Source organism: Trachurus trachurus, assembly GCF_905171665.1.
Source record: "Trachurus trachurus genome assembly, chromosome: 5".
Taxonomy (NCBI): Eukaryota; Metazoa; Chordata; class Actinopteri; order Carangiformes; family Carangidae; genus Trachurus; species Trachurus trachurus.
In genome coordinates, this window is record NC_139896.1 from 29,115,858 (window position 1) to 29,404,215 (window position 288,358).

The 288,358-nt window shown below is 41.5% G+C and overlaps 12 protein-coding genes across 30 annotated transcripts in view; 3 read left to right on the forward strand and 9 right to left on the reverse strand.

Moving 5' to 3' along the window:
• Positions 1-4,017: 4,017 nt before the first annotated feature.
• Positions 4,018-7,181, reverse strand: creld1a (cysteine-rich with EGF-like domains 1a). Its single transcript, XM_083972474.1, has 6 exons — positions 7,106-7,181; positions 6,133-6,348; positions 5,330-5,413; positions 4,666-4,761; positions 4,441-4,581; positions 4,018-4,343 (listed from the first exon to the last, which is right to left on the reverse strand). Exons 2-6 carry the CDS (start codon positions 6,317-6,319, stop codon positions 4,123-4,125), a joined length of 729 nt encoding a protein of 242 aa, XP_083828600.1. The 5' UTR covers positions 6,320-6,348; positions 7,106-7,181; the 3' UTR covers positions 4,018-4,122.
• A 1,291-nt stretch (positions 7,182-8,472) lies between these two features.
• il17rc (interleukin 17 receptor C) lies at positions 8,473-17,292 on the reverse strand. Its single transcript, XM_083971611.1, has 15 exons — positions 17,195-17,292; positions 16,546-16,875; positions 15,993-16,248; positions 13,842-13,948; positions 13,632-13,746; positions 13,492-13,533; positions 13,272-13,390; positions 13,046-13,102; positions 12,908-12,962; positions 12,572-12,804; positions 12,063-12,116; positions 11,918-11,969; positions 11,714-11,809; positions 11,539-11,577; positions 8,473-11,439 (listed from the first exon to the last, which is right to left on the reverse strand). The coding sequence occupies exons 2-15, from the start codon at positions 16,651-16,653 to the stop codon at positions 10,772-10,774; spliced, it is 2,001 nt and encodes a 666-aa protein (XP_083827737.1). The 5' UTR covers positions 16,654-16,875; positions 17,195-17,292; the 3' UTR covers positions 8,473-10,771.
• A 1,192-nt stretch (positions 17,293-18,484) lies between these two features.
• LOC310986385 (inter-alpha-trypsin inhibitor heavy chain H3-like) lies at positions 18,485-35,556 on the reverse strand. Of its 17 annotated transcripts, none has more exons than XM_083972260.1 (24): positions 35,398-35,556; positions 34,123-34,283; positions 33,919-34,023; positions 32,619-32,781; positions 32,411-32,521; positions 32,017-32,145; positions 31,614-31,730; positions 31,317-31,485; positions 31,115-31,225; positions 30,711-30,892; positions 28,529-28,708; positions 28,020-28,141; positions 27,227-27,429; positions 26,989-27,015; positions 26,650-26,730; positions 26,298-26,336; positions 25,938-26,003; positions 23,430-23,465; positions 21,510-21,620; positions 20,825-20,932; positions 20,535-20,703; positions 19,175-19,326; positions 18,919-19,003; positions 18,485-18,698 (listed from the first exon to the last, which is right to left on the reverse strand). In XM_083972260.1, exons 1-24 carry the CDS (start codon positions 35,467-35,469, stop codon positions 18,593-18,595), a joined length of 2,805 nt encoding a protein of 934 aa, XP_083828386.1. In that variant the 5' UTR covers positions 35,470-35,556; the 3' UTR covers positions 18,485-18,592. The 17 variants fall into 17 exon arrangements, with proteins under 17 accessions (XP_083828386.1, XP_083828384.1, XP_083828383.1 ...); XM_083972258.1 differs by having other exon boundaries at positions 21,504-21,620; XM_083972257.1 differs by lacking the exon at positions 23,430-23,465 and adding an exon at positions 24,990-25,043.
• A 2,602-nt stretch (positions 35,557-38,158) lies between these two features.
• wnk2 (WNK lysine deficient protein kinase 2) lies at positions 38,159-68,285 on the reverse strand (the record flags this gene model as incomplete). The annotated part of the gene is made up of 29 exons (XM_083972242.1): positions 38,159-38,428; positions 39,309-39,631; positions 39,758-39,799; positions 40,630-40,728; positions 40,887-41,117; positions 41,209-41,438; positions 42,504-43,093; positions 43,201-43,265; positions 43,379-43,436; positions 44,261-45,135; positions 45,713-45,874; positions 45,989-46,031; positions 46,613-46,783; positions 46,867-46,983; positions 47,070-47,232; positions 47,327-47,376; positions 48,221-48,877; positions 50,219-50,638; positions 50,818-50,934; positions 51,150-51,182; positions 52,291-52,398; positions 55,086-55,393; positions 56,545-56,797; positions 57,608-57,827; positions 58,057-58,145; positions 60,455-60,612; positions 61,837-62,057; positions 62,679-62,851; positions 67,611-68,285. The coding sequence occupies 29 exons, from the start codon at positions 68,283-68,285 to the stop codon at positions 38,159-38,161; spliced, it is 6,921 nt and encodes a 2,306-aa protein (XP_083828368.1).
• A 5,114-nt stretch (positions 68,286-73,399) lies between these two features.
• ninj1 (ninjurin 1) lies at positions 73,400-82,250 on the forward strand. Its single transcript, XM_083971515.1, has 3 exons — positions 73,400-73,667; positions 78,867-79,104; positions 81,541-82,250. Exons 1-3 carry the CDS (start codon positions 73,611-73,613, stop codon positions 81,681-81,683), a joined length of 438 nt encoding a protein of 145 aa, XP_083827641.1. The 5' UTR covers positions 73,400-73,610; the 3' UTR covers positions 81,684-82,250.
• A 1,685-nt stretch (positions 82,251-83,935) lies between these two features.
• On the reverse strand, positions 83,936-88,338 carry card19 (caspase recruitment domain family, member 19). Its single transcript, XM_083972268.1, has 6 exons — positions 88,308-88,338; positions 87,686-87,825; positions 86,098-86,254; positions 85,898-85,960; positions 85,729-85,794; positions 83,936-85,638 (listed from the first exon to the last, which is right to left on the reverse strand). The coding sequence occupies exons 1-6, from the start codon at positions 88,312-88,314 to the stop codon at positions 85,529-85,531; spliced, it is 543 nt and encodes a 180-aa protein (XP_083828394.1). The 5' UTR covers positions 88,315-88,338; the 3' UTR covers positions 83,936-85,528.
• On the reverse strand, positions 87,764-107,200 carry bicd2 (bicaudal D homolog 2). 3 transcript variants are annotated; one of them, XM_083972264.1, is made up of 9 exons: positions 106,350-107,200; positions 102,442-102,654; positions 100,917-101,069; positions 98,900-99,352; positions 96,444-97,445; positions 96,102-96,253; positions 92,794-93,025; positions 91,006-91,059; positions 89,019-90,354 (listed from the first exon to the last, which is right to left on the reverse strand). In XM_083972264.1, the coding sequence occupies exons 1-9, from the start codon at positions 106,581-106,583 to the stop codon at positions 90,352-90,354; spliced, it is 2,496 nt and encodes an 831-aa protein (XP_083828390.1). In that variant the 5' UTR covers positions 106,584-107,200; the 3' UTR covers positions 89,019-90,351. The 3 variants fall into 3 exon arrangements, with proteins under 3 accessions (XP_083828391.1, XP_083828390.1, XP_083828392.1); XM_083972265.1 differs by lacking the exons at positions 89,019-90,354; positions 91,006-91,059 and adding an exon at positions 87,764-87,821; XM_083972266.1 differs by lacking the exon at positions 91,006-91,059.
• A 3,995-nt stretch (positions 107,201-111,195) lies between these two features.
• tkta (transketolase a) lies at positions 111,196-121,790 on the reverse strand (the record flags this gene model as incomplete). Its single annotated transcript, XM_083971308.1, has 14 exons — positions 111,196-111,383; positions 113,487-113,609; positions 114,933-115,026; positions 115,164-115,247; positions 115,346-115,476; positions 115,971-116,127; positions 117,319-117,483; positions 117,570-117,766; positions 118,198-118,316; positions 118,459-118,650; positions 119,553-119,650; positions 119,761-119,874; positions 120,033-120,150; positions 121,684-121,790. The coding sequence occupies 14 exons, from the start codon at positions 121,788-121,790 to the stop codon at positions 111,196-111,198; spliced, it is 1,887 nt and encodes a 628-aa protein (XP_083827434.1).
• A 15,224-nt stretch (positions 121,791-137,014) lies between these two features.
• Positions 137,015-223,852, forward strand: cacna1da (calcium channel, voltage-dependent, L type, alpha 1D subunit, a; the record flags this gene model as incomplete). The annotated part of the gene is made up of 49 exons (XM_083972243.1): positions 137,015-137,208; positions 139,580-140,048; positions 142,214-142,319; positions 164,906-165,045; positions 169,463-169,638; positions 170,150-170,302; positions 171,381-171,577; positions 171,991-172,094; positions 174,804-174,973; positions 178,280-178,354; positions 179,798-179,885; positions 180,390-180,416; positions 180,882-181,042; positions 181,821-182,046; positions 182,153-182,360; positions 183,959-184,079; positions 185,862-185,949; positions 186,054-186,084; positions 186,186-186,340; positions 186,435-186,564; positions 189,604-189,663; positions 189,743-189,802; positions 191,230-191,336; positions 192,833-192,920; positions 193,017-193,124; positions 193,229-193,281; positions 193,376-193,522; positions 193,701-193,902; positions 194,538-194,696; positions 195,184-195,294; positions 196,285-196,368; positions 205,357-205,389; positions 206,796-206,924; positions 207,017-207,082; positions 207,182-207,273; positions 208,043-208,202; positions 208,713-208,840; positions 208,939-209,035; positions 209,152-209,254; positions 209,998-210,099; positions 212,651-212,784; positions 213,602-213,718; positions 214,883-215,271; positions 217,633-217,659; positions 218,954-219,082; positions 219,210-219,349; positions 220,973-221,079; positions 222,077-222,394; positions 223,547-223,852. The coding sequence occupies exons 2-49, from the start codon at positions 139,726-139,728 to the stop codon at positions 223,850-223,852; spliced, it is 6,435 nt and encodes a 2,144-aa protein (XP_083828369.1). The 5' UTR covers positions 137,015-137,208; positions 139,580-139,725.
• Positions 223,853-227,679: 3,827 nt separating this feature from the next.
• Positions 227,680-230,963, reverse strand: LOC310986331 (parapinopsin-like; the record flags this gene model as incomplete). The annotated part of the gene is made up of 4 exons (XM_083972178.1): positions 227,680-227,790; positions 228,823-229,065; positions 229,194-229,522; positions 230,633-230,963. The coding sequence occupies 4 exons, from the start codon at positions 230,961-230,963 to the stop codon at positions 227,680-227,682; spliced, it is 1,014 nt and encodes a 337-aa protein (XP_083828304.1).
• A 6,712-nt stretch (positions 230,964-237,675) lies between these two features.
• cacna2d3 (calcium channel, voltage dependent, alpha2/delta subunit 3) lies at positions 237,676-276,361 on the forward strand (the record flags this gene model as incomplete). The annotated part of the gene is made up of 39 exons (XM_083972245.1): positions 237,676-237,800; positions 239,165-239,246; positions 242,029-242,256; positions 243,811-243,927; positions 248,172-248,231; positions 252,336-252,498; positions 252,884-253,015; positions 255,056-255,116; positions 255,615-255,765; positions 255,953-256,027; positions 256,146-256,235; positions 258,526-258,639; positions 259,712-259,790; positions 261,537-261,670; positions 262,050-262,067; positions 264,480-264,551; positions 264,644-264,724; positions 264,814-264,888; positions 265,856-265,939; positions 267,531-267,602; positions 267,717-267,778; positions 267,891-267,958; positions 268,102-268,147; positions 268,260-268,357; positions 269,601-269,694; positions 270,720-270,815; positions 270,942-271,063; positions 271,652-271,729; positions 271,859-271,920; positions 272,011-272,055; positions 272,133-272,195; positions 273,117-273,187; positions 273,479-273,554; positions 274,281-274,321; positions 274,594-274,649; positions 274,755-274,872; positions 275,018-275,128; positions 275,372-275,456; positions 275,959-276,361. 39 exons carry the CDS (start codon positions 237,676-237,678, stop codon positions 276,049-276,051), a joined length of 3,498 nt encoding a protein of 1,165 aa, XP_083828371.1. The 3' UTR covers positions 276,052-276,361.
• Positions 276,362-287,470: 11,109 nt separating this feature from the next.
• Positions 287,471-288,358, reverse strand: part of LOC310986332 (major histocompatibility complex class I-related gene protein-like) — a 5,352-nt gene continuing 4,464 nt past the window's right edge. The window contains exons 5-7 of the mRNA XM_083972179.1: positions 287,853-287,942; positions 287,669-287,686; positions 287,471-287,538 (exon numbers count right to left, since the gene is read on the reverse strand). Of these exons, the coding sequence (XP_083828305.1) occupies positions 287,480-287,538; positions 287,669-287,686; positions 287,853-287,942 (167 nt within the window). The 3' untranslated portion in view covers positions 287,471-287,479. The remainder of the gene's footprint in view (positions 287,539-287,668; positions 287,687-287,852; positions 287,943-288,358) is intronic.

Here is a 288,358-nt window from a genome sequence, read left to right on the forward strand (position 1 = left end):
GATTTAAATAGAAAAACCAACACATTGTTACAGTATAGCAGAAAACTGAAGTAGACTGTTACTACCCCCACTTGCTCTCCTCCCCTCTCATGGTGCCTGTGTGTCTCCCTGATATGGCCAAGTGTTGATTGTTGTATATAAATGTCTTGTCACCAACCCCCCACCCCCACCCACCCACCCATCTTCACAAACAGAGGCGAGCCTCGCCTCGTCGTGTACGTGACCGCTTCCTCCATCAGCCCTTATAGCTCTTGTCACTGACCCAGAATCGACAGATTGTGTGAAACTTTGGTGTTTGTGTTTACAAATGTTAAGAGAAAGATCCTGATTTGGATTTGAGAAAAAAAAGAAGAAAAAAAAGGGACGACAATGCAAACAGACAGAGGAGCGAAAATCCTCTCACTTCACCATCAGGGGGGCGGAGTACGAATCCTCCATTTTCAGGTCCTTATCTACTGAATACTTGAAGTAGGGGGTTCTCCTACCATGAAATAGCATATATGATTTACATGGTAGACCAACATGGAAACATTTCAACTGTGCCCATGCATGCTGATTTTTACATAATGTGCCAACTGAAAGTGATGATGTAAGGATAATCTCCTGTTCTCTATGCAGAGTGATTTCTCAACTGTTGTGTCAAAGAGGTTTAGGAGGACGCGAGGCTTACTAGAGGCTGGGGCTGGTTTCCTGGGCTTAGACTGAGAGGCTGATCCCGGTTGTGAATGACTGACACCTGCACTCAGCGTGAGGTGGAGTCAAGAAGTCAAAGTCTGCATCCGTGCCTAGAAGCAGCCGTGTAGAGAGACGTGAGCAGAGAGGCCTGTAGATTCACCAGTCATTTTCAAAAGGCCTTCAAAAAAAAGTATGAAAAGCCTAACATACATTTTCACTTTATTGTTGTATACAGGTCATTTTTCTTTTCTTATGTACGTCGCTAAAAACTTTGGATTAAACAAATCACTGTGACCAATGCCAGAAACATTTTTGTTTGATAATAACAAATATTGCGTTTACTTTTTTATTCTTCATTTTTGTATTTAAGTTAGCTTTATTTATTGAATATGCCAGTTTGAGACTGTACTATTTGTATAAGTAAATGTTTTGAGCTGTACAGTAAAGACCTAGGAACAAAGTTAAATGTGAGTGTCCAGCATGCTGAATGATTACTTGTGTGAACGTGAGCTAAATCTCCCATTGAGCATCATTCCTCATACATTAATTGCATCTGCATCGTGCATTGTGACGGTGTGATGTTGTGTTTGAGAGTGATGTGTGTCTCACTTACTGTGTCCCCTTAGTAGACAGCCTGTGCAGTTTTGTGAGAGTGCAGCATGTTTTTGGGGTTGCTGGTGTAAATGTATTCAGAAAAAGAGTGCAAGCGTGTGTGTGTGTGTGCGTGTGCGTGCAGCTGCATTAATTAATTTCTGGGTGTGTCTGTGTGTCAGTATGTGTGCGTGTGTGTGTTATGAATGCACAAGAGAAGAATCTATTTAAAAAGAAAAACTTTATCAGAGGAAGTCCCTAGAGAAAAAAAAAGTGAGATTGAGTCAACGTTCTGAATGAAGCATGGATACTCTGTAATGTTTTGTTTTTTAAACCTAGGAGGCTGTCCTCAGTGCCCCAGTTTGCTATTGTATGTGCTGTATCAGAATATTACTATTGAGTGTTGGCCAGCTTGTTTATATCCATCAAATAAAGGTGACTTTCTTTCTGTCTCTGTTTGTGATTCTCTTCTCAAAGTTAAGATCAGTTTAATGTCCACAGTTTCCTGCTGTGTGATGCATAGTGCATATTACGCATTATGCACTAATATGAGAATATTTTTTTAATTCTCTAAAGTACTGCACTAGGAACTACCTGTGCTTGAAAGAAAGCGTACATGGAGTATACTACAGGTGCAGCTCAATAAATGGGAATATCATGGAAAAGTTCATTTATTTCAGGAGTTCATTTCAAATAGTGATACTTGTGTAGCGGTATTGTATAGATTCATTGCACACAGACTGAAATATATCACATCTTTATTTATTTTAATTGTAATGGTTATTATGGCTTACACTGAATGAAAACCCAAAATTTCATATATTAGAATATAGTGAAAAAGTTCCCTATTGTAACCTAATGGTGTCACACTCTGATCAGCTGATGAACTCAAACTGTGGACCTGATAGTTGTATTCTAATTGAGATGGACCTGTATTACCAAATAATTCCGATAATTCGTAAACTTATTCCAATAAAATCCTCAAATTTCATTGATATTGTTTTAACGACTATCAAAAGACTCATTCAGTTAATTTACAACATTATAAAATGATGACAGAGTTTAAGTAACCCTGTCAACAGTTGCCTGCAAAACACCAAGAATAATCCAGCGTACAGTGTGTTATACGTGTGTGTGTTTATTTCATTGTTAATTGCAAAGTTGGGAATTAGCAAACCTACACCACATTACAGCTTCAGTAAAGACATGATTAACACGCTATGAGTGGAAAACAGTATACTACATACATACACTTGTACATACTATATGTTGTAAATTCCTCATCATTACAGCCACCTGCACACCTATATTGTATTTTGGCAAACACAAACTGTTAAAAAGGACAATAAATATATTTAGTATAAAGACAATCACGTTTTATTTGAAGCTCACTGCAGGAACTGGACAGTCAGTGAAATCTCTCCTCCTGTTTGTGTGCCGTGGCCAGACACGTACCTGTCTTCAGATTTGGCACAAAATTCACTTTTGGACTCAGATGAACTGATCACAATTTGGTCATTAAAGGTCAAGGTCACTGTGACCTCACAAAACACATTTTGGAAGTAACTTATGAATTAATACACTAATGACACAATGCAACATAAATGTCTATAGGACAAAATGTGACAACATTTTATATCCATGGATTAAGGCAAGGATATATTCCCTGCAACTTGACAGGATGATAGTCATAGTGAGTCTGTAATAATTGTAGTTCTTTCTCCTTGACATTACAGACCATGACCTTTAAGCTTCACTGTACCTCACTCTCTTCATCAGTGGGTGATCTTTGCTCAGCTCTCACTACAATGTAACTCCATCCACCGATGCTTGAACTGCTTGAAAAGCAGTTAACCTGTTGGTAGACTTTGAACTGAGTCTACAGAGGTGGAAATACCTCACAGCCATCTACATTTAACATTCACCGTTTGTTCCTGCTCAGCTCTGCCATTAAAGTATGACATCTAAAAACTGCATGGTGAAGGAGGTGGAGCTGCACAAACATCAAAATGGTCAGGTGCAAGATTCAAGGAACAAGAGCTGTTTGTTTGTTTTTAATATAACGGTAAAATGAAATGTAAAATAAATAAATAAAATAAATATGTATGGTGGTTTCACTGCCTGGTATCAGAGCCAGCAGATCATATTCTTATGAGGGAGTAGGTTTGTCTGACACAGCAGCAAATCAGCACTTTTGATTTTTCCGGGGAAAGCAAAAACGACCAGTCCCATTGTAATTGTTGTCACTCATTCTCTGTGTGTGTGTGTGTGCGTCGACAGTATGCCTCTACACCAGTGGTGTAGTCTATGCGATACTCAGGTATACTCACTGTACCCACTGAAAATGCATTCATATTTCAGTATACTCACTACAACAAAACTATCTAACTATAGTCTACAGTATGTGATACAGGTATTGAACAGTGTACCCACCAAATAAGCAGTATACCCACTGCAACAAATTCAACTTCACCACTGATCTACACCAACATGTTATGTTAGCATAAAATTGATTTTTTTTTAAAGAGTTCAAAAACAACAACAACAACAAAAAGTTGAAGTCCTTTTTAGATCTGAGTGTTTTTTTTTTTTTTTTTTAATCCCAACCACCACCACCCATAGTGGGGACCTTTTTTTCCTCTTTCTTTCCCCATTTATTTTTTACTTTTTTTTCCACTTTAAGCAAAAATGACACAAATAATCAGTGGCCCATCACACACAAAACACAACCCCCCCCCAAAAAATAAAAAAAAACCTAAAAAAAGCAAACAAGCTATAACAAGACAATATAAAGCATCAGAAAAAGTATCCAACTGAAAAATACCAAAAACAAAATCTGACACTGCGATCTGAGCGTTACCGAGTCTTGATGAAGCCCTGTAACAAACGGTCCCCCCTGTCAGAGAACCAGTACCCTGCCATGGCTGCCACGCCTCCCATGAAGACAGAGGTGTAGACCAAGTCTCCTTTAGCAGCCAGCGTGGCCAGAGCACAGAGCACCACCCCGAAGAACATCTGCTGCAGCACCTGCACCTCATCGTCCTGGATGTCCTCAAACAGACCCTTCTCCTCATCGCCTGCAGGAGGAAGCATGGACGGGTGAGCCGGTGCTGTGAGGTGTTAGGTGTGGCTCTGTGTGTGTGTGTGTGTGTGTGTGTGTGTGCTGACACTCACTGGGCAGCCGCTTCTTCTCACACACACCACCTCTACGGATGAATCCTTTAGCACAGTTGCAGCGGAAAGAGCCGTGTGTGTTGGTGCAAATCTCATCCAGGCCGTGGCAGGCCAGGACCCTGTCACTACACTCATCTATGTCTGAGCACAACAACCAGAAGAAAACACACAGTGAGCACATGCTGATTAAATTATACTAAAAATGACCTCTGGTTTCTAATTTACCCAAACACTTGGACCCTGTCAGTCTGTAGCCTGGAGCACATTTTCTGCAGCGTGCTGGTCCACTGCCCATGCAGCCCACACAGGCCGAGTCACAGTCTGTGGAAAGAGAGGGAGACTGTGTGATATTTTCATTTACAGACTGTGTTGTGTTAAGGGCTTAACCCAGTGGTTCCCAACCTTTTTTGGCTCGTGACCCCATTTTTACATCACAAATTTCTGGCGACCCGCATCAATCAAGATGTGCTCAGATGAGTTCAGATTTTATACGTTGCATTTTATTTGAACTTGATTTATATTTGAGAAAGTTAAAGTATAGAATACAGTTGTTTGAGATTGTCTGTGGAATCATAATTTTAAAAAGAATAATAATTAGTTAAAAAAATATTTTTATCATCTTTTTAATCAATACTAGACATTTCAGGCAACCCCATTTGAATTCCAGGCCCCCACATGGGGCTCCCGACCCCAAGGTTGAAAAACACTGGCTTAACCTGTCTTTTAAAAACCTGTAAGAAAGGTGGAGGTGCGCGTGCTTGTGATGTCAGTTGAAAGGTGGTGTAACTGGTCTTCTTTTAGAACATCTCTTCAAATACTGTTCAAGCCATTTTCTTTTTCTCCAGACATGAATACTGTACATACAGTGCTGAGTTGCTGACCCACTGACCTCTGCATTCAAAGGAGCCCTCGGTGTTGAAGCAGTAGCTGCTGGGAGGACATCTGCCCAGCTCAGTGCCACACTCATCAATGTCTATGAAACACATCAACACATATTTAGGAATAGAATGACTGCGCTCTTTGTCTTAACAAGTAGGGGAGACTGGCTTAAAATCACTCCAAGATACAGACTGTCAAAAATATTACAACCATCCCCAGTGTGTTGAAAATATGAGACAAACTGCAGTTTAGTCTTAAACACAAGGAGTGAAATGTTACAATTCACCCCATACAGTAGTCTGGGTTAGTTGTAACACACCCTGAACCTTAACACTTTCATCTTTGTCTTTCAAGACCTGGGCATATTGAAATTCAAAGAAAACATAAATGCAATTAAAATTTGGGTTGGAGTAGGTTAATATACTAAATTGCTATTACAACTAACCAGACTCTCTTCAACTCTTACCTTACAGCTAACAACTAAAACATTTGCACTTACAACTTGCATGAAAGATATCTACATGGACACACAATTAACATGATTTAGGTTTGATAATATAGCAGGCAATGCTATTACAAAAAATGATATATAAACAAATAATAAATAATAAAAAATAAAATTAGTTCTTTCCCTCTAAAACTGTCCGTGTCTGCCACTACTTCTTCATAGTAGAAGGACTAAACTGAGCATACAGAGTCAATCAGGTGATTCATAACTTGCTCCTGATGGACAAATTATAAGTGTTACAACCATCCCCCGTCTCCCCTACATGATGATTTCCAGACTCATAGACAAATCTTGCTTTACAGTACCTACACAGGTGTTATTATGGAGCGTCCATCCGGCTCTGCAGTCCTCACACTGGTCGCTCCCTGGGCCTGAACACTTGTTGCAGCTGTCAGGACAGCTGTGCACCTGAACGGCCAGCAGACAGCACAGCCAGGCAGCCTGCAGCAGCTTCAGGTTCCCGTCAAACGTCCTCACTCCCATCGGCCTCATCTGCTCCACAAGACGAAGCTGTTTATCCCCTCCAAAACATCACATTCAGGTTTGTTAAATGTTGCTTGCAAGTATAACAGCTCAGAAAAGAGAGCTGCCACATTAGAATAGAGGTTAGTTTAGTTTTTATCCAATCACCCCGATAATGTTTTTAAGTAACAACATGGATACTCTAACTCTAACTCTAATGGATACTCTAGCATAGGTAACAGGTACTTAACAGGAGAAGTTCCACTTCATCTTACATAACAATATTTAACAGTTCTAATATTTCTAAATGTTTTTTTTTTTTACACTACACTACATACTAGCTATATCTACACTTATAGTTACTAAGAGTTGAAGTTATAGACATGTATACAGTATGCCAATGTAATGGTCCCTATTCCATTATGAGTATTTTAAAGTTTCAAAGATTTCTATTCTAATAATACTTCTGTTGTTAGTCACTACACACCAGTTTCCTTGCTTGTGGCTTTGTGTTTCATTACAAAGAGCATGAACAGAGTCAATGAACTGAAATGTTCATTTTCTCCTGTAGATGCACAGATATACAGTAGGCTATATGTTGCTGGTTATGTAACAATTCCTCACAGTGCCTTTATTGCTAATGACAATTTAATGTCATTATATTGGTACTGAAACGTGGCCTGTAAACCTGTTGTGGTGTTCGTCTCCTACAGGTTCCTGTCTACAAATTAACTTACTGTCATTTTGTTACTGCAACAATCAACATACATTAAAGTCAACCTAAATAGTGGATAATAAATGGTGGATCTTATTTACCTTGTGAATCTGGACTGTTCAGTCTTTGGTAAAGTTTCAAACCGCCGCAGACGCACTTGTCCCAGCTCTGCTTCGTATCGGGTTACAGGCCGAGACCCTCACGTGCCCACCGAGCGGGGCAATCAGGAGCCTCCTACCCCGCCCCACTAGAGTGTAATGTAGTTTGTAACAAGCGCTTCTCTTCATGCTGTACTTGACAGTGGGTTGCACCAATCAGATCCACCGTCCTCTATATTTAAAGCCAATCACAAGCCGAGATCTGCCATGATGCACAGAAAGAGGCACATTTATTTATAGACAAGAATACATGGCCTACAGTAGGCCCACGTGGACACATTTAGTCTGTGGGCTGTTAGGTTTAACACTGTCCTGCATAAAAGATGTCCTGATGTATTTTATATTACACTGATCTTCACCAGAAACAACAATGCCAAAACAAACACTCTGACACTGCTATCAGCTGCATTGTTGTCCAGATCACGAGCACTGCAGCTGTCATGGATTGTCTATTTGTCTTAGTTCATGTTTTATTCAAGTTCAATTCCCTGTCTTCCTGTGTGCTCCCTGCTGTGATTACCTCATGTGTCTCACCTGTGTTGATTGCACCACCTGTGTCTCGTTCCCTCGTGTTTTTAACCTCAGTGTATTCCCATTGTCCCTTGTCGGTTCGTCTCTTGTCCATGTTCCATGCCTGTTTTCCTGCTTTCCAGTGTTTTCCTTGTGTATTCCTGCTCTGTTTCTGTAAGTTTAAAAATTCTTTGTACTTTACTTTTACTTTGTGTTTCTGCATTTTGGGTCCAGTTCTCTACATCCTGACAGAACAAACCGACCAAGGACAATGGGGAAAAAACACTGAGGTCAAATACACGATGAAACGATACACATGTGGTGCAATCAACACAGGTGAGACACATGAGGTAATCACAAGTGGGAGAACACAGGAAGACAGGACACAGAACTTCAATATGAAACAGGAACTAGGGGCAGTGTTTAGCTCAGTTGGTAGAGCACCCGCCCCATGTGTTGAGGCTACTGCAGGCGGCCCCAGTTCGAATCCCCCCCCCCCTCCTCTGCCTCCCATTTCCTGTCTCTCTCTCTACTATCCTGTACATTAAAGGCGGAAAAAGCCCCAAAATATATATTAATTAAATAAATAAATAAAACAGGAACTAAATACTGGACGAGAGACACAAACCATGACGGCAACTTGTTATGTGGACATATTACACATCTCCTGCACTACCTGCACCAAATCCTCAGCCGAAAACAGACCTACACAACTCCACTAACTCCACTGCTTCCTTGCTTGTGTAATGTTTGCTGCAGTGCCTCGAGGTCATGGGAAATTAAGTAAAATCTTACTGGAGAAAAAAAAAGCAAGTGGGTCGGTCCTTTGAAATCAGCACTGTTTATAAAATTAATTCATGTACAAACCACAGTGACGTCTTCAACCAAGGGTCAAGCAAGAACAAACACTGACGAATTACATATAAGCATCATTGTTTTGTCAATGTACATGTTTAAAACAACAGACATTTACAGTGTAGGCTGGAAAACGTATGTGAACACTTTGGATAATGGCATAAATAAAGCAAAGTGGATATTGGAGGTGTAGGTTAGGGTCAAGAAGACTTCTTACAGGAAATGGTTACATTGTCATCAGTCAGCAGTTACACACTGTCTAAAAATGCTCACCCTCAGAGTGATAGCTACAGAGCTGCTGCACTATGCACCTGAAGCTTGCCAAACGTTCTATTAAGTGCTCAGTGCTGTTAAAGTAGCACTATCGCAAATACAGCAGTAATTGCAATAAAAAAAAAAAAGTAAAATATGCAATAAATAAGTCCAGGGGAGCCATAACTATCTGTACACAAATATAGCCAACAGTGTATTGCCTATGGAGCAAATGCAGAATTCAAAAAAAACATTTTGTTATGTTATATATATGTTTATATCTGATACGCTGCACCACTGGTCCCATCTAGTGGCCGAACAAAGAATTGGAATTTGCGATAGTGCTACTTTAAGAAAAAGCTTTTTGGGCTGATGAAACTAAGGTTGAATCCTTTCAGAGACACATTGGTGGTGACTGCCCACAGAATGTAAATAAAGATGGATGTGGCCTCCATATCGTCACCCATAGCTATGTTTCTGAGGGGAGGTCCTGAGGCTCAGAGTGGGCTGATCTCTGTATTCCCAGCTAATCCAAAAAAGTGGCTTGTGGAAGTAACATGTGCCTGTTCTCTTTCACTGCAGTTTTTGGCACTTCCAATGGTGGTCTAATGTTTCAGCCTCAGAGGTTGCTATTATGTGACTGCTCAGCAGCTAAAGTCAGAAGAGGATTGGTTTAAAATGGGAGAACCAAACCCAAGCATCAAAGTACATCTCCTGAGACTCATTTCAAACTACAAACCAGAATCACTGTGAGAAAGACAGAGCTGAGGCTTTTCTCTGTGTATGTAAGAGAAATGCTCCAGAAGCGCTAGTATGTAAAGACAAAAGATTGTGTAATGCTATTCCAGAGACACTTTGGCCCTGTGCCATTTTAACCACTTCCACTTGATTTTGGCCCGAGCACTCAGTTTTGCACGTTCTCGTGTCAGGGCAGGGTGTCCCAATTCTTTTAAGAGCAAAAGGGAAGTACTTTTCAACCCTTAAAACCACCCCTTAAACCAGAGGGAGGCCAGGTGCAGACTTTGAACGTAGTGCAAGGTGAAAAGTGGCAAAGGTGTCTTCTGTTTTCTGCATTTCTTCGTCGTTGGTTCATCAAACAAAAAAAGATCATCAAAGCCCACGCAACAGGTGAAGACACACCGCTGGAGCTGGCATTTTCAAACCTGAATGAAAACCCACCACAGGTTGTGGCTCCTCAGGTCAGCTACGCTAAGCGGTGTCCCAGATCTCTTTTTCACTTCTCACTTGATTCGTCAAGGGGTATCTCCCTTTGGAGGTCACTCGAAAACCAATAAGTGCTAGTGTTAAAGGAATAGTTCAACATTTTGGCAAATTGGCCCATTGCCATAATCCCTATAGTTATAGCAGTAGGTTCGTTACCTTTAATTGTCGGTGCAAGCTATTTTTAGAACGGTGGAGCTGCTCAGAGCTATGCTACGGAGGCTAATGGGATTTCTTGGTTTCCCTCATCAAACTCATCAAATACACAATCCAACAACTCCAAAACGCTCGCGTGGACAAGTTGTGACCTGCACATTCACCACGCTATGAAATAATATCAGAACGTTACAAGACAGAGTCGTTTTTCAAGGTAAATTCATGCAAAACCGCTGATGCGCGTTCCCGTCGGGCGCAGTTTTTCGGCAAGCAGTCTCTGCATTTGCCTCGAAAACAGCTCGGTCTCGTAACGTGAATGTTGAACTATCCCTTAAAGGGAAGAGAAATGAGACTGGGCCTTTGTCTACATTTTTGACTCACATGAAGAGCACATCATGGTTTATGACCAATCCATGCATACAACTAGGTCCTTCTAAAGGTTTGTCATTGTTTTCTTGCCACTGTATGTGGACATGACTGGCCTTGAAAACACTGAGAGGTAGAATCACCCACTGGTGATTTTGCTCTTGTTGACAACAACCATAATAAAGATTATTGCCAAGCTTCCAGAATGTCTGATCTTTATTTCATCCCAGTCTTGGATGAACGTCTCTTTCATGGATCCTTCAGAGGCTCTGACTCCAAGTTTTTATCAGCTCCAGTGTATTTACATAGTGATGTCATCTGCTGTTGTGGTTTCTCTTTAGTCTTTGCTTTCCATCCATATTTCCACCATGTCCATGTCTTTCCACCTGATCTTCCAGCCTGCTCCACAGTCAGCTCAGTTAGGAGAGCCTGAGTCTGGAAGGGGAGCTGGAACAGAGGCAGCCCCTGTAGAAGCTCAGGTAGCTTCCTGTCACTGCTCAGGTGGGATTCAAATGTCACCAGAAGAAAACGTTTTCCAGCCCTGCCCTGGAGCTTGTCAGCGTGAATGATGCACAGGGCGGCTGTGAACAGATCAGAGTAGGGGGAGCACATCTGAGGGAGACCCCTCTCCTTTGTCTCAATAATCTCCTTGTTCTGATGCATCCACTGCTCTGCCCTCTCCATGGCTTTCCGGGTCAGAACCAACACAACTCGGTCTCCCTGGTTGTCCATCTCCTGTAGCTTTGAGTGCAACCATGGCAGAGGACCCCGGTTCCATTGCTCCTTCCTGCTCCACTGGTCCACAGACACATTGAAGCCTTTGTTGCAGAGCAGAGAGCCAAGGCGACAAACTGAATCTGAAACACCACCATCCAGATCTGGGGGGCTCAGCAGCACCACGTGACCCTTTCTACCAACTGTAAACAGGGAAAACAATGGGACAAAAGTCAGAAAATTCACTTGTTCCACTGATGATGTCATGTATTTTTTAGGAAATGCAAAAAAAAACAACTCACTTTTCACAAGTCCACCGTGATGCCAGCTCCATACCCATTCTATAAAAGTCAGAGAATTAAGAGTAAATTAAATGCATAAATAACTGCATACTTCGGGACTGTTCTTTGAGGGAATAGCCTACTTATTTAGCACTCAAAATGCAAAAGGATGAAGGCAAACAAAACCAAAACTTACTCTTGACAAAGTCATGTTGTAAATAAAACATGAGCACAGCCAAGCAAACCAGCAGCACAGCACAGACAACCAGGAGACTCCAGCGCCACCTGTCAGCTAAAGGAGTACAAAACACAACCCAGTTAATACCAGGTACTGCTGAACACTGGAAACCATGTCCCAACCAGTATCAGTTTCAATATTTATAATGTGTGACACGCTTACTGTTTTTGAAGCAGAATGGACCCAGCTCAGACTCCATTCCCTTTACTTTTACCTGCACAAATGGATAAATACAGTAAAAACAATATAGTTATTCAGCTCTGATAATTCATACTATATGACTTGCTTAGTGTTGAGAATACATTACCATAACACATGGTGAGAGCTGAAGGTCTATGTCTGCAAACGTCCCCATTTTTTCCTGAGAAGGACACAATTGTAACTGTTATTAGTCTCCTAAATATGATATGATATGATATGATATGATATGATATGATATGATATGATATGATATGATATGATATTATATTATATTAAATTCGATGTTGGGTAACACTTTATAATAAATATACACTATTAAACATTAGTTAAGCATTAAATACTGAATTCATCATTTATAACACATGAATACTCATTAGTATGTAGTTTAAAAACATAGTTAGAAATATTTTACTTATCATTGATAAGCACTAACTGTATTTCTAAACTAAATACTAATGAGTATTCATGTGTTATAAATGAAGAATTCAGTATTTATTGATACTTAACTAATGCTTAATAGTACTTATTATAAAGTGTTACCATATTTTGTGTATAAATTGTAGTTAAGGGGAAAGGAGAAAAACATTAAAATGAGGCTCACTATGGATTCCTTACCCAGAGTCCTAACCCTAACCCTCCTTTGCTGTTTTGTGTCCATCTGCCACCAGTCAGCTGTTGTCTGTAGCCCTTCATCTCCCTGCAGCTGTGCTCTTTGTGACAGGGCCACACCTCACCCTCCAGCCTGCAGGGGGCAGATATGTTCCACAACAGCATGGAGCCGTGGGAGTTTGACTGAGCCTGGCCCACAGCCACTGACACATTCTCCCACACGTTCCTGTGGGATATGTCTGGGACAGACATAAAAGAAACAGCAGAGCACCAGTGGTTAACAATCATTCATTCATTCATCATTCATCCTAAATCTGTCAAAGAGCCCTTGAAGCTTCTCACCCATGTTTTTGAAGGGGCAGCTTCCAGAGCGTACGTAGTTCTGATCATGCCACGCCTACAAAAACCATAAACACATCAATCATATAAATCTGTGTTGATCAGAGTGCTGTTAATTTGTCAACTTGTTAAAAACAATACCTGAAGACACATGCAGTGGGTCACAGAATAGAGCGGGATTTTCCTCTTGGTCCAACTCTATAAAGTCACATATCAGAGAGAAATATATTTTATTTATCTTAGCTTGTACACTGACTTTTACAAACAGATGTCTTGTAGCTGAGTTAAATGTCTGAGTTCTCTCTCCACCTCTGCATCTAACAGGTGACTGTAACAGGCACCAGATGCAAACACTGATAACACTGACCTGACATGTCCCATTCTGCTCGTACTGGATGCACACAGACGGGAGGCTGCTGTTGCTGCCGTCAAACAGCAGCTCCACGTAGTTCACCTCCTCGTGGATTGAAATATTGAGTTCAGGCACTGTAAAAGAGGAAAGAGATACCTTGTTTATTGCCCAAAGACAAATAAAAAAGCAAGTGAAACCAATAAATGTTACGTGAGAACTTTTCTTTTTGTCTTACCACGACACTCTTGTACACATCTCTTCAGCTCTTGGGAACACACTGAGGGCACATGATGATACAGTAAGTGTCACACACCCTTACCATATTTGTAGCAGACACTTGTGATTTAAATAGGTGCTTGGAAGTGAAACATTTACCCTCTTTTAGAGAAGGAGAGAGAACTTCTTGTCTTAGAAGCGGGGATTTATGAGGATAAACAAACACTTTACTGCTGAAGGAAAGCCCATATGGCTCAGCAATCACCATGGACACCTACAAAAGACACACAGTGAGTGAATAAGAGCAGAAAGCTGGAAGTGAGCCTACACTGTATGAGGCCATATTTCATTACATAGAGCTGACTGTACCTTCCCCTGGTTTTGTTGCGTAAGAGCTGTGTGATTAACCGTAAACTCCACCTTCTTGCATGTGGGCATGGTCCACTGTGGTGTGTAGTAACACACTGTCACAGACACTGTTGCAACAGAGAGAACAAGTCAGAGATGAAGCTTTGGTGTGTGACTGAAACACAAATGATAATGTTACCTGTCAGAGAAGCTCTTCTAAATCTCTTCCACACCCACACCTCACATTCCATTCGCATTATGATTTTCGCATTAACGTTAACTCTCTAGCATCTCACTGTCAGACCTTGGGTAGCGTTCAAAAGATTTTCCACTATAGCAACTACATCGACTATATTTCCTCAGAAAAGCTGGAAAAAATGATTTTCATGCATTAATAAAACAAATCTAATAGCTGAAAAATAGCTATTTAGCTAATGTGGAATGCAATGTGGAAACTGAATGTTCATTACTGTCCACTGTCTCTGGTTAACACATAAATAAATAAAGCTTTGTGTCAAGCAGGAAATCACTAGGAGATGGTTCACAGTGACATAAAGGTTAACAAATGGCCTGGTTCATGTTCTTTAAAGCCCCTACAAGGAACTTTCAGTTTGTGTTGATTTTGGCGGTCCCTGTGGACAAAAGTGGTAGTGTTTTGCCGGAATGAATGCATTTCCCATGAGCTTTAGCGCGTATTGTTGTAAAGACGTTTATCTGGCTCGCGCCTCAGAGTTCCAGACTATAACTTTTTTGTGAGCAGTTTTGGTAAATTACTTTTGAAATGCATTTAAAATACTTTATACATCCTCTAGCAGGACAGCGGAGCAGGCTGACGTTATAGCCCAGGACGGGAGCTCTGTGGGTGAGAGGAGCAGAGAGACTGGGCTGGCTGGAGCATAAACCAGCCGCCTTGCCTTCACCCGCCGGGTGTTTGAAACTCGGGGCCGAGGAGAACGGAGTCTCGGTCAGCCAACCGTCGTCTGTCGTCTGTCGTCTATCGGCCGCCCACCGCGGAGTGTGAGCTCTGATCGGCCAAGACAGACTTGGTCTGTGGAGCACCAGGACCGCTGAGGTTAGTGAGACCGAGCCTCCCCGCCTGCCTCGGCTGTGAAGGAGCTTGTCACTCCGTGGCTGCAGCCAGGGCCGTTGGTAGGAATTCTGGGCCCCTACCCCCTGAATTTTCCACTTTTTTTCTTAGACTACATATGTATTATCTAGGGCTGACCTGATTATCATATTTTGATAATCAAAGCTTCGACGGCCGGGGGGGGGGGGGGGGGGGGGGGGGGAGGTTGAGGCGGCGGCGACCGTAACGTCTGACCGGGAGGGGGCGCGATCGTAGCGGAATTAATGTAAGTAATGGCAAACAAACACTGCATATCTCCAAAATCAGGCAGGTTTCCAGGATGCCAAGTCGCCTACTCATTTTAATGTAACAATTGCCGATGAGAACCGGTGTCAAAAAGGAAGAAGAAAAAACAATCGATCACGGACTTCATGATCGATTACCATGGCAACGAACAAAGCTTCGATTTTTTTGGGTCAGCCCTAGTATTATCATTTTTTATTTAGCCTACTTTGTTTTCATGCTAATGCAGCATTACTATGAGTATTAGTCAGGGTCTTATGCAGAATAAATCAGTTATTCAAAGATTAGACTACTGGGGTTTTTTGTGGGCCCTACTGGGCGCTGGGCCCCTCGAATTATCACCTTTCTCCCCTATACAACGGCCCTGGCTGCAGCTGTGGCAGACAGGTCTGCAGGAGTCTCTTGCTGCAAGAATTTGTTCACTGTCTGTGTAGTAACAGTGATATGCGCATTTTCAGTGAAAAAACAAACTGTGCCCCGGGGGTTATTAATTATCATCCTAAATACATATTTAACGGGGACTGTCCTGAGCCCTGTCGCGCGTGCCATCTCCGGTCTTAGTGCCATAAATTGTTCGTCCGTGGTCCGACCCCACCACTGCCTCCTGGTTTCACTATTTAGAAAAAGCTAGTCTTTACACAGATTGGTTAATTTCCTGTTTTAGGTCACACAGAGACATCAGCAGAAACCAGAGACTTTTGCATATCCAGGTTAAAGTTCCTTGTAGGGGCTTTAACATACAAAACCACTGGTCATTGCCTGCAATGTTACAATAAAGGGCTGCATGTAGTCCTTTGTTATACCTTTTGGATTTCTCATCTCTTCACTGTCCTCCTCCTCCTCCGCTTCCTCATCATCAAACCCAGAGTGTTCTTCATCCTCTCTGTCATTTTCCAGATGGATGTGGAGCTCTGTGTCTATCACCAGACACAAAGTGCACGACTCGCCGCTCTTTGAGCACAACTTCAAATTTGCCGTCAGGTTTAGAACATCCACAGCATCACCATCGTTGTCCAGCAGCAGGGGACTCTTATCCTTCATGGTGCATTCAGAGAAACCCTGGAAGAAAAAAGCAACATGTGACATTTTATACAGACAGTGTGGACAACAAATATTTGGACGTCCAACAGGCCTGTGATGTGACAAGCTGGTAGGTGGCTGTAACCCTTGGTCTGCTTTTAATGAAATGTTTGACAATCAAACATTAAATCAGTGTGAAGGGAAATTAAAACGTCAGAGCGGCATAGGTCAGTACTCTAAGAAAATTAAATGTGTAATCTGTCAACAAGAACCGTCTGTACTGTACTGCAGCACGGGAAGTGTGTGTTTATACAAGCTGTGTGTCCTGGAGTATACCTGTGAGCAAACAACTTCATCGCTGTCACGTCCCAGAAGCTCCAAAGCGCTGGCTGACGAGAGGACAGTCAGTGAAACCCACAGGATGAGCCATCCATGTGGGGACATATTTCCTGGGGACACTCAGAAAGGTTGGAGTCCTACAGCGGCTGTCTGCACCGATTCTTCTCCAAAACTGAAAATGTGAAACAGTACATCCAGATTCTTCCCCCCCATCCCGCTGCTGGGTTGGAGATAAACATAGTGATGATTTCCAGTGAAGGAACGTCACAGTTGAGCGGCAATCAGTGAATCATAACAAGCTGCCCAGGTTCAACCTTTGTTTATTGCCTGTGGGAGAAAAGAGTCATACTGTAAATGAATGCCGGTGCCGGTGTAGGATTCCTGTCAACTGCTGTGAAAACAACTCCGGACAAGCTAGCTCCAATAGTTTTCTTGTGTAACATTGACTTGATGTGTCAAGTTCACAGATCCTTTAATGGATACGATAACTGGGAAGAGAAAAAAGTCTGTTCTTTAAAAAAAAAAAAAAAAAAGAAACCTAGGCATTATACAAACAATCAGATATTTGAGATCAAGTTTTATAATGATAATGTAATATAATAAGTTGTTTTAAATGACACTCATAGACATATCATCTGTTACCTACTTGGTTTGAGGCCGTCTTCAAGCTCTTCCTCTCCACTGATACTCAGCTCTACACCTCGTCAGAGCAGCCAATGTGTCATGAAAACAGTGTCAGTGTCCTGACTCATGAGACGCCCCACCCTCCCACCCTCCCTCCCCCGCTCTCTCTCTCTTTCCCTCTCTCTCTCTCTCTCTCTCTCTCTCTCTCTCTCTCTCTCTCTCTCTCTCTCTCTCTCTCTCTCTCTCTCTATTTGTCCTTCTCTGATTTAGTCTCAACACAGTCCCCTCTCATGTTAGTTAAGTTAGTTAGTTTCAGTTTATTTCGGACATGTTAAAAGAAATAAGAAATAATACAGTAATGGACAGACATAACAAATAAATACTTTGCAAAGACAACACATAGAAAAGAAATGATTGAAAATGAGGATCTTTTTTTTCATATCCGAAAAGAAGTGGGAAGAAGTAAAACTTATTTACTCCCACCCCCTATTCATAAATTAGCTATCAAGCTTCCTTGTCATTATAATCGATACAATAAGTTAATTTATAAGTTCATCTAACTGGATTTATTCTAATCACTAATCTTTATCTCTCTAATATATAGGCATATACATACATAAAGACATACAAAGACATACTGAAGGTAACACCAACAGAGCAACAAATAAAACTAAGTGGGTAAATACCCAAATAAATAATAATAAGCACGTTGTGGTTGTCAAACACTCCACACTCTGAATTCCTCCACACTGTGCAACCAGCTCTACTACTACTACTTTTTCTTCAAAACAAGACTCCACCATTGTCCAGCAGATTAGTTTTAAACTTTTGAATGTGTTCCATGTAGTTTAGTGTAACTGTGCCTTGACGAACATGTTTATTGCCTCTGCTCAGAAGAGTGTACCTTTGACCTGGACTTGTTCTGCGCTCTGGGGAGAACTATCTTGCACGAAATAAAAGCATGCACTGCTGACATGTAGCCTACTGCTAAACTGGTTTTACCACATAACACTGAACTGTATACACTCCTGTCTTCCTGTCACTCCTGAGAAATGTGTTCAAACTGGATTCAAAACAAACTGTGTACACTGACCCTGAACTTTCCCATTTTCTAAGTGTTTATACAGTGGTGGTTACTCATTAACTTTGAAGCATTCTTTAGCTGTAAAACACTGAGATACTTATGTGGAGTGGAGGTTATTCCAATAAGAGGCCAGAATTTCTTCCTAAGGTCAACTCTGCTGCTTCTTAATATTAACAACCATTTGACAAAGTCATTAAATATGACATGATTAAGTTCAAGACAACCAAATATGTAGGAAGCCATTTATTTCTTTAAGTTTGTAACATGTTGAACATTTTTGTCTATAATGATTAATCTTATTTCTATTCTGAACTAAATTGATTGAAGTAAAGTGATTCAACACTTGACATCATCTAGTGGTCTCTGCAGGGCAGCCTCGGCAGACATGAACCAGCAGTCCAGTGTGGTGGGAGGGGCAGTACTGTGGTCGTCAGCCCTGGATCTGCACAGCAGAGACACATATTGTCATAATCTTTGTAATCATAATTGGTTGTGTCTTGAAAACATATGTAAAATGAATTGCACAGTCTGCACATTATCTTGATTACAAGCTTGTTTTCTTATCTCCAATGCTTTCTCTAGGCAACAATCTAGTCTATGTGTAAACAGCTAATAAAAAAGTAATTATTCTATCACTTCCCATTAGTACAATCTAATCGTACCTGGTGACGTCAATCTCCTGGTCTTTGATCTTCAGTTTTGTTGAGGGAGTTTGCTGCACCTCCTCATAAACTGCTGGATTTAGGCCTGAACACACAAAGGACACATAGATATGATTTCATTTAATAAGACACTTTATCAAACTCCAAAATTGATGCAAATATTGATTCAATCCGTTGTTTACTTGATATTAAAGCTTGAAAGCTAATGCAACACTTTCACATGGTGCACAAGAACAAGCAGCCTATAATCACCCACCGAAAATCCCTCTGGTGTTGGTGTCGTCAGATGGCTTCTGTCTCAAAACCGGCCACAGGAATTCCGCGCCATCCTTCTCATGCATTAAGATAATGATGCGGATGTCTCCGACTGCCACGTCTACTTCCTTGTTCCTCCTGATTACTGTCAAGCTAGAAAAATATGCTGCTTGTTTAACATTTCACTTTCACTTTCACATTCACTCCCCAGGATCTTAGTTCGGAACACCTGTGTAGCTGTTATTGTTATTAGTAATTATTCAGCTTTCCAATCGACCTATCACCTGGCAGAAACGCAGTGCATAGAGCTGTGTGGGTGCAGGTTGAAATGGTCTATAAAAATGTAATTAATAATAATAATAAATTGTATCTATGTTTTAGCATGTTTTAATTTGAATTAGTTTTGTACATATTACATACTGTAGTATGTGTATTAATTAATCTTTACACCTGAAAGGGATAGTTCAACATTTTGGCAAATTGGCCCATTGCCATAATCCCTATAGTTTTAGGAGTAGGTTCGTTACCACGCTATGAGATAATAACGGAACGTTACAAGACAGAGTTGTTTTGGAGGTAAATTCATGCAAAACCGCTGATACGAGTTCCGGTTGGGGGCAGTTTTTTGGCAAGCAGTCTCTGCATTTGCCTCGAAAACAAGGCAATTAAAGGTAACAAACCTACTGCTAAAACTATAGGGATTATGGCAATGGGCCAATTTGCCAAAATGTTGAACTATCCTTTTACAGTAAGATAGCAATTCCTCAATTCAGTTCAGTCTCTGCTTTCAAGTTTACTTTCATGCTGTAAGAGATCCAGACTCTTTAAACAGCAGTGAAAAGATATCGAGTTGTTTTGTGAGCAAAGCAAAGCCTTGACCAGTATCAGTGTAGTGTTCCTGTCTGATAACGTGCTCAGTGAGTGTATCTTGGCTCAAAAGGCGCTAAGCTATGCAAGGTCACTGGATGCTTCAACCGGAATGATAAAGATCTGGTTTGTCTCACTGCGGCAAGTGCAGCAAACCAAACAGGCAGGAGAATGAGGAAGATGTCAACCAAACAGTGTTTACACTCTGACAGGTTTGCTGTGTGTGTCTCAGTTTTTAAATGCAGTGGTTGTATTGGTGAATTAATAAACACCCTCAAGCTGTAGAAGGTGCATGTATGGATAAACACTCTCAGTGATGTGTAGTGTTTGGGGCTGCACAGCTCTTTCTGATTATTAATGAATTCAGATGGAATATGTGTGTGCCTTGATTAGACACCTGTGTGTTTCATTTTCATTTACAGCGCTTGGCACTTGGTTTAAATGAAAAGTGATACCTCAACTCATGATCCCTGAACATAATAACGCAAAGTCACCTTCCGACTGAGACAGGATCCTCTCCTGTGATGCTCCTCCGTGTCTGTCCATCTTGTAAGTTGACTTCATTGGTGGTAACCTCCAAAAACTGGCCTGCTTTGAAGTGGATGGTGATTTTCGAGAAGCCTCCATTTGTTACTGAATCAAGCTCACCATTCACTGTCACCTCTGGTACAGGAGAGAACAAATGCAACTCAACACCACACTTCAAACTGGGTAAAACTATGAAATCAAATAAAAACAAATAGAGGAAGTTCAATTTTGTGAATGAAAGTGGCACATTACTGACCCCTGCTGGGATAGTGAAGCAGCTTAAGGCAGATATTTCCAGTGATATCAAAACAAAGTGGAAGAGACTGAATCTCACTTTTAAGCAAAAACCTGTGGGACAGAGGAACTAGAAAAACACAGACACAATGTCACACACAGGGAAACACACATGCTGAAAATAAACTGACTTTGCTTTCAATTACAATTGAACAAACTAAGGGTGCATTTTGATAATGACAAATCTATGCAATTCTTGACTTTGGTGGTGCCCAGTAGAGATCAACATGTTTTGCAGCAGACAGGGTTTTTTTTTTTTTTTTTTTTTTAGATCATTTGAGATTTGTATTGCTATGATAAAATAATATATGTGCTTGTGTGGAACCAGCATAGAGAATTGAATAGATCTACTACTATGTTCTCTGACTCATAAGATTCAAGGAGCCCCAGTGGCCTTATGGTGTGTACCCATGTCTACTAGTGGAATACTATGTGGACCTAATTCATATAAAAAAAATACAACAAAACGGAATACACCGCATGTGCAATATCACAAAAATGTTAAGTGGTTTAATTTTATAAGTCACAGGCAAGTTTGTTTACATCTTTAAATCCTATGAATCAGCACCCTTTGTATAAATATTGACAAATTAATAAATCAATAAATCATAACTATACAATTAATTAAATGTATGCAGTACCAGTACCAGTGGTTGCTAGTGGTGATGATACAGAGGCCGCAATCACAGCATCATCATAAGCCTCCACAAAATCATCCTCTAAATCATAATCTGGGAGGCTCGCTGGTATGAAATGACCTGTAAAAATGCACACAAAACCAGTTTAATACATGTGTTATCTCGGTTAAAAATAAATAAATATATATATATATAAAGATAAATATAAGATCTAATAACTCAAAATAATGAGATAATTTCTCAAAAATAACGAGACACTCAAAATAATGACATACTAACTCAAAATAATAAGATACTTAGTCAGAATATTATATATATAAATGCAGTAAAATATCACTGATTTTATGTGTTCTGTTAGGACATTAGAGTTAAAGGTAGAGTCTGTAGGATTTTCCTAAGAAAAATCTAAGACTGGCACCGCAGCAAGCGAAACTGCGACGAAATCTCGCGCGAAGGTGTCCTGATATGCAGCGTGACGATTTTGTCTTGAGTATATTCTAATGGTTCAGAATCCAAACCAATCAAATTATCGAGGGACAGAAAGAAACCTCTGCCGCTATTTTTTAGATTCCTGGCATTTCCTGGTTTCTTTTCAGCCAATAAGAAGTGTTTAGGGGCGGGACACCGCTGCGAGAGAGACAGAGTGAGCGATTTTTTCAGGGTTGAGCGACATTGCTGGACAGAGCGATGTCGCTCGATCGTGGCACGTCAGGACCAAGGGGGCAGTTGTCGGTCTGAGAAGTGGAGCTCACTTCCGCGTTCAAAAAACTGCAATCCCCTCGGCTTCCTCTGGGGGCTGGTGTCAGAAGGGAGCATTCTCCATAGACCCCCATGTTAAAATCGCCGACTTTACATCCTCAATAAACATGTTAAAGCCTGGTGTCAGAATGTTTTTTTGTCTCAATTGATAGTTTCTACCCCCGCACACACTCTGAGGGGGGTGACATTTTTTTTAACTCTACCGTTTTACTATTATTAGGTTAAAACTCTGGCCAATTAGGGCGCGGAAACGTTGAGTGACAGGTCCAAGCAGCTCCGTGGACAGCTGCTTCGAGGCCAGTGGGCGGGTTCTCGGCCGGCCAATCCAACATGGCGCTGTTCAGGCCGCCATATTTGAGTCACAAAAACGACTCCCCAAAAACAATGGGTGACGTCACGGACGCTACGTCCATTCTTTTTACAGTCTATGGTCAGGACGGGCTGATTGAAAAGTATGCATTCTAATCACTTTCCCTCGCTCGCTTGCGTCGCTGTATGTCAGGACGTGGTGTTATACAACAGAAATCCTGCTAAATCATCACCTACTCATGTGTGGTGGTGACTGTGTCTGCAGACACAAACTCGGTGGCTTGGTATGGCCCCCACACTCCAGAACCACGTTTGTACTGTATTTCCTTTTCTTCGCTGCTAAGCGTGCATCCGCCATTTCTCCTTGACAGCGTCCAGTGTCTACCTACTTTGGTGGTTGTTTTTATACAAGCCCACAGTGCCGTTCGCCCAGCTTCACCTGCGCTCTGTCATTGGCTGGGGAAAACACACTGACTCCGCCCAGAAACGTCCTGAGTACACCAAAACATCAAAGTATAGAAACTCATATGTGGTGATGATGATGAAGCAGGATTTCTGTTGTATAAGTCCTTATTTTGTTTTTTAGGAAAATCCTACAGACTCAACCGTTAACTTGATTATTTTGAGATAATATCTTAATATTTTGACTTAGTATCTCATTATTTTGAGAAAGAATCTCATTATTTTGCATTAGTATCTCATTATTTCAATAAAGTATCTCATTATTTTAAGTTAGTATCTCATTATTTTGAGTAAGGCCAGAGATGTTCTATAGCCTATTGAATATAAGGACTTTGGTAAAACTATAATCTTGTTTTTTTCCATCAAGTGGCGGAAATGGTGTTCCATAAAAAAGCCTACCGAAGTAGCCACCCCTTGGACCGGATCTGGAGGGATCTAGATCAAAAGCATGGTGTGGAGAAAAAGAAAATCAAAAAAATTGTATATGGGCGTATTTTGGGTTGAACAAGACCGCTGAGGGACAGCTGGCTGAAGACACTTGTCCTGTCTCCAGAGTGTGCAGGAAGAAAGTTGCTGCCAGGCTGCGCTTTCCGTTTCGTTTCGAGACACATGTTAGCTTTTTTCCTGAATGGAAACATTGTTTAATTAATTTCACTCGCATTATTATTATTATATCATAGCCTACATGTTTTTTTTCAGTCCATCAAGTGGGGGTTGGCCGTTAAAAGCCAGGAGGTTAGGGAGGCGAGTCCAAGTAATTTGACATCTTTGAGCAGTTTATAAAGAAAAAGTAACGGAATAGTTATTTTTACTGGTAATTAGTTAGGCTACTAACTCTTATATGACATAGCCTACTCCGCTTGTGTTTCACATGGACCTTTATAACTGATGAGCAGCGTTGTCAGAATTCAGTGGAGCGATCAGAGGAGAGATGGAGCAAAGCCACGAAAAGACAGAAAAGAAGAAAAAAAGGATGATGTCAGAGGATCATTTCATGTAGCATCCACTGTAAAACTGAGCTCACACACACTAACAGCTCCCTACACATAATTAAGGCAACGTGACTTCATGTAAACGTGTTCATTTAAAAGAACTTGCCGTAATTATGTTTATATCGGCGGCTAGTTACATATATCTACAGCTCAAGAAATTGTATTTTTAATGTTTTAATGTGATGTTTTCAATTACTTTTAAAGGAAGTTTTGCTGATCATTGGAGGCACTGATTTACAGCTTTTGCATGTCTTCTATGCTGAGAACTTAAAGGTAGAGTCTGTAGGATTTTCCTAAAAAACAACTTAAGGACTTATACAACAGAAATCCTGCTTCATCATCACCTATGGGCTTCTACTCATGTGTGGTGGTGACTGTGTCTTTTGACGTTTTGGTGTGGATGGGATGTGCCTGTGAATATTCTCATTTGTCCAGGTCATAGTTATCTCAAATAAATTTAAATCAAACTCAAGTGGACTTGGTTATTTGTCTAGGAAGACGTTTCACCTCTCTTCCAAGAGGCTTCATCAGTTCATGTACGCATCTGACCAAGCTGGGACTGGTCCAACTATCTGGTGTGGAGATCCAGGTATTTAACCTCTGTGAGGGCGTTCACAAGACCGATGATGTCACTGGAACCCTTTGTGCTCCATGTGCCAACGACCATCGTTACAGTGACAAAGTGACAAAGTGTCACTCTAACGATGGTTGTTTAAATTTATTTGAGATGACGTTTATGTGGTATTTTCTCCCCCGCCAATGACAGATATGCACTTACCAGTAAAGAAAAGGAAATTCAAACAAGAACTTTGAAGGCCGAAGCGGAGAAGGGTTCCACTGACAACGGCTGTCAGGGGCAAGGGGTGAGCCCAGTTGAGCCCGAGAGGAGGGGCCAAGTTTGAATGTTGTGTTCACAAACTGCAGCGAACAAACCTACTGACTCTACCTTTAAGAAATAGAAGTTCACCTTGGCGTGGCACTGTATGGATGTGTGTAGAGGAGATTTTGCCCCTTTTTGCCCCTAGAAAACAAACAGCCAAGCTTAATATCTGTGTTATCTGCAGTGATGTTTTAGTGAAGCATCGGTTAGTTGTATCAATATTTAGCAAAGATGCACTTGTCTTGGTACTGAAATCTTTCTTTCTTTCTTTTGCATCTTTTGTTGACTGATCATTGACAGCCTCAGTAAAGTATACATGCCCTCTATGCTGAGTAACTGAACATGGGTGATTAAAGGGATAGTTCAACATTTTGGCAAATTGGCCCATTGCCATAATCGCTATAATCATAGCAGTGGGTTCACTGCCTTTATTTGTCGGTGCAAGCTATTTTTAGAACGACCGAGCGCAGCCGCGAGCTGCTCAGAGCTATGCTACAGAGGCTAATGGGATTTCTTGGTTTCCCTCATCAAACTCATCAAATACACAATCCAACAACTCCAAAACGCTCTGGTGGACAAGTTGTGACCTGCACATTCACCACGCTATGAGATAATAATGCAACGTTACGAGACAGAGTTGTTTTAGAGGTAAATACAGAGACTGCTTGCTGAAAAACTATCCCTGAAGGCAACGCACATCAGCGGTTTTGCATGAATGTAGGCTACCTCTAAAACAACTCTGTCTCGTAACGTTCCGTTATTATCTCATAGCGTGGTGAATGTGGAGGTCACAACATGTCCACTTCTCCACTTGTCCTTGGATTGTGTATTTGATGAGTTTGATGAGGGAAACCAAGAAATCCCTTTAGCCTCGGTAGCCTAGCTCTGAGCAGCTCGCGGCTCTTCTCCGCTGTTCTAAAAATAGCTTGCACCGACAAATAAAGGCAGTGAACCCACTGCTATGACTATAGCGATTATGGCAATGGGCCAATTTGCCAAAATGTTGAACTATCCCTTTAAGAAATAGAAGTTCACCTTTGCGTGGCGATAGGCGGGACGATGGACGGGACATTGAAGGGACGCTTTGAATCACGCGTGAAACTGGAAAACAAACAGCCAAGCTTAACATCTGTGTTATCTGCAGTGATGTTTTAGTGAAGCATCGGTTAGCTGCATCAATATTTAGCAAAGATGCAGCACATTTTTTCATGTGATAACTTTTTGGTTACAGTATGTATCACAGGCAGATGGGTTTTAGCAAACAATGCACTTGTCTTGGTATTGAAACCTTTCTTTCTTTGCATCTTTTGTTTACTGATCATTGACAGCCTTGGTAAAGTGCATGTCCTCTATGCTGAGTAACTGAACATGGGTGGTTAAGAAATAGAAGTTCACCTTTGGTCACTGAAGGTTCGCCTTCAATAACGCGTGAAACTGGAAAACAAACAGCCAAGCTTAACATCTGTGTTATCTGCAGTGATGTTTTAGTGAAGCATCGGTTAGCTGTATCAATGTTTAGCAAAGATGCAGCACCTTTTTTCATGTGATAACGTTTTGGATTTGGGGTTTTAGCAAACAATGCACTTGTCTTGGTACTGCAATCTTTCTTTCTTTCTTTTGATGGACCTGTCCCATTAGGCTGTATGATCTTTGCATATTTTGCTGATTGATCATTAGAGGGACCGATTTACAACCTTGGTTGTTATGCATGTCCTCTATGCTTAGTAACTGAACATGGGAAGTTCACCTAGGATTGGGTGGTCATGTGAAGTCACGTGATGGATCATTAATGGTTCCGGAAAATTAACATCCAAGCTTGACATCTGCCCTGCAGTGATGTTTCGGCGAGACATGAGTTGGGTGTATCAACATTTAGCAAATATGCAGCACAGTTGTTCATGTGATAACTTTTTGGTTGTTACTCAAATGTGTGACTCATTGATGGATGGATTTTAGCAAATATACAATGCACTGTCTTGATTCTGAAATGTCCAATATGCATTTGGTATGTGTATATATGTGTAGTAGTAGGTGGTAATTATTTCATTGTCAGGCTCTCATATTTAATATTCAGTAAAATACATACATGACATTAATGGAGGATGGCTTCTGCCTGTCAAAAAGAAAAGAGAAAACAACATGAATTTGATGTAGACTACAGTATAAAAAAAATTCATCAATAAATTAATTCTTCAGTTCAGCTTCACATCCCACACTTGAAATCTGAATTATCATTACACACAAAACATGAACAGTGAGTTCTACAGTGAGTGTACTAGGCATAGTTGTAAATAGTATGTTTTGTTCACAAATGTGTTGCTCACTTTGTCCTGCACCAACCATTCCAGGATACCCTCTCTGTGGTGGCTGGGACTGGCCCTCCTTGGGTTTATTAAGCACATCTGTGCTCTCCCCCGGAGGCTTGGTGACCACCATGGACGTGAGTGGGGTCACAAAGCTGTACTTCAGCGACAGCTCCAGGGCCTCTTTCTTCACTTTTTCCTTCTCAGTTTCATTTAACAGCAGCCTGTGTGCACGTGTTTTAAACATGATAGCTAACAACACAGTAGGCTTGTTTGTTATTTGAAATAGTAGCCAACCCAACTATCTACCACTGTTTGATTTCAAGAGAAAATCATCAGCTACAAATGAGAAATCTGTTTTTTTTTGTTTAAAAAAAAAAATCAACCTGAAGTTCTGGGAAATTGTGATGAGCCTTTTCCAATATTTCTTTACATTTTATAGATTAAAGGTAGAGTAGGAGATCCTATGCAGGCTAGATTGTGAAAAAACGTCATTCAAAAGTCCAAGCCCCTTTCTTCAAACTTCTCTCTGAAGCGCCTGTTATTATATATTATACATATATACATATTCATTCGTGACGTTCAAAATGATTGGATGATGTTTTTACAGGACTGTCTGTTCCACAGCTGACTGACTTTTTTCATTGTTGTGAAAAAGCCTTTGGTTGCAATTGGGATGTGAGGAGGATTTCAAGCAATACAGTAAAAATGCTCAAAAAAAGATCTCCTCCCCTACCTTTAATAATAATAAAAAAAAAAAGATTATGAAACAAACAAACAACAACAACAAAAACCCAGAGAAAAAAACGCTTACTCTTTCTCCAGGAGCTGTTTGACAGTGAGGTAGGCCCAGACCCTCTTGATAAGGCCGTCAGACACTGCTTCAGGAGACTTCACTGTGGTGCTCGACTCAGAGAACGTTACCCTCCGAGTGCCCTGTGATAATGAATGAATGAATAAATGAATGAATTATATTTTTGAACATGTATTAAAAAAAGTATGTAACTATTTGTACATACAAAAGAAAGAAAAATAAATAAATAAATAAAAATAGATCCAAGACATAACAAAACACCGCACATTGTTTGAAAAAGGAGTGGGAAGAAGTACAAAACTTTTTTAAATTTCCCACCCCTTTTTAACTATTCTTCAGTTTATATAAATATATATATATCAACACTATTCGATTTATAGATTTATAGATTTATAGATCATCATCATCATCCTCCGTTAACATACTTCCTCTTCCATGATAAAGTCCACATGAATCATGGAAACCTTTGAGAAGAGCATATCTCATGTGCAGATTGGACTGATTCTTACCGAAATGGCTACAACTTGTGGGCTGAAGGTCTCGATGTCATTGTCAGTGATCTGACCGGCCACCACGATCTCAGATCCATTGTAATACTGGCTGAAATTAGTCTGGGTTAGATTGCTCCCTCCTGTATAGATCATTGTCACATCCGTCAGCAGAGGAGTGGCCACCTCCTCATAGAAGCCCTGTTGATACACAGAGGACATGTCAACTATGCTCAGTTTGTTTTCTGTGAAAATGTATCAGTGTGTTAAAGCAGAAGTAAGCGGAATGTTTGTGTTAATATAAGTCTTAAATAGTTTCCGACAGCAATCACTTATATAGAGTGTTTGGTCTGAAACACGGGTCTGTCAGTCACTCTGCTCTGCTGTAAGCCGAGGAGAAAACTTTCCTTGTATCCTACAACCTTTATCCAATGAGGAGAGAGAACGGCATAAAGGGGCGGTCCTCTCTGTGTGTGCAGCCAAGGGATGCGCGTGAATGTGGTGACGTAGGGACGAGGACAGGGACTGCTAACTCCTAACTAAACTGCTAACTGCTAACAAAACGACCGGATCGCTTACTTCTGCTTTAATTTTAGTCAGGCTGTTTTATGTAGGCTAGGTAATGTCATGCCTTAGCTTCATGTTTAGTCTTTGTGTCATTTTATGGTAAAGGTGGTTAAAAAAATTGAATTTGATCCCACTATGGGTCTTAAAATGAGTGTAATCACTCATCTATCAGACGTAGCACAAACTTTGTGCAAAATTCTATTTTAAAGGGACAACGAGGAGTTTCTCCAGCGGCAGAACAAAAAATTCTGCGACAATAAAAAAGTCTCATATTAATGTGGATGAATCTACGCTACCCACACTTGTTAATGGGCCCATTTTCGATAAATATAGGCTATCGTTTTGTCTCTATCGTTATTTTGTTATTATTAGTGGTGGTGGAAATGTTGGTCGAGCCGACCAGCGTTTCTTTACTTTTGGTTTCGCAGACACTGCCCGGCGAGTCATGAGAATAACGCCACTGAATCGCCGTTTATGGTCGGAACTACAACGGTATGTGATCGTCTTCGAACCTCTGACTTTAATTCTTGATGAATGAAAACATGAGTCTGTCTTGCGCCGGTCAAAGAATTTCACGGTGCGCGGAGGCTCATAAATGTAGTGTGAAAACGCTTCGCTTTTCCAAAACTCCTCGTTGTTCCTTTAAATCCAGGGTGAAAGTGGGGTAGTTTGTTTCGCATTGGATAATGCAGACGCGCAAATTCATCAGCCATGCAAATTCACATACGGCGACGGGGGCCGCGTTGACACAGGTCGACGCGGCTCGGTGTGCCTTTCCCACTGCCACCAAAAGCCGATTGTTAGCAGGTTTAAACGGGTTTTTTGACCAGTGGTAAAGGGGTAGGCTATACGTTAGCTAAACACACTTGCGCACACACACACACACACACACACACACACACACACACACACACACACACACACACACACACACACACACACACACACACACACACACACACACACACACACACACACACACACAACGAGCTGGTCTAACCTCGTGCGGAAACTCGTGGAAGGAGGGGGGACAAATAGGCCATTTCTGAACACCTTTAAAGCATCTACAATCCAAATCTACAAGAGTGTCACCTTCTAGAAATAGCTTCCCACTGATGACCTCATTTGTTTTTGTAGGTCATACAGAGACAAAAGCAGAAAGGAGAGAGTTTTGCATGTCCAGTTAGTTCTTTGTAGGTTCTTTAAGCTATGTCACTCATGCCTATAGTCCTGTAATGCACTTCCTGTTTTATTTTGTACTCACCTTTTCCCTCTCGTTTCAAACCCTGACTTCCTCCCTTTGTGTGATTTTCCCTCCAGTGAGATGGTCAACCGCACCTCTGATTAGTTTCACATATTTTTCCCCACCTCATGGCCCTGACTCCCGTTGTCTTGTTGCCAGTTTGTCTCATCCAGTCTCTGAGTCTTGTCAAGCATCCCAGTTAAGTTTTCAAGATAAGTTTTGATCTTCACTGTGAGCGTCTTTTGTTTGATTGAATTTTGTGTTCAAATAAATACCTTTTTTGTCATATCCACGTCTGTCCAGAAGTCGTGCATTTGAGTCCACCAGTGTTGTGTCAAAGGTCGTGAGGCCTACATATTCACCATGTGAAGGAAGTGCAAGCAATTCAAATACCTTCAGCTGTAAGTCAGCGTCAGAGTCCTCATAAATCCGTCGTGCCACACCGTTGTTCTGCAGTGACATGGTCTTCAGGAAGTCAAAATTGACATCAAAGCCAAAACCGAGACAGTAGAGTGGGAATTTGTCTGCGATGGCCCTTCTCACGTTTGACTGTATCATTTCCAGGTTTGTCACCCCTGCGAAAACACAAGACATGTGGTTTAGAAAGGTTAGAAATTAAACTCAAACTCCCTGACATGGTACAATCAAACAATTATCATGTGATCAGTAAAAGGTTTAAATAAATAAAATAATGTCCATGATCCTCCAAGTTCAGACAGAACTCTCTCCTTCAGTTCTTTAAAAGATCCACATAATTCCTTTTATTTTAAATTTGTGCATGTGTGTTTTATCATAACCTGATGTTGGGTCTCCATCAGTGAGAAGAATGAGGATGGATGCTGAGCCTTCTCTGGGATGGGCATTCAGCATTTTCGCTCCTTCCAACACTGCTTCATTGATGTCCGTGGCTGAAATGAAACGAAAAAAAAGGAAAAATGTTCATTCCTTTCACTCTGCTGTCAACCGTTGAGAATAAATCTATCCATTATACCACCTCACCTCCTCTATCTTGAATTCCCCGTGCAAATGTCTTGGCACTATCCAGGTTTCCCTTGCTGGCCTGGACAAGTTCTCGTTTCCAGTGAGAAACGGAGCCATCAAAGGTGATGAGACCAAAGTGGTCATCCTCTGCCAGGTCATTCAAGATGTGGATTAAAGCAATTCTGGTCTGAGGGAGAAAATATATAAATAAATATATAAAATATGTGATATATGATGAGTTTGTTTCATGAGTGTTCGTATATTTTCTGCAAAGTAAAGTTGATTGAAAATACATGTAACATGACACACACTGACCTGTTGTATTTTTTTGCCATGCATGGAGCCACTTCGATCAATAATAAAGACAACATTCTTTGGTATGCGTGGAAGGCTAGATGGAGCGAAGTGATGAATGAAGTACCCGTCTGATTTCTTGAGGGAAGTCAGAAGAAAGTTGGATTTGGTTGAAAGGACAGGAAGATAAAATTGGAATTTAAGGTATTTTAGTTATTTGTTGGTTTGTTTTTAGCTCTTACAGATTCATTATGTACCAAGTTAAAGGTAGAGTCTGTAGGTTTGTTCGTTGTGGTTTGTAAACACAACATTCAGATTCATCCCATAGGTGATGATGAAGCAGGATTTTTGTTGTATAACTATATTTTGTTTTTGGGAAAATCCTACACACTCTACCTTTAAGAAAGATGGAGTGCTGCTGTACCTTGAGGTCTCCGAATGTGGTGTTCCTGTTGACATCATACACAACAACCAGATCTCCATTCATACCCTCCTTTCCACAGCTGTCACATGTTAGCTGCTGATCCTCGGTGGGGTAGAAGTACACCCAGGCCTGAAAACAGGATGAATGAATAAATGGCTTTCATTGGTCGAGTCTTCAGTTTTTATATCACATTTGATTGATCTACGGAGGCATTGTGTAGTGTTGTTAGGTAGAAATAAATACAGCACATGCAAATGTGCAGATAGATGTACTGTGTGTAGCAGTGCTAGGAGATGGGCTAAAGGATGAGCAATATTGGTATGTATACTGAGTCAAACAGTTAAGAAAATGATCATGATTGTGTTATTATGTGTGGTGTCACTACACACTGTACCTGTTTGTCAACATGTGTTTTGGTGATGGCATTAGCCAGGGCTTTGGTGCTCAGTCCTCCTTTGACGTCAACGAAACTGATGCCGGCTTTCTCATGAATGTGCACATCGACCTGTCATTGAGAAAAACGCAATATTTAGAAGCTCTGGCCATGAAAGCTGTTGTTAACACAGCAGTGATTCCCCCCCAGATGAACAGGACAAACACACCTTGAAGTCTTTGACTGGTTGCATGGGGCGAGCGTGGATTTGCAGCTCATATTTCCCAAGCCTGCGTTTCAGCAGTTCCTCATATGTGAGTTCAAAAGTCACTTTTTTGTGCGGTGCAATGGTCACAGAGGTCTTAAATTCCTCCAGGGTCCTCCCTACAGAGCTGCAACACATACCATTAACATAGTACTAAATCAAAGGCCTCCACGCCCCCACCCCGTCTGGCTTGTGTTATGACCCTTTAATATGAAACAATATATTGTTGTGGCCCCTCGTCACAGGTTATGAGCTTAAAGGTATGAAATGTAAGTGATACTATTGCAACAGGGACTTTTTCCATCTGACCTGAAGATGTCAAAGCATTTAAAAGAAAGAAGCAAAAACAAGAAAAAGAGAAGTCAAAATGAACAAATGAACAATGTATGTATAAATGTGCATATATACAGTACTGTGCAAACGTTTTAGGCGCTTTAGGTAAAGTGAAGGTCATTAATAGTCTTTATTTATGGATTAACTTCATCCAAAGGTCCGTCAACAGAAGAAACCTAAATCAGATCATCACTTGCTGTGACCACAGCTCCAGTTCTCCTCCAGACACTTGCACACAGTTCTTCAATGTTCTGGTCTGGCAGCTTGTTGAAGCGTCTCGGAGAACTTGCCATAGTTCATCTGTATCAGTGTCTTCTGTCTCTTCATAATGTTGGGATTGGGACTCTGTTGCAGGACTTCTTCTTGAATTGAAATAGTTATTTTTGACACTGACCGTAATGTTTAGGTCATTGTTATGCTGCAGAATAAATGTAGGACCGATCAGACACTTCTTGGTAAATGGACTTGCACTTTCTAGTCACTTGGACCACTCAAAGCGCTTTACACTTCACACTGACCCTTTCACACACATTCATACAGCTCTGTGCGCAGACAGGCTTGGAGGCTATTCATTCATTCATTCATTCATTCTTCCCCAAGGACACTTCGACATGCAGACTGGGGGAGCCGGGAATTGAACCTCAGACCTTCCAGTTGGTGCTCTACCACAGCCGCCGTGTCTTACTGCATAATGGATAAGAATCTAAACATGTGAAGTGCCCCAAACTTTTGCACAGTACTGTATATGTGTGTGTGTGGTGTGTGTGTATGTGTGTGTGTGTGTGTGTGTGTGTGTGTGTGTGTGTGTGTGTGTGTGTGTGTGTGTGTGTGTGTGTGTGTGTGTGTGTGTGTGTGTGTGTGTGTGTGTGTGTGTGAGAGAGAGAGCTGTATAAGACTTGGCAATAATTTGAACCACTGATCCATGTAATACCTGACAATCCCAGCACTTTGGCCACGGGACACAGCCTCAGTGTACTGCTGCTGAGCCTTCTCCTTAGCATTCACAATGCCATCGTACACCTGTCCATCTATAAACCTGAAGACCACCAAGAAAAAGATCATGTTCATATACTTTATCCTGCTTAAAATGTGTACTTTGTTATGTACTTTGTTATGTGCAAAAATATTCACATACATTCTGAATTTACTGATGAAGGCATTCTTGGGAATCCGTACAAGGAATTCAATTTCTTTTGATTCATCCATACGATTGGCCACACGGCTTGTGATGACAGTGGTGGCGTAGCGACTGGTCACCGTGGAGTTGATGTGAAAGCTGTAGATGTCCCAGTCATCCTGCGCAAATAAGGGAGGCGGATTTCACAATAAAATAAACAAGGCTTCATTGATCACTGGCTAAACACGAGCAGAGCAAAGATCAGATGAAGGAGAAAAACACAGTGTTGGTGGGAGGCATCAGTGAGGTCTCATTGGTCTAACTGCAGAAACTCCCCGTTCTCACTATTCTTCATCTTGATATTACATGGAAATGACTTGTACATAGAGTTGTAGGCTACATAGACTACACATCCAAACGTGTGTGTGCGACGCAGTTGCATTACACTGAATTGTTGGCATTTTCTGAGGGCTTACTCTGATTTTAAGATTACGGTAACACTTTACAATAAGGGCCCCTAAATTAACGTTAGTTAGTACATTATTAAGCATTAATTAACTGTTTACAGATATATTAACAATCAGTATTAGGAAACACATTAATTAATGCCTATTAGTAAGCAGTTCATTAATGTTTACTACTCAAAGTTAGTTAATACATTAATAATAAAAGTTGAATAATGTAATTAGTTATCATTATGTATGCATTACTCAGCATTAATTAACACATTAGTTTATATATTAATGCTTAATAATGTACTAACTAACGTTAATTAAGGGACCCTTATTGTAAAGTGTTACCAAGATTACCCTCAACTGATCATTAACCCTTAATTCTTAAGCCTGAAATGAAATGATCAATGATAGGGACTTTGTTTTTGTGTTGTCTTTAAAGTAGAGTAGAGATCCTTCACTCTCACTGTCTGGACAGATATATTCCCCACAGCATGACTAACACACATTTGAACATGAAACCATAAGGAGGAACAAAAACTGACAAAGATGCTGACAGACCAAACATTTTACCAAATCTATACCAAAAATTGCACGAGCACAGTTCACAGACATCTGTTCATGTCTGTGTAAATCCATCTTCATTAATATAGATGCAGATTCTGCCTTTAGACAAATGTTCATTGATCACTGGCTGACAGCAAGCAGAGCAAAGATCAAATGAAGGTGAAAAACACAGTGTTGGTGGGAGGCATCAGTGAAGTCTCACAGTTCACAGATATCTGTGAAAATCAATCTGCATTTATATAGATATATATTCATATAGATTCTGTGATCTTACCTTGTTTGGCAGTGCAGTAGCCAAAGCCAGCAGCAGCCCAAAGAGGGTGATCTGCACCACGGCTCTTTCCATGATGGCTCCCACCAGACTGCAGCCCAGGCAGCTCACACTGTCGTTTAAACTCAAACAGACAAGGACACAATGTGTACATACGGTTTTGGGCAAACTTTTCTCTCTCCTCCTATCTCACTTGCACATAATCACACACGTGCACGTGGACACACACACACACACACACACACACACACACACACACACACACACACACACACACACACACACACACACACACACACACACACACACACACACACACACACACACACACACGCACGCACACCAACATAGAGAATTGGCTTGAAAATTTAAAGTGAAAGAGATGCACAGGGACATTCTGGGTTGATCTGCTCAGTCCACACTGTGAATGAAAACAAGAAAATGACTGGTGTCAAGCAAAAATGAATTTATTATTACTGTCTCCAAGTATGTACAGCTTTTGTGAAAGAGTACCGATCTGACAAGATCGGGAAAGTGTGTGGGGGGAAACAGCAGGCAAAAGCAAATGTACATCTAGCTTTCACTGCAAGCATTAAAGAGATCAAAGACAGGAAGTAGAGCACAAAGAAAATAGCAGTATACACAATAAAAAAACATCATTAGTCTTCATTAAGGAAAGACAAATGTTCAGTTTAAATCAAAATAGTGTCACACTGTGCAAACTTGGAGGGATTTTATATGGGCACTAATTTACATACAGTTTATTATTCTTAACCTGTGCAAACAGCTGTTTAATGTCTTCTGTGGCTCTGGGAGAAATGCTCCCACATTTGAAAAATAACTAATAATGTCAAAGATGTTACAGAGTTATATTATGGGAAATGCAGGCTCCAGCATTTCATGGACTTCACTCACACTCAGGACTAACAGGCAGGATATCTCGGCCTCTGCTGTTTCTGTGTGGTCTGGAGGTGAAGGACCTAATCAACTGATGAAGCCTCTTAACTGAAAAAATTATGTATTTAGGTTAAAAGAAGCTCAGTCTGCACTTAAGCAAAGTGTCTACACTGGCTGACTCAGTTTTGAAGAACACAATTTGTGCCTCTTGTTTTTTGACTACATCATTTTTTTGCTACTGCTGTGTTTTCATGAGGATAAGTCAACACACTGATGCACTCAACAAACTGCTCCTCGGAGGGATTCAAGGAGCTTTATGAGAGGAAAGTATTGAGAGTGTTGTTTTTGAGGCGTTACTATTGACATAGCGAGAACGGTGATAGTGCAATATTTGGCGGAGGTCTTTGAACTAAGCAGTGATACATACAATTAGATGTACGAGCCAGATGATTGTGTGAGGCCAGGATCTAATGAACAGAAATTACAAAGCCTATGCATTATACAAAGAGCATGTCAAACAGTTGTTGCTTCTCAGTAATTCACATTCTTCAATCATGGCTGTGCCTTTCACATCGTCAAATTATCAGCATCTATCAAACAACAACCAACCACACAGTAATCTCTTAGTAACCACAAAGGCAACAATATATAAAGCTACAGACTGCATCAGCAGAGGTATGGGATGATTATGATTTTTGACTCGTGTGTTGAGTCCTTCAGCCCTCCTTGTCGTATGGTTTCAGTGCCAGTTTCTCTTCACAATGTCCTCCCGTCACCCACCACATCAACCTGTGCACATTCAGAATATCAGTGTATTCATGCAGGCTGTGGTGACGTCGGTAGAGCAATACCACAAGGAAATCAGTGAGCAAGGAAAAACCTACAGTTAACATATTAAATTATGTTAACCTACATAATATATTAAATTACTTAACTCAGATTTTGACTTTTTTTTTTTTTTTTTTTTTTTTTACAATCTGTGATATTTTTTATCAACTGCCACATGACCAGATTATTGTGATTTATCATGTTCTGTTGCTAAATTAAATATTTTTAACCCACATTCATTATTCAAATCATGTAATTTACCTTCAAAGGTGAACGCATATACAGAATATCTAGTGTCTGCTTTTCTTCAGAAAACTGAAACTGCAATTCAAGGCACTCTCACAGGTGTTTTTTTTCCACCTGAAGATAAAGTTCAAGTTCATTCAATCTCTTAAGGATATTTCAAGCGCTTGTGCTGGAAGCATTTCATTGATGAAGAGCGAAACCTATCCTTGGACTGAGAGAGCAGAGTAAAGCAACCAGTCCTAGTGACCAGGATGTCAAGTCTTCACAGTGACGGCATGATGGTGGCTAATTAGGTGTTGCATTAAGACACATAGCTGCAGCACCAACCTATGGGTTATCTAATGTTAACTGTACAAACACAGGAGCTATGTACAGACTAACAAGAATTCGTATATACACACGGCAGCTTCTATATAGGAGTGATATGAGCAACACAAATATGAAATATTCATATAAACACAGGATGAATGAACAGTACAGTATGTACATTCAGTGAGTGGAAAGATATGTAAGCAATGACAAAAATCTGCACTTTTAAGCCTGACTGGGCTAACTATACATCTTTAAATGCACTACTACCATTACACTGCACTCAAGGATTATGTACTGCAATATGGACATGAGGTATGTTGATGCAAATGAAACAACATAAAACTCAAGAACAGAGGCGAGTATGTACATATGGTTACATACATGCTGGTTAAATATATACAGTATATGCACATAAGATTGATTAGAAGTATTATGAGATTTCTTTTTGGTAATAGAGTTGGAAGACACAATGCTACTCAGGTTAGAGAGTCCTGGCTTTGGGGTCGGGCGGCTGATGTGATGGAGCTGGAGCAGGACTGGGGGCATCCTGGGCTGAGGGCACAGCAGGAAAGGCAAAAACTCCTGTAGGGAGGGGGAAGAAGGACAAGGCCCTTATCGGAGCAGGGGAGTGGAGCTGATAGCTGGGATGGGACGCTGTGGACGGGCTGGTCATCAGTGATGAGCCCGGGCTGTCAGGCCATGTCAGGGGCAGACTGCATGCCTCTGGACCAGAGGCTGTCCAGGATGAGACCTGCATGGTCAGAATGTGGACACATATTCACATTATTGGTTAGCTGTGTGTAGACAATGTAACAACTCTATACTGTAGAAAGCTGTCTGACAACCCGTAGCACTCTGTAAGCTTCACAGTAAACCTTTCTATTCTCATTAGCTGTACTGTGTTTGTGTTAATGTGTGTGTGCATCTATAGCATATGTGCATTCATGATTTATATCTATGGGGTAAATTCACTGTAGCTGTCCGACTGACATTTAAGTCAATTAACAAACTTACTAAATAGGCTAACTGCATTGGTGTTGTGTTGGCATGTGTACAGCTACACACATCTGAAGGTTTCTACTCCTGGTGTATAGAGAGGAATGTGTCTGGGTTCTAAAGGACTATACTTTACTCGGAGTAGATCATAGTATAGTATACTCTACTCTACTCTACTCTACTCTACTCTACTCTACTCTACTCTACTCTACTCTACTCTACTCTACTCTACTCTACTCTAATACTATACTCTACTCTACTCTACTCTACTCCACTCTACTATACCATACTATACTCTACTCCACTCTACTATACTATACTCTACTATACTCTACTATACCACACTATACTCTACTCTACTCTACTCCACTCTACTATACCATACTCTACTATACCATACTATACTCTACTCCACTCTACTATACTATACTGTACTATACCATACTATACTCTACTCCACTCTACTATACTATACTCTACTATACCATACTCTACTCTACTCCACTCTACTACTGTATACCCAATATACACTTTATTATACTGTACTGTACTGTACTGTCTTATACTATACCCAATAATATACCCAATATACGCTGTACCTTGACACATTTCTATATAACTAGCATGAATCTCACCTGTGAAGCATTAGTCAGTTGTCTGTGTGCTCGAGGCAGGACCTGATCCCACAGGTGCTGCCCACTGATGCTCAGAGAGTTAGTGCGTGGCCTGTGGGTGACAATAAGAACCTCCTGGGCCCAGTCGTCCATCAGCCGTTGCAAGTCTTCAGGCAGATTGTTTTCACTGGAATTCATAGACGTGCCAGAGTATGTGGCCGTCTTGTTGTTGCTGTTATTGGCCTGAGCTTGGGCCAGCCCCATCACTGGCTGATGAGGAGGAGGTGTGGCACCAGTAGGCGGCTGCTGTGATTGATTAAAAGCCCCTGATCCGGCTGCAGACCCTAGGAGGACACACACAAAAACACAAACACACAGACACACATCAAGTTCACTGAGTCAAGAGTAACTGGACTGTGAATGAATCTATTGTTAGTGAGGCACTAAATAAAGGCACTAATTCTACATACTGCCACGCTCTTTGCCGAGACACAGTCGCTTCAGTGTCGACCCTATGAAGACAAAACAGACCTTAGACAGGTTATCATTACCATAACCTAGTATTGATGATCAGTAACAGGACGCAGTGCAAAACAAAGCTTCTAAATGCTGTCAGAGAGCAAAGGAACAAACTAAATGGATAGGCAATAGGTCCAGTGAAACAAGGCAGTGTATTTATTAGAAGAATCATGCAGGTGGTCCGGGTGAAGCCTGAGAGTCACACTGAAGTGCAGCGTCGGATTGTTAGAGAGGCTGAGATAAGAAACGTGAGAGTCAAAAGAGATGAGAGATTAGAAATGTCATGACAGACTGGTGTGCATGTGGCATGCAAATGTCCATTGCCTAGTAATGCAGGTCGGATAACAGCATTAGCATCAGTAGGAGAAAATTGGAAATGTTACAATAATAATGAATCTTGATTATCCAAACCTCAAACATCTGAGTCAAGTCAACACACATGTGGAATAGAAATGATTTACTATGATATTGGCCATTTTTTTTAATTGAAAAAAAAAAGTGTAAATTCATTATTCCCTTTTGGAAACGTTTTTTCAAACAACCTCTATAACGAACAAACATTTAATGAATCAAAGGTTAACTTATTCAGAGCAAACGTGACTCTTCAGAGGGTTTGAATAAACAATATCTTTCAGTGCAAACAAAGGACACGAGGTAGAAGCAAGTCATTCAGAATGAAGAGGAGCAAAAGGAAAAACCCAGGAGAGTTGCAGAACACTTTGGCAAAGACAGAAAAAAAAGATATCAGTGAGATTAAAGAGGAGAAATAGAAAGTGTGGAAAACAAACGAGTGACGCAATGCGAGAAGAGAGGAGATACAAACAGATAGACAAAGACACAGGCCCACTGAGAAATCTAGCTCGTGGCTTGCTACTGGATTTATAGGTCACTCTCTCAGACGGTTGAGGGTAATTAGACCAGCCTGTAGAGGAGCACAATCAAAGAGGGAGAAAGACACCAGGGTAAGAAGAGCACACACTGAAACACCCAATCATATTAAATCAAACACCACGGGAAGTCAGGATTTTTTCCCCTGGATGTTTTAAACACTGGTAGTAGTGTACAGAGACTGAGTTTCACCTTGTCCGGGTCGAACTTGCGTTCCGGTGCCGTCTCCGTGGAGTCCAGCATAAATATTATCAGACGACAGAGAGCCCTTGAGGGAGCAGGGCTGCTGAGTCTGCACAGGCTCTGAGGTGGAGCTGGGAATGTGGCTGGTGCAGGACCGCGCCCTGCCGTGAGTGGGGAAAGACCCTTTGGCTGGAGAGCCATTCAAACTCAGTGTGGGCTCACCTGTACCTGTAGCAGCACCTGGACACACAAACACACACATGCATCAGAATGACATACTCCATGTAAATATTCAACGTATATCAGTGGAGATTGTGAAAAAGATACGGACTGGATCTGCTGGAGTCACTTTTGGTGGTGACATTTCTAAACTGCTGAACCAGAGGGCTGAGGAGTTTGCCAGGCTTCAGCTTGTGCTTGCTGGACCTCTTTCTGCGGCCGCCGTGTGGCGCAACGTGTGAGAGACCCAGGCCAGTTGGAGGGGCTTTACCAAGCCGGCGATACAGCAGCTCCACTTCTCCCCGCTGATGGGCCTGCAGTTCAGAGATCTCCCTCAGATGTCTGAGGACGTGAAGGCAAGAATATTTCAATAATAATGAATAATGAATAATGAATAATAATGAATTTGTGTGGTTGGACGATGCTGAGAAGCTAAAACTTCTTTTTTATTTGAATATTTTTGCATTTTCTTTGTTTCTTGAAGAGGCTTGGGCAATGAGACGAAGAGCGATATATTGTTGAGTACTGAAAGTAATCTGAATTTGTTTATTTATGTCACACTTGTGTGGCAAGTAACACCAACAGGAAGGACTGTCTAGTTTTTGTTTTTTTGTATTTGTTATTGTGTCTTGTAATCCCATATGGGATGGGCCACAGTGGTGGCATGACACGAAAATAAAATATTCATTCATTCATTCATTCATTCATTCATTCATTCATATTTCAGGTCAGAATATTTACAGGTAAAGACCAGTGATGGGAATAACAGTGTTAAAACGGTTCCAGTAACAAGTAGGAATCAAAAAGGTTACTGTTTACCTTTTACTGTATAACAATAAGTATAACACACTATAGAGCATTTTATAATGGCTTATGAGGTCAAGTATTACAATAGAGTTATAATGCTCTGTAATGTGTTATACTTATTGTTATAAAGCCTTATGATAATTTATGAGTGTTTATAATGATAGTTATACATGTTTATAGGATAATTATAACACATTATAACTATATTTATAATGCATTATCATTGTGGGCATTGTCAGTGAGTTACTAACAATTATAACGTATTATAATACCTGACCTTATAAGTCATGATAAAATGCTTTGTAGTGTGTTATGATTATTGTTATAAAGCATTATGATCATTTATGAGCGTTTATAACTATAGTTATACAGTGCTATAACTGACCTTATAAGTCATGATAAATATTGTTATAATGCGTTATAGAGATAGGCGTCTTTTCCTTGTAATTAGTTACTTTTATATAATAGTAATCAGTTACTTGCTCAGTTACTTTTGGGGGAAAGTAACTAGTAAATATAACTAATTACTTTTTAGAAGTAACATGCCTAACACTGGTTAAGACACAAAATAAGTGTGACAATAAAACACTGGCTCTTTACTTCTCCCTGAGTCTCTGTAGCTCCTTCTTCATGTCCGAGTCCTCCATCTCTGAGTCATTGTCGCTGCTGCCGTAGGCTGAGCCGTGCACGCCTCCGTGTCTGCTGGGCGAGTCGGAGCTCTGTACGCTGCTGCTGCGCCCTGACCGACGGAGGAAGGCCACCGCCCTCTTCATCAGGTCACTTCCTCTGCGCTCGGAGCGAGGGTGCTGGGACGGGGTGGCGGGGGCCAGCTTGGCGGGGCTGCTCTCGGCCCCCGAGTCGGAGGAGAGGAAGCGACCGTGGATGGTGACGTCCACGGGGACGGAGGTGGAGGTCAGGGCGCGGGGCAGGGAGCCCCTCTTGGCCATGGAGGGAGGAGTGTCCAGGTAGAAGTCCGGCGGGGCAGAGTAGCGGCTGCAGCGCGTTCTCTGTGTGATGTCGTCTTCGGTGCTGATCACGGAGAAACGGCCGATGGTGGTGGAGACGACCATGGTCTCGGCCTGGACGTGCTCTCCGCCGTACGCCATAGGGTGAGCCGGGGAGGCGGCGCTGCTCCAGCTCCTCTGTTTCACATCTCGTCTGTTGGCCACTTCAGGAGGAGCTGAGATTATCTGCCAAAAGCAAATAAAGACTGTTCACACCGCATCATGATGCTTCTCCAACAACAAGAGCAGAGGGAATTCATCTGAATGAAACATCTCTAATCTCTTTTTCATACCTTAAATCGACCTCTTGTTCCAGAGCAGGAGGCAGAGTGAGGAACCTGTCTCCTCGACAACGAAGCTGCAAAAAAAACGTCCACGACACTGAATATACATTAACAAACTAACACATTAATTCAGTTAGGATCTATTGATGCCAAATGTGTTGCATTAATTAACAAATGATGTACATACCACACACGGCTGAGTCACTTAGCGTGCTCAAACTATCCATCCTCTCTGGAATTTGAGGCTGATAGAGGAGATTGAATCAGAGGAGAAAACCACAAACACAAACACACCATTAATCATTGTCCTTTAATATAATAGACTTCTTTATATTGCATAAAAGAGTGAGGACTGTCTGAAAATGTATATACTGTATGTATACATATCAATATCTATATCTATATCTATATACAGACGCATCTCAATAAAGTCGAATATGATGGAGGCCATCAGTCTTCTCCATGATAGTGGAGCTACTGAACCACACTGACCATTTAAGGCTCAGGAAACCTTTGCAGATGTTTGGTGTTAATCAGCTGATCAGAGTGTGACATCATTAGGTTACAGTAGTGAACTTTTTCACTATATTCTAATTCTTTGATTTACTGAGTTTTTTTTAATTTTTTTTTTATTAAATGTAAGCCATAATTATTACAATTAAAAGAAATAAAGACATGTAGTGAATCTATATAATATATGAGTTTGACTGTTTGAATTGAACTACTGAAATAAATCAACTTTTACATGATATTCTAATTCATTGAGATGCAATTGTATATGCATATGAACATATGATTATTATATTTAGACTGTGCAAATAAATTCTATTTTTCATGTATAACAAATTTAATCTTCCTCCTCTAAATTCGCAATGTGCAAATTGAAATATAATATTTCTAATTTTGCAAAAGGTTTGTTTTCATATAAACATGTATAAACATGTCTATATTTTCCATAAGATTAATTGAAATAGGCAGTACTTTGTTGTCTATCCAGCTGCATTATTATAATCTACACACATAGATACTCTTTAATTTACTGATGGGACTCTGATTTCATTGCACTCACCAGCTGTTCTCCTGCCCTGTACCGTCCCTCCCCCATCGGCCCTGGCGTGCTGTTTCCTGACCCTCCGGTGGCGCTGTCCGGCCCAGGAGGGGACTGAATGTACTCGGTGCCGGAGCCTGGTGTCTCCGCAGCGCTGCCTGATGGATACATGGGGGCGTATTCCTGGTAGAGCAGGTTCCGTAGTTTCTCATCCAGTGTTTTTATGGTGCTGTCTACAAAGCCTCCTCGGCCGAGTCGTCCCTCGCCGTCGGACTCACCAGGGCCGGCTCCCGGCTGGGACGGTGCCGGGCTCTGGGGTAGGGAGGACACCTTGGTCCCTCCCACGCTGGAAAAAGGCTGATGGAGCACCACGGGCTGCTGCGGTCGCTCGCTTCGAGCCGAGGAGGCGGCGTAAGAGACGGACAGCGGCTCTTTGGACGAACCTGGGTCCTGGAGAGGGAGTGGGGTGAGAGGAGACCCACCCTGTGAACCGCTCACATCCAGAGACAGCGGCATGACCAGGGGGCAGCAGGGCACCTCGTCGGCCATAGAAACGGGACATGTCATGTCAGCCATCTGATGAGCGGCGTGGACCGGGGAGACGGAGCCCAGAGGGGATCCCTGGGACTCCTCCGCTGGGAAAGACGCATGCGGGGACGCCGGGGGCAAAGGCTGAGCCCTGGCCGGCTGGGCCTGATGCACACTGGGCTGCACCAAGCTGCCGGGAGGCTCCACCGACGATACGGACTGGAGGGTTGGAGGAGCAGACACAGGAGGGGACAGAATGGCAAAAACAAGCGGGTCTGTGTTTGACATTATCGGGGGACTACAGAATCCATACACGTCGTAGGAGAAGCCTCCACTTCCTCCTGACATAGTAGAGGATGACCCCTCTTCTGCAGAAGGAAGAAAAAGCCAAATGAATAAAAGATCACAAGATTGAAAAATATTTTTAGAAAGTCATCAAACACCCATGAGGGAGCTGAGGAACGTCTTTGTTTCAGCTGCCACAAGATGGTGCCATTGTCCCATGCAGTTGTCAGACATTGTGGTGAGCTTGCTTTGTGGGCATGAAGTCACCTCTTACACAAGAAAGAAATATGAATGATGTTTTAAAACGAAATTAAAAGTATATTATTTAACTCATAATTTTGCCTATTAGTTCAAATTTGTAAAATGGCCTGTCGTAAATATTTGGTTTGGCATCTATGTGTGACAGGAAACACTGTAAATGTTTTGTAATGATTCAGGAACTTGTAACTTTTATGTTTTGTGTCATCTTGGTTGTTTTGTGTGTATTTGTATGTATTAAGTATGTACCTTTTGTATGTGTTTTTGTTTTTTATGTATCAGGTAGGCCTATGTGTCGTTTATAGTTGGTTTGTATTGTCACTTATGAAAATGAAAAGACCCCAGGAAGAATAGCTGCTGCTTTGCAAAAACTAATGGGGATCTTAATAAACCAAACCAAACCTCTAGATGTAGATGGCCGTGCGATGCCGCTGTCCGCGGGCTGGGTAGTGGTTGAACTCCCAGGTGATTGTGTAGTTGTGCCATCGGATGGGGTGTCCTGGCTGGATGTGGGCGTCTCCTCCACGGGGCAGATTATGAACCATCTTTTTCCTGTATGAAGAACTGCAACCCAAGACATCAATTCATTAGTGATCTTTCAACATGAACGCAACATATGCAGAAAAGGATTTAGTAGATATGCAGATGGTGACATGTTAGAGACAGATCATTGTTTACCGTTCTGCTGGTAGACAGGCTGAGGCGCTCCAGGCTGCTGACTCTGCAGAGTGATACATGTGATATGAATATGCTACTACTTGCAACTCTGTTTATTTATTTGTATTTATACATCTGAATAAGATCTATCTAAATAATAAATGCATTGTATAAGCATGTGTGGTGCCCAGTGATGGGGATAACGTTAATAATGGCATTACTAATGGTACTACTTTTTTCAGTAACGAGTAATCAAAAATGTTACTGTTTCCCCCGTTATAATGCTGTTAGCGTTACTGACAATAAAAAGTGCCGTTGCAAAATAATACACCGATTAAAGTGTCCATCAACTAGTCTGAAAAAAGCCGTTTATCTGGAACTAACCAACTCACTCCTCCAACGCTACATTGCGGAGCCTGCCTGTGTGGAGGATTACTGAGTGAGTTGGCTAGTTCCAGATAAACCGGAGGTTAGGAGGGAGAGGCCATTAATTTGACATATTATTCTATAAAAAAGTAATGCAATAGTCACTTTTCTTAGTAATTAGTTACTTTTATAATGTAGTAATTCAGTTATTAACTCAGTTACCTTTTGGGGAAAGTAACTAATTACTTTTTAAAAGTAACGTGCCCAACACTGTCTTACCTCTCCCACTAGCCCCTCAGAGATTTGACCCTGTTGTGGACTGCAGCTCAAGCTAGAGGCCCTTTCACCTTCTATGTCTTCATTCAGCATGTCCTCAGCTTTATCCACAATGTCCTTGAGCTGGTCGATGAAGATCTCCTTCTCTAATAGTAAGATAAAGCCGTTCTCCACCTGCAGGTATACAATAAACAATATCAAAATACAAATATGATCAATGCATAAGGTAAAAGCTGTGACTTAGATGCTGAACTAACCATATAGATGGCGATTTCCTCTGGAGCATCTCCGTCGAGGTCAAATTTAAATGTCACCATTTTGTGATTGTGGGTCTCCAGCTGACATTCGACCATTTTATCACCAGTGTTGCAGACCTGTGGTGGCAGAGGTTTCAATTCAGAAAACATGGTGGCTTTCAGACATTAAAACTTCCATTGTCACAACGTTCATCGTGACTAACGTTGAGCATGCTGAGTTTGGGTTTGCTCGTCTTCTCTTGCCGCGAACGTGTGCGCGCCGACTTGCGGTGGTGTTTCCTGGGTTTCCCATCCCCCTTTCCTCCGCTGGCCAAGCTGTCGTAGCCGTCACTCATTTCCTTTCCGGACGCCACATCGGAGTTGAGACTACGAAAAAGAAAACATAAACACACTTTTGTCATCTCTAGATTTGTGACACGTTTTCATCACAGTAAGTTACAGTACCTGTAGGGACACACACCTGTCATAGGCGTAGCTGGGTAAAGACACTGGTTTGTCCTGAAGCACGTCCTGAAGACAGAAAGTACAGCAGTGGTATTAATGTCAATGTGTGCTATTAGCTTTTGATATACAGTAATGGATTGAAGGGATAGTTCAACATTTTGGCAAATTTGCCTATTGCCATCTATAGTCTTAAGACATTTAATTGTCAGTGCAAGCTGTTTTTAGATCAGTGGGGCAGAGAGGCGAGCTCTGCACAGCGTGCTGTATTTTCGCCTTTCCCTCATCAAACTCATCAAATACACAATTCAACAACTCCAAAACACTCTAGCGGACAAGTTGTGACCTGCACATTCACCACGCCACAAAATAATAATGTCACATTATGAGACATGCAGGCTACGCATTTGTAGTAGTAGTTCCGAGTATTTGCTTCATGTGTCGTAATGTTACATATAACTAAACGTTATTATTTCATAGCATGGCAAATGTGCAGGTCACAACTTGTCCACGAGAGTGTTTTGAAGTTGTTGGATTGTGTATTTAGTTTGATGAGGGAAACACAAAAGCACTGTCCGCCTCTGTTGCGTTAGCTGAGCAGCTCGTGTCTCTGCCCCGCCGATCTAAAAATAGCTTGCACTGACAATTAAAGGCAATGAACCTACTCCTAAAACTATAGAGATTATGGCAATAGGCGAATTTGCCAAAATGTTGAACTATCCCTTTAACTTAGTCAGTCATTATTGGAAAAAAAGGTTTAAAACTAATGTGAATGTGATTAGAAAGGCAGACAGTTGGAATATGTTTTCTGAGTAATAATAAGATGTTGCTGATTCAGAGACAATTTTTATTTGTGCGTGTGCATAGATGCGTAAGACACTCAAAAAGGTGTAAACTGCGGCCTCACCCATACCTCTACAGGAGGCTCTGTTTGAAATGTGTTGGGCGCAGGTGTCATTTCGAGGTTTTGCTGAGCTGTGGCTGGGCTGGCACACTCAGGCAACGAGGCTGCTGTCTGGATGCCAGTAAGCTGCAGAGCTGGAGCTGCACCAGGAGCAGGAGCTGGGGCTGCAGACTGAAGCGGGGCTGGTAGGGTGGCAGGGATCGGGGCTGGGTGTTGGTGTTTACCAATGACAAAAGACGTGTCTGAACTTGTAGCTGAGACTTTGAGTGGTTCAAAATTGAGCCCTGATGCAGAGACCGGTGCTGTTACTGGGGCCGAGGCTGGGGCTGGTACTGCTACTGGAACCTGTATTGGAGTCGAAGCTGGAGTTTGAGACATGGCTGCAGCTTGGGCTGATACTGGGACTGGTGTTTGGGTTTGTGCTGGGACCATAGCTGGGCTTTGTGCCGCTACTTGGGATTCAACTTGGACTGCAGCTGAGACTGAGATGGAGGCCGGGGCTGGGACTGGAGGTGGGACTGCAGGGCCTACAGATAAGTCCAGACCAGCTGCAGTAGTCTCTGCATCAACCCCATTTCTCCAGAGAGAAGTCTGAACAGAAGGCAAGACGGGGTGGACCGGAGCCAGAAGCTGAACATCTCCCAAATTCCCCTGTGGAGCAATCGTCTGTACCTGGAAAAACAAACCAGCACATTTAGGGCAATGTTCATCAGTTGGTTCAAATTTAATTACTTACATTAAAGAGACCCCGAGGAGTTTGCTTTTGGTTATAAAAGAGTCTCATTAATGTGAATGAATCTACGTTACCCACACTTGTTAATGGGTCCATTTTTGACAAATACGGTATATTGTTTTGTCTTTACAGTTATTTTAATATTATTATTTAGTGGTCGACTCGCCCAGCATTTCCTAGTTTTGGTTTCCCGGACGCTGCCCGGCGGGCGGAATAACGCCACCGAATCGCTAGTTGGCGTCGTTTATGGTCGGAACTACAATGGTATCTGATTGTCTTCGAACCTCCGACTTTCATTCTTGATTAATGAAAACATTATTGGCAAATGTTTTCGCTTTCGTCCGTCTTGCACCAAGAATCCAAGAATTTCACCGTGCGCGCAGAGGCTCATGGCAAATGTAGTGTGAAAACACTTTGCTTTCCGAAACTCCTCGTAGTCCCTTTAAGACAATTATTTTTTAAGTTTTGTCAAATTTTATGTTTAAATATGAAAATGAGGCAATATCTAATGATATATACGCTAATTTGTAAACATTTTAGACTCAAAGGTTTTTTATGGAGGGGGATTTTGGATATCTCTTTTTATCACTCTGTAAAGGAGAAAATCAAATTTTGCCCTGTTTTTAGGAATAAAATGTTGTATAAATCAGGCTGTGAATGATATATCAACAAACCCTTCTGTAAAAACCTTTATAATATAGAAAGGAATAAAACTGGAAGGTTTGATGTCTCTAAGTGCTGCTGAAGTGATTTCTAGCTCAGAGTCTGAGGAAAATCTCATTTTGAGGAAATGGCCTTTAAAGATTTGTATTGTAAAATTCCATAGATTGTAATTGTCAATCGTACTTATACGATTTTTTTTTAATCATTGTTCAGGGCAGAGAGAGCTTTACAATTGTAAAGCTCTCTCTGTCATTGATACCTGACATGACATGGGTCAGACAACAGGCAGTTGAACGCAGAACACAGTTTGTCACAGTAGCATGCTAACCTTTGGTGAATTGAGGAGAAATCTACCGACAAAAGAGACAAAATGAAGTAAAATAACCACCTTAATCTGAAAGAATACATGTTAAGGGAGAAAAATAGCCAAAAAACTCCAAATTGATCAGTACACCAAAAAACAATGTTTTTGCCTGTAGTGTCTCGCCTTAAATCCTGACACGCATGTCCTGCATGCACTGACTACGCCAACGGATAAGACAGATTGCCACCTTAGTATTACAGATTTCCCATGAGCAGCCATTACAGTGATAACTGAGTCGAATATTCACCTGGACAGGCTGCTCAGCCATTTCCATTTCAGGGTGGGGGGCGGGGTATGGGGTGGTTCGTACCTGGGAGAGAGGTAAGGGATGGGTGGTATGGAAGCTACAATGGTTTGTCTTAGATGTGGGAGGGCCGCCCTGCTGCCAGGGCGCTGCAGGGGCCATGGCCATGGTAAGGAGTGGGATTGGGAGTGCCACATTGGGCACGTGCTGAGGTGTGGATAGAGGGGTCTGGGGGGTGCCGAGGGTAGGTATAGACGGCATGGCAGCATGAGGGGTCAGAGGCAGGGAGGGACGGTGGGGTGAGGGTGAGTAGTAGGCGCTCGACATATTGCCACTGCTGCTGTAGGCTGATGGCAGAGGAGCTGGGGAGAAGGGAGGGGGCTGGTGGCCCCCTGTTTTAACAACAGGGTATGGTGAGGGAAACTGGGAAGAGAGAGGGAAAATGGATATACAATGAACAAAGACAACCAGTCGATAGAGATAACATTCACACAGGCCTTTCGTGAATTACTTAACCCTGTAACCTACATTGACCTTTGGCGGATGTTTCCAGCAGATTCTGTCTAGTTTTACCTGATGTTTCTACTTCTACCACAACGCACCTGTGTGCTGATCTGGAGGGGCAGGAGTGGGGGAGGAGCACTGGAGACTGACTGTGGGAAACTGGTAGATATGTCAGGAGGACTCAGATGAGATGGAGGCTGGTCGGCAGATAAAAGCTAAGGAATGAAACCAAATAGATGATTTTCACTTTGACTGGAGAGTAGGACTTTTGTTGGATACACCAACCAATTCTCTGTATTCTAGTCTAAAAACTCAGCTTTAATAAAAGTGAGCTGTGGGGCAGGTCGACAGTATATAATTCAATTACTCTGTGTGGTTTGCAGTCTAAGTATTACAGCCCGCACTAAGTTATAAAAGATGGTGGTTGTACCTGGGGCAGGACAGCAGCTGGTTGGAGATGGCACTACAGAGAGGAAAGACAAATGGGAAGGAACACAAAGCTAATGAAAAGCTATTCACATACACACACACAGACATAGACACATACAAACATACAGTATATGTGTGTATATAAGTGTGTGTGTGCATGTGCACACGTGTGAATATACAGGTGCCTCTCAATTAAGTAGAATATGATGGAGGTCATGATAGTGGAGCTACAGAACCAGACTAATGCTGCGTTCGAGACAACTCAGAACTCGGATCTTTCCAACCTCCTACTTGAAAAAGTGCAATCGAACGCCACCTAGAGTCAGAGCTCCCACTCCGAGACAGAGACTCCGAGACAGCTGTGTGACGTCACAGAACAATCTGCATCTATGTAGAACCACACCGTCAACGGTAAAACATTGATTCAAATGCATTTAAATGCATGAATCTATATAATTCATATAAAGAGTTTCACTATTTGAATTGAACTACTGGAATAAATTAACTTTTACATGAAATTCCCATTTATTGAGATGTGCCTGTATATGTGCATATGAATACACATGCACATATACACACACATATACAGATATAGATATACAGTAGATAAAGAATGTAGGAGGGGGACTCTTTACCCACCTCACACACAGATTCCCTACAAAGACAGGTGGGTGGAGCCTCTACACTGCACGTTAAATCCTCGTATGTATGTGTGTTTCAGCATCTGACACAGAGTGCCCACTCCACTGTTGATCATTTTGGATGTGAAATAAGCGAAAGTTAATGAAGCAGCCAGTGAACACACACACACACCCAGCCTGCATTCCAAACCTGCTAACTCACTGTAAACAAAATATCTGCTATTTGATTTCAGACAGCCAGCAAACTAAACTCTTTTTTATGTTCCACTTCCACTTCCACTGCTCTCTTAGTCAGTGAGGCTATCTATCTTGAATTTGTTGTAGCTGTTTTACTAGTAGCTAATGATAATAAATAATAGGAATATGTATATAACCCAGGAAGGTGGCTCTGACTGGGCAGCAGTACTGTAGGTGACTTCCAAACTATTTCTTTCCGATTCTGATCTGAGTCTCTCACTACAGCTGCTGCCAAGGCCTGTCGCAGTCAGATGCATGCAGTACCTGCTCCTGGCTGGGTGTCTGTAGAGTGGGGGCTGCAGCTGGGAAGCTCTGTGCTGTCTGTCTACTCTGGAGTGCAGTAGGGGCTGGCGTAGCCGGAGCAGAAACTGTCTGTCAGAAACACATAAGAGAGATGACATTTATTGGAGCCCTGTGAGAGCGGCTGATATGACTCACTATGGCACAGAAGATGATGTTTGGATATTTGCTACAATAAATCCAGCGCAAGGTTATAATGTTCAGTGTGTCAAAGCGAGGGAGCAGTGAGGTTTAAAGGGATATTTCAACATTTTGGCAAATTCGCCCATTGCCATAATCCCTATAGTCATAGCAGTAGGTTCGTTACCTTTAATTATCGGTGCAAGCTGTATTTCGATCGGCGGGGCAGAAATACAAGCTGCTCAGCTAACGCTATGGAGGCATATGGTATTTCTGGGTTTCCCCGATCAAACTCATCAAATACAACTCCACAACGCTCTCATGGACAAGTTGTGACCTGCACATTCACCACGCTATGAAACAGTAATGGAATGTTACGCGACAAGTAGTTGCTTTGCATGTCATAATGTCAGATAATCATACGTTCTTATTTCATAGCGTGGCGAATGTGCAGGTCACAACTTTTTCCATGAGAGCATTTTGGAGTTGTTGGATTGTGCATTTGATGAGTTTGATTAGGGAAACCCAGATATTCCATTAGCCTCCGTAGCGTTAGCTGAGCAGCTTGTATCTCTGCCATGTCGATCGAAAAACAGCTTGCACTGACAATTAAAGGTAACAAACCTACTGCCATGACTATAGGGATTATGGCAATGGGGCGAATTTGCCAAAATGTTGAACTATCCCTTTAAGAAAGTAAAATGGAATGAAAAGGGGGAGTTAAAGCGTTAATCTATCTTCAGCCACCCAATATTTTTACTGCATGTGCCCTAGTGCGTTATTTTGTATGCTGCCACACTATCCTACAATGTTCTGACTTTATCTAAAATTGAGACCAGAAATTAAGCCCTTATTTGGGATTAAGCAGAAGCAGGGACCGACTGTTGAACTTTGCTATTATCATGGAAAAGCCATGGGAGCAAAGCAGCTGCCAGACTGGTGAACGATGCAGCAGGCCGGTGCTACGGTGTATTTAGCCTAAATGAAATCTCTCTCTCTCTAACATACCGGTGGATCCAGTCTGCCTTTGGTGTTCTGTTGCAGTAACGTCAGGTTCCTGTCCAGATTTGGACTACAGAAAAGAGGGACCTCCAGGCTCTGACTTTTGTTTCTATGCTCAAATGCAGAGGAGGTGGCACCGTCAGCCTCCCCGTGGTTGTGCGTCGGATGATTAATGACTCTCTCAGAGAGGATGGGAGAGCTGGTCCTACGACTGACGATGTGATGGAGACAGTGGTTGAGAAGAGTGAGATCTGCATCTCCTTCGTACAAACTCCATGGGAGCACCACTTGTGAGGGTGGGGATAGATGTGAAGCTGAGTTAAGCGGAGCTGTTTGACAATTTGATGATGGGGGAGAGGTGGATGCAGAAAGAGGAGGTAGAGTGACTGATGGAGTCCTTGACCGGTGAGGAGTCGGGGGTGAGCCCGGCCTAGAGATGGGAGTGAACGTGTATGCGGAGAGAGAGCGTACGTCTCTCAGAGATCCACCTTCCCTCATCCTGTCTCTCAGGAGAAGAGACATACATGCCTTGCAGTGCCGGTGGGTCTGTGGGCTGCGGGGGGCGCTCTGATGGAGCTCTGAGGGAGGTGGTGAATTAAAACGACTCGCTGAGTCATGATCAGAGTGTCGATGGGGGGACAGGAGAGGAGATAACAATGATGGACTGTGGGCAGAGCTGGAGCATGGGTAGTCTGTGGCATGCATTGAGCTCTCTGTGCTATTTGTGGACGTCAAATCCTGTGATGGACTTGGGCAGGGTCTTGGATACGGTGTCTCGGTGAGAGGGTGTGTCCTACACCGTAACATCTCAACCACGGAGGCGCTTCCACGCCTAAAACACTCAGTGATGAGCAGGCTGTCATGGCCTACAAAGGGCTCGCTATTGTGACGCTGATCAGGTATCATTGCAAAAAAAGAAATAAATATGTTGTTATTTCAGAAAAATGTGAAAAAGCCAAAAGAACTTCAAGGGATATTTCAACATTTTGGCAAATTCTCCTATTGCCATAATCCCTATAGTCTTAAGAGTATGTTCATTTCTTTAAATTGTTGGTGCAAGCTGTTTTTAGATCGGCCGGGCAGAGACGCGAGCTGCTCAGAACGGAGGCACACAATATTTCCACGTTTCCCTCATCAAACTAAATACACAATCCAACAACTGCAAAACGCTCTCGTGGACAAGTTGTGACCTGCACATTCACCACGCTTTGAAATAAAAACGTATAATTATGTAACATTATGAAACATAAAGCAAATACTCTGAACTACTTGCTTTTGAAATCACTCCGCCCAGCAGCCGTGTCTGGAGTGTCGTTCCGGCTACGCATTTGCCTCAAAAACAACTCCGTCTCGTAACGTTACATTATTATCTCATAGCGTGGTGAATGTGCAGGTCACAACTTGTCCATGAGAGCGTTTTGGAGTTGTTGGATTGTGTATTTGATGAGTTTGGTGAGGGAAACGTGGAAATACCGTGCAGCTCGCGTCTCTGCCCCGCCGTTCTAAAAACAGCTTGCACCGACAATTTAAAGAAATGAACCTACTCCTAAAACTATAGGGATTACGGCAATAGGAGAATTTGCCAAAATGATGAAATGAAAAAAAAAAAAACAGAAATGAGTCATGCTTTTACTCACTGCTTGAGACTGATAAGGCCCCTGGTGCAGTTGTGCTGCTGTTTGTTGATAGGCCCCAGGATGCAGCTGACCTGTGGGTTGCTGGTAGGCTCCCTGGTGTAACTGCGTGGATACTTGTGTGTAGTTTTCATGTGAGGCCTGTGCTGTGGGTTGCTGGTAGGGCCCCTGGTGCAGCTGAGGGTCAGCCTGCGCCGGGGGACTGTAGACCATCTGGGTTGTGGAGATGGGCTCTGGAAGGGATTGGTAGGTCCCATTCTGCTGATTGTTGAGATCTTCTAACTGCATAGTCGAGATCACTCCACTGTCAGCTGGAACAACAGACAATAAAGCATTAGGATTCATGGTGGTGCCTTCTGCAGGAAGGACACACACTGAGGAAGGACAGTGGGAGAAGACAGTAGAGTAGTGTGTCATTAAAATTGATGATATCTCATTGCTGACTAATAGCTGCTGGTCAGAGGTTGTGTTTTCCTCCAACATTCATGCATACCAATTTAGGCACTTTACGTCATAGTCAGCAGCTCAACTGAAGGCTGAGTGGGTTGGACCGGTGGTTAGATTTATGACCAGAGGCTGAGGCTGCATATCGTATAATAAGTTCATGTCATGTGCAGTGTCGGGCACGTTACTTTTAAAAAGAAATTATTTATGGTTACTATAGTTGCCCCCAAAAGTAACTGAGTTAGTAACTGAATTATAAAAGTAACTAATTACCAGGAAAAGTAACTATTGTGTTACTTTATATAAAATGCTCAAACATCTCAAATTACTTGGACTCGCCACCCTAACCCCCTAACCATAACCATAAACTGCTGTTTATCTGGAACTAACCAACTCACTCACAAAACAGCTGTTTTTCAACTAGTTGATGGATTGAAAAAAAAAGAGTGTGGGGGCCACCAGGGGTTCCTAAGGGTTCCTCAGCAAATTTGTGTGAAGATGAGAACAAATGCAAATAACAAAATAAAATAAAATAATTGTATTTTGTGCATTATTATAAAATCTTTTTCATGATAATATAACATATTGAAACCTTATTTGCCATGTTCATCTCTCTAATTGCCTGCCAGACAAATTATCATTCATGACATCATGACCATTAATTGCTAACTGTTTCAAAACTCAGTGGGTTTGCAAAGGGGGTCCCCAGCCAGAAGCTAATGCTATTGGGGGGGCCTTGCCATGGAAAGGTTTGGGAAACCCTGGGCTAGCCTATATAACATACATCTTAACAGGTGTATTATTTTGTGACAGGAATTCTTTAGTCAAGTTACGGCGAGTAACAGCGCGTTTCAGTAACGGTAAGGGCGTTATAACAGGGGAAACAGTAACTTTGTTTTTATTACTCGTCACTGAAAAAAAGTAGCACCGTAAGTAACGCCGTTATTTTATAACACTGTTATTTTATAATGCCGTTATTCCCATCACTGGTCATGTGTGCTTCTGCTCAGGCTCTCACATGTTGTAGATGTGGTGGTTGGCACAGTGCAGGTCAGGGTCTGTGGCTCCACCTCTTGGTCTTCGTAATCTGTAGCCGCTAACGTGGCTCCCTGTGGCACACCGGTGCTGGGCACCTGCAGCAGGTTCTGCTGAGTCTCACCATTTCCCGGTGACACGGTCCGCTCCCTCCTCCACTTGATGAGGGCCACGCGGTCCCGGATGGACTTCCCAACTATCTTCACATCGCAGTCCAGGAAAAAACCGGATTCAACCTACGGGACACAGGTGAGACACCAGGCGCAGATCCAGGCAAACTCCATCAGGATTGTAATTCAGCAATTTATGTATGTGATAAATCAACAGACCAACTCCAGTTTCAGTCAATACAGTACATGCTTTAAGTCTATCATTACACACACTACATTACAGACCACTGACCAACTCGCAGTTACATGACACCTTATTACAAGAGGCTGAGATTAAGACAACCGCATCATTAGAAGACACTCAGACTACAGTGCATAGTGCTAATACATGTTACTCACCACTTAATCCACAATAATACTATATCAGAGGCACCTCGTTTCATTTTCTCCACTACCTCCATGTGTATTACAGTGCTTATACTGTACCACAACCACCTATCATTGGCACAGAAACTGTGTTCAAATCACCAGCCAGTTTGTTTGTAGCCATGTTAACCTGTGGTTCAACATTTACCAGTAACTGTTAAATTGTACTGTTATTATAAACAACAGAAAGAATAACTAATACTTTTTAAATTGTCCAAGGATTCTAATAAAACTCGCCAGCCAATCTACTTTCAATGGCTTGGGCCAAGTCGACAAGTGGGAACTACAACAAAAGACAAGGTCAGAGGAGAGCAGGGACATTTAAACCAGTCTAAAGAGGAGACAGATTGCTTCCTTGGAATTCCTGATTAGCCTGGTTTCACACTTATTATTGTTACAACATAAAATAAAATGAACCCCTAATAAGAAAAGCGTCAAACTCTACATTAAGGGTCTATTAATGTTCACAAATTACAAATATTCTGTTTGTAACTCAAAATATTTGCTCACCATTTCTTGGGCGACAACTTCTGGCACCTCGTTCACCAAGTTGAAAGTAAATTCAATGGCTCCAGTGTCCTTATATTTTCCTTTCAGCTTTTTGGCATCCTCGACCCACAGCTTTAGAGCAATAGATGATTTCTTCCCATCATCTTCCTCATTGAGCTCCACCCTCACACCTGTATCCTCTGCAAAGAATGCATGATTCAGGAGGTCCTTGATGGAGTACCTGCAGGAAATGTACACAAATAAAACACCAGCTCCTGACCCGGACTGAACATCCCAGAGACAATGAGGCTAGACAACATAGAGGAACGCCGTCACTGCAGCAGAAAGTGTGTCAGTCTCATACCGGCATTCATGTCACACTGCAGGCAACAAAAACAAAAACAGCCCCTATCTACATAGAAAATGCGTCACAAGCACGGAGACGGTGTCAAAGATCCTGCTCCACTCACCTTTCTTCCCACCTGTGACATATGCACTCCCCTATTATTTCCTTAATCTCAGGGTCGCTGACTTTACTGTAGCTGGCAGGTTTCACCCCCTGCAAAACAAACCAGCATTAACATGTCTCAATTTAGCCAAGAGATTATCATTATTATTAAAGGGATTTTTCAACATTTTGGCAAATTGGCCCATTGCCATAATCCCTATAGTCTCAGGAGTAGGTTCATTACCTTTAATTGTTGGTGCAAGCTGTTTTGAGATCGGCGGGGCAGAGACGCGAGCTGCTCAGCTAACAGAAAGGAGGCTCATGGTATTTCTACTCAATAATTTCCCTCATCAAACTCATCAAATACACAATCCAACAACTCCATTCGCCATGTTGTGAAATAATAACGTATAACACTACGACACATGAAGCATTTTGAAGCATGTTCTGCACACCACACTCAGTCATGTGGACAAGAAAAATGGGAACTATGTGAGACTGTTGTTCATAGACTACAGTTCAGCTTTTAATACAATCGACCCCCATAGACTGTTCTCTAAGCTGAGTGATTTGGGGTTGTGCAGTAACTTGTGTGCCTGGGTCTTAGACTTCCTCACAGGCAGATCTCAGGTAGTAAAGGTGGGCAATCATGTGTCATCTCCCATAACACTTAGCACGGGAGCCCCCCAAGGGTGTGTACTCAGTCCGTTGTTGTACTCTTTGTATACGTATGACTGTGTAGCCACCTATAGCTCTAATTCCATCATTAAATTTGCTGATGATACGGTAGTGCTGGGGACCATTCATAACAATGATGAATCAGCCTACCTGAGGGAGGTGCAAAGTCTGGCATCTTGGTGTCAGACTAACTTTCTACAACTAAACATCAGCAAAACGAAGGAGCTAGTGGTGGATTTCAGGAGGGGAAATCACTCCTACACCCCCCTATCTATCAACGGGGACCCAGTGGAGAGGGTGAGATGCTACAAGTATCTAGGAGTACAAATCTCAGAGGATCTGACCTGGTCCACACATATTCAGGGTGTGACCAAAAAGGCAAATCAGCGGCTCTACCATCTCCGGCAGCTGAGGAGGTTTGGTGCCCCCCCGTCCATCCTGAGAGCATTCTACACTGGCACTGTGGAGAGCATCCTTACTCAGAGCATCGCCTCATGGTTCGGTAACAGCAGCGAGCAGGACAGGAAGGCCCTCAAGAGAGTGGTACGTGCAGCAGAGCGATGCTGCAAATCAGCCCTTCCATCCCTGCAGGAAACCTATGAGAAGAGATGCTGGAGTAGGGCTGTCAGGATCTTAAAGGATCCATTCCACCCCTGCAATGGGCTGTTTCAGCTCTTGAAATCAGGCAGGAGGTTCAGGAGCATTGCAGCGAAGACAGAGAGACTGAAAAGAAGTTTTTATCCACAAGCTGTCAGGCTCCTGAATCAGAACATGCCATGATCATCTCCCTATCTTTTTAACCTTTCTGCCCATGCACTTTATGCCCTTTGGTTTGCACTTGAGCTGCTTTTTAATTGGATGTTTTTTATACTGAAATGCCTACTTGCTGCTGTTGTTGTCATATTATCGAATGTTATTTATATTTACAATTTCTTTTAATATGTTTTTATATGAGGGACAGCACAGTCTGGGGGGTGTAGTCAGGACTTCATTTAGTGTACACTTTAACTTTGCATGTGACAAATAAAGAATCTTGAATCTTGAATCTTGAAGTCACTCTGCCACGCAGCCGTGTCTGGAATGTAGTTCTGGTTACGTATTTACCTTGTTGTTGGATTGTGTATTTGATGAGTTTGATGAGGGAAAGGCGAAAATACCGCGCACTGTGCAGAGCTCACGTCTCTGCCCCGCCTATCTCAAAACAGTTTGCACCGACAATTAAAGGTAATGAACCTACTCCTAAAACTATAGGGATTATGGCAATAGGTATTTGCCAAAATGTTGAAATATCCTTTTGAGAGTTAGCCTACTGCACAAGACTACTTTAGGAGCACTGCTGCACATTAGGCTATAACCAAGTCATAAAAAAATGTGGTGGTTACGGGGGGAATTCAACTTTTTTTTTATGAGGAGAAATAAAAAGTTGAATTCTTTAAACAATACTCTGTGATTTGCCAATATAACCTTGTATTGCTCACATGAGCAGCAGCTTTCGTGACTAATGTTAGTTAGTGTTAGCAGACTTGAGGCACTACTGTCACAACCTTCTCCACTTGTGTTGCTGATACATTTAGCTTTTTAATAATGGGAATAAAAAGAGGGATGTGTCTGAAAACAAAATTATTCTAACTTTATGGGCAACAGGGTAGTTAACTTACGAACTTCAAAACTTTTTCCAACACATGACTCACAATGGTTGAAGTAGCACTGACATCAGTTACAAGCATTGAATGTGAACTCACACTGGTGACTTTGCGGTAGATCTGCGCAGCATTTTGACACTCGGAGTAGGGGTATTCTGAGGTGGCCATCTCCAGCATACACATCCCAAAGGCATACACGTCTACAGATTCATCATAATGCTCCTCATACATCTCCGGGGCCATGAACTCTGGAGTGCCTGGGGAATTAATTCAAGAGACAGTGATAAATAATGAACTCACACACCGTTATCAGTGTTTCATCCTATTTCACTGGGATCAATACCAGTGTCAAGGACTGAAATTCAACACACCAGCTAAAACATGATTCCAATAATTTCCTAGTTGTGCAGTCAGTGACAGCTGACAGAATTAGCTGTAAGGGGAAAAATGTAAATTATGTATATTCTGTTCAATTTGAACACAATAATGTGAGATTACTGAAAGTATCTGCCCGGTGGAGTCTATGTGTTGGACCTGGGGGAATCAAGTGGTCAGTGTGGTCACTGCCTGCCCGTGGCCGCTGAAACCAGTTGTTGTGTTGTCAGTGCCTGGACTCTATGCTGGACGCGGAAAGTTGCTGCATAGCGTATAACTGGAGCAGAGTGGGTGAGGTGTTTTCGTCTCTTTTCAATAGAAACCAGGCTAAGCTAACAGATGTTTGATGCCTCGTATTACGTGCTGGGACCCTGTTTGTACTGTTGATGATGTTTGGTGCTGTTCTGAGCATTATTTGTGGCTATGACTATGAGTGGCTTTTTGATCGGTTGCCAGTGGATCAATATACTGTGCTGTTTGTTATGGTGCGGTTTTTGCTAAAGTTGCTACAACTAGAGAAGCTAGCGGTTAGCAGACTTCATCTCTCGAGGGGGGGTCTAACTCGTTGTCACGGTGCGTTGGACCATGGGTTAAAGTTATGCCGGAATATCCCTTTAAAGTATAATCTATGCTGGTTTTTGTGCAAAAGTGCAAAAATGTCAACAACTGGCTGTAAAGAGGTTCATTTATTTTCTATATTTATTTCATATTACCAAATCTGTGCATTGGGAAGGATCTATTTATTCCTGTGTGTAACATCTAATAACATAACATATCGACTTATCAGCCAGCTTCTCAGCTCTGAGGAACTTTTATGTGTCACTCAGGTCATCTTTTTTTTTTTTTTTTTTTTACAGCCCATTATTAAATATTAATCGACTGTTTTCAAGCGTTTTTGTCAAAACTTCTTTTGAGGCTGCAGCAGGCAAAGTTAGTTAGGGGAAAAGTTACTAAACACTACCTGTCATGCACCTATCAGCTATGAACTGACCAAAACAGTGTTTAAAAAAGTGAATATTGTAGTAACATTTATCAGGTTACCATAATCATGACTTGGAATTAGTGGAGGTTTGAAATAAAGTCACAATACAATAAAACCGACTAACCAATAACACTTTTAGCGAAGGAGGCCCTCTTCAGTGTTGCCAGGCCCAGGTCTCCTATTTTGACAGAGCCTGTGGGGCCTGTGATGAAGATGTTGTCACACTTCAGGTCTCTGTGGATGATTGGAGGAGTCCTCGTGTGGAGGAAGTGGAGACCTTTGAGAATCTGTCTGCACCAGCTCCTAAGAACTTTAGGCTTCATCACCTTAAAGCGTTTCAGATACCTGGGAGAAAATACCAACACCGTTACCATGACAGACATGTTGCAGGTGGGACATTTCGGATAGTATTTGGCAAACTGACATATCATGGTCTGTCCCTCACTAGCCACTGTGTTGATAAACTGTTTCCAATTAGCTGCCTCTCTATTGTTAATTGTTATTGCCTTCATTAAACAACAGCTGCAAACACACATTTAATAGAAATTTCTGATGACTATTCCCTTCTCAAACTAATCTCTTCATTTTGACTACCTAAAAAATAAGTCCCATTGTGTTGCTCATTATGTAAGTTGAATAATTAAGTTCAGCTAATTACATTTTGACTGAGAAAAACAATGCAAAATCACAGCTATTCATTATGTTGTTTTTTTTATATGAATAATATATTGGAGCGTCAGTCTCCACACAGTCTTGCATTAGATTTACTGTAACGGTGTCATTTAGTTGGTATGAAACTTGATACACATGACGTAGACAGTCTAATGGTCATTCCTGTAAGAAGCAGCAATAAGAGAGATTCATATTTGCATCTTATGGACAGTGATTTACAGCCAAATATAAAGTTTAAAAGAAATAAGTGGGAAACATACAAAGACATGTCAGTGTTTGTCTCGTGGTTCTTACGTTTTGAGTGTCCCTGAGGTCATTAGTTCCGTCACCAGAACGATGCACTTCTTCCCTTTCACCGGTGATTCCCAGAAGTCATAAAATCGCACAATGTTGGGATGCTGGAGAGCCTTCAACATCTCGGCCTCCTCTTTGAACCTCTGTCTCTCAGCTTTGGACAGTTTCCGTTCCTGAGAAAATTGATGAAGGACAATTACATTTTTAAAATGAGAAATCATGAATCCCAAGTTTGCCCACTCATTTTTTCCCCCAGTGTTCTGGAGAATTATGAAAGAAGAAGCTCCAGGAAAAGTTAATTTGACTAAATGTGACAAGTTTGGGTGGAGGGGGGCAAATTATCATTTTCTGAGTTATTGTTATATAAAGTGTTAAAGGTCCAGTGTGTAATAATTGGCAGGGTTTATTGGCAAAATCTGAATATACTACCCATGAATATATTTGTACATGTGTATAATCACTATGAAATAACATTTGTTTGGTTTTCGTAGCCTTATAATTATTATATTATATATTATTAAATATAGCAAGGGTCTTGCTTTAGAGAGTGTCGCCATCTTGCGCCGCCATGTTTGTACGGCAGTCTGAACGGAAAATCCAGCCAACCAGAGAGCACGTTTCAAGAGTTTCACGTTCATAAATAAACCAAGAAGAAGGCGGAAGGAAAGAAGGAGTAGGAATGGTAAAATGGTTTAGATCTTCACCTCCTTCATGCTCCTGAAATACTCCCAGTCATCCCAGTCGCGGTAAACAAGTTTTTTTGTCCTCGGAGGCCACCGTCACGTTGCCGACGGGAGGGGTGAGGGGCTGTAATCTAGAATCTGAATGCTAAAGGTATCACGGTTTTACCCCCATTTTACACTCTGGACCTTTGACTGAAGGGTGGGCCTCTGTCAGAACTGCCTGTGGCTCACGTTTAGAGTGAACACAATCTTGGTATTTTGAGTGGGTAGACATGGGGGTCTGAACCATTTATTCTTTTTGTCCTCACTGTGTTTAAAACACACACACAGCACTAACACCCCTCACACCTATTAGTAGAATGCAGACTCTATTTTCAGAGGGCTGATAAATGAAAGCTGCATTTAATCTGGTTTTACAACGTAGAAACAGTCTATCAAATCTGGTAAATAATGGAACAAAAAGAGACCATTAAGAGTTTGTAATGGTAAACTGGAAATAAATCGCTTTTCATCACAAGCCCATAATATATAAAAAAACATACTTTACTGTAAGTTAAGATCTTACATCTTTGGGTGTTCAAACTTGAGTCAATCTGTGTATGCTGGATCAATATTTTGGCCCTGTCTTCCCTGGACTGTTGTATAAATAGTAAAACAGCTAACAGCAAACATCCTCTGCATTTCTGTTTCTCTGCTGTCAGTGTGGCAGCAGATACAACCCATTGGCTTTAGCCACTACCACTGCGACACGGCCTCCAGGTTTACCTTCTTCTTGTCTTTCACTGACACATTTTAATGGGGGACAATGAGGGTGCATTTAAATGTCTTGGAGGCTAAATAACCTCCTGTACATCTCTTGTCATTGATTATTGACAGATGCTTGGGAATTAGGTTTCATTCACAGCCCAGAGGGGCCTATGCAGTATGCAACCTAATGCATCTTGGATTGTGTGCAGCATCGTGAAGGATACGCCTCCTGCTTTAAACACCCTCATAATGCTGATTCTTACTCAGAACAAACGTATTACACTTCATCCCATCTCTCCGTCCATGTTGCCTTATTCTTTAAAACAGTTTACCAGCAGATTATGAAAGATGCCATGCAGAGATGAGGTCTAAGCAGGGTGTGGCACTTCAAACAGAGTCTCAGAAGTCATTCTGTGTCGTAAAAACTGAGTGAAAAACACACTGGCAGCACTGATGTTTGTGTTCCTGACTGTCCAGCACATAACGCTGCAATTAGAAAATGTAAACCTCTTGCTCCGCTGTGTATCCAGTACTATACATCTGACACGCCGTCCTTAAATGAGCCCACCCTTCCTCTCTCTCCCTGTCTTGGTGCAGAGGGCTGCATCAGCAGGATTCACTCTCCAGACACATCTGTGTAGTAATACCGCAGGCAGGGGTATAAATCCATGTTTAGTATTCATTACTAAAGCCATCAGACAAGACAAATAATAACAGATCTCAAAGTGTAAAATCGCTTCGGTATTTTACTAAATCATGTTGTATGATTTGTTCGTTTCGGGTAAACAACTCGCTTAGTAGATGTTTGATCATCATTAAGCAGATAAATAAGTAACAAGACTAGCTGTCTGGCCTGCTCCACGCCGGGCACCAGGCAGCTCCTCTTGAAACCTGATCTAGAAATCTTCCTATAAGCATCGAGTTTTCTGCTGTCTCACTCTTAGTTTTACCCTCAAACACACACACAGCATTTGAGTTACAGCAGCTTTTTGTGAGCGAGCCACACCAGCACAGAAGCTCTGAAGGGCAAGGCCTCACCTCCAGGGACTGAACGGTTGAATCATCACCAGATCTCCCCTAAGAACTTGCTCGGATGACACACAATTGCAAATATACAGACAAATACTGTGTATATACTCTTTCTGTTATGTGATTTTCCTATAATTTAAATTCATATCAATGGTGTAGAAGTGTTAAAGAAGTGTAGAAAAAAAAACCCACACACACCGAAAGTTGGTTTCTCTGTTGAGGGATGACAGGAAATAATGGGAAAAAAATCAGCTGGGCTTTAAATCCCCTTAAATCCCCGAGGAAGGATCAAATAACTGTATTTAAATATTATTCAAGCATGAAAAACACTGTGAGCTCAATTCAACACAAGCTACCACAGTGGAGAGACAAGGCTTAAACCTGGGGTGTCAGCAGCACCTATACGTTTACATTACCCCGTTCAGCCGCGGTGTGGGAGACATCCAGTGGACAATACAGTCACCAGCAGAACTACACTGTGCACAATCAGCCCGATGCTGACTCACAAACATTATTCGTATTATGGTAATTTCATACAAATCTACGACTCTTAAACTGATGTTGGGGCGCTGACTCAGCCTGAGCCATCTTGATTGACATTTTTGTGCATTGACTAAAACAAGGCAACAAGCTGCTTAGAGGTTGCTAAAGATGTGCTATACACAGTGCTACAAAAACAGATCTGGACTGAGTTTTGTTTTGTTTTTTTGCTTAAAGCAGCACAATGAACATTGTTTCTAGAAATACATAAGACAAAAAAAGTGCTTTGTTGAAATCTGCAATCTGTACTGTGTTTAAAAAACTGGTGACTGAGCTTCTGCTGAGAATACTGAATGAAGATAGTAGCTCCCACACAAGTATAATACTTAATTTACTGTTTTTTTTAAATATAATCTCCCAGCTGTAATTTACTCTGGACTGGCTGCAAAAGCTCAGCACATTTTGAGCCGTGAAAGGGCAACCACTGTCTCCAGGTCCACCTCCAGGCTAATCTGTCTATCACATGGATAGTTTCTAAACTGATCATTAGATTACCACATACACAGATTAGTAATACAGCAAGCTGTCACTGCAACCAAGCTATGTGTTTGCTGTATATTAGACCCTGCTAGAATACTTTGTAATCATATTCATGTGCTGACATAGTGCATAAGGGCCGAGGACAGAGGACATTGAATACATCTCTGGTCAAAGAAGGAGAATACAGACTTCATAAGGTCCTTGTAAACTGAGCTGTCTACCTCTGGACACCTCATCATGTCTCAGTATTTCTCAGTAAACCTGGATGACATGGTGACAACATGAAGACAACTGAAACCTTGTGGTATTGTTAGCATTGACAAAACTCCAAAGATACGTGACTGATAAACAGCGTCTCCCTCTCCAATCTTGCACTGTAACAATACTCTGAACAATACAGTTCTCCTCAGTTCACCAGGGAGAGCAAATACGTCTGTGATGGCTCATAAACTAAAAGATGATGGAGAACAGAATGGCATGGCTGCAAAATGAAGTAATAAAAACACAAACCTGAACTATTCCTATGATAATCATTTTATCATCCGTAAGGAAGAACATAAAAGCGATTCATGCAGGCCCAGCAGCTCGCTGCTTCACTGAGGTGCTATCACTCTGAATGACACGTAGCTGAAGCAGCAAGGGGACAAAAGGCAATAATGCACAGATTCCCCTGACAGTGATGCAGAGACCCCGGCCTGGGAGTTTGTTAGATAATGATCTGATCAGATTGGATCTTTGTTATTTCCATACTATAAGAATTTATAATAGAACTGAATTGAGCTAGTCTTGTGTTTGATGTGGACCCACATGTCCAGATGTTCAAACTGTTGGTCATCAGTGCCCCTGGCTGCACTCAACACTTAGATGAGCAAGGCCGTCCCAAGCCTCCACGGGGCCCTAAGCAAAATGTTATTTGGGCCCCCCTATTACTGCCAACAATAGGCCTACTGATTATTGATCATTTACACACCTACTACAAACTTTTTTCATTTTTCTAATTTGTCATTGCAAATCATCATCCGAGCCTGGCATGTTTTTATCCATCTATGTTTTGTTTTTTTAAGCTAAAAAGTGCAGCCTGGGGTTTATTAATAATCAAAATGAAGTGGGATACTGAATATGAACTAGGCTGACTAAAAGTAACAAAATAAACTTATAGACAATGCATTTGCTGTAAACACGTCATCTGCTTTTTTATCTTTGGTTTTAAATAAACTGCAACAACAATGTGCAACAACAATTTGAAGTGCAACAACCACAATTAGGGTAGGCTAATTAATTGTAGGCTATATGCAGGGTTTTTTAGGGATCGACAGAAGTTACGCACTATAGATTTAAAAAAGTTAATTGCTTTTTTTTTAGGGGGGGAGGGGGGGGGGGGGGGCAGTGGTCACTAAGCAGGTGCTTAGTTTGCTCATGCCTTGGGCCAGCTCGGATGGACAGGTGGACCCACCTGGAGCTCACACCACGCCACTTCCACCCAGGTGTCCGTGTCGAGACCCTTGTAGACGGTCTTGAAGGAGCCTCTCCCCAGCTCAATGTCAAACTTGAGGAAGCGGCCTCCAGGTGAGGTGGACACCGCCTTCATCCCGGGCTCCTCTTCGTTCTCGTCACTTCCTGCTTTACCTGTGACATCTGAGGGCACGACCTCAGCCTCCTCGCGCTCGGCTTCGCTCCTGCTCCTCTTCTCCTCGCCCGCGCTCGCGCTCGCGCTCACGCTCACGCTCGCGCTCTCCGTGACGCTCTCCGTCAGCCCCGCCTGGCTCTCCTTGCCAAGAACCCGGGTCCGACTCCGGTCAACGATGGTCCGCAGGTCGATGCTGAGCACGGGGCTGCTGTTGTTGACACACTCCAACGCCTCCGCCGCCTGCTCCTCGCAGTCCGACACCCACAGACTGCGGCGGATGAACCTCTGGCGGATGAGCCCCTGGTAGTCCGTGGGGGGGTAGGCGCTGGGGTCGCTGGCTCCTCGCAGGAGGGCAGCGTTCTGTAGGTTGGCATGGTGGTCCGTCCCGTTCTGATAGATAGGCCTGCAGGCATTGGCGTTAATGTCCGAGTCTAAATTGGGCGCAGAGGAAAATGTAGATCCCAGTGGCGGGTCTTTGCTCGAATCCTCCGCCGAATCCATCCCCGGTGAGTCGGTCCAGGCTCAGCCTATACCGGCGACATAGCGTAAGGGAGAACCACGAGCATGCTCCTCTCCCCGGCGGTGGTGGGAGAGTTTGCTGCCTGTACCTGCTGCTGCAACACTCGCATGCAGTGACGCAGTTCGCCAGCTCAGGATGTAGGATGGCCTTAAGTCTTGAATTTGTTCAGCAGCACACACAACATCCCGACTGAAATGTCCAGCTCGGAGGATGCGTGCATCGCATCACTTCCCTCCCCCCCGCAAACAACCTCCTCCTTCCCGCCCCGCGGCTGCAGCACTATACACGGCTATTCAAGTTAAGCCTGATGTCATTGCCAGGTTAACCTATGAGCTCACCAAAACACTTTTCCTCCACACTGCATAAGGTAGCTCTTTCTCCTCTCCGGCGCATAGCAGCCTACACACATACACACACAAAAAAGTGATGGGTTCCGCAGACAGATGACCGGCCTATACAGTGGACAGGCCGGGATGTTTAGGCTCTGTCACGCATTAATCCCTCCAAAGACACATCACGGGACGGCCAAGTGCGCAGCTGTCATCCCCCCTGTACGCGCTCCTCGCTGCATGATGCAAATAAATAGCAGGTGTCTGAGGTGAAAGCCTGAATCAGCTCTGAGAAGTGTGACCTCAGCATCTCTGCATTGTTCCTGTAACTATCCGCTCGTTATGTTTTTCTTCTTCTTTTTTACTCTCTCTCTTTCTCCATAGTGTTTCCTCCTGGATGGACGCAGCCAGAGCCAGGCGCTTATCAGATTACTGCTCACTGCGGCACAGGTCGGAGCAGCAGGCAGGCGACTCTCAGCGCATCCCTCCTCCAGCTGATCTGATCCCACCGTCCTCTCGGCTCGGATTTTTTTTCTTTTCTTTTCTTTTTTTTTTTCTTTTTTACATTTGTTTGGTGGAGGTGGTTTCTGGAGAAAGTATAGAATATTTCACGGCACAGCCCACGCCCCTAGCAACAACACGCAACCAATGCCTCGGCACGCTTTTAGGCGGCACCCCCCGACACGGGGCTGTGTGGTCCACGCCACTGTCCGCCCCTCACCGTGACGCCGCTCCGTCTCCAATGGGAGGATGAGTGTTAAAAGCCTACCAACCAAAAGGGACGCAGCGAGGAATTATGGGACGGTGGATAGGACGCACCGGACATTTTAATGTTACACTTGTCTCTCCCACATGGATCCTGTATCCTCACCTGAACCGCTCTCAGTCTCAAGTCGATTTTCTCTCTCAAACACACACACACACTCGAACAGATGAGGCTATTATTATATGATCGTTTCCTTCTCAATGGAAGTTAATTCGTTTTTCGTGCAACTTCATGTTTTTTTATAAAACACATAAACTATGGGAGACCGGGGATGGTTGTAACATTTTTGACACTTCTGTCTGTATCTTGGAGTGATTTTAAGCCAATGTGTCCAAAATGTGAAACAAACTAGTTCCATGTGTCTATTATTACATGTAAATGGTGTAGCTCTTATCTCTGCATGCAGAAAATGCACGGTTTAGTCTTAAACACAAGGAGTGAAATGTTACAATTCACCCCATAGTTTGGGTTAGTGTAACACACCCTGGGGTGAGATGTAACATTAAATAATGACAAAAACTTGATATTGAAAGCTTTTTATTGAACAGTTGAATTAGGCTACTTTTTTTTTAACATAATAGGTGTGTGTGTGTGTGTGTGTGTGTGTGTGTGTGTGTGTGTGTGTGTGTGTGTGTGTGTGTGTGTGTGTGTGTGTGTGTGTGTGTGTGTGTGCCATAGTCTGATCCTAACCCCTAACCCTGCTGTCATTCTCTTTCAAGACTGTAGGCAAACTGAAATTCAAAGAAAACTTATGCAATTAAATGGTTTGGTTGGTTTGTAGTTGTAAGATTCTTTGTTGTTGTTCCAACTAACCCAGACTCTTGTATGAACTCTTACCTTACAGCTACAACTAAAACATAAAACATTACCAACAATTTGCATTAAAGATATCTACATACACAATAACACACGTGATAAGTTTGATGAATTTAACTACAAGGCAGGCAATGCCGTCACAAAAAAAATGAAGTAAAAAAAAACTTCAAAAACTTTGATTCCATCTCAAAATTCGTTTTTTCCTTCAAAAACTGTCTGTCTGCCACAGGATGCTACTTGTTCACATAAGGACTAAACTGAGCATATACAGAGTCAATCAGGTGATTCCTGAATTGGAAGTGTTACAACTGACCCATGTTACAACATCCCTGGTCTCGCCTATCAGTTGTGAAATGAATTAAGTTGCTGTTTTTAGATTTCTGCTGTGTCATTTTCTTCACTGTTCTGAATCAAACAAGCTCATTTACCCTTTCTTTTACTTTTTGTTTATTACCCTATTATCATTTGTTTTTTACCCCAGAATCATGAAATTAGAGCTCAGGGTAATAATAAGGATACTATGGACACCAGCTGTTAGATTAGCCCTTTAAAAGTATCCTTTTCTTTTCTTACCAATAAATCAACCTGAAGGGATTGTCTCAGATTTTATCAGGGCAGCTTGGAGCAACAAAACCTGCTCAGATCACCAAGGAAACAGTGGAAATAATAGGAACCAGTTTGTGGGTGGTGTCAGGCCTGTTTACAATGAGGCCCCATGGATGTGACAATCACGATGGTGTCTGTCTGATTCTATTCACTGGCTCACAGTCTGTAGTCACACATGTGTCTCATTAAAGGGCGTGCAGCAGCTGCTTTGACAACATTGCTGGAAACATGAATTAAAGGATGTGCGTGTGGTGGAAAACAAACTCTGATCATTTTAGTAGGAAATGTATTGTGTCATTATGACTCAGACAATATTTCTTGCTTATGTCTCGATTATGATTATAATAGCTTACAAAACAATATGTCTGAAAGAGCTGTGAAACTTTAACCTTAAGATCAATAAACACAATTCTAGCCTATATGAAATCAGTTCATTAATCGAGCCTGTTTACGTTGCTCTTCTTGAAGGGATAGTTCAACATTTTAGAAAATTGTCCCATTGCCATAATCGCTATAGTTTTAGGAGGTTTGTTACCTTTAATTGTTGGTGCAAGCTATTTTTAGAACGGCGGAGCAGAGCTGCGAGCTGCTCAGAGCTACACTACGGAGGCTAATGGGATTTCTTGGTTTCCCTCATCAAACTCATCAAATACACTATCTAACAACTTCAAAACACTCAGCACTCATGGACAAGTTGTGACCTGCACATTCACCATGATATGAAATAATAGGGTGAAGTCAGGTAATATGGGACACTTTTTGGAAGAATGACCAAACCACCATCAAAAAAGGTGGTTACTCACTCCATTGATGTTTGTATCATTTATCACAGATCTCTTCAATATTTCTGTGGTGAAATTATGTTGTAAAGTGTGATTGTTTAGAAACTACAGACCTATAAACTCACTGAGACCCCCTCTCTCCCCCTTCTGAAAGTTTCAGGTAATATGGGACAACTGTTATGGTAATATGAGACATTCACTTTCAGCCAAATTTTCTTTTCTTTATTTGAACATGTAGCCTAGCTATGTGCTGATTTTAGTTTTTTAACATAGAAGATAATAATCATTGATAATACAGTGCAAACAATCAATGATCAATCCTTTGGTAATATGGGACAGTGCTAAAAATTCCAGTTGACAAAAAAACGTGCATTTGACAAATATGTTTATCAAAATTATAAGACTTCATTAAACACTTCATAAAATTACAATTTTGCAGATTCTTAAATAGTTTGTTTTTTGTCTAGAACACTTATTATGCAAAAATGAAATTCTGCATGCCACTGCACTTCTCGCTTGAACTTCCCTCCTGAGTCTCCTTCAAAGTTTCATCAACAACTTTCTGGTTACCAACAACTGATCAAATTAATTGTTTTCTGTCAAGAGGTGTTATGGCAACAATTTAAAATCGTTTTTTGTGATTGGCTGGTAATATTTTAATTGCAAAAGGCCTCAGACCTTATATGTCCCATACCCATACACCCTAACAGAACGTAGACAGAGTTGTTTTCAAGGTAAATTCTTGCAAAACTGCTGATGTGCATTCCCGTCGGGGGCAGTTTTTCGGCACGCAGTCTCTGCATTTGCCTCGAAAACCACTCCAGCTCGTAACGTTCTGTTATTATCTCATAGCATGGTGAATTATGGCAATGGGCCAATTTGCCAGAATGTTGAACTATCCCTTTAAACCCTCACATTATACTTTTGCTTAACATTGGCAGGCCATGTGGACAGGGGCCCAGGGGTCTCAAATGACTCTTGGTTTATGCACCAACTCTGTGATCTCCTAATCATAATAAATTTGTTTGATTAAAGCCCAAAGTAGAATCAAAATCTGAACTCATGAGGGGTAAGACCTACATGTTATTAGAGCATCGTTCCTATTTCTTTTTATGTTTCACCTGATGTCAAATTGCAGGGTTCCTACACATTTGAAATTTCAAAATTCCATTCCTTTTCCAGTCTTCTCGGTTAAAAAAAATTCCAATAATTTGTGACATTTGAGTAATTAGATGCACAATCATGTAAAAAATAAAATAAAATAATGCAATTAATTGTTTGTTTTCATTATTCTGAATTTGTATGCCATTATGTCACCAAATAATTTCCAGGAGATTGTAGCTAATAGCACATACAAAATAATGAACCCAAATAACTTCAGATAAGACCAAACCCATATGAGTAAGGTAAATATATTTCCATACAATAGTTTCCATTTTCCATTCTTTTCCAGACCTGGAAATGTAAAAAAAAAAAAAAAAAAAAAAAAAAAAAAATTCCATAGTTTTCCTTACTTGTGTAGGAACCCTGAAATTGTTTCATGTAATTCTGACAAACTTGGTGTTTAGTGGAGTGGAGGCTGCAGACTGGAGAGGTGAGACCGCTGAGCCTGTGTTACCACGTCTGGACACGCGGTGGCAGTAAAGAGTCGTGTTCCCTGAGCGCAGTTCGTCAACGAACAACTCCAACTACTATTTTACTAAGGAGAGAGGGTCATCTCTCAACCGCCAGCCCTTCAGCTCAACGACGGTGTAATAATTATGAATAGAAAGTTAAAGTCATGAGTGACCGTGACCTGGTCGCACTAGTCAGTCAGTCAGAGGAACAGCCCCCTCCTGTTACACAGAGGGGCGGTAATCTCGGGCTCTTCTCCCCTCTTGTCGTCACAGTTCGTATAAACAATGAGCTGCCTGGTACCCGCCGGCTGGACCTACCACTCTGCCACTGTGTGAAGTGAAGTGAAGGGAGCTCTCCGTGCGGGAACGACCGAGGCGGTTTAATGATAAGATGGCTACAGAAGAGATGGAAATGAACGGTGATGCTGACCGCAACGGAGAAATGGAGGTAAGGGCGGCGCTGCTCCCCGGTACAAAGAACCGAATAGAAGTAATGTGAAGCCCCCCTGGTCGGACTGTCTGAGTCCCCACAGAGACAGGGACACCCCCGGTCAAAGTACAACTGATATTCATCGGTTTCATACGAGATATCCGTCCGCCGTGTTCTCCCTCCGCCTCTCCTCCCTGCCGACATCACTTCATCTTCTTGTTGTTTGATGTTGGCAACCGCGAGCGCGCGAGCCTTTATTGGGCTAATTATTGTAAGAGGCTAGCTTCTAGGATTAGCCCTGGTGTTAGTGAGACCCGCTCCGGACATGGCACGCATGTAGCCTCGAGTCTGGTGTGTTTATGTTGGACTTTGCCTCTGTTCCTTCCTCTCTGGTCGCTGTTGCGTGCGGGGGTTCAGTTTACATATAATGACAGGCGATACACCGCGTGAGAGCAGTACACCGTGTGATCACTGCGCTGTGGAGGAATCCAGCTGGATCAGACCCCAGATCAGTCTGTCCGGGGCACCAGACCACAAACTGAAAGTCTGAAGTTATGGGGCAGCAGCACTCTGCCAGGCCAGGCCCGGCCCATCCTGTCTAATATAGGCTATATCCTCTCTAACATGTCCTCTCTCTCTGACACTTCCAACTTTGTCTTTGATCATGAAAGTCTGAGTCAGTGCCCTTGGATCAGAAAGTGTCTATAGTGATAAGATAAGATAAGATAAGATAAGACATAGGCTACTTAATGGAACCCAGGCTGGAAAATGACTGTTTCAGCAGCAGTCACAGAAAGATACGAGAAAAAAAACAACAACAAACAAGCAGAAAAAGCAAATGAAAAAGAATACCGGTAGGCTATGAATATACTTTCAGGCAGATTTGTGTCCAAATCTTCACTGGAAAATGGTCTCAATGATAAAGATTCTTAATGGGAACCCCAATTTCATTGGACTTGAAAATAGAATTTTACACAAAGTTTGGGCTACATCGTCTGATAGATGAGTGATTAGGCTACACTAATTTTAAGACCCATAGCTCAATTTCAATTTTCTTTTCTGAACACCTTTAAGGAAAACTAAAGTGTGTGACCATCACCCTCTCAGTTGTGAGTTGGTAGCACCCATGTAGCAGCGGCTTCGTTTGAAGCACTGCTTCAAGCCTCCGATGACGGGCTGCAGGGAGCTCTGATGTCAACAGACTGAGAGTAAAGGAGTCAATCCACCTTTAGCTAAAAAGCAGGACCAGCAGGCTGCAGACAGTAAGCTACTATATCTCTAAATAGCAGTGTTGTTTTCAAAATGACCAGATCATTTTTGAATTAATGTGAAATATTTATCGCGTTATAAACGGCCCAGTTTTAAGGCTAGGGTCAAGATTCAGATATCATATGATGATGAAGACATGGGGCTTGTCAGAAACGGGCTAAATAATGCTCCAAAGTTCGGCTAGATTCTGGTTGGAGGGGACTTTTAAAAGGAGATCCTGAACACTGCTGTCATCCATGTGTGTGCCTCTCTCTCTCCCTCTCTTGCACCATGTGTGTGTGTGCTGTGTCTCAGGGTCAATCATTGTTATGTCTAGTCACACTACAGGCAGCAGAGAGAGGCATGGAGAGAGTCCTCTATGTTGTAAAATAGCTATTTCCTGTTAATATCATAGAACTGAACAATTTGAAATTAGTTGTGAAGGTCCTAGTTGTTTGTTTCTAGGGTGAATTGTGCACTGTTTTTACCACATAAGCCCACTACCTTTTATAGATGACCTCCTGGAACATCAGCTGTGTTTTTTACTTAGTTTGACACCACAAACATACATCTGCTCCTATAGCTCCTAGGTGGTCACGGCACCATTTGTTAGTCCCGATTCTTTGTATTAAACATCTGAGTTCAACAGTGTGAAAGTAAAACTGTCTCCATCTGTGACTCCCACTGACAAAGCACTAGTGCACTGTAATTACACTACAGTTCAGTTTCTTTGTTGTTTTTGGAAGTTTCAGTGGGAGAAGCTCAGGGTCAGTTGTACAGTGCTGCAACTGACAAAAAAGCAACTTATTTTAGTGATGGTCTTTTAGTGTTCACTGGGTCAAAAATGTCCAAGGCACACTGTTTTGCAAGTTAAAAAGCCTTTGATTCACTGGCTCTACTGCCTTCTTAGCCAACCCATTGGCATCTGTTTTTTACTAATGTGACAATATGCTGCTTTTGCACTCTTCTATGTAAATCCAGATTAAATACAATATATTTTTGATGGCAGTTTGAAGATATGGGACATTGTAGTTGTTTTTTCTCATTCAATTGACGAACAAAAATGTAATCAATTAGGCTAATGAATTTATGTTTATTTTATTTTATTTTATTTTTACATTATTACCAGTAATAACACAGGTAGTTTCAGGCTTTTCTTGCATAACCTTCACTGTTACTAATAAATAATAATGCTAATAATAAAATAATATCCTCTACATGATATCAATCTTCACCTGTTTAAGAAGTCAATACTGATACAAAATACAACAGGCAGTATTCAGTGAATAGGCAATGTTGATAGTTTCACTATTTCAGTTCATTCCTGGGAAAAACCACATCTTAAATGGGAAGAAGGTAGTGACAAATACCGGAAGTAAAACTAACATTTGAAGAAGTGAGAGTGACGGCTGCGGTGATCTCTCACTCTAGTGGACCACAAGACCGTACTCTTCCTCTGTGGCACTGCAGGTTTAGTTTTCAGACGTGAAGAGAGAGAGAGGGGGGGAATGTGGAGCAGAACCTCAGCATGCGGTGTTGCCAACTAGGGCACAAAGGTGGCCTTGTTGCACCACTGAACTTATTATGCTAAACATAATAAGCTTTAGGAGGAGGCTCTGTATTGATCCTTGTGATGTCACGTCTGCACCACTGGAATGAACCATTTACAACACACTTGCTTCATTTGCAAAACAAAATACAAAGGAAATAAGTTCTTTCTCTGCCACGCCGCGCCACAAAAGGGAAGGAAATGACTTCCTTGACAGAAGAACCCTTTCCTGGACAGATCAGCTGCTCGGTTCCATACTGACTGCAACATGCAGTTCAATCACTTGAACTCTCCACATAGCTACATATTCCATAATTTAATTTACTCAAGAAATAACATTGAGTAATAATGATATATAGGCCTATCTAATGAATAATAATAGCAGTAACCAGTGTTATTATTGCCAGAGGTGTATGCCCTCTTACTGTAAACTTTCTAGCAGTTACGCAAAGTCTTCACTCACTTTTTCCACTGTATTTGGGTGGAGCTTTATAAAGCATGACCTCCTCTACTTAAAACAAAAGTGGTGACACTATTTTTACCCCTGGGTTAAAACTAACTGTGACCTTCCTAGTGTGACATTTTGTCGCTGACCGATCATTTTCACTTCCATTAAAAAGTACAGTGATTACATAAATGTTGATGAAATTAAAGTGGCCAAAAATAAATATGAAAAATGGTCAGAATTGAGTTTTCTAATGATGATTCAGGTAACATGATGACTGCTGACTTTTTACATCACACACTATTTAGCAATACCTCATGATTACTATGTTTTTGATATACTATAAGATAAGATGTACTTTATTCAGGAGAACTCGTCTTAGACATGAAGTGCAAGGTGCATACACCACCAGTCAAAAGGATGCGGTTTAATGGCTCATTGTACTCTGAATGAAATTAAAGCATAGAACAAAGGTTATAAAAGTTATAAAAATAAATAATTAATGTAATGTATTCTAAACTTCTGACTCATCAAAGTAGCACACTCGTGGCATCTTTCTACAATGGAAATCAAAAGCTCTTCCCAACTCTGTTGCAGAAGTTCCCATAAATGTGTGGTACCTGAAGGTTGCTTTGCTTTCACTCTTCAGTCCAGTTCATCCCAAACCAACTCCATGGAGACTGTTCTGGCCACTCCATATTCAACCTTACCATCTTGTTCTTCTTTCCTAAGGAAGTTCTGGCATAGCTTGGGCTTACTTGTGTTCTGGGTCATTATATTGCTGTAGGATGAACCCCTGACTAACTAGGCTCATACCAGAGAGGGTCCTGCGTGGCGCTGCAGAGTGCTGTGGTTGGTACAGTAGCTGTTTTGGTTCAGGGTTACTTTCACTCTGTACAAGCTCACAGACCCTGGATCCAGCAACACAGCCCCAGACCATCCTCCATGTTTGACAGTTAAAGAGGAATTATGCAAGTCTGGTCGCTTTTCCTCTGTTTTGCTAACCTTCCGCCTGGCCATGTGCATTTGTTTACAACGAAGTAGATAACGTTATATAACAAATACAAGGTTACGACGTGTGTGTTTGTGTAGTCTTAACGGTCATAAACAAAAGATTTTACGCCAGGTGGAAGGCGAGAGCCTCCATTCTCACTTGTAACAAGTCACAAGTCATGTAGTTAACTATCACAATTACTCCGGAGCTTTTTAATTAGGGTAAAAAATGTAGCATAGCCACGGGAGAAATCTGCATAGTTTCTAGGAACCGTCCTTTTGCCCGCTCGACAGCATACAAAAATCCTGTATGATGAACCGATTCATCAGTCCATAACACCTTGTTCCAGTCTTCAGTAGGCCATTGGTGGTGGCCCAGTCATGCCTCTTTTTGCCCTCTCTTTTTTTGTACATTATTTTACAGTTTTGGGTCACCTTTTCTTAAAGGGGACATATTATGGAAATATCACCTTTTGAAGGCTCTTATATTTGGGTGTTTGTCTTGCCTTCTGGTCCCCAAAATGTGAGAATTGACAAAAAAAATCTGTAATTTACAGGCCCCCTAGGTTGAAATCCATGTGGTTTTTATGAGCTGTTCCCTCAGATGTCTTCCGGTGATGTAACTAGGATTAGAATTTGCAGAAGGGGTGGGGCGGGGCAAGAAAATGCAGAAAATAAAAGGGGTCGTCTAGAATTGTCCGTGCCAATTTGACAACACTGCTTTCATAAAGGGACTGCAGTGGCTGATTTTCATCTGTTCCCATCACTTTAAAAGCATTTTTTGTAATGTTCAATAATCTGACCTTATTCTGAACAGTCAGAGATCCAAACCAAACAGCCATACCATATCCGATGATAATTAATAACTTCTGCTATAATAAAAACAGAGTGGAGACAAATCCAAAATCCTCACTGAAAATAGATGAACAATCCCACACAGTCAGGTGTTAGACCACTTGTGTTTGTCTGTGTTTGTATTCAGGTACCACTGCGGGGCCGGCTTAGGAGGCCGCAGGGCCCCATGAACATGAACCACTACGCCAATAAGAAGAGCGCAGCAGAAAGCATGCTGGACGTGGCTCTGCTGATGGCCAACGCCTCCCAGCTGAAGGCCGTGCTGCAGCAGGGACCAGACTTCACCTTCTACACGCCCCTCATCACTTTAATCAGCCTCTCTCTCATCCTGCAGATTCTGGTGGGAATCATGCTCATCTTCATAGGTATGTCTTGACATCATGATGGGAATAATGGCGTTACTAACGGTGCTACTTTGTTCAACGAGTAATCAAAAAAGTTACTGTTTCTCTTGTTATAATGCTGTTTTACTGTGACTGACAATAAAATGCGCCGGTACTCCCCTTAAGAAGTCCCCTCACAAAATAATATAGTTAAAGTTTACATTATATACCGTAAACATTTTGTTTCAGTCCATCAACTAGTCGGAAAAAAGCAGTTTATCTGGAACTAACCAACTCACTCAGTAGCCTACAGAGTGTTCCAGGGCTGATGTCAAAACCCACAAATTTAACCTCGCGCTGGTTCCAGGAAAAGAAAGTGAAGGGGATTTCTGTATTGCGTTTTGGATGATGTCAAAAAATCCGCTCTGTGGCTAACACATGTTTATGATACTAACAAGTTTTGTTCAGTGAGATAATCTTCACATATGAAAACCTTTTATACCGTATTTGAAGCTGAAATGTGATCGGCAGATGTAAAAAGCTAACGTTAGGCTTTAACGGACTACTACACGGTTGCATGACTTTTGACGTCACCACCAGCTTTCCAGTGGTTTCGGCTGCTTTATTTTAAAAACATTATCTAATGGGGAAATAAGACTGTTTTTACTTGGTGAAGACCCATTAATAATATAAAATAAGACTCTCTGGCCTGTTCGGGGGTGATGATGTTTAATGTCCCCCACAGGGTTTGTATAGAATAAAATAGAATAGAATAGAATAGAATAGAATAGAATAGAATAAAACTTTATTAATCCCCCAAGGGAGAAATTCACTTTGTCACAGCAGCAACAGATACAAGACAGGCACACAAAAAGGTAACCTATCACTAATAAATAAAATAAGTTGATAAAAAAATAAATAAGGCTTATGAGTTAATAAAGTGCTTGGATCTCTCTGTGTGTGTTCGTGCATGTGTGCGTGTGTGCTCACGCTCAAGCATTGAGTCGTATTGAGCAACTTGTTAGCAACCGCCTTTTTTACCACACATAAAAGCTTCAACATTCACATGAGGGTTTTTACTGGCATGTTTTAGGTCATGTAACAACACCTGAAGCTCGCTTTAAGCTTTTGTTAACCACCGACCACAGACCTGAGGTATAAAATCCCCTTCAAAAAACGTACTGACTTTTAGACGAGAGAATAGGAAGTAGCGCTGATGGTGATTTTTGTGGTTCAATTGTCATCATTGCCATGATAAGCAGCCACTGAAACATTGAACAATTGGACATGTGCATTCAAAAGTTTAGAGAAGGTTAAAGGGGAATTGCCGTTTTTTTTTTACAATCTGGACCTTATTTCTAACATAAAATACGATAATTTACTCACCCAGATAACTTTGGTGTCATTACAAGTTGTTAAGACGAAATTAGATCCAGCCGAGAGCCGCGTATATTCATATAATGTGAGTCTACAGGCCAGCGGAATGCAGCGTCTAAATAACACATTATCTGCCACGAAACTCCTTCATTTCACCAATATGTTGTTATGATCATGTAGCTTGTAGCTACCGCTAATGCTACGGTTCGTTTCTGCATGTTTCCGACTTGTCAGAACAAAATGAGCAGCTGGATGAAGTTCAGCTTCCACAGGCTTCCTCTCCGCAGCCTGGACTCACTAAAGCTCTGGCTAGTTGTGCAAACAAAATATTGGTGAAATGAACAAGTTTCGCGGCGGATAATGTGTTATTTAGAGGCTGCATTCCGCTGCCCTGTAGACTCGCATTATACGGATATACGCGGCTCTCGGCTGGATCTAATTTCATCTGAATGACTTGTAATGACACCGAAGTTATCTTGGTGAGTAAATGATCGTATTTTATGCTAGAAATAAGGTCCAGATTGTAAAAAAAAAACAGCAATTCCCCTTAAGTTCACCTGTAAAGGTTATAGTGCATTTTAAGTGCATTCTGAAATGTAATCCAAAAGCCCAACATCCCTAACTTTTTTGTGAGTAGTGTAATTTGTACAGTTTGACTCTTCATTGCCATGATAAGCAGCCACAAGGATGCGACTTTAGAGGGCCACAACAGGAAGAAGCGCCTGCCAAGTTAATTCTGCTTACAGCTGTTTCCAATCGAAAACAGCTCTCTTCACTCTTAGAAACGACATAATGTCAGAGGAGATTTACCAGTTCCAAGAGGGTGTGTAGAAATAGACATTCATTCTGACTGCAAAGTCTCACACAGGTGAATCTCTCAGGCCAGTGAAGTGTGAAATGTGTCTAACGGAGGGAGAAGCTAATTATTCCCCTGAGGCTAGTGCTGTCAGAGTCTGTTAATTTCTTCACCAATGATTACTTCACTGCAGATCTGACAGGAATCTCTGTGCTGCCCCCTTCTGGCTGAAAGGCGGGAGGAAGCTGTTTGTGCTGTCCAAGCAAAAAGCTCTGTAACGTTTTGTCATCTCTGTGTGTCACCAGTTAAGTGGAACCTGAATGACGAAAGCACGCACTACAAGCTGAACATCATGGAAAACACAGCCACTGCCTGTGTGTTTGTAATAGTGGTCATCAACGTCTTCATCACTGCCTTCGGCGTCCAGCAGCCTATCCAAAAGTCTTAATCACCGTTCAAACTGACCTTGGCTCAGCAAGACTGCCCGTCAGCTGAGTGAAGATGGACCTCCGTGTTTATATATATATATAAAAAACTGTCAGGATATTTATTCACCAGATTGAATAGCATGCAAGAGGCCTTTGCTGTTCTGTAAGTCGATCTCACAAGCTTGACCCAGTGTACCCCGCTGATCAAGTTACATTGTCTGATGTCTGTGTCTGTGTGTGTGTTAAAGGCGTTCCTCTCTTTACAAACTATGACTTTGGACAAATGTGTGGTCAGTTTTCATTTGAGGTGGTGCAACTCTCCCCTTTGTTACCTCTTATCATACTCAGGTTACCGATGCAAATAAACCATTGCCTTCACTTAGAGACAAACATATCAGGAGCAATACACTGTGTCTTAGTCACAACCACTGTGAATGTTTCCTGGAGTTAAAAATGTCAACCAAATATAGTGTTGTTTGGAAGTTGAAATTTGTCAGAATAAGCCCAGTGTATATGTGTACTGAAAAGAAGAAAATCTAACTATCACCACAGCATAATCCAAACGAAAGTTTGAAATGCAACAGGAGCCATCTAGTCCAGTCATTTTAGGCCAAAAAAGGGGTCAACGTTAAACAAATTGCAACAGAAGCAAACTCAACTGATTTTGTATCCTCAGCATGTCCTGAGTGTGGGAAAAAAAGCCCCGAAGAATCCCATTAAGGGAAAGTTTAGAAAAACACCCAAACATATCCCATTTATACGCATTTACATTTTTTTTCCCCACGTGAATAGGGTACAATTTTTAACCTTTAGATATCTCCATGAAAATTACTGAGTTTATTACTTACATTAATACAAACAAAAAATGTATTACAAGTTTTTTGAAATTCTTTGTTAACATGAGCAAATTTGCATAAATCTGCATAAATTTGCGTAAATTGCATCGTTTTGACGGCACATGTATATATGAAGTTGCTGTGGTGGTACCAGCTTGAAAATTGGAATGAGTTGACTCCATCGGTCAACCGACAAGTTGACCACTTTAAATTTCAAGATGACTGCAATTTTTCAAGACAGCCACATCCTTAGTAGAGCAGGTATGACATGCTCCGTCTCTATTAATGCTCATGGGCCTAAATTGGTTCCATTCCTTAAGTTTTTTAACTGTAATATGTTAACAAGATTGAACAAGACATTTTCACCTGCTCTACCCAATGTTTAGATCAGGTGCTGTATGTATGCAAATTAGCCATACGTAATTGGATTATGCACTGTTGGCTCATGTCATACCTGCTCTACTAAGGATGTGGCTGTCTTGAAAAATCAACCAAAACCCGGCCATAGCAGCGTATTTCAGTTTGTGCGAATCGGGATTTTACAGTCATCTTGCAATTGAAAGTGGTCAACTTGTCGGTTGACCGATGGAGTCAACTCACTCCAATTTCCATGCCGGTACCACCACAGCAACTTCATATACGTATACATGTGCCGTCAAAACGGTGCAATTTATGCAGATTTATGCAAATTTGCTCATGTTAACAAATAATTTCAAAAAACTTGTAATACATTTTTTGTTTGTCTTAATGTAAGTAATCAACTCAGTAATTTTCATGGAGATATCTAAAGGTTAAAAATTTTACCCTATTCATGTGAAAAAAATGTTTTATATGCGTATAAATGGGATATGTTTGGGTGTTTTTCTAAACTTTCCCCTAATGGGATTCTTCGGGGCTTTTTTTCCCTCACTCAGGACATGCTGAGGATACAAAATCAGTTGAGTTTGCTTCTGTTGCAATTTGTTTAACCTTTTCTCATAAAATGACTGGACTAATCTTGGCTCCGATGCTGATCAAGGTATTACCAAACAGCTCCATTATGGAGCAAATGAACTGTTTTACAGCATTTTAAACCTCATCCAATGAAGTGGACCTTACATGCTTAGTTTTTTTTTTTAAGTACTATGCAACATTTAGTATGTATTGTTTGAACCAATTTACATGTATTCTATACTATATATACTTTATTCATTAGTGTCTGTGTGTGTGTTTATTGTTGAATCACTTTTTTTAAAGGACCAAAAACTTTTACTTTGCTTTTCTGAAATTGTCTTCTTTTATGCACTGTCAGTACTATTTTGAATAAAAATTTATAAATAAAACTAAAAGAGTGAGACGATGTGGTGAATTTCTGGTGTGTTATTATCATGCATAGTTTTTATTGTACAAAGACACAAGTCAATCATACAAATAAGAAGGCATTTTTGCATGACAAAGTACACAGTGTGACTGTTAGGCACTGATCAACGAGTCGGCATCATTGACATCACTTTAGAATGAAATTACAAAAGTGTTACAGATACAAGCTGCATCAAGTATGTTAGGTGCTTTGACATCACAGTCTGAAATCCATCACAGACAGAAAGCAGGCTTTAACAGGTAGAATAACTGCCTGAGTAATAGCATCAAATGTCATAGGTCTGCCATTTGGGGGGGGTCAATTAATTTACTGTCAGACTTTGTATTTAAAATAGACTCATCACAAACAAACTGCACAAAAGGCACATTAAAAACAAACAAAAAAATATCCACAGTATTGGACGTGTTATCTGTCAATAATCAAGGCTGGAATTCATCTTTTTTACTATTTCTGGCAGGTACATAAATGCAGCAATCCCTTCTGAAACTTTTTTAGAGAACCTCTTCCTGCTCTGACTTGGGAGGGGCAGACAGCTCAGTCCTACTTCCTGTTGTGGAGTCTATGTGTGAAGCCGCGGGTGACGACATGAGTAAATGAGCAGTTACTACTACTTCACTCGTTCTTTGACTAACGTTGAGATTTAACCCGTGAAAAAACTTGGTTAGAGATGCCACGAAGTAAGTGGCAGTGCCTTAACCGTATATGTGTTGCAGGCCACGAGGGCCAATTCCATCCTTGTCAAGGGGAGTGCTAACCTTCTCTCCTTTCATACAACACGTCAAACCAATGGGAAGCGGGACTCATATATAGGAGCAACAACCCAAGCCCGTTTCACTTGCGGTGCACCTCCGGTTTTAGTACTTCATATATAATTCTGACATGTTTCCTTTAAATCCGATCGATCTATGTTCATGCTTTATTGTTCCAACTCTCAGATGTGTGTTTATTTTGGTTTCTTTTGGGATACATTCTACCCATAATGCACTGCGGTGCTACAGCGGGACATCATTGGTTGCCGTAGTCACGTGATTGCTATGTTGACGACGAATTCGACAGAAATACCGTCAAACAGCCGCTGTTCCGTGTTATTTCTGTCTGTCCGGGGGACTAATCTGTTATTGAGACTAAATATGAACAGCAGAGCTCCGGGGAGCTTTTCTATAACCAACATAGAGCAGACTAGGTTTGGTGCTGCAGTTCCTCTTCTGACCGCAAGATGGCAGCCATGTCCCGGTCTGACCAGAGGGTGAAGGTAGAAGACACTGTAGTGTAGTTCTATCAATATTCTTGATATGCGAGTTCGCGGGGCAGATGAAGCAGAATGATTCTCCATAAACCAAATCAATGAATATATAGTTAAGTGAACCGTAAAAAAAAAAAAAAAAAAAAGGCCTACTACAGTCTACTTTACATCTTTACAATTGACACTTGGACTGCTTTGTTTAGCTCTCCTGAAGGTGAGTGCATTTATCCCTTTAACCTATTTAAATAGACGAAGCTAAACATGAAAAGAAAGAGGGGCAAAGTGCCAAATGTAACAAAAATCATTCATAAAACCGTGTACAAAATTAGTAGTGAATCCTTGAGACGATAGTGTGCTTTGGTATAAATAGTCATCTACAGATCAGGACTGTTGAGGCACATGGGATGGGTATGAAGGTATCACCTGTTATTTCATGAGGCTTTCTTCAGTGTACCAGATAAGAACCTCCTGAGCTTTTTTCTTCAGACCCAGAGCGGCCGTCCCGATGGCCCGACTGCCTCCCGTCACTTTATCTTCTACAGAAAAAGACACTTTCTTAGTAACACAAAACTGACAGCTTGAAGTCCAGTTGGTAATATCTACAACTGCCAGGTTGTTAGACTTACCACTGTAGTAATAGAGTAGGGCCATTCCCACAGCAAAGCCGAAACAACCCAGAAAGAAGAGGGGACCTGGGAAGAGGTAAACACAAGTAGTTCATCATCTGCTGTTACTTGTTAAATAACCCACAGGCTCTCCTTCCTTCTGGCTGACATGTTGACAGCTTTATCTTACCTCTGTCATTCAGGACATAGCGTTGTTGGTAGACATGTGGATGTGCAAATGGATCCAAGGTATCTGGAAGCAGAACAGCTTAGTTTCAGTGTACAAAGAAAAAGTTGACCACACTAGAATACACAACTTATAACGTCAGATACATTCTATAATAACTAGATAATACTGAGATCACACATGATAGGAAAAAGAAGACGAACCTCTCAGGCGGAGCCGAGTGGGTAAGCTGTAGTACACCTCCTCTACATGCAGGTGGAGAGCCCTGTAGAACTCTCTGCACGCCTCCTCGCCTTTGCCCTGCAGGTTTGTCAGGAGCTCACCCACTCGGACACTAGTGGGCACATCCAAGTTTCGGAACTGGATAACAATAAGAGTGATTATAAGGTTAGAAGGTTATTTTTGATCCCTGAAGGGAGTTATTCTTTAGGGTGCTCACTGACACTAGAGCTTGTATCAAGGTGCTCTGGGTGGATGTCCCTGCTCAGAGCAAAACATTTAGACTTTAAATCTTTGAAGAATATTTAGGCCTACATTAAAGTGCTGTTGTGTAATTAGCACATCTGAGTTAATTTCTTTGATACAGCTCTTAAACCGTAGACTGTTCAGGAAACACTGATCGTAATCTACCAAGCCTGTAAGAAGAATGAGAATCATTTTACACGTATTCGGACATAACTGAGTAGCCTATATTTAGGATACTTCAGTAAGTTCACGCTTGAATATTCTATATCCTGTTGAGTGAACCTGAAGAAGTCAGATGCAAAACTCATCGTTCGCTCAATAAACTTCAGTTGTCAGAGTGCTGTCGGTGGTTAATTATGATTTCTGACCTAGATGTTCCCGTGACCAACCAGCACCTGATTCTTATTTTGGCTGTGCCTGCTTTGTTAACACTCATTATGTTTAAATAAATATTCAAGTTTATTCAGTTTCAGGAGTAAATGATGCATATCTTACACCACTGCACGGATGTCACATTAATACATGTGAAAATTCTGTAAAACCGATGATGACTTCATGAATCATGATTCTCAAGTACCATACAATAAATTACAATAACATGGAAAAGTTCAGTTATTTCATGAGTTCAATTCAAAAAGTGAAACTAATACATGATACAGATCCATGACACACAGACTGAAATATTCCATGTCTGTAATGATTATGGCTTACATTTAATGAAAACCCAAATTCAGTATCTCAAAAAATTTGAATAATACATTAGACCAATTAGAAAAATGAAGAATTGTTGGTCTTCTGGAAAGTATGTCCATACACAGTATATCCACTCAATACTTGGTTGGGGTGGCATAGAGGCAAACAGCTCATGGCACTGTTGAGGTGTTATGGAAGAGCAGGTTGCCTCGATAGTGGCCTTCAGCTCGTCTGCATTTTTTCATTAAATGTAAGCCAGAATCATTACAATTAAACGAAATAAACACATGGAATATTTCAGTCTGTGTGTAATGGATCTATATCATGTATAAGTTTCACTTTTTGAATTGAACTACTGGTAATGAAATAAATGAACTCTTCCATGATAAATATAATTTATTGAGATGCACCTCCTATACAGCCAGTGTTCAGTGTGGCTCACAATTCATCATTCCAAAAAACCTAGCCTACATTTACAGTGGTCACTCTGCTGTTTAATAGGCTATACTAAACATTTATTCATTTCATGGCACTACAGTGGACTGTGTGGACTCCTTTACTGTGGAGCATCTTTTATATGTGACCCTGGACCTCTGCTAACACCAGTGAGGTCCAGTGTGCAGGAGGACTTACTCTGGTGGCCTCCTTGTCCGTGAGGACCTGCGGGTAGATTCTGTTGAGCTGCAGGATGAGTTTGTCCCACAGCTCGGTGTCCAGTCTGCGCTCAGCTCTGAGGAAGGCGCTGTCCTCCAGCAGCTGCTCGTGGAAACTGTCTGTCCGTGACACCAGAGAGACAAACCAACTTACTACAAGGCTACTTCACTACTACTACTTCATTAAGACCCTCAATTCATGTTTTTGGTACCGCCGGGTTTACAGCGTTTACTCTTGAACAGTGTTTGCATGTGAACTGACTGAGTAGGTATGTGGCGACGGTTTGGTCGCGCGACGACAAAACACTAAATGGTTATGAACTTTTATGTTGACAGTGTTGTGAAGTGAAAAGCAACAATGTCTCCTGTCAAACATTATTCAAAAAAAAAAAAAAAAAAAAAAACTTTGAGAAACGTCAACGGGACTGGGACTGAGACGTTACATTGACACCAGTAAAGCGAGACGAGGTTTCATGTCGTCGGTGCTGTGCTGCTGTTGGTGTTTCTGACCCCGTGAGGAGACATGACAGAGAGACAGAAGAATATATGTGCAAAAACACGAATTAGTTCTCTTTTGAGTTAGTTTAATCAAAGACACGAACCTCCCATTGTAGAGTCTCCTCTGTCCTTTGTTTGGACACGCCCTCTTACGTCACCTTACGTCGACGTCTTCCACAGAGAGAAAAAAAACTCTCCCTTTTTTCACCGGAAAGAGGAATGGATGTAGCAAAATAAAGCTGAGCAGTGGGTTATGTTTTTCTAGTTTTTACGGTTTTATGCTACCCTTTCAACTTTTATTCTATTTTCTACGATGTCCTGTAGTTTAATTTTTTTGTTGGATCGAACTTTGTTTTAAAGGCTACAGTTATTATAGTAAATCTCATTACTAAAATGTTCTCATCGTCCTGCTATCCAGTTACCTCATAGTTTCCACAGTTCTTTTGGATTTGAAATGTGTGCATTACCTTACATGAACACTTCTTAACTTAATGTATAGGCTACCATATTGTTACATATGAGGTCTTTATCATTATCCGTTTATTATAGCAATCATTATCAATTAATACTTTTATATAATCTGTGTTGCCTGGTAGGCTATTTAACCACTTCATGTGTAAATTCACAAAAAAACGTATACACAGGTAAAATATAGGCCCAACCATTATACTGTAGATCAGCCCACTGATCTACAGTATAAATATTGTACATGTTACTGTAAGTAAAATAAGTAACAGTTTGTGTGTGTTACATTAGATCTGATAAGAGTGTGTCAACAAATAAAGAATTTACATTTAATGTCAGAATAATTGTGGCCAACTTGTGCTTTATTGAAAAAGACCAAAGACCTACACATTGTGAAGTTATATTTATTTCCTCATAACTGGAAGCAGAGACAGTAGCTAACAGTCATGAATTTGAGTGGCTTGCCACCAGTGTCTCAAGTCCTCTTACAGTTCTGAGCAGCCAACTTCACTCAAACTCCCTCATGAAACAAAAAGGATGGTGACATCTTGCAGTCTGAGCAGTGTCAAATAAATATAATGCAGTAATAGTAAAGACATATAAAATCAATTAGGACCAAGAATGTGAGCAACAATGTGTACACTTTTTTTTAACAAGCATTATCCATGTTTGCAAATTGCACTTGTACACATGACACAACATGGCACTGCAGGCTTACTGTTAGCAGACAATGAGTTTTCAAACAGTTTAAAAAATGTACTAAAACAAATACATTAGAGACTCTCCTTCATGAATAAAGTTTATGAATACTATTAACATCTGACCTTACCTTAGAAATCTTTAAATAAGCTTTGCATTAATACTCTTCCTCAGTCATAACACGCATACAGAAATTCTCAACAGCTCTGCCATGTCCACAGGAGGAGCCTGGTTATAGAAAATGTAGCTGACCCTGAATTAAAGCTCCATAAATGCAGGGTCATATGAATTGAATACATTGAAAAATGTATTGTGTTTTAATGAGCGTAACAGGAGACACGTTTATAAAAAAAAATTAGAAAGGCACCCTTAAGTCTAAGGCCAAAAGGAAAACAACTAAGGTTTGTCTATTTTGTTGAATTTCAACCAGTCGGTTGAAAGTACAGCTTTAAAAACAATTACCACATAATCTCTGGTTTTGTTGTTATGAAACTAATATGAATAAAACATGCTGCATCACTTGAAAGTATCACGAAGAACCTGGTACGCACACAGAGTAAAAAAAAAGGCCGTATACAACTACAAACATTTAGTATGACTTTAAAAAGGAGGAGGAAATAACTAAGAGCAGATAAGTAAAAGTGCTCAGTCAGAGTAACAGGCAATGAATAATCAGTAAAACACCCATCTGGAGTTTTTTCCTCTGGTTCAGTAATAATAGTGGTGCATATTGTTGGAAGACTGAAGGACTGCAGTGGGCGGTTGATGTGATGACTCACACTTTCTGCAGTCACACTGCTTGACAGAATCTTATGAGATTTTTGTTTTGGCACACTAAAAAAAGGCGCTTGACAAATACTGTTGGGTATGTGCTCGTGTTAGTAGTGACATGATTTGGACCAATGATTAGAGTGAAGAACCCAGGAGCACAGACCCTCACAGACACTCTGACGGAGCTCCTGAAGGCCGCCTGGCTTTATAGATTTACTGCAGATGGGAAGAAAAGAAAAAAGAAGAAAATCACATTCAACTGATTGTAATTGATTCAGGTTTTCACAGCATTATCAAGATTACACTGATTAATGAGGTTAGAAGTTGGGAAAGAAGGTGGATGTGGAGAGGAGGACAGAGATATGTCTAAGTTCAAATCACCAGCAAATGATCTTAAATTGTTTCCAGATTGTAGTGCAACTTTTGGAATGGGGCCTAGACTCATGAAACAGGAAATGGTGTCAAATTAAAATATCTGATAATATAATGGTAACAGTAACATAAAATGCCATAAAATGGGTACAGTACTTTCTGTTGTCAGCTCCTGTGTTGTTAGGCTTCAACTGTAAAATGTTGTCTTTGTCTTCATCTGCTGATTTAGTGTCTTAAAATCAACAAGTCAAACCACAGGACTGGGCTGGATGAAGGCTTGGTACTTTCCATGTAAAATTACACCTTATTATACTTATTACAACAAATCTGAGGGAGACAGCTGGATAGAAATGAGCATGTCAGTTTCCAGTTCCAGTTCAGTTTCTAGTTTGAAGATAAAAATATCACATGGAAATAAGAATTGTATTCATCTTCCATGTTTGGGACATTAGTGTTTTCCTGGTGCTACACAGGGATCCCTCCTTTGTCACTCACCCTGAGGTTTCTCCTGTTTTGTCTTGGGAGTTTTTCCTCAGTGGATGTGAGGCTCTAAGGGCAGAGGATGTTGTTATGATGCTGTGTAAAGCCCTTTGAGACAAACGGTGTACTATACTAATAAACTTGTCTTGCCAAATGAGTTGACGCTGTGTATTAATTCAACAAAGAAATCAACAACTAAGTCTGATAAGTCTGATAAGTACTGAACGCGTCAACAGTCTTGCATGGTGAGTGGGGCATAGAGGTCGTGGTGGTTGAGTGCATTACTCATTGTTTTTTGTTTTTTTAAACACCTGTACCTGTCTAAAGCTCACTGTGAATGCTCCTCGGCTCTGTGACAACTCTTCTGAGTATTCTGGATCAGATATCTTGCAGCAGCAGCAGCTGCTCGTGGACGTTTTATGGTTAAATTATGTTCTTTTCACTTTCCGGCCCCAACGGTGCATTCAGGGGATCAGAAACACATCTGTAAGGTTGTGAAGGTCTTGACAGAGCTCTTTGTTTTGACCCATCATCTCAAACTTCTTGTGTGACACCTTGGTGATGACAAACCTTTTATTAGGCATCAATTAGGACTAAAGCAGCTGATATTAATGAGCTCTGATAGGAGACAGGAGGACGTTCTAAACACTGACGGATTCCAGCTTCTTTCTTCTCTTTCATTCCTTTCTGCACCTCCTCCTTTTCTTTGCGTGTTCAACACTTATATGTCATTTTACTTTATTATAATGTGACTTGTTTTTGTTTGTTTTCTTTGTATGTGTGGATTCTTTGGGTTGTTACCAGCATCTGGTGAAAATGTCATGTCAATAGACCAAATAGAAATATATTTACTTATATTTCTCTATATTATATGTTGAGTCTGTTGACGCATTCAATACTCATTTTCCCCACTGTTCTAACACTGTAAAAGTATTAGGTATTAAATACTTAGCACTATAAAGTAGAAGTTTTTAGCAGAACAATTTGGCAAATTCGCCCATTGTCATAATCCCTATAGTCATAGCAGTAGGGTCATTACCTTTAATTGTCGGTGCATGCTGTTTTTCAACGAGCAGGGCAGAGATACAAGCTGCTCAGCTGACACTAGGGAGGCATATGCTATTTCCGGCTTCCCCTCATCAAACTCATCAAATACACAATCCAACAACTCCAAAACGCTCTGGTGGACAAGTTGTGACCTGCACATTCACCACGCTATGAGATAATAATGGAACGGTACGAGACGGAGTTGTTTTTGAGGCAAATGCATAGCCAGAACTACATCCCAGACACGGCTGCTGGGCGGAGTGATTTCAAAAGTAAGTAGTTCTGAGTATTTGCTTCATGTGTCGTAATGTTACATAATTATATGTTATTATCTCATAGCGTTGTGAATGTGCAGGTCACAACTTGTCCACGAGAGCGTTTTGGTGTTGTTGGATTGTGTATTTGATAAGGGGAAGCCGGAAATACCATATGCCTCCGTAGCGTAGCTCTGAGCAGCTTGTATCTCTGCCCTGCCGATCAAAAAACAGCTTGCACCGACAATTAAAGGTAACGAACCTACTGCTATGACTATAGGAATTATGGCAATGGGTAAATTTGCCAAAATGTTGAAATATCCCTACTATACCCGTACTATAGCTCTTAACTATAGATCATAGAGGAGTGTTGGAGGAGATCAATGAAAGAACCACAAATCTGTTTGGATGTTTTTGAAGAGCAGACCTGCAGAAGGACCCAGCCTCTGGAGTTTTGCTCTGTGAGTTAAGAGCGAGCTCTGCAGTTCAGCCTGTGACTTACGTGATGGCTGGAAGAGGCTCCCTTGCCCTTTATTTTGCTCTTTCCTCCCACTGCTGAAGAACTGTTGCGCCGTGCCTGCTCGTGGTCAAACTCCAAGTCCTCCAGGCGCTGAGTCAAGGCCAGCTTCTGCTGAATGGCCATACGCAACAGAGAGTTCAGGGTCTTCTTCTCGTCCTCGGCAGCAGCCAGCTGCCTCTGCATGTCGTCCAGCTGGGTCACATACTCATCGCACCTGAGTGAAAGAGAGGGAGAGACGGAGTAGAGAGCGAGAGAGGGAGGGAGGATACAAGAGATAAGATTTATGACCAGTAGGTGGAGCAGTTGGCCACAGATGGCTGTCACATGTTTCCTCCATTCCCCAGACAGCATTTTCCAGATGGGAAGATGAGTTCCCTGCTCGCTGACTCTAAGGATTACATCAGACTGTTCCCACAATGCTTTGTGTCTCCCTAACAGACAGAAGCTCAAAGAAAGAAAACACTTGAGCAGAATAAATGCTTATGCTTAGAATAAACTTTTTCATTACTAAGACAATAGTGAATCACAAAAGATAAAGAGAAACAAATGTTTTTGGTATTTTTGTAATGTTTCCTGTAGCAGATAAAGCACATGATGCTTAATTTCATTAATTAAAGGTGAATTAGTGATTAGTTATCTAAAGGGCCCATTTTTTCAAGTCAAGACAAATGTGATAAATGCCATGGCTCTACTTGTCACCTTAGCCTTACATTTTCTCTTGGCCCTGATCTGAAGGGATTCTGGAGCGGTGACTTGACCACATGTCCACTGTTCTTGGGGTAAATCTGCAGCCTTGCTCATCAATAGCTATATTCGAATTTCCTGAAGCCTTACCTGCACTAAAGTCTACACCAAAGGATATTAGAGTTCTCACATCTTTATTAGCAAGATGTTCCTTACTGTTTAATTTATATGTATTGGTCATGAGCAAGGGGGCAGTTGTCGGTCTGAGAAGTGAAGCTCACTTCCGCGTTCAAAAAGCTGCAATCCCCTCGGCTGTCGCTGGGGGCTGGCTCCAGAAGGGAGCAACTCCAATCGAGCCCCATGTTAAAATAGCCGATTTTACAGCTTAAAAAAACATATTTACAGCCTGGTACATTTTATTTTTTTGGTCTCAATCGATAGTTTCTACCCCCGCACACACTCTGAGGGGGGTGAATTTTTTTTTAACTCTACCGTTTTACTGTTATTAGGTTTAAAGCTCTGGCCAATTAGGGCGCAGAACCGTTGAGTGACAGGTCCGGGGACCGCTGCTTCGAGGCCAGTGGGCGGGCTCTCGGCCGGCCAACGGCCGCACCGCTCCAAATATGGCAAGTAGAATCCAACATGGCGCGGTTCAAACCCCCGTAGTAGCGGCACAAAACAGACTCCTCCAAACCAATGGGTGACGTCACGGACGCTACGTCCATTCTTTTTACAGTCTATGGTCATGAGCTGAGTGGGGGTGGGGGAGGGTGGAGGGTTTGTTCATTGTTCATTACATTGTACTTTTTTTTTTCAGTATATTTTTTTGTTTTTTTCATGCATTTATTAGATAGTACAGTTGAGAGAGACAGGAAGTGGGGAGGCTGAGAGAGGGGAATAGAGAGCCTAAGCGGAAGCAGGAAGTAACGTCGCCATGGGACCTCAATTTGGAAAAAGTCTCCATGTAAGTGAATGGGAGTCAAAATATTATTTCGTGATCCGATTGAATTGTGTCATGAGAAAAATATATCACCTCTACCTACTTAAAACATTGTGTTTCATGCCAAAAAATCAGCAGTTTGTTGTAAAACTATTATAAAATAAAATCCGTAACCAGAGGTGACGTCACACACCACATGCCGCCCTTTCCCGTGTCAGCTAATCCACTGCCTATTACTGTAGTCCGTAGAGCGGTCTTCCGACAAACTGCTGATTTCTTGGCATAAAACGTGATGTTTTAAATAGGTTGAGGGCATATTTTTTTCTTATGACACAATTCAATCGGATCACGAAATACAATTCTGACTCCCATTCACTTACATGGAGACTTTTTCTGAATTGAGGACCCATGGCGAGCGTTACTTCCTGCTTCCGCTTCGGCTCTCTATGACATGCAGGAAAGGGCCGCCCGATGTCGGATTCGAACCAAGGCCGCCTGCAGCGAGGACTGTAGGCTCTACACATGAGGCGCCTGCTCAACCTACTGCTCACATTGTACTTTTAAATGTAATCATTACCTTCTATATTAGGGTTGTTCGGTATACCGGTACTAAAGTGGTACCGGGGTACTGAGGCATTTAAAAAGGTACTATACTGCGCTTAGATGGGACCGGTACTTTCATTTTGCGCCGCCGGCAGCGGTGACGTCGCCCCGTGAAGTCGCCGCATTGTAATTTGAGCCGAGGTGAGCGAGTGAGTGAGCCACAAACGAAGCAAGGTGCCTTTTTTTTTTAATTACCGTTACAGCGCCACCTGTCCATGTGCCTGTGTTTGTGTGTGTGTGTGCGCAGCGCGCGAGAGAGACGGCCGCCACAGAGTCGTTAATTAATGCAAACACTGCTGGTTGATAAGTTTTGTTTTTACCACGGATCACTGACATGCTCTCTCTCTGTCTCTCTCTCTCTCTGTCTCTCTCTGTGTGTGTGTGTGTGTACACGGAGATGAATTAACGGAACGATATTGTGTTGATGGGAAAGGGAAAAAGAAAAAAAAGCAGAGTAAATTTGTGGCCTGGTCTTGATTCTGTGGCGCTGCACCACACATTGGTCTACATATGGGAAACAATAGGTCAAAATAACAAAAAAAGATGCAGTGTTTTCAGACCTCAAATAATGCAGTTGATATTCATTTTTAAACAGACCACTAGCTAATGTTTTAATTTAGGAAGAGTTCAGATTAATATAGATGGAAATTTCAATTTTAATCCTGCAGCAGCAGTGATTGTTTATTGATTTACTGATTATTTACTGGTGCATATGTTATAGTTCTAAGATTTTCTATTAAAATAAAGTCAATAATGACATTTTTTGTGTTCTCTTTTTATTTGGAAAAGTACCGAAAAGTATCGAAAACTATCGAAAAACATTTTGGTATCGTGACAACACTATTCTATATTCTAGTCAGAGACTGCTTTTTTTTTCATTCGTCATTTTCTCATCTATATATGTATGTGTAAGTTTATGTATGTATGCATATATGTATATACTTAACAAAAAAGCTAAACTGTATTTCTGTGACTGGAAGTATCTTTTTTTTTTTCAATTAAAAAAATGTATCTTTTTTTTTTATAATAATAATAAAAAGATCAGTGTTTAGTGTAGTCATACCTTGTAGCGAACATGGCTCGCAGAGAGGAGAAGGTAGCAGCGTCCTCTTTCAGAGCCTTGAGTTCGTTGCGCAGCTTCATCATGGTCTCCGTCACCATGCCCTTCTCGCTGTCATACTTGCTCTTCAGGTTGGCCAGAGCAACCTCAGCCGTCTGGAGAGAACGAGACGGCAGATAATTACACACTTGTTACACTTAAGTCAGGTCCAGTGGTTATTTTTAACCAAAGCCAGTGGTGCTGTGTTGTATGTGTCAGTCTAAGAAACAATGAACATCCTTCCTCTGTGAAAACACACACAGCAGGTACACACTCACACACTCACACACAGGGAGCTGCTCTGACCTGTTTGTTGGCCTTGAGCACGGCTCTCAGAGTGGCTATCTGTTCCCTTTTGGTGCTGAGCAGGGACTTGAGTTTGAGGATCTCTCCCATACAAGCCTCTTTGTCTTTGTCGGCCACGGTGCTCAGCTCCAGGTTGGCCAGTCTCTGGCGCGACAGTTCCGTGGTGCGGTCCACGGCCCGCTGCAGGTGGCGGATCTGATCCCTGATGATGGCTACGATGTTGTAGATGTTCATGGGCTCCGGCCGGTGCTCTGGGGCTGGAGCCGTGGAAACCGTAGTGTTGCCGGGGTCTGAGGTTCCGGGTTCGGTCCCGGGGATCATGTCGTTACTGATGAGTATGAAAGACTGCTGCTCCTTCCCTTCTTGCCCTCTCCTCACCACCCTGCCTTCCTTGTAGTAGTCCAGCATGACGCGGTTGGGGGTCTCGTTGTTGCACATGCACACGTGGTTGTAGAGGTTGGCCAGCTCCTCGCTGAAGGCTATGAGCTCGTCCTGGGCCACGTTGAGGCTGCCCAGCGATTCACCCGCCGCCTTGGTGACCAGATTGAGCTCCTTCTCCAGACGGATCACCTCCGCTTTGTCCGCCTGGCTGATCTTCTCCAGGGACTCCAGCTTGGACCTCAAGTCCAGGACGTCGCCCTCCAGCTGCGCCCGCACGTCTTCGTAGCGGGTTCGACACTCCTCGTACTCGGCCCTGAGCGTCTTCAGCTCCTGCCTCAGCTCCCCGGCTTCGGACATGGCCACCGTGTATTTACACTGCAGGATCTCGGGCCCGTTGATGTCCAGCTCGTAGTAATCTCCGTCGTCGTGGCTGTCCCTGTCTTTTTCGCTGTCCAGGGCGGACTGGCGCTCCTTACTGGCCTGAAGTTTCCTCATAGCGCTGAGGTTCTCCGTCAGTTTGTTGACAGTTTCCTTTTGCTCCGACACGGCCCCGTAGGCCTGCTCCAGCTGCTTCTGGGTCTCCTGCAGAGAGTTGATCAGGACCGCTTTCTCCCGATCAACCTATAGAATATGAGAAGGAAATCAAAGGTTAGTTTGTCAACTTCACAGCACTGATCAGCACAAAACACCCCAGAGCAAACACTACGGACGGTTCAAGAAGCTCTGGCTCTGTCTGATGTACAGTTATCTTATGAAGTCATTTTTCATATATTTTTCATAGTAGCAACCTTTCCAATTAAATGTGGGGTCAGTCAGTAAGTGCTTCTTCCTGAACCTTGTGTACTCTATTTAGATTTATTTAATACTGAGTGGAGAATGAGCATCGTGTATCTAATTAGTTCAGTCTATTCCGGTCCAATGAACAGACAAATGGAGAATTGGATTACTGGGAACAGATAAGTAAAGAATGATGTTAACATCTGAGGCCTGGCGCAGGCGTTCACCAACAGCCCTTTGTAGATGTCTAACACTGTTTTACTGACATCATTTTCAACCAAATCCTTTGGTTTGTCACCATGAGTGTAACCGTCAGAGACAGAATTTCATTTATTATGTAAATTAATGTTTCATATATGAATAAATATAAATTCAGGACAATAAATAAGAGAATTAAAATTAGGTTTATGTGGGGCGGTGCGTGGTGCAGTGGGTAGAGCGACCGCCCCATGTAGAGGCTACAGTCCTCACCGCAGGCGGCCCCGGTTCGATTCCTGCATGTCATTCCCTCTCTCTCTGCCTCCCCCTTTCCTGTCTATCTCTGTGTGCTATCAAATAAAGGCAAAAAGCCAAAAAATATACTTAAAAGAAAAGAAAAGAGGTTTATGTTATGGATAGTTTGTGTAGAAAAATGTAATGCTGAATAATTTCAGTTCTGATTTTTAGAAGGTTCATGTGAAGATATTTTATTTTGAAGGTATACTGTCAGATGACCCTGTTTTGCTTTGAGTAATTGTGGGTAAGAAACGGGACCACAGAGCAGGGAGTCGAGATGCATGGTCAATCTACACTATGTTCTAGAGGCGCACACCGTAACTGTGCTTCTCTTTTACCTGTATTTAATTTCTAGGTTGTTTATAATATACCTTGAGCACACAGTATTCCTTTCAAGTGTTTATTTATTTACGTTGTGTTAGCATTAGCCTCAATGGACTCGACTCATACGGACTCTTCTGCATTCATTTATAGTTTTCACTGTGTGTTTTATGGAGTCGTCGGTGGAGAAATAAAAGATGAATCTTGACATCATTATGGATCGTGGCCTTTTTTGTCAAACAGGTGTAGTTATAATGAGGGTCTGTTGTAGTAGTTTAAGCAGCTGTAATCTCTGCTGAAGAGGCCTGAGCTGCAGAGTGAGTACATTTCATGGTGAATGTATTTACCAACTACCAGGATGTGTCCTGTAATCAATAGTTAGCCTAGTCTTTTTCTGTTTAGGAAAGTCTCAGCTCATTTTAGTTGGACCAACGGATCAGACAGCAGTGGCTTGTTGACAGAGTGTATTGAGTACTTGATACCTGTTGCAGCTGTTGTTTTAGTTTCTGGATCTCAGAGATGTTGAGCTCACTGAGCAGGTCGTCCACCAAGCTGGGGGCCGGTTTGGTCTTGTTGCCGGCCGCTCTGTTGTCTTCGTCGCCCTCGCCCGCCTTCATCAAGCCGTTCTCAAAGCCTCTGATGAGGTCGTCGTTGTCAGGCTCGCTGATGGTGGCGTGGTCGTCGTGGAGCTTCAGGTTGTCCATGGAGATGTTGAAGGAGCTGTTGTACACGGAGCCGCCGATGGTCATGTAGTGGGAGAGCTGCTTGCGCAGGCCGGCCTTCTGTTCGCGCTCCGTTTTGATGGTCTCCAGAGCCTCAGTCAGCTGCCGCTCAGCGATCTCTCTCAGACGCATGGCTTCCTCCAGCTGGCTGTGCAGGCACTGGGAGTCCTCCTCCAGACGGCGGATCTCATGCTTTAGACCTTCAAATTCCACCTGTACAGATGGTGAGAAATATAAATAAAGTTGTGCACAATTTAACTCAACTGTGCCCCCCCCCCCCCCCCCCCCCCGTAATTATAACAGCACATAGTACAGGGGCTGCCAGTTTCTGACATTGCAAGTGCATGTCTAAATGAGGATCTAAAACAAGGGTCAGACTCCTTTTAGTTCAGGGGCCACATACTGATCTCCAGTGGGATGGACCAGTGAAATAACAGCATTATAACCTATAAATAATGACAACTCTTAACCTTTCCCTTTGTTTTAGTGCAAAGAAGTACATTATTAAGATGTTTACAGTTAATGAATTGTCCTTTTACAAAACGTTATGAACAAACTGAAATGTATTATAGTATTATGCCTCTTCTGTCTTCTATGTCATTTTCACACACAGGCCCCCAGGTTTGACACCCCTGATCTAAAAACAATACTACTATTGGTGCGTTCCAAGTAGACTCGTAAATCTGAATTTCCGAGGTCCAATTCGGAATCTTAATCTGGAGCGCCCTCTGAGGTCCAATCTCCAACTCGGAGAGTCAGACAAATCCCACCAGACCCAGGTTATAAAACTTCATGATGGCTGCTACTCCTCTAAACAGTAGCCAACACTCTATTACTCTTAAACTGTATATTTTATTTCTCTCGTAATTCACTTTATGCACAGCTACACTACTTCCTGAAATAAGCCAGCTCATTTAATTCCTGTCTTACATTATTGGACCAACTGATTAATCCAGGTGTGTCTGAGTAGTCACAGTGGTCAGACACACCTGGATTAATCAGTTGGTCCAATAATGTAAGACAGGAATTAAATGAGCTGGCTTATTTCAGGAAGTAGTGTAGCTGTGCATAAAGTGAATTGTTTCACATTAAACTCAGTCATGAGCAAAGCACTGTTCACTTCTTATTGGGACATTTTCCTACACTGTTGTGTCGTGTATGTGTGAAAACAGCCTGGAGGCAATCACACAGGGTTTTATTCCAACCAAGCAGCAGCACACCAGACTTGACTCATCTGATCAACTGATCTCAGTCTTCAGACAGTTGATTGGTCAAACTATGTGCTCTGATTGGTTGGAACAAAAACCTGTAGCCACACAGGCGGTTGTGGTAGTGTTGGGAAAAATAGTGAAAGTAACTAAATCATTAGAATCAGAAAAAATCCATTCACCAAATCGTTCAGTGCTTGGCGGGATTGCACAGCGCATAATCTGGCTCCTTGAAGTGATACACAGCCAAACCATTCATGATTAAGTTCATGACTCAACCCTGAGGCTCACAATGATGCGTTTTCGTGCACAGACGTTCGCGAGCAACACGACGTAGTGCGTTTCATACTACACAGACGTTTGTGAACGATATAACGACACGTTCTCAAACGGAACAACACTACTTTTTCCGACTCCTGTGTTTGTTTTTCAACCTAAAAGGAGTCAAATCGGAGTCACTCTGAGCTCCGACTTCCAAGTTCCAATGTAAATGGAACATTTAACATCATTTCCTCCCAGTTCAAGCTTGGTAATAAAGTGAGGAGAGTGTTCAGTCTCATCTCTCTTACCTGGTTCTGTCTCAACACGGACACTTGCTTCTGTAGAGAGATGTTCTCCTCCTCCAGCTCGCTGTAGTCCTGCAGCAGACGAGCCTCTCGCACCTTGTACTCTCTGATGTCATCACGTAGCTGGCAGCGCTGCAGCTCTGCCAGCTCTGTGCTCTGCACACAGGAAGAGAGAGGAGAGAGACAAGTAATGGCATGTTGTGGCGGGATGCATTTAGCATGAATGAAAATTGACGTTCACCATCTCCAGTGAAGTGAAACATCACCCAGACAGCTCAAACAACAACCTTGCAATTGTCTGGTCACAGTGTGAAATGAAGATCAGCGTGTCAGCATGTTTGGCATACCACAGGGGAAGCATCTTGGCAGGGAGTGTTATGACGGAAGGAGGACACGGTCCACTTACCAGTGTATGCTGCAGAGAGAGGACATCTTTTGTGTCACTCACTGTGGACCATGACATCATCTTTCCTGCTGGGCTCAGGGCAAACTTGCAAACTGACCCTCCCCCACTAACAAGCACCAACTCTATCAACTTCCCCAGACAACCACTGGTGAAGTCACACTGTACACCACAACCTCCGTTTGCTTCACTTACTTTAATACCATTTGCAAATTCGCAAGCTGTTTTTAGATCGGCGGGGCAGAGACGTGAGCTCTGCATGCCGCGTGGTATTTTCGCCTTTCCCTCAACAACTCCAAAACGCTCCGGTGGACAAGTTGTGACCTGCACATTCACCACGCTAATGGAACATTACAAAACAGAGTTGTTTTCGAGGCAAATACGTAACTGGAACTACAGACACGGCTGCTGGGCGGAGTGACTTCAAAAACGCAAGTAGTTCAGAGTATTTGCTTCATGTGTCGTAATGTTACATGTTATTATTTCATAGCGTGGCGAATGTGCAGGTCACAACTTGTTCATGAGAGTTATTGTTGTTGGATTGTGTATTTAGTTTGATGAGGGAAACATGCAAATACTGTGCGCTTCCATTGTGTTAACTGAACAGCTGACGTCTCTGCCCCGCCGATCTAAAAACAGCTTGCACCGACAATTAAAGGTAATTAACCTACTGCTAAGACTATAGAGATTATGGCAATAGGCGAATTTGCCAAAATGTTGAAATATCCCTTTAAAGGCAACAGATTCATATTACAGCAAACATATGAAAACCACAGTGACACTTGATTATCTATTGCCCAGAAGTTAAGATAAGAGGTTAGTAATTATAAATATGTATATTACAAACATCATAAAGGTCACTGTACACAAAGTACATAAAAACTAAGTGTCAGTAAAATCCAGTTTTCATTGACTGGATTAATTAAAAGTAGGTTGGTAAATCAGGATTAGTATAAATGTCAGTTTTTGGTTTAAAACTGAAACTTTTAAAAAATCTGTTGAAACTTGTGAAAACGTGTTTTCACTTGGTCGACACTGAGTGTTGATTGGTGGGCAAAAATCACAACTTTAGCAACAAGACAATCAAGAGTGAAGGGGAAAAAATCAATGAAATAGAAATATTACCTCTTTCATCTCCAGGGCGATGGCCGACAGGCGATCGTTTTCAGCCTGCGCACTGGTGAGGGAGGCTTTGGCCTGTCGGAGCTCAGACTGTAGGTCCAGGACTTTTTGCTGGTACACGGCCTCTTTACTGGCAGACTCCAGGATAAGTGACTCTTCCCTGCTCTCCCCATCGGCTGCCACCTTCCTGTGGGTCGAGTACGCTTGTCCAAAGGCCTGGAGACAGACAGAGAGGACCGACATCAGAACAAACTCTCCATGGATCAGGGAATATAAACACAGGGTGTGTATTGGCAAAAATCTGGTGGGGCAACGATACTGTGATATATTGCGATACTATAACAAAGTTGATACATTGATTGATATTGTGATTTTTCCTTTTTTGAAGCTATGAAGCTGATTGAAAATGTATGACCAGAAAACCAGTGACCACAGAGAGCTTATTTAAAGAATTCATATCAGTCAGTGGTTTATACTGACGGCTTGGTTGCAGAGGATCTTGTCTCAAGACTCATGAGTGCTGTGTCACCCTGCTGCTACATTTCACTTCATGGTGTTCATATTACACAGCACAGCAAGGAAGGAGGCCATAGCAAACACTAATTGCATTTGGACAGCATGAATTCAAATTAGTCTTACTCAGCCTCAACTCAAAGCTGCCTTTAGGGAGCAAAAACCTGTTCTTTTCAGACTCAGTTGACAAAACCATTTAAAACAAACAAAAAAAGTTTTCAACAAAAATTGTGCAGACATTTAGACTTGTTCTGCTGCTGACTGCCGCACAAATTTTTCTTATTTCTTTTTTTAATTATTATTATTATTATTTTATTTTATTTTTTTCTACTCTCTTCTTTTTACTCCCAACAAATTCAACACCCCTCAAAATGCCTGCTCTATACCCCTTATCACAATCCCTCTCTGCTTTGTTCTGTCCTAGTTTGTTTGTTTGTTTGGTTGCCTCTTGTCCAATGCTGTTCTCTACTTGTCTAACTGTCCTGTAATTTATTAAAAATAAATAAAATCTAAACTTAAAGTCCAACAAACTAAGTTCAGACACAGCTCTCACTCTCCACAGCTTCACCTCCACAAAGCTCGAGTCAAGTCATCTGTGCAAACCTCTCCTAACACATAACCCAGACCATACACCCACCACTTGATTTATGGAGCCTCTCTGGAAAGAAACACAGTCTGGGAGTGAGCATAAACCTGCTGGATATTAATCTGACATGCCCACGGCCCTGTAATATTAATCAAGCAAAATGACATTTTACATATGAAAACTTCCAAGACAAAAAGTAAATTCCATTCATACTAAAGCTGCCCACATGTTGAGATTATCAGTGGGTTCTTCGGTTCATTTATATTCTGAATCTATCCCACTGATCAGCATTTACTAGAAGTGGTCACCATTACAAAATCATAAAAAGTAACTTTTGGCAATTTATCTGTAAAGTTTTTGTTTTGTTATGTTGTGTTCTCTGGACTGGTCTTTCACAGAATAGAAGACGGCTGGGGCAAAGGTCTTCTCTCATCTCTCTACTATGGGACATTATGGGGTGACCACTAAAGGGGCTGTGTGAATACACTGATGGCTACATAGACAGAAAAGTGTCCAGGTTAAGGATTACAGTATTAAGACAGCGTCAGGTTAATAGGATGAAGACACTGGTGTCAGAGCGCCACAGGCATCTGACTTACAGGCTTCTAGACACCCAGCCAACATCTACTGACACTGGGCCAAACTCATGATGTCACAGTGACTGTCAGACAAAGTCATGAAAGCCACCACATGGCTGCTGCTCTCCTTCCCATGACCCCCTCCACAGTCTCAGTCCAACAAACTGAGGTGTCAGTCATGATATAAATTGATCAAGCTTAAAGGGATAGTTCGGTTTTTCTTTAGGTGGGGTTGTATAAGGTACAAATAGCCCCTAAGTATAATATGTGCAGCAGACACCTCTCTACTCTCCTCCTGTTAGCCATACCAGCTCACAGATACAGGAGATAAACAGCTGTGAATGGAACCAAACTAACAGTGTAATATCGTTGCCTAACAGGAAGTGACATCTCAAAATAATACACTCAATAATAATACACATTCAAACTGAACTATCCCTTTAAACACACTGTGGTGCTGATGGATGACTTACATTCCTACATCTGCCTCAGTGACATGCCCTCCTAAAAGAGGGAAGCAGCGGTCATTGTCATGAGATACCAGGAGAATGACTGCAACCCTGAGTCACTTCATGACTGGACTGTCTCATCTACGTCTTTAAAAAGATGATGTGGGTGAAAACCACGATGCAATTAGGTATAAATAATTCAGAGATCTACAAAGAACAGGGTCAGATAAATTAATCTGGAGCCATTTCAATGATTCATTTATCATTACAATAATTTATTAAGCAAAAGTTGCTAAGCAAGCACTCTCTGGCTGCAGCCTCTCTGGGGTGAGAAGTTACTGACTTCTTTTTTTTAATCAAATGTGACAGTGAACTGATTGATGTTGGTGCTATAAAACAGGAAGTCAGTGCACAGTGGGAAAGTATAACCAAATTGATAATAAAGTTGTGTAGTCGTAAGCAAGTCCACTAAGTAATGATTTCTGTCTTAGCAGAACTTCTTCTACGTACAAGCTGATGGGTTTAAAACAGCAGCTCAGAACGGTGACTGAGCCGAGGGCCAGTAAAAACACATCCAATACATTTTTAAAACCTAACAATGGAGGTTTAGTCGATAAGTGGTGACCACAACAGCCGATGTGGAAGTGCCTTCAGATGCAGTTCCTCTAAAGGCTGATAAAGACAGCAAGAAGAAGAAGGGAAAATCCCAACTTGTTTCCCACAAGTTGGGATTTGACTGAGTAATTGGTGTGGCTTCTTGGTGTGTGTGGGGTTTACAAACAAATGCTCTGTTAAAAATGCATTGGGGGGAAATTTTTTGCATTGCATTTTGACAGTACTGCTGACAGGTGTATTAAGCTCTGTGGTGGTTTTTGCTTTTCCTCAGGCCACATCAGATTAGTCAAGACTCGTCCTCCGTTAGTGCAGTTTTTGGAGGCCTCCGGCTGTCAGAGATGGTGGCACATGATACAGTCAATCACTGCTTCAGGAATCAGTGGAGATGATACAGACCGCCATGTACAAACAAGCAGTTCTGCAATAAGTGAGAATACAATCATTAAGACCTAGTAATGGATGTTAAAAATAGATTGGTATGGCTAACAAATTCTACAGGTAAATTCCGTTTCATTGATGGAAATCATGAAAACCTCTTGGCCATATAGAGCCACAGTCTTCTCTGTCCTACTCCCAACCACACTGATGAGTACCAAGAATATGGCAGCTAGTGGGAAGAAATTCAAGGAAACCAGATGCTGCTGTAGCTGTGTGTTAGATCTCCTCACAGACTGGGGTGGTGTAAAATAGACTGAACTGCAGAACGAGTCTGAACCCAGCCAAGAGCAGCTCGCGCCACATAGGCACGCGTTTGACGCAGGCTCGTGCAGCTGCTGATGTATGACATGAAGGCCTCGACCTCACACACCAAGAGCAAGTACGGACAAGTGACCAGAGAGTAATGACATATTTCAGTTCCTTAATGCTGAGCTATTTCTAACATCTGGATACCATAGGGTAAATCTGCACGGGGGGCGTTCAGCTGCTGAATCTTTATGGCTCTGGCAGACCTGGAGTCAGATCCTGGCTGAGCTTCACACACCGGGCTCAGCTCACCACCAGTGACAGCTTATACCACTTATAGCCCGGTGGTTCTGATTACAGCCTGTGATCCAGACTGACACGTCCAGCCTGCTGCTACAACACCACACAGTCAAGTCTCCACACACACACACCCTGGTATAATAATGACCATAACAGCCACCAGCAGCAGCTCTGCCCCGGGGTTACCTCCTTCAGCTGGTCCAGCTCGTGTCGGACCGTCTCGTACTCCGTCTCCAACTCATCAAATCGCTGCTTGAGCTGCTGCTTCTCCTCCAGCACCGCCAGCCCGTACTCCGCCGCCTGGATCTTCTCGTGTGTCGTCTCTCGGAGCTCCCGGGCCAGTCGCTCCACCTCGGCTCGGAGCCACTGGGGCCCGGCCTCGGTCACCAGCACGGCGTCGGGACAGTCCTGCTCCTCCATGGACAGACGCGGTGTCGGCTGTAACGGGACCCAGCCCTGGCTAGCAGGAGCAGCGGAGAAAACCACCGAGACCGCAAATCACTGCCGTCTTTGTTTGAACCGCATTGTTGGGGACTTAAACAGTGTTTGGCCTTTCTCTTTGTCTTTTTCCACCGCGGGCTTCGACAACGCTCAGTCTACACGACACTTTTATCATTCTCGAGGAGTTTCTTTCTCCTCCTCATGAAGCTGAGAGGAAACTTCAGCTGAGATCATCGATTGGGAAAAGCGTCTTCTTCTGCTGCTGTTGCTGTGTTGTTTTTTTGGCGGGTGGCAAATATCATCTGCGCACATTACCGCCCCCTTCCGAGACGGAGCACCGTGTCTTGTAGTCCGACTTGTTTTCATTGTATACATTCTTCCGCCATTAAATTCGGTCTTTTCAAAAAGAAAAACATGACTATATCGCCATATACCCGCGTGCCCTGTGTTCAAGCGCAGCAATTATTTCAGCGCAAATTTGATGAAACCGCTTTCCAGTCTGTAGGCGCTTCACCCTCTCATTCACTTCAAGTACCAGAATGCATTGAGCGGCCCCAGACAAACCTGGTTTTGCTGAAGACGTCTTTACAATACTGCCATCTAGTGACTCTACAATGAAATTACAACTCTACAGACACCAAAGCAACGACAGTCATTGTAAACACATATTATTTTCCTTGTTGAATGACCTGTCGAATGTTTTTTTTCTTTCTTTTTTATCAAACCATTTACAGTTTTCTATTTCGTAATTTCCCTTCTTACCGGGCTCACGGTTTTTACTGTAGCCTAGTATACCTGCATGAGGTGTAGCCTATAGCCTAAACTATTTATTTTATAAAACAGAATTTCACGGAGCTAACTTATTCCCTCTTTTAGGGAAAGATACAGGTGTGGGTGGAGTTAGTTTTGTCTAAAAAACAACAAGAAACAAAAAAGTATATGAATAAAGGCACAAATTCCCCAAACCATTGTTAAGTTTTAAAATATCTCATTTTTGATGACTGAAATCTCCAAAGCCAGAGATAATCAATTTAAAATGACATCAAATATGGAAGAGTAGTGTGTTTTAATCCTTTTACTCAACAAGTGACACAATTCATTGATCCGTTGTCTTGAAGTCTCTCCAACTGGAACTTTGAGACATATGGGGGGAAAAGGGCATATGAATGTGAAAGTAAAACACTCTTATCTGGGACTTCCCTTCTGTTTATTAGTCACCAGGCTGGCAGAGCGGTTTGACCGGGTTCCGGGAGTTGTCCTCTTGGTGTCTGAATAACTTGTCAGTAGGCTACACCTGCCTGCAGCTGAACTTTGTTTGGCGATCTTCTTCCTGTGGTTATGGTAATCTGCTCTCTCACACACTCTCTCTCTATATACTGTATACTATATATAACCATATTGTGGTTCTGTATATTCTTTGTACTCCCGTCACTCTGTCTCTCCCATAGACTGTAAAAAGAAGGTCTCTCCCCCATTCTTTGTGTTTATCCAGCAGACTGTCTGTGTTACTGTTTCTCTACCAGGAAATCATGAAAGCGTTTCTTTTTCAGGTGTAGGCTATGGGATGGATCATATTTCTAACTTTTATCAACACTGTATGTAGAACTGCAAAGTTTACACAAGTCTACATTCAATATCTTTGAATAAATTCACCCCTGTCTAAATTGTATGTGATATTCTAATATAATTTTCACATTTTCAGACAAATATTTCCATTTTTATGCAATCTGCTTTGGTTTGGGATGTGGAACAGCACTCTATAGACCCTTTCGCTGTATGTAAACAAGTTCTTATATGGTCACCAAAAAAGAATATTTCAAATAACCTTCCTCTTTTTTTCCTGGTACATTTAAGAGGTTATAACACAGACTCTGTAAATGAATAATATTTGTGTTGTATTGTAGCACTCATGGTTCCATCAGCTCTTGCTGTGTTTTTCACCATACTGTTTGAGATTGTGGGCATAGTATCTGGTAAGACAATAAGTTTTATATATTTTAACAAAGTGTTGTGTTGTGGGCATAGACTGTAAAAATAAGGTTGTGGGTAATCTCTGTTGTGTTGTTGTGACAATGTTAATTTTCTGTTTCTGTTAGACCTGCCAGCTCATACTAAGGGATGTAAAGGCCGTCCTTATGAAAAAAGAGGTACCTTTTACACATGACTTGTTTCTGTCGACTCTCGACATGTTATTATATATTTCCATTACGTTTTTTCCATTATCTTAGATTGTTCAGTGAGTAAATCTAAAACTGTCAAAGTAGTTTCCATTGACTATAATACTGATTATACTATTAGCACCATGCTCAGACTATTCTTCTTATTGACTCTCTATAGATGTTTTCTGGGGATTTTCTTTTGCACTTTTTGTGGCCATTCTCCACCTCAACTCTTATCACGGTAAAGCCACCGGACTTTACAGCACATGACAAACGACCATGGGGAAGTAGTACTGTATGATAATACCAATATATAATACTGTGCTTTTTTCTAGCTTACACACTGTCATATGGATGTGGAATTATAGTGTTTGCTCTTCGAGGGGCAATGAGAAAATACAACTTTCTAAGGTAGGCAGGCTGATAAAAGCTGATTTTAAGTGTTGCATATTGGGTCTGGTGTGTAGGGTTTGTATGTTCTCCCTGTGCCTGCACAGACTTACTCTGGGTATTCTGCCTTCTTTTCACAATCTAGAAACAAAGAAAAAATCTGCACACCATAAGAGCTCCCTTTCAAGGATTTAATAGCGTTAATAGCATAGTGACGTTTCGAGCACAATGCTCTTTTTCAAACAGCTGTACACAGCAGTTTGAAAAAGAGCATTGTGCTCTTTTTTTCCACAATTTTTTTCACAATTTTTCTTTTCACAATCTAACATACATCTGGGGTTAGCTGACAATTCTAAATTCCCCTCATGCTGATATGAGTACTATGACTGGTTGTTTGTAGTCAGCGCTATATGATCTGGTAACCTGTCTGGGGTGTGCCCCAGCTGGCTGGAGGTCAGCCTCCTCATGATATACAAGGTTAAGCATTCAGCTAGTGAATGGATGGATATTGTTTCTATAATATAACAGTCTAACTATGTTGAATTCAGTGTCTTTAAATAATTTGGGGTTTTTAGAATACTGATATCTGTGTAATCTAAATATGTTACTTGTCTCTTTTGGACAGAAAGCTGAGGCGGAGAAGCCAACGCTGGTGGTGGTAGAAGGATTTTACAACCATGGATATTAAAGTTCTAAGCAGTGATACTCTGGTACGGAATGAAGTCAAAGAGCAGAGATTCAATGGACTTTAGACTCGGACACACTGATTTCTTCCAGGAAGACATTAATGATGTCTTTTATGATCCGAATTGACTGGTCACTTTCTAGTTTATAAAATAAATGTGTAAGTTAGCTCAGGGATATACAGCAAAGTAATTATTTATGAAATACAGATTTTTTTTCTTTTAAAAATAACACTGTTCTACTGTGATAATATACTGTATGTTGTATGGTGTATTATAGTGTGGTATCACTTTGTTAGGCAATGTTTCAATTAAAAGTCCAGGTTCAAACTCCTGCACACTGTCTGAAGTACACACATCAACACAGCTTCTGGGAAAAGGAACAAACTGTTGTGAATGCTGAAAGTCAAATGCAGAGGGCTTTATTACATGAAAGGTACATACAAAATTTCAAGTAACAAAGAAAGTGTTTGATCTTGGGTTCACAAGTCAGATGTAACTCTACCATCACAGTCACTGCCACCTTGGTTCTCCATCAGCACTGGCGGGACCTTTAACCCCCCACCCCGCCCCCCGCCTCATGTAAAAGAGATGATGTCACCGACCACACAATGATTATTGTCATACTGCTGCCATGGTCCAACTGTACGGGTAGCACAGATGAACACTGAGGTGTGTAGCTTTAGGGTAACCATAGTCAATAACAAAAGAATGTGCTGAAGAGAAATGATATAACCTTTGAAACCACAAAAGTTGCAACTGTCTGAAGATGAGAATTGTGGTTTTTGTGTGACTGCTCTTTATGACCTAACTACATTTGTTTGATTTTTTTTATACTACCGTCTACAAACGAAAAACTTGGGTAGCTTCTTTCTCACACCATTACCATGATAGACACCTGCTTTGACACTACGCCCCACCCAGTATGAAGAGCTACATCAGAACAATATAAAAACATTTTCAGTTGAATGAGGTCAATAAAGGGGAAATAAAAAAAACACACACACAAACATATATATGAAAGCTTATGTATTGTTTTGCATGGTGAGTCAGTTATGACCACATTTTGATTACTGAGCTGGATCCATGACAACGCTGAGATTACAAGTGTGAGTGTTTGTATTTGTGTCTGTTTTAATCTATGTGATGTGATGGATGCATGAAACAAAGAAGGTAAATGTGGAACGCTACTTCAAAGTGTACAGCACAAAATCACATTACTTTAATATACACTGAGGGGCATTCACAGTGAAGGACTTTTTAAGAGCTGGGTGTCGTGAATCAAAATTTGACTGTTTCTCTAAATCTGCAGGGGGGTGTGATCAGGTAGTTGGGTGGGTGGGTGGGGCAGGGGCAAAATTACTTGGCGTTGGTGGAGCTGCTGAGCATCTTGCGGACGGCCTGGGCGATGGCGTCGCGGTCGATGCCATAGATCTTGAGCAGCTCGTGAGGTTTGCCGCTGCGGGGGACGTGGGACACGGCCAGGCGGTGCAGGTTGAAACCGGACTCATTGACCATCGCTGAGCACACCGCCTCCCCGAGGCCACCTGTGGAATTACAATTTGTTCTATGAGACAAACGTTTGGAGGAAGAAAAAAATGGGGCTGGTGTTGTAGCTACGCAGATGGCAAACGAAAAGTGGCGGGAATAACGGCGTTATAAAATAACAGCGATAGCCTAGCCTACTAACTGCGCTACTTTTTTCGGTAACGAGTAAACTAATCCAAAAAAGTTACTGTTTCCCTCTTATAACACTGTTACAGTTATTGACAATAACGCATTTTATTGTCAGTAACGGCATTAGCTATAACTTTAGCTACTCGCCGTTAGGCTACTTGACTCAAGTCCCGTCACAAAATAATACACCCATTAAAAGGTAGCCATCAGCTAGTCTGAAAAAAGCCATTTATCCGGAACTAACCAACTCATTCCGAATTAGTTACTTTTATAATGTAGCCTACCTAGTAATTCAGTTACTAAGTTACTTTTGTGGGAAAATAGCTAACTAGTAGCCTAACCATAGCTAGGCTAATTACTTTTTTAAAGTAGCTAACGTGCCCAACACTGCAAATGAATATTTAAATACCAGAACTGTCAGGGCTTTGTAGGTAGATGATTGAAATATTTCATCAATTAATATTGTTCCATAATTTTCTACTAAACCCTAAAACTGAGCACTATGGCCACCAGCCTCCAATCAGTCGCTCCTTGGTGACCTGGGTGTTGCTTCCCATTGTGGTTCACCTTCTGGTCGACACCCTATCGACAGTAGAACCAGTTGGACCCATAGGTTGGACCCCATGTTGGCTGACCTCATTTCAGGAGGAAAATGCAACCCAGAACTTGAATAATTATTCTCACATTGGAGTAAGTGAAAAAGAAAAAGAATAACACTTTATGATAAGTAGGCTACACACTATTATTACATGCAGTAGTTAACCTTTAAATACTGAATTAATCATTTATAACACATGGATTCATGCGTTATAAATGAAGAATTCAGTATTTATTAATGCTTAACTAATGCTTAATAGTGTATAATTATTATAAAGTGTTATCAGAAAAAATAGTTGTCTGTCTGGAGAGGACTTCATAAGATTACTTTCACAGCCTGGTATAGGCCTACTTGGATGGAGAAACCCTTGTGATGGCCTACCTTCCTTCTGGACTAAATAATTAAGGAGCAGACATACAGTTGCTTCAGAGGTAAGTGGTTGCCACCATTTTGTCGTCCTGCTGGTTTATGATGCTGTTAAATCTCTAACATAAACTATGGAGAATCGGCTATCTGAACCGAGTCTGTGTAGAGTGTCAATATAGACTTGAAGCAGAAGATGTTACCAGATGTGACCAGGTGGTCTCAACACACCTTAGCTCCCTCGGTTGTATTTTTTCACTCGCTCTGTTAAAGGTTAATGTGGACAAATAGAATTTTAAAAAAAAATGTTTGGTTGAGATAGATGTAAGTGGTCAAGGGGAGGATTGAGACAAAGGCCCAGCCACCACTGAACACTCTAGATAAGAAAAACATTAAAAGTGATATTTCAGTCACACATTTGTCATATGTCAGGAAATGTTTTGTAAAATGTTTAAAATGTTTAAATAAAAAGTTCTAAAAAAAAAAAAAAGTGATATTGCTTTGATCAATTATCATAATCTGTCTTGGTTCAGATGTAAAACGAACCCTCACTCGTTTTACTCAACAGCAGGCTCAATACAGTTGCCAAATATCCTTTGTCCAGTCAAGTCCATACTATCACCCATCCCCACTCCCTTAACAGGCGCAGGGCACGGCTGTCTGTCCTATCTAGGTCACGCTGAGCCCCATGGGCACATGCTCAGTTAAGGAAATCTGACAGCACTCTGCCTCTCTGGCTCTCACACTTACAAAATGCACCACAATACCAATACCTTGCCTGCAATGAGGGCACACGACAGTCAGCCTCCCGCTCAGCCAATAAGCAAATGCCACCACATTGCGTCTCTGTTGCTGCACCAATGAAAACATGCCACCACAGTGCACCCGAGGATATAGACCACTGACAGTGGCCCAGCTGCATTATGCTGAGGAGCTCGTCGCTGTTTGGCTGCTAGTGGTCATGCAATATGCAGAGGCTGAAACGGTACCAGGAACCTTCATGGAAACGTACCTTCATAGTAGTGGTCCTCCACGGTGAGGATCCGTCCCCTGGTGGCACGTGTGTGGTCGGTGATGGTTTTGACGTCCAGTGGTTTGATTGTGAAGGGGTCGATGACCCTGATTGAGATCCTCTCTGCAAAATCAGTGAATTAAGTGGACGAACACATATGAGCATACGAGCAAATATCACCCGTGTATGAGAGCGACAGATTAACATTTGTGATTTAGCTCCAACGGATGAAAGCTTGGGTCCAAAAAAAAAAAAAACTCATAAAGGGATTATACTGAAAGCACAGCTTAGTGCTATACTTTGTGACACTGAATCATCAAGTGTTATTAATAGCTTTTATTGAAGTGACCAGTGAGAAACATAATTAAAGTATTTCCACTGTTAGCAGCATAGTACAGGGGTCTTCAGGCCAAGGACCCCCAAACTGATGGAGAGATGGAGCAGGGACCCCCTACTATAACCCATTGTCTGAAACTGGGCCTAGTGCCATGTATAACCTTCGTCTTGTGTTAGTGTTCTGCTGCCATCTCTGGTGGTGGTCTTGGTTTTAACCTGTGTGATAAATCAGCTGTAAAATACAAATACCATTTGTTTTTCATCTCTTGGTTACATTGTTAGGCTTCCTTATCCATGAAAATGTTCATCTTAGTATTTCTGGTGTGAGGCCCTGGGCCTTTTTTTGTCAGTATGGCTACCCCTTGACTTCAATTTAACCTTCCTCTTGTCAGCTTTCTGCTACCATGTCTTGCATTAAATCTGTTGTAAAACACACAAAAAACAATTACAGTATTTACCATCCCATTTGTACTCATCTCTTGGTTATATTGTTTGGCTTCCTTACCCATGAAAAGCTTGGCTTTGCACTTATGATTTCAGTTTTAACTCTCAGTTTTAACACAATTGTCATAATTTTAACCAGAGCATTTTAGAATTTTGTGAAAAAAAATTTTTGTTTAATTTTGTTTAAATAGAGATTCCTGATGAATTCAAAAAGCCTTGATGCAATAAACCAATTCATATTTATGCATAAAAAACCTAAAAACGGGTCAGAGGCGACCGTAACACAAGAGGAAGGTTAAACATAACATACCTTGTTATTGTGCATTCAACACTAAGATATTCAAATAATACACAGGTTCATATGTTAAGCATGTGCAGGTACAGTGAGTAGGGGGCTGTGCCACTGACATTTCTAAACAGATACCAATGCCATTATCAACAATTACTGTCAATTGCACGATAATGAATGCTTATTCAAATTGACATTTTTATTTTAAACATAAATGAAAAAATATATTTGAAAAATTGTCTTAGAAACCAAACATTTTATGACCTCCCCTGCAGTCTCCGTGAACCCCCTGTTGAAGACCTCTGGCATAGTTATAGATTAAAAATCAATAGTCATCAAAAATGTTATATGTGTTCCAACTGGTTCTTTTACTGTACCTTTCTTTAAATGTTCAGCTGCAGCCAGAGCCTCATGCAAAGTCACTCCAGCTGCCACCACAGTCACCTGGTCATCTTTGCTCTGGTACACCACCTGGAAACGAAGGGGGTGTTATCTTCTGTTGAGACTGGTTTGTGTGTATACCTCTCTCTCTCTGTGTGTGTGTGTGTTTTCTTTTTAGTAGTTTCCTTTCTGTCTTACCAGCTCTTCACACACAGAGACAGTCTCACCTTTGCCTGCCCAACATGGAAGTCCTCGTTGCTGTTATAGATGATGGAACTGTCTTGGCGGCTGGTTCGGATGTAGCAGACACCCTGGATGAGGAGGAGGAGGGGGAATTAAACAGGGCATCACCACAGGTTATACTGCAAATAGATGCTGTTCCATTGAGTCTATAGCTGAGTCTTTTTACCCTTGTGGTTGCAGCCAGTTCCACGGCCTTCTCAGTGGACACGCCATCACTGGGATAGAAGATGGTTGCTGTGGGCAGGGCCCTGAACATAGCCAGGTCCTCCAGACCCATCAGAGAGGGGCCTTCCTCTCCTGTAACATATACATCTTCAGTTGATTTCATACACCCAACATTAAAAAAAAAAAAAAAAACCTCAGAATTAGTTATTGACTGGTTAGGTGAGCGGATGCATGCAGATATTACACAGACACAAAGCCAGACCTTTGCATGCAGTGTACCTGCACTAACAGAGGGACACCTGGTTCCCTTCAGACAGCTTCCAGGGCAGACAGGGAGAGAAAGGGAAGGGTTGAGTACTAGCTGGAAGGTCAGGGTGAAAGGTAAAACGCTAAGGAAAACACAGGATTAGAGGGAAAAAGATAGAAAGGATTGCAACAACTTCACACACACGCAAACACACAACCAGGTTCATTTAGTGTAACAGCATCAAGTGACACAGTGAGTGGTGTGGTCGGAGAAGACTGGTGCTGTGAATCTGGCTTCAGTGTGAAGGGGAATAAAGGTGAGTTTTTTTTGTGGAGGTGTCAGTGAGTTGCGGATGGATCACAAGCATCCGTCCACTTACCGGTGGACAGGCCACAGTGGGAGCCACACAGGTTGATGTTGCTCTCCGAGATGGCTGCCATGCGAAGCTGGTCGTAGGCACGGGTGAAAAAGGAAGCGAGAGTGCTGGCAAACACCACGTTCCTCTCCCGAGCAGCACATCCCATGGAAACACTCACCTGGGAAAGGAATGTATTGTTTCTTAGTACCTACCTATATGTATATAAGCAATCTTAACCTCCTATATATGCCAGATTAGATAGACACAGGTCACATGTGCTTGATCCCAGAGAGATCACCCAGAGGGGTCAAATATCTGTGGCACGAGCCAGAGTTGAAAGCATCTTTGAACCAGAGACCATGTTGAGCAGAGCCTCAATGAAAAGAGTTTTTCCACAAATCTCTCCGGATTTTTTCCCCATATGGGCGGAATCAGCGGCATACCTCGTCTTACGAATAATTTCCTTTGTCCTGTCTGCAAAAATCTCCCAGATCCCACAACTCCTTTCCTGGCTCAGACAGAAGCAAGAACTAAGTATCTGTGAAAGTTCAAGCCTGATGCTAGATAAATTCTTAAACTTACATAGGCTGCTTTAATGTACAAAGACACTTTTTTTAAAAAGGCCGCATTGTTCTTTCATTCAAACTAAGAAAATGAAAATCAATAGCAAATCAAGCGTTTGACTTCTTTGTGTCAAACTCCTTATTTAAAATGCAGTGGGTTTTTATTCACTCACTCTAATTGTGCCATTCAACTTTTGACTTTTCTCATGCATTCAGCCAGATGGTCCCGCCCCCCACACTGATTAATATTTCATTTCTGAATACACTTGTCATGATTGCTCATCATCATATACACGCCTGACCTACATTGAGCGGGGCTTCAGCCTGAGCCATGACAGCACAAAGACTTAATGTCTGATCACTTCTTATTAATCTAAGATGAGATAGATAGATTAATGACTGAGGCAATAAAAAAAAAATGCATCGGCAAACCACTGGTGTGAACAGCAGCTACATCGACCGCTGTTGTACTGTTTCCCATCTTTACATTATGGGCAGACGGGTCATGTATAATTAAATCACACTGGCTCCGACTCACAGCTGTGAGATGCAGAGCTGAGGAAGATCAATTTACTCAGCAAAATCACCACATTAAGGAGACAAAAGGAGGTTTTAAACTGAAAATACCATTAGCCCTAGTGGAACAGGCTAAAATCTTAGTTGAGTTTAGTTACTTTATTGTCTCCCTTTGGAGAAATTTGACTTGGACACAAGAGAAAATGTCTGTTCACATATAACATAAGATACATTTATCCATACGTCCACTTTAAAAAGTTTCTTTTTTTTTAAATTGATGAACATCATACCATGTTTTGCTGTGCAATGTAGCACTCCACAAAGCGGTTGGGGTGCTCATTCTTGAAGATCTCTGAGTAGGTGAGGTTGTTGGTGTCTCCATCCAGGGCCACGACGCGTTCATTGTAGCGGCCCAGCTTGGCCAGAGCCATCCCATAAGCTTTCCGTGTCGCAATCTACAGAACAAAGAGAAGGGAGACTGTCTTTGTTGCATCCGGTCATTTGAATATGTGCTTGTGCGTATACAGTACGCGTGACAAACCTTCTCTCCGGCCTTGTAGCTGGGAGCGCTTGGCATCCTGATGTTCCTCAGGCTGACCGGTGGGGAGTCCTCCATGGGGGCCGGTGGGTACAGGTGCTTGCTGCTGTTCATGATGCGGCTCTGCAGATCCTTCATAACCATCTCGGCCATGTCCTTGGGCAGAGTTTTGGCGTGCCAGCCGAGCTTGTCCTCTGCAGCTGAAACCACAGAAACACATACGTGTAGTCAGGGCCGTTGCTAGGAATTCTGGGCCCCCTTAAAGAATACTAAAGTGGGCCCCTATCCCCTAACTTTTCCTGTTTTTTTTTCTTAGACTATGTATGTATTATATTTTTTTATTTAGCCTACTTTGTTTTGATGCTAATGCAACATTACTATGAGTATTAATCAGGGTCTTGTGCAGAATAAATCAGTCATACAATGATTAGACTACAGGGGTTTTTTGTGGGCCCCACTGGGCGCTAGGCCCCTAGAATTATCATCACTTTTCTCCCCTATACAACGGCCCTGAGTGTAGTGGTCAAACACCAATCGGTGGGAGGACTGGTGACTCAGGGTGGGAAGTTGATGTGATTGGCTGTTTTCTACTAGAATGGGAGCAACGCATTTGCAGATGAGTGGGAGTTACCTGGAATGCCTTTGCCCTTGATGGTTTTAGCGATGATGGCGGTGGGCTGATGGCGTGGCTGGCTCAGAGCCTTGCAAAGCTCCTCCACGCTGTGTCCATCCACAATTATAGCATGCCAACTACACACATACACACACATTGAAACATACACGGTGTTGTTTTTATGATCAGATGGCATGAACACAGATCTTGCAGGATTTTTTTTTTCTTTTTTTGCAAAATGCTCTCCTACTAGAACTTTTCATGGTCATGCTTTATTACCCAAAAGCTTCGCAGCGTTTCTGATATTTCTCCACGTGGTGCTGCAGGGGCGCGGGATCGCTCTGGCCCAGGCGGTTGATGTCCATGATGGCCACCAGGTTGTCCAGCTGGTAGTAGGAGGCGAAGGACATGGCCTCCCAGACTGAGCCCTCCGACATCTCACCATCCCCCAGCAGGCAGTAGACGCGGTAACTGAGGTGGAGAAAAGGGTGAGATTATACTATTAGTGTGTGCATGTGTGCATCTGTGTGGGGGTGGCTGGGGGTTGGGGGTTGAGGGGGGGGGGGGGGGGGGGGGGGTTTGAAGGAGGGCGGGGTGCTGTGCTCACAAGGAGTGACATATCTCACGCAAATATAGTTTGACACTTTTCCAGTCAGACTGATTCGCTTTCCATTATATGACATTTGGCTCGGTAACCAGCTGTGACATGAGAAAAGCTTCCCCAGGCTCCTCAAGGTGTGGCCGCTAAATTTCACACCTGTCTCTGAAATATAACTCCCCAAAGAACCCAACAGATTCCTTTATTATTTTATTAAAAAGTAATCAATCATTAAAAATCTGTTATTGTTATGGTCTCAAATATCACCAGGTGAAGTCCTGCTTTTACAGTAGATGATTTGTGCTTTTTTTTTTTTTTTGCCACCATTGCAAAGAAGAAAAAAAAAAAGTAACAAAGGGAAGCAGAATCGGTGTGGGCGGATAAATTAGAGCAACAGACTGAAAAGAAAAAGAATAAATTGATAGGCCAATATCCGAATGTGATTCTGAGATGAAAACTGCTGGGATGGTAAAAATAACTGAGATGTGACTGCTGGGCCTGTGATTATTAGAGCAGAAGAATTGTGAGTGCAGAGCTGCAGCACACACCCACAAAATCTGGAAAATCCTCATCGCTAAGCACTCAACTGAAATATGACGACTGAACATTCAATTAAAGACAACTGAAAACCACAAAACACAATGACACAATGATGCATCAGTGGAGTCTGTGTTTATTTATCCTATTTACTAAATCTAGTTACTAAGTGCATGAAGAGCTAATTATGCAAATGAAGCATTTCATTATCTGTGTGTTGACTTGTATGGAGGATTACCTGGACTTGTCAAAGTATTTCCCGGTGTAAGCCATTCCACAGGCCACGCCGAGACCCTGGCCCAAGGAGCCGGTGGCCACATCAACAAACTGCTGCTTCTGAAATGCGCACGCACACACACATATACAGAGTAAAGTGTCATCAAAAACAGTGGGTACACTGGTTGCGTGTCCATGAGACAGTTCCTGAGTGTGTGCCAGCAGCTTACTGGGGTTGGGTGGCCCTCCAGGGTAGAGTCAACCTGGCACAGGCTGAGCAGCTCGCTCTCCTTCAGGTAACCTGTCTCAACCCACATGGAGTACAGGGCCGGAGCAGCATGGCCCTGTGGGATAAACACATGGAAATACACATTAGCCTTGTAAAAAAAAATGAATAATCATTTGAGGTGAGGGGGCGGGGTGGGGGGCGGGGGCGGGGGGCTGGGAAAAGGCAGGATCCTCTGCACCAATCAGAGGGTCTCCTGTCCTGTCCTGCTCTCACCTTGGACAGAATGAAACGGTCATTGTTGAAGTTCCTGGGGTCTTCGGGGCGGTACTTCATGGTGTGGAAGAAGAGCACCGACATGATCTCTGCCACACTGCAGCATGATGTCGGGTGTCTGTAATAACACAGAGGAGACGGTGCTCTAACCCACATGTCACACTCAAGTGAATACACGTGCACAAAGGAATGCACCGTAATCCCAATGTAATCCCAAAAAGAAACACAGGACCCCATCTTTAACGTGCTCATCCAAACGATTGTATAACCAGAAGGTCATCAACACTACTACATATTATGAAACCACAGTCTAATAATGCTGCAGCATCTCTACAGATTGCATCTGCTAATTGTACAGAAAATCATCCAAAACTGAAAAAACACAGATTACAGAGAGAGGTGTTTGAAATGCATGGATTAAATTCATTCATTAGAACAATGTGTGCTTTAATAAACAATAATTACAGTTCTCTACTAGTGCTGTGGAATCTAAAGGGTAAAGTATTTTGGCGCGCTGAGGATTATTCATTCGTCCCACATGTAACAGAACTGGACCAGCTCACTCATAATGGACCAAAATGACACACAAAACTGGATTTGAACACATTCAGTCAAAACATTTGAAGAGTTATTCACATTTTTTGAAGCAAAACAACAAAATTTCTACTTTTTCCTGTTGTTTCTGTATTCCCAACAGGAGATCCAATTTTTGTTAAATGTAGATAAGATTTGGGGTTTCATATGAGTGAAAAATGCTCGTCATTCCTCTCTCGGTAAACAGACATCTTTGTCACAAACTGGCTGCTGTGATGCCACATCTGCATGGAAGAAATCAGTCATCTACAACACAACTCTATGGCGTTTTATCGAAGGTTTCGGCCTCTGGATGGGTATTTACAGCTCTTTTCACATTGAAAAGGATTACTGTGCTTGCCCCTGCATCAACCACGCAACACTCAAGTCTGTCTGCAACACATTCCACCGCGCATTACACATGACAGTCTATTGTGCTGACCGCACTGAGGCATGTCTCTCCAAAATCAAAAAACCAAAAACAACGTTCATCCTGCAAAGACAGTAAACGATATAAGATTTTGACACAATATCAGTGCACCAAATATATTTAATGTTTTTTTTTCCAGATTATGAAAAGAAAAATCATCTTAAAATATTAAATTAATTACTTTGAATTTCAATCCAGTTTAAAGTATCTGATAACTATGCTTATTAACTACATTACTCTCAAATTTATTAATTGAAATTTCTGTGAAAGTGGTGTTATATAAGTATACCACAAATGTTGCATAAAATAGAATGATATAGGAATTGTGTATACAATATTGTTTCATTTCATTCAGTGGAATTGATAAAAACACAGTTTATGAAATAACAACTTTGTAAGTTGAATGATAGTGTGTGTAGAGGATGGCAGGAGAACAAAGGGAGGACACGCTGTTCCTTTGGCCCTTCACTTACATTTATGTCAGTGTGTGCATCTCAACATGTATGTAGTGTTCATCTTGTGATCATGTGTGCCGCACAGACATGCAGAGTTTTTCTACTGTGTTTTGCAGCCTACACAATGTCCAGTTTTCTATATTCAGCTCATTCAGAGTTGTAAATGTGATTGTGAGTCAGTGAGGAGACTCACCCGCAGCTCACTGCAGTCGTTGCCTTGATGGAGTTGATTCGGAGGCGGTTGGCGATGTTCCTCAGCGCCTGCACTGTCTGCTGGTCAGGTTTGTGGTAATCCTCCATCAGGGCAAAATGTCAAGTTCCGCAGCACCAGAAAAAAGTGGACCGACTGAGATTCTCTACTGAGTTTGTGTGTTTTTGAAAGTGTGTGCGTGTGTATGTGTGTGAGAGAGAAAGAGAGAGAGAGAGAGCAGATAGAAGGTTTGCCAAAGAGCAGCACCTGTATGTGTGTGTGAGGGGGTGTGTGAGAGTTGCAGAGGCAGAGAGAGAGAGAGAGAGAGAATGGACGGGAAGCTGGATTTATCCTGCCGGGTGTGCAGACATAGATGCAACAAACTGCACGCACACACACACATGCACACACACACACACACACACAGAGGAGGGGGGGACCTTGTGACGTGGACTGGGTGTTGCTGCTAAAATCAAATAGCACTCATTCCATTGGCTGCTGCGTGACTGGGATGATGGAGGTGTGGATGTGCGTGTGTGTGTATGTGTGCGTGCGTGCGTGTGTGCAAGGAGTGTCTGGATAATTGGGAGGAGGGGAGACATTTGAAGCATCTCACCCTGATTCACTTTGGCTTTAATGTCTAAACTAATAAGTCAGGTCTTGATGACTGATTGTTCTTTGTTATTAATTCACACCAAACACCTCATGCGTATGGCCACGGCTCATGTTTGAACAGGCCCTCATTCTTTTATGACAGAATTTCAACTGTTTAAAAAGATGACGGTTGGAATGTCTATAGGGAATTAACCACAAATTTAATTTTTAACCCCCTTGTTTGTGTTAATTGTGGCAAATGAGCAACATACATTCTTATTCCTAATGAATGAATAAAACAATATAAATCAAAAGGATAAAAATGAAGAATTCAGATAAATATAAATTAATCAACACAAGCCCAATGGCCAGCTCAGAGCAAAAAAAGTGGAATGATGGGAACCCACCATTATTCTGGCATTGTTTATCCTTTGTCTTGTGTTAGCTTTCTGCTAGCATCTCTTGTGTTAGGGTCTGTTTTAAATCAGCTGTAAGACACACTAAAAACATTTTTTTTTCTTCATCCAATTAGTTTTTCATCTCTTGGTTACATTGTTAGGGTTCCTTATCCATGAACATTTTGGTTTTAATACTTTTGGTGTTGGCCCCTGGGCCTTTTTTTGTCAGTATAGCTACCCCTTGTCTTCAATTGAACCTTCCTCTTGTTAGCTTTCTGCTACCATCTCTTATGTTAGGGTCAGTTTTGACCCAAGGCTTCCTTATCCATGAAAAGGTTGATTTTGCACTTATGATTTCAGTTTTAACTCTAATATAACCAGGGCAAAACCGACCCTAACAACACAAATGTTATAATATTAACCAGATCATTTTAGAATTTTTTTTTTTTTTTTTTTTTCTTAATTGTTTAATTTGTTTAAATAGAGCTTCCTGACAAAGTCAAAAAGCCTTGATGCAAAAAACAAATTTATGTGGTACTTTTATGCATTAAAAACCTAAAAACGGGTCAGTGGTGACCCGAACACAAGAGGACGGTTAAATATGCAATATCACTATTATATTATAGTATATCCTTTGTATGTTGTTGTGTGTAGTTTACAGTCTCGTATTGTGTGTGTTGACGTGCAAACAATGCAATCTGAAGTGATACAGTTGTACTGTAGGCTATAGTGGTACTGTAGCATCTTGAAGGCGGGTGTTCAGAGCTTGAGCTTCAGAGAAGGTCAGACCTGTGCTGTCCCTCCTCGGTCTGCATCACCTCCTCGCTCTGCTTTCGCTCTGTCTCCTGTCCGACATCATGATGCTCAGTGAGCCTGACGACTCCACAGACCGAGGACACCGTGTTCTTTCTGCAACAGACCTCACAGACCTGACATCCAGACATGCCTGGACCTCACTGCTGAGAGATAATTGTAAAATACCTTGAGGATAAAACAGCCACATTACACGGCTGAAAGACTCACACTCTTTTATCCTTGAGTGCTTTTTGCCACGGAAATGAAAAAGAATGAATGAACATTTTATTTCTCTATGATTGAACATGATCTATTCACACAATGCACAACTGAAGCTGCAACTGTTCAGATAAATGTAGCACAGTGACATCATGCTACCCCGACATATTTACTCATTCTGTGCCTTTCACTTTTATATATTAAATTGTAATTAAAACATGATGGATTTAAAATCCAAAGTCTCACAAAGACTTGCAAAGTATGCAATATGAACCAGAGTCAACAAATGTCATTTAGCGTTCAAGTTATTTAGATGAATGGCGACCTTTTTTTTGTAACACATTGGTTTAATTTTTTGTGCAGCTTTTGCACAAAGCCCTGCATGCACGCACACAAAGCATGTGACCGGATAATGGAAATGGAGAGGTTTGGCCTGCCACCTAGGGGATAATCTTTGATAGTACATTTGACCTGTTTCCACTGGTCAGTCTGCTGTAGATAATGTGTGTCCTGATGAGAATCGATAAAATGTCAGACAAGTCTGTGTCAGGAAAGCAGATGTTTGTAAGATGTGAATCTAAATCTAAAAGTATGGATTGGTTATTTAGAAGTAGACCACAGTGAAGATCTACAAGTCGTCACATTACAGTGTGCGTGTGTGTGTGCACGCATGCCTGTGTGTATGTGTGTGAGAGTGTACGCTGTGCAAGTGCAGAAGTGTGTATAGTGATGATGTGCAGAGGAAGCTGCACACAGATTAGAGTTGTCAGTCCACAGCTGGTGAGGTGGTACAGTCCAGACTAGTCCATTTGACAGAGAGAATTAATATTATGGTACAATATAGTTTGCTTTTTTGTTTTTTGTTTTGAGGTCATGTGGGAGATTATTTTTGGATTATTTTGTTATATGTATTTAAGTGATATTAGGTATGGATTATTGAAGTTTTAACGTTATATTTGTGTTTTTTTGTATGTTGTCATTATCTTGAGTCTGATGTAGAGGATTCATATCCTATATCAGATGGATTTTCATTATAAATATCATTCAAGCTGTGAGAACATAATGGAAGTGATAACAGAAACAGACAATTTACAGTAAAGCACAACTCAAACCACAGGATTTTTGGCCTAGATTATTTCTTCTTCTTTTTTTAAAGGGATAGTTCAACATTTTTGGCAAATTGGCCCATTGCCATAATTCCTATAGTTTTAGAGTAGGTTCGTTACCTCGGTGCAAGCTGTTTTTAGAATGGCGGAGCAGAGCCGTGAGCTGCTCAGAACTACACTATGAAGGCTAATGGAATTTCTTGGTTTCCCTCATCAAACTCATCAAATACACAATCCAACAACTCCAAAACACTCTCGTGGACAAGTTGTGACCTGCACATTCACCACGCTAGGACATAATAACGGAACGTTACGAGACAGAGTTGTTTTAGAAGTAAATTCATGCAAAACCGCTGATGCGCGTTCCCGTCGGGCGCAGTTTTTCGGCAAGAAGTTTCTGCATTTCCCCTCGAAAACAACTCTGTCTCGCAACGTTCCGTTATTATCTCATAGCGTGGTGAATGTGCAGGTCACAACTTGTCCACGAGAGCGTTTTGGAGTTGTTGGATTGTGTATTTGATGAATTTGATGAGGGAAACCAAGAAATCCCATTAGCCTCTGTAGTGTAGCTCTGAGCAGCTCGCGGCTCTGCTCCGCTGTTCTAAAAATAGCTTGCACTGACAATTAAAGGTAACAAACCTACTCCTAAGACTATAGGAATTATGGCAATGGGCAAATTTGCCAAAATGTTGAACTATCCCTTTAAGTATATTTTTTTGCAGCAAGGACTATAACCTCTAGGCCTATATATAGGACACCTGCTCTACCAACTGAGCTAAACGACGCCCCGGCCTGTATTATTTCTGACCTTTAGTGCTGTGTGTTGTTTGACATAAAAGGTAAAAAAAAAAAAAAAAAAAAACGCTGTAGACACAATAGATGGACCAGATGTTGTACAGACAGATCATCCAGACTAGTGTAGCATGAACATTTTGCTCCACTTCACTGCTCCACTTTGAGCAGCCCTGTTACAGGCTGGTTGTGTACACCAGAGGGCGCTGTGTCCCCATAAACAAAGTATTACAGTCACCATTAAATTGGTTTATGAGTTAGTTCCACCCAGTATACAAGCAAATAGACAAAAAAAATAGTAGAACCAGAATTTCATTATTCAGCAAAGAGGACTTTTGAAATTATTTGTTCTATCCTTACTTATTTTTGATAATGAATCAATTTTGAGGGCAGGTGGTGATGATAAGTGTGTTTTAAACCATCACCTTTATGGAATTAAACCCATAATGTGGAGAGGTGTTAAGTTCTGAGCCGCAGAGACAGGATGACAGTGTCAGCTGAACTTGTATGATGGTGACACGTGCTCTTGAAGCTGGTGCAAGTCGTCGTCACCCGTCTGTTGTCCCTCATTCATCTGCTCTGCACCTACAAAGCCATGTGATCATCTCTGTGGATTCCTGCCCTTTTGCAGTATAGCTGGGAGGTCACATCCCAGCACCTCAGCGCTCACAGTCATGGTGATGCCATCTCGCAAAACCCCCCCTACCCCCCACCCCCATCTACCCACCCACATCCAACCCACCCACCCACTGCTCTCCTGGTTCCACCGACATTGTCCTTCTCCCAGTTTCCAGCAACTCCTCTGGGCTCCTGGGTCCTGTCAGAAAAGCTTTCCTTCACAGAGCCCCACAGGTGCCAGCCAATCGTAGCCTGGGAAGAGGACGTCACGTGACGGGGGAAGCGGCCAATGACGGGCGCCCACAACTGCACACTTCCTGGAGGGAAAGTACATTCAGAGAGCATGAATGTTTCTATTTTTAATCTCTCTGGCAGAAAAAGAGGAGCAAAGCAACCACTTTTGAAACAACGTCTTAATATAACACAGAGCATGTGTGCGACTCCTCTGCCACGATGCAGAGCTGCAGGTAAACAAGGATCTACTCAGCATCGTTAGGATTGAATGAACAAGAAGCTTTTAGCAGCAACAACAAATATCAATACACACAAACACACATGTTTACTGTACATTCAGGCCCACACTCATTTGCACATCACATGCACTCAGGCATGCTGGCATGTGCACGTGTGCAGACTTGCATGCACAAATGAACTCAGGAATACGTTCAGCCTCATGCATACGATCCCTCGCACATATCCATGAATCTTGGTGCATCGCTTTAATGCCAGCCGCTCCTTGGGGCTGGAGCCTCTTCCACTCTGCTCTTATCACTCCATTTCCTTAAATCGCTCTCCAGTCACCATGATGACATAGTGTTTGCCCTTCTATCTGAGAGCTGTCTGTCACTCAAAGGGCCCTACCCCCCCCTCATGACAGCGCATGACACAAAAGAATAGGACTTATGATTGAATTATCAATAGAGCATTCAGTCCTACAGCTGTTCACAGCTAGATTGGGTGATCATCCTGGAAGTAGTGGTTTGGGGGGTGGGTTTGTCGACGCAGATGGGGGAAGAACAGGGGAGAGAGATTTCAATGCATGGAATCAAGTGAAGAAGTGAGATAATTAAAGCAAAGTGGATTAAAGGGACTGTTTCAAGATGGGAGATATAAAGGTTCATATAGAGAGCTTAAGATAAGCAGAGAAAGTGGATGAAGATAAAAAAAGGAGAGAAAACAAAGAGAGGGAAAGATTCAGAGAGGAGAGGAGAGTGTGTGAGCGGGGGTTAGGGCTGAGCGTGTGTTGTGGGCTCAGCAGTGAAGTTGACGATGCACTGGGAGAACAGCTGCGCTGCAGGGCTTTCAGGCTCCATCACTACTGCTCTCCTTCAAGCAGCTCCACCAACACACTCTCTCTCTCTCACACACACACACATATGGACACACATACACACAGATGTACGCACAGCCCTCATAAACATGCAAAAGCTCTGATTGTTGCATCAGTGCACATCAATGTGCTACAATAATAACCAGGTTTTGTTTGCATGTTAGACCCTGGGAATAAGACATCAAGTGCACATGGTCATATTTAAAATCCTTGCAAAAAAAGAAAAGAAAGAGAGTCTTCGTTACCACTATTATGATTACTATTATATTTTAATATTGAATTAACATAAAAAAATGATATAAATGGCTAATGATAACTTATATTACACCAGTTAAGTAGCTACAATAGGAATATCCCAGATGCAAGTACAAAATGCACTGAGGTGAAGGGGACATTATTCCATTGTGTGTGGCAATGCAGTAAGATAAAATCTTTTTGAGAGGAGGGTAAAAAAGAAATAGAAAAAATGATTTCAAAAAGCATTCCAATGGATCCTGCATTTTCTGTTGCCAAAAGATCCATTGCAATGTTTTGGAAAAGGATCAGCAGGCCACATGTTACATATTGGGTGAGGCAAACGCTGACAACTTTTCCTTTGGAGAGAGTGACGTACATACGAAAAGGAAGGCAGGATATGTTTGAAAAAATGGTAATGGTAATGGTATTGATCTAGCAGATGGCAATTACATGTTTACGTTTTATATCATCTTATATCATATAATTGTTACGTAAGCTGCTGGACGATCTGAATTTCCCTCCTAGGGATTAATAAAGTATTTTCTATTCTATTCTGAAGAGGAATAAGTAGTCAGTTATGTAAAGCTTATAACAGAATTAATGAGTTCAAATACCCGCAATTACATTAAGTCATTCAATTATGCACAAAATGTTTTATGGCTGTGATGTGTATTGTTTGCTTGTAATTTGGTTTTGTTCTGTTTACAACATTGTAGGCTACCATAGCTGGTGTCTTTGTTAATGAGGCACAGATCTACATATTTGATATAACTACATAATACAAGTGTGTGAAAAATGTTAATAAATAGGCTATATTGTGGGGGGAAAAAAAAGATTTAAAAAAGATAAATCGGAAAATCAGACCTACAGGGTAGATGCAGAACACAGATTTGTTGAATGAGACTGAGATTAAAGAAAGTAGCAGTTTTACAGCTTAAGTGCACCAGTGAAGTGCTCATATAGATTTATTCCAATCTGATTTAAAAAGAGCTACAGAAAGAGAGGGTGTGAGAGTGGGGGGTTGGTGGGGGTGAGGCTCAGGGATAAAGGACGTAGAGTAAAAAAAAAAAAAAAGCATTTACAAAGAGAGAGAAAAAAAATCAGCGCCTCGTGGTGAATTGCATGTGTAAACTAAACACATGGTGCATTTTTATTGAGTCAACACATCATAATCCCTTTAGAGGTTGGCCAAACAAAACATTTACACAGGAGCTTCACCACAGCACACTTCAGAGCCAAATATAACTCTGCTCTGTGCAAATATAATTCTGCTTTGTGCACACTCAATGTTTGTCTGATTAACACATTACAGTAAGTGTCTTCTTGTAGAGAGATAACACTCACATTCAAGGGAGCATTATCCTGCACTGCAAAACAGGGACAGTCCAAAAGTCAAAACTTTTGTCCACAAAAGCTTCATGTAAATTCAGACATGCTCCATGTGTGTGGTGGAACATGTTGGAACAAAGTGGGTTTTTAATTGGTTGAGTTTGGTGGTGAAGCCAGAAGAGAAGCACATCCAATCAGAGGTGGGAACAGACTGCTGTACTGAGCCAAATGGCAACCATGGTCCCAGGGGGCCACGGCACCCTCTGTCAGTGTTTTACTCCATTTTCAGTTAAAAAAAAAGAAAAAAAGAACTGCATTGCGCTTTCCTCCTGGGGTCCACAGGCTTGGTTTGTGTGTGTTTGAAGGAGAAGCCAGACACAGTTTGAACACAATCGCGCAAATAAACATAACAAAGCACCCAGGTACATGCACATCAACTGTTCCAGGTGAGTGAGCGCTGAAAGATGAAAATGTTATTTCCACCATCTTCACCATCACACCGGCCAGCGGTCATTGTGGGGAAATCATCAGTACACAGGAAACCAGGTCAAGAACAACAAGAGAAAAGAGGGGAAACAAACAGATTACTTCAGGGTGGGGTTGAGGATACAAGCACCACTGACACATTACACTGTAAAAAGTACACAAACACAAGTAAAGCAAACTAACTATTTAACAGAACAGGAGCCACGGCAACTATTCTCTGGTGTAAATGCTGGTCTGGTTAAAAAGCCTTTGGCGGCTAGTTCATCATTGTGAAACACGTTGGCCTAAATAAAGTTTTTTTTTGTTTTTTACTTCTACACCACAGAAGAGGTGCCTTGGTTCCTGTTCTGTCAAATATGTACTGCACTTCCTGTCTAAAGAGCACCTTCTATACTGCAACCCACATGAGCGCTTGTGGTTGTCCTTAAATAGCAAACTAACTAGTTTAAATTAGACTAGTTTAAATTATTAGACAAAGGGAAGAGATGATCAACTCAAACATTTTGCATTTGGAGGTTATTTACACATGGGAAGTCATGTACCATAGATATTTCATTGTTTTTTGAGTGTTTGTTGTGGTTGAAAAAATTGCCCCCATAGGTTCTATCCCGAGCTCCGTCTGGCCATGGTGTAACTCCGGTTTGCCTGCATCAATTTTAGTCACGTTTTTTTGTCCCCCCAACACTGGGTGACCATCAGGACAACGATTTAGCGGTCAAAAATGACTGGAATTCTCCTTTAAATAGTCCCCCTGATTGACATAACATGTAAGTGAGTCATAAAGTCCCTGCTCCGGCCTACAGAGGCAGTGCTGAGCGCTAACACACTAACAACAGCAGGTCTGACTATCAGCAGTTTGGATAGAAGCAAAGCATGATTAAAGTCATGGCCCAACAGTGGAAACTCCAAATGTCCCTGATGGCTACATTGCTTCACCATTAGTGAATATGTAACAACAGGGAAATCCACTGTTGGATGGGAATGAATGCACAATTACATGCACTACAGGCAGGAGCATGGACCTCTCCAGGCCAGCAGACACAAGTATGTTTGAGGCAGAAATACTAATTACTCTGAGTTCTTTCACTTCTCTATTTTATGACTTAAAAAAAAAATTCTACTGTATGTTTATTACTGATATCATGATAGTGGTGTGTAAAGGTGCAGTATACTTAGTTATTATTAGTTAAGTTATTCCTAATATTTTGTTCACTCTGTAATCATAGGGTTAGGGTTAGGGTTAGTCACCCTAATGCACACACACACACACACACACACACACACACACACACACACACACACACACACACACACACACACACACACACACACACACACACACACACACACACACAGAGAGAGAGATCCATAGGTGAATAATTCAAGACGATTCTAGAAGAAACCATTATCCTGGGCAGACAGGTAAGTTGATACGGTGAGCCTCGTCCTTGCCTCCTCACCCAGTCACTCTCCACCTCTTATCGCTCTCCACCTCTCACCAAATGCTGCTGGAGTTCACTCACTGACCAACCAAGGGAAGAAGACGTTAGTTGTTGTTTTTTTTTGTTGCTGTTTGTTGTCAGCTGGGACGAGTAGGTGAAGCGCAGGCCTCGGCTCAGTGGCTCTACTCCAGGTAAGAGCTTTACAACCCTGACTGTAATGGCTCAGAGGAATTGGAGTGAGGCCACTGGCATTTGAGCAAGGTGCAAGTAAAAAAATTGTATTGTAATGTTGGGTTTATACACTTGAATAGAATGGTCAATATTAATCCAAGTTTAATGTGGAAATGAAATGACTTTGAAGTGCTTTTGAATTACAATCATCTGCTGCACCAGTCTTGTCAAACAGCTGCGGCTTCATCTGTGCCAAAGACGCTTGACATGAGAGTAACAGGTGACTGAATATAAAATCCACAGAGGAGTTTTCAGGGTCTTCTGTGGGTCAGGGCTATCATTTGATCATAAGTTTTTCATAAGGATGAATGATTATGGGTGACAGAGACAAGTGCTTTTTGTTTTTGTTGATAATATCAGACAGGACTTACAGGTCTTACAAACATATTTTTAATGGTATTGGACAATGTTAACAATAATGCTGTCTGACGGTCCAATAATAAACTACTACTGTACTGTATTCAGTTGTTATCAATATTGTCAGGGACAATGTATTTTGGAACAGTTTCTAATTGAAAGCCATCACGAACACTTACAACAAAAGCTAAATGGACAAAATAAATAGTCTCAGTATGAACTGTTACAATACATTCTCAAGGTAAATTATTATGTCCATACATCTGTTATAGATAGATAGATAGATAGATAGATAGATAGATAGATAGATAGATAGATAGATAGATAGATAGATAGATAGATAGATAGATAGATAGATAGATAGATAGATAGATATAACTTTATTCATCCCGGAGGAAATTATTCGGCCAGGCCGCTCCAGAGGAAAATAACTTAGTTAAAGAAAGTATATAACCTGCTTTCTCACAAAGCTGTAATGGGAGAGAGGTGTGAATGTTAAAACTAGATCACGTAAGGTGGTGTTGACTTACTTTCTCATTATGAACACACACACACACACACACACACGCCCAGTGTGAAATGTAGTTTTGTTCAGATGACAACATTTTCCCATTATATCCACTACATGCAATGTGTCTAACTGGTGGACATCACTTGACAACACTTCAGATGATTGCTTCATGTAGACCCCCTGGTAACAATGGTGCACCATTTTGATGTATGGAAAGAACTTTTGGCCTGCTCTTTGTTTTTGGCCACACTACACATACACGTTTGTAGGCCTACATATTAAAATAGGCTACAGAACTACCACTCATATCTTGTTATGGCACAGGAAATGGTGTAATGGCAGAAACAATCCCCCATTTGTCAGTAGCCAACGGTGCTTTTTGCAGAGATGCTTCAAGGTGAATTCCTAAGAAAAAATATTTAAAGACTTTTTGTAGGCTACTCCTAATAAATTGTTTTATTTGTTTGTTTAAACTCACTGAAATAATAGTAATCACCTCTAGATTATTGTTAAATTTGTCTTGGCAAATAATGGGTTAATAGCCTATAATGGGAACGGGAAATTGACCAATACATTTTCTTCTTATCTGGAAACTGTCTATGACCATGATGTAGACATGAATTTGATTGACAGGTGTCTTGGCCAACCATATTTTATTACATTGTGGGTTATCGCGGCATACCGTATCCGGGAATTTGCAAACAAGTTGAAAAACAACCTGCGAAAGTCAGTGAGTGAGCAAGGACAAAAAAGAACACAGAAAGAAGGAGCGAAGATGAAGACAAGTGAAGAAAACTGTGTGGACGCTGGATTAATTGAAACTCTGCTTTCAACATTACCCTTCTCAGGAAAATCTTGAAATTATCTAGAAAGGTCGACCAATCACCCAGTTTACCTGGATTAGTGCAAGCTAGCAGGAGCTAGCAGAGGCAGTTCAAGCTAGCAGCTACAGCTATCAATGGCCAACGGCTGCTGGAGCCTTGGTCTGTCACCTGTGGATTAATCAGCTATTTGTATGGACTGTGCTCACCTGGACTGGACTTGTCATCTGGCTCAGACGGAAAGTTGCAAGCACGTATCCAATTAATGGGAGTTTTAATCCAGTGTGCGGATATTCCCTCTTTTTCTTTTCGGACGGAAAGTTGACCACAGTGTGTTAGCCAGTCTAGCTAGGTCGGCAGAGTCAGACACAACCACAACAACGTCATCTTCAGACTCTTCACCTCCGCTCCCCGACCAGGGCTCCTCTCCTCCAGGACGTCCTGACAGACCGTGAGTTGGATTTCCTGTGTTTGACAGAAACGTGGTAACTTGTAAAATGACTTTTCACAGCTGAATGAATCTTACTCCTCCTGGGTTTGTTTACATCTGTTAACCCCATGTCTCCGGGCGGGCAGAGGGGGAGTTCTCCCGATAATTTACTGTACCACTGGCAAATTTTGATAAGATCTCTCACTTTGGATGTTTCTGGAAACGTTAGGCTACATGTTTGCTTCAGCTGCCATGAAGAAGCTGAATATCTTTGTTGACTGTTCTGATCTCATTGTGAGTGATTTTTTTTTTTTTTTTACCTTTGTTTAGTTTTGTGTCATAATTTTTCCGATGTTTGAATTTATGTTGGGTATTGCAGTGTTCAGATGAGTCAGTATTGAATGGATACATTTCATATTGAAAAATCTTTAATGTGATCCATTTCCATGTGACATAGGGCTCTGGGTTGTTGTTTTTATTGCTTTGTATGTATGTATGTAGTTTCGGGCCACCGTTTGCCACTGGTAAATTTACACCCTGGTGTCTGTAGCGCATTGCTCTCATCAGTTCAGTGGGTGACACAGTGGAAGACATGTCAGGCTTTTTAACAAAAGGCTCTTTTCTAACACAAACCATCTCTCTATATCTTCATATTAGCTTTGTTGCCTAAACCTAATTAAACTGGTTTGAACTTTGGAGGTGCAGCTGGACAACAGGGCAACAGTAGTTGTCGCAGTTTCTGATGTATGATGGGAACTTATTCCAGGACTCTGTTCCTCTTACAGAAACAACCCTTTGACAAAATGTTGCATGAGTTTCGCTTTTACCGCACACTGTCTGTCATGCAGTGCGTGCTGTGTGTGACCGACAATAACGGAGAAAGAGTGCTATGCTGAGATGAATGAACGGAATGATATTGCGTTGGTCGAGCCAAAAGCCGAAAGATCTATCTAATAAATGAATGTATGGGAAACACTGATGCAGGATTTTTACCTGAACTATTCTATGTTTTTATCTTAAAGGTAAAGGCTGGAGTTTTTTTTAGTTCATTAACACCTATATAGGGCTGCACAATTAATCAAATTTTAATCACGATCACGATTTTGGCTGCCACGATTAAATTAAGATGATCGTCGCGATATTAACATGTAAAAAAACGGGCCGTGCTGCATATCATCAAATCAAGCACTTTCTCAACCAATAGTCCGCCAACCACCAGGGGGCGAACGAAAGGTTAGGGCTTCATGAAGCTGCCTAACTAACAAGCGAGCGCATCCTCCCTTTACATGCTGTTTACAATCCAGAGAGTGTGTGTGTGTGCCGGTCAGTCGGCACCTTTAAATGCTGCTGTACTGTCTGCGCCTGATTACGTCTCACTCATAGACTGTATGGATCTCACTCAATTAAAAAATTCCCCTCGTAAATTTGAAGCTGCAGCTCTACGACAGCATAGTTTGTTTTATCAATATGTTTACTAGCCTACCCCAAACGTTGCAACGCACGATATTAATCTGCGTTGTTGCGGAAGGCACACATTCGAACATCAGTTTTTTACCTCTGAATGTTCTCATTTTGAAAATAACGGTAATTCGAATTCTGTTCAAATAGCAAAGTTCGATCTGACAACGCTACTATGCTGTAAAGAGTAGGAGGGCCGCTGTGGTGAGCTGGGAAGCGGGTGCTAGTGGCAGATACTAGCTGCTACCACTAGCAGAAGTTAGCGTCGAGCTAGCGGGTGCCAGTGTAGCTGATGTTAACTGGTCCTCGAGCGTTGTGTTTCAGTACGGACTGCCCCAGGTGGGGTTTGAACCCTGGTCTCCCGCACGGCAGGCAACGATGCAAACCGTTGTGCCAAGAGATCAATGACCGCTTGGCAGTCTGGTTTGCACGTCCTTTATGGGTGAGTGAGTGCACCCGTCCCAGACCCTCCGTTACACTAGCGGCGGCGGAGTGAATCTGCCACTAGCGTCCGGGACAGTTGGCGAAGCTAGCAGCTCTTTTACTCGTGCTGCACAGAGCTTTACCTGAGCTCATTGGCTGGAGAGAAAACATAAACCGCGTTGCGCTACAAGCTCCAGTTTTGACATTGGCCAACGCGTCTAATCGCGTCTTTGCATTGACTTTACATGTAATCTCGAAGCGCGACCATGCGTCATCGCGTTTGGTGGGAACACGCCGTTACGCCTGGTATCCACTGGCATCAATGCAATTTCTTGCCGAACGCGACGCCTCTAAAAAAACGGACGTTTTGGTAGGCGGGAACACAGATCGGCCAGTTAACTGAGAGGCACGGACAATGGATAAGCAGACCCCCACCCCCCCGAGCTGTTCTATATCTCGCTCCCCATTGGACAGTGACCCTGCGTTGGACGGATTCATTTGCATAAAGTTGAGCTGCGGTCAACTTTTGGACGCGCCGCAACTGCTTGAACGGATGCGGCGCCTACCCAGAATGCTTTGCGGGTGCGTCATTAACGGTTTGACGCGTCCCATAGAAAATGAACAGGCAGCCGCGTCGCAGCGGACGCAACGAACGCCAGTGGATCCCAGGCGTTAAGATGGATTTCATTTAAATCTAGCATTTATTTTTGAGCAAAAATTTGCAGACTCTACCTTTAATTAATCAGCTTCAGGTAACCAGTAATGGTTAAATAAATGACTTGTAACTTGTTACAGGAGAATGGAGGCTCTCTGCCTTCCACCTAGCATCTCCTGGCTGAAAACCAACTTTGTAAGATCAGAGCCTCCGACCGCCACACAAATCTCCGCAATCTCTTGTTTATGACAGATAAGACTACACAAATATACACATTGTAATGCATATGATAAATAACATTATCCATTGCTCCATGGATTGATTTCTCGCCGGCTTCAATGAAAACAAATGCACGTGGCCAGGAGGAGGGTTAGCAACAGGAAAAGAGACCAGACTTAGTTCCCCTTTAATAGCCTACAGGTTTTTAGAAAAAAGAAGATTATGACAAGAGCATAAGTAGCCTAAGGATTTTAAAGTTTTCTTCCTTAAACCAACATGTTTTACAGAAGTGCAAACTAACAACTGTAGATTTGGTGATAAAAGTCTAAATTTCAACATTTAGGCTGAAGTAGCTACTGAGTGCTGAGTAGTAGGCTAACTGAGAAACTAACGAATTAATAATGGATTACCAACATTTCCTACCAAACAGGAAATAACCAGATATTTCCAGCTATTAACAGCTCACAACTGGCTATAAAGCATGAATACACGATTGAAGAACCATAACAAAGTGTGTTATCCAGTTTATTTTCAACGATAAGCCACTGTGCAGATGTATGACTGTAGGAACACATCTTCTACCACAATGAAAAGAAGGACTTGGGCTCCATGGTGACCTTCACGTGATTAATGGATGCTGTGTGTGGTGTCGCCTTGTATTTGGGAGGCACGGGGCAGGTGACACTAGTGTGGACTCGCCATACTAGGCGATTAGACGCGAGCAGGGGGGCTCGTGCAGGAGCAGCAGCAGCAGCAGAGTCGGGCCAGAAGGAGGAGGAGAGCTCGAGCTCGCTCTCTGATCTCCACTCGCTCCGCGTGACGATAAGCAGGCAGCCGCGGACGAGGATGCTCTGTTGTCTGGTGCGCACTCTCCTCCTGTCTCCAGCTCTTCACCATCACCATGGAAGAGCTTAATTAATGCACACAGGCTCTAACGTTGTACCCTCCTGTCTCCGGGAGCTCATGTATTTGACACCGCCGTTATCCGAGACCGGATCTGCGTTTTTCACCGACCCCCGAAGCACTGGACCGAGGGAAGAGGAGGACCGAGGCTGAATTGTGAAGTCTTCAGAAAAGGTACATAGCTACAGCTCTGCTCTGCTCCACACACACCGAAGTTAGCCTCTTAGCATAGCCGCGCTCTCCTATACTGCATGCAGCCAGCGGTGATGCTGTTAATGATTAGAATCAGAGGACGGCAGTCATTAATGGCCACTTTTCCTCTCGACGCTGTCATGTTTTTTGGCGGATGCAGAGGAGCGGATTCATCGCCCTGTCACCAACAATACAAGACAGATGCGTTAGAGGAGAGGAGAGAGCATAGCAGTCAGGGAGCTGACAGCAGATCAGCTCATCAGGACCCGGACCGAGGCTGCCTCTCTAGCTCATGTGGACCGGACACTGTGTGTTAGTTATAGCCCAGAGTGTCAGAACATCACTGATTGAGGTTTGTTGTAATAAGGTTGCCAGCTGTTTATTGCTGAGCAGCGGGGACCATCTGACGGCCGCGCTGCTCAGTTTTCACTACGAGCGCCCGGAGTCAGCCTGTCATTTCACATCGTTTATTTTTGGAGGAGGAGGAGGAGGAGGAGGAGGAAGGGGGGGTTCACCACATCTTACCTTGGTGGTGTCCAGGGAGAATTATCAACGCGCTTCACGGTGCTTATTTCATCAGGAATCGCTCTTTGAAAACGTCACTGTTGGGTTTCATCACGGGCGCACGGTCGACAGTGTCGATGCAGCAATGAAATTAATATTCCAAAAAAAAAAAGGGAAAAAAAAGCGCATTTGATACGCATTGTTCACATATTGAGCTTGGACTAGCCTCGGCTACATGAAGCTCAGCAGCAGCGTATAGGACAAAGAAGACAGAAAGCTGGCAGTCTGAATCCACCAGCAGACCTGTTAGTGTTACATTACAATAACGCTCCTGTCATTTTTATGTAATGTAAAGATGAATTCTTGGAGCATCACTGCAATGTGACCTTTTCTTTTTCTTCCTCTGCGGGGCCTGCTCGCAGTTCAAGGACTTACACAAGTGATGCCTGAGAGTGGCAGCTTTGAATTTACAGGCTTAATGTGTGTGTGTGTGTGTGTGTGTGTGTGTGTGTGTGTGTGTTGTGGCTTGAGCTGCATGTCATCTGCTTCTGTTTTTCCTCATGGAATATGGTCAGGTTCAGTCAATTTTGGATTGTTTGCTACATTTAGATTCTTGATGGAAATACCAGAGCAAGGCCATTATTTGTAGGGAGACATGGTATGTGACCCATTTGGTTATATTATGCATAGAAAAAAGAATCCCATACACTGCTCCGGTGTCCTTCAAGAGACCAGTTCAGTTCAAGAATCTGCCCAATGTACTTTACTTTCTACTTTGCATTTTGCAGGTGTGTGCATTTTTATGTCCTTGCTTTTCACAATGTCTGATATTTCTCAACTAAATCAAAAAGTTCTCACGTGGCCTCACACACTTTTTGTTTGTAGGCCAGTAGGAACCTGCTGCAGCCTGTACCTGTTCAGAGCGCCTCCTGCAGCACAACAGAGCCCAGGGAAAGACACAGTTGGGTTTAGCTCCTCCAAATCCGCATACAGCTATAGTGTGTGTGTATGTGTGTGTGTGTGAGCTGGTTTGTCAGATCTGGACTTGGAACAAAGACAACATATTCAATTAAAGCAAAGCAAGCCTGTTTTATTCAGCCAATTTCATACCCAGGGAAAAACATGGTGTTCTTTACATGGAGGTAAAGAAGAAAAGAAAGAGGAAGACCCTGTGGAAAGAAGTGACAGAAGAAAGATGACTAATACAGTTAACGATGGCCATTCACATAGACTCACATATAGATTGTTCAGTCACAAATGACATATTGAATGTTATGAAGACGACAGAAACACGTTTAAAGAGACATTTTCAAAGGAATGAAAGGGTGGAAACATCTTGAGACCTGAAGGAGGCTGCTCAAGCACCTATAGGGATAAATACCAGAGCAGCCTGGTTAAACTTTGAATTGACTCTGGGTGGATCTGGAACATTAGGCCCAGTTGACCTGATTGGTATGAGAAGCCGTTAAAGGGATAGTTCAACATTTTGGCAAATTGTCATAATCCCTATAGTCATAATAGGGATTATGTCATAATCCCTATAGTCTTTGGAGTAGGTTCATTACCTTTAATTGTCGGTGCAAGCTGTTTTTAGATCAGCGGGGGAGAGACGTGAGCTCTGCACAGTGCCGATACTTTCGGCGTTAACTAAATACACAATCCAACATCTCCAAAATGCTCTTGTGGACGAGTTGTGACCTGCACAGTCTTTAAGTACCTCCAGGGCTTTGACTACACATGTGACATGCTCTGCTTTGGCTAAAAAGCAATATCAGTTCCTTTTATTGTTTGGACATGAGCAGAATGTACTAATGTCATCTCCTCTCACCTTCTTTTTTTTCATTCTCAGAGGCAAATTATGCCAGCAGCACCAGAGTCGCTCCCCCTGGTGACGTGCCAGCTCATTGGTCAGACCGCTCTGCCCTCCTCCAGCCTTAGCGTCTACCCCGGCAGATCCATGCTGCTGGATGCTCCTCACAGAGCCACACCCGCACCATGAGCGCCAACGGGCCCGCCCCAGACCCATCCCCCGCGGCCCCAGAAGCCCCCCCTAACGCCACTCCCGCCCCCGCTCCGGCCCCGGCCCCGGCCCCGGCCCCAGCCCCCGCAGCGGCGCCCGCCCCTCCGGCCCAGCCCGCCTCCGGCCCAGCGGCGACCACTACCATCCCGGTAGGTGCGTTGGCACAGAAGAAGCGACAGCAGTATGCCAAAAGCAAGAAACAAGGCAGTAACGCCAACAGCAGGCCGCCCAGGGCTCTGTTCTGCCTCAACCTCAACAACCCCATACGCAGGGCCTGCATCAGCCTGGTAGAGTGGAAGTATCCTTTACACTGAGTTCTGGTGGCAGTCCTGCCGCACAGAGCTGAAATGGTTAGTTTGATCAACAGATTAGCTGATTGACATCAAATGAATAGGTAAATATTTTGATAATTGATTAATTATTACGTCCTTTCTCATGAAAAAAAACAAAAAGTGTGAGAATATTTGGCTTTTATCAAAACTACACATTTTGCGAACATCACCTCAGGTGCTGTGACACCCGTTTCATCATTTTGACCAAATAACTTAAATAATTCAGAAAATTGATACCAGATTAATGATAATAATAACATTTCTTAGTTGAAACCTTACTTCAACAGTGTTCAAATCACATATAAATGTGATCAGGGTTTCTGCGGGGTCTTAAAAAGTATAAAATTTTAAAATCAAAATTTTAGGCCTTAAAAAGTCTTAAATTCGCTGAAGTATTGTGTTCAAGTCTTAAATAATTTTAGACAGGAATAAATTTATTATGTCCATGTAATGCCACCTCAAATGCTCCCACGACACTTCATTGTGCTTTTCAATGTATTTAAAACTGCATTTCTTTTCATAATATATGTCTTAGATTTCATTCATAATGGTCTTAATAGTCTTAAATGTAAGTTGGTGAAACCTGCAGAAACACTAATTATTAGTATTACTTCATTAGATATAGTGCCTTTTTAAAGTCATTGAAGTCAAGCTACTTAAAATCAATAGGAAGGGGAAAAAAACATTAAAACATTAAACAATATATGTTTTGGGTTTAGAGAATTCTGTTCATCACGTGTTGATTTAATGGCTGCTAGCTGAAGCAATACACTGCCGTTGTTGGTGATGTGGGTAAAAACCTGCTCTGATATTCACAGGGTAAAATTCTCCTGTGTACCAGATTGAAACGGTTATCAAACACGTAGCGTAGTGATGACAGAAGACGACACAGCGAGTGTCCTGAATCCTAGTGGGGCACTTTGCAGACTAAGTAACTCAGCGCTGGCACAACACAGCTGTGTGACAGTCTGGTGGGTTTGAGGCTTAAGCAGATGTTGTCAACACAAAAGCCATCAGATGTTATAAATGAGATTGCCTACTATAAATTGCAAGGATACATGTCATAATCCACCTTTGTGTGTTTGTTGAAAAAAAAAAAAAAAGTCACTGGGGGATTTACTACCAGTCCACCGGGGATCCAGCTGCTAGCTGGGTCTGCTTTCACAAACAGTGCTGCGTGTTTATTGGTCATTTTGGACAATTGAGAATGAAAATGCTGTAATGTGGAAAGTGTGAGTTATTGCAACATTTAGGTCACAATATTTCCCTCTTTATTTCATCATCATATCTCTTTAGTTCATTCATTATTTCCATTTTTTCACTTAGTTGCTGTAATGCAGCTTTCTGGTGAATCGGCAAATTAAAGCTGAGTTTGGAAAATCTGGCTTTAAGAGTTAATCCGTACGGTGCATCAGTGTAATACAGTGGTTCACAAATGTTTCAGCTGGTGGCCATGTAGTATGAAGTTTAATCTGCTCCTTACCTCTCTTCACAGTGTACATATGATGACATATGTGACATATTATAGTAGTTCAATCTGTTTGTTTTGGCTTCTGTAGCTATTACCATCAATACAATAGGCTATAATACAACTAAATGCCTAGCCTATTATTTTATATGAATAGTTCATGTCATGAATTAATAATGAATGAATGAATTTATTTATTTATTTCGAACATAAAAAAAAATAAAATTTAAAAACAAAAAATAGAATAAAAACAACAGTGTCTGAAAAGGAGCAGGTAGAAGTAAAACTTATATGACCATACCCTTATCTTACTTATCTGTTAATAAATTAAACAGCTTCATAAATCAATTTAGAACCAAATATAAACATACAAACAACTCTCCCCAATTTATTTACAACCCAAATTAAATATATACACACATTCATCAAAGTATTTACAATCCTAATATTATCCACCCAGTGAATATTCATAATAATGAATCATTATAATATAATTATCAATTGTATGATTATTGTTATTATAATAATTAATAATTTAACAAACAAACTAAATAATACCTTAACACATAATAATTTATTCATTCATATTATATAATGTATCATTTCATTTTGCTGTGTTACCTTATTGTCTTGCACTGTGTTTTCCTTAACTTCTCTCCTCAGGCCATTTGATATCTTTATATTAATCGCTATTTTTGCCAACTGTATGGCCTTAGCTGTCTATGTCCCCTTCCCTGAAGATGATTCCAACTCCACAAACCATGACCTGGTGAGTACCCTTTCTACACCTTTCTCACTTTGTTGTTCTCCACTCTGCTCTCCGCTCTTCACCCACTGGATGCCTGTTGAATCAGCGCTTCTACTTTTCACTCAACCACAGCCTGCCCTGCAATCAGCGCTGCATAATTCGTGAACTGTTTGAGCTGACAATTTTCAGAAGAATGTGGTGTTGTTTGCTTGAATTGGGCGGTGTTATCTTTGAATGCATGGACACACTCTTCATAGGGTTGTGCTATGTTAGTGATAAGGAGAATAGGAGGAGAATAGGAGGATTACTGCCTGTTACTGGCTTTTTGTTTGGTTAGCTTACATCTGTGTCATGTGTTATGTAATTTCAAGATAAGTTATGAAATGCATTTTGACTTTGTAATCCGTGCTGTTGATAAAGTTAGATTTTTTTAAGCGATTTTACAGCACTAGTACACATTCAGGCAATCTGACATCACTGCAAAATGGCAAACTCACTCACGATATAGTAAACCATGTAGAGAGGAGTGAGCGATTTAGTTGCAGGCTTGATCTTCAGCGCTCACGCTGAGAAACACTTTGACAACAGCGGTGCTTTATCATGTCATAGTTTTCCTGCTCAGAGTTTTATTCAGCCCTCTATTTTTAGATTTTTTTTCTCGTCATTGCACCACTCTGTGCACCTTATGCATTTATGTCCTGTGTGATGAATTATGGGTGATGTAGTGTTGTAAGCATTGTTCCACAGCTGAGGATGAGTGCGCTCAACAGAAAGCCTGACAGACACGCAGAATGTGGTCCTTACAGGAGCAGAATTCAGCTGTAGCGTTCAATGATTCATGAGCAGCTTATACAGCGTGTCTGCAGACATTTGAATGTTCTCGAAAGCGCCGTCGTCTGAGAGCGGGAACAAGTTAGAGAAAGGTTACCAGCCTGCTGGAAGAGACCGGGAGGAAATGTTCCTCCGCTGCTGAACCCGCTGCGCAAGATAAGCTACAGCTTTTTGGTTAAAAGTGTGTCTGGTCTACTTTAGCAAAGTGAGGTGTACTGCTTCCCGGTTTGACCTCCTGGAGGGTGACCTCAGGGTGTTTGTTTACACAGCGGTGGTGCATCAGAGGAAAGTGGGCCATCTGGGACATTACAGTGTCTGATACAGTACTATCTACACAGTGTGTTGTCAGTGTGTTTAGCTCGGAGTGAAATTTGAAGTGACTGTCCTAATACTGACCTGAGAGAAAATGTACACACTTACATAACAAATATGGGGGGGAAAACAAAGCATCTGGTGAAATGTTGTGAGGTTGGTTAGAAAGCTGCTGCAGAAGCACATCAACTGTCATGATACTGTCAGTGTAGCGTAAATACATCACACTACATCACAGTTATACACTCCACTAGGTGTCTGCTTGCTGGACTGAAGTCGTCACACACACCCCGGCTCTCTTTGTGTTTGGTTTGTGGTAACATCAGTCTGACCCATGCCTGTACTGTTGATATGCAAAGGAGTGATAATGAAAATCAATCAATTCTAAATGTACAGTTTATTTACAGTTTTTTTCCAATTGCTAAAACACAATTTTGCAAACTAGCCTGGTTTTTATCAAAATACTTAAAGGGATAGTTCAACATTTTGGCAAACTGGCCCATTGCCATAATCCCTATAGAGAGCCTAAGCGGAAGCAGGAAGTAACGGTTGCCATGGGACCTCAATTCGGAAAAAGTCTTCATGTAAGGGAACGGAAGTCAAAGTTTTATTCCGTGATCCGATTGAATTGCGCCATGAGAAAAAAATATGACCTCTACCTGTTTAAAACATAACGTTTCATGCCGAGAAATCAGCAGTTTATCGTAAAACGGCAACGGAAGAATGTATTTTGTGTGAAGACTGCTCTATGGACTACAGATCTGGTGTCCCACAAAAAATACGTCACCAACTGACACGGGAAAGGGCGGCATTTGGTGTGTGACGTCACCTACGCGACTTGTAGTCTTTCTATTCTGGTTACGGATTCTTTGGAATTTTATTTCACAATAGTTTTTAGGGCTGTCCCGATTATCATATTTTGATCGCGATCGTAGCGGAAATACTGAAAGTAATGGCAAACAAACACTGCATATCTCCTAAATCAGGCAGGTTTCCAGGATGCCAAGTAGCCTACTCATTTTAATGTAACAATTGGCGATGAGAACCGGTGTCAAAAAGAAAGAAAAAAAAAAATTCGACAACGGTTACCATGGCAACGAATGAAGCTTCGAAGCTTCGATTTTTTTGGGTCAACCCTAATAGTTTTACAACAAACTGCTGATTTCTTCGGCATGTAACGTGATGTTTTAAACAGGTAGAGGTCATATTTTTTTCTCATGACACAATTCAATCGGGTCACGAAATAACACTTTGACTCCCATTCACCGTGGAGACTTTTTCTGAATTGAGGTCCTTGGCGACTGGTACTTCCTGCTTCTGCTTAGGCTCTCTATAGTTTTAAGAGTAGGTTCGTTACCTTTAATTGTCGGTGCAAGCTATTTTTAGAACCGCGGAGCAGAGCCGCGAGCTGCTCAGAGCTACGTTACAGAGGCTAATGGCATTTCTTGGTTTCCTTCATCAAACTCATGGTTTGAAATCCACAACGTGAACAGAATATGCACATTTCTCAATTTAGATCATTTCAAGTTGATGGCAGGTGTTTACCGTGTTTTAGCAAGACCTTCTGAGCAGGCTCCATCCAAACCCCTGAGGCTGGTACCTGTGCAGCGATGATGGTCAATGCTTCATATGGCTACAGCGGCAACACCTTTTCATCAACACCAAACTCTGCACAGCACTCAGTCGTGCCATTAGCAAGACACCTGCCAAGTGTGAAGTTAGTTTGCGCAAACCATTCAAGAGCTTTGCACACTGACGCCGACACGCACAGTTTCAGTGTCAACATCAAGCCAGAAACACTCAGATTGGGCCGTCTATTTCTGGCTCTGCAGGTTAGAGAATAACTGTGAGGTGACTCTGAGTGTTGAGAGAAGGTAATTTCACTTTCAGCTGAATTGTAGCTATTGTGTTTTAGATGGCTGTTGAGATAAATAGCTCTCAGTGACAGACGCCACTCACCAATATGTGCCAGGCTTTGCGCTGATAACTGATCACGTGTGTAATGTTGACGGGGACTTCTTTCATTTTAGTAACTTTTTATAGACCCTAAATTCAGAGTATTGTTAGACTTTTCCACAGCTTTCACTTATGTTAACATCACAATGTAACAGAGAGGAGTGCAATACTGATTCTAATACTACCCGTAGAGCGTCAAACTAAACAACTAGGCCACATCTCAACTGTCAAAAATGCAAGGCAAAGAACCATGAAGTGTTTAACATGATGGGTAGTGATTTTAATTGTCCAAATTTGTAATATATAGTAACTCTGCTATAAACAGTCCTTGCAGATTTTTTTTTTTTGTGATCGTTGTGGGCAAATATCCTTCAGTATGCAGTGGGTTTTCTAAAAAAAAATGTGATGGAATATGCCTGGTGTTTATGCAGTTTATGCCATGAAATTGCAGGATTTGCTAAAATTGTGGAAGCTGGCAAAAATTCATTTGATGAATGATCTCATTACCTTCATGTAAAAAGAGTCATTGCTAACTTCTTATGATAAGCAGGCAGACTACATCGCAGAAAGTGCAGGGAATATTTAAGTTCTCATCTTGTTTTATTTCAAAACTTAATAAAAAATGACTTCCCGAGTCAAAAACGTTCAGTAGCTTTACAAAATAAAGAATGTGCTACATCTGATGTTAAAAAAGAAATTTAAAAAAAATCCTGGTTTCGTTTATCTTCTCCTGCGAGGTGATGTTGTTATGTCGCATAAATACGTCGCTTCATAACATTCCCAAGGCAACAGGGGAAAATGGCTGCTCCATGTGTGACATAAATATGCAACATTTTTTATGCACACTTTTTTTGCAACAAAAATGCGTTCCCATAATATGCAGACTTTGGCTGACTAGTGTTTAATTATGCGATCTTTCTGGAGGGACTGTGTGAACACGAGTGTCAGATTGGATTTATGGATCAACCGTTGAAGAATGAACCTGAAACGCTACATTTCACGCAGCTCCTATGAGACGGTCCAGAGCTGAGCAGTGTCACTGATGTGACACACATGCTGCATGAAGAAGACCATTAGGTAGAGATGAGAGGACAAACTTACCATAATCCTTATAGAGCAAGTCTTCCACATCTGCACTGTAGGTTTTTTTCCCTCCTTATAGTTATACGGCATATTGAGTCTTCTCCAACATACAGCTTTACATTGCTTGCGCAGGACTTTGGTTTAATTCTGCAGTGTCAACAATAAATCAGATACCAGAGAGGGTGAATAATGCAATTTCTCCCTTTTCAGCAGAGGCTGAACAATAGAATACTTTGTAGGGCAGGTGTGCCAGCTCGGCCTTAGCTGCTCTACAGAACTCACACTGCACTCACAGGAGGAGTGCTAGAGGGAAAACTGCTGAGCTGGTTTTGCCACGGTAGCCGGCACGTAGGGCTGTAGTGAAGACTCGTGTTTCATACCACTCTGCTCTGCAGCCTCACAGGTGGAGCAGCCACTGATATGAAACCTGAGAAAGGTGTTGAGAAGACTGATGTGTAAAGTAAGGATGGTATTATGTCACAAAGCAGCAGATCTGTGCAGGCTTTTACTCATAGAGCCCTTTAAAATCAGTTTTATTTTTTCCCAAATTCCTTTTTTTCCATTTTAATTTTTTTTTTTTTTACCTTTTACTCTTATTTTGAAAGATGAAAGAATTTGAACAAGTTGTCACAATCTGATTTCAGATTCCTTCCAATCACTGCTCACTGCTCTTATAAAATGTTTCATTTTGCATTCTACATTCAAAAATAAAATTGGTATATATAGAAAATCTGTTTTATTTTTCCCAAATTACGTTTTTTCCGTTTTAATTTTTGATAATTCTGTTTTTTTTTTTTTTTTTTACCTTTTACTCTTATTTTACTACCAAAAGAGTGTGTTTTTAATGTTATTGACTAATGTACCAAGAAATTCCATCAGCCTCCGTAGCGTAGCTCTGACCAGCTCGCCGCTCTGCTCCGTCGTTCTAAAAATATCTTACACCGACAAATAAAGGTAACAAACCTACTGCTATGACTGTAGCGATTATGGCAATGGGCCAATTTTCCAAAATGTTGAACTATCCCTTTAAGGTGAAGCCCGGCATTACTACGGAAAGTCGCGTCGCTCATACTGATTACAATGGGCGATTCCGTCCGCAATTCCGTGATCGCGGAAATCATGGGGCCCTAGATACACACCTTCTAGGCTTGTGGATGTGCAGCTCAATTGACTCGGTGCATTGTCAGTAAGCTCACACTCTCAGTTAACATGAATTCCTGAAAGGTAGAAATGCTGCTGCTATTCATTTGTGGGTGCAGTAGTGTGTAAGTGGTGTCTAGGTGCTGCAGAGATGCTGTGAGTTAGAACAGTGTAATGCTGCAAAGTCATAGAGGCCTTAATAGCATGAGTGTGCCCGTCTTGTTAGTAAGGCTTGGTTAAATGCAGCAGCTCATTATAAATAGAAAGCAATTTCCTCCTCAGGCAGAACACAGGGCAAAAGATTGGGGTCCTGCTACCACCAGGAGGCACAAGTGAGTAACAGGATGTAACGAGGACACATACACACACGCGTCGTGAAGACAACAAACTCTGTCAGGAATCTGCAGTTCCTTTCTTCATCCCTCTCTCGGCTCAGCTCTCTCCTTTATTTAGTCCCTCCGCTGTAATAGTAAGAAGTGCGCCGCAAACACAAACCCGTTCTCGCACGTGACCGCGTCTCCTCGGCACCCACCTTGTCTAGGGGACAGACAAATAGTCTACGAGCCTCCTGCCTTTGCTTTAAGGTCATTTCTGACTTATCTATCTGAGACTCATCACCCCGGGCAGCTCCTGCTGAAGGTAGCTGAGCAAAAACAATGACCTTTTCATGGTGAATATGATTCATACATCTCATCCTTTGTAAGGAAACATGCAGCGAATTGCGTCTGGTATCATGCAGTGTTTGCCCGTATCATTGTTATTGCATAACTCTGGAGCTGCAGTGCTATTTATTTTACTGGGGACAAAAGGACACCAATGTAAAGACTGAAAACGTCCGCGCACGAGCCAATACAGAGGTCGTATGGACGCCAGCAGGGGACTCGCAGTTTGAATCAGTTTTACGTCTGGATGCTGGTACATTTTTGAATGTGAGGGGCTATGATTGAAGCGTGCTATGAATATGGCAATCCTGTTCAATTAATAATTAAAATAATTTCCTTAAATATGTAGAATAATATATTGTAACATCTCAAGAAGCTAAGAAGACAAACGTGGTTTATGTAAAAAGGGCGGTCAGGTCATTATAAACATCCGTGGCAGTTACATGCTTGTCATCTCCCAGCAGTGTTATGTTGCTGTTTCTACTACGGCACATAAACACTGTCATGTCTTTCACTGTTGTTACAAAGGCTTTGAAGAAATATGTTACATTCATTTTATTGATAACACTATATAATAAGTACACACTATTAAGCATTAAATACTGAATTCATCATTTATAACACATGAATACTCACTAGTATGTAGTTTATAAACACATTTAAAAATGTTTTACTCATCATTGATACGCACTAACTATATTTATAAACTACATACTACTGTAATGAGTATTCATGTGTTATAAATGAAGAATTCAGTATTTATTAATGCTTAACTAATGATTAATAGTGTGTACTTATTATAATAATATTTTTTTATCTTGTACTGTATGTGTCTTTGTATTGTCTCCTTATAATGGACCTGAGTCCGTAATAATAATAAAAGATTATAGTCAGTGTTTCCCATTAATTAACCGCCACAGTCTCGTTTGGGCCCGCCACAGTCTCTCACAGAAAAAAAAAAGTATTATTATTTTTTTCTTAGGTGTGTCTACGTGCGGTGCGCCCGCACGCGAGAGAAGTGGCAGTGTGAGAGGCTGACTGGCAGAGATGAGAGCTGGTGAAACGCTAGCATGGTTATTTAAAACACCATCTCTGATCTCTGCCTGCACATAGATACAGACAGGGGCGCACGCTAAATGCGCTATATCGCGCTAATTGCTCAGCTGCGGCGCTATATCGCTCGCTCGGCCCCCCCCCTCCCCAGTCGCGCCACAGTCTCCTGAAATCCTGTGGGAAACACTGAAAGTGTTACCGTTTTATTTACACTCTTTTGGACATAGTCCTTTTTAACATTTCATAATATTAAGTGATTAAAAAAAATCTAACAAACCTTTATTGCAAAAATCTATGTATCATATACGTATCTTGGTATTTATGATATAACTTCTGTTTTTATAAAACAGGCGTATGCTGCGTTCACATCTTGGGAGAAGCCGACAAAGAATACCGGCGATGGCAACGGCAAACAGCAATGCCGTCCGAAGCTAAAATATTTGAACTTTAGCTGTCCACTGCGACGGTATCCTCAACCGGATGTGACGTATGCGTTGAGTATGTCGACATCGCCATAGCAACATAGTGATGTGTTTTGCTGTCGTGCCGTCCCGTCGGACCGTTTGTTTGTTTTTACTGTTACATCCAGCGGCATCGGCCATCCGTGATTCGAAATGAGCAACTAGTAGTAACAAGGAGAAGGTCTTTCCTGATGTAAATACATCCCAACAATCATCACAGTGCTGAACTTGTGACTGGAAGTCAATGTCCGCTGACTGATCACACTGGAAATGTCTCTGTGTGACACTCTGCCACTGAGAGGCATCCACTGCTTCTTATCAAAGAGCATCAGAAGAATTCTTTTGAGTTCATGGTTTGCAATATTGCCAATGCTTCTATAATGTCTTCCCATAAAACTATCTTAAGGACACAGATATCATCTTTAAAGAAGACATATTATGTCGCCTTTCCATAAATTAAAATAGTTCCCAGGTGTCTTAAAGACATGTCCGTGACATGCTGTGGTCAAAATACCACAAGGATCAAACATCACAGCTCTTTTCATCCTCTCAAAACAGCCCTGTTCAGAACAGCTGGTTTCAGTCCCTGTCCCTTTAAATGCAAATGAACCACTGCTTGCCCCGCCCCTTCTACTGCTACCAGGTAGGGGTGAGGTTAAGCAAATTTGAAAGCTAGTTACATAACTGGAAGACAACTGAGGGAACAGCTCATAAAACCACATGGATTTCAACCTAGGGAGCCTGAACATTACAGATTTTTTTTGTCAATTCTCACATTTTGCTTTCAAAAAGTGATATTTCCATAATATGTCCCCTTTAAAGAGTATTACTGACACCAAGATCAGAAATGTCTGGATTTTTAAAATAATGTTTTATACTGTTCATTATCTGGTTTCTACTATGCTGCATGGTGTATGAGCATTTAGCATATTTTCCTTGTTTTGGGCTTCAGGCTCTGTGTAAGCTGAACAACAACAACACGCACAAACAAGCCTGGTTATTTAGTTGTACAGCTTTTAGCCAGCAGTGCACCTGATGACTGAGTTATCAGCCAGCTAAAACACTGAGGGAGTTATTGACATGTATTTCCATCCATGGAGGGTTGTAAAGGTCCATGTGTCAGTTTCTTTGGCTCAGCGACCGTATGGCAGTAGTGTAAATGTAGTGTAAATGTGTACATGTATGTAACGGGCAAAGCAGTTGGCTGTGTGTGTGTATTCTGGTTGGCACAAGCAGCAACGTCTGGACTGTGGACTCCCATAGAGATGATGGTAGAAGTATGTGTTTAGTCACTTAACGTAACTGCTCATTTGTGGCTCACACTAGCACTGTCCCTGCTTGTTATCTTGGATGTGTATTTCTGCGTGTGTGTGTGTGAGAGAGAGAGTGTGTTTGGGTTGTGTAAGTGAGAGAGAGAGCGAGATGTTGAAGAGGGAGTCAGAGCTGCGTTAGCTTAGCTGTGTAGATTTGTGAAAGTGCATTCATGATGCTGCAACTACAGAGTGTGTGTCAAACAGGTCTCCTAAAGCAGAAGAACAGACCATTTATGAATCAACAGATTTTTTCCCCCAGCTCTGTAAATAACTGTATCAACTTCAATGAATTCTCTATGCTTTGTTTTTGTACTTATCATCTCAGTGTTTCAGTGTGGAAGAGGATAAGGGCCACTGTGAAAAAAATAAGTGAATTCTGTCTTTTTTCCTTAGAGTTCTGAGTTTAAAGTCAGAATTCTGACTTTAATCTCAGAATTCTGACTTTTTTCTCAGAATTCTGAATTGAATCTCAGAATTTAAAGTCAGAATTCTGAGAAAAAAGTCAGAACTCACTTTTTTTTTCACAGTGGCCCTAATACTCTTAATACGCATTTCAGAAAAGCCTGATGTTACGTAAATTTCAGTTAACATAATTATGTATGATGACATATTTGTATTTTACATCAAACTCACAATAGATGATAGAGTTTTCTTATGTTTCAACATCTTCAACTCCATCTGCTTAGCCAGTTATAGTAACATAAACCAAAAGCAAAGAAAGAAGCACCAGTAAAGCTAAAGAACAGTCAGTATAAAGTGTAAGATTATAGTTGTAGAGACAATATAGAAATGAAGTGTGCTAGTACTGTGGAATTGTAAATGTATTACATTTTCAGTGTACACAAAGTACCTGTGATAATGCACCATGGAAGTTTACAGTAACAGTCAAGAATGTCTTTTTTTAATTTTATTTTTTAAAAATGTCTTTTTGGTTTGTTCCTGTTTGCATAATCGTCACCTCCTATTATTTTACTCACCTTTTTACACTAAAACCGCTGTTTGATTTTTAGGTAAATGTGCACCCACTTCTCCGCCCACGGGAAAATGACAAAACAATAGATTGAAATGCAAAACGTCTGCTGTGAGAGAGGGAGCTGGACACCGGCGTTGTTGTTGTGCTGCTCTCTTGTCTGTAGCTTTGAAGTGGAACAGATTGGTGGGGTTATGGCATGTTTTTAAAGCATATGTTGATTGTAGTGTGTACAGAATTGTAGTGATGACAACATCTCTCCCATGATTATACTAAATTCATACATTTGATCATGTCATTTCCTGCCAGTAAACTAAACAATAACTATATATTGAAATATTTATTTCTATTTCTATGTGGCTGATTCTCCCTAGGTGCACACATGCTTGCCCTGTGTGTGTGTGTGTGAGGGAGACTGAAGTCGACAGAGTCAGAGAGTTGAATGTAACGTGTGAGGAATGATAACTCAGGTTGACACCGAATCAAAACAGGAAAAGGAGTTAAACCCAGACAGAACAACGGAGACACCTTCATGTGAGACAGTGTCTGCTGACTGTAGATCAGTGTGTGTGAGCCACAAAGCTATCATACATTTCAATAGAAGTGCAGCACTGAGCTGATGCAGCGTGGAGCTTTAAGAGCCAAGGTTTGGCTTTGGGGATCCTACTTTAATTTCCTGAGTTTCGGTCATCGCTTTGGTTTCCATGGCAGCGGCTCTGCGTCTCATGTACTTCCTCCTTGCAAAGACACACACCTGCAAGCTTGAATGTGTGTTTTCACAGATGCGCCGAGCAGGAGCAGAACAATAACGCTCACATGTGATGAGACACAAATGAACAAACAAAGAAAATCAAGATGAGGAAAAAGGAGACGTTCATTTAAAACATTTGTCATTTTTTGTCTGTGTGTGTTTATATCAGTCAAAACATCAGCTTGGCCAAAATGATGCGGTAAAAAAATGTAGAATTGCATCACTGACACAATGGAACAACATGAAGAAATGCTCCATTCCCACTTTACTGGCAAGAAAAAGTTTTCTGCATGAATTGGTCATTTAATGCGATCTGATCTACATATACGTCACAAGTAGTAGTTTATTGTTCTGACTCAGTAATGGACATTGCTAAGGTCACTGTGCAGGCTTCTGCCACTACACCCATTGACATAAAAGAGTCCTATTTTAATAGCCAACTCTACCAGACAGTCACTATTGCAGTCACAGATGCTCAACAAAGCCAAATTATTTTTAGGAGCTAAATAATATTTGTTAACTGTTAATCGATAAGAAGAACTTTGGCCGATTCTTCTTCTTTTTTTTCTTTTTTTTAGCTATGTCAGTCAACTCATGGGGGGCTTGTCAACACGTGCACACTTCCACTCGTGCCTTCAGCCATATTTTACAGCAAAGCGTTACATGAGAGGACTTCTTACACTTATGCTGTGCACTCCCTGTGATAGATAGATAAGTCAAAACAAACTTTGAGTGCAACGCGGGCTTCACCCTGTAAGGACGGTGCCCCTAAAATAAAAGAGGAGGCGCTCTCCAGCCGGCCCCGTCACTCACCTGCAGCTGCACAGACGAGCAGAGGAGCGCTCTGCTGTTCTGACGTGGATGTGCCGCAGCACAGCGGGAGCAGTGTGTGTGTGTTTTATATATTTATCGGCAAGAAAAAACCCCCCAAAAAACCCACCGTTGATCATCCTCTTAATCACCAATAGAGGACTGGCCACTCGGCACGAGCCTAATCACAGACACTTGATGGAGTGTTGAATCTCATCTGTTAACGGTTATAATCGCTTACGAGCATCAGTTATCAGTCTGAAATAAAAATTCAAAATGCATCCCTAGTTTGGATCAATTAAGTTAAAATTGATAATTTTCCACGGCACACCTGATGAACTCTCACGGCACACTAGTGTGCCACGGCACAGTGGTTGAAAAACACTGCATTAGACCACAATTCATAGCTCACGCTCCCTGATCTCTGGCAACCAAGAAACCCATTCCCATCTCCGTTCAGTGATCGTATCCCTTCTCAGCTGTGTGTCGATTGTGTAACTTTAGGGCAAAACTAAGTAATACCATCGGCAACCACCTTATGCAACAACATATTCAGTGTGATGGTCTTCCTCTGTGCAGATATGTACTTGGTGGGTATGACCTGCACTTGGTGGTGTTTTCTTTGGCAGTGGGACATCTACATCCTCACACAACTCACTCCCACCCCCACAGCACCGCACACAGACACACAGACACACAGACACACAGAAACTTGTGTCTGCAATGCATTACACACAAGCCGCTCATACTAACAAACAGATGGGCACAGCTGTGACACAAAACATGGTGTGAGTGCATGTCATGATGTTGTGTCTGGTAGACGGGCTACTAGGTTTCAATTAGGGATGTCACCATTACTTGTTTTCACAATTAATTGCAGTATTAAACGCCATGATTATTTAATTTAATTTTAATATTATTTAAAGCAGAAGTAAGTGATATTATTTTTGTTAATATAAGTCTTAAATAGTTATATCTTCCGACAGCAATCACTTACATAGAGTGTTTGGACTGAAACACGGGTCTCTCAGTCCCTCTGCTCTGCTCTGAGCCGAGGAGAAAACATTTATCGTATCCTACAGTTTTTATCCAATGAGGAGAGAGAACGGCATGCAGGGCTGTGTGTGCAGCCAAGGAACGCCGTGAATGTGGCGACGTAGGGACGAGGACTGTTATGGTGCGTTCAAGGAAACTCGTATTTTTCCGACCGTGAAGTGGTACCAGTTCGATCTGGTACGAGTTCACCGGTCGGAAGTTACGAGTGGCCGTTATAGTGACTTTCACCAGTAAAACAGGTCGGAAAAACACGAGTGGGTTGCCTGGAACGCTACAAAGTCGTAAGTTGTGACTTGAAGCTGTAATTTACGATTTCAAAAGCCTGCCTGGAACGCAGCATTAGCGAAAACGACCGGACCACTCACTTCTGCTTTAATTCCTAAATACCATCACTTTCCAAAAAAGGTGATGTCGGCACAACACGCACGGAACGAAAACAAAGTTACACATCAACCGCGTATGTAACTTTGTTTACGTTCCTTGCCAGTTGCAGAGATGTGCACGAGTGGTAAATGGTAATATAATTTGGACTATTTGATTTTACACATTCATAGTGTTGTAAAATTATTTATGTATAATAATCGTGATGATTTCTCTGACAAAATCGTACCAAGAAAATCTATTATCGTATAATCACTAGTTTCAACGTGGTGCATGCATGTATAGGGCCCTTTTCTTTTTTCTCAAATTCCGTTTTAATTTTTGGGAGTTGTTTTTTTTACCTTTTACTCTTATTTTACTACCAAAAAGAGTGTGTTTCTAATGTTTATGACAAAAATTTAAGCAAATTAAATCGAAATTACTTTAAATTTATTGAGGTAACAAACAACACTTTCCCTCCATACCTTAAGAACACATACTGCATGATGCAACATAACACTACACGATACTTTGAGTACCAACAATACATTAATGCTTGAGCTTTAAACTGTTTCCAGTGTAAACATATATCATTTCCTTGTTGTTCACATGGCTTTTGTACAATAGGTGGTGAAGGGGGAGGGGGCATGTGAAACGACAGGGGGGAGGTGCCATCCAGATTTGCTTCCCTCTGTGCAGTTTTATAATTTCTTCCTCCACCCGAAAACAGCATTTCAGTCAAAAAAATGCCAAAAAATAAAGACAAGCCCCATGTGTAGCGCACATTGGACATCTATCCCAATATAGCCTGCACATTCAAGCACACTTATTCACTGTGCAAACCTGTAGGAGTAGGCGCTGAAGAAGCACTAAACGCTGGCTGCCCTCACCCCCCTCTGGCTGGGCTGCATGGCACTGACTGATCTATACAGACAGGGGGATGGAGAGAGAGTTTGCCAGAGATGGAGAGCGAGCGTGGGGGGGGGGGGGGGGGGGGGGGGGGAGGGAGCTGCAGCAGGGAGTGATGTGGGAAGTCCTACAGAATATATGCCGGCTCATTGTGTGCACAATCAGATCCACAATGACACGATTCCATCCGTGTGACACTCGGGAGAGATCTGCTCTCAAACTGTCCCGTGACCGATGGCTGCAGGGTTCTGATCGGTGCACACAGCCACGTATCGGCTGCTGTGTTGTGTTGTGTTGTGTTGTGTTGTGTGTCTCTCTCTGTGCTGTTTGCATGCACCCAGTGTGTACGATTGCTGCCTGCTGCCTGCCACATATGGCTCGCTTTGACATTGGTATTATTGCTTATAGTTTGTTGTGTTTGCTCTGCTTCTAAGCGCTGTGGTCGCACACAGATATCAAACATGCATGATGTCACTCTGACTCATGTGACTCTGGGCTTGTTGCCACATGCTCAGACGCAGCTTCTCTTACACGCACATGTTGTAGCTCTCAGGTGGTCATGTAGAAAATCTATCAGAAATACATGAAATATACGGTTTGTATTGGTATTTATATAAGAAATGAATTAACATATATTAAAGCAGCAATTATCAGTCTATTCATCGGTTTGTTAATCAACATTAATCATTTTTTTATTTCTTTATAAAGAAAAACTCTCCTGCTTTTCAAATATGAATATTTTCTGGATTTGTTTTGTCCTCTGGGTTTGATTCTATAAACAAGGAATACGAAGTCATCGCCTTAGTTTGTGGGGAAAATGACACTTTACAGCCCTAACAAATATATTATGTATATGTCAAGGCTCCTGGTGTCTGCAGCTTCTTCTACTGTACAAAAAAGATGAAGTGAAGAGTGAAAGTCTTATAGGTCAACTGTAATGGACTGTTTTCTGAATATTGATAGTAAAATAAGCTTAATGTTGTGATTGTGTTACACTGATCCATACAGTACAATGACAATCAGATCCCCATCCATACTGCGTATGTGCCAAATTGCATTTTCTTTGCAATGATCCTGTCTGTTCCATTATCTAACCACTAATGGAATGTGGTGATATTTTATGGTCACAGGCGTCTTCATGAACTCATTACTTGAAATAAAGTATCAAGATTTTTTTTTTTACAAGCTGTCAGTCAGTTTAATTAGCCTCCCTGGTACGTTTTCATCATTGGCTCCTCTAATGTATTTCCTTTTTAGGGTCCTTTTTAAAAAAAAATATTGTTGATTATACTCTAGTGGAATTTACCTCCCAGTATTTCAGTGGTTTAAAGAGATAGATAAGGTCATAATGGACCCTGGCAGATTCAGTAAGGATAGTGTTAATTCACCCTTTTATATAATTATCTATGATTGTGGTTGGTTTTAATAGATGAACCTGTCTCAGTAAACTGAAGTTGGTATTTGTATTTGTCGTCTCTTATCGCATGTGATGCTGGATTCAGACATTAAAGGCCCCCACATAGCTACTCGGGTGTACTTGATTCGCGGGCTCAATGCGAACCCAGAGCGGACGTCCACAAAGCACAAAGCTAAATTTCTATGGCCGTACGGACTGCGCGTACGTGTACTCGGTGTAACACGATAGACTGTTTTGCGGGAAGTCTTCACATTGACCTGTTTTAAATGTGACACCGTACACTCGACTATGAAACCTCAAACCTCACAGTACGCGCACAGTACGTCCGAGTATGTGGGGGCCTTAACTCTCGTTTTGCTGCATCTGAGTGACATTTTGGGATGCCAATTTGCCTCTCACATCCTATTGGACGCACGGAGGTGAGCACTGCGCTCAAGTTGAGCCGGCTCAACCCCCGCGCAACGTGCAATAGCGGCATGCGCGGGTATTGCTCACCGCTCCGCACTGTGCGGACCATGGGCGTGTCTGCGCTGCGCAACACATACACAATGAATGGTAAGCTGTGCGCTCACCGCGTCCTATGTGAAAAGGTCTTTAGGCTCTAAGTTTGCTTGAACTTTCACCTTTGACGTCATCATCATAATGTGACAGTCATGAGTCAATCAGGGTCGGATCGGAACCTCGGGTTTTCGGGCTGTCGGGTTTTTCCGAAGACCTCTAGTGCAGTGGTTTCCAACCTTTTTTGGCTGATCGCGACCGCCAATCATGCGTCAGCTCAGATATTTTAATATGCTACATTTTATTTGATCTTGATTTATATTTGAGAAAGTGAAAGTATAGAATACAGTTGTTTATGATTGTGTGCTGTGTTTTTAATCATAATTAAAAAAAAAAAGTTAAAATAATATTTTTATCAATTATTTTTTATTATCAATGACTAGACATTTCAGGTGACCCAATTTGAATTCCAGGCGACCCCACGTGGGATCTCAACCCTAAGGTTGAAAACCTAGCGACTCTCAGCAGATAAGGGAATCTGCACATTCTCCTAAATGCCAAACTATTCCTTCAAATGCTGTAGCAGTGTAACAGTGATTGAAGGATGACACGTGGCTGGTTTTGTAGTTATGAGGCAATAGTCAATATTGTCATTATTGAATTTCTGCAGTAAATATTAGAGGGCTGTGATTAGTTTTGATTCCTGTGGTTTTACCTGGGAGGCCGCAGTTTAAACCTGAGTGTATGTAGATAATGAACAGTAATGCACAATTAGTGGCTCTATAACTGCAAAACAAGCTGTTTCATTGTCTTTTTATGACTCCATTTCCATTCTATTTGTATGCGCAAAATTAATTTAGTGATTTTTTTTTGTGTGTGTGTATAGTGTGGAGGAAGATACACGGGGCCTCCTGAGCATTGCAAACAGGCTCATCTGAATTCTTAATAGGTTTACATTAGGCTGTTGGCCTGGCTCAGTCGTATGGCGAGTTGTGTAGAGGAACGCTTGGTTAAGCGGGTTAGAATCCTTTGTCATATGGTGAACTGAACCCTGAGTGTGTGAGACGGGTGAGTCGTGCCTGTAGACATGAGCGCTGTGCTGTGCGGCAGGGGAAGGGTCTGCTCGGCTGGGAGAGTCCAGGCGGAACGTGTAGCATTATTCCGTGCGGTGTACTGCTCAGCGTGAGGCTGCTAGCGTGCTTTTTAGGACATTAGCATGTTCCGTGTGTGTGTGTTTGTGTGTGTGCATGAGTTCACCATGTATCATGTTGTGGAGATAGCGGCTGTTGAAGTGAACACATTAAATGCTGATATGAGAAAAGAGAACATACTACAGTAAGACTCTTTACAGCACAAATAAATGAAGATGAGTCAGAGATATTTATGGTCAGCCCCTAAAGGCCTCTTTCCTTCTATCCCCCCCCACCCTCTCTCTCTCTGCTGCTTTCTCTCTCTATTTCTGTTCATAGTTCAACCTGCTGATGATCAAATAAATTGCTGGTTAATTGAGAGGGAATGCTATTACTGTATTTGCCGTACTATTTTCATAAGCCAGGAAGTGGGAATTTGCATGTAGTTATTGTAGCTTTGAAAGATGAAAGAATTTTAACAAGTTGTCAGAATCTGATTTCAGATTCCTTCCAATCATTGCTCACTGCTCTTGTAAATTGTTTTATTTTGCATTCTACTTTCAAAAATAAAATTGGTATATATAGGGCCCCATAAAATCCGTTAAATTTTTTACCAAATTCCGTTTTTTCCATTTTAATTTTTGGGAATTCTGTTTTTTCTTACCTTTTACTCTTATTTTACTCAAAGAAGGCTCCCGCACAACGGTTCGGTCCCTATGTTACAGTGTGAGAAGAGGAGGCAGTTTAAATACCCTCCAAGGACCATGTGGACCAATCAGAGCCCGCACCTGTGGTGACATCATAACACAACAATAGATCATATAGCACAAGCAAATACATATATCAATGGACAATAGAATAAATAGAGTCCATCAGCACAATACAAAACAGTATGTATATAAGGAAAATATAAAGATAGAAGGGGCATTATAAATAGAAGTATTTTAACTAGATATTTCTAAATATATATATTTTAAATAAATCTGTAAGTTTTACATTTTACATTTTAAATTGGAAAGCATTAGGACCCCGAGGGAAAAACTGTATATACATATAAAGAACTCTTATTTTACTACCAAAAAGAGTGTGTTTTTAATGTTAATGACTAAAATGTACACAAATTAAACAGAAATTACTTTAAATTTATTGAGCTAACAAACAAACACTTTTCCTCCATACCTTAAGAAAAAATACATCATGATACAACACAACACTGCACTATACTGTAAGTACTTCGAGCACCGACAAAATATTAATGCTTGAGCTTTAAACTGTTTCCAGTAAAATAAATATAAAATATATAGTATATATATACTATATACAGTATATTAGTTTAAAAAACAATTTGCTTGTTTTTCACATGACTTTTGGACAATAGGTGGTCGTTGCATGTATTTACGCTTCCAGTCAACAGAATGTTGGCAGATTGTGGAAATCATAGGACCCTATTTATATCATATAATTCATATAATAAATCTTTGGAAGGAATAAGCATTCTGAATGACTTTTATTTGTTTGTATGAATCAAGTGCTAAATCAGAGCTGTGTTTACCCAGCATGCTCCTGCAGCAGCAGCTAACTGTCCGTTCTCCGTCTGTAAATGCCTCTAAAATTGTTCACTTGTCTCTCTGTCACTTTCCGTCCATCCTTGTATGAATCGCTCTGTTCTCTCTGCTCCCTGCGGCACGAGCATGCTCTGTAGTAGAGGCAGGAGCCCTGAGCTTAACTCAACCTTTTTTGCTTCAGTAACAAAGAGGACCATGTCTCTCATTCTGGGCTAAGTGCTTCTCACAATTGTCAGTAAACTGTTGGGAAAAGGAGCCCAGCAGCCCTCGGTGCTCTTGCATTTATGGTCCACGGAGAACACGGAGCAGGGATTAAGGGCTCCCTCAGGCAGAAGACGTTATTATGGGGTATAATAATATATCGTATAGTGCATTTGTCTGCATTGTGCAGCGGTGAAGCGTGAGTGTTACAGCCGGGCTTCAGTTCAGTGGTGGCAAGTTTAAAAGCTGGTGACCGGTTTGAAATTTTGTGCAAAGCAATTAAATGCAGCAAGATGTTGTAAATTCTTAAAGGGATGGATTGGATAATTTGATTTAGGGCTGTGAGATGGCCATGCACTGTCAGTGTAACCTGCAGTATATTCAAAGCAGCAGTTACAACAGCAAGCCAGAAGCACCAGCACCGCCGTTTGAAAAGATGGCCACAGAAACAATCCAATTCATTCAAATGTACGCTTCATTTAAGAATATAATATGTATCTTATCTTCCCATTGAAACAAAGTGAAGTTCAGTTCATTCAGCTTAATTGTATGCAGCGTAATTCAGTGTGCACTGTAGGTTTGCTTGTGCATTGGAGTGCTGTAGTTCTGCAGGTGAGTGTAGCAAAGGAAAGCTGTTTTGTTGAGGCCTCCAACCATAACCACTATCCCTTCTTCAAAATGGGTCATTCATAAAAGTATTTCAAGTCGTGAATCCAGTGGCGCCTGCTGGTCTTTCAGAGAGGGGAAGCTCATTTTCAGCCTACTTTTATGATAGAATGAATGCACGAACTAACGAAACTATGTTGACCTCAAACAAGGAAATGTGACAATTATGTTAAACTGAAACAAGGAAATACTGTGTGTAAGTGTGTTTTATCTACAGTGTGATATGTAGAATGGAAATGGACTGTATCGGCAAGCAAATACCAAAAAGTGAGCTGTAGTCTGTCTCTCGACTTCACTCGCAAAATCCTCCGGTGCCGGAGTACGTTTCAAAACAGCTGTCAATCAAAAATGGATCCAACCTTAAGACAGATCCTCCAATCATCATGCACAAGCGTCCGTGGGAGGGACAAAATGGCATCCTTCTGGCTAAATACACAACCCAACAACCCCAAAATGCTCTCGTGGACAAGTTGGGACCTGCACATTCGCCGCGCTATGAAATAAAAACGCATAATTCTGTAACATTACGACACATGAAGCAAATACTCACTCTGTTCCCGTGTCTGGAATGTAGTTTGGCTACGCATTTACCTCGAAAACAACTCTGTCTCGTAACGTTCCATTATTATTTCATAGCGTGGTGAATGTGCAGGTCACAACTTGTCCACAAGAGCGTTTTGGAGTTGTTGGATTGTGTATTTGATGAGTTTGATGAGGGAAAGGCAAAAATACTGCGCGCCATGCAGAGCTCACGTCTCTGCCCCGCTGATCTAAAAACAGCTTGCACCGACAATTGAAGGTAATTATCCTACTCCTAAAACTATAGGGATTATGGCAATAGGTGAATTTGCCAAAATGTTAAAATATCCCTTTAATAAAAGTCTTCACCCATGGAGGTTTTAGAGAAGACCTGTTTGAAAAGCCAATGACAATTTCTCCTGTGTGATGACTCCAGCCTCAAGTCTTTGGGAAGGCTCAGACTAGTGATTGTTTTGTCGTCACTGTAAATGTGTGGGCTTCAGGCCTTCTCTCTCAGTTCTGAACTCCTAATCAGTGATTGATACATAGTTAACCTTCTCTCAGAGACAATTTCAAAACAAGGATGTGTCCAAACACTGGATAACATAAAACTGGAATTAGAGGAAAAAAGCTTTTGAAATGACAAAGATTAAGCACAACAACTAAAATGCTGAGGCCTAGAAGAATCTGATGGGCTTGGCATGTGAAAAGTTAAATGAGTGTGTGTGTGTGTGTGTGTGTGTGTGTGTGTGTGAGTAAGATTCAGTGTTAAGTAGTTTGTATTGGTGGACTAACACCCGCCAGTGTGCAGAGCTTATGTTGACCTACCTCATGCATAAAGGATGAAGAGGTCCTCCCTCTGTTTCCATGTCTCCAGGGAGGTCCCAGGACTGTCCTAAACAGCTGACTCACCCTGTGGTGTGTTAACCTCCAGCGCCTCACACATCTCACTGCTCTAATATACACACAGCACCTTTCTCTAACTATGTGTGCCACTTCCAGTCGACCTCAACCTGACGGCTCCGTGTTCCCGTGTTCTCGGTGTCTTTGAAACAACTGGAGAAAGACACAACGTTGAGTTACGTCACCGGCTCTAATCTCTACATAACCTCTAAAGACAAAGTGTGTTTGTCCCCCTTTTAACCTCAGCATCATTCAGATACATTCACGCCCTGAGAGATCTCTGCCTGGAAGTTCACTCCTCTGAATGTTTTCACACACAATTAGTGCTGCTTTCTTTTTTTTTTTTCTTCTTTGAGCTTCTGCCTTTTCTTCTGCCACAAGGGCACTTAAAATGTTGGTGGCTGACAAACACCTGTGCTGGGGCTGTCACAATCATGACATTTTATTTCACGATAAATTGCGAAAGCGTGAGAACTGAAGCAGATCAGAACGAGGTCAGGACAAGGTGAGGTTCTGCTGCTCTGGTTAAGTGATGTTGTTCAATATTTTAGTGAGACAATAATTAAATGAGTGTTTCTACTCCGCCTGCTGATCTAAATACTGATCTGGTGTTGAGGAGGAATTTAAAGAGAACTTATAGTAAGTTCAGTAGAAGACAAAGATAACACTTTAAAGGGATAGTTCAACATTTTTGCAAACTGGCCTATTGTCATAATCACTATAGTCATAGCAGTAGGTTCGTTGCCTTTATTTGGCGGTGCAAGCCGTTTTTAGAACGGCGGAGCAGAGCGGTGAGCTGCTCGGAGCTATCTCCGAGCAGCTCGCCGCTCTGCTCCGCCGAGGCTCATGGGATTTCTTGGTTTCCCTCATCAAACTCATCAAATACACAATCCAACAACTCCAAAACGCTCTGGTGGACAAGTTGTGACCTGCACATTCACCACGCTATGAGATAATAACGGAACATTATGAGAGGTAAATTGTTGTTGCCGTCAGGGGCAGTTCTTCAACAAGCAGTCTCGGTATTTACCTCGAAAACAACTCTGTCTCATAATGTTTCATTATTATCTCATAGTGTGGTGAATGTGCAGGTCACAACTTGTCCACGAAAGCGTTTTGGAGTTGTTGGATTGTGTATTTAGAGTTTGATGAGGGAAACCAAGAAATCCCGTTAGCCTCCGTAGCGTAGCTCTGAGCAGCTTGTGGCGGCACTCGGCCGTTCTAAAAATAGCTTGTACTGACAATTAAAGGTAACAAACCTACTCCTTAAAAAATAGGGATTATGGCAATGGGCCAATTCACCAAAATGTTGAACTATCCCTTTAATGAGGATATGCACTATGTTTGGGGCAGTAAGTCACTATGGCTCGGGAGATTTATTTCCAGTGTTTCTTCAGAATGTTTCTGTCTCTTTCTTGGTCAGATTCATTGTCACTGCAGAGCTGGATTGAAATCCATGAATACTGTCTATTTGTGTGGCAAAATTTGAATATTCTACCCTTGAATATATATATAAGTGTATAATCGCAATAAAATAAAATTTGTTTGGTTTTCGTAACCTTATAATTCTTCTTTTATATATATAGCAAGGGTCTTGCTTTAGAGAGTGTCGCCATCTTGCGCCGCCATGTTTGTACGGCAGCCGGAACGGAAAATCCAGCCATTCAGAGAGTGCGTTTTGTGAGTTTTGTGTTCATAAATAAAGCAACAAAGAAGAAGGCGGAAGGAAAGGAGTGTAGGAAACAGCAGACATATCGTAAAATGGTTTTAGATCTTCACCTCATCGCTCCATGCTCCTGAAATACTCCCAGTCGTGGTAAACAAGTTTTTTTGTCCTCGGAGGCCACCGTCACTTTGCACTGCAATCTAGAATCTGAACGCTGGATGTCATGGTTTCCCCCCAGTTTTACACACTGGACCTTTAAGTTTGCGTTGGCCATCTAATAAACTGTAATAATACCACGCTCATGATTTTTTATGATTATTTATTGCTCATATTTTGTTCCTATTAACTATCTGTTCTCTTTTTGTGTGTCTACAGGAAACGGTTGAGTATGCCTTCCTCATCATTTTCACTATCGAGACCTTTCTGAAGATTATTGCTTATGGTTTGGTGATGCACCAGAACGCGTACGTGAGGAATGGTTGGAACATGCTGGATTTCGTCATTGTCGTCATAGGGTAAGTCCTCGGCTTCACTGCTTCATCTCATTCATGGTAAGGAAACGCAGAGTCTGCCCCGCGAGATGCAGGATGTGCCTGTTTGCAGACCAGGTCACGATGTCTTGTCAGTTTAGCAGTGGTCTTTGAATTTGCACTTTGATCTTAGTTTGACAGTTGCAGTTTACAGTGTTTGTGAGAAAGGCAGTCAAGTGTCACAGTTAAAGTTGCTTAAGCCTCTGCTCCAAGTGGCCAAGTGCTAATAGAGACCCTCATACACCCACAGTATATGACCCAGAAAAGACAGAGAGAATAAATCAGAGCTTTACCACTACTGGAGTGAGTCACCATCTCTTCATACTTCATCTCTTCTCCAACGCTCCCTCCCATCGTTATTCCTTCCCCCCTTCCATTTTGATCTCTCAAATGGTCATACTTCATGATTTACACTTCCCCACCTCACGCCGTCCTCATTTCTATCTCCTGCGCACTCTCCTCTTGTTATCTTCATCCTCATCACACCTTTTTTCTCTCCTCTATCTTCTGTCTTCTCTCTCTCTCCGGTCTCTATCTCTCCTCTAATACACACAGTCCACTGGGTAGCTGGGTCAGATCTCTGTCTGCATGCGGCATGCGAGGTTGATCTGCCGTGCAGCCAAACGCTAAGACGGCTGCTCCTGCTGTGGAGAGTGATCGCTGCTGAGAAATCAGTCAAATGGCACACTAAGATAATACTGATGTCAAAATATGGCTCCGAAACTGCTTCAGAAAGGTCAAGGTTCAGTCTGTTGTAGATTACAGCAGGTCATCTTATGGCTTTATTGAAGTAAGAAAACAGGTTTTATGAAGAGTTTGAATGTAACTCTGGTTTTCATTGAGAGAAAAATGTTACAATACAAGGAAAAAGGTTTGGAGGGAAATAACATAAAAGCTTTTTCTCTTGAATGGTACTGTATACCTGATGGACAAAAAAAGTCAAAACCAAATGGATGTATTAAATATTAATATAATTTGAATTACCTTTGCAATGAAGAGGAAGTGTTCACTAAGGTCACATTGAAGAAGGAATTGAATTTATCAGCAAAAAAGTTAGTTTGAAGTGGAAATGAATAATTATGAGAAAGGAATATCATTCTACGATGGAGTATTAGGGCCACCTCGAGGAAAAAGAAAAATTCTGTCATAGTTTTAGGAGAAAAAATCTTAATTTTACGAGAAAAAGTCATAATATTAATGGATTAATATAGAATTATGAGGAAAAAAACTGCGACTTCCTCCAAGTCCGCCTGCTTCTTTCTGCGAGTAGATGCATTTTCTTGCATATTCTTTTCAAAGTCCTGATACTGATGACAATGTGGTGCTGATGTGCCAAATCCACACTATGTAGGATTCGGGGTACTGGTAGTACTAGGGTTGAGAAGAAAAATGTCTGCTACCTCATTCCCAGGGAAGGGTATCGGTGCCGATACCGGTACTATTGGATTGGATTGGATTGGATTGGATTGTACTTTATTGTCCCAAAGGGAAATTTGTTTTGGGCTCGGAGCCACTGCATACACAAGACAATACATACAAGACATCCATACAAGATACTTTCACACCTTTAACACGCATTCAAAACAGTGAAGGGTGCTTCCACTCTATTACAAATAGGTCAGTAAAAACAGTCTGTAGAACTGATCAGATCAGCAGCTCTTTAAGTTAAAGTGCTATGTGCGCTGTGGTTCAACAGAGCCAATAACAGAGCCTAGTACCAGTACCGCTGCCGTCGTCGGTACCGGTACCGGCGGTGCCGTCGCCGTTGTTGGTAGCGGTGCCAAGCAAAGCTCCAGAGCTTCCTGTAATATTATGACTTTAATCTCGTCAAATTATGAGTTTTTCTCGTCAAATTATGACTTTGTTCTCATAAGACTATTTTCAAAGTCTGTGAAAAAAATGTTTTCCTCAATGTGGCCCTAATACTCCGTCATAATCATTCACCTAAGGGCAGTAATTGTGTTTCTTGTGTGTGTCCATGTGCTTTGTGGCTCATTGTTTGGGTTTTGGTACTGCCAGAGTCATATGTAATACATGTGTTTTTGCAGATGAACCCAGTGTTCACTCAGCACTAAACAGAGACTTTTGTAGTAATGGGGCTAAAACATGGAAAAATCCGAGAAGTCTTTTAAACAGTGAGTAAAGACACAATCTGACTTCAGTGGTGATGTATCTCTTTTGTGAAAGCGGCTCTCCTCAGGTGCGTTCAGCAAAGAGGTGTCGGTACGTGAAGGGTTTTCACTTGAACACGACTGGATGAGTAATGAAACCCCGGTGGCAGGCGGTCAATCTTCCAGCTGTGAGTCATTGTAACATAAGTCTGAGCAGACTGTGCTTATAGGCCCTCAGAACTCCTTCCAGCCCCTATTGGCAGCTTCATTCACTGCTTTTAGTCCACAGCTTTGATGTGATGTGTCGAGATGATTCCCCCCTCCAGGCTAGGTGAGGAATGTCTAACTGACTGTAACGAAGCGTCCACTGTCATGGTGAGAGATTCACTCACTGCTGATTTTAATTTAGGACTGCAGTGGGAGAGAGTGTTTATCTGCTCTATACAAACATACTACTCCTATATGTTTAAACTGGGCGTTGAGCCAGAGGAGGTGAAATGCTGCAATATTGGCCTGCACTCTCAGCTTTTGCCTCAGGATTTATATCGGGAGGCTTTTGTATAGTGGTATTCAAGGTTTCTAAAATACAAGGCAGTTAATCCGAAAATGTGTTTGTACTGTCTATTCACATTAAAAGCTGCATTTTGTTTGATATATGTGTTGCACTCTTATTAATCCAACTGTATTCTGGGGGTGTCAGTATTGTTTGCCAGTAGCTGTAAAGAAAACCAATGAGACTTTCACACTGAACACTTTCATGTTTAAATAGTACATTAAATCAACACTAAAATAAAGACACACTAAGCCAGGAAAGATTTTCTTAGGGCTATTAGTTATTAGACCAGTATGACATCTGGCTCCGCCCGCCTACGTACTTCCGCTCAATTTTCATTTCCCTTCAGTGCTCCGCCTGGGATTGAAACGCTTTCGCTGCTTTTCTGCTGCAGAGAATCTACCGGCCAATCAGAGAACAGAGGGAGTGGCTGAGGCTCAGTTGGAAGTTGTAGTTCATACCAGTGGTGTAGTCTATGTGATACTCAGGTATACTCTGTATACCCACTGAAAATGCATTAATACCTCAGTTGCCCACTACCACCAGCAGAACTGAAACAGACCCAAATCTAAGCATTTTAAAATGTTTCATGTGCTTATGGCTGAGCTCTTTTAAAGAACTTTAAATCCTAATCTTGGATCTTAATTGTTTTAATATAAATATTTTATCCTGCTCATATTTTATGCTCTATTGTAGTCTAGTTTTTATTATGAGAGCATGTATGTGCTTTATATTACTGTTATATAATCCTTTTTTTTTTGCTTTTAATTGTATTTTTAATGTTTCCAATTTTTTACTATTTTGGGTTTTACTAAATTTTTTAAACATTGAATGTTGTTGTTTTTTTTTCCTTTTCCAATTCATACAGTTAAGTTTTGTTTTTATGTAAAGCACATTGAGTTGCCCCTTAGTATGAAATGTGCTATATAAATGAAGTTGCTTCACCTTGCCTACAACAAAACTATCTAACTTTAGTCAATGTGATACAGGTATGAACAGTGTACCCACCTAAAAGCAGTATACCCAGTTTACCCACTACACCACTGGTTCATACATACAGTAAATGTGGTGGAGAATGGATAATTGTGAAGCTATTCATTCTGTTGTCGACGGACATCTAGCACACTCACTTTGCTCTGCTCATTAGGATGGGGGGATGGTCACTGTTTACAGCGTGCAGCAGCTTCATCGTGTTCTAGACGCAATGAAGCGATTGGGTAAAGGCAGATCCAATAGTTTTAAACTTCAACAGAGTATTCACCTACCAGGAGCCAGGAGGTAAATGTTTCTCAGTGGAGAGTGGCCAGTGTCTTTGCACAAATTAAATGAAGTGCAAGAGACTGGTTGAGCCAGGCCAAGTCCAAAACCCAAAGATATTCATTTCAGCATCACATATAATGAAATGATGAACTTACAAAGCACTACTGTTATTATTACTCCTCAGGTCCCTTTTACTAATGTGCTTTTACCATTTTTGCACTTTGACATGTTTATGCTCGATACTACCGGTATATTAAATGTATTTTCAATTCAACACACTTGTTACACTTGTTGTATACTGAATGACAACAAAGTAAGTCTACTGTAATATATATAAGACATAATTGAAAACTGGAGGTGATCAATATTCTATCAAATGTCTAATGTGTGCTCAGTTCGTGTGTAAACACTGGCCTGCTTTATGTTTTCCTTGTGAGAACAGAACACTACAGTGACTTTCTTCTTTGTTTTCTGACAGACTCTTCAGTGTTGTCTTGGAGCTTTTGACCAAAGAAGATAAGTTAGAAGCTGAGGGAATTGAACTCCCTCCGGCGGCAATGCATGGCCATGGGGGTAAATCAGGTGGATTTGATGTTAAAGCCCTTCGAGCCTTCCGTGTGCTGCGACCCCTGCGGCTGGTCTCAGGAGTACCCAGTAAGAACGGGAGCTGCTGAGCTCCACACACCGACACACATGCAACCAATACAACCCAATACATCAACTCTGTATATATTGTAGAATGGTCCCCCTTCTCAGTGAGGGTAGGGTCCAGATGGTCTCGGCATCATCCCTGAGGACTGTTTTTCATCTGCTCAAGTTTTACATCAGTGCCCTTGAGACATGAGCTCTGTGTGTAATAGAAACAAACAAGCTCAGAGTAAACACTTGTGACACATTTCTGATCTAAGTCTGGGGCGAGATGCACCAAAGTTTTTACTGAAAGTAGTTTCAAAACTTATAGATGAAGCAGTCAAGATTCATAAATACGGATCAAGTGGTTCGAAAGTAGGAAAACCACGCAGAATACAGTAACAAAGTTTTGTATTTACAATGATGAAACTCCATTTGAGCAGTATGAAACAGAAACAGCTGAATCATGTGGGAATAGACAGAGTGGCATCCAGCCAGGCTTCATGTAACGTCTCTTGTTTTCTTCTTTGCATAGGTTTACAGGTGGTGTTGAACTCCATCATTAAAGCCATGGTCCCTCTCCTTCACATCGCCCTGTTGGTCCTGTTTGTCATCATCATCTATGCTATTATCGGCCTGGAGCTTTTCATTGGCAAAATGCACGCAACCTGCTTTATTCCTGGCTCAGGTACATCCCTCTTTTAGATAAGATACTGTAAGATAACATAAAATAAGAATTATTTGTCACATACACAGTGAAATGAAATGTGTTATTGTGCCTGCTTTTAGGAGTAATAAAATAAAAAAGATGCAGTGTAAAATATAAGAATATAAGATATTTACACGGAATTAGATCAATCTTTTATGGAATATTGTAACAAGCGTTCATGTTGTAAATCAGCTTAGGCAAAAAGCACTTTGCAATGATTCAATGTGATACTAAAGGTGAAACAGGCCTAATTTTTAATCTGACAACACGTGCACCCAGCTGAGCAGGTGTACAAAGGATTTTTTTTCGACAATTCATCAAGAGAATTCGACATAACAGCGTCTGTGCATTACACTCTGCAGAAACTGAAACACAAACTCTCAGACGTCACAGTATTTTTGTGTCATATAGGAGAAAAAGTTAACTCAATAATGTCTATTTGAGTATTCAGTGTTTCAGCACAAGATAGCATTTTCTATAGCATTTTCTACTAACAGCAAAGATTACACAGGAATGTACAGGTCACAACTTGTCCACCAGAGTGTTTTGGAGTTGTTGGATTGTGTATTTGATGAGGGAAACCAAGAAATCCCATTAGCCTCGCTCTAAGCAGCTCGCGGCTCTACTCCGCCGTTCTAAAAACACCTTGCACCGACAATTAAAGGTAATGAACCTACTATGACTATAGGGATTATGGCAATGGGCCAATCTGCCAAAATGTTGAACTATCCCTTTATTTAAACAGCTTCAGAGTAATTGTGATGGTGAAACGAGTTGTTACAGAGAGAATGGAATGGGGGGGGGGGGGGGGGGGGGGGGGGTTATCTGTGGGTTTTTACGACAGTGAAAATATGCACTCCAAAAGTGTAGGGAGAGGAAAAAATGACCAAAACAGAGAGCTTGCATAGTTCCCCTTTAATTCATGAGAAAAAGAAAACTTGGAATTAAATCATAATGTAAAAACTAACTAAATAAATGTCAGCCATATATAAACTGTAAACTGCAGTGATTTTCAGTAAATAATACATTCTGATGACGTGATGCTGATGTTGTGCAGATGCGATAGCGGAGGAGGAACCAGCTCCGTGTGCGATCTCAGGGCACGGGCGCCAATGCCCCATCAACGGCACAGAGTGCAGGGAAGGCTGGCAAGGTCCCAACGGTGGCATCACCAACTTTGACAACTTCCTGTTTGCCATGCTGACCGTGTTTCAGTGCATCACTATGGAGGGCTGGACGGACGTGCTGTACTGGGTGAGTTCCTCCCGACTCCGTCCTTTCCCGGTTCAGAAAACCTGTGACTGTCACACGCCCTCGGCCTCGGACGTCCGCTCGGATCAGACGCACGGCGGTGATGTGACTGACAGGCTGATGATGAAGCTGCTGATCATTTCCTCGGGCAACTCTTATCACTCTGATATGATTGATTGACTAAATGATTGAATGCATCTAACAACCTGTCGGACAACACGATGCCGTCCTCGCCTCAGTGTTCCTGCTAAATCTCTGTTTCTTCCTCATCTGGTGATAAATCAACTGTTTTACTTGTTCTGATCTTCTTGTCTGACAATTTCTAACTTGAACAGCTTATTTCGATCTTTTCTTTCTCTTCTCTTCTCTTCTCTTCCCCTCCTCTCCCTCCTCCGTGGCCATGCTTGTTCCTCCAGATGAACGATGCTATGGGCTTTGAGCTTCCATGGGTGTACTTTGTCAGTCTTGTGATCTTCGGCTCCTTTTTCGTTCTTAACCTGGTTTTGGGTGTGTTGAGCGGGTAAGCATCTCCTCTTTCACTGCCGATGTGTGTGTTCTGCCTGTAAACCAGCTGCCTTTGGCTCCCGTAGGTCAACGACGCCATCGGATGGGAGACACCTTGGATATATTTCGTTAGCCTGATCATACTGGGCTCCTTTTTCGTGTTAAACCTTGTGTTAGGTGTGCTGAGTGGGTAAGAGGCAACGTGTGCAGTGTGTGCTGCTGTGTCTTACTGCTTGCTGTGTTTAGGAAGTAGCATCAGCCTATAAACGAGTAAGGCAAGGCAAGGCAATTCTATTTGTATAGCCTGTTTTTACAAACAGTTTGCTTTTACACAGTATCATAACCACATCCTCTGTCCTTAGACCCTCACATCCACTGAGGAAAAACTCCAGGGAAAACCCTTTAACAGGGAAAAATTGGAGAAATAGGGGTGTAACGGTTTTGAATCAAACCGGAAAACCATGGTTCAAAGGATTTAGGTTTAGAAACTCGTCATTCTGTCTTCCTGAACCTTGGTTCACCCTGCTCCCCCTCCCCCTCCTACCTTCCACCCCCTCCCCCCCCGCAGCCAATCGCACACGTGTGGCAGGTCACTTTCATTTAGCAAGATGGCTAATAAACCGGAGATAGCAGATCCCCCAGCGTGACGTGATCAAAACACACCTTAAACCCATGAGACAGAGCGGCGCACCATGTGGATAGATGAACACATGCACACATACACACACACACACACACGCCACACTAGATTTTGCTTCCCTCCGTTTTCCTCCCACATCTGTAGCATGACCGAGGGTGCACACAATTCCGCACACATTTAAGGCCCCGTTTACACCACAACGCTCGCGGATGAAAACGGCAAAATATTTCATCGGATGTGCCTTCCGGTCAGACGGCGGCTGCGTTTTCGGGCCTTGAAAACGCAAAAAAGTGAAACCACCCTCCGGAGTGGAAATCTTAAAAACGCTCCCCCATTGCGTCTCCGTGTAAAGGGTGAAAACGCAAAACCTCTGCTCCGATTGCAATGACCTGAGGAGGGCACGGAGGGCAGCATAACGACGGCCGGCGTACAGCCTGCTGGAAATCAAGAGGCGCAGGCGTGCGGACTTGGTGGTGATGTGTGTTGTGCGGCACACTGCCACCTAGGCGCCTGGCGTGCATACAACATTGAATTACACAGACTTTTACGTCACCGTATGCGCGCAGATTTCCAGCCTAAAAACGCTCATCTAAACGCGGAATAAAAAGTGAAGACGCAATGCCACTTTTGCGTTTTCTGTTCGGATCGTTTCCATATAAACGTAGCCTTTATTCACGTCATGTCCCCGCACCCAACTTACCTTGCCAATTATTACACACTGGACCTTTAAGTTTGCGGTTGTAACGTGACAAAATGTTATAAAAAATAAATACTTTTGCAAGGCTCTGTATGTGTGGTAGAAAGGTGCAGACGGTAACTGATAGAAATATACCTTGAAATATGAAATAACTTAGAAAGGTTAAATGTATCCAGAATTTGAATATGTGTATTGATGATTGTTTTTATGAAGATATCAGGCTCAAACCTTCAGAAAGGGCTGCTTTGGCCTGTGATGAAAAATTGACTCAGACTGTCTCAACTTTTTGGGGCAAAAGTCGACCGTTTAGGGTCAGTCTGGAGCCCTGAACACGTTTCCTAAGTCGTTTTTTTGAGAACCAAAGTACCAGACCGATCCCTGGGTCAGGTGAACCGTTCCACTCCTATAAATGAGTGCATGGACCTTCACAGCCTTCACACAAACATTCTCAGATGATGAATCAATCCTAGGTTACTCAAGATAAATGTACACTCCACACTGACCTCTGTGGGTGTCAAACTATCACGTCCTTTTCCACGGCAACTGCAAAGTGAGCGTCTACTCCTCCCCCCCCCCCGCCCCGCCGCCCCGCCGCATCCCCGGCCCACCCAGCCTCCTGAGAGAGAAATTAATCTTATTCCTCGCCCTTCACTCCCTCTGCGCTCCTAAGCTTTCTCAAACCCCCGGTTTGCTTTCCCAGCTCTGTGGAGTGGGGGTGGGGTATTACAGTAGAATTAACTCCGGAGTCAACAAGGTTAACATAATCATCAACTCAGACATTCTGGCGGTTTAGTCGGCTGCCTGAGACCAGCCTGGCCCCTTATCTGCAGCTGCTTTCCCATCAGGTGTTTTTGTTTCAGAGTCAGTTCTTCTCACATGTTTGTGTAATAATATCACACAATGTCTACTAGACGCTCACATATCGCAGTTTCTGCATTAGTTGTTTTATATAATGTATAAATTCCGATGCCGTGCAAACGTTGCATGTCTTCTGAAACCATCTGTCCACCTAAATAGTCCTTTGTGTATGATTAAGATGCTCACCCGAAGGATACGCTACTGTACTGTCTGGCTCTAAATATAGCACTGTGTTGTCTTTCCAAGGTATACATCTCCCTCCAGTGGCTCGGTTTCAGAAAAACACACAGGCTTTTGATTGAAGTATGCAAATATACTAGAACCCCCTAGAACAGAACATAGACAGGGATATCATTATCCAGTTGTCAGGTGTTAGTATAGAAGTGAAGACTTGTGTTTCACCATTTTGTCGTTTGCTGTGAAAGTGTGTTGTGCTCCTTGTTTGTGTTTTTGATTATTTACACGCTCCTGTGTGCTCGTACGTGTTTTGTTGCGTGTTTTCGTCTGTGCCTGTGCCTCTGCGACCTCAGAGAGTTCTCCAAGGAGAGAGAAAAGGCCAAAGCTCGCGGAGATTTCCAGAAGCTGCGTGAGAAGCAGCAGCTGGAGGAGGACCTGAAGGGTTACCTGGACTGGATCACTCAGGCCGAAGACATCGACCCCGACAACGAGGACGAGGCCGACGAGGACAGCAAGCGCAACCGTAAGCATCTTCTCCCGCTCCCTCCTTCATGTCACACCCAGCGGAGGGTTGTTATCCTCACTATGATGATTAGGCCTAGTTTTATATAATCAGAACAACGGGTTTTAGTGAAAAGAGAGTGAGAAGTTTTTCAATATATTCACGCTATTTAAAACAGAATCAATGTTTTTCCCTGAGTTCCTGTTTCTATTTGGGGGTAATGTGCTCTATTTTTCTTTTTGCCCCAGTTAACTGGTCAATCATGTTGAGATGGATGAAGCACAGATGCAGAGGGTTATAATTACAAAGCAGAAGATCCAATTCATTAATGACAGGCCTTCTCCTCTTTTAGCCCCGTAATTATTTTAAATAAGTAAATTATTACGCAATTCATTCAAATCTTAATTGTTCTGATTAAAGGGATAGTTCAACATTTTGGCAAATTTGACTGTTGCCATAATCCCTATAGTAGGAGTAGGTTCATTACCTTTTATTATCGGTGCAAGCTGTTTTTAGATTGGCAGATTAGAGACGCATTTCCCTTGAAAACAACTCAGTCTCGTAACGTCGCATTATTATCTCATAGCGTGGTGAATGTGCAGGTCACAACTTGTCCACCAGAGCGTTTTGGAGTTGTTGGATTGTGTATTTGATGAGTTTGATGAGGGAAAGGCGAAAATACCGTGCGCCGTCCCTCACATCTCTCACGTCTCTGCTCCGCCGATCTAAAAACAGCTTGCACCGACAATCAAAGGGAATGAACCTACTCTTCAGACCAGTGGGATTATGGCAATAGGGCACATTTGCCAAAATGTTGAAACATCCCTTTTTTACACAATGCAATGCTGAGATTTAAAAAAGCACTCTTGGGAATTGTAGGAAATGACTGACTGAAGTGGAAGTAGATAATGCATGCTGATAACACACTGCAGGTAAAAGTCCAGGTCCATGTACAGTAATATGAGAGTTAAAAGTGTAACATGACATCATACAGTATTAGCACAGGTGTTTGTGTTGTAGTCTGTAACACTTTTTTTTGGGCACAAAATACACATGCCCACATATGCATGCACTGACGTGACGATCCAGCCTTCCTAGAGGTGTTCCAAATAAACGTGTGATGAGTGTTTGAAGCAGTCTGCACAGGTTTTATCTCCACCCTCGATGTATGTCACTGATGGAAGTGGAGCACGCCGTGAGTACCGCTGGAATTCATCAGAGAAGGAAAAAAGAAAAAAAAAAACATATTACTTGAGCAGGAGAAAAACTCTTAATCCAAATCCTCTTTATATAAGCAGCACACATGATGCAGACTGCAGCCGCTACACCTTATATGTGGAGCATAGGATCTCTGGGTTTCTTGCGCTCGGCCCCTCCTCCCACCCATCCCCGCTGCCTTCTTAATGTACTGTGTGTCATTTATTGTTGCCTCTCCCACCTGTCTGTTCCCTTCAGTTGAACCGCCACGTGTTGTGTTAAAGGGATATTCCGGCGGAAGTTTAACCCATGGTCTAACACACCGTGACACCGAGTAAGACCCCCCCCCCCCCCCCCCCCCCCGAGAGATCAAGTTTGCCGACCGCTAGCTTCTCTAGTTGTAGCAACTTCAGCAAAGACCGCACAATGCCAATACACTGCTGTTGATTCCTCCACCAGCGAACCGCCATCAAAAAAGCCACTCATAGCCACAAATAATGCTCAGAACAGCACCAAACTTCATCAACAGTACAAACAGAGTCCCAGCACGTAATACGAGGTATCAAACATCTGCTAACTGTGCCTGGTTTCTATTGAAAAGAGACGAAAACACAACTCACCCACTCTCCTCCAGCCACTTGCTACTAATGCAGAAGCCCTGACGAGTCGATTACCGAATGCATCAGTGTTCCTATCTGTCTTCCCTCTCTGTTTCTAACAATAACTAGTGAGTGTTGACAGGGGACGTCATGAACGGAGTTGAGTTGCTCAAACTATCACAGTCAGCAAAGCGTGCTGCATTTTTGGAACTAAACATCACTGGACTCCTGACTTTTCTATTGCACTCGGTAATCGACTCGTCAGGGCTGTTGCAGTAGTACAGAAAGCGGTTGGAGGAGAGTGGGTGAGTTGGGTTTTCGTCTCTTTTCAATAGAAACCAGGCAAAGCTAGCAGGTGTTTGATGCCTCGTATTATGGGCTGGGACTCTGTACTGATGATGAAGTTTGGAGCTGTTCTGAGCATTACTGTGCGTTCACACCAAAAGCTTCCAAAGCGTCAAAAACGCCGGAAGTCAATTCATTTTCAATGAGCGCCTGGCGACACTGAGCGTCCAAAGCGTCAACAGGCGTCGCCGCGCTTCCAGAGCATCCAAAGCTTCCAAAGCGTCCAAAGCGTCACCAGATGAGAAATTGAGCCAGGTTTAACTTTAGGGTAATTAGCTATGACGCGGTTAAGCGGCAACCGGCGGCAGCCTGTCAGAATAGAGATGTCCGTCGGCTGCCTTTTTTTTTGTATTTCAGCTCCCCAATGACCAGCGCGAACGAACTTTGACGTCAGTCACGTGACGAGCGGCCAAAGCGGCTGAAAATATTTGCCGTTTTGGGAGCTGTCTTGTCTGACGCCCACCCTTGAGCGTTTTTGACGCTTTGGAAGCTTTTGGTGTGAACGCACAGTTATTTGTAGCTATGAGTGGCTTTTTGATGGTGGTTTGCTGGTGGAGGAATCGACAGCAGTGTATTGCTATCATGCAGCCTTGGCTGAAGTTGCTACAACTAGAGAAGCTTAGTCTCTCGGGTGGGGGGGGGGTCTTACTCTGTGTCACGGTGTGTTAGACGGTGTGTTAAACTTCCGCCGGAATATCCCTTTAAGTCAGATGTTTACTCTCTAATTTACAGTCGTGCCATTACAGCAAACATGTCAGTTCCCAGGTAAAGGCTCTGTGTTCTGAGGAGGCAGGTCCATGCTGCTTTTCTTCAACATCCATCCTGGCTTTTTTCGGTGTCTGTCGATGATACACGGGCCCCTATTAACATGTTATCATGCAAATGCTTTAATTTGCACTCTAACATGTTAGTACAGGGCCTTGTCACCTGCAGGCATTTCCTGTGACTAACAGCTCTCCATGTCATTCTTCTGCCCTCCTCAGTGTCTGCAGCCCCCGTGGCTCCTGCTGCGCTTGTCATTGTTGGATATTGATATTTTGAATACTGTTGTTGTCCTGTGGTGCTTGTGTGCTCTGACCCATTTTGATAGCAGCCCATTCTCGCCCTCCCTCCCTCCCTCCTCCCCATGTCCCTCTGCTGTGCCGTTGTGACTGAATGCATGGGCTTGCATGCATTACACATGAAGGGGTGACCCTGGCTGACCTTACTGAGAAGAAGAAAGGAAGGTTTGGGTGGTTCAGCCAGTCGTCCGACACTCATGGTAAATCCTGTGGTTTCCCTCCAGTGCTCTATAGCTACTGTTTATATGAATGCGTGTGTGTGTATGTTTGTTTTCTCGCGTAAATATATATTTAGTTCTGAATTGATCTCATACCAGAAAGATTATTAGACCAAATACTCAATTGTGTTATTTTTTACAAATATGAAAATCCACTGTATTTTCTGATAACTGCCATATACATGGTGCTCATGAGAAAAAAAACAGACGTCATATTCACTTAGTCTTTATTTGTCGCTGTGTTCTTCACAATATGTTATTGGACAATAGATGGAGCAGGGAACTAGAAAATCAATTTCAAAGCAGCAGGTGCTCAAAAGTCCTGCTGAGTGAGTCTATGTGTGTGTGTGTGTGTGTGTGTATGCGAGTGTGTGTGTATTTGTGTGTAATAACTCATCACTACTGTATGTGCTTTATGATTGTGTTAAACCTTGTGTTTGAGCATCACAGCCTTTCAGTTTTTTGTCCACTCCCTTTTTTCCCTCCTGTCCTGTCCCCCTTTTCTTTTCTTTTCTTTTTTTTTAAAGGTCTACTGGTTCTAAATGAAAACAGCCTATCTTGTCTCTGTTCAGTGAGCCCGATATGGAGCAGTAATACAACCGTGCGATAGCAAGGCACACCCTGTTTCCATCCCATGTCCCATTTCAAAAGCCGGGGCTCAGTGTGAATATAGGAAACAGGGCTAAACCCAGATCACTACTCCGGCAGTCAGCACTATTTTCAGGGCTGAAGCTGTCCGACCACTCAGGAATCAAAGTCAACACGTCTACATAAGCTAAGACGCAGCACACAGTACACACACACACACCATGCTCCCTCGTACGAGTTAAAGCACTGAGACGCTTCACACTGTTAATCATCATCTGTCTGCACAGTCTTTCCAAAGCAGCGGCAGTATTTGGAGTGTAGCATTTCAGAGACAGCTTTAAGAGCTCTGTCCTCTTTCCCCGGCTCCTTTTCTTCCCCGCGCTCCTCATTGTGTGCATCAGTCAGCCCCTGTAGAGCAGCTGTCCACTCGCCTGTCCCGTGTCAGCTCCCTTTCAGCACTTGGTAAATGATACTGATGATGACAGTGATGCACATCCACACTGCTTAGTGCCCTCTTTTTCGTGAGGTCGTTTTTTTGTTTGTTGTTGTTGCACTTAGGTTTTGGAAATATGAAAAAACAAGTTTCACATAAAAAAAAGCAAACACTACAGGTGTGATGCACATGGATTCAAATTTTGTACAATATCTCCATTTGCGTTTCTCTTTGATGAAACAGGCGAGAGTTGCCCGATGCGATGGCCGTGTCCGTTTGATTTCTTTGCACTCTCCTCCCTGCTGGAATGCGCTGCACCGTGTCTTTCTGAAGAATCTTGTGCCACTGCGAAGTGCATGGGATTGTTTTTCTTATTAAAGTGTCTGCTTTGTTTGCTGCTGCAGCGAGCGTCCCAGCCAGTGAGACGGAGTCCGTGAACACCGAGAACCAAAACGGGGAGGATGAAAAGACTCCATGCTGTGGGCCTCTGTGGTGAGAACATACAGCACTATGCACAACAAGGACACTGTTATTACATACAAGTACAGTCCATCAGGTCTCTGTCCTCTCTGCTGTCAACTTTGCTACAGAGATTTACAATACAGGCACATCTCAATACAGTAGAGTAGATGATGGAGGTCAGCAGTCTTCTCCATGATAATAAGAGACCATTTAAAGGCAAGTTTGGAGTTAATCAGCTGATTAGAGTGTGACATCATTAGGTTACAATAGTGACATTTTTCACTTTATTCTGTTTCTTTGAGATACTGAATTTTGGGTTTTCATTAAATGTAGCCATAATTATTACAATTAATAATAAAGATGCTCCTGTATGGCTCTCACAGGCTCGCAGCACAATTTGATTTAAAGGACAGGACATTATATCTCATGTTGTGATGAAAGACTAATCTTCACCTTCAGTAACTTAAACTCATACAACAAACATTCTGCATTTCTAAACTGACTAATTCTTTTTTTTTTTTTTTTTTTTTCCAGTCAAAAGATTTCAAAGTCAAAGTTCAGGTCAGTATATTTGTGGGTCTGTGTCTGTGTTACAGTGAGTTTGTTCCTACTTTACATTATTCAGGTTTTATTTGTAAGTGCTTAGCTTTCATTTTCCTGTATTTTAATGAGACTTTACTGGTGGATGATAAATCTGTTTTTATTAAGTCAGCATGTACTATATGGTATTTTTAGAGAACAGCCTTACGTAGTGTTTTTCAGCTCGTTTATTGTACAGTATGACTTGCAAAAAGTATATCGATGCAGTTCCCTCGTGGCCCTTCCCTTTTACTCCACTGCATTGTTATTATTAATGGAAATGAAACCTCCTGATTGCATTTTTTTTTTAAAGCACTGAGGCCATGTTTTTATTATTTTATTTGGACATTACAAGTTAAGTGACCAGGGCTAGGGCGCCACTGAATCACAGAATGAGTCATAATGGTTTGTTATTGTTTGTATTAATGTTGCTTTCTCCTCCTGCAGTCGGCGCTGGCGCCGCTGGAACAGGTTTTGCCGCAGGAAGTGCCGGTTGGCTGTCAAATCGGTGCCTTTCTATTGGCTGGTCATCATCCTGGTGTTCCTCAACACCCTCACCATATCATCAGAGCATTACAACCAGCCCATGTGGCTCACACAAGTGCAGGGTATGAGCAACACTGCAGTGGTCATTAAAGTCCCAGTACTCAGCGGGAAATGTGCCTCCACTTTTATTATACTATTATGTATTATGTAAAGATTAAATACATATTTTCATCATCGTAGCACAATTCATTTTTTCAGGTTTTCTTAATTTTTCATGTCATTGTGATCGCATTATTTTTTAATTATTATTATTATTTATTTGTTTAATTTAAGTTCAAATAACACACATATTTGCCTCTGCATGCAATTCGTGTAGAACCATTAATTTTTTTCTGTAGCTTAAGCTATTTTAAGATGACACATAACCAAAAGATAGCAGGTGGAAATATTTTACAACAATAACAGTAACACAATTTAAAATATATACAGTATATATATACTGTATATACACACACAAACACACCACCAGATTGATATCTTTATCCAAGGCCGTGGATCACATATTTTTACATTAACTGCTGCAGTTCTTTGAATAAAAAGCATGAGTGTCATGTTGGTATGTTACTTTGTTTTGCATTTTGAGGCACAGCCACAATTAGATGAAGGCTAAATTGATTTAAAACAGATGTAGCACTTTTAAGGATGGATGTGCTCACACTGAAAAAGGCACAGCTCAGTCCTCTGTGCATCTTTAATGTAAGTTTGGACTCTGAGAGAACTGAGTAAAAATAATTGAATGTATGACCTGCTGTCTAAATCTGAGTGTTTTACAAGCAGTGGCAGTTCTGGCTGTAGTTTAACACGTCTCAACATTTAATTTACCTATCTTGAATCTTTCAGATGTGGCCAACAAGGTGCTGTTAGCCATGTTCACATGTGAGATGTTGGTGAAGATGTACAGTCTGGGGCTGCAGGCCTACTTCGTTTCACTCTTCAACCGCTTCGACTGCTTCGTGGTGTGTGGAGGAATCACTGAAACCATTCTGGTCGAGTTGGAAATCATGTCTCCCCTTGGTATCTCTGTGTTCCGCTGCGTTCGCCTGCTGAGGATCTTCAAGGTCACACGGTATGACCCTTATCGTGCTGTGTTTGTGTGTATGTGCGCTTTTTATACAGTGCAAATGTGGAGTTGAGTTCATCTCCCGTCTCTCCTCTTCAACCTTGCTTCGTAGGCACTGGCAGTCTCTGAGTAACCTGGTGGCGTCTCTGCTCAACTCCATGAAGTCTATTGCTTCCCTGCTGCTGCTGCTCTTCCTCTTCATCATCATCTTCTCCCTGCTGGGCATGCAGGTGTTTGGTGGAAAGTTCAACTTTGACGAAACGCAGACCAAGAGGAGCACCTTTGACAACTTTCCCCAAGCTCTCCTCACCGTGTTTCAGGTATTCACCTTCAGATCGTAGCTCAGCAACACGGTCACGCTCCTCTCTGTGGCAAACACGCAAACAACAACTTAGAACAAGTTATATTCATGAGGTTTTACAGAGTTGAAGGCTAAAGAGACAGGCCGGCTGACATCTCAGCTCATTGCAGATATACGTATCACCATCTGTGTGTGTGGCCTGAGAGAAGACTGCAGCAAAACTTCCAAACTAGGTTTAAAGTCCTTTAGAAACAATGTCACCACTGCATAGTTTGGCCACCAGAGAGCAGTGACAAGTAGATTTTTTTAACTGTATTATGTCTTGGTCACAGTAATCCAGTATCAGTCAATGAAGGCAATCACAGTGTCTTTTTGCATTTGCAATGTTGTGTCAGGTTCAGGATTTATATAGTAAACCTTATAAATGTTCTGGGAGACTGAATGACTCAGCTTTAGTTGTCTATCAACTATTCTGTGTATGGCTGAAGTTCTTGTGGTTTTATTTAAAGGTTGAATCTGGAGTTTTTTGCCCTTATACAAATGAAATCCGTCTTAATCATCACCTTTGGGCTTCTAGTCCTGTGTGGTGGTGACTGTGTCTGCAGCGCCCCCTCCCCCTGCCTGTATTTTGGTCTTTTGCTTTGTTGACAGCCATAGAGCTCAGGTGGAAGCTATACGTGCAGCTAGTCTGGCGCTGCTCAGTGGCTGTTTTGGTAAGCAACCGGAACCAGGGCGAGAGACACAGGCCTTTCGGTCAAAATAAAAGCACCAAGCTAATAAAATTCAGTGAACCTTTTTAATTTAAAGAATATAATTTACAAGAAAATCCCCGAGCCATAAAGTTAACCTTTTTCTTTTATTGTATTGTAGTCTATATAAGTTTTATGTTGGTGAACACTTTTATTTTTGGGAATTTGGTGAATTGCGGATCCGCTCTCTAGACCAGAACCAGAATGCAGACAAAATTCAGAGTGAACAAAAACCTCTCTGTATGAAGAGCCTGGTGACACGTGGGCCGTGGCTAACATGCAGCAGAGTAGGAGGGCTCAGGGACGCTAACCCCACTAGCTGTCCCGGATGTTAGCGAGTGCTAGCACGTCTCTCTCTCTCTCAGCAGCAGCAGTCAGAAATACAGTCTGAGTGAAGATACCCGGACGTCACCGACAACTAAAGCCTCGATTGGTAACAAGTATGAGGGCCGTTGTGGTGAGCTAGCTCAATGCTAACTTCGGCTAGCGGTAGCAGTTAGCATCAGCTGCTAACACCCTCCCCCAGCTCACCACAACGGCCCTCCTGCTCGTTTGGTGACGTGCGGGTTTCGGCCCACGGCTCCAGCACTTCACTCAGACTGTATTTCTTTTCCTTTTGCGGTCCTGACAACGGCTGCTGTCAGAGGCAGGAGGCTACACAGTTGAGCCCGAGAGGAGGGGCCCAGTTTGAATGTTTTGTTTACAAACTGCAATGAACAAAACTCCAGACTCTACCTTTAAAGCCCATTCATTTAAACCTTCACTACACCCACTCAGCAGGGATTTGTAAGTGTGTCCTGCTCTGTGTTAAACAAAGTGTTGTCACCACATTTTTTCAATAACTGTTTTCATTTGTGATGGATTTCAGATCCTGACCGGAGAAGACTGGAACGCTGTTATGTACGATGGCATCATGGCGTACGGAGGCCCCTCCTCCTCTGGGATGATTGTTTGCTTTTACTTCATCATCCTCTTCATCTGTGGAAACTGTATCCTCACTCACTCACACTAGCACAACTTTGGCTGTGACACGAAGGACCTGGGGCCTCATTTATCAAAAAGGGTGTAAAAGTGCTACTAATATTTCACATACGGCGAAAAGCCAAAAATGGCGTACACCCAAAATAATGGGTGTATTGGGTGTCACCACCACTACTTCAAAAACCCCTAGCGGAAACACTGTGTTCTTCTAAATGTAATCCGCGCTCCTCTCTCCCTTGCACACTGCAAACCTCTGACTCAGCAGCTGTGTCGCCAATTCCTCCTGTTCTTCAAAAAGGGTGTAAATCACGGTACGCCAGGGTCAAAATGGGTGTAAATGTCCGCACTTTTTCCTGTCAGTTTTTGGCTTGACAGATCCCAAATTTGGCGGCGAAAAGTGCGTTCACACACAACGGGGGAAAAAAGGTGTATCCACAATGATAAACGAGGCCCCTGATCTACTAAAGGGTCTTTCAAATGAGCAAAACAACACGTGCCATTCATTTAGCACTTTGGCCCTTAATTAATGAATATATCAGCCCAGCATCACGCACAATGGCTGCAGTTACTGCAGTGAGGAGGAGATGTAAAGTGGGCACAGTTTCAGAGTATATGTAGAAAATATGTTTTACTCGCTCATGTTTACATTTTTGGAATGACTAAAGGTCTTTGAACACTGAGTCCGTTTGTTTCGTATGCGTTTTTTTAGTCTGTTGTCCGACAAAAATCGTTATGCACACTGAATCCGATGCGCTTTGTTCACATATTTATATTCAGTTTCAAACTTCGGAAAGGTGGACAAAAGTCGTCACGCAGTGAGCATGACTTTGTGGTCGTCTCACTTGTCGAGAAAAAGAAAATATTGTGTCCATCCAATCCTGAGAAGTTTATTTCAGAATGTCAGTGGTTCAGTTTGATTATTAGCTCTACTGGAGCCACACATTAAAAGGAACACGACCAATTTCCATGATCATGAACAGCGGCTGGCACACACACACACACAGGCAGCTCAGCGGGGATCTAACAGACTCAAAACACTGATGTGATTGGTCAGAAAGCATTTTCACGGATGTGAAAAACACAGAAAATCGAACCTGTTCTGAAAACTTAATGACAGCTGAAAGTTTCAGAGTCGGCGTATAAACATGATAACATGAGGTCGGATTTATATTTTAATGTGCTGCAATTTTGGACGAAAAAAAACTGACTCAGTGTGCAAAGGCCTTTACTCTTTTTTTTTTTTTTTTATTGATTTTTGAACTTGGTGCATAATTCATCCAAAAATATTTTGTTACATCTTTCAAGTCTTTAAACAACTTACCTCCCTCCCCCCTACCCTGAGTTTAAGAAAACAATGATAGTTTGATCCTTTTGGAAAATGAAAAACAAAAACACAAAAAACAATATGTACAGTACACCTGCATGTCATCTAAAAGTTAAAAGTGGTTACATAGTCAACTGAGATAAATAGGCGAGAGTGAGAGAGAGAAAAAAAAAGAAAAGGGATAAAAGAAGAAAAAAAAGAAGAGAGAAACATATATATATTTAATATATATATATATGCATATGTAAAAATAAGAAAAAGAGAATATTTACGGTATGTATGTAACATTAAAAAGAAAACAGAAGCAAATAATAATACAAAACTAACATAAATTAAATTAAATTAAAAGAAAGGCCTCTTAGTAGATCACCCGCCAAACATCCAGTAACCTAGTAGTAATTCCACTCTGTATAAATCACGTTGCTAACTAACGGTGCAGTCGACCTTCACTGAACGCTCTGCTCAGATATCCTGCTGAACGTCTTCTTGGCTATTGCTGTTGACAACTTGGCAGATGCAGAGTCTCTCAACACAGATGAAGGAGACAAGAAAGAGTGACTATACCCGATCTCTTGCTTTATGTGACAAATACAATATATTACATTAGCTTTAAATGCCCAGATGTCTAACATTCATAAATGATATCTGCTTATTACAGTGACAAAAAGGACGACGAGAAAGACGAGAAGGTACCGTCAGTCTCCTCTCAGCACTGAAACGTCAAGCAGCTTCTCTCTCCAGTTTGAGATGTTAATCACACTGACCTTACTCTTTGTGCTCGGCTGTTAAGGAGGAGGAGGAGGAAAATGACGACACGGCAGCGGAGGAGGAGGACCCCGAGGTGCCGTCGGGGCCTCGGCCGGTCATCTCTGAGCTGGTAAAGAAGGAGAAGATCACTCCTATCCCAGAGGGAAGTGCCTTCTTCATCTTCAGCAGCACCAACCCGTAAGACGCCGACGTCGCACAGGTGTTCAAACGGGGCGGCGTCTTCGTATCGCGCCGAGTTCAAACGCTGTGCTTTGTCTCCTTTGTCCTCCAGGTTTCGCGTGTTTTGCCACAAACTCATAAATCATCACATATTCACCAACCTCATCCTGGTCTTCATCATGCTCAGCTCCGTCTCTCTGGCTGCTGAGGATCCGATCCGCAACTTCTCCGCTCGCAATATTGTAAGTGTACAAACCTCCACAGAAATGTATCAAAGCCTGTAAGAGACTGTGTAGCAAAGATGATGAATCTTTTGTTTGCTAATATGAGAGTTAAGCATCTCCTGTCATAGATTTAAAATGACCATACTTGCAGTTTTGCATGTTTTAGCTTCTATTTTTGAACTTACATCCTTTACATTACTACTGAGCAGTAATGTAAGTTTAAAGCTTTGAATTCTTCCCATCATTTCTGTGTTTTAAAGGGATAGTTCAACATTTTAGCAAACTGGCCTATTGTCATAATCGCTATAGTCATAGCAGTAGGTTCGTTGCCTTTATTTGTCTGTGCAAGCTGTTTTTAGAACAGCCGAGCCAAGCGGGGAGCTGCTCAGAGCTACACTATGGAGGCTAATGGGATTTCTTGGTTTCCCTCATCAAACTCATCAAATACACAATCCAACAACTCCACAACACTCTTGTGGACAAGTTATGTCCTGCACATTCACCACGCTATGAAATAATAACGGAACATTAAGAGATTTACCGTTTTATAGGTAAATTGTTGCAAAACCGCTGATGCGTGTTGCCTTCAGGGACAGTTTTTCAGCAAGCAGTCTCTGTATTTACCTCGAAAACAACTCTGTCTCGTTTTATTCCGTTATCATTTACACAATGATGAGGGAAACCAAGAAATTCCATGAGCCTCCGTAGCGTAGCTCTGAGCAGCTCGTGGCTGCACTCGGCCATTCAAAAAATAGCTTGCACCGACAATTAAAGGTAACAAACCTACTCCTAAAACAAGGGATTATGACAATGGGCCAATTCGCCAAAATGTTGAACTATCCCTTTAACAGACAGACCTGATATGCAAGACAAAGGGAACGATGTTAGATCTATTGCTGAAGGAGAAGGACTGTAGAAGGATTTACAGAATAAATGTAACAGTTACTGTAGCAAAACACCACACTGACAAACCTTCAATAGGATGAAGTCAGGAAAATAACATCAGTGGTATAAGAAGAGACATTTATGTTTTGCATTCACATTTGTGAGTTTGACCTCCACCATAACGTCATTTTCCTTCAAGAGCTGCACTTTTTGTCCACTGCTGTGATCCTAGTTGACACAACAGAGATGGCAAAAGAAACAGAGTTAAAAAAAAACTAAAAAAAACAGATGATTGAGTGAGAGAGAGAGAAAATGTTTCTGCACTGCATCTACATCATCTGTACTGTCCTTGATAAAACATCCCATAATGATTACTTTTCAAAGCATACATTTCAGTTTAATTGTCAGGACAAAGTGTTTTCCTGTCATAGCTCCAGGACAAATAGCTTAAAGTGCGGTCTGTCCATATTTAAAGGTGACGTCTGCTCACCCTGTTCTAGCTCGTCTCTTCCTACGTTCATTATTTAAGTGTTCAGCCCTTTAAATCCAAGAAACTACCAAATGCTCAGTATTCTTTTGTCTCCTAGAAATGTTTTTCTAACAGCACCGCTTAGGAACTGCAGTGCTTATGACTCACACATCTGACATGTCAGTGTGTCTTTAAACGCAGAGAAAGGGGAGCTTTTCTACTTCAAATTGAGCCTGCATTAAATCCAACACTTAAAAAACTAAGATAATGAATTTGTGACAATGAATATGACTTTACTTTTGTACACTTTGGATGGCAGTAATGTTCATAACATGCTTTGTATATTTAATATTTAATGAGCTAAAACAGACAAAAACACCAGTGCAGTCGTTTAAATAAACCCTGAGGTGATGTTTATTCTGTTTCACTTTTCATGCATTGTAATCATTTTAAAGGGGAACTATGCAAGATTTTGTCCTTAATTAAACAGCTTCAGAGTAATTGTGCTGGTTAAATGACTTGTTATGGGGAGAATGGAGGCTCTCTGCCTTCCACCTAGCGCCTCTTGACTTAAAAACCAACCTTGCAAGATCAGAGCCTCCGACCCGGTGTCCCCAGATCTGGTCTCACTACAAACATCCACTGCTTTACGGCACTACGACACAAACACACACCGTAACCTGTAATCTCTTGTTAATGTTACCCACCGAGGCAGACATCACTCCACAGATTGCATTCTCGCCGGCTTTGTTGAAAACAAATGCACATGGCCAGGAGGAAGAGGGAGGAGGGTTAGATGGGAGTGCACAGTGAAAATGTGACTACATGACTGTAGGGGGAGCTCCGTAGAGGAAGAAAAGGGATCAAAACTAGGGATGCATGATATATATATTTTTTTTTAAATGGATACCGTGATAACTGATAACTTTCTGCTTCCAAAGGCTGATACCGATAACATACTGTACCTGGAGATAAGAAAGACTAGTAAGCAACAGTGGAACTGAGATATATCATGATATCAATACTATAAACAAAACTTTAAGTGAAGATATTCTATTAGCCAGACTTTCAGACATTTGCTAAAAGATATCAAACTAAACTATTTGATACCTCAAATTAACAACCCTTAAATATGGGGCATTACTATTGATATAAATATAAAGGCCTCTAGAACTGATGCAAATATTTTGCATCAAGATTTAAAATAAATACAAAGTGAATATAATATATATATGAGATAATTGATGCGCTGACACAAGTTAGATTCAAACATTTCTATGTAAACAAACTGATAAAGTGCATTCCAAAGTAACAAAAAAATTAAATTTAAAGGATCTTGGCTTGGCTGGTTCCATACAAATGAATAACTTTTCACTTATCGGAATGACGTCATGATTTCCTGATATCGGGCCGATAATTATCATTCACCCCTAATCAACCAGACTTGCATAGTTCCCCTTTAAATGCATTAAGATCGCTATGATTACATTCACTTATGACCTGCAGTATACTCCATAAGAAATGACAAAGCAGTGAATTAACTCTATGTAAATAATTAAGATTTACTATGTGGTGTTGACTCTAACCAACCTTTTCCAGAAAATGCTGCAGATGTTTTTTTTTTCCATTCATTTTGTTTTCATATAATGTTTGAAGCTGCACAATGAACTGTCTTTGTTAAACATCTACGTTGCTTTTTGCAGATACTTGGTTACTTTGACTATGCTTTCACGGCTATCTTTACTGTTGAGATCGTTTTGAAGGTAAATGCCCTGTGTCCCCTGTCCGTGCTGTGACTAACCACACCCCCAATAACATTCCAAACGTCTCGTTGCCTTCCAGGTCCTAGGCTATGCAGATTATGTCTTCACTAGTATGTTTACATTTGAGATCGTATTGAAGGTAACCCCTTAAATGACAACGAGAGCCTTGCTGCATTCTCTCCTTGTGTGTCACCTGCCACTCAGTACAACCTGGCTTGTTTGTTTCCTTTCTCTTATTTACTTTATTCTTCATAGCACCTCTTTTAAAAAGACAAAAAAAAAAGTAACATTGAAGTTACTACTACTTTGCACACACAAACACAAACATAAGATTTGTTCAAATTACACTAATCAAAGAACTCCAGTTGGGGGAAGGAAACATCACATCAACATTACATTATACTCACATGGGTGTCATGTCATTTGGGCAGTCATTGCAATGATTTTCATTGCTGAAATGATTTTCATGATGCAGATATGTTAAAAAAAAAACAGAAAAAAACATGATGCAACGCCTGGTGCAATGCAATACAATTCAATGGGCTGCTCAGACATTTTGAAGGCATTGGCTGAAGTTGAGTTTAGGGGTCATCCTCGGAGGGCAGGAGGAGGAGGGGAAGGGGAAGGGAGGGTGGTCGGCATTCAAAGGCGTAAAGTCAACTCCAGTCAAAGCTAGTGCCATGCCTCTCGTACTGACTGCTCTTCAGATTAATCCATAAAAGAGGGGGCAAAACCAACCATGTTCCCGCCGAGCATGGTTCAGTCTGCTTTCCCACGAAAACCGAGTGCATAGAAACGTGGAGCTACTGTACGTCTGCAGCTGCTCGGGCAAAAAAAAAACCAAAAAAAAAAAACCTGCCAAGACCACTGCTGGTTTGACTCTATATGCTTCAGCGCTCTCAGTTAGCGCTTTCCTCTCTCCGTCACTCTGCGGCGCTCCACATTTACATGCACTCGGAAGATTATGAATTCCTTGACTTTTATTATTTGAAGAAGAGTTATTTTGGCTGGTTTTTTCTTCTCTGCTTGCTGAACTCTGAAGTTTGAATTGGGAGCTGCTTCCCCCTTATTCTGAACTATTAAAGAACATAATGGAATGTGCTTTAAGCTGACGGTCCGCATGAATGTGACAGTAAGGCCATTTCCACTTTCCAATCTCTATAACTAGAGCTCTTGAAGGTGGTAAATATCCCTGACGTCGTGGCAACAAAATGCATGTTTTATTGCCTCATTGAATAGTAGATTGTGAAATGAATGACTTACTACTACATTCATGTAACTAAGGGCCGTGGGGGTGGCGATGGTAGATTTAGCCTCCTGTTTCACTGCTCTGAGCTCGCCACCCCGAACCAGAGTGATCTACAAGAGTGTGGAGATGTGTGTGTGTGCGAGTGTGTGCACTTGTCTGCAAGGTAGTGAGAGCTGAGAGTGTGTTGTTACTATTTAACATGTACACGTCTCTGTGTTTGTGTCTTGTGTGTGTGTGTTTGGCCAGTGCTTGTTGGATTAAATGTAATTTTTTTTCCTTCTCATTTGCTGCCCTAACTTCATCCCTCCTCTCCACAGATGACGACATACGGAGCTTTTCTCCATAAAGGAGCCTTCTGCAGGAATTACTTCAACCTGCTTGACCTGCTGGTGGTGGGGGTTTCCCTTGTTTCCTTTGGCATTCAGTGAGTAAAACACACACACAAACACATCAGCCTCCTGACTGTTGCACAAACAGCAGACAGACACTTTAAGGTTCAAGGTTTGAGGTCACTTTGCCCTACTTCTCTAGGTAAATTTGGTTCACAGTGAGTCAGCCTCCTTTTACACAAACACTTAGAAACAGCACAAGACAAGGACATGTTGAATAACAAAAACCAGTAATAAAACGAAAAGGAGTAAGAACAAGACAATAAATGGTGTATTAGATAAATAATGTAATATGTAATGCAAAATTTCCAGAGTTTCTTCCACTTGTTAATTACACTAATGGCTGCTGGGACAAAGCTGTTTTTGTAACAGCAGTACAGGCTGGTACTATGAGCCTCCATCCTGATGGGAGCAGCTGAAACTCAGCATTAAGAGGGTGGGAGTCATAATTTAAGACAGAGCCAGCCATCCTCTCTAGCTGTTTGGTGTACAGGGATAATGGTTAAAACTGAGTTTTTGTTTTTAAAGGGATAGTTCAACATTTTGGCAAATTGGCCCATTGCCATAATCCCTATAGTCATAGCAGTAGGTTCGTTACCTTTAATTGTCGGTGCAAGCTATTTTTAGAACGGTGGAGCAGAGCCTCGAGCTGCTCAGAGCTACGCTACGGAGGCTAATGGGATTTCTAGGTTTCCCTCATCAAACTCATTAAATACACAATCCAACAACTCCAAAATGCTCTTGTGGACAAGTTGTGACCTGCACATTCACCACACTATGAGATAATAACAGAACGTTATGAGATGGAGTTGTTTTCAAGGCAATTTGCAGAGACTGCTTTGCCGAAAAACTGCCCCCAACGGGAACGTGCATCGGCGGTTTTGCATGAATTTACCGTGAAAACAACTCTGTCTCATAACGTTCTGTTATTATCTCATTGCGTGGTGAATGTGCAGGTCACAACTTGTCCACCAGAGCATTTTGGAGTTGTTGGATTGTATATTTGATGAATTTGATGAGGGAAACCAAGAAATCCCATTAGCCTCCGTAGCATAGCTCTGAGCAGCTCGAGGCTCCGCCATTCTAAAAATAGCTTGCAAAGACAATTAAAGGTAACAAACCTACTCCTAAAACTATAGGGATTATGGCAATAGACCAATTTGCCAAAATGTTGAACTATCCCTTTAAGGGAAAAGGTCCCAAACCATGAGACTTTAAGCTCTTCTCAACCAAATGGTTCCAGGAGTCACAAGAACAAAACTCCAGTAGGAACTGAACATCCACACAGAGCAATGCTGTTTGTTTTTTTTTAGATTAAAAAGCATTTGATGGAGCATTTGAGATGGAATTTTCACACACAAGGAAACAGCAGTGCTTAGTTTTTGCTCTGATGTCTGAATCAACAGATGTAAAGATGTGCAGAGGTAAAAAGGGAGATTTCATCTAACAGCTCCACAGCTTTGTTCTCCTGACTGCTGCTCTGTGATTATATGTTTTTAAGGCGTTGTAAATGTGTGTTTTCGTTGTTCAGGTCTTCAGCCATCTCTGTGGTGAAGATCCTTAGGGTTCTGCGTGTTCTTCGGCCCCTGAGGGCCATCAACAGAGCCAAAGGCCTGAAGGTGCAGCCTCCTCACAAATCCGCTGCTGTCGACAATCCTACACACACACATACACACAGCATTCTATAAAGATTTCTATCTCTTTCTCCCTTGCAGCACGTGGTGCAGTGTGTGTTTGTGGCCATCAGAACCATCGGGAACATCATGATCGTCACCACTCTGCTTCAGTTCATGTTCGCCTGTATAGGGGTGCAGTTATTTAAGGTCAGACCTAAGACTTCAGGTTGAATGAAGTCTCTCTTCAGCAAATAACACAATAGATATTGAGTTAATAGTTTAGTGTAGTGAAAATCTATTTTCCACTACAGGGAAAGTTCTATCGCTGCACCGATGAAGCCAAGTCCAACTCAGAGGAGTGCAAGTTAGTTTCACTTGTTTTGTTCCTGTGCAGCAAATATCTTATGCTTTCAGCCCCAGCCTGAATTAACCTCCATCTACCCTGCACTGTCTCATAGGGGCACCTACATCCTGTATAAGGATGGAGATGTGAACCAGCCGACCATTCACAGAAGAGTGTGGCACAACAGTGACTTCAACTTTGACAACGTCCTCATGGCTATGATGGCTCTGTTCACTGTGTCCACGTTTGAAGGCTGGCCTTCGTAAGAGTCAACCCTTTGTCTGCCTTGTGTTTTAGCTTTGAAACAAGAACTCAGATTATCAACTCCTTGTAAAAAGTTACATTTCTGCATCTCATATTTATCATACAGTAAGTACCTGTGCTTAGAGATGCCGTGTGGATGCGTCACACGCTCCCTCCTTGTCTTCTTATCCTTTCAGGTTGCTATACAAGGCCATCGACTCCAACAGGGAGAACCTCGGCCCCATTTACAACTACCGTGTGGAGATTTCCATCTTCTTCATCATCTACATCATCATCATCGCTTTCTTCATGATGAACATCTTCGTGGGTTTTGTGATCGTCACATTTCAGGAACAAGGAGAGAAAGAGTACAAAAACTGTGAACTGGACAAGAATCAGGTCAGAGCCTACAAGATGTGTGTGCGTGTAGCAGTGTTTAGCAGAGTGTGTGTCTCTTTGTGTGTGTTAGGTCAAAAACTTAAAGGGATAGTTCAACATTATGGCAAATTCGCCAATTGCCGTAGTCTTAGGCATACTGTAGCAGTAGGTTTGTTACCTTGTCGGTGCAAGCTGTTTTTAGATCAGTGGGGCAGAGACGCGAACTGCTCAGCTAACGCAACGGAGGCTCACGGTACTTTCATTTTTCTTTGCCTGGAATGAAGTTCTGGCTATGCATTTGCCTCAAAAAACAACTCTGTCTCGTAAGGTTGCATTATTATTTCATAGCGTCTCTGCCCCGCCAATCTAAAAACAGCTTGCACCGACAATTAAGGGTAATTAACCTACTCCTATGACTATAGGGATTATGGCAATAGGCAAATTTGCCAAAATGTTGAACTATCCCTTTAATATGTACTGACATGATATGTTGAACACTGAGATTTGTTTAGTAGTTGAAAAATGTTCACTGATTCCTAATAAGTTACAGAGGATCTAATGACTCTGTAGTAATTTGTTAAAAAAGAGGTTGTGGAATGATTTTTGAGTTTGTCCTTCCCTCCACATTAAAACCTGTTTTCTATATTTCTGTGCAGCGTCAGTGTGTGGAGTACGCTCTCAAGGCTCGTCCTCTGAGGAGGTACATACCTAAGAACCCGTACCAGTACAAGTTCTGGTATGTGGTCAACTCCACCGGGTTTGAGTACATCATGTTTGTGCTCATCATGCTCAACACACTCTGCCTCGCTGTGCAGGTAAGACGTCAGCTTACATCCCTGATACCAGACATTTCTCTGAACTCAGTTTCTTTTCAATAGACTGAGACATTTATACATTATCGTACACTGATTATATGCTGAAGTGGAAATGATGTAATAATATATAATGATGTGAATCAACTATAAATTATAAACCCAAATGAAGTATTTTCATTAGTTTTGATGAACTAGTTTCTTATTGCCATGATCACATCTGCATTTTGTGCTACTTCTGGTAAAAGTGTTTAACTTTAGTTCCCCCCAGTGGCAGTGTTAAAAAAGACACTTTGACTGTATTTTCAGAAGGATCCTGAAGAATGCTATAATTGTAAAAAAAAAAATATGTTCAAAGAATCTTTAATATCCATGTTTTTGAGAGCTATATCTCATTTTTAAATAATTCCCATCCTGTGACGGAAAATAAAAGCTTCCATCCTTTTCATTTATTTTCCTCTCACCGCTCATCTTTATCTCCCTCCTGCAGCACTATGGCCAATCAGCAACATTTAACTACGTGATGGACATTCTCAATATGGTCTTCACCACTGTGTTCACTGTGGAAATGGTTCTCAAACTCATCGCTTTCAAACCCAGGGTGAGTCTCAGCTACACTCACCTACTGCTTCCAGCTCACAGATGTACACCAACACAATGAGACCGTGAAACAAGTTCTTACAGTAGTTTTATTTATTGATGTGACAGTTTGACATTTTGAGACAGATTCTTATTTACTGTCTGCTCTTCCAGGTTAGCTGTTTCCCTTATTCAATCCAAGATAGGCCAACTGGTTTCCTGTAGTGTCTTTGTATTTAACAGACATGTGTGAGCATCATCACCAGGATCAAAAAGGGCATATTCCCCCAAATGTCAAAAACATTCATTTAATATTAAATTTTGAGTAGCATATATGTGAACACATGAAAACTCAAGGTCCAGTGATTTTTTTTTCCCTTCTCACCTCGACTGCGCTGCCCTGAACGACAGCTCTTTGTTGCGAAGAAGGACAGGATGCTAGTAAGAGACAGAGTGTGGGGTGCAGTGTGGACTTTTGCAGCATTGATTTTGCATGTAACCTTAGTATTTCCATCAATTTGACCCCTTTTAAATGGGTGTGTTTTAAATCACCAGCATAAGCGGATTTAAATTTCAGTGTCAGAGTAAGGGCTTTGTGTTTTTCCTGACCTTACACCCACCTCGTCCACCACTCGCTCCACCTCATTCAGGGCTATTTTGGGGATGCCTGGAATGTGTTCGACGCCCTGGTTGTGATTGGCAGCATAGTAGACATTGTTCTCAGTGAGATTGATGTAAGTAAGCTCAGCTACAACTAGCCTTGCTGCTCGCTAAACCTCTCTTTCTTCGGCCTAGGTTTCAACAGCAGGGCTCCTGTTTCTATACTTTTTATCTGATCTCTCTTAACACTGTATCTTCTTTTGTCTCCCTTCTTGTCATGCCCTGGCCATTCCATTAAAACCTCCGCCGCTCTCCCTCCTGTACCCCTCCATCTATTTCTCCGTCTTTCTCTTCACCGTCTCTCTCTTCCATTACCACCTTTACCCTTGTGTGTTGTGTTGTGCATCAACAGCACTATTTCGCTGATGCTTGGAACACATTTGATGCCTTAATTGTTGTTGGTAGCGTCGTCGATATTGCTATCACTGAAGTTAATGTAAGTATAACTCTTTTCTGTCTTCCAAGTTGAACTGAAGTCTTACAGGAAAGCCACGTGGCAACAGTATTATACAGTGATAATAACATTTTGTTCTTTAGTACAGAGGTTCCAACCTTGATTTAGTGGTGTCTGTGAGTTGTGAGCAGACCAAGTAGTACTTTCTTTTATTGAAATTGTATTAAATTTTACTTAAAGGGATAGTTCAGCTTTTTTCAAGTGGGGTTGTATGAGCTACAAATGCCCATTTAGTACATAAGATGCAGTAGAAAGGTCTCTGCTGCTCTCTCCCACTAAGAAACACGCACGACACGCTGCATCACACGCTGTTTGGATCAGCGGTGTGAAGAGGCGGAGTGATACAGCACGTTGCTGTGTCTCGATGCAGCGCAATGCACCGGTGTTTCTCAGTGGGGGAGAGCAGAGACCTCTCTACTGCATCTAGTGTCCTACTTACAGATGTTACTGGTTCAAAATTGCGGGGTTTTTCCTGCACTGCAGGATCACGTGATCGCGTGACTTTTCACCACAACTGTTTTCCTCTAGGTGGCAGCACCGTACTAAATACTGCTCAGACGTTTTGGGGACAATGCTGACAGCCTGATAGCCGCGATTAGGAGTGGCGCTGTTCATGATACAGAATACAAGAGGATGAAAGGAGAACTAGCTGCAGACAGTAAATAATATAGTAGCCTCGTTTTTCAATGACAAAATGTAACGACGGCAGCTACAGTAGACTATAGCCCAAGTCTCACTCTCTTTTTTCGGTCATCTGTCTCGTCATCTCCAAAATGTGTTTTTAAAATGAGCCAACTACAGTACTGTGCAGTAGTGCCGCAGATTTCTCACTCCGCACCTTGTTTGAGAGTGCAGCTGGATGATTTCTTGTGAATGAACGGGTCTGTGTCACTTTGGGGCTGGGCGATAAAACATAGGATAAATAACTTTCCCTCGATAGAAGACGCGGCCGATACAAAGTCTATAGGTTTAATTCATCCATTTTTTGACAGACAACACAAACAGCCAGTGATAATGAGAGTGGTGACACCGTCAGCCATGCAGCCGGCCTGGACTTTTTATTTTTAATTATGAAGGATCATCTGCGCAAGGCAAAGATGATAGCATCAACAAAACACGGCGTAACACACGCGGCTGTATGGGACAGGCTTTTATTTAATTCAGAACAAACCGCTTAGCAAAAATGGAAAATATAGTCTAGGGGAGAGCCGGGTCGATTGATACACTTTTCATTTAAACGTCTTTTTCAAAGATGACGTTATGTACACAAACATTTTTATCATGTGATCAACAACTCACATGTGTATTTTCTTAGTTACAAGTGTAATTTAACACATATGTTGGATGATCGCGCTGTTTTATAACTTTGAACGTAAGTTGACATTTGTCTCAAACGCCCCACCTATGCGGGTCGTTTGAGACACAGAGGAGGGACGGTTGAAACAGCATGTTTTAAACAGAAACTACTGACATTACTCTCGTTTTTATGCAGCATATCGGACAACATACTAGTGTACTTGTTATTGCCAAAATGTCACATAATTTCTCACAATATAAATAGGTCAAATAAATATTTTTGTCCCGTGCGCAATTGTCAAGATCCGCATTTCGATTAAACTCGCCTTTCTTCTTTTGTACGAGTTGTTGGACAACTGCATTTTCATTTAATTTACTTATTTCCCTGCCCTAAGTCATGTTTATGGATACACAGTTGAACATATTGTCATTTTTCCCTCGGCATTTTCCCCTCACTTTGCTGAATATCTGTTGATTCACGTCATAAACACGAACATTAAAAATATGTGGTGTTTATTAAAAATACATGTTGTTCATTCAAATCGGTTGTTGTTCATTGCAAAACAGTTAGGCTATTAATTTGGTGATTTATATACAGATATTGATCGCGCAGTGTGACCACAATCACTACGCACGGTGGCGTGAGGGACATTTGAAACAGCTGTATCAATCGTCCCTCCAGCGACTACTGACAATAAAACCTGTTTTGCCTCTAAACTTCAAAACTATGACATTTCATAATTTAGGACTTGTTTATGTACGAATTCATCTGTTGTTAGGTCATATTATTATTGCATTAAACACACAATACAACTTTTGATCACTTTCTCCCCGGCTACGTTGGTGGAGATCTCCCACACAGTAAAAGATTTAGGCAACACATTCTTCCAGCTGGCTGTTTTTCTTCCAGTTACAGAAAGTAGCCTATGTGCAAAGTACCACATTAACATCTCTATTCATATAACGCCCATCGAAACAGCTGATTTACATGTCGGCCGTTAAGGCAAGGCAAGGCAAGGCAATTTTATTTGTATAGCCCGTTTTTACAAACAGTTTGTCTCAAAGGGCTTTACATGGCATCGTAGCAACATCCTCTGTCCTTAGACCCTCACATCGACTGAGGAAAAACTCCATGGAAACCCTTTTAACAGGGAAAAACAGGAGAAACCTCAGGGTGAGCAACAGAGGAGGGATCCCTCACCCAGGACGGACAGACGTGCAATAGATGTTGTTACAGACAAGAAAACAGTTTACAGTTTGTCACAGAATGTGCGGAATATGGAAATGTTAACACATGGCGATTGGCCATTCACGCGGCTTTGTTCTTGGTTTCGGCCAATCAGCTTATAAGCACATGGCTAATTATCAGCTTTCAACCAATCGCACTGTTTTAATGTGTGTGTGTGAAAGTTATTTTCTTTAGTTCATTTTCGTTTCTTTTGGATTTTTTTTACAACAATGTATCAATATAATATTGTTTTCGTTTCATTTCGTTATAAAAATCAATCCCTTTTCTTTGAAACAATGAGATTGAGCAGCTAAAACTCAATAAACTCAACCATGGCTTGTCTTATTGTTAATCTGAACGCACATGTATAAAGGGCAGAGTCAAGGCAGCAGATAAATCACAAAACATCAACGCGTCCGTGAGCGCAGCGCACCTCTTTTTCTCCTGTGAAGAAGAAGAGAAAAAATAACCCCATGGTCCGACCTGACCCAGTTATTTAATGTTTAGGTTTATTTAGAAGAAGTCTGATTATGACTGCTGTTCTGGATCAGATTATTTGCTCATAATTCGGGTTATTTTCAAACAGTGGCCAAACAACAGATCAATTAATTATTATAGACTATATTTTCCATTTTTGCTAAGCGGTTTGTTCTGAATTAAATAAAAGCCTGTCCCATACAGCCGCGTGTGTTACGCCGTGTTTTGTTGATGCTATCATCTTTGCCTTGCGCAGATGATCCTTCATAATTAAAAATAAAAAGTCCAGGCCGGCTGCATGGCTGACGGTGTCACTTTGTATCGGCCGCGTCTTCTATCGAGGGAAAGTTATTTATCCTATGTTTTATCGCCCAGCCCCAAAGTGACACAGACCCGTTCATTCACAAGAAATCATCCAGCTGCACTCTCAAACAAGGTGCGGAGTGAGAAATCTGCGGCACTACTGCACAGTACTGTAGTTGGCTCATTTTAAAAACACATTTTGGAGATGACGAGACAGATGACCGAAAAAAGAGAGTGAGACGTGGGCTATAGTCTACTGTAGCTGCCGTCGTTACATTTTGTCATTGAAAAACTAGGCTACTATATTATTTACTGTCTGCAGCTAGTTCTCCTTTCATCCTCTTGTATTCTGTATCATGAACAGCGCCACTCCTAATCGCGGCGATATGTGATACATAATCATCAAGTCATAAAGCAAGACAGGCTTTATCATATTACAATAGTTTCTGTGATTTAGGCAGTGTATACAGTAGTTAGTTCTAGTTTAATAGCCTAGAGTTTAAGCTGTGGATTACTGCACAGATCACTGAGTCATCCGCCTGTCGTCCTCCGTTCTCACAGATGCCACCTGGCGGTTGTTTTGGCACATTGAGGCTTTTCATTAAAACCTCTTGTCTCGCCAAAGAAAAAAAATGCATGAGTCTTGTGCCGTCTCGCGTGGACCACGCGTGAAGTCCGCAAATTTGAACCAGTAACATCTGTAAATGGCATTTGTAGCTCATACAACCCCACTTTAAAAAAAGCTGAACTATACCTTTAATCTTTTTTTTTTTTTTGGAAGAAGCTTTAAAGGAGCTATGTGTGAGTTGCCACATAGCCAGCGTTAGCTTTATTATCAGTCTTGGGTAGGCGACAGCCTTAGCTATCATTGTGTGTATCAAAAAAGGTGGCCAAAATACACTTTGTGAGCACTACTTGCTCAGGTCTATATAGTTGTGCCGGACCTAGCTGGTTATCAAATCAAATAACCTTTATTGTCCCAGAAGGGAAATTTGTCTTTGGCACATGCAACATAGCTGCAACCATAAACAAAAAACACAGTATGCAACACACCTACAAAGGCAAACAAATGTTTAAAAAGAAGGACAGTGACATCAAATTGATATGGTCGGCATAGAATCGGTGCAACTGGTTGCTTCACTATGTTGAGTCATGATAATAGGTTAAAAAATAAGATAAAAGTTACACAACCTTAAGAAGAAATACAGAAGTAATAGAAAAAGAAACAGAACAACAAGCTTTCCATCTTTAGCAGCAGCTCTTGGTTAGGAAAAGGTTTGATGCTTAACCCAGACTGGTGAGTAAATGCTCACATTTGCTATATAGCAATAGCAAAACCTAGCATGTTCCGCCAAGCTTCTTCTAATACTATAGCTTCTTTAAGAGGTAAGAGGTGAAACTATGTTATAGTTCATAAGCACAGATGGGAAATTAAAAAGGAAAAACAAGAAACACATCAATACATATATATATATTTAGTTTATTACAAATATCGTAACTGTTGTAGCTTAATGCATTCTGCTAATTTAAGAGCATGCAAAGTTAGCATTGTGGATAGGCATTTGTAGGTGTTGAAGTGCCACTGGCCTTTACTGTAAAGCTTCAGTTTGACTTTCTTTTATGCCCAATTGTTAATTGTGCAATAATATAAAGATCTGTCTTGCTGGGACTTTACTTTGGCTAAATGTTTTCCTGTCAGTGTGTTGAGAACTTTTTGTTACAGGAATCGTGACAAAATGTCCGGTCACCTTGCTGATTGTTAACCCTTTAGACATGGCAGTGCAAATGCGTGTCGGGAGTTTTGCACACTTCTGAGGACAGCATTTGGTTCAGAGCAGAATGATTTATGACGTGGATTTCTAATTCTTACCTTTGTTCATTTTGTTTCCATAGAAACTTGTAGAGGCAAGTATGGCAACGAACGAAAATGTTGTTTGTGTGTAACCTGTTGTTTATAACAACTTTATCTTCGGGACCCCTTTACAGTGCGATGGATTAAAAAAAATTAGTCATCTAATGTTTTATGGGCACTATTGGGCAAGAGTAGATATTTTTTCAATTTGAAAAAAAGTAACATATAGATTGCATTATGATTCAAAACTCATTTTAGTGTTTAATTTAAGTTGCTCTGAAAATTCATGTCAAGGCTCAATAAAATAATGGATGACTACTTCTCTACTTTTACTAACTACAAAAACATTACTACCTTTATAGCTTGGCTCTGCACTAAAAAAAAACACCTGAGAATGAAAAATGCACTTTGTTGTGTTGAGCTTTGAGATCACCTGGAACAAAACTGGGAAAGTGTCAGATACAAACAAACAGTAGGAAACGCTGAGAGGCCAAATTTTCAACTTTCTAGGGAACAGTTAGTGATGATGGTGCGTGTTATAGGCGCAGTGTACCAAAACGCTCACAGCTTGGCCCACCCCTCCCCCCCCCCCCAACCCCCCACCCCCCGCTCCTGAGTGCTCTCCTGTCTGAGCTGCAGTGCTGTTTTGCTGGAGTTATGTTTTCAGTATATCATGTTTTCAGTGTTTCTCTTTTTGTGTCCCGGACTGTGGCTGCATGAGTGTGTAAAGTAAACAAGCACTAACTTTGTTTAAAACATACGGTGGTGGTGTTTTTAGGTTATTCATTGTTATGCATGTGTGTTTTACATGTGTATGGGCTGTACTAGTGTGTTAGGTGTGCTATATGTGTGTGTGTATTATGCTTTGTGTGAATGTCGGGGACATGATGCTGATTTCACAAGGGCTTTCATAGTTAGTCGTGTGAGACACCTTCCATCTACATATCATTTACATTTGTTCGTGGTTTGCCCTGCATGCGGTTGTTGTTGTGTCCTGCAGCAAACTGCCTAGATCAGATGTTATGTTGTTCCACGCAGTCATACATAATAGCTGATCTACACGGGTTTTGCCGCTTCCTTGCTGTGACCCATTCCAGACATGAGTCGTCTGGCCACTGTGCGCTCTCCAAATGCATGCTGGGAAAGCATCAACCATTCACCTTATCCCCCTTAACACCCTCTCCATGTCCCGCCTCTCACAGATGGCGCTCGGCCACCCACTCCATTCCCCTCCGGTCAGTTGTTTCCATAGAGCCTTGTGAAGTTTGACCTCCCTCTCTTGCCATACCCCCCCCTTGATCCTTACTGTACTGTACCTCCAGACAGAATGGCCCTGGAGCTCAGAGCTCGGACATGTCCAGCCTACACAACATTAAGGAAAGATAATTATATGCAAAGCTCAACTTCTCTGTGAAATCCAGATAAAACTGAGATTCTTTTTTTAAAAACATGATCATCAACTTTCCTTAAGGTTGTGCAGGCCCCTGTGCTTTCCATACAGCTGGTCTAGTGCATCTAAACTGAGGAAAACAGATCAAGTCATGTAGTGTCCTGGATAAAAATCAAAGCCACAGTATTAAAACTAAAGCTCAAGTAAAAGCCTAAGCATCTTACAGTTTTCAGGAAAGACTCTGTGACCAAAAAAAAAAAGAAAAAATCTTCAGCAGATCCTAAAAGCCTTCAAGTAGTCCAGTAGACTTTTGCACATTAACACTAGTGGTGGTTTGGAGTTTGGAGTTTGAGGTTCTTTGATGATCTTGTGTTTGTGTCTCTGTGAGTGATTGTCTCTGTGTTTTGTTCTGTCTTCCTGTAGTGAGCTCTTAAAGCTTAGAATGGAGCTCTGTGTAGCGCAGGTGTGTAGACTCCAGTCAGGTGCATGAACACTACAATAACTCTCCTCTCTCCTTCTTCACGCCTCTCTGCCTGTCCTCTCTCTTTCCAGTTCAGTATGACTTAGTCTCCCCCGGTTTGATTTTCTGCCGCAGTATCGGCCTCTATCTGTGGTCTTTCTCCTCCCCTTCTCTGTCGTTCATTCTCCTCTTTCTGCACCGGACTGTGAGAGCGCCCTGCTATGGCGGTTTTTGTTGCAGGGCACTACTGACATGCATGAATTGCTGCATTGCTATGATTCCACCTAGTGGCTCCTCATCATCCAAAAATGTCTTGCGTGTGCGTGCAGTGCTTCCCCCCCAGCGACATGGCAATGCTGAACGCATGCTCCATCAACGCTGTGGCCAGGATTACCTAAAGAACCTCCTCAAGCTGATTCTACATTTTATCATTTGTGCTCATCCTTTGCACCTCATACTGACGGTTTGTGAAGTATTGTGATGAGGAATTTGAGTGCAGCCATATCTGTCTGGAGTATCTTTGTCCTCAGTGCTGAGCCTTCTGATATTACTCTCTCTTCAGTGTTGAGTTAAGCTCTTCTTTCACATTATACAGTCTAACCACCACCACTATGATTGATGTTTCTATTCTGCACCTCTGGACTTTCTCTCTGTGCCTGAAGTCTGCTGATAGAATTTCCTTTTAAGAATTGCAAATAAAACCTGTATGGGTGTGGTATTTGTGTGAGCGACTGTGCAGACGAAATGATTCGATCATGTTTTATATCTCTTTTTATATCAGCCAGTATTTTCATTTTTCACTCTTAAAGGGATAGTTCAACATTTTGGCAAATTGGCCCATTGCCATAATCCCTATAGTTTTAGGAGTCGGTTCGTTACCTTTAATTGTCGGTGCAAGCTATTTTTAGATTGGTGGAGCAGAGCCGGGATGGGATGGGATTTCTTGGTTTCCCTCATCAAATACACAAGCCAACAACTTCAAAACGCTTTCGTGGACAAGTTGTTGGATTGTGTATTTGATGAGTTTGATGAGAGAAACCAAGAAATCCCATTAGCCTCCGTAGCGTAGCTCTGAGCAGCTCGCGGCTCTGCTCCGCCGGTCTAAAAATAGCTTGCACCACCAATTAAAGGTAACGAACGTAGTCCTACGTAAAACTATAGGGATTATGGCAATGGGCCAATTTGCCAAAATGTTGAACTATCCCTTTAAAACTGCTGCGTTCAAAATAGTTGGTTTAGCTCATTATAACCCAGTGGGTGTCATACATGTGCTCCAGTCTTTCGATGGATGCCTTTTTAACGATGCATTATGCACACAATTGTATGATTCTTCTCCAGTCAAGTCATTTGCAGATGTGATCCAAAGCCTCTACAGTATGTTGAGTGACAACAAAAAGCCAAGGCTCTGTAAGAATAGCAGTCATACCATGAAGTTAACTTCTCATTAACATTGTCCGAGGCTCATCCAAAGACATCCCAGCCATAAAACCCATCCAGTCCCATCAGTAAAGACCATTACACCGGGCGAGCGATAAAGTTGTCTGCCAGTCTTACGTGTTGCTATGTGTACTTCAGTAACTCCATGTTGTCCGTCAGTCTGACATGCACATGTTCAGTCCCACATAGGAGTGTTTAGCTGTAAAACCTGTTGTGTGGCGGTCTTTTAAAGTGTTACGATAATGTTTTATGTCTGTCATTACATGAACAGTGATACATGTACAATAGGGTGTCAATAAATGTCTGTCCTCGTCATGGTTAAACAACAAGCCAGTTCTGTCCCGTCAAAGAGAAGAGTAGTGAGTCCGTTCTGTCTGCGTCCTGACTGACGTGTGCTGGCGTTTGTGTGATAAAGACTTTTTCAAATGTAATGTTTACGTGTTTGGCCCAATGTGTGTGTGTGTGTGTGTGTGTGTGAGATCCACGGGCCCTGTGCAAGTCATTAATACAGGTCTTTGATTTTAAAGCCAACGGAGACTCCTCAGGTGGATGAGATGGGGGTAAGATGCTCCGCACCCCCCTGACCCCCCCTCCCCCCTCCCCTGTCAGGGCCATGCCATGTTTAGATCTGCATTTCTTTGTTTGGTATTTGGTCTTCTACACATCCTATGATCTATTGCTTACTTCAGTTCTGTTTTCATTGTTTATGAGTCTTAAGTTACCTCATGATAAGGTTTCCATTCTCTGGATTTTCAGTTTTCTGTTTTATTCTTTTTTTGTTGCTCATTTGCATACAGTATATTCTTAAAAAACAAAACAAAACAAAAAAAAGATTTTCCTTTTTTCTACGTTTGGAGTTATTTCTAAGGAGAGTGTGTCACTCAAACGTGACGCCTTGTGTCCCGTTAGGTGGGAGCGGTTTAAGGCCGCTCCTCACGTTTGTACTGTTGACACCGCTACATGGTCTCTGCCACCCATCCTTGTGTGGGGGTAGCGACCCATGGATGAGCCCCTGGGATCAGGTCACCCAGCTCTGACCTGTCAACCTCCTGGCCGACCCGTTCGGGTTGGTCCCACTGTGACTCTGCATGCAGTGACTCTGGACTGAGGGTGCCATGCTTGTGCAGATGTGTCCTGTCAAGTATGGCAAGGTTTTCTCCAGCATGCTTGCCTCCTTGCTTCCTCCCCTGTAGGTCTGTACAGTGACAGGGCTCCTGACGGTGCTTTGGATGCAGACTAACAGAAACATATCAGCTGCAGCTGCACTGCTTGACAGATAGACTTTAGTGTCATTACCCTGTAGCGCCACATTATGTAATAATGCCGCATTACGTAATAATGTAATTCACTTTTTACCTCATGATGTAATAACGCCGCATTTTGTAATAATCTGCCCCATTTTGTAATAAAATTCTTGAACGCAATATGTCATAAACTTTGCCGCATTTTGTAATAAATTGTTACATAATGCACCAAATTATTAATTTTTATTTCATAAAAAAGTGCAACACACAAATTTTGTAATAATTTGGTGCATTATGTAACAACTTATTACAAAATGTGGCAAAGTTTATTACATATTGCGTTAAAGAATTTTATTAAGCAGATTATTACAAAGTGCAGCGTTATTACATAATGAGGTGAAAATCTATTACATTATTACATAATGCGGTGTTATTACATAATGTGGTGCTACATATCCTCTTTTTTTTATTTGATTTGGAGCCAAAGTGTAAAGTTCTTTACATACAGTATGTGCAGGATCATCTTGCCACCAGAAGACTAGGTTCACTTTAATGCTTTTTGATTGGCATAAAGATGCAGTGCTGCTTTTTCAGCCCATATGTATCTGGTGCTGAGGTCTTAGTTCAGACATGATCATCTCATAAAGCACAGCCAGGTTCTCTGTGTTCACTGCATACATGACCGCTCGGCTCTCCTCTGACTCTGGAGCGTCTCTCCACAGAACACGGAGGACAGCGCCCGCATCTCCATCACTTTCTTCCGTCTGTTTCGAGTCATGCGGTTGGTCAAGCTGCTGAGCAGAGGGGAGGGCATCCGCACCCTGCTTTGGACTTTCATCAAATCCTTCCAGGTGAGGTGAAAAACAATATAGCAGTGACTGAAGGAAATACTAAAGCTTTCTGTATTAACCTTTATTTTTTTTACTCTCTCTCTCTTTTTAAGGCTCTGCCATATGTTGCTCTTCTGATAGCCATGCTGTTCTTCATCTACGCTGTCATTGGCATGCAGGTTGATAACTAAATGTGACAAAGTATTTTTTCACTGTGTTATCCAAGTTGACATGTTTTGCAGTTGTTCTCATCTGGACCAAATTTTTTTTAACCTCAGGTGTTTGGAAAAGTTGCAATGGTGGATGGCACACACATCAACAGAAACAACAACTTCCAGACCTTCCTTCAGGCCGTGCTCCTTCTCTTTAGGTGTGTAGACACATCTGGCTGAGAAGTCATGTCTTTTTTTTTTTTTTTACTGTCTTTTTTATTCTGTTTTATTCCAGAGAGCCAAAACAAAATTCCTCAGAACTGCAAAACACCCACATACATGAGCAAGCTATACATGCTATACATAATTGCTTGCCGCTCTAGTGTAAAACCAAACATAGAGAACATCATACAAACTCAACAAAAAAATCAATGAACAAATTAATGAATAAATAAAAAAAAAAAATGTAATTTAATGTGGGGGGATTTATAATGAATACATTTAGATCAATCTACTATGATACCCACGAAAGAGCATTAGGGCCGACAACAGAGATTTTTCTTTTAAGATTCTGAGAAAAAAAGTCAGAATTTCTGAGATAAAAACTTTTCTCAGAAATTCTGACTCTTTATCTCAGAAATTCTGAGTTTGTATCTCAGAATCTTAAAAAAAATAACTCAAATGCTTGCATATGATTGTTGGCCCTTCCATAGATACCCATTGCTGCACACCACTCAACAACCAAAATACATTTTAAGGAGGGGGACCACTCTTTAACAAAATCCTCTAAGGTTCCTCTCATTACATGGAATAATCTGTCATAGGGAATAATTGACAGGAGTTTATCAGACCAGATCTCTACAGTAGGTGGATGTACGTCGAGCCATGCATGAGGAATGGTCATGTAATCTGCTGTTAGTGTTTAGCTCAGTGGGTCTCTTCTGTCGAGTGATACATCTGAGTGTGTTGTGGCTGATGGTTCCTCAGGTGTGCCACTGGTGAGGCGTGGCAGGAGATCATGTTGGCCTGTGTGGCCGGGAAGCTGTGTGACCCCGAGTCCGACTACAACCCCGGGGAGGAGATGACGTGTGGCAGTGGATTCGCCATCATTTACTTCATCACCTTCTACATGCTCTGCGCCTTCTTGGTACACAATTTGGATTAAATTTGTTGTACTTTTATTTATTTTTTTATCGATTATACTCTGCTTTTTATTACATTCTGTATTGTACTCAACATGTTTGAATATATAGATGTTAGAGTGATGTCAAACTAAACCTGTTTTAGGGTTAGCTTAGCTGAAAACTAGCTGAACACATTTTGTGGTGACCTTTGAATCAGATGCAAAGATTGTACAAAGTAGTACATGACTTAAATGCTGTAAAAATGCCTTAATATTATTAGATTGAGTTTAATTGATTAATTACAGTATGAAGTCATTGAAAATTGTGGAATATCATGTGACATTTCAACATAATGTTGTCCAACAATACAATATTTTATTTTCTATTTTATTTACAATATATTACAATATTTACATTATCATGTTGTGTTAAATTATTTTAAATTAGATAGCTTGCTGTTTGAAGCACACTGAAATGATACATAATTATAAATAGATGTGATGTTTATCCAAAGTTGTCTTTTCTTTCCCCAGATCATCAATTTGTTTGTGGCTGTCATCATGGACAATTTTGACTATCTGACACGTGATTGGTCCATTCTTGGTCCTCACCACCTGGATGAGTTCAAAAGAATCTGGTCAGAGTACGACCCAGAGGCCAAGTATGAGCTTTATTACCTGCAGTATCAGGAATTATTCCACATTTATGACCCTGTACAGTTATGTATAAGTTGATATTATGTTCTTTTCTCTCATGCAGAGGCAGAATTAAACATCTGGATGTTGTGACTCTTCTTCGTCGAATCCAGCCGCCTCTGGGATTTGGCAAACTGTGCCCACACAGAGTGGCCTGCAAGGTCTCCTCTCCACTCGTCTTCTATTATACCATTATCAAAGGTCACACAGACACTCTGACGTTTATCTGGCCTGTGCTGTCGTGTTAAATACATCTCTGTTTACTCTCCTCTCTCAGAGGCTGGTAGCCATGAACATGCCTCTGAACAGTGACGGCACAGTCATGTTTAACGCCACTCTGTTTGCGCTGGTGCGAACGGCCCTGAAGATCAAAACAGAAGGTATGGGTATATATTTTTTCTTTTCTTTTCTTTTCTTTTCTTTTCTTTTCTTTTCTTTTCTTTTATTTTATTTTCTTTTCTTTTCTTTTCTTTTCTTTTATTTTATTTTCCTTTATCTTCACTCTTTCTCTCTTTCTTCTTGATATAGTATATACATCTGAGCAAAAGGGGTCTGTTTTTTTTTCTCTTTCTTTCTTTCTCTCCCATCTCACATGTATCTTTCTTTGCTTATACTCTTTGTTCTGTCTTTGTTTATTTGTCTTGTCTAACCCTTCAATACAGTGTTTTTCAACCTTGGGGTCGGGACCCCACGTGGGGTTGCCTGGAATTCAAATGCGGTCGCCTGAAATGTCTAGTAATTGATAAAAGAAAATACTGATGAAAATATTTTTTTAACTAATTATTATTCTTTTTTAAATTCTGAATAAAAACACCACACACAATCTTAAACACCTGTATTTTATACTTTCACTTTCTTGAATATAAATCGAGTTCAAATAAAATGCAGCATATAAAAATATCTTGACTGACGCTGGGGTCTTGGGGTTGCCAGAAGTTTGTGATGTCAAAATGGGGTCACAGGCCAAAAAAGGTTTAATAAGTTGTTTTTTGTCTTTGTATGTTTTTATTTTTTTCCCGCTTGTCTTGTATTGGCATTACTTAATAAAAAAATGAAGCGGTGTGAACTTAAATTGGAGTGCTGGTGTCTCAGGGCGATCTCTTTCTCTTTCCCCGTGTTCCAGGTAATCTGGAGCAGGCCAACGAAGAGCTGCGGGCTGTCATCAAGAAAATCTGGAAGAGAACCAGCATGAAGCTGCTGGATCAAGTGGTGCCTCCTGCTGGTGGTCAGTGGAATCGTCCTGTGTCTGTCTATGAAATCTCACACACCACCTCCTTGTCCTTTTGTTGTTGTGGTTGTTGTTGATAATTTGACACACGGACCAAGCTAACGCTGCCTGCACAGAGCCACGTACTGCTTGCGTAAAGTACATTACATTAGTACATTAAGCTCCAGTCCAAACACCTCTTTCATAACTATATATCTTTAAATAATAAGTCGCTCACACACAAGTACAGCTGTATTGGTGTTGTTTCTGCTCTGCTCATCTTCTCCTGGTTGTCCCCTCAGCGGTGTGTTTTTTCGTATCCATGTGTGTTTTGATCCACACTCCTCCCTCCTGCCCCGGATGCTGACGGAGACCACTGACTGTCCGCTGGGCTTTGGGCTTGCATGGCCTTGTAGACCACTGTGCAAGTGCATGTTCTGTCTTTCTCACTAATATCTCTCTCTTTTTCTCCTTTATCTGTCCTCTGTCTCTCACTGACGCTCTTCTGTTGTCTTAATCTCTGTCCTTTTCTCATCGCTTGAGCTTCCACAGCTTATTCTCCTCACACTATCTCTGTATCCAAAACTCTGAAACACTTCAGAATATTCTGAAGCAGTTCTGTTTTAGGGTGGTGGCATGGAACTAGTGTTGCCTCTTTCTCCGATTTCTGTCCCCAGCGTGCTTGTTCAAAGTGATTCAGACCCCTGCTTCAGAATGATTCTCACACACTCTTGCATACACTCTTAAAAAAATACATATCATGTGACAAATACATGCACGGACGTGCTCACATACAGAATTAACTGTCTACCGCACATAATGCAAGAAAAGGGCACAAACAGGTACATTCACACAAACACACTGACAAGTATTATGCATAGATTCGCTTGCTTGCATGTGCTAAAGCAGTAAAGTAAATGTCATTCTTAGACACAAAGGCCACCTCTCTGCCCCACAACACAAAACATCTCAGATTAAAAGACATTGGGCCTCATTCACCATTATCTTGTTAAGAATCTTCTTTCTTAAGCTGTTCTTAAGAAGGTTCTTAAGAAAACTCTACGTCAGATTCATCAACGTGTTCTTAAACCACAGAATACTTCGCAGCTGTGTTCCTACATTGATGAACGCCATCTCCTTGAGAGCGTGTGCCAGGTAATCCTAATTAATGTAGGATTAGCATAGGTAACCGCCCCATCAATGCCCGTAAAAGGGCGTGAGACTGCAGGGCCGTGTGCAAACAGAGACTACAGAAACGGAGCAGAGAAGGTGAAGTGAGAAAGAAAGTTCAAATGCCCAAACGAAAATCTGCAGAGGGAGCACCAGACTCCAAATGTAAAAAAAAAAAAAAACTTTAGTAGTGAAGTGGAGTTACTGCCGCAGGAAGTGAAACAAACAAACATAAAAGCTTATATTTAGTTTATATTTTTATATTTATATTTCGTAGCGTCAGCAGCGGATGGAGCACATCGGGTTATTATCAGAGAGACCGCACTCTCAGGTGTGCCGTCATAAATATAATCATATTATCACATGATATGAGCAGTCACTTAATTGCTATTGGATGCCACGGTGATTCCCAGTGGTGCAACAGGTCGTTGTTGATCTATGATGCGTCCGGCATGCAAGTCGTCCGCAGATCGGTTGATGAACCCCCCCCCACACACACACACGATCCGAAAATGATTCGATCCGTAACTCAAAAACCGTGATCCGACTAGATCTGTGAGGTTATTCGTTGCACCCGTAGTATCCCCATAAACATAACTGATATGAAGTGTTATAAGTGTCTTTAATGTTTTTTAAGAGACCACAATGATTTGTAAAATAATTATTAACAACATCATAAAAGATAAGAAAATTATTCTAATTCAAATCATATAGTATCATACAAATTCTGCAGAACAAAAGAAAACGAAATAAAAAGTTATTTTTTGCACAACTGTCAGCTCTGAAATGTGCGCAAGTATGCTCCTGAGTGTGCGTAAGGTTTTGTTCTTAGCTAAGAACAAATCCTGGATAAGAAAACACTCATAAATGCCACAATCTTCGTAAAAACTTTGTTTCTTAAGAACGGTTCGTGAATGAGGCCCATTGATCTTACAGGTAATTCAACGGTAGCTGCTCAAGCTGAATATTATCCAACAGTTGGGTTACTTTATCTTGCAGCATGTATATCATTGCACATATATAATACATATTATATAGTATATACAATTGTACTGTAGTTTCCAGGTCTATTTTGCTGTAGGATCTGAAATAGAAGTATACACATTCACACTAACCGAAAAAAACTAGAGTCTACATTTGATTGTCTGTTCTCTCTGGAATACAGTGAAGGATCTCAAGTGGTGCAAATTGAGGTACAGTATATACACCATCAAGATGGATGTATATATAATTTGAATTAAATGATTTGGTTGCCTGGCGGCGCCTCACTTGTCTGCAGTCCTGAGGCGGCGATGAGCCCAGAATTTTGAAAGGAGAACAGAGAATCTCCTCTTCTCCCAGATTACTGTGTGTCGTGACCTGCTGACACAGGAGGCATTTGTGTGGTCTGTTCACTCAGATGATGAGGTAACCGTGGGGAAGTTCTATGCCACCTTCCTGATACAGGACTACTTTAGGAAATTCAAGAAACGTAAAGAGGAAGGCCTGGTGGGTGCTCACCCCTCCCAGAACAACACAGCCATCGCTCTACAGGTGAGTCCCGCAGAGTTTCGCCTAGTGTCTCTTGAGAGTGTGTCGGTGTGTCGCTGGAGAGAGAGAGAGACTGATTGAACACTTGTTAAGTCTGTATAAAATGTGTCTTTGTGCATTCCATTCGAATAGCATTAAGTGTGCTAATGTTATGGTTTGTGATCCGGCAGGTTCATGGTGTTGGTGTAACAGTAGAAGTCGTAACTGTGATTTATATGTTCCCAGTGTGTGACCTCGTTTCTCCCGTGTCTTCGTCCTGAAATATCACGTGTTGATGTTAAGCGTGTGTCATCATCTCCAGCCATCACGTCATTTCTGTGTCACACCTCACTCACCCACTCATGAAATTCACATGCAAAGCTTGTTGGCCATTTCTGTTACCTTATAATGTATGATATATGGCTTCATCATATATCATTGGTAGTAGTGAACACAACCATCTTTTAGGTTACATATAATAATTTTTTTTTTTTTTGTTAATATTCTTCTAAATTAGTTACAGGAGAGAAGAAAGACTTTTTTCTTTGGCTGCACTAACTAAAGCATATTTGAGAGAGAGAGCACAGCTGGATGCTACACGAGACATTTCAGCTAAACAACGTTTTACAGCAGGTTGCATTCAAGAGAGCACATTTTGTCTGTCTTGTGTGTTCTCATCTCACACAGTCTGTCAGGTGTTGCATACTCCAGCACAGGTGTGTGTATGCCCAGTATGTGTGATGACTGTGACTGTATGATGTCAAGTTTTCATACTGTTGAGTTTAAAAAGCTTGAAGGTCCCAGCTGTAGTGCTTAGCCCCTGTCATTGTCATGGTTACAGGCTGGCCTTCGCACGCTGCATGATATTGGGCCCGAAATTCGCCGAGCGATATCATGTGATCTGCAAGATGACGAACTAGTAGACTTTATTCCAGAGGAAGACGAGGAAATTTATAGGGTAAACTGTTTTAATTTTACCTGGCAGGAAGAATGTGTGTGGTGAAATTAAAGGACAATTCCGGGCAAATTCAACCTGGGGCTCTAGTTTCCTAATATTTTCGGTCTAAATGATGGATTCTGAAGATTTTCTTTTTAATTGCTCCTGTTTTGCAGTAGTTGTGTCTGTCTCCGCATCGCCACGACAGCGATGAATGGGAGTGGACAGCATTTCCACTGTTGAGGCTGTTTACACCCCTCAAAACTGCTTTTTTTTCACAGACAGCATCAAATGGCTATTCAAACATACACTGAGAGGTTTGTTTACTTCAAGAAAGCCGATATGTTTGTAAACAGAGCTGTAATACAAAGTTTCATGAAGTCTCGCGAGAGTCAAGTTGACAGCTCAGTGTGTTTACAGGCAGAATAAAAAATATCCAGACTTACTCTTACAGCTACAAAGACGTTATGGCTCTGAGTTGATATTCCTTTGTTGATAAAACAAACTGGAGAGCTTCAGGCGACCTGTAAACATAGTTAGCCGTCAACTTGACTCTTACGCGAGACTTTGAGTAGCCATTTGACGCTGTGTGTGGGGAAAAAAATGCGGTTTTGAGGGATGTAAACAGCCTCACCAATAGAAATGCTCCCATTTATCGCTGCCATGGCGATGCGGGGACAGACAGAACTACTGCAAACCAGGAGCAATTAAAAAGAAAATCTTCAGAATCCATTTTTCAGACCTAAAATATTAGGAAACTAAAGCCCCAGATTGCATTTGCCCGGAACTGTCCTTTAACATATTGTGTTTGTAATGCTTTTCTATGATAACATATAAAAGTGCTCTCTATAAAAGGGAATGTACTCAAAAACAGTCCTCAGCTAAATCTGCAGTAGATGCACTGTCTCTGATCTATATTGTTACAATGAGTAGATTATGTTACATGTGGTTTATTTTGGCTTCTTCAGTTTTTCCTCCCATTTCAATTCCAACAATCTACAAAGAGTGCATTCATTTTGCTCACATATGTCATATGCCATAAAACCAGCTTCTGAACTTATTTTTGCTCATACAATTTCTAAAAAAGACAATCAGCTCACAGACTTAACATCAATGGCCCGTTTGTTCTGCTGCACTGTAACGAGTCCAGGCCCCGGTGGTTTTACTGTGAGCGTTCCTCCACAGCGTAACGGCGGACTCTTCGGCAACCACCTCATGAACGGCGGCCACCGGCGCTCCAACGGCCACCAGACCAACGCCACGCAGCGCCCCCTGCAGGTGCAGCCCCCGCCTCACTACGCCCACATGGAGCAGCCGGTGGGACGTCTGTCCCGGGCCAACGCCATGTCGCACCCCAACCACCACCATCACCACCACCACCACCACAACCGCCACCACAACTCCTACGGCAAGTCTCCCAAATCCACCAACATCAACCTCAACAACGCCAACGTGTCCAGTCTGCCCAACGGAGGACACCACCGCTACTACGAACACGCCCCTCCCAACGGATACCCAGGTCTACGCAGCTCCTACTACGACTACGACAAGCCGCGGACGCCCCAGGGTCAAAGGTATCCACTCTGATCAACAGACATTGATGAGCTGGTTGTTTGTTTGGTGCCAATTCTGAAATTACATACATGTACATGTACAGTCTCATCATGGCAGGATAGTTTCTACACAGATTTTTGCAGCAGAACCTTTGTAACTGTAACACGTAACAAAAGTCAAACTTGTTGAAACAGTAATATACAGAGAAGTCGACTGAGGAACAGGCAGATGGGACAGTTTCTAGAAAAAGGAACAAATTCTCATTTAAAGGGGACATATTATGGAAATATCACTTTTTGAAGGCTCTGTATTTGGGTGTAGGGGTGACCTCGAATAGACGATTAATTGACGATTCAATTCGTAGAGGTCTGGTTCGACTATCAACCTCGTCGTCCAGTCGTCACAAAATGTGGTTATGAAAAAAGATGGCACCATTCTGAATATATAGGGGTGCTCCCTGCTGCTGAACATCAGATTTTACACAGAATTTCTTTGTTTTCTAATGATATAGGCGAGACTCTTTAGATACAAACGTGACAGTGAGTGCTCCAGCACCAGTGCACCTGGTGGTCTCTCTCTCTCTCTCTCTCTCTCTCTCTCTCTCTCTCTCTCACACTCGATATCACTCTTGTTCTCTCTCTCTAAACTGTGCCTGAAAGAGAAACAACGCCTAATGAGTGATATCAGGAAAAGGATGGGTGGAGAATGTCCTGTCGTTGTTATCTAATGCCAACTGAAGAATTTCTTTATTTGAGTGTTTTAACTCTTTTCTTTGGGGAAAAAACAACACGATTTGACGATTAGTTGATTAAAGGCAAAATCCTTAGTGAAGGACACCATTAAATCTGTAATTTTCAGGCTCCATATGTTAAAATCCATGTGGTTTTACGAGCTGTTCCCTCGATGGGGTCTTTGCACAGCTCCACTACTTCCTGAACTTAATGCTGCTCCTTTGTTTCCTGTCTTACATTTTTGGACAAACTGATTAATCCAGATGTGTTTGAGTAGTCACAATGGTCAGACACACCTGGATTAATCAGGTTGTCCAATAATGTAAGACAGGAAACAACAGAGCAGCATTAAATTCAGGAAGTAGTGGAGCTGTGCAAAGAGCCCATTGTCTGACAATGATGTAATTAGTTTTCGAATTTGCATAACCCCACCCCTACCTGGGACCAGTAGAAGGGGCGGGGCAAGCAGTGGTTCATTTGCATTTAAAGGGACAGACACTGAAACCAGCCGTTCTGAACAGGGCTGTTTTGAGAGGATGAAAAGAGCTGTGATGTTTGATCCTTGGGGTATTTTGACCGAAGCCTGTCACAGACATGTCTTTAAGACACCTGGGAACTATTTTAATTTGTGGAAAGGGGGCATGATATGTCTCCTTTAAAATAACAAAAATATGCTGAGAAAAGCTAAGCATTTATTTGCAGTCTTTGTGCTAAGCTAAGTGTCAGGTAGCTATAGCTCCATAGTTACTGAACAGAGTGGTGTCTTCTTATCAATGTCTTAATCAAAGAAGATTTGAGATTTTATAGGGTGAAAGATATTGGATAACCTTTTGGAGAAATTATATATTCCACTGAATTAATGTCTCTCCATGTTTTTTTTTTCACTTTAGGGTGCAACGTTAAGTAAACAGTTCATACAATACATAGAATATAACAAAGATTATATCCGACAGCAAGTGAAGGCTATGTGTTAGAGTATTTAGATGTGGATTATGCATTTCTCCTTCAGGGTTAAGGCTGAAACTTTAATAGGTAAACAGTTGTACAAGTTCCCCTTGCCCCACTGTGACAGTGGATTGAGTGGCTCTCTCAGTATGACAGCACATAACTGAGGGCCGAGGAAGTCGTGTGCTTGTTTGCTGCAACCACAAGTTGTGAGGACATTATCAGTTGCATAAGTGTTTCCTCCCAGCCTCTTATCAAACCTTTCCATTTCACAAACCTTTATTGTAAACCCTTCATTCCATAATGGATCACTCCCATACTGACAGTTAACTTCATAAGTGACGAATAGTGCACTTATCTCCTTATTTCCCATGCTCTCTTTAGTCTCCAGGATTGGGCCTGTTTTTTCTTTACTACCCCATAAGTTTGAGAGACAATTTCATTGCTGCCACTTTACAGAAGAGAAATGATTTTTAGTTGGTTTCTTATCTTACGAGTAGAAAATGGAATTGTCAACCATCACTGGAGTCGACGTCACGCTCTCTCCTCCATATACATATATATGAGAATGCTGTATATGTTTCATATACTGTATGATATATATGTCACGCTCTCTCCTCCATTTTCTCTGTGTTCTCTCCTTCTCCCTTTCTCCTTCCTAACCAAAATGCTTTCTCTTGACCATCCCTCTGCTCTCTTGGACAGAAGGCGCTACTATGAGACCTATGTTAGGTATGTTGTTTTTCTAGGTTTGGCTCCAGCAGTATGTCTCCACAGCAACACAAAAAAGGACTTTGTTTTTTTTATGTTTCATTTTGACATGGTTTTGGATCGATGAATGGTTGCATCCTTGCTAAAGTCAGTGATACCAGCTGTATGCTGGCCACTCATTTGTCTGCTTATTGCCTTGTGTCAGTGCTTTAGAGTAAACTGAGAGTTAACATCAGTGTGAGTGGCCAGCATATCGCTGAGAGCAGCCCTGTTTTATGCATGTGTCAAAGTGACGTGCTTGTTTTGAAGACGGACCAAGAAACTGGAAAAGAAAGAAGTATGGAAGCCCATTCCCGCCACTTGATAAAAAATAAAAGATATAATAACTCAAAATTATGAGATACTTAGTCAAATTTATGAGATACTAGGTCAAAATAATGAGATAATGAGTCTAAATTATGAGATACTACGTCAAAATAATGAGATACTAACTCAAATTTATGATACTAAATCAAAATTATGAGATACTGAGTCAGAATTATGAGATACGAAATCAAAATAATGAGATACTAACTCAAAATTATGAAATACTAAGTCAAAAATGATGAGATACCAAGTCGAAATAATGAAATAACTCAAAAGTATGTGGTACTGAGTCAAAATTACGAGATAATGAGTGAAAATTATGAGATAACTCAAAATTATGAGAAACTGACTAAAAAATAATGAGATACTAAGTCAAAATGATGAGATAATAACTCAAAATAATGAGATAATAAATCAAAATGATCATTTTGAGTTCATTCATTCATTCATTCATTTTCTATACCGCTTATCCTGCACTAGGGCCACGGGTGAGCTGGAGCCTATCTCAGCTGACTTCGGGCGATCATTTTGAGTTATTATATCTTATTTTTTTTCATCAAGTGGCGGAAATGAGCATAAAGAAGTATGAGAATGTTTTGGAAAAATCACCACTAGTTGTTTTTTTTTTACGCTCCCACTGCACAGTCCTACAACCCAGTTCACTTTCAGATCCTGAACCAGACAGAGATGTGTGCTTTGATCAGCCCGATGCGGGACGTCTAGGTGTGATGTGTAGAGGACAGCGTGATGCTCCTCAGCCAACGTGGTCTGCCTGTTGTCTTGGTTTGGCTGCAGTTAACATAAATAAGGGTGGTCAGTTGCATCGCTGCCCCCTGGAGGCTTGCGTCTGCATGGCAGTGCATGGCCCTATTCCACTGACCCCCAACCTCCTTTTCGCAGTAAAGACACAGCATGTGGGTCTGACCCCTGTGACCTGATCTGTCCTCAGGTCCCACGGAGGGGACGGACGCCACCCCACCATCCGCAGGGAGGAGGAGTTTGATGAAGACCGTTTCTCTGGGGAGTATTACAGCGGGGAGGAGTTTTATGAAGATGACAGTATGCTGTCAGGGGAAAGGTATGTCTCTGCCTGCTTGTCTGTGTCCAAAGTCTCTTTTATCCTGCTTCACCTTGTTCACAAAATGTTTTGGGATAGTGTGACAGTCCGTGTCTCCTCACAAGCCTTTCACTCCATGTGTTGACAGGTATCAGAACAGTGACACGGAGTATGAGACTCCCAAAGGTTACCATCACCCTGACAGTTACTATGACGATGATGAGCAGCCTCTCTACCGTGATTCACGCAGGTCACCAAAGAGACGGCTGCTTCCTGCCACACCTCAAGGTATATCCCATAGATTGTGCCTGGAGCATGACTCACATTTTACATGTCGAATATATTATAGTGTTTGAAAAGTCTAATTTTGTAAAAGAACAAAAACAACTTTGATGGAAAAGGAGAAACACTGAACTCTCTGTACCTTATCAGTTATCCTGTTGTAGAAGACATACAGTCTCAGGGTTTGCTACTGAGCAGCTGTGTCACACACACACAGCCTTTGGAAAAAGTGCAACGCTCTCTTTTAGTTTACTAAATGCACACAAACTCTTTCCACTGTGTGGTTTATCTACACACCCATGCTGTGTCTCAATTCAAATACTTCCATACTTACACTTACTATTTTGAGTACGGTATGTAAGTGCATTCACACTGACAATGTCTATTATACATTTTCTTTTTCTGTTTACTTATTGTTTACTCTGATCGATGTTATTTTTTATTTTTTTTTATTTTTTTTCTCTCTGGTTTGTTACTTCTCTTTTAATGACATGTATTGACCGAAATAAATGAAACGAAACGAAACAAGTATGTCAAAATACAGTGTACTGTAAGTACCCAGATGGTGCAAAAGTTGAGTGTGGAGCGATGGACACATTGCACCCTCAATGATCACCACTTTGGCTTCGTAGCAGAATATTATATACACTACTCACAAAAAGTTAGGGATGTTTGGCTTTTGGATTAAATTTCAGAAATCACCTAAAATGCACTATAACCTTTACAGGTGAACTTAATTTAACCTTCTCTAAACTTTTGAATGCACAAGTCCAATTGTTCAGTGTTTCAGTGCTTATTGAATAACATGCTGTTTTCTAACAAGGTGATTAACCACAAAAATCACCAGCACCATCTGATTTAGTGGTTCAATTGTCATTGAACCACTTAATGTTCTGGTTCAGTGACAGTTTGTAGACAGTCCTCTTCTCTCTCCCTCTCCACCATGTTCACGTGTTGACATCATGAGACCAAGACAACACTTTGATCAAACTGATCAAGTTATTGAGACATTGATATTTTTGTTGTGCTATAGCCACCACTGTTGTTAGCTTTTGTTTGAGGTAAAGAAATTACCATTGCATCCTTCTACTTACAAGGCTTTCATGATAGAATATCACTGTAGCATGAACTTTTTATAGGGATATTCTTGTCAAATATCCCTAGCTTTTTGCGAGTAGTGTATGTAAATCAACATACGGGTAGGCCAATGTTTTCCACGAGTAAAAGGAGCGGGAGCATAATCTCCACCTCGCATAAAACAGGTGGCCCACACAAGCAAAAAAAAAGTACAAGTAAGGCGTTCATTATTGCTAATTGAAATAACAAAACAAAACAAGCCGGTACTGTAGATGTGTTGACAGGCCACAACAGCGGTCCAAACAGAAGAAGACATTGGCAACTGATACAGTCGTTATTTCTGGTATAACTGCAAAGCGACAGCATTCGATTTGATTTGAAATTTGCGCACTACAGAAGAAAAATAATGACAGTGTAGTCATGGAAGTATTCGAATTGAGACACAGCTCCAGTCCCAGGAGTGTTTGCAGTGTTGGAGCTTTGCATGTTGTTGAGTTTCCTGCACCACGTCACTCACTGACTCACTCCCTGGTTCACTCCTGGCTCCTTCAGGTCACAGGAGGCCATCCTTCAACTTTGAGTGTCTTCGCAGACAAAGTAGCCAGGACGAGCTTCCACATCAGCGTACTGCTCTACCACTGCACCTCATGCAGCACCAGGTAACCCCGGCACATGTGCTGCTCACAGGCACGATTTAAATGCTGTGTTATGTTTGATCATGTTTGGACTGAACTATGTCATTAATTGACTGATTTCCCACACAAACAGAATGTTGAAATGAACTGATCATGTTTCTATTAAAGGGATAATTCAACATTTTGGCAAATTTGCCTAATGCATGTTGTTTTGAGATCAGCGGGGCAGAGACGCGAGCAGCTCAGCAAACACAATGGAGGTGAATGGTACAGGTCCCCTGTCCCTCATCAAACTCATCAAATACACAATCCACCAACTCCAAAACGCTCAAGTTGTGACCTGCACATTCACCACGCTATGAGATAATATGTAACATTATGAGACAGAGTTGTTTTCGAGGCAAATGCAAAACTGGAACTACATTCCAAACACGGCTGCTGGGCGGAGTGATTTCAAAAGTCTGGAAAACAACTCATAATAATAGTATGTCTCATAATGTTACATGATTATCTCATAGTGTGTGTCTCTCTCATGTCTGTCCCTTCTTCTTTGTGTGTATATATATCTTGTTTGCTGCCTTCTTGGCCAGGCCTTGCTTGGAAAAGAGATTTTTTTTTTTATCTCAAGCAGTCTGCCTGGTAAAATAAATAAAAAATAAAAATAAATACAAGAGTGTTTTGGAGTTGTTGGATTGTGTATTTGATGAGTTTAATGAGGGACAGGGGAGCTGTACCGTTCACCTCCATGTGTTCACTGAGCAGCTCGCGTCTCTGCACTCCCTCACAACATGCACCGATAATTAAAGGTGATAAACCTACTCAAATGGCTATAAAGATTATGGCAATAGAAGAGTTTGCCAAAATGTTGAACTATCCCTTTAAATAACTAAATATCATAGACATCTGTCAGATCCAGGTCACAACAACCCAACTGAGCTGCTTGCATGTTCCTTGGAGAAGTAGCACAGTTTGACAGCGCTCCACCTTCCTGTGTGTAAAGCCTGTGTTCTGGATCTGTCAGGTAATGGCTGTAGCAGGCCTGGACTCCAGCAGAGCCCACCGCCTCTCCCCGACCCGCTCTACCCGCTCCTGGGCCACTCCCCCTGCCACCCCGGCCAGTAAAGACCAGTCACCATACTACACCCCTCTCATCCGCGTCGACCACCCGCACAGGGGGAGCGTCGCCAGCAGCCACGTGTCCGTGCGCAAGAGCTCCTGGTACACAGACGACCCGGAGTACTCTCAGAGGACGTACTCCCCCGTCCACCTGCAGGTGCCACCCGAGTACCACAACCAGTACCACCAGAAGAGAGGCAGCGCCACCAGCTTAGTGGAAGCGGTGAGTCTGAGGCTGTGGTGACGGTTTCCCTCACCACGTCACTTTAGATTAGTTTAGTTTATTTGCACAATTGTAGAATCAACAAAATAAATGAAATTAAAAATAAAACATGTGCGGGTGAGGTAGAAACCCACTCTGGGCTTATCTTTAAACCTCACCTATAAAGGGGAATTACACTAATAACTTAGCAAAACAAAAAATAAACATTAATATACTTTATCTTAATAGCATTACAAACAAAACAATACAAAATACAATAAAATATAAAAACAAAAGAATACATTTGCAAGGCTATACAGAATCCAAATTATGAACAACAATGTTTTGTAATCAGAGCATTTTTACTTTCAGTTTGAATCTGGGCAAAGACAGAGAATTATTAACTAAATGCATTCTTCTATTCCATAACTGGGCTCCATGTTATTTTATTGAAAACTATCTACGAGACACATGGCACAATGGAAGGTATAGGTTATTGATTTGTCTAGTGGAATATTGATGAACCTGAGAAGTACAAATAAAAAAATGTTGTGAAACTGTCTGGTAAGGCTGTAGACAAGTGTTTAAACAATCTGGATCTCTTATTTCTAGCATAAAATGCGATCATTTACTCACCCAGATAACTTTGGTGCCATTACGAGTCGTTCCGACGCTCATCTCTGAGCGCTGCACGGCTTTTATGTTAGAAATAAGGTTGTAAAAAACAGCAATTCCCCTTTAAAAATATAAGTCCATATTTGAAAGATATTAATATCAAAAATAGATAATACATTACATTTCAAGAAAAGTGGAGTGGTTGCATCATAGTGGTTGGAAAAAGTTTCCATTCCAACAAAATGTTTCTGCAGTAAAAAATATTTTTTGGAGCTATGTGGGGAAAGTGCTCGCCCATACAATATGATTGTATGTATAATAATTAGACTATAATATAAAGTTAACATACAAGAGGAATGTAGAGAAGCACTAATCTTCCTCACAATCGCCAGAGATTGTGTAACCTTGTTTCAGACAGAACTGATAAGATCTTCCCAGGTAAGTAAGTCACTACATGGATCCAGGTTTAAATACTAAACTTTACAAGGAAGAAAGCAAAATAAGAATCTGAAATTTGCATATCAACATAACGTATTTTCTGTTTGTGCTGCGGAGCAGGTTTTGATATCAGAGGGGCTTGGACGATACGCCAAGGATCCCAAGTTTGTGGCTGCAACAAAGCACGAGATAGCGGATGCATGCGAGATGACGATAGACGAGATGGAGAGCGCAGCCAGCCACCTCCTGAACGGAGGGATGGCCCCGGGCATCAACGGGGTCAACATGTTTCCCCTTCTGACTCCAAGGGACTATGAACTGCAGGACACAGCAGCCAGCTACAGCGACGAGGAGCCAGAGACAGAACCCAGAGCTCCCTATGAGGAGGACCTGGCAGATGAGATGATCTGCATCACAACTTTATAGCAGCGGCTGGAGAAATGTGAGAAATTAGAACCTGTGTCAGACTACAAACCAGTGAATATATAAAAAAAAAAAGAAATGCATCTGTTGGCTCCGACCAAAAGAAGTGCCTTTTACATTGAAGAGAAAAGGCAAACAGAAGAGAGACACATTATTCCCCTTCATTTAATTGTTCTCCACCTGCCAGCAAGCGGAGGTCACGGCACAGAGCCACATCCCACCCGGGCTGTGCACAGAGGGACCGACTGGACCCTCCTGTCAAAGGCCTCGACCTGGACAGGTTCACCCTGCAGCCAATCAGAGACGAGGACAGTGAGAGATGGACCAATTGGCGAAGGTGTGAGACACTCTTATCGGGTGGATCTTTAAGGGTGATGACAATCAGATGTACGATGTCATTACCTCAGTCACTTTATTAAGGTTTGGCATATCATGCAAGTTTTCAATGCAAGCATAGGAAGGCATATCTCCTCCCTTAGTGGTTAGAATAACTTGATCCCTTTGTTGTTAGAGCAGATTGTTTAATGATCGCTACAGCTGAGTCAAAAAGTGAAGAGCACCAGTAGAGTCGTACCAGATTATGCAGGAACTAACCGTCCTACTTATAGCATCATTCAACTTGAGATATGTACTTTTGAAACGACAAAAGCATTTGTGATAAATGCACTAGCAGGCAGGTTATTTTAAATTTTAGAATAGCCTGGTTAATATTTCATAGTTGATATGCTGTAAATTGTATTATATAACAAAAGAAACTTTGTAAAGAGATATTCTATATTTTGTAATTATGTATCATTTAAAAGATCAGCAATATGGACCCTTGTGACTCCTTTTATGCTATAAAAGCAGACTTGCATTATTTTATTATTAAGTACAATATTCTGAAATTGATTTGCCTTTTATTTCTTAGCTGATATGCACCCTTTAGTTTGCCTATGAAACAGCATTTTTAAGAGGTTCTGCTTGTGTGATAACACTACTGCACAGGATATGCAAATGGCTTTGATTTCTCAGCATAGGAGTACGCGTTACTTCATCAAACCAACACCAGTTGCATAAAGTTAAGCCCCCTTTAATGGAGCATTTTTAGAAGGCAAGCCTCAAGGATCCAGTGCTGAAATTTTATACATGTGATGAACACATTTTGTTTGCATATGTTGTGCAGGGCATGCACACGAATTTAAAAATGCATAGTGCATTAACAATGCTGCTTTTTTTAGTTGGGTTCAGAGTCAAACCTAGGTTCCGTCAGCCCCCTACTGAAATGCCTTTTTGCTGCTGAAAGAGTGACAGAGGATGGATGGTAATAACAGGGATAAATGAATATTTCTCATAGCTCATGCTGGGATTGTCCATGACGTACGCTACCCGTCGTCGATTTACAGCGCGGTTCCATTAAAACCTTTGTGATGAATCTTGGCAGTCACATCTTTAGTCTTCACGTAAAAGTGTGCGAGGGCTCGGAGCCTGCGGTGGCACACATCCAAAGGTCAGACACAGATGATGCAGACGTTTGTTGTGTATGTGGAAGGACAAAGAGGGTTCTCCTGGTGTCAGGATGCTGGAGAGAGGCTAAGCAATACTAAACCCCCACCCCACACACCCCCACCCGCCCCCTTTCTCTCTCAGCCTGCCTGGTTCCTGCATACAGTATACCTCGTAAGGCGCCAGTGACAACATATCATTGTCTCAACCTTTCTGTCTTTCACAGTGTCCCACAGTGGAGTCTCAAAGAAATGAAGTAGACTTGAACCTGGACTTGGTGTTTTTCTTTTTTTTCTTCTATCATCATGTTTATTAATGAGACCAGGAGGGAAACTCAACTCTTCTGTTGCATGAAAACGAGCGAGTGATGCCCACACAAACCCCAAATCTAAAATATTTTTCCCTTCTTATCATTTACTGACCTGTCACAATAAAGATACTCGACTAAAATGCTGAAACAGGCTTTTTCAGGCGTTACCATGGAGAGTTTGAATTAGCACCAAGGATATAAAGGGTAAATGTGATCCGTTGTTCATGAGTGTTTGATTTGTAGGCGAGTGCGTACTGTACTCTAATTCAACCGAATACTGTCATGAAAATGTAGGTTTTCCATTTTGTGTGCACATTGAAAGGGCTCTTTGAATTGTTTGTGAGTAAAAAAAAAAACAAAGTGTGTTCTAGTCCTTTTGTTGATGACTGACATATAAAAGGACCAATGCACATAACAGGCACATTGTACTATTCGTAGCAATTACAGTACTGATGAACTGAAGATATGCATTATTTTGTAAACACTTTTAAAAGTTGTGTTAAACTAAAGATGAAAATAACTTCTTTTACCTCATGTCAGGGATTCCTGAAAAAAAAAAGAAAATAAGGATTTGGTTCAGTCTATACCAATGGTATTTAAATATTAGCACATAGCTGTTTGTCTTTGCACAAGTAACTGTATAGTGCTATCGTTTCTCCTTTTTCTAAACAGATTTGTGTATTAAGGTGAGACAATTTTGTACTTTTTGTGACTGTGTGTATGGTTTAGTGGACTCTATATTTGTCATTTACACCTCACCTTACAATGCTGGGAATGAAAGAGTATTAAAAAATATTTTCAAGGTGCACAGTTCCTCTGTTCGTGGCTAGGGAAAAAAATGAAATGGTTAAGTACCAGTTTACAGAGAAACACATATTGATTTGAACATTTCTATTAGTTTTCTTCATATTGTTATTATTATAATTACTATAAAACTATTAATGTTCTGAAAGCTGTATTTAAATAAAAGATCATGTAAAATATGTACAAAAGTACTGAAAGACCCATGGTAATGTTCTCTACTTGAAAGTCTTGATATTTGCTCCTTAATGTTTTTATTCAGTAAACATCATTTCTCTTAGTAGCAAATGCTTTACTATAACCCTCTAGGTTTTGTATCAATGCATTTTTTTGTATTTCTCATTTTATTTTGGCCTTGACTTGATTTGAATCAATACTGATATTTTATTTTCTATTGATCATCATTGAATAAACTTATGCTGAATTACTGTTCTCATTTATTTGTAACACTGGACACAGTTTTCACAGGCTTAACACATCTTAACATAACAGAGGAGATTAATGTAGATCACTGATGTCTGTGTGGCAGGTGACAGAAAGGAAGTCTCCATGTTTCACTTTCCATAGGAATAATTGGAAGTAACTGGAAATTGGGGGTCATTTAAATAAACTGTATCATATCCAAACATAAATATGAACATTTTGTTTGGTCATAACACATCCATGCAAAATAAAACAATTAAAAATCATCATGACATTTCAACAGATTTGTATTTGTGAGTAGAACTTTAAAACTTTAATTCTTGTATTGAACAATCAATTCTGTCATTGAACAACAAAAACACGAAAAATGTCCCATTCAAAATGTTAAATCAAATAGTGTTAAACATTAATACCATAGATCAAATACATTTACCCCATAATATTATCAACACTTACTTTGGACTTGAGTCCACAAGTTCAAATGTTGCTTCAACTTATGTGATAGAACTCATCTGATGGATGTGCATGTGATGGATGAAGGACTGCACAGTGCATGTAGGGGGCGTGGCCTCAGCAGCCCTGCAGTAAGCTGTGTGCTGTGTGCATGTGACTGAGGAATAGCAGAGATATTCAAGTGCTTGCATTAACTCTGGTTGTTTTAGCCAAGTTAATGCTACAAGATATTTTCCCTAACTATATTTAAGTACCCTGTTAAGGGCCAACTTTCAATTTTGTAAATTTCCAGTTTATTCCCATAGGCCCTGCTTACAACTTTGAAAATTCATGGAATTTTTGCAAACTCATGTGTGACTCAGGCAGGAGATACTTTGTTGTTTGTAGTCTCCACAGTCGTCGGTGCCTCTGAAACCTCGTCCTCGACCTCTCTCCCACACAGCAGGAAGGGCACGGCATATTTACGGAACTATAGAAAACAGAATGAAACAAGACATGTTACATATAACCTCAAAACAAAATATACTGTATTCTGTGTTTCTCATACAGTACATTATATCTTGTGATAAGCAATAGAAATAGCCTCGATACACAATAGGGTTTTTTTCTTTCTTAGGAAAGATTTTGTACATAAAAATATACATAAGAAATGTACTTAAAAATACCTATTAAATTACATACAGCATTTTCCCACATCAATCATCACAATGATGATGTACTGTAAGTGTTCAGACATTTTGCCTTGGCACTTGAAATGTAACACAGGTGTTTCCTATTTTATTTGATCATCTCATTGATGTTTCTACACCTGGATGGATGGTCCACCTGTGGTCAATTCAACTGATTGGACTTGATTTAGAAAGACACACATCAGTCCATATACTGTAAGTCATGAAGAGGAACAAGTTTTCTCGCAGCTCATCTGCCAGAAAGTCTATGGAGGTACATTTGTGTCTTTATTATTCAATCAAAAGATCACCTTTGGTTTGGTTTTGCTTGCACCTTATTGAAGTGCAAGGTTAACACTATTACTATTATTATTTTGAGATTTAGTTGTTACAGTCAATTTTGTACTGTCTCTATTGTCAATTAATGAGTCATGTTTTTTGGTTGTAACTTCTTGTTAAATAAACATTTGATCACAAAAAAAATCAAAAGATTAGATTTAAATAAAATATATTTTCATCAAAACAAACTGCACTTAAATAAAAATAAATAAAAAAAATTCAATAAATAAAGTGTTTGAATGCAAAAAATCAACAAATGATAATTTGCCAAAGGATGTCTTATCTTCTTATCTTCCTCTCCTAATTCCTGTGCTGGACTGAAAGACACTCAGCAAAGCAGCTGTAGTGGATATCAGCGCTACTGTCTTTGAGGGACACTAGATGGTGCTGATGCCCTGAAACAGCAGAGGTATTTCCCCCTACTATTTATCATGCAGGTTTACCACCCATGGATGGACTCTGCTGGAAGAATAACCTGTCTGGTTGTGCAGTACCTGTTTGTTGAGGTAGATGTAGATCATAGGGTTGTACACAGTGCTGCTCTTGGCCAGGTAAACAGGCACTGTGCCCACCAGTGGGTGAATCTCTACATCAGGGTCGTAGACCACCAGCATGGCCAGGCTGGCGTAAGGCAGCCAACTGATCAGAAACGTCAGAACCATCAGAATGACCATGAACGCCACCTTCAGCTCCCCCTTAGCTACAGCGCCACCTTCCACACAAGGCATCTTTGAAACCTGTAACACAGAATAAAAACTGTTCCAAGTAATAATCCTAATAAGACACATTTCTGCAACACAAATATTCCAACATTCCTCTAACAGTGGCTATTTTTGTAAAACTTTATCTGTTCCCAAACGCTCACCTGGTGTACAGTCCACATTAGTTTGGTGTAGGATGCCAGGATGATGGCAAAGGGAATTGCAAAACATAATGCAAAATACGCCAGGATGTAGGAGACATTTTTCGGGTCTCTGTTGTGCCAGTCCGGTGCACAGGACGTCCCGACCCCCTCCAGCTCGTACCTGCCCCAGCCAAACAGGGGGGGCAAGTTCCACGCCAGGGACCACAGCCAGGACGCAGCAATACCCCCGAGGGCATGCTTCTTTTGGAAGGTTATTTGCCCCAGTGGCTTACACACAACAAACATCCTCTCCACCGCGATCAGAGCAACTGTGCACAGAGATGTGATGCCTGCGGAAATGTATTATTTTCTATTGTGAGAAAGTGACATCAGCACAATTATGGATAACACTTTACAATAAGGTACACAAAATTAGAGTAGCTACTGAGGAAAAATGAGTAGTCACTGAACTATATGGTACACAAAAATTTGTTACTGAGGAACTAATGAGGAACAAATGAGTAATTACTGAGGAACTAAGATACATAAAAATTAGAGTAGTTACTGAGGAGCAAATGGGGAACAAATGACAAACTAATCAGTAGGGACTAATGATGAACTAACTATTAGTTAAAGGGATAGTTCAACATTTTGGCAAATTGGCCCATTGCCACAATCCCTATAGTTTTAGGAGTAGGTTCATTCCCTTTAATTGTCAGTGCAAGCTATTTTTAGAACGGCGGAGCAGAGCCGCGAGCTGCTCAGAGCTACGCTTCGGAGGCTAATGGGATTTCTTGGTTTGCCTCATCAAATACACAATCCAACAACTCAATCTAACAACAGAGTTGTTTTTGAGGTAAATTCATGCCGCTAATGTGGCCTTTTTTTCAGCAAGCAGTACTGCATTTGCCTTGAAAACAACTCTTTCTCGTAACGTTCTGTTATTCATAGCGTGGTGAATGTGCAGGTCACAACTTGTCCACAAGAGCATTTTGGAGTTGTTGGATTGTCTATTTGATGAGTTTAATGAGGGAAACCAAGAAATCCCATGAGCCTCCGTAGCATAGCTCTGAGCAGCTCTTGGCTCTGCTCCGCCGTTCTAAAAATAGCTTTCACTGACAATTAAAGGTAAACCTACTCATTGGGATTATGGTAATAGGCCAATTTGCCAAAAATGTTGAACTATCCCTTTATTGGTCAGTTCTTCAGTAACTCCTAATCAAATTACAGTGGAACTAATGAGGAACTTACTATTACTTAATCATTAGTTACCCTTTTTGTGTACCCTAAAGTAAAGTGAGACATCAAAATAAGTAACTACTCTAATTTTGTGTACCTTAGTTCCTCAATAACTACTCTTTTGTTCCTTATTAGTTCCTCAATAACTACTCTAATTTTATGTACCTTATTATGGAATGGTGCAACTATGTAAACTTAAGCTGTTCTTCTCTCTCACTCACCAAACAAGGACACTGCAAAGCCCTCCATCACGCAGCCCGTCCTTCCCAGGGAGAAGCTCCCCTGGGCGTTGTTGATCACAGACAGAAGCCCTCCAGTCATGGCTGTGCCCAGGTCAGCCACAGCCATGTTCACCAGAGCGTAATTGAGTGGCTGCCTCAGCTGCTTGTGCATCAGGGACACGATGATCACTGTAGCGTTGAGCACGATGGCTGGACCGGTAAATATGGCCATGATGATGGAGAGAATAATGAAGCCAGTGCGAGACAGGGGGGGTTCCCCCTGTGGGCCCAGGTAGAAGGAAGCATTTGGTGAAAAGGCAGACAGTTCCATGGATGGCAAAATGTAAAAAAAACTAAACAAAACAAAAAAACAAGCAGTCAGACAGCTCTTCTTCTTCTTCTTGTTCTTCACTGGAGCTTCTTGATGTTAAATATCTCTCCCCTCCAGTGTGACAGCCTGGGAGTGAGATTAGATGCCTGGGGTCTAAGAATAAGATCCCCAGATCTGGACTTAACAAAGAGTAATTCCTCCAAATGATGATCCTTCACCTTTTGCTTGATTGCGAAGGCACTCAGAGAGGATGACTTCACTGTGCTGTTCACTGGGATCACTCCACCGAGCAAGTGCAAGAAAAAACAAACAAACAAACATGTACTCTGACCACTGCTGCCTTACAGGGGGATGAAGAGGCTGCTACTTAAGCTCTCTGAGAAATGTTCCCAGGAAGTGTGTCATAATGCCAAGTCTCCACAGTAAAGATTGATGAGGACTGATTATGTGTTTCTGGTGTTTTTTTCTCACCGGCTTTCTGTCACTGTGTCTCTGCTTCACTTATACAACGCAGGGGTCAGTGAAAGTTTAATCACTATCAGTACTGAGCCCAGTCAGTTTATTTATAGAGCACATGGAAGACAACAGGTGTTGTGATGGCAACACGCTGAGAATAAGTCACAGATTCTGGTATATAGCCTACCTTCTAGATGCACTATAGCAGTGATTCCCAAACTGGCTTACCTGTATGCAAAGTGACAGGGGAGTACACACACACAAAATGCATGATGAAGAGTTTCTTACAGGCCTGGTTGGTTTATTTGGGTGATATTTATTCTCACCTGAACAAACTTCATCTTGGATTACAGGGGGTTTCTGCAACCTTATTCAATATGTGAGAAAAAGTTGATGCCATGATAAAGAAGTTGAACCTCTGCATGGACAACAACAAAACAGAGATACAGTATTTCTGTCACTATATGACTTTTTGTGTTCAAATGAACAATGGAAACAAGCCAGTGGCTTTATTGTGTTCTTATCCCTTTGGCGGTAGTTGTGTCAGTGCATGTATGTACATTTTGTTGTCAATAAACATTTCAATTCAATTTCAATTTCAATTCAATTCAACTCTGTTTGACAAACTGTGTGAAACATGACATAACCATGCAGCTCAGTGAGCTGGCGGCAAAGCTGTGCAGGTGTTTCCCTGAAATTAAATGTCAGAAGGTTACATGTTGGATGTTTTAAACCTAATAGAAAACACAGCATACAGTTGGACCCGAAGAACATCAGAGGACACGTTAGGTTAGGTTAATTTATTGGTCTCCACCAGGGAGAAATTTGTCGCGGAGACAGGGAACACGTTGCATACATAAAAAACACATACAGTGCAAAAGGTACATCAGGTTAAAAAAACAGGTGGAGTAAAAAACAGACCACACTGGACAATCCCGCACATACGGCAAACTGATGTGAACGTCCACTCAGGCCACGTTCTTTTATATTTGCGCTACAGCTAAATCTGCAGATTTCAATCATTTAGCTGGTTGTGGTGGATTATTTTCAAATCATGCAAAATTGTTTCCTTGTGATATTGAGATCTAGAATGTGTTTTTTTTTCCTTTTCTCTATACTTGACTGTAATTGCATTTTTTCTTTTTCTTTTATAGGTGCCAGTGTTTTATACTGTATATGTGTGGATGTTTCAGTGTGTGTGGAAGGTTGAGATCATCTTTAACAAATTCATTCCAGAGCTTGAAGAAATCCTCCTGTTGTGCGCTGCATCAGAAACACATACATACTATACATTATCTTAGTTGGTCGTGGTTTGGCTTGGGAGTAGACAAGGAAATTATTAAAGATTAAACATTAAACAAGTTGAATTACTGGTTTCTGCAAAAGAATGAGCAGGTTTTTGTTGATTCCTCTCTCTTCATGTCTCAGAGCTGATGGTGTTTTCTGTGGTTCAGCTTCAGACAAACTGTCCCTGCAGCAGGATCCCATTTGACCCACTGTTACCTAAATGGTGAGGATACCTGAGTGTTTTTTGTTTTGTTTTTTGTTTTACTTTAATACACAATGCTGAGTGTAGTCTGGATTCAGGATCTCTGTGGTGTTATATAAATACATCACTGAGTCAGGCTGATAGTGAGTTAACAATCTCAACTCAGAAAAACAACAGCAACAGACATAAAGGTCAGTGTGACCATGTGACTCACGACGTTGATGTCATTGTTTGATATATGACATTGCATCATTAATTCTATATTAAACACACATGATATTTTTTTATTCTTTGTTCACCATAATAGCACTAATGTAAATATATAACAGCACTGAAGCTATAGACACTTGTCTGTATGAATAAGTCAAATTACCAACATATTGTAGGCTACATTGTGGTGTATAGACAGATCTCTCCACCATCACTGCTCTCTGATGTATATAGCTATATATAAATATATATAGTGAGTGTTGGAGCTGGTTTGAATTGAATTAACCTAGGCTGCTGAGGGCAGGGGGTGAAGTTAAGCTCCAGGGCTTAACAGGAGAATAGGAAAAACAGGTGTCCGATGTTTCACCTTGTAAGAGGTTTATGTCCAATCAAGTCAAGACGGAGATTACAATTTTGTTTGGGTTTAGAGTTCAACAGGGGTCTGGCTGGGACGTGCATTCAGTCAGGGGAGGCAGGTGAGGCAGTGCCTCCCCTAGGCTGTCAGGAATAATTAAATTATTTAGTTAATCTAATTTAAGTTTAATTATTATTTTTATTTCAGATAACTTTACCAAAGGTTTAAATGTGTCAGCATTTGGTGATTTTCATAGAGTTTACCTCCTCAGCCAGGCAGCGGCCGTAGAAGCCACTCGCCGTCTCTCGTTGTGTTTCAGGAGGCACAGAGCTGCTCTGCCTCTTCTGCCCATACGGTGTCTATGTGTTTGCGCATGCGCGCTTACATGTCCACCACTGCCTCATTGCGTACTGTGAGCGGCACGTAGGTTCACGTTGCTTTAGCGAATTGTAAACAAACAGACGCCCCCTCGGTTTTTGAGTTTAGCGGCTAATTCAACTGCAGTGATGGATAACTGTACCGGAGAGGCTCAACAACGCAATGAGCTTCATTTGAGGAATAAACGGCAGCTTTTACCTGACGGGAGACCGACGCCTGAGCTACGGTAGCTAACAGCTAACAGCTAGCAGGTTTGAGGTTTTACCTACTCTCTCTCTCTCTCTCTCTCTCTCTCTCTCTCTCTCTCTCTCTCTCTCTCTCTCTCTCTCTCTCTCTCTCTCTCTCTCTCTCTCTCTCTCTCCTCCTCCCTCTCTTTCTTACACACACACACAAAGCCCGGTTGCCTGTCATGTTGTTAAACTTGTAATAGCTTGTTGAGTACAGTTAAAGGTATTGTTGCTTCGGTTTGAGTGTGGATGGTTGGTTGTGTAATGTGAGTAGTGGTCCAATATCGCGATCCTGTTAGCCTACTGATGATGAGTTGGGTTTTAATAACAGCTGATAACTGTGTAGATGGCGTGGATTGTGATGAGAAGGTGTACGTTGCACATATATAGACTTATCTGTGCAAACCATTGTGTACACAACCATTGTGTAAAACCTGTTTGTTGCGACTTTTTGCGTGATAAGCTGATTTGCCGAATAGCCTACAAACATTTGCATTTAGGCTACTGAGGCTCTTATTTTAAGGAGAAGAAAAATATAAATAATTGACTATTCAAAGTTGTGGAAGAGTATTAAAGCCACTGTTTTTATTTTTATCTATATTTTTTTTATTGATCTATTCATTTTTGGATTTTTGATTTTTGACTTACTTTTTTTTACATGCTGGAAGGCCAAACGGGAGACAAAGGTCATCTTTTGCTTCCACTGACATTGTAAATGCAAACTGGCACCTGTGCATATGTATGAATGTGGATGAGTCTGTATTGTTGAGTTTGTATTGATGTGTTGTTGTGGATGAGCTTGTATTATTGTTCTTGGTGGACTGCCGAACAGAATTGCCCTCTGGGATTAATAAAGTTGATCAAATCAAATCAAATCAAAAAAGTGAGTCCTGACTTTTATCTCAGAATTCTGAGTTTGAAGTCAGAAATCACTTGAATTCACTTTTTACATGGTTTTCATGGCTTAAAATATCCTTAAAAAACTGTGGAACCCCTGGAACATATTCAACTGCACAAAAATATATTTTCTTTACTAACCACAAACAGTTCAGCAAAACCCATCATTCCAATATTGACTTTTTCAGTTTTGTTCCCATATCTCGACCTACTGACCTCTGTGGGCGGAAGTCATGACATTATTAAAGAAACCCAATCAACTGGCCTCTGTTCTTTCTACCCTTGTGCGTAAAATCCTCCCACAGAGTGGGGGCCCTGGAGAAAACATTGCATTATTTGCCCAAGGACACATCAGCAGGACTTGGATCCCAGCCGTGCGTGACTAGAGAGGAATAAAAGTTGGGGGGAGTTCCTCCAGTGCGGTGACAGAGAGCTGCTGCTGTTTTCCTCTGGTAGTTAATTCCAGCTCTCCTGGAGTCGATGCCGCTCTGAGAGGAGACTGGATGATGTTGACCGTCAACCAACATGAGGACGGCTTATCACCGCGTCCCAGACAGTACAGGCCCCTCGCTACTTTGATGTACGATGCAATTACTGAACTAATAAAAGCCTCAAGTCGAAACACTGCCCCCGTGGAGGTGGTGCTGATGGTGCGGGAGGAGAGCTGTGCATCAAGCCGCCTGCTGCCTTCACATCATTATCGCTTCCTAATCAGCGTTTAGAGAGCGGGACGACTGGAACGTCGTCAGCCTGGAGTTTACAGCCCCGGACAAAACCTCAGGTCTTCATGCTGGGAGTTGCAGTATGGCCCATTACTTTTAAAAAGTAATTAGTTATGGTTACTAGTTACTTTCCCCCAAAAGTAAAGTTGTTGTTTTTTTATTGATTGCTCAAATATGTCAAATTCCCCCCCCTAACCCACTAACCACAACCTACTGGAACCTTTGGAACTAACCAACTCACTCGACGCAGAGCAGTGGCGTGTTCAGGGAGTGGCCACCCCTGAAATCGGATTGGCCACCCCAGGTGCCACCCCAAAATATAATGGGCTATGCCCAGTCAGAGGCATTTTATACATTGTTTATACTGGCTTTTGTCAGGTAATTCTTTTCTCAAGAATAAAATACTGAGGTTTTCTATCACAATTGTTTGTTGCCATTTTCATTTCCTGTCTAGTTTTTCTTGCACTGTTAGTAATTGAAGTAGATATGGGTTTTGCAGACAAAACTGGGTACGGCCAAAACCTGTGTGGGTGTGTGTTTGTGTGTGCATGTGCTCACGTTTCATGCTGCCCCACTTGGGCCACCCCTATCAAAACTGTCTGGTTACGCCCCTGACGGGGAGCCTGCCTGTGCAGAGGGATAGGCTACTGAGTGAGTTGGTTAGTTCCAGATGAACAGCTTTTTTCCGACTAGTTGATGGACTGAAACATAATAGGTGTAATATTTTGTGACGGGACTTCTTGAGTCAAGTAACAGTGACTTGGCAAGTAAAGGCGCATTTTATTGTCAGTAACAGCGTTATAATGGGAAATGGTAACTTTTTTATTCTATTTATTTATTAAATATTTATTATTTTATTCCAATCTATGGTGAGTTGAACAGCTCAGCAGGGACTGGTCCATCATGAACTTCTGAATTAATCTCTGACTCTGAGGCTTCACGTGGAAAAGTTACTGGTGATCAAACACATGACGTCACTGATTAAAATCGTTAATTGGGAGATTTGGCAACCAATCACAGATAAGACAAGTAAGACTGTGTATAAAGAACTGTTCATTGTAACACTTTGCTCGTTAGAATCCACAATGAGGTGAGGAAGTAGTCTACACATCTTCCTTCTTGTGTGTGTGTGTGTGTGTGTGTGTGTGTGAGAGAGAGAGAGAGAGAGAGAGAGAGAGAGAGAGAGAGAGAGAGAGAGAGAGAGAGAGAGAGAGAGAGAGAGAGAGAGAGGAAACCTTCATCCAACATCTGCAGTCTCATTATCGCCCACAGAGCCATCTTATGGAAGAAATCGCCCCTTAAATGCATCTCCGAGCTTTATGTCTTTATCCTCTGCAGAATAATTATGTCACGCACGACACAATCACATTTCCGTTATAGTAAAAAAAAAAAAAAAACATGCCACAAAATATTAGTGCGTGCAGAATGAAGAATTGTGACAGTATAGAGCGAGCGTAACTGTAGCCTATTGTGCAGAATCAGCGTTACATGCGCCAACTTGAGAACAGTTTGGTGAGTCTGACATGAGACAAGTGTTTTGCAGAGAAATGTCACTATTTAACAGTTGTGTGTGAGTCTTCGCTGCGGCTCTGTGGCTAACACACCTGTCCTTTGTCCGCACTTTGAGGCTGGGGGGTGGGAGGTGGGGTGGGGGGGATTCGCGCGACGGGATTCTTAGCGAAGAATCAGCCAGACGCGTCTCCACGAGGAAGGTGGGACATTTCTGCGGGCGAGGGGACTGATCGACGGATGGAGGCTGGGGATTGATGCTCTCTCTCTCTCTCTCTCTCTCTCTCTCTCTCTCTCTCTCTCTCTCTCTCTCTCAGATACAGTAGGTGCTGGCAGAAGAAAGCGCGCGGCTGGAGCAGGAGCACCGGGGTCTCCAGCAGTTGAGCGCCGTGCCGGGACGGGACTTTACTGTGCATCTATTTTTATTTTTTCTTCTCCTTCTTTTTCTTCTTCCAACCAGAGTTTGAAGATGCAGACAAGCTGGAGGATGCTTTTCTCGCACACATGCACCACCAGCTTCCTTCTCCTCTGGATCCTCGTCGGCCTGAACGTGGTGGAGGTGTCGGGGTCCCAGCAGGGGATCCCACTGTCAGTGTGAGTGAGGAGCCGCTCTGCAACTCTTGATACTGCGTGGAAATGACTAACATGATAGCAAACTGAACCGAAAGTGTCTTGTTTGTGGACTGTGGTTGTTTCCTTTGTGGCCATGTGGAGGGGGATTTTACCACAGACCTCTGCTTGTTTCCCTCCACACAGGCCACACCACACATTTTACTCACTTATTGGTGGAGAAAACAATAATAACTGTGGTGATTTTAGAGGCAATAAAAAGTCCACAGGTTGTGCATATTGATAATGATACAATTATAAGTCATATAAATAGTCCATAGACAGTTAGAATAATATTGGCTTTCCCCAAACAAAAATCTTTCCTATAGCCTGCCTTATCTTAGACCCCTATTATTTCTTTCTTTTTTCAAATCTCAGACCAGATGTTGATTTTTAAACATTTGTGGCAAATTGTCACAGTTGAAATCCCTATGCTGCAAACCTTCATGTGTGTAATCGAATCATTCCAGCTGTCTACATTTATAATAATGGACTGATCACACGTTTATAGAAGTGTAAATGTTCTGAATCCATTTTACAATTCAGCTCATATATGGAGAGAATTAGGAAAGTTGGTGAATTGTAAACTTTTAGTACAGGACACGCACTGACGCAAAAATTAAATTCTAAGACTCATCATCATTCTGATGCCGGAATTAGGTATCTTTTTTTCTTTCTATGCAAAAGATACGACATCAAAAAGCTGTTCTGTACCTTTAAATAATACTATTTCTGTTTAGTTTAGAATTAAAGTCACAGTGTTAAGTTTTTTGAAAACAGAATATAGGATATCATCAGACATTCAATTATGCAATTTTGGGAAAATGCTTGGAAAAAGCCTTTCATTCACACTTTATAAATCCATATATCTGGTCACTTTCTTGATTCTATTCACTTTTGTTGGACATATTTCTTAAAAACCATTTTAGGCACAGTGCTTCACTTTCACACTTAGTCAGAGTCATTTACAGTTTAACAGCAGAGGCTCCGATAACTACAGCATAGATCATCAAAATGACAAGCAATCATCTCTCAGGAGAGTGAAGGTCAGGATCACCAGGCCATGACAACTTCCTTTTGATTGATTGTTTAAGGAAAGAAGTCAGAAAAAGGACAGATGACGAGCGATAAGATGGATTTATAACTAAGTTGAGGATATGGAGTGGTTAATGCTGTATTTAAGTTTCAGCAACGGCTTATTTATAATAAGTCATTATTTGTTTTCAACTTAATTCAGTCTCGTTCCTTTAATTTCAATGTAGGCTCTTAGAATTTTCTACATTTTCTCCATGATATGTGTGATTACTGGCTAAAATGGCATTTGTCTTTTTTTTTCTTCTTTTCTTTAGCATAAAGCTGTGGGCCTCAGCATTTGGTGGAGAAATTAAATCCATATCTGCAAAATATTCTGGATCCCAGCTGCTGCAAAAGGTATTTTTATTTCCTGGTCTTGTGTGTGAACATAAAGGCTCCTTCCCTTTGTCTGATGGTTGTGTAGTTACACACTGTGTAATGCTGTATTCCCTCTGTAATGGCTGCAGAGGCATTTTGGTGTCACAGCTGAATGCTGATGCATTACTTTAGAGGAGGCTCAGGTGTGTTTGGCAGGGACAAAGCTCTGTGTGTGTGTGTGTGTGTGTGTGTGTGTGTGTGTGTGTGTGTGTGTGTGTGTGTGTGCACGCGCATGCACATGTGTGTTTGTACTTGATACGGCCCATTAACCACGGCTCTGATTCCTCTCTCATCTCATCTCTCCAGTTAACTCTCTGGAGTCAAGAGTTTCAACCTCTGGATATGAATGCGACAAGGAGACAAATTAAATAAGTGTGTGGTGGAGTTTGATGTGGCCGCGGGAGGGAGTGTGGTGCGGTTGAGGGAGGGAGGGAGAGAGGGAGGGAGGGAGGGAGGGAGGGGGTATGAAGTAAAGACTACAAAGAATGAGTGATGATCCAGTGCAGCAGATTCAACTTTCTGACCACTTGATGGCAGAGGTGGACTCTGTGTTCACAAGCAAACAGATTGAAAAGGTGGCCACAGGTGGATGGACTGTGAAGTGTCCACTTCACTCACATAGACCCAGAGCAGAGACTGTGAAGTGCACAGCTGGAGGTGAAGCTCCACTGTGTGAGAGCTGCAAACTGCACTGCAGTGACGAGTGTGTGTGTGTGTGTGTGTGTGTGTGTGCAGATGTATTTGATTTGGTTTAACTCTTTTATCCATGTTTTATTGTTATGCATAGAGGTTAGTAGATGATGTGCACACATTACATTCATGCCCTTTGGCTTATTAAAAGCATTAAAGCCTGATGAAGTCATTAGGTTACATTACAGTAAACGGCTGTACAGAGACAGAAAAGAGGGCGAGAAACAGTCGAGATCGATAAAAACATGGACGTAAACCGTACAGGCCATAAAGATATAAAATTATCACGGAAAGTTGTAGTGTGTCGGAAAAAAAAATCCACTAGGTGATTCTTGTTGCTGCAGACTGTACTTCTACCAACCAAACTGTTCAAACCCATCATCAAAATGTTTTTGTGGCTGCATCATTAAATCAAACACAAATGTTCTGGAAATGTTTTGCATCATTTTATACAATAGTCATGCTGCTGAAAAAATGCAGTGACATACAGTATCAGCCAAGTGTCTTGAAATCTGCACTAGAATTTTAAATCTAAATTTTGCCCTTTAACATGGGTTTGTCACATTGACCTATACTGTAGGAGGGTCCATATATACATATATATCTATGTATCAATGCCACCACTTTTAAATAATGTTATTAGCTCAAATGTGTTGGTCTCTGCTCAGCAAGTCAGCGTATTTTCTGTCCGTCAGGTTGAAGACGTCTGTCTCTCTTCTGTCTTTAGAAAAGACCACCGATGGGCTGAAATCACACAGACACTTAAAAAAAAAAAAAAAACCTGCATGATGTCTTATAGTAACTCTGCAATAAATACACCACATGAAGTTGTAGTTCTTGTGTCCCAGTTGTGTGTGTGTGTTGACTCAGTTCTGTGGTCATTTTGTGAAGATACACTTAGTGTGCTAATGTCAAACTGATCTGAAGGTTATTTTGTGTCCAGAGTGTTGTTTCCATCTGTCACATGTAGAGCAAAGATCATGTGACATTTATATAGAGCTTAAGGGCTCACATTAGTGTGTCCAAATCCAAAGTTTAGACAGGCCATCTGCAATTTTAGAGTGAATAACACCAGAATACCAAAAGTCATTGGAAGGTATAAAGGCCTACATAGAAGTCAGAGTTTTTATAACCTTTGTGACGATAACTGTCTTGGTGATGAGTTTCATATTTTATTTGAGTGCAAGAACACAAGTATTATAAATATGAGAGAAAAATATCTCCCAAAGTATTATGTTAGTCGCCCATTTATGTTTCAACTAATTTTGTTACTACAATCTGATAAAGCAAAAGTTATTTCTAAGTTAGGTGCCTTCCTTTGTTTAAGTGATATTTTATTATATTGATTATTTATTTACCTTTTTGTTTTTCTGTTTCTTTTTTCCTCCAACTGTCGGGGATGGAAAGCACGTACAGCCTTGCTACGTGCTGCGCTTGATTACTGATAGTCTAATGTTTGTGCTCCATACCATGCACTTGGTCGTGAGTTAGTGTGCCCAGAGCCTTTACCAAATCAGGTGACATGGCCTTTAGCATCTGCACCTAAAGAGTGGAATAGTCTACCACATGATCTCAGAAATGCTCCGACGTTGTGCTCCTTCAAAGCCAAACTTAAGACTTTTCTGTTTAACTGTGCATTTCCTTAAATGTCTTTGTGTGTATGAACCTCTGTGTATCTATTGCTGTTTACTTTTAATATGTTGTCCTATATGTAAAGCACTCTGAACTGCTTCTGTATGATATGGTGCTATATAAATAAATTTGAATTTAGATAAAAAAGTAAATATCAGAGAAACTGTTTAAAGACATGTTTCAGTGCGAGAACAGAACAGACTACAGCCTCACACATGACCCCAGAACTGGGTCAGTACTTGACAACAAAAAACAGTGTTTACTGCTATTGTGGACAGCGGTCTGTGGTTTCCATGTTTCCAGTCTGTTAAATCACTGAGAGATCAGTTTCAAACCATTCTCTCAACTCTTTCAGCTCTAGGTTAAGCTGCTACATTAATCCCCGGCATACGCATGTACATATCAATCCTCTTCTTTTGACCCATCCTCACTATTCCAGGAGCTGTGGGCCATCACGGCGCCGCGTCCGGGGACCAACTCCAGCTCCGAGGGCGGCTCCCCGGTCAAGGGCGGCGGCAGGATTAATCCTAAAAGCTCTGCGGCGTGTCTGGGAGCGTGGGACGAAGGGGGATCGGTCAGAGGAAGTGCACGCAAACACGGGGAGAGCGTTCAAACCGCCATCAGACGGCGGCTGCAGGCTCCGAACCTGGGGCCTCCCTGCACTGAGGTGACATCTCCTTACCGTAATGTAAGATTTAAGTTCAAAACACGGTGGGCGGCTGAAACACTGTGCGTCATTTTCTTCATGTTTGCTACCACATGTGCCTTTTATGACTGTACAAAACACTGTGCGACATGCCCTGCAGATGTATGTGTGTGTGTGTGTGTGTGTGTGTGTGTGTGTGTGTGTGTGTGCATGCTCCTGTTCATAGAGGTGTGTCTGTGCCGAGCCAGTCAGCACAAAGCAGTGAGCCGTGAGCCGTGAGGGTGGGGGGGGCTGATGGGTCGTTAGGGGGTTGGTCATTAAGGCTGATCATTAGATGCTTTTATGGTGAATTACCCGCTTTCACTAAGATTTCTGTAGAGAAAAAAAAAGCGGGAAACACCGAGTCCCCCCCCCCCCACCCCCACCCCCTCCCGGCAGGCAGACATCACCTCTGCATTGGTTGTTACTCTAATCAATAATCATGATCAGTTGCTTTTGATGGATGGGGCTTAACCTCCACTTGATGACTGGAGGAGTGGGAGTCAGGAGGAGGAGGAGGAGGAGGTGATGAGGGGGGGGCGGGGGGGGGGACTGGCTGCTGAGGCAAGGAGGACAGGCGTGAAATGAACTGTTCTGCTCCACTGCGAGCCCACACTCTTCCTTTCAGTAGGTAATTTGTCGCCTCATGTACTGATGTGCGTGTGTGCGTGTTTTTTTTTTTTTGTGTTCGTCCCATACGCACAATGTGTTAGAATGAATGTGGGCTGTGAGCCTGTGTCTTGGTTATGTTTATTTTTAGATAAGGATGTTGGGAGTGCGTGGGACGGGGGCTGACCGGTTTAGCGTGAGAGGATGCGGCTTTTGTGTGTGTGTGTGTGTGTTTCAGGCAGGTGTGGAATTATGTAACGTGGTCTTCCTCCGAGCTGTGGCTGGCTTTGTTCTGTATCACTGGAGGTCCTGTGCATCCAGCAGAATCAGCATTATGTGAGGTGTAGTTCATTACCCAGAACCGGCCAGGCCTGACACGTTATTATCTTTCTCCTGTGCTTTGACTCCATTTCAATTACCCTCTTACCATGCACGGCCCCCTTCTCGGCCACCCAACATGGCCATCTCCAGCCAATCAGAGGGGGGAAGGAGCAGCATGTGCAGCCAATGACTGAGACCAGATAAAGACTATCAATCACCGCTGTGCTGCAGCGGAGGGTTTTATCAGCCGTTCATCTGAGACTGGCTGCGTGCAGCTTGTCAGCCAACATGTGAAGCCTTATAAGCCTTGTTTAACAATTCCCAGTCTCTCTGGAGTGGGACTCAGTGGAACAATAGCCCCCCCCTCCCCTCAAAACCTTGCAGAACACACTGCAGAAAATAATTATCCAAATGTTTTCTTTGTCTTCGCCTCACTAGTGTCAGGTGAACGTTTGAAGATCCCTGCAGTGATTACATTATTATTGGGTTAATCTGTCATGGGGGGTACAGTGGCAGTGGGTTTTTAAGTATTTTTCTGCAAACAGTATTGTAAGATTTACAGTTGTCCTCTGCCAATGCCACGTTCTCATTTCTGGTTATTTTCAGAAATATAAAGAGTTAGAGAAGTCAGTCAGAGTGGAGGAAATCGATGGTGTGAAACTGGTCAAAAATCTGGCTGTGAAGATGGAAGAAATGTTCCGGAGAAAAGCCGAGGCCACCAGGGTAAGAGAAAAAACACTTTACTGCATTTATTTATTTCTATCATGCATTTTATTCCATTGTTGGGGATGAGGGACTGTGTGTACAGGATTAGCTCTAGAGAAGAGGGAGGGTTGCTTGTTTGGTTTGGTTTGTTTTTTTTTCTTAAGGGAGGGGCTTCAAGTTTTACTCATTCCCATACACTCAAAATTAAGCAAGAGGCATAAACACTTAATGTCTGTTTTTATATTATTCCTATTTTTAATGACTCATACATCATGACATCACTAACTTCATCTGATCTAATTCAACTTTATTTAATTATTTTGAATCAGTGGTGTGGTGACAGGAGCTGCAGCATTAAACCTGTGCTCGTTCAGTGACTGCGTTAAAGGGATAGTTAAACATTTTTGCATCATTCATCATTCGCCCATTGCCATAATCCCTATAGTCATAGGGGTAGGTCAATTACCTTTAATTGTTGGTGCAAGCTGTTTTGAGATTGGCGGGGCAGAGACACGAGCTGCTCAGCGAACACAGACAGTTGTCTCCTGTCCCTCATCAAACTCATCAAATACACAATCCAACAACTCCAAAACACTCTCCTGGACAAGTTGTGACCTGCACATGCACGCTGAGATAATCATGTATAATTTTGTAACATTATGACACACAAAGCAAATACTCTGACCTACTTACTTTTGGCCCAGCAGCCGTGTCTGGAATGTAGTTCCGGCTATGCATTTGCCTTGAAAACAACTCTGTCTCATAATGTTACATTATTATTTCATAGTGTGGACAGGGAAATACTGTTTGCTGAGCAGCTTGCATGTCCGCCCCATGGATCTCAAAACTACATGCACCGACAATTAAAGGTAATGAACCTACCCCTATACTGTAACTATAGGGATTATGGCAACAGGAGAATTTGCCAAAAATGTTGAACTATCCCTTTAATAGTTGTCAGTTACAGTAAGCAGAGGTACCTGCTGCTTTGCAAGGGACCAATCCAAACAGTCCACCATCTGTTTAAATGAACATTGTATATTTTCTCTGCTTTATCTTGCCATCAAAACAAAGTGAAGCTTAGAGCTGCAGTGTAACACAGTCAATATAAGGGCTTGTGAAGGAATAGTTCCATAGTTGAATTTGCTTTGATGCATAAAGCACTTCTCTTTTTAAATTTTTTTTTATATTAATATTTTATTAGGGAATATACAGTACAAACTAACGAAGGACAGGACAGAGAAAAACATTACAATACTGAAACAGATTACATAAACAAGACAAACTCATGGGGGGGGGGGGGGGGGGGGGGGGGGAGCAGTACAAAATGGTCGGTCTTGAATCGATGGGACAACATTATGGTGGGGTGAGGGCAAGGTGCTGTGCTGTCATAAAGTTTCTAAATATGTCCCATAAACCGTCCTCCCTCCTGTGAAGGTCCAACAAGGCAGAAGCAGCCTTTTCCATGCTTCCAAGGTTTAAAAATTCATCCAACCATTTCAGCATGTTAAAACAGTTGGGGTTTCTAACTTTCCAATTCTTGAGTATTATACGTTTAGTTGTAAGACAAGCAAGTGAGACAATTTTTTGCGCAATTAAAGAGTTCATGCCAGACGGTTGGACACCTAACGGGCATGTAGCTGGAGAAACATTCAGTTCAATATTTAAAATTTGGGGGGCGGTGTGTGGCGCAGTGGTTAAGGCGGCCGCCCCATGTAGAGGCTACAGTCCCTCTCTCTGCCTCCCCCTTTCCTGTCTATCTCACTGTGCTATCAAATAAAGGCAAAAAAAAAGCCCCAAAAAATTATATATATACAGTATATTTAAAATTTGAGAAAATGTGTCTCTGACCGCATCTCAGAAGGCCTTGACAGCAGGACAAAACAGAAGGGAGTGGGCCAGGGTGCCTACTTGCCCACACCCATGCCAGCATAGGTGTGATACAGAGTTATCCATCTTGTTTAGCTTGTAAGGCGTGATGTAGGCCCTATGTAAGATTTTAAAGTTGATAATCCTAAAACGTGCACATTTGGTAAAAGATACAGAGCTATTCCAGATTCTGTCCCATTCCTGCTGGAAAAGTGAGATACCTAAATCTTCCTCCCATCTTGTCTGAGCCCTAATGTTGGTGTTGGAGGAGGATAGGAGTAGTAATTTATAAATGCCTGAGACCAGACCTTTTCCACCCACAAGTTTTGTCTAAGTGTCAATACAAGGGCTTGTGAGGGAATAGTTCCATAGTTGAGAAAAATGTTTTGATGCATAAAGCACTTCAACAGATACTGGATTGTTTCATGAGCGTCTTTTGTCTGACCCCACGCACAGTGGCACATTCACTCAGCTATGTGTGCCTCTCCTAAGTGGCAATGTGGTGATCCATATCTACTGCAGAAGGTGACAGAGTTGATATCCATAACTACACACACAAGTAATCAAAACTGTGTCTTTAATAAGTAAGTTAAAAAAAACATCATTAAAGGTTTTTTTTAATTTTTTTTTTATCCAACCCCTAAAATAAGCAGGTCAGTCATTAGGGAAAATACAATCCTGTTCAAAGATCAAAGTGTCCTCACTCTGAGTGCAGAGGTTCATGTGGGACCTGCACTCACATGTGGTTTCTAACAGTGCAGGTCCGAGCTGCAGTCAGACCCGCAGCAGCAGCAGCCAATCTGCGACCTCAGCTTGTTGTAACCATTTTAATGCTGCATTTCGCAGGGACTGCTGGGAGATGATAACGTTTATCTCTCCCCGCCTGATCCCACGTGGACGACAATTCATACCAGTTCCGCCTATAAATGACACCTATATTTAATGAATCTGATTGGATACGTTTCAATTTGTTTCTGTGGAAATGACGTTTTGGAAATAAAGAGCCGGGAATTTGGCTTAAATACAATACATCAAAAATAAATTGAAAAAAAAAAAAAAAAAATCAGTCTCATGTTAAAGCCTGGTCTCAACATGACCGAGTTTAGCCTAGTGTGTGACCGCTGCAGGTGTGTGTATTTTTTAAAAAAAAATGCACGTGCCTTTTCCAAGAGTGTTCTCCATGAACACCGTGTTTATTTCATTTCATTTTTTTTTTTTTCAATTCACCAGCTGCTGACGACATGAGAACTCTCCATGAGGGTCAATTGAATGTGGACGCTGCAGCTCAGTGGTGTTGATACAGGCCAGCAGTTATTTTGACACGCGTGACAGATGTTAATTACCTGCGTGGCTCCGAGGGGGGGTGGAGAGTGACTGGAACGTCGAGGTGGCATTTTCCCCCCGGAAGCACAGAGCCAAGCACATTTTACACTTATTACAGAAACCCGGTCTGCTTTGGTGCGCGGCGTGAAATCCTCCAACCCGCCTCCATCCATCATCCCACAGCTGCGCTCCACGGCCTGCCCGATATCTGAGGCTTATTATTAATATTTTTTTAATGGTTTTCCTGTATTTAATACACTATAAGACAGAGGTCTTCAATAGGGGGTCCGCAGAGGTGTGCAGGGGGGTCATGAAACCTTTGGTTGATTATACAATTTTTTGTTTTGTTTGTTTTGTTTCCACATTTATGCTTTAAAAACGTCAATTTTAATAGTTTGTATGCATGATTATCATTCAACTGAAAGTATTGTCATTGGTAACAAGGTACTAAATGGCAGTGGCAGGACCATGAATATACAGTATATGACTTGTGTGTTAATTGAATAGCTGAGTATTGAATCAGGGTACGTTTATACATGGTAGGCTATATTAGGCTATAGGCCTAGTTTAATATAATACACAATTTTATAAATATTTAAAGTAGGGGGTTCCCCGTTTCATCTCTTCATCAGTTTGGGGGTCCTTGGCCTGAAACACGTTGTAGACCCGTGCTATAAAAGATAGAAGATATGAAAATTCGAGCATTCTTGAAAACAGAAGCTGGACATGCTGTCGATCCAAAGATGACTCCGGGGCCTGGCCGTGGACCGCGCTCCTCCATCAAGTCCGCTCTTCAGGGGAATGATATCTGTGCAGATGCTGAAATAACAGAGCACCAGGGCAACGTTGGAGAAATACAAAGAGCAGCAGAGCGTCAAATAAAAAGAGGAGAGAAACAATTCTGTGGATGGGCTCCTCCAGGCCTTTGGAGAAGTTTGTACAAGTGGACGGAGCGGGTGCAGTGTTGCGCATGGGAAACTAGAAGTTGCGGTTTATTCTGTTTTAAATATCAGTGATGTCATCTGAATTTGGCCGTGACTTTTATTAACCCGTCCCTCTCTTCCTCTCAGCGGCTGGTGGAGGCGGCAGAAGAAGCGCATCATCAGCACGAGGAGAATCCCGACCTGCAGGTGAGAAAAGAAAAGAAAAGAAAAGAAAATAGGAACGTGGCCTAATTATTAAAAATGTGATGTGTCATTGAGTTGGACCAGGATGAATCATTTTCAGCGGGGCTGGGGAGGAGCGGCTGCAAGGTGAGAGAAGGGTAATAGGCTCTAAAAGTCTTTAATTGCGTTGGCATCGTCCTTCACACTGATGTCCTGTCATCGCCTTGATACATAATGCTCCTCTGATAAGCAGCGGCGCCTCAATGGAGGCTGCAGAGGAGCACGACTCAGCTGTAGTGTAGGAGCAGCTGTAGTTTTACATACATGCACCGGGTTAAAGAACACCACAGGCCTGTTTGATGCTGATGGAGATGTTTGTTGGACGCATTTATGGAGAAAGTCGGGGTTATATTGTTATTAGGACCAGGCCAGGAGACTGGGCCTGCTGCTGCTGCTGCTGCTGCTGCTGCTGCCATTTGAATCACATGTTTCCTCATGTCGCTCTGGTGCGTTCAGGATGTTATTTAGAGACTGAGTTCCAGGCTGCAGAGAGTTTCCTCTGCAGAGGGAATGCAGTATTTCTGTCGTTTGTTAGCTCTCTCTCTCTCTCTCTCTCTCTCTCTCTCTCTCTCTCTCTCTCTCTCTCTCTCTCCAGTGGACAAAGACAAATGAAACTCTCTTCCCCGGCACATTGTTTCATTTTCCCGGCTCCAGATTGGAAACCCACCGGAGCAGCAAAACACTCAAATAACGGCAGCACTTTACACTTAATAGAAGCATTTACATCACATGAATATCTTTCAGTCACTGTGTTCTGCCGGTTCCCGCGTGTTCACGCGCCTATAACGAGTCATGTTGTCTCTGAAGCCAACGACTGCTGCTTTCAAAAGAAATATATTTTTTTTACCGTGGTCTTTGAAAAATAATTCAGTACCTTGGGCTTGGCCTTCTTCTAAGTTCTGCTGCAAAACATTATTTAAATTTTTTTGCTTTAAATGCGCTGATTTTCTTAGTATGATTTTATTAAATTCTATTAGAAAGAGGGGCCTCCATTCTCCAGGTAACACTGTAGCTACAAAACGCAGACCAGACAATGAAATGCAGGTGGGACTTTGTCAGAAAGAAATAATATTTCACTATTTAGTTGCATTGATTTATTTTTATATGAACAGATGTATCTTAATTTAATGATTTTGTATAAATAATAGGCTAAGAAAAAAAATTGATTCTTACAGTAAAAGTTGCGCTCTGAAATCTGTGTTAACATTTCTATTTAAGCAGGTGACAGCGCAGGCCTGTCACGCAGACATTTCATTTTAAAGGCTATATAATAAATAAAAAAAATAGTAAGGGAAATTCAATATCCACCTGCAGTAATGGCGTGATGTCATGATATTCCTGCTTGTGGCATCATTGAACCAACCTCGCCTCCTCTGACACCGCACATTCTTCATGCACCATTTCACTGACCACAGAGAGATAAGACGGCCGCTCTTATCTCAGCTGCTCGGTGTCAGGACACTCATTTGCATTGACCCGAGTGTAGTCCGCAGCTCAGGAGAGAGCAGATCAGGTCTGATGGAGCAACACAAGCTCTGCTCCTCCTTCACAAGTGTAGCTCCTGTAATATGTTGGTTTGGTTCAGGATCAGCTGACAAACAGGGAAACTTTACACCTTTACATGGGCTTAGAAACACTTGGTTGTTGTTGTACAAATTTGAAATAAAAAATAATTATACAGGCTATAGTTTAGCATTAAAGCGCATAACTATATATGAAGAGTTCTTTTGCAAAAGCAGATAAGTGCCATTTTGAAAAAAATGAGCTGAGGCTTTGTAATTATTCTTTGCAAAGTGTTCTTTTCAATAAAACTTTATTTTTTTGAGATATGTCTGTTTTGTTACATCTCAAAGTCACTCAACTTTGGTTTAACTGATATCACCTTATGTAAATAAAAAATAAAAAATGAAGATTCTGGAATTTTTTAAAAACGGAGTTATCTGCTTTTGCAAATGAACTCTTCATATATTCTTTTCTATTTCAAATTTGTAAACAAGACACATAATTAACACAGTCAAATCTGCTTTTGTTGCTTGAAATCTTAAAATCTTATTTGAACCATCAGTGTAATTTAGGAGAGAATAAAAATAAATATTACAGAAGAATGTTTGTAGTTTTTTTTTAATCCAGTTATATTTTTGAGTTGACTGTTGCTGGTGTATCCTGAACATACCAAAAAATGAGAATGCACCATTTTCACAAAATGATACAACCAAGTGACTGTAGATGTTGGTAACACTTTATAATAATAAGTACACACTATTAAGCATTAGTTAAGCTTTAAATACTGAATTCATTATTTATAACACATGAATACTCAGTTTATAAACACAGTTAACAATGTTTTACTCATCATTGATAAGCACTAACTGTATTTATAAACTACTAACGAGTATTAATGTGTTATAAATGAAGAATTCTGTATTTATTAATGCTTAATTAATGCTTAATAGTGTTATAAAGTGTTATAGATGTTTATCTCAATGGGAAGTTAATGTATTTACTCAAGACAACATCTGAAAAGAGCATCTGATCCATAAGACGTATACTGTAGGAGGGAGTGGCGACTTCTCAGCATATTTCCCATCAAGGTGTTAGTTATGACAAATGCGCAGCGGGGGCACGGGGGCAGGTACAGCGGGGTGTGATCCAGAGGCCCAGCAGGCTGTAATGGAGGGCAGGGCTCTGCAGCAGCTATAGGGCCTCAGCTAACTGCAGTGGTGTAAGAGTCAGTGGGGCGTCTCAGAGAGCCGCAGTGTCCCACGGCCTGCTCTGCTCTACAGTAATAACCCTGGTGGTTAACGTGCCTCTCTACAGCAGCCAGCGCTTCTGCTGAGGGTGCATGTTTCTCTCTCCCCCCCTCTGCAGCTCTCTCACCCCCCCCCCCCCCCCCCCCCCCCCCCTGCCCCGCCACAGCTCGTCAGAGAGCTGCTCAGGCGTGGTATGAGCTGTCAGCGGCTGCTTGATGGCGATGCCCGTGCGGCCTCCCCCGAGTGTGATGCTGTGGAGTCCATCACCCATCTCTCCCTCCATCTTTCCCCTCTCTCTCTCTCTCTTTCTTTCTCTCTCTCTCTCGGTGCAGACAATAATGACCAGAGGCCACAGAGAGGCCGCTCAGGCAGGATGAGCTAGTCTTCTCTCTGCTGCAGCAGGCAGTGAAGGACAGGACAGACACACTGTTGAGTCCCACTTAAAGGAGGACAGACTTTTCACTGGCACTCCAGAAGTTCTTTTAGCACGTCGCCATGGCTGCCAGAGAAAACTGCGCTCTGACAAATAGAGAAGAAAAACAAAACAAAACCAAAACCTCACTGACTCAAGATAGTTTCACATAAAATTTGACTCACAGCCTCTGCAGGAGGTGACTGAGTCTGCTGTTAACTGATCACCTGGAGCTAAAGGAGTTTTAAATCTATTTAATGTTATATAATGTTATGTAATCATATATTGTGAGGAATCAACCCAACCATTTCGCTGATAGTGAGTGTTCAGATTTTAATCCCTTCTTTGACTCACTTTCTTTTTTATTTCTAATCAGATAGTCTGTAATTGTGTGCACATTATTATATGTTTGTTAGTAATGTTTGTTATATCGAGGGTTTAAAAGGTTTAAATGAGCCCTAAAGTGAATGTCACTTTAAAGGTAGGCCATGTTTTCAGTCTGATGATAACAGTCATGTCTGTATGTGTAGTAAAAAAAAAAGGTTTTGGTTGCTGTGATAGTTTCTCCTGTCCAAAGATGTTCCTCAGTAATCCACAGGCCTCCTCCTTATGTTTCTATGACTGCAGCTCAGCTTTAAAGTGGTGACAGTTTTAAATAAATACTAAAAACAGCTATAACTCTGGAAGATCTCAACTATATTTGACTCATTTAGAAATATCAGATTTTGAGTTAGAAATGCTTGCTTTGAAATTGAGTAAAGAAGGAATTTCAGTAGTTATGAACAGATGGAATGAATGCAGCCACCAAAAAATAATCAGTCTCACAGTGTTAATACAAATACTGTAATTACTGTTAGAGCTACTGTGTGTGTCTGTAACCTCCTCCGCTGTCGCCCTCTGCCTCAGTACGAGTACTTCAACGCCGTGCTGATCAACGAGGTGGACGAGGAGGGCAACAACGTGGAGCTGGGGGGGGAGTTCCTCCTGGAGCCCAACGACCACTTCAACAACCTGTCAGTCAACCTGAGCCTCAGCGTGGTGCAGGTCCCCACCAACATGTACAATAAAGGTAAGAGGAGGCGGGGGGGCGGAGGAGAAGTGAGAGATGGGGTCGGGGAAGAGGGAGGGGGGGGGGGGGTCGCTCATGCGGTAGCTGTTCAGCTGGCTCTTGTTGTATAACGGAGTGTGTCATCTCTCCCTGTGTATGGGGCCGTGCGGCTTTTGTCTGGCTGTAATGGACTCCACATAAGTCTGTGTTCACAGCACAAAGGGAGGCTGGTCTAGCAGGAGGAGGGAGGGGGGGGTGATTTAGTCCCAGGCTTTGTATCTCTGCAGGGAGGGGGGTCAATAAGGGACAAAGGTCAACTGGTAATGGTGAACAGGACAGTCGCCATTATCGCCATTTAATTTGCTTATCCCTGCGTCTTGTCCCCCACCGTCCTCCACCTCCTCAGATCCTGACATCGTGAACGGAGTGTACTGGTCCGAGGCCTTGAATAAAGTCTTTGTAGATAATTTTGAGAGAGACCCCACACTCATCTGGCAGTACTTTGGGAGCGCCAAGGGTTTCTTCAGGCAGTACCCCGGTGAGTGCTGTCATTCTGTCAGCGTGTCTTCATATTTCATGTGTGTCCTTGTGTGTGTGTGTGTGTGTGTGTGTGTGTGTGTGTGTGTGTGTGTGTGTGTGTGAGAGAGAGAAGAACTGGTTGTCACATGAGAGCTATGAGCCGTCAGAGCAGGGGGAGGAAAAAAAAAAAAAAGGAAAAGATCAGAACAAATGATTTAGAATTACTAAAAGGGTAATTTGGCAAATGTTGTAATTTTACAGACCATCAGAGAGGATGCATATGTACAGACTGTAATTAATCAGCATTTGCCAGTGCGGACCTGCAGCTGCACTGAAGAACAGTGAAGAGCTGCTGGATCCAACTAAAGCTATCAGACCGTTACAGTGATGAGAAGCAGCCGCTCAGCCCTCTGCAGTCCTGAGCCAAGCACATCCAGCTGATGATACTGTTAGATACATACAGTACAGGCTCGGTTTGTTTCATGTAAATAATGCAGCTCCCCTTATAGGTGTTTACTATTTAATATGTTAAAATCACAAATTTAAACAGTAAAATATTATTGTACATTATTCTTTAAATTCAACAAATTACATGGAAAAAACAAAACCAACCATAGTAAAGTCTTCCATAACCAGTACATTAAACCCTATTGAACATATCCATGATTAGAAATGGAATACTTTCATTTTAGCATTTTTTATTATTTCCTTAAAAAAAACTAAAATTTTGCTTAAAGGGACTACGAGGACTTTCGGAAAGCAGAAGTGTTTTCACAATACATTTCCCATGAGCCTTTGCGCGGACAGTGAAATTCTTGGTCGACAAAAGCGAAAGCATTTTCCAAGAATGTTTTCATTAATCAAGAACGTTGTAGTTCCGACCATAAACGATGCCAACTAGCGGTCCGGCGGCGTTATTCCCATGACCCGCCGGGCAGCGTCCGGGAAACCAGGAAACTATAGGAAATGCCGGGCGAGCCAACCACTAAATAATAATATCAAAATAACTATAAAGACAAAACGATATATTTATAGAAAATGGACCCATTAACAAGTGTGGGTAACGTACAGTAGATTCATCCACATGAGACTCCTTTATAACCAAAAGCAAACTTCTCAGGGCTCTTTAATTCAATAAATAATTTCCTTAAAACAGCTGTGCACTGTTGTGTTTTAGTGAGCATTACATAACGAGCAGTAAAGAGTGTAGTGTTATTTCTTGGAGACTATTTTCAGCCATGTGTTAATCCACATTTGTAGCAGTGGTGTGGCCTTACAGCAGCAGGATGGTGGATGTGGGACCAGGATAATCTCCACTGTGTGTGTTCATCATAATGAAGGAACGTGTTGCCCGGTGCAGAGTGTGGCTCACTGATGTCTTTTTAATAGTTTCTGGACAACAGTGAAGATTCACAGCTCAGGGGAACAGGGGAGTACAACGACAATACCTGTTAGTGGGAGAAATCTCAATGGTCAGTGGTAATGATCGGACAATCTTTATGGAGACTTTATGTTGTAAAGCAGTGTTTTTCAACCTTGGGGTTGGGACCCCACGTGGGGTCAGCTGGAATTCAAATGGGGTCCCCTGAAATGTCTAGTAATTGATTAAAAAAATACTCATAATAATAATTTTTTTTTAAACTAGTTATTATTCTTTTTAAAAGTATGATTAAAAACACTACACACAATCTTAAAGAACTGTATTCTATACTTTCACTTTCTCGAATATAAATCGAGCATCCTGATTGACGATCACGATCACATGGGGTCACCAGAAATTTGTGATGTCAAAATGGGGTCACGAGCCAAAAAAGGTTGGGAACCACATGTTGTAAAGTAAAGTGAAGGTTTTTCCCTGAGGTTTTAAATTCCCGTCTTCTACATGAGACACCACGGCCTGCAGGCTGCTGCTGAGGGCCTCCACCGACAGATAAAAGAATTATAACTTGATTCAGCTGCTTCACTCTCATGTATCTGACACCCAGTGGAGGTGTGACCCTGTGTGTCCACTCTGACTCTGACTCTGTCCGTCAGTTCACTTCTTGCTCTGCCCCCCCAGGAGTGAAGTGGCATCCAGACGAACACGGTGTCATCGGCTTTGACTGCAGAAACCGCAAGTGGTAATCCTCATCTCTGAGACAGAATAGTTTCATGTCACACTGTTTGCAAGGTATTAATCCAGTGTTTTTCAACCTTGGGGTCGAGACCCCACATGGGGTCGCCTGGAATTCAAATGGGGTCGCCTGAAATGTCTAGTAATTGATAAAAATAAAAAAAAAAGTATTATTATTATTATTCTTTTTAAAATGATGATTAAATACACCACACACAATCTTAAACAACTATATTCTATACTTTCACTTTCTCAAATATAAATCGAGTCCAAATAAAATGCAGCATATAAAAATATCTGAGCTGACGCATGACTGACGGCCATGATCACATGACTGCACGTGATCGCAGGGTCGCCAGAAATCTGTGATGTCAATATGGGGTCACGAGCCAAAAAAAAAAGGTTGGGAACCACTGGATTAATCTATTTTGCAATTGTTACTTCATTGTTGTATCATCTTGAGTTGTATATATTTTATAGTGTGTAACTCAGCCTCATATCGCAGGTACATCCAGGCAGCAACGTCTCCAAAGGATGTCGTGATCTTAGTTGATGTGAGTGGCAGCATGAAAGGACTGAGGCTGACCATCGCCAGGCAGACCGTCTCCTCCATATTAGACACACTGGGGGATGACGACTTCTTCAACATCATTGCAGTAAGAGACCGTCGCCTTTGTGTCTCAGTCACATTTATCTCTGATTTTTATCTTTTTCTACCTGGTAAATAGTTTTAGACATTTCTGTGGAGTGTTTCAGACGACTGGAGCTCAGTCTACCATGAAAAACAAAGAGGGCTTATTTAATTCTCTTTTATCTGAATGCTGTTTGTTTATATTTCCCCAGTATAATCAGGAGATTCACTATGTGGAGCCTTGTTTGAATGGCACGCTGGTCCGGGCCGACAGAAACAATAAAGACGTGAGTGTCTACTCGAGCTGACACCTAATGAATGTACGTGGATGCTATCGGGTCGCCTTTGTGTGAGGGATGTTTCAAACCTTTATTTCCTTCTCCTACTTTCGCTGTTATCTGTCAGCATTTCCGTGAACATCTGGACAAGCTGTTTGCCAAAGGGATCGGGCTGCTGGGCGACGCTCTGAGCGAGGCGTTCACCATCCTCAGTGACGTAAGTTCCACCACAGCAAACTGGGACTGTCAGTGTAATGGGGACGCTGTTCAAACATAAATCTTCCAAGTCTGTGTTTAACTGAAACGATTCATCACAGAGCAGATCAACCACATTCTTCTTCTCTGTTTGCTGATTACATGTCAATGTAGTTGAGTTTAGAGGAGTTTTTTATTAATTCATTCATTGATTCATTTGTCATAATGTAATTCATTTGTGCATGTGCTCAGATTTCACAAAATAAACTTTGTTCTCATTTAATTCTACAGAACACTGGGAAACATTTCATTTTACAAGCCACATTTGTTTTCCCTGACAGTGTTAAAGCATGTTCTGCATGTTCTCAGCTAATCATAAAAAAAACGTCACACACTCTGGTCAAATACATTTGAGCGCTTAGGAGGTGTGTCGCCCCGTCGCAACGCTCCAGTGCTATCCCCATTCCGCCCTCCAAACACAGACACATCTATTCTGAAGTGTGATTAATGGCTCTAATTAATGTCAATGATTAATAACGTGGCTGATTGGAACACAAAGCAGATAAGGCCAGGAGCCGCGCCGCGCTCTTTTTTATCTCCCTGTTTTCAGGCGAGCTTTGGCTGCGCCGCTGAAGCTGAGAGAGCTCAGCTTTTACCTCTGCATTTGTCAGATTAATTAAAGCCCTGCAATGAATATGGTAATCAGGTAGCCAGTAGCCCAGCGCTGAAAGTCATTGTTACACTTCTGCCCAGTGAGTGAAGTCAGAACACACACCGATCGCAGAGCAGATCAAAACGAAACTCACTTTACTCACAGAGCGCTGCAGCAGTGCTGTGATCCATCACTTTTAAACCACAGCAAACACTTCAGAAAGTATTCTACTGTGATTCACCATCACTGGATATGTAGTCCAACATCATGTTTCATGTTTTGATGAAGTCCTTAAAGATCCCTTTTATTGATTTAGTCTTTTATCTTATTTTTAAAACTCCATCCTCAATAACGAAAGGAACTTTTACATCTTTGTGAAATGTAATGAGTCTATTCAAGCAATGCGATTTATAAAACTAAATACTGCTGAAATAAACAATTATTTGCAATATTTGCTGAAAAAAACTTTATTTATCCCCAGGGGGCAATTTATGGCACATAGCCTGCAGCATCAAATATGAAAGAAAAGTGTACACATTACAAAATGTAGAAAAACTATGCAAACTGTCTAGAAAAACTGTAATGATCAGTGCAGCCATAAGGTATATTATACAGTGAAAAAAGACATGTACAGTGTTATGTGCAAAAGAGTGCAAATGGAAAGTTTAAATAAAAAGGGTTAGGGAGTAGAGATTAGGATACAATGATGTTTGAATAAGCAGTGGGAGCAATGCAGGGTTGTGTATAGGGTTTAGGACGTGGAGATGCTGAATGGTGCAAGAAGAAGATGGAGGGAAGTTGCCAGCCAAAGAAAGACGGACACCAGGATAAGAACATGTGCTGCCTTTATATGGTCGGAGCAGGCGATCCGTCTTTATCAGCAAACTGTCCCCCGAGCTTGATAAGGACAGTCCACACACCACACTCTCTCCTCTAGGCCTCTTTACCTATTTTACATTTTGATGTGTTACAGGTGGAGAAACATTTAAAAATAGAAAATTGTATCTGTAAATGTACTTTTCCCTACAAACCAGTCAAAATATCTTCTGAAAAAAGTATTTTATACACTAAACAAAGGACATTTTATTACATTAATGAAAATGTTGTGTTACAATTAAACAAATAGGGGTCATCTACAGTACATGAACATGTCATTCTGTTGCTTTTATTCTCCCTATTTTTTCAGTGCAGCCTGACTGACAGCTGCACTCACTGCCCCATAATGTCACAACCTCACAGGCGCTGCACACAAAGACACACTTACTGTAGGGAAAAGATGCCTGTTGTGGGGATTCTAAAGGAAGATGTATGTTTTATATGACTGAGTCTGGTACCAGCTCATCATTGTAAATTGTATATTGTTCCTAATGACTCACCTGGTTAATAAAGGTTAATTAAAAAAAACATAATAATAAAGTACGGCCAAAAACAACACAAAAAAACATTTAAAGTGCAAAGAAGTTCACAATCAAGGCATGTGTGTGTCAGTCGTGACACATCATTTCTTATGTAATACTGAACTTGCATTACATGTGTCTGTGTATGTGTGTGTGCGTGTGCGTGCGTGAGAGCGAGAGAAGCTGTTCTGCTCCCATGCTGTATCAGACAACATCCTCAACCCCTGTTTGTTAAATGTCTGATGCTGTCTGTCTCTCTGCAGTTCAACCAGACCGGTCGTGGCAGTGTGTGCAGTCAGGCCATAATGCTTGTGACCGACGGGGCGACTGCAATGTACGACGATGTTTTTGAGAAGTACAACTGGCCGGAAAGAAAGGTGAGTCTCTCTCTCTCTCTCTCTCTCTCTCTCTCTCTCTCTCTCTTCCAGCCAGTACCTGGTTTCCAGCGTTTGGCATGTCCTCTTTCTGAATTTTCTGCTGGCACTGCACTTCCCTTGCTCCAGGGATAGATGTATATTTTAATACTACATGTCAGTGGGCGCTCTGTCTTGACGTTTTGAGGAATTGGTTTCTTACTTCATTACCACTCATAACTCTGTGATGTAAAAATCCACATCAACATGGTGTTTTTCAGTGTGTTGACACATTACAGAACGATATTCCCCCCACAAGGAATAAAACATGGGAAATTAACCGCTTTCAAGGGCAGAGCGTGCACCGGCAGCTCAGTCTCAAAGGCTCCAGCCCTCATCCACTGCGTTCTCTCTCCACATTTCTTTTCCGGACTCAACGCTGGATTTAAAATCTTTTGTCGGCCTCCCTTTGTGAAACCTAAAAGCAATTGAAATGGAATGGACTGCTGTGCTATTCAGAGAGCAATAAAAACAACAGCTCGGGGGCTTTTGTGCAGTCCTCTCAAGCATATGTGTGTTGGCAGTGTCTGGCAGGGTACTGGGCAGTGTTTGGCAGGGTATCCCAACCCCCCCTCACCCCCACCCCCACCCCCCTTCAAACACCCTCAGGGCTGCTATACGGCAGCCATTCAGTGTCTCCTATATGCGTTATGCTTAGCAAAGCATCTGGAGCCAATGAGCCGTACAGGTTTGTGAATGTGTCACACAGCGTTCTTTAAAAGGACAGAGGAACATGCCCTTGTTCCCAACCCCCCTCCCACCCCACCCCAACAAAGGGAAAGTAATTGAATTTAACTGCATGAACTGAGAAAGAAACACAACAAACTGACAAAGACTGAAAAAAGTTAAAGACTTAAAGGGAAGTGGTGGGAAGTAGATAAAATATGTAAAATGTAAAAACATGCAGCCGTCCCCTGCTCCTAAAGCAGATAGAATCAGAGCAGGAAGATAAAGCACTGAGGAGATGCATCACTTTGCATGTTTTGTTAATCCTTCCATCTTTAAAAATGTCGACATCTATGTGTCCTTTGCACAGGTGCGGATATTCCCGTACCTGATTGGACGAGAGTCTGCTTTTGCTGATAACCTCAAATGGATGGCCTGTGCCAACAAAGGTTTGAGACTTTTTGATAAACACTTTGTGAGACGTCTCGGTATCAGAGTGTCAAACACGGCCTGATGCGCTGTTTCTGTGCACGTGATGGGCTGAGGATGTATGGGTATCTATGCGGTTTGGTCGCGTATATGTACATTGAGTGTGTCAGTGTGCGTGTGTGTGTGTGTGTGTGTGTGGTGGCTCAGACGCCTTCTGCCAAAAGGCAATGAAGTGGCACATGGGGGGGTCAGAGGTCAATCTGCTCTAATCCCTCTTCCTGTCAGAGTGTCTCCCCCTCAGCGGCTCACTGCTGATGGCTGCAGCGTGGCAGCGCTCTGGATGAGTGCCCTCTGGAAGGGAAAGTCACAGCCAGGAAAACAGATCACAGGGGGATTGTGGGGAGACAAACCCCCCAAACCTCCTCCTCCTCCTCCATACACACCCCATGCTGTGCAGTAACATTACATGTCCAATTTGAGGTATTGTCAGCAACAGCAGGAGTCGACACTAAGTCAAATGACTGTTGTGCTGCTTTAAGCTGAACCACGGGAGACTTGCTCCAGAGTAGTTCAGGGTCATCCACAGTGGTAGAAAAATACCTACAGTACATATGATTATGTACATTTAAGTACTACGCCACAGTACGCTTTTAAGGCACTTTTTTACGAGTAGTTCCATTTTATAATGTTCATTCTATTGCAAAATTGCAGTGGGAAATATTGTCCTTTATATTCTATTAGACTGTTCAGCTTTTGTCAGTATTTATTTTAAAGGTCCAGTGTGTAAAATTGAGGAAAAACCGTGATATCCAGCGTTCAGATTCTAGATTGCGGCGCTCACTCGCTCGCACTCACCCCTCCCGTCGGCAAAGTGACGGTGGCCTCCGATGACAAAAAACTTGTTCACCACAACTGGGACGACTGGGAGTATTTCAGGAGCATGGAGGGATGAGGTGAAGATCCGAACTATTCACAATACATCTGCTGTTTCCTACTCCTTCTTCTTTCCTTCTGCCTTCCTCTTCGATGGTTTATTTATTAATGCGCCCTCTGACTGGCTGGATTTTCCGTTCGGGCTGCCGTACAAACATGACAGCGCAAGATGGCGACACTACGAAAACCAAACTAATTTTATTTTATGGCGATTATACACTTAACCATGAACAGATATATTCATGGGTAGTATATTCAGATTTTGCCAATAAACTTTGACAAATATTACACACTGGACCTTTAATATTTAAGATTTTACTCACAAAAGACACAAATAGCTGATGAAGCAAACATTTTAAATGGTGTTATATTATTCCCATATAGTCTTGTGTTGGTCAATAAAATGAACCCCTGTGAAACTAGATGCCTATTCTTTTCGCCCATTCATTCTCACTATTCCTGGTCCATATCTTTCTTTCCTACACAGGGAACAAAATAAGCTCCTCCTTACGACATGTGAATGCATCACTAATAGCAGTCAATTCATACAAAATATACGATACATATACTAGAGTGACAGAAAAAGCCATTCAGCATCATGACTGCATTACATTTATTCTTCTTTACCACTGAGGACAGGTCCTTGCTAATTCTCTGTATATTTGAGGGATGTTGTAAACTGAGGATGGCTTTACACTTTGAATCATTCCCCCAGCCTTTTTAGACACAATGTGTTTGGATTTAAGATGGACACAAATTCAATCCTAAATGGTCCAAATAGAGGTATTTGATTGTGCCTCAATTTGAGTTCAAGTGTTTGTGTTTCATTGCAGGATATTTCAGTCAGATCTCCACCTTAGCGGACGTTCAGGAGAACGTGATGAGATATCTTCACGTCATGAGCCGCCCAAAGGTCATCGATCACGAGCACGACACCGTGTGGACTGAAGCTTACGTGGACAGCGCTGTAAGTACAGTCTGAAGCAGTACTATCGTTTCTTACAGTGTGAGTGTCCCAGTTATTAGACCTTACTACAGATTATGGGGAAAACATCAGTAACTTGACTGTATATTACAATCCAGTAACAATGGAGACTATATTCTAAGGCATGTGTGTGGTGTTTGTCCATCCCCCTGCTGTACAGTAAGTGTGCACATGTGTGTCTGCTCTCTCTCATCATTAGTCTTCATGCTGCTGGAATGATTCCTCATTATGAGCTTCATTAATCTGTATGGATCTTCCCAGAATGGACATCTGTGTCCACAAAGTCAGTGCAGAATGTGCTTATTTTTATTTAACGATAATTTAATTTCTCTGCCTCTTTGTGTCTCTTCTATCGTTGCAGCTTTCACAGGCTCATAAGGTAAGTGTGTGAAGTGCTCTCAGAGAGAGTGAAGGGAATAGAAAATATAACAGATTTATTCTTATTGTTAAAAAATGTGTCAGATGCTGTAGGGTGGAGCTCAAGGAGTTGATCCAGACTTAGATGGCTAAATATATACATAATGTACAGGAGAACACGGGCAGGGAAAAAAAGGAGGTTTCCACTGGGACTCAGCAAGGACGCAGTGTAAAGTAAAGTGGAGGCAACTTGAGTTAAACAGCTTCTTGTTGTTCCTACTGTTCAACATCACGGTTCCGTATTTCCTAAGAGGTTTAAAGTGAGGAGAAGCTCTTTCCTCAGAGGGACAGAAGCAGTAGAGAAGCATTTAGAGAAGCATTCTTTCCACTAGGAGACAGTAAGCGCACACACACACACACACACACACACACACACACACACACACACACACACACACACACACAAAGACCTAGGAGATTGTCCCCTGGAGTGTGTGCTGTTGTATCTCAGCCTCAGACACACCATTCATCATTCTGTGGATCATTGCATTTTATCTCCTAAAGCCCATATTAAAACTGACATTGGAGGGGAGTCCAAGAATGAGAGTGGGGGAGAGAGATGGAGGTGGAGGTGTTTGAGTGTCCATGAACCTGTGTGTGTATGTGTGTGTGTGTGTTTTCTCTCTCATTGTGTGTTGTGATGAATTTAAGGAGCCACCATTCTTCATTTTGTCAAGCTAGCTAGTACACACTGCAGTTCACAGCTCGTTTCCTTTGTATGCATGCGCGTACAGAAATGAACATCAGCCACACTCGCGCGCACACTCACACACAGACTCACACACACCAACGTGAACACAGGCACACTCAGCTGCATTGACTCAAGAGGTGGGGGAATAGTAGACCTACTTTAGTGGCGCTCATGTGCTTCATTATGTCAACCTTCATCCTCCTCAGCTGACCCCGGTCCTCCTCTCAGCCCCACATGGCTGTCACATGGTTCAGCTGGACAACAGGACTGTCACTGGGATCAGATCTGCAGAGATTTCTATGGAGCAGCATTCGAATTCTCTATTTCAACATTTGTGTAAAAAAAAAAAAGAATAAATCTGCGTTAAATCAGTATTATTCAGTGACACTTCCTGTCTTGTTGTTTTGCCTGAAGGTGTGACGCCTCACTGTATGAAAGCTGCTCTTTAGGAGATACACGTAAAGAAAATCTGTATATTGGAATTCTGCTAAATGGGTTAGGGTTTCTTTTATGATTAAAATTATAGTTTTAACATCATCAATAATTTATTGTAACTTCTGCTGGTTTAGATTTCTACTTGCCAATGGTTTATTTTAGAGGCAAATACACTGCCCGTCCAAAAAAAGTCACCACCTTGATTTAACTAAGCTAACAGGTGAGAGCCTCCCATTGGATAATTACTGAATGGATGATTATGTTTGGCAACAACTTATTTATTAAACAACCATGTCAGAAGACACATCCTGTGGTTGTGGAAAAGATGTTCATCTGTTTCAGAAGGGTCCAATTATTGGCATCAAGCAAATAAAACACATAAGGAGATTGCTGAATCTACTAAAATTGGGTTAAGAACTGTCCAACGCAATATTAAAAACTGGAAGGATAGTAGATTGGCCACCACAGAGACCAGACCTTAACCCCATTGAAAATCTTTGGGATATGCTGGAGGTCCGACTCTCCTATCCTCAATACAAGGTCTTGGTGAAAAATGAATGTGACTCTGAACGAAAATAAATGTTGTGACATTGCAGAATCTTATCGAAACGATGCCACAGCAAATGCATGCCGTAATCAAAGCTTTTTTGGATGGGCAGTGTATTAGTTTTACTTCACTGCATTCATTTGTAAGACCTATAGTTACTCAGAGTAGCTTCTCAGATCAAAAATTTACATTAAATCATATGATTCATTTATAAAATATGATGCATCCTTACACATTAAAGTAGTCTGGATCAGACACTATAATGCTACATGCTAATGCATCACCAATATCAACATAATACAGGATGATATTTACATGATAACACCTGGACCACATCGCATAAAAAGTTTTTGACTTGATAGTTTAAGTTCACTTTGTTTATATTAGTTTTGTACTTTTACATTCAAATTTGAATGTATCACATTCTACATACTATACAAAGGTGAACAGAGGTTCAGTTTATCTAAAAAAGTAAATACATACACAGTGTGATGTGAATTACAGCTCAGTGAGATGCATTGATTAAAATAATGTTGAATAAACTTTAATCTAACTAAACTCTAAATCCATCCGATAAATTCTGAACAAATATAGTCTGACCTATCACACTGATTCAAAGCAAAAAAATGCATGGAGTGCAGTAAAATGCTGATTCAGACCAATTATTATCAGTAACAAAGTTATGATTGCTTTTATTTCAGCTAAAAAACAAAGCGGGCCCAAGTCTGATGACTACAGTAGCCATGCCTGTCTTCAGCACAAAGAATGAAACGGTGAGCGAGTGAGTGTGTGAGAAACAAAATGTGTATTGGTGCAGTTTTCATCTAAAGTTCTGAGTCTGTGTGTTTTGAATTCTTTCATGCAGAAGAACCAGGGGATTCTGTTGGGGGTCGTTGGAACAGACATCCCTCTGCAGGAGCTGATGAAGCTCATCCCCAAACATATGGTATTCTCAGCTGTTCTTCGGCTTCAGATGGATGAGTGTACAAGTTTGCATTCTGTAAAAAAAAAACTTCTCTCTGTGTGTGTCTGTAGTTAGGGATCCACGGATACGTGTTTGCCATCACAAACAACGGCTACATCCTGACACATCCGGACCTCAGGCCTTTGGTAACTCAGTTTCTTCTGCTCTCTTTCACACCTGAACAGTCTCATAGCATTCCCTGACTTTACCCTGTTTTTCCTTTTTTGCTTTGTCCATGCAATTGTATGCATATAACCAAAATGATCTGAACACCTTCCTTGACGAGGGCACACAGAAGCAAATATGTTATCTGGTTAGGAGGCTACATGGGCTCGTATAGTCTGTAATCCCCACCTTTTCCTTTGATGTATGCATGCAGGGATAAAGGCCACTCATAGGGCTGGCTGGCCTGAGATTTCCCAGAGGTAACTTAACACTCGCTGGCAGAGACCACAGCCACTCGCCCTGGGACCGCTGGTTCCTCAGGAGCCATGGCTGTGCTAGTGGATCTGTGTGTGCCAGTGTTAGTGCTATTACTCTCTGTGCAACTGTGCGTGTGTGTTGGTCTGTGGTTTTTTTGTTATTATTTATTTTTTATTTTTATTTTTTGGGTGTGTCTTTGTGGCTAAAACTGTGCTGTGGTTGTACTGTAGTCATTGACTTGTTGTTTCTTGTGGAGCGGACTTCATGCTGTAGCAGCATATGACATGTACTGTACAATGTAATGCGTTGATGTAGGCTTGTTTGAGCGTGGATTGCTTATCAATCATATTAATTCCTTTTAATTTACCTGACAGTGTTAATTTCACAGACGATTTGTTAAATAATTACTTTGCAAAAATACGAAATAACAATGCTTGATAAATAAGAACACACACGTTTTTATTTTAACAGGGAAACACAAAGAAGACAGATTACAGTGAGACAATTCAAAATAGATTCATTTATTTAATATCATGCTCATTTACTTAGAAAATATGTGTCACATGCAGTGTTAAGATAAATTAGTTGCCATGACTGAGCAGTGGTTATCAGTTTAAGTAGATGAGTCAAAATAAAACCCTGTTACACAAGGGGATGATAAAATTGTGTATCTTGTGTTCCTGTGTGTAGTACCAGGATGGTCAGAAGAGGAGGAAGCCCAACTACAGCAGCGTGGATCTTTCCGAGGTGGAGTGGGAGGACAAAGATGACATTGTACGTGTCAAAAACAAACATACTGTGGATACTGAAAAGTTGCCATTATCTTAAAAATATTAATTGCACACAATAAATGAGTAGTAGTAAGCAAGCCAAGGCAAGTTTATTAGTATAGCCCATTTTTACGAACAGTTTCTCTAAAAGGGCTTCACACAGCATCATTACAACATCCTCTGCCCTTAAACCCTCACACTGACCGAGGAAAAACTCGCAAGAAAAAACAGGAGAAATCTCAGGGTGAGAGACAGAGGAGGGATCCCTCACACAGGACGGCCAGACGGGACATAGATGTTGTGTAGAGAACAGTTTATAACATGTAATATGGAACAAATGGTCAAGAAGGAGCTGATGGAGGCAGCTTCTGGTGGGCAGGTTGGGTCATATACAGGGAGAGCAGGACATCTTAAAGGGATAGTTCAACATTTTGGCAAATTGGCCCATTGCCATAATCCCTATAGGTTTAGGAGTAGGTTCGTTACCTTTAATTGTTGGTGCAAGCTGATTTTAGAACGGCGGAACAGAGCTACGCTACAGGCTAATGGAGTTTCTTGGTTTTCCTCATCAAACTCATCAAATACACAATCCAAAACTCCAAAACGCTCTCCTGCACATTCACCACGCTATGAGATAATAACGTAACGTTATGAGACAGAGTTTTTTTCGAGGTAAATTCATGCAAAACCGCTGATGCGCGTTGCCGTCGGGGGCAGTTTTTCGGCAAGCAGCCTCTGCATTTGCCTCGAAAACAACTCTGTCTCGTAACGTTCTGTTATTATCTCATAGCGTGGTGAATGTGCAGGTCACAACTTGTCCACCAGAGCGTTTTGGAGTTGTTGGATTGTGTATTTGATGAGGAAAACCAAGAAGTTCCATTAGCCTCCGTAGTGTAGCTCTGGCCAGCTTGCGGCTCTGCTCCGCCGTTCTAAAAGTAGTTTGCACCGACAATTAATAGGTAACAAACCTACTCCTAAAACTATAGGGATTATGGCAATGTTTGCCAAAATGTTGAACTATCCCTTTAATGGGAGTGGGCAGACCGGTTCATAGGAGCAGAGGAAAGGAGGTGAGGCAGAGGGATGAAGCTTTGGAGAAATCTGTAGAAACACAAAGAGTGCGAGACACTAAAGCCAAACTGAAAAGTGCAACAGATGAGGAGGTTTCTACCTGGACTTAACGGTGCAGAGAGTGTCTGCCTCTCTGACCCACGGAGAGAGCTGGTTCCACAGTAAAGGAGCCCCGTAACTGAAGGCTCTACCTCCCAGTCTGTTTTTAGAGATACTGGGAGTCACTAACAGAACTGCATTCTGGGAGCGGAGTGCTCTGCTGGGGCAATAAGGAACAATGAGGTCTTTCAGATAAGATTGAACTCAGTCTGCTGTTTGTTTGTTGTTTGTATGTATGGTGATTAAATCTAAATACATTTTTTGTGATTTAATTACTTGATTTCGCACTGCAACTGTAGAACTGCATTGCAATGTTAGCTATGTTTATTACCACATAATTACTCCTATCACTGGGCAGTCTGCTGGATCAATGACCCAGCCTTGACTTCTCAGCTCAACGTGACTGCGTGTGCTTTATCTTTCAGCTACGTAACGCCATGGTGAACAGGAGGACAGGTAGTTTCTCTATGGAGGTGAAGAAGACCGTGGATAGAGGGGTGAGGCTGCAGATAAATATGTTTAGTGTCTCCTTATCAGATGAGAGGTGCTCTTTTTGTCGTCTCTGCACCAGAGGAGTAAATCTCATCGGAGCCGTTCTTCTGTTGTTTTAGAGGCGTGTCCTGAAGATGCACAATGACTATTACTATACTGACATCAAAGGAACTCCATTCAGGTGGTAGAAAAGTTTCATTTAATTCCTAAATGACCTTCTGTTGATTTATGTCTCAGCTCCAGTTAAACACTGACTGACTGAAGTTGATTCTCTCCTCTGCCGGTGCTCTTAGTGTTGGAGTGGCTCTCTCCAGAGGCCATGGGAAGCACTTCTTCAGAGGAAACGTATCAGTTGAAGCAGGTACGTCCTGTCATTAACTCTATTAACAAAAGCCAGGGAACAGTTCAGATACATGTCACTCTGACCTGTTTGTTTGGGAGGCCTTATTGTTGCAGGCTACCCATGCTGGCATTGCTGAAGCGTTATTGACTTGTGTTTTTCAGGGCTCCGTGATCTGGAACAGCCAGATGTCGCCCTGGCAGATGAATGGTAACGCCGGGGTTATGGGAGAGGGGCATTCATGCGTTATGTAGGTTATCCCTGAGTTCATCAGGGATGCTGAAGCCTGTGATGTAACAGCGTGACTCTGTTTGGACCACAGGACCTACTGCAACACAGAGGAGCAGCATGAGCATCGTCACCTGACCCAGATTCAAGCCATCAAGCTCTTCATGACGGGCCGCAGACCGCACCTCAAATGTAAGAGACACCTGACTCAGACCTAACTCTGTTGTGCACATGGACTCTGTGGGGTAAACAAATTAACCTTTCTTCGGGTCACCAGTGAACCGTTTTCAGGTTTTAAATGCATAAAAGTACCACATTAATTTGTTGATAGCATCGAGGCTTTTTGAATTTGTCAGAAAACCTCTATTTTTCTTTCACAAAATTCTAAAATGCTCTGGTTAAAATTATGACATTTGTGTTGTTAGGGTCAATTTTGACCTGGTTATAACGATAAGAACAATAATTAGAGTTAAAACTGATATCATAAGTGCAAAACCAACCTTTTCATGGATAAGGAAGCCAAACAATGTAACCAAGAGATGATAAACAAATGGAATGATAAATAATTGTTTTTACTGTGTTTTACAGCTGATTTAAGACTCTGGTCAAAACTGACCCTAACACCATAGATGGTAGCAGAAAGCTACCAAAATACAAGACGAAGGTTATAGGGATAGTTCAACATTTTTGGCAAATTGGCCCATTGCCATAATCCCTATAGTTTTGGGAGTAGGTTCGTTACCTTTAATTGTCCGTGCAAGCTGTTTTTAGAACGGCAGAGAAGAACTCTGAGCTACGCTACGGAGGCTTATGGAATTTCTTGGTTTCCCTCATCAAACTCATCAAATACACAATCCAACAACTCCAAAACGCTCTGGTGGACAAGTTGTGACCTGCACATTCACCACACTATGAGATAATAACGGAACGTTACGAGACAGAGTTGTTTTCGAGGTAAATTCATGCAAAACCATTGATGTGCCTTCCTGTCATGGGCAGTTTTTCGGCAAGCAGTCTCTGCATTTGCCTCGAAAACAATTCATAACGTTCCGTTATTATCTCATAGTGTGGTGAATGTGCAGGTCACAACTTGTCCACCAGAGTGTTTTGGAGTTGTTGGATTGTGTATTTGATGAGTTTGATGAAGGAAACCAAGAAATCCCATTAACCTCCGTAGTGTAGCTCTGAGCAGCTCACGGCTCTGCTCCACCGTTCTAAAAATAGCTTGCACAATTAAAGGTAACGAACCTATACTCCTAAAACTACAGGGATTATGGCAATGGGCCAATTTGCCATAATGTTGAACTATCCCTTTAATATACTGTATGTACTGTGCTGTGTGATGTGATAAAAGATAAAAATGTCACAAATAAGTAAAGAGTAATGTAATGGTGAGGTTTGTATACTGATGGGGTCATGGTGTGACATTCTGCAGGTGACAGGGAGCTGATCCAGGAGGTTTTATTTGACGCTGTGGTGACCGCTCCTCTGGAGGCCTACTGGACTGGCCTGGCCCTCAACAAGTCAGAGTAAGTTACTAATAAAGGCTCATTAATGTTTAGTTTTTTCAATAAGCCATCAGTAAATGTTTGTGGGCCATCATCATTATAAATGTTACCAAATAATTAAAGCCTCTTACAATACCCCATTAAATCTGAAGTCGTAATAATAAATAGATTGTCATGATGAAGCAGGATAAAGACCAGCAAAAGGGAATCTTCAAAATCTGCCCAGTCGAAAACACACTTATCAATGGCGTACTACTGATCTAACATAAAAAGAAGTATGTAATTGATTAACTATAAATAAAGCCAATATTGACATTTCAAAAGCTCTTTCAATGTTATTGTGTGGGGTGGATGAAAATCACTATCACATAATCTAATGCTTTCTTTTTGATTCGTCTTTCATTTGGACTGTAAGAAAATGAAAAATCAACTAGTGTCACTTATTTGGCAAAGTGTATTACAGAACATAACTGTCCATAATACCACATAATACATAAAACCACAGGCAGCTTTCCTTATTTCCCATTATTAGGGAGCTGCAGAGGTTCTGGTCAGTTGCCTTGGCTTCAGCTCTGTACAGCACAGAGGGTGTTATCAATCTATCATCTAACTCTGCGAGAAATTGAACATTACTTAATTAAAACGTTTAAAAAGTAATACAATTATAAAGTGGATGCTTTTAAAGTGAAACATCATATTCGTTTACCATTCAGCTGTTTACATTGTGCTGCTCATATTGTTGTATAGAATCTACTGTTGATATACTACATTGCATAGAAATCCTTTTTTTTTTTACACAATATTCTTGAATCAACAGCACTGTTGGAGTTTTTGAGTCTTAATACCTAAACTAATATATATATATTAGTTTAAACTAAACTAGTTTAAACTAAACTAATATATATATATTAGTTTAATATATATAATAAACAGGAAAACCTATATTACATAATGTTAGTAATGTAATTAGTAATTGTCAGTGATGTTGAACTAGGAAGAGATGCGCGGCTGTGTTTACATGAAGCTGCTGTGCATCATGCCCACAGGAACTCGGACAAAGGAGTAGAGATCGCTTTCTTGGGAACACGCACCGGCCTGTCGAGAACCAACCTGTTTGTGCCTGTCGACCAGCTCTCCAATAAGTGAGTGAACCGCTGCTCGACGCTTCCCTAATCATTTCTAACAGCACAAGGCCAGGGACGTGATTGAGCTTGATGAATCTAATCCTCTTGCACCTCACTTGAGTTTCATTCTGTGTGCGTCCTCAGAGATTTCCTGACAGCGGAGGACAAGGAGGGTGTGTTTAATGCAGATCACTTCCCGTTGTGGTACAAGAGAGCAGCAGAGCAGGTCCCCGGCACGTTTATCTACTCCATCCCCTTCAGCACAGGTAGGCACAAAACAACAGAAGTGATTGCTGCGTCTAATGAGTGAGCTTTAGCTTTTCTGCTCATCCCTCCCAATATCTGCATCTTGCACTGCACAAGTTTATCTCAATGTACTTTTTACTTTGCATTATATGAAGTACATCTGCCTTAGTCACTCTGGATTTTAACATCTAGATTAGTCTTCCATCTCTGCTTCCTGCTATGGTTTGTGGTTTTAACTGGTTTCTCCTGATAGGATGTGTGGCAGAGCACACCTACCTCTTTCCTTTTTAGTTTTTATTTTAACGTGTCTGTTGTTCTGTCTACTAGCTGGAGAAAAGGACATTTAGCGCCATTTCTTTGTTTAATGATGACTGCATATCCTCAGGCTTTGCCGTCATAACCTGAAATGTCCCATTAAGGCATTCATTTCAGAAATATAGGAGTCATCAGGCTGTAGAAAAAGCTCTGACTGGACTCCATTACTGTAAACTAATGGAGTGTTGCTGCTGGTTCCTTCTCGACCGCTGAGCGTTTGGTGCCATCTACTGAGCAGCAAGTGTAAAGTCAGTGAAATGAATTACAGTTCATTCTCTTTTCTTCCTCCCCAGCTTTAGAAAATAAGAGCGTGGTTTTGGCCAGCACGGCAATTCAACTCCTTGACGACAGGAAATCTCCAATTGTTGCAGGTTACAAACACATTTTCATCTAATTTTTTTTTTACATATTTTATTTTAAAATCTTTTTATATATTACATATTTTTGAATTCTCATGTTAGATACTGAACAGTGCTCTATGTGCTTGGTCTTGTGCTCAGCTGTAGGGATCCAGATGAAGCTGGAGTTCTTTCAGAGGAAGTTCTGGACGGCCTGCAGACAGGTAACTACACAACAACTAGTTTGACACAGTCTGCAAAAACGGAGCTTCCTGATTTGGTTTGAGTGTAAACTCTTTGTGTCCTGTGCTCAGTGTACAGCTCTGGATGGAAAATGTAGCATCAGCTGTGACAGTGAGGTAAGAACACACACTTCATTCTGGCTTTTGTTTGTTTCCCCTCTGGTTGTTTTGTTGACTATATCTTTTTCTGACAGGACATCAACTGTTATCTCATCGACAACAACGGCTTCATTCTCGTCACAGAGGAGCAGTCTCAGGTACTGTGTGTTGTCTGTGATGTTCTATGAATAAATGCAGAAATCATGGAAACTTTTTTCGACTTCCTGCACATTCATGAGCTACTGTATGTTAATGGAGTATTTTCTTGTCTGAATGAAGATGAGTCATGAGAGAAAACCTTTCATCACAGCAGTGCCCTGGTGAAATGGTTCAGTCCAGCTTCAGACAATATGGCTTCCCACAGATTTACCAAGTTTAACTTGAACACCTCTAGCTCTGGTTTAAAAGAAAAAAAGAATAAATTAACTTTATTGGCCGAACAGGGCTGTCAAATTTTAGTTGGCGACTAATCGCCAAACAAAAAATTGCAATTGACGATTTATTTGTCTTTTTCTAATCATTTTATGCCACAATTTGATAATTAACTTACACCTTATACACTTACACCTTATGAAGAAGAGCCATTTATTGGCTTTGAACATTGGAACATAGAAATATAAACTGCATTTCTATTTGACTTTAGGCTTTGCAACTAAATCCATGATGCTAATGTAAATAGATGCTCATCGAAATGCAGTCATCAAGGTAAATGTTTGTGGAGCTCCACTAGTGGCGCAATGTGATGTCATTAAAAGAGGACCAGTCAAACCTCAAATGGTGGGAAATGACAAGGGAATTGTGATATGACATTTCTGTTAGTTTCAACCAGCTGTTTTATACAGATGAAAGTGAGCTTCAAATAAGTTTTCTTTCTTGCATTTCTGATTTATCAATATTTATGTAGGTTTGAAAAATCATTGAAGTTGCCCGTATCACTAAACCTACAGAGAATTATCACTCACTATGACTCTTCAGCTCACTCTGGGCCTTACACTCTGTTTCAGTGTTCTTTTTTACACTGTAAATTGTTGTATTTTTGAAGTGCGTGCTTGTGTGTTTTGGCATCGTGTCTCTCTCAGACAGGGCTCTTCTTTGGAGAGGTGGAAGGAGCCGTTATGAACAAACTTCTCCAGATGGGATCCTTCAAAAGGTCTGAACTGCAATTCCTCTCTAAAACACCCACTAGACCTGACCTTAAGAACATATTTTTCTGTCCATAATATGTTTCTGGACCTACCCTCCAACAGTAGGACTGAGGCTGTGTATGTTTTAAACGTTAAACTTGCCTCACTGAGTATGTAACAATCATTTCTTTAATTTAGATCACTTCTCACACTTATTCACTCTAAGTCTACAGATTAAATCTGTCATTAATGTTTAATGCATTCTGTTATATACTGTACCACACAGAGTAAGTAACTGCTGGCTGTTGGTGTTGTAGGATCACGCTGTACGACTACCAGGCTCTGTGTAAGGAGTACTCAGGGAGCAGCGACAGTGCTCGCACTTTATCAGACGTAAGTGCACAGGACAGATTAGCTCAGAGATTTAAAGATAAAGACATTCATTACACAAGATACACTGAATCTATATCTGCATGATCTGAGTATGTGCATAAACCACAGTGAAGGTGTCCACACACTTGTGACAGATTAATTTAAAGCAGAAGTAAGCGATCCGGTCGTTTTGGCTGCTTTCCAGGCAGGCTTTTGAAACCGTAAATTACAGCTTCAAGTCACGACTTACGACTTTGTAGCATTCCAGGCAACCCGCAACTCTTGTTTTTCCGACCTGTTTTACCTGTGAAAGTCACTATAACGGCCACTCGTAAAAACACGAGTTACGGGTTGCCTTGAACGCACCATAACGTCTTGTCAGCCGATGGAGTTAGCAGCCCCCACCCTCGTCATGGATCTATTGGTCCTCGTCCCTACGTCACCACATTCAGGCGCATCCCTTGGCTGCACACACAGCCCTTCATGCCGTTCTCTCTCCTCATTGGATAAAACTTGTAGGATACGAGAAAAGTTTTCTCCTCGGCTCAGAGCAGAGCAGAGTGACTGAGAGACCCGTGTTTCAGACCAAACACTCTATAGAAGTGATTGCTGTCGGAAGATATAACTATTTAAGACTTATATTAACACAAATATATCGCTTACTTCTGCTTTAAAGTTGTTTTTCATGTGAATTGCAACATTTAACCACACAGGACATAACATTATTTCTCTGGTTTTCTTTCTCAGCCTTTCTCTGTGGTCAAGTGGCTCCTGACTGAACTGGTCATGTAAGAACTTCTAAACCTATTTTGTAAATAACATACTAGTTTGTTAGTTACATGTTTATAGGCATACAATCATTTAAACATTGAATGACAACCACAGCTTTTATTGAATAGATACAGTATTGCTGTCTTTATTACTTAACATTTTGTAATATGTTATTTAACTTAACTTGTGCCAATTTCCATCAATGAATATATTAATAATATAATAATAATAATAATAATAATAATATACAACATTGGTTTAAATATGATACTTGTGTTTTTATCATTAGTTTTCTATTAGAATTCAACCTGTACAGCTGGTGGAATGTCGACCTCTCCGTTAAAGGTATCTGATGAATTCATGAGAGCAAAGGGAAATGTGTGAGAGTTGGAAGAACTCTCTGTGTTTTTGTCCAGCACTTGTGTTTCAGTTTCTCTGTCTCACATTCAGCTCAGAGGTCTCGGGGTAAAACCATGATGGTTCCATGTGACACAGAATACCCTGCTTTTGTCTCTGAACGCACCATCAAAGAAACAACTGGCAACATTGACTGTGAGGGCTGCATCAGGTACGGCTGCAGGCTACATCAGATGAATTACTCAATTAATTATTTTAAATATCAATCATTAATTCCCATGATCACAATATCCATTCATATTTTATAGTAATAGTACAAACAATGCATATTCTAACTGTGTGTGTTTGGGCTGCAGATCTTTTGTCATACAGCAGATTCCCAGCAGCAACCTCTTCATGGTGGTTGTGGAAAATAAATGTGACTGCAGCAGTTCTTTACCAGTAACGATGGACCCCATCGAGATCATGTATATCCTTTCTAAATGAAACACTCATGTTTGATTTTCACTCGAGTGCATGGCTAGTTTAATCATGAGGAAACATATAAGTCGACTATCAGAATCATTGTGTTTCTTTAGGGTTGTTTTTGCAGTTAAACCACCCACGCATTCAGTTTGACATCAGACTAAGTGAGTTTAGATGTACTGTAAGTGAGGCTTCAAAAAAAAATGAAACTGTTGTGTGTTCATTTTTATCCTTGACACCTTTGAACACAACGAGTCACTGAAATGTGACAGACTGAAGTTTCAGAAGGACAGGAAGAAACCTGAGTCATGTCATCCTTTCCACCCTGAGGTATGAGAACAAGTCTTGTGTCGCATATACTGAACCCATGTGTGTGCATGTTTGTCTAAATATACACTATAAACAACCCAACACCAACTAAACACCAGAAAGCCAGTTATCAACTTGCTTTCCATTTATTCAAGAACAAATTGAAGTTAAATCTGTCTACAGCATTTGGGTTGTTAGTGTCCAATGTCTTTCTGGCATCACATGGACGTCAGGTGTCAATTAAATCCATTTTGACAGCCAGCCAGTCATAAAAGCTACAATAAAACAAAACAAAAAAACTCCAAAACATACCAGTATTTGGATGCCACAATAAATACAGTTGTGCAAATAGAAAAATGTAATTTAAAGCAGGGTCAATAAACAGTTTACACTGCATCTACACAGCAATACCTTTGTATTTATGGGGCTCGATCTATTGTCTTTTATATAAGCCCCAGTTACTGTTTAATGTAATAGCCATGTTCTGCTCTATATGCATTACAAATGATTGTGTCTACTGCAGGAAAATGCCATGGAGTGTGGTTCAGCTACACGGCTCTCCAGCGCTCTAACAGCAGCTCTGCTCCCTCTGATAGCAGCGACCATCAGCAGGTGACCGTCAGCAAGCAGGACTGGACATCAGTAAGGACTTAACTCGACAAGAAGATGCTTAAACAACACATAGAGAACATGGCCAATCAGAAATGAATTTGCTCATACTTCTGCAAAAGGCAGCGCTCTTCTAAGAAAAAAAAAATCCTTCTCTGTAGCACTGAGACTCACCTCCATTAATGCAGAAAACAGAAATGATGTGGTGCAGAAAAAGAAAAAGAGAGTGCTGGGTGACCTCACTCAGAGCACTGCAGATCACGTCGGTGACAGTTTGTCGTATTGTTGTGAATGTGTTAAATAAGAGAACATGAAGTGTCTACAGTCAAAACAAATGCCTACAAGTGATAACACGTTTCTTTGTGGGGTGGGGGGGGAATGAAAGTTAATGTTTAAGTCAGCAGAATGTAAAATGCACTTTTGAAAAGAATGCTGAGTGGTCTATATTTTTGGCATTAAATTGCTAAAAACTGTTGACAGGGCCGTCACACTTTTCTTCTTCTAGTACATTACATTTGTTTTGTAACTAAGATCATTTTGATGTTGATGATGAGAGGATCATGTAAAATACCAGAGAGACCACAGGAAATGTTAAGGTGTGTTAAAAGACATTTAAAGCTAATGATGCATGAAGTTTCAACAGTGAGTTTTAAGAGTTAGATTCATCCACTCATCCACAGTTCGTCAAGGTGACCACATACTCTTTACCACATGTTGGAGAAAGCTGATGAATAAATACAAAGAAATATTTTCCTTCATTTACACCTTGTTTACTTGTGTCATTCATGTTGTGTAAATGTGTGTGTGTGTACGAGTGTGTGTGTGTCCATGTTGGTGTTACTTGTTAAGGGGGGTTGTGAGACTGAAATAACATTTTACAAAGTTTGAATAAAAAAACCCAACAACATACATTTGGAATATTAAAGGGATATTCCGGCGTAAATTTAATCCATGGTCTAGCGCAGCGTGACACTGAGTTGGACCCCCCCTCGAGAGATGAAGTCTGCTGATTGCTAGCTTCTCTAGTTGTAGCAACTTTATCAAAGACCGCACCATAACAAACAGAGCAGTCTATTTCTCCACGGGCAAACCGCGATCAAAAAGCCACTCATAGCCACAAGTAATGCAGCACCAAACTTCGTCACCAGTACAAACAGAGTCCCCGGGACATAATACGAGGCATCAAACATCTGTTAGCTTTGCCTGGTTTCTATTTAAAGGGATAAAAACACAACTCGCCCACTCTCCTCCAGTTAAAGTTATGCAGCAACATTCTGCATCTAGCATAGCATCCCATGCACTGACAAAACACGTCCGACTCCTCCTGGCAGCGCAAACATTCAGTTCAATCTAAAAATAAGAAGAAGATGACAAAAAGTTGGAATAATGCAGTGGTTGTAATGAAGATTGTCAGGTGTGAGAGGAGAAAACTGCACTATTGAAGCCAACAGAAACAGTCACACACTGTTTTTATGCTTCATCTTTCTCTGAGCAGTTACCTGATGCCTCAGTGTGGTTTCACAGTGCTGGACTCAGTGTCTCCTATAACTACGGTAGCTGGCTTCTCAGAGACAGAGTAATAGCAATGTTAGATGTTGAATGATGTGCCACTCTGGGAAATGACAGAAACCAACCGTAACGTCTGTTCATATTTATGGGAAATCGAATACTGTGCCTCCTCATCTCTCACTTACTTCTGCATTTTAAAACTCTTGACCTTCCACTTCCTCAGAACCAGCTTGTGAGAAAGACACGCAGAGTGAGATCATTATCCATGTGGTTTGCCACAGTCTGTTTAACAAACAAACAGCCTCAGTCCAGTGGATTGGCTCCAGGTACACTGTAGTACATATCAAAATAGTGTGACACCCTGCAAAGGGAGTCATTTCTGTGGCGGGGCGAGACCCCATCCCTCCTGTTTGACATACTTATAATTTCACATGCAAAGTGGTTACATCTTCATTGTTTGCATGCAGTTACTTGTCATTTCGTGCAAATTCCAGATGACCACAGCCAGAATGTGTCAATAGCACAACTGAGTATTGTGCAACACCTGCTCTCAGCAGCAGCAGAGTCGCACGGAGAGGCCACAGAGGCATAAATAGTACATTAATCTTCGGTACATGTTGAACCCACATACTTTCCTGTCAGTTTAAAGATAACACTGCCGCTGTGCTTCTGAGTTCTTTCAGCCTTCTTCAGAAAATATAGAGACCCATGATCATTTTGTGATTTAATAAGATTGGAGGGATGCAGATTTACACTGGATGAAGTCATCTTGTAACCAAGTTGTATTTGAACACGCCAGTTATCTCACACAATTACACTAAATCCAGTCACAACCACTACAAACTTCTATTTTGTGGAAAAATGTCACAAACAAATGTCAGTGCCACTTCCTACAGAAACAGAAACAGTACATACTGTATCAACAGTATCTCACACCATCAATGACCATGTTTCTCACTGATTTAAATCATAACATAGATGCAACTAATGCAAAATACAAAGAATATACAATATTATATTAATACAAATAATTCGCATTCTGCTCTCCAGCAGAATTTAGCAGATTTATTCTGTAAGTGATCCAGGATGTTTGCACCATGTCACCATACACAGTACAATGTGATAAATAATACAGTCATGACTAGTTTGTTCAAGATTATCTCAATCGTTATTTAATCTATTACATTCCACCCTCTGATCACTCTGTGCTCACAAATCAATATTAGTTATTGATCATGAGAAGTAATACATTATCAACAACAATGTTATCAAGTTATCAACCATATACTGTAACATTACTATAAAAGATACCATTATTCAATCAGAAATGGTTTAACAGAAAATAATAATATAATGACACAGTCTGTCAAAATGTAACACAATTATAACACAGTGACTCATGCAGCTTTGTCATATTCAGACTCATATGGTGGAATCCAGTCGCCAGTGTGACACCCGTTCAACAGGATCCAATGATCAGTATGAATAAGCAGGATCCATGTTTTCTCATTTCGACAGGGCGATGTATGAGAATGATGTTTTACGCTTCATGTACACATCACCTCCAGAATAACTCATATTCAGACACTCACAATCATGTCCCAACATGACCTGGCAACATGACCCCCCCACCCTCTCATTATTTTGGGTTACGTGTTTGTGCACAGACCAAGTTACAATTACTCCTTAGCTTAATCAGTTTAGAGTACAAGATTGAATACGTATTAATGCAGAGTTGCATGTCACTGGTATGAAGTAAAAAGAGATGGGGGCCTGGACACTGACTCCTGGTACATCTCAAGTGACTTGAACCTCCGTGTCTCTGTAGTTCCCAGTAGCAAAGGCACAACACCAGACCAGATCAGCTTTCCTTTGTTGGATCTCCTTTTTGGAAAATTGGCCCACTGCCATAATCCCCATAGTTTTAGGAGTAGGTCCGTTACCTTTCATTGTCAGTGCAACCTATTTATAGAACGGCGGAGCAGAGAACACACACAGAGTTGTTTTCGAGGCAAATGCAGAGACTGCTTGCCAAAAAACTGCCCCCCGACAGGAACACACACCAGCAGTTTTGCATGAATTTACCTCGAAAACAACTCTGTCTCGTAACGTTCCGTTATTATCTCATAGCGTGGTGAATGTGCAGGTCATAACTTGTCCACCAGAGCGTTTTGGAGTTGTTGGATTGTGTATTTGATGAGTTTGATGAGGGAAACCAAGAAATCCCATTAGCCTCCGTAGCGTAGCTCTGAGCAGCTCACGGCTCTGCTCCGCCGTTCTAAAAATAGCTTGCACCAACAATTAAAGGTAACAAACCTACTACTATGACTATAGGGATTATGGCAATGGGCCAGTTTGCTAAAATGTTGAACTATATACTATATACTTTATTAACATTACAATGCAGCATTACAGTATAAAAGACAAGGTGAAAAAAACACACATTGTTTAAACCAGCTCTCTGGACTTTCAGCTCTCTGTGTTGTCAGTGTGCCTGCAGGGTGCTGTACATCATATTGAGGGCTGACGCAGGTGGCTCGTCAGAGATGGTGGCGTACATATGGTATACGTCAGACTATAGGAAAGAAACATACCAAATGTAAGAGCTCAATGAATCTTTACTGTAGCATCTCACATCATGAATACACTCAACACGGTGTGCCCCATGTTTCACTCACATCCTCATTTTGTCTCTCTTGATGGTTGAGTTTCACTGAACCTGTGAGTGAGAGAACAGATCATGGTTTTCAGTCAGATTTGACATTTTACTGCACTATCTGTATAAAATAAAGAGGAGATATAATAGAGAGGAGAATCTGAATTCTGTAAAAAAGTGCTCAGTGATTAAATACATGCCTGCATCATAGTACTAAGTACATATACATAACAAGAGCCCAATTTTGGATCAAGTATTGTGTGATTTCACAATAATAATGTGTCTTGTTGTGGTGCTTTTCAATTATGTCATTATTAAAATGTATAAAACTGGTACAGTAAACACTGTAATGCATTCAGTGATGTGTAAAGTGAAACAGCTCACCAGTGGGACTAGATGCAGCGGGTCCTGTGGTTATCATACTGTAGGCTTCATCTCTACCTGCTGGTAGCTTGAGATGATTGATGAAATGATGAGGGAAGAGGAAAAGTCCAGAAACATACAAACATATCCTTAATGACATAATCCAGCAATCACATTTCTCAATTAAAAAACACTTTTTACGGTTACAGTTTTCCATATAGTGAGGCACTGGTGAGGCTTTACAATTCAAACATTTTATACCAGATAATGTGAAGCAGAAAAAAAGTGTTTTCAGTTACCAGTTCTCTGTGGTCATGATTCAGCTGTGTAACATGACCTGCAGCAGAAAGAAAAACAGAGAATAAACTGTGAATACTAAATGACAAAACGTATAAATGCAATAATACATAATAATGTATATGAAAGAGAAATTACAATGTTTGACCACTGAATTTGTTGTGTACTTACTGTTGACCCTGACTCGAGACCTGTAGAAATAGTGTGTAGAAATAAAAGAAGTAAGTTAGAGTAGACAACGTGATCTCTCCACTGATTATCTTCTAATGTCCTGCTGCCCCAAAGCAAGGCACTTAATCCACAACAACTGGGTTCTTCTTTATCAAGACAGACAGCAGCTATCTGAATTAAGTAAGATACACTTTTCTACGCAAGAATTGTGATAGAAAATCAAAAGTAAACAAAGATGTCTTACCTCTTGTTAGAGTTTCTCTCTTAAAAATACAAAGAGAAGGAGAAGGTTTCAGTCAGAGCACTTCGCACCTGCATTGGCTATAACCATTTCTGGTATACTTTCATTGACTGAATGACTTTTTAATTGCTTTACCATGAAAAGGAAGACAGTACATTTATATCAGTCTTTACTTGACATATAAACCAACATAATAATAATAATAATAATAATAATAATAATAATAATAATAATAATAATAATAATAATAATAATAATAATAATAATAATAATAATAATAATAATAATAATGATAATAATAAAGTAACTTCAATTTATATTGCCTTTCAAGAAACCCAAGGTTGTTTCTCACCACTTCTTCTTTTGGTACAGAGAAGTGCCACTCCCAGTAAGATGACACCCATGGTTACTCCAAAACCAGTCACCGCTATCATCGCTATCAAAAAATCCCATATCCTCATTCCTGTTTTGGAAGCTACAAAGAAGTGTTGAAGCCAAACACAGTGAACTCAATGAAGCAGTGAACGTGATAAAATATTGAATTCATGAACATGCTAAACATCATAATTATGTCCAACAGGCTGCTTCACTGTCAGACTACTAAGCAATACAGCACTAATTTGTAAATGAGATGGTACCAGTTTTGAGCATAACACACTGTGTCCAAATTACTGTTGTAGCACAGATAAAAGAAACATGTACTTTGTTATTAAATTATGTCAAACAAAATTGATGTACAGTATAATTTTGTTACCTGATGCTATTTTCACAGGAGTCACAAGAATGGTAGCATTAGGACTGGTAACAGTCAGACCTGTTGATTCAAATGACAAACTTTTAAAACATTGCATAGAAGTCATATATTCTTGCTTATTATTCAGACATATAACAGCTTCAGGTCCTACCTGTGGTTTTAGTAAAACTGGACATAATCTGTATTGTTTTTAACTCCTTTTCCACTGCATCTATATAACAAAATGGATTTGGACCTGTCAGTGTCATGCCTGGACAAATATATGGCAAAATGTACTGGTGCACTTGAGCAGGCAGCAGTAGGAGAACATACTCTGTTAGAAACTACTAACACTCTCAATATGTGGATGATGTTGTTACCTGGTGGTGTCGTATTCACGGTCACAGGAGTGGAACCATTAGGACTGCTAACAGTCAGACCTGATGATTAAAAGGTAAAAAAAAAAAAAGTGTATTTATGCAGCAGTAGGAGAACATGTGCTCTGTGATAAAGCAATAACACACTTAATATGTGTCCAAATTACTGTCTAGTTCAAATATAATATGTATTCTGTTTAATTTTGTTACCTGATGTTGTTTTCACAGGAGTCACAGGAGTGGAAGCATTTAGACTGCTACCAGTCAGACCTGCTGATTAAAAGGTCAATAAAGTTATTTGTATAGAAGTCATATAAAGTGAGATTTTTGCTGTTAGAATGCGTGTCATGTACCTGTGGTCGTTTTGGTCTCTTGTTTTGTGGGTGATTCACTTTCCAAAATGTCTACAGTGAAAGGAAAAGTGTTTTTTTTTTATTATCACTTCAACATAAAACTTCTCTTGTAGCAATATTTACTTCATTCTATGGCCATGTTTTTGATGGATTGACATAAATTTAATTTTTTTCATACATAATACACATATTTCACTAGCTGTGGAGCATTGTCTCCTGACTTACCAGTCAAGTTGTATCCATCACTACGAGGAGACAGAGGGTTGTGTTCTCCTCCCAGACTGTAATCACAACTGGCTTCCTTTTGCTGAACACCATCCAGATGTCTCAGGAAATCGTCTATTTCTACACTAAACGTGCAGGATTTTGTCTTCCATGTGACTGTAGTTTGGAGGTTTGGACTAGTTTGTTCCCCAAAGTACAGTTTGCAGCCTGTTGAGCCATTAGCCGATCCAGGCAGTGAGCAAGTAAAGAGAACTAGGAAACTAGGAGTATGTACAAGACTGAGCTCTGGTTTTTCACCTATAAAGGGTTAATGAAAGATTAATTAAACACAACATATAATCCTGATAACCAACACTGCAGATTTTAGAGCCATCAGTTTCATATGTAGACAGAATGTGTGCAACCATGTGTTTGTACAATCTCATCCAGTAGAAACCTGTACTTTGAGATTACCAGTAAGTGATGTCACACAAAATTCATGTTACCTGATACTGTTTTCACAGGAGTGGAAGCATTAGGGCCGGTAACTGTCAAACCTGCTGATTCAAATCACAAACTTCAGAAAAAATTGCATAGAAGTCATACAGTATTCTTGCTCATCATTCAAACATATAACAGGTCCTACCTGTGGTCTTATTTAACTCCATTTCCACTGCATCTACATAACAAAATGGATTTGGACCTGTCAGTGTCATGTGTGGACAAATGTATGTGTATGTGTGTGTACTGGTGCACTTGAGCAGGCAGCAGTAGGGGAACATGTACTCTGTGAGAAACACCCTCAATATGTGCATGATTTTGTTATCTGGTGTCGTATTCACAGTCACAGGAGTGGAACCATTAGGACGGCTAGCAGTCAGACCTGATGATTTAAAGGTCAATAATATTCTATAGAAGTCATATATAGTCTATATATATATATATATATATATATATATATATATATATATATATATATATATATATATAGGCACGGAAAGGAAGCTGATGAATCAGCATCATCTCACTTTAATTTTTTTTCTTGTTGAGTAATAACTTCTGTAATTTAACACAATGTCACTGTGTTCTTATACAGTAACACTGTATGGTGACATCGAAGCATGTAAAAAAAAAAAAAAAAAAACAGTCACTCACTATGGTGATGGCCACTGCAGTGTCACTACAGTTCTGAGTCACCAAGTATCACCAGTGGGTTCACTCGGGTATTGAAAGCAAAAAATTCTAAATTGTCAGTATATTCCTACTAAAATGTTATTTAGAGGAAATCAGTGAAATTATGGTGAAAATGTTGACATCACTCCCAGACTGTGCAAACAGTAACAGGCTGGGAAAGGTGATGGGTCAGACTGACCTTGAACATGAATCTGATGAAAGGAATCTGTAAGAAATACAATGTATTAACAACATAAATTAAATCAAATGATCAACTAAATGTAGAACGATTAAAACTCTACCAAATGTGCCATTCTGTCAGAGGCAGGAGTTACAGCTGCACAATGAACTGAACTATACAATGATAAAGTAATAAAGCCAAGTTCAATGTGTAAATGGCAGGAGCTGCAGTTTTGTATAGGTACAATGTGTCACCACATTGCTACTGGCACCAGAAGGTTTGTGGTGTTACAGAGACGCTGTTACTGTCTCAATCTTTCATGAACAATGGTCAGTAGCAGTGTTGAATGTTATGAAGGCAGTGAGCTGACATTTCTATATACGGTAATGTTTCACTGATGAGTCAGAGACAGACAGGAGATATATTCTCAAACTAGTCACTGTATTTAGCCACTCCAAAACACTGATGCATAACTGCACAGAAACTCAACTGGAGCTTGTTATCACAGCTTTCAAAACTCAGCCAATCAACATGCAGGTTAGATCCAACACATACAGCTTAAGTCCAATCAAATATTTGTTCCAAATTTGAAGAAATCCTGTGAAATCCCCTCAGGAACCCGATCAATGGTCCCTGGGTCCTACATTTAGAACCACTGCCCTACATACATAATTACAAAATGTAAAGAAAGTTTAACTTACACATGAGAATGACAAACAGGCCTCTATCCATGATGACACTGAATACAGACTGATCAGAATCCTCCAAATATCATATGACTGACTACACTGACATGCAACACACAAGCATCATTTGCAGAACAAGAAAACCACAGAAACCGTCAAAACTGTATCACACAAAGTGAAAATGTGATGCTACTTCCTGGTGCAGATACAAGAGATCATTCCATGTGACTAATGAATAAAATCATACATTTGTTCTAATGGGACATCAAACAGCAACAGAAGAACAAGCAAGAGTGTGTTGGTGGTAAACTATAAGAATGTGACAGTTCATCAATTGTTAAATGTATCAATTTCACCACTAGACCTTTTTGTTTCCTTAAAACACCAACAGCGACACCTGGTGGTTCAACACAGACTAGTCTGGGACTCTGTAGTTAGTGCCAGGTTCTTTAACATCAAGAGCATGTGAACCACGAGGGAGGACAGTTCAGTAAAATGTACTCACATAAGAACAGATAAAACAAGATTAAAACCAGTTCTCCAGAGACCTGATGTTCAGATCTCTTTTCACTGAGCTGCAGTCTCTTCAGTCTCTTCAGTCCAGTGTACAGCAGCGACTCCTCAGGGATCCACAGTTCCTTTTCCTCTGTGGTTCTACCGGCCCAGCCAACAGCAATATCCTCCTCTGTCCGATTCCCTCCGACCTCTAATAGCCATACAATTGTTTTCCTGCATGCTTCTTCTTCTGCTTCTCAGCTTTCTATGATCTGTATTATATACCACAATATCCTATATCATATACCAAATTGGGTTCAGTATGATAGTAGTTTTCTCTGCAGTTGCAATTATTGTTTTACAACTTTTCTTAGAAAATAAGTGGGAGGAGGCAAAAACAAAAACAAAAAACAAAAATCCAAATCTATAAGGATTCTTAGCAGTGCAGTCTATACTTTGCTACCTATTCATTCTGTTAATTTCCATGCACTGGGAGATCGGAATTTTTACAGTGCTACGCGCTGGTGCTCATGGGAAATGGAGTCTTCCTTCAGGCAAAACACTACCGCTTTGGGCCACTGGCGCTGCCAAACTCAACCAATATTGAAAGTTCTTTGGTATACTGCTTTAAATTACCAGATAAAAATTGTATCACATGATTTGTCGGGTGAGAAATGTCAATGTCTGTCCTATTTGGGTATAACTAGAGGTGTGTTTGTTCACCAAGAAAAATATCTCTCACTGACAAACAGGCTGTCAGTCTGTGTTGCCTTGGCCTGAACCACATGGGCGGTCCATCTGCTTACTGCCTAATATCTTCAATATCTTCATATAAACGCATGTCACAATCAGTGCCAACACTGTTTATCTGGTTCCACCAGTCACCAATTCCTCTGTTATCATAAACCTAAATACTGTTTTACCAGGGAAAACATGTTGAAAGACACATCATTTATCATGTATGAAGTATTTCATCTACCATAAAATATCAGAACACATAAATACAATTTTGTTTTGTGTGTGTTAATAATTTTTTATTTAAAGTGCGTTCACACCAGACCTTTTATTTTTGTCACTGTTGCTCATGTTGCTCCAAAAAATCTCTCTGTCACTCAGCTGCAGTCGCTCGTCAGTTCAACAGATCGCTCTGATGACATCATTCAAGCGATTCCAGTGAAATTCACCTAGCTCGGAGCAGGTGCTCTTTTCTTCCTGTTTACAGTGGGACAAGAACTTTACTGTGTAACTTTATTGTCCGGATGGATCTTAGGCTGTTTAGGCAGTTTACATCCTAAGTCAACTTGACACTTGCGCGAGACTTTGCGAGATACTGCGAGATACTTTGTATTACAGCTCCATTTACAGACATGTCGGAAGTAAGACATTTCTTGAAGTAAACAAACCCCTCGGTGAGCCATCTGACGTTGTCTGTGGGATGCAAAGAGCCTAAACAGCCTATGATCCGTCCATTCCCATTACGCTGCTGTGGCAATGTGGGGACAGACAGAACTACTGCAAAACAGGAGACATTAAAAAGAAAATCTTCAGATTCATTCTTTTAGACCTAAAATGTTAGGAAACTAGAGCCCCAGGTTGAATTTGCCTGGAATTGTCCTTTTACATCACACAAGTAATTACACAAATAATGTAGCATCAGCACAAACCTATATAGTACTATGAATAATGTTGTTGAAATGAATTCTCTCCTGTGAAATTCACTGTCAGCTTGAAAGGCCTTATCCAATAGCAGTTATAATAATTAAAACCTTTGTGTTAAATTGCGAGTCAATTCTGAAAACCACTAGACTATAAGTGATCAGCTTAGATGATGATATTTTCTTTTATGCACCAGTATGAATTATATCTGAACAGCATAGCTCACATATTCAAACTCAGCTAGCACATGACATGATAAAGATGAAATATTTCAAATTAATCACAAAAATGAATGCATTCATTTTGGACTTTTCCATCCTACAGTATCTGACGCCGATGATCAATTGTTTGTCAGTCCTGTTTCTGAATTCACACTGAGTTCAGAGCTGCTTTCAGGAGCTGTATGATCAGAAACACAGTTTTTGTGAAACTTTGTCAGCACTGCAGTAAATGTATAAAACAATCTTGAAAAGGTTGAAAAGTGCAATAATAATATCATTTGAAGTGGAGTAACTTGGGATTTACTTACAGGAAGGAGGCTGTTTGGCTAAAATGAAATTAAAAGACAAAACATTTCAGTCAGTTGTAAATGACGGGATGTAACAGGACTCATCTGTTTCCCTTCATTACTTATTTTGTAAATCTGTGAACATGATTGTGAAGTATTTGTAAAAGTCAATAAATCAGATCATCTGTCTACTTTTTTCTCTCACCTTTCTTCCGTTTATAAGCCAGGACTCCAATGAAAAGAGTGGGAGGAACCACTACAGAGATGATGGTGATTGTGGGGTCACTGGGTTTTTCTGGTGAATATAAACAGTAGCACATTACCGCCTAAATGGATGTCTGCACCAACCAGCCAAGGTGAAAATATAGCATAATCTGTCCCTCTGTTCCTGAGTTATGATACCCAGAGTTTATGATGCCACAGTGAAGTTGACCTTTGACCATTGAAATATAAAATGTATAGTATGTATATTGGGGTTAAATTGCATCATAGTTAGAAAACATATTCATATGGCCAAATACCGGTACATGTTTTGTGACATCACAGCGGCCTACTGTAGATCTTTGAGCACAGTAAATATAACAAAGTAAAAACATTTTTCATAACGTTCAGCTCTCACGGTCCAGTGAAGTGTGGGGCAAATGACATCAGTTGGTCTCTACTAATGATGTAACTGTTTTATTATTTTGAATTTTTTTTAAAAGATGAATT

What these genes read in the sequence shown, in the direction of transcription:
- creld1a (XM_083972474.1), bottom strand. Translation starts at nt 6,319, where the DNA reads ATGAGGCCGATGGGAGTGAGGACGTTTGACGGGAACCTGAAGCTGCTG. An exon ending in GGGCTCCTTTGAATGCAGAG is followed by an intron (nt 4,762 to 5,329) that starts GTCAGTGGGTCA and finishes CTCTTTCCACAG; the next exon opens with ACTGTGACTCGGCCTGTGTG. An exon ending in GACAGGGTCCAAGTGTTTGG is followed by an intron (nt 4,582 to 4,665) that starts GTAAATTAGAAA and finishes TGTTGTGCTCAG; the next exon opens with ACATAGATGAGTGTAGTGAC.
- card19 (XM_083972268.1), bottom strand. An exon ending in CGGACAAGGAGGCCACCAGA is followed by an intron (nt 86,255 to 87,685) that starts GTAAGTCCTCCT and finishes ATTGTTATCCAG; the next exon opens with TTCCGAAACTTGGATGTGCC. An exon ending in CACTCGGCTCCGCCTGAGAG is followed by an intron (nt 85,961 to 86,097) that starts GTTCGTCTTCTT and finishes TTCTGCTTCCAG; the next exon opens with ATACCTTGGATCCATTTGCA.
- LOC310986385 (XM_083972246.1), bottom strand. Translation starts at nt 35,469, where the DNA reads ATGGAAAGAGCCGTGGTGCAGATCACCCTCTTTGGGCTGCTGCTGGCT. An exon ending in TTCATCAGTAAATTCAGAAT is followed by an intron (nt 34,024 to 34,122) that starts GTATGTGAATAT and finishes GGTGGTCTTCAG; the next exon opens with GTTTATAGATGGACAGGTGT. An exon ending in AAACACATGTTGACAAACAG is followed by an intron (nt 32,146 to 32,410) that starts GTACAGTGTGTA and finishes TCCTGTTTTCAG; the next exon opens with GCCTGGGTGTACTTCTACCC.
- il17rc (XM_083971611.1), bottom strand. Translation starts at nt 16,653, where the DNA reads ATGTCCCCACATGGATGGCTCATCCTGTGGGTTTCACTGACTGTCCTC. An exon ending in CTCTCCTTCTCTAAAAGAGG is followed by an intron (nt 13,534 to 13,631) that starts GTAAATGTTTCA and finishes ATGTGCCCTCAG; the next exon opens with TGTGTTCCCAAGAGCTGAAG. An exon ending in AGCAGAATGGGACATGTCAG is followed by an intron (nt 13,103 to 13,271) that starts GTCAGTGTTATC and finishes GTGACTTTATAG; the next exon opens with AGTTGGACCAAGAGGAAAAT.
- ninj1 (XM_083971515.1), top strand. Translation starts at nt 73,611, where the DNA reads ATGGCTACAGAAGAGATGGAAATGAACGGTGATGCTGACCGCAACGGA. An exon ending in ACCGCAACGGAGAAATGGAG is followed by an intron (nt 73,668 to 78,866) that starts GTAAGGGCGGCG and finishes GTTTGTATTCAG; the next exon opens with GTACCACTGCGGGGCCGGCT. An exon ending in AATCATGCTCATCTTCATAG is followed by an intron (nt 79,105 to 81,540) that starts GTATGTCTTGAC and finishes GTGTGTCACCAG; the next exon opens with TTAAGTGGAACCTGAATGAC.
- bicd2 (XM_083972264.1), bottom strand. Translation starts at nt 106,583, where the DNA reads ATGGAGGAGCAGGACTGTCCCGACGCCGTGCTGGTGACCGAGGCCGGG. An exon ending in AGCTGGACCAGCTGAAGGAG is followed by an intron (nt 102,655 to 106,349) that starts GTAACCCCGGGG and finishes GTCTGTCTCCAG; the next exon opens with GCCTTTGGACAAGCGTACTC. An exon ending in CGAGCCATGTTCGCTACAAG is followed by an intron (nt 93,026 to 96,101) that starts GTATGACTACAC and finishes TCTTTCACTCAG; the next exon opens with GTGCGATGAGTATGTGACCC.